The following is a 232393-nucleotide window of genomic DNA, read 5'->3' as shown; positions in this document are numbered from 1 at the left end:
TATAAAAGTGAGGGGATGTTAAGGTAGTGCTTTTCATCACTAGCTCTTAAAGCTGCTTACAATCTTTATTAGCCATGTTCTTGTCAACAGAGACCCCCTCCCCCTCTCACGCATGCGCACAGGTGCAAAAGAAGGAGATTGTGCATTTTTATTTGCTTAAATTTTTGTTTTGTTTTGTAAAACCTTTTCCCCCTCGCCAGGAATGTTTGACTATTTGATCTTCTTTCCAGTCCAAAGGTGGGAGGTGGAAATGACCCAAATTTATTTGCTTTGGAAAGTCGTTGCCTACAAAAATCAAGCTTCCAAAAACTGTAAGAGACTAAATCCTCTTAATTAGTCTTTTTTTTTTTAAGCCACCAGCTGTGTTGGGGTTGAGATGCCCTCCCACAGGAATATGTCTGGTATATGTCATTTTAATACTTTTAAAGGGCGTAATAGCAAAGTAAAATCTGTTAAAGGAATCTTGCAATCAATCAGAATATGCAAAATTCATCCCTCGGTCAGCGGGGCCAGCTCCAGGTCTGAGTCTCACCTACAGCCTTGAAACAAAATAGAAAGAGACCTGCTGGCAGGAATTCCACCTAACGGGGCAGATCCCCAGTGGAGATGCATCTGTGAGGCTCCAGTCGAGTGTGAGAGAGACAGACTTTGTGACACAGATGGAGTGTGTGCTGCAGTGTGTCTGTGTGTGTGATGGTGACAGATTGTGTATGACTCTGTGTGTGTGAGTGTGGCTGCCGTTGGGTAAGTGTCTGAGAAACCCCCCCCCCCCATCTCTTTAAGGGAGATCTGTCCTGCTATGTTGTCTCCCCCTCCTGAGTCACTGACCGCCCATGGGTCAGACGGGAGCAGCTCTGCCTAGGGCTGGGGACCCCCCCTGATTTCAGCCCTACCCTCTCCCCTCTCCCCTGCCCAGCTGGCAGGAGAATCGTGGGAGCAGCAGCTGCAGATGAGACAGGAAAGGGGAGGGCAGCTGCCGGCTGTAAGTACGCACACGCTGCTCATCAGCTGCATTTTGCCCACTCCTGTCCTAGGATAACGACAAGCTCCACCAGCCCACCTGGAGCAGTTGTGCTGAGGATTCTGATGTGCACAGAGGTCCTGCTTCTCTGAGGTGTTGAACCCTGAGACCTGCGCCAGTGCAGCCCCGTGGGGCCCGCTTAACAATAAGCATACCAGGAGTCCTGCTGAACTCAGTGGGATGACTCCCAGGCTCAGAGCTAAGTATGTGTTTAAATGCATCAGGCCCTGGCACGTGGCATCCAGCCCAGAACTTGGTTGAGATATTCCTACAATTCAGAAACTGCCACCTGCTGGCAAACATCCAGGTGTTGGCAGGAAAGGGTTGGATTTCTCCCCTGCCCCAGGTCCTTCTGAGCTCTGTATCTGCTGCACAGAGCGCAGCTAAATGCCTCACAGTGGGACAAAGCGTCACATTTGGACAAAATTTGAAGAGAGATCTAAATTCGGACCAAATTTCACTCCTCTTCCCCTCCCGCTCCCTGCATTTCCCTCCCCTCTGTTTTATCGCGGCCTTTGCAACGATTTTGTTGTTGGTCTGGCTCTTGGTGGCTTGCGGCGTTCCCCAGGTTGCTCCCAGATTCTGCCATCACCATCCTCAGTTAGTTTGGCTCTTGAGGAAATTCAAAACGAAGATTTTGGGGGGAACTTTGGGGTATGCTAATTTACCAGAAGGCAAAGCCGCATGTCATGCGTGAATTGAAATAACCTTTGTTTTAGCTCGTGTGTTTCCACTGTGGTGGGGTACCGAAAACAAATGATTTTTGGTGCTTTTTTTTTTTAATTGATTTCACTGCCCCCCCACCCCCCCAAGAGGAACTGGGCTCTCTCTCAGAAAAGAAACTGCCCAGGTGTCGTTAGGGCCTGATCCTGTCTGCTGAGCTCTGGGCACTGAGCCCTTAACTGTTGTTAAAGATAAGTAGGTGCTGTAAATCTTGATGGGCGAGGGTGACCTGTAACTGTAAGACACTCAGGCCTGGGCTACTCCGTTGGTTGATTCTGAGCTGCTCACCTGCGAGACAAGCCCCAAGCCAGCCAGGTTCCTGTTCCTGTGGCATAGAGGTTAAGGGGTCTGGAGCTGGAGGCTCTGAGTTCTAGTCCCAGCAGGGTTAAACCCAGGGTGATGATTCACGTTACAATGTGTTTTCACAGAGTTTTTAGCTGTTTTGCTCAGGACCACAGAGACGGGAGGGGATTTTAAAAGGCCTGGCCCAGTCACAGAAAGAGAGGACTGGAAGGGGACTCAAGATGTCATCAAGTCCAGTTCCCTGCCCTCTGGGCAGGACCAAACACCATCTAGATCATCTCCAATACGGATGATTTAAGCACCTGCTCTTAAATATCTCCAGTGATGGAGATTCCACAACCTCCCTAGGTAACTTATTTCAGTGTTTAACTGCCCCGACAGGCAGGAAGTTTTTCCTAATGTCTAGTCTAAACCGCCCTTGCTGCAGTTTAAGCCCATTGCGTCTCCCGCTGAGGTTCAGAAATCAGATCCTTCTGCAGTGCCCAGGACAGCCACAGGCCTCTGCGTTACAGGAGACCAAGGTTGCCTCTCTTTTTTAACATCCAAGGGTGGAATAAATTTTGTTCTGTGCACCGAGCCATGTGTGGCTGTGCACCACCCACAGAAACACAGGTGGCCGGCTGGGGGTGCTCTGCTCGTCAGCTGGCCCACCCCCGACTCTCTCCTGGGCAGCCGCCCCAGTGCTCAGCTTGCAGGGAACACTGCAGGAGACTCCCATGGGTCCCTCTGCTTTCAAATGTCCATTCTCCAGCGCACTTCACATTGAGAAGGGAGAGGGGAGGGTGGTGGTAAGAGTCAGATACTGAAACAAGACTCCGACTTCCCAAAGCGATCAAGCGTCTCGCAGACTCAGAGCTTCGAGCTGGGGTGAAAAAGCCTGTGAAAGGGGGTGAGACTTATGATTTTTTGGAAACCCTTTGGAGCTGGGCCTGTGTGGTTTGATTGTCGTCGCAGCCTGGGGCCGGGCAGGGCCGTGCTCCTTGGGATGGGAAATAGCTCGGAAGTGCAGACCCCCCGTGGTTCTTACAGAGGGGCCCTGAGGGTGCGGATAGGGGGCTGTGGACGGGATGAGGGCACCGGCTCAGCTGGGGTAGAGTCTTGCTCCCATCTGTCTCGCTCAGGCTCCTGCTGCGTTGAATTCACTTGCAAGCTGTCTTGTCTTGGGGAGGGGCTGGGGGGGCAGCCAGCAGCGGGGACAGTCAGGCCAGGGACTGAAGAGCACACCCTGCTCACCGGCTCCCCGGTTTCTCTTAGAGCCCGGCCTTCAGGCGGTGTCGGGTCCCCAGGAGCAATGCAGCCTGGGCACGGCCGGGCCCGTCTCTGGAGCTTCCCTGTAGTTCTTACTCAGGGGGGCTGAGGTCCACACATCTCAGAGTGGGTCATCGGGGAGGCACCCAGATGTCTTGCTCCAGGAGCCAGAGAATAATTAAGGATAGAACCCAGGAGTCCCAGGGGACTGGGGTGGAGGCTGAGAGCCAGGACTCCTGGGTTCTGTCCCAGGCTCCCAGCCCCCACCTCGATCCACTAAACCCCATTCCCGGCCCCAAGCCAGGGACAGAACCCAGGAGTCCTGGCCCCCACTTCCCCACGCCGCCCTCCGCGCTAACCCAGCTCTCCAGACTGTGCCAAGTGCCTTACCTGCTGCACCGGGCTGGCGGGTGGGGGGGCGTCTGAAGGGTTTCATTCATGTGCGCTGCCTGGGATGGATTCCTGGGCCCACAAGTGAGAGGTGGGGGAGGAGCCCATCCGTGGGGTGCCCATGTGGATGGTTGTGTTCTGCCAGGGCCGTTGGCTGTAGGCACGTCAGCCTCCGTTGCTTCCTGGGGCGCGGCTAAAACCGCCCCGGGCCGGGCCTGTACTCTGATTGGACCCAGCAGAATGGGACCTGTCCCAGGAATGGATCAAGTAGGGACCGAGGGCCGGGGAAAGCCACGGATCAGCTTGTGTTACATGCCAGCAGCAGTGCCTGCTTTCAGCTCCCCAGGCATGGTCATCATGCCAGGACTGGGCTGTCTTCCCAGCACGGAGAGCAGGATGAGTCCCTTTTGGTGCCTCAGTTTCTCCCCACCCACAACGGGGAGACCCTGGCCCCAGCCTGGTGGCCAGCCCTGCCGGCATTGGCAGAGATGATGTGGCGGGACAGAGAGTGTGGTGCAGGTCAGAGAGAAGCAGCCGAAGCCGGCGGTGATCAGGGCAGGAGGGAAGGGCCTCTCACCCCGGGAGATTCCCTGGGATGGGGGCAGCTTCTCAGCTCTCCTGCTCCCTGTTTTACGTTGTCAGAGCAGGGAGCCCTGCAGTGGGGCACTGAGCCCAGGGCGTTGGGCACAGAGGGGCGATTCGGAAGTGTGGCTGTTTTGTGTGTTTGGGGGACACTCTCTGGAGTTTCAGCTCTTCCCTACAGCTCTGTGTCGGGGTAGGCGGCGTCCGCACCCTTGTGTGTGATGAGTTGAACAAGTCTCTGCTTTGCAAAAGAGGGCCGGGGTCCCTTTCTGCCTGATGCCCCCCTGCTTAGACACTGGGGCCAGGCTGTCCTCTGAGCCCATGGTCGGTTTGGTCCAGCTGTGGGGCTGTAACCCCCAACACCAGGGCAGACCCTGGCCCCACCTTGGATCCATGCAGCTAGGGTGGGGAGAGGGGTTTGAATGCTGCTGTTCCCCAGATTGGCCACCTGGTGGCGCCCTTGCTGTTGACAGCACTGTGGGGTTGGGGCTGTCTTTCAGAGTGACGCCCCCTGTGGGTGGGCAGGAACCCAGAGAGCGTCTCAGCCTGGAACGAGCGAGGGGCAGTCGGGGGAAGGTGTAGTGATCAGCCTGGTGTCCTCTTGCTTACTGGGCCCCTCTGGGAGGCCAGGGCATGTGCCAGGTCAGAATCCCTGCATGGGAGGGGGGACCCCCTCGCCCCTGCTCAGGTGTCAATTGCAGCAGCCTTGAGGCTGCTCCAATTTCTGCTTCAGGCCTGGGGAGATACCAAATAGGCTGTGTCTGGCCCCTGAGCTACCCTCTACTCCCAGGGGCTGGGCCATTCCTTCCCCTGGGAAGGCCCCTGTGCAGTGTGGGATTCCAAGGCCCCTGCCGCCCCCCCCCCCATCCCCCATAAATGCTTTCCAGTCCTGCAGCAGCACAAAGGAACCTGAGAGTCAGACCTGGAGCTTCCCAGGTGCATGGGGGTTGAGCAGCCGGCCTGTCAGAAAGCTCCGGGGCTGGGGGAGAAGATAGCTCCCCCCAAGGAGGTTGGCCATGGCCCCGCCTCTTTAGATTTAATGTTGCGTAAGGGAAAAGCGTGTTCAGCCCTGATCCTGGGATATGGGGCTTCATTCCTGGGGAGCCTGTGGGGGCCTGAGTTTGTGTGTAAAGCAGGGAGGGGGTTCTGGCACCAGGCAGGGGTTTTCCACAGCCCCTTTTAGCTGAGCTGACGTTTTGGTTGTAACAGAGTTACAGCACCGCGGGGTGACTCCGGATTGACACCGGCTCAGAGATGGGTGTAGGGCTCACTTGCCCCCAGCTGGAATTTTCATTTTCTGGTGTGGGGCCCAGTGTGCCCCTGGCCCCCCTCCTTTGTGGCCTTCCCGAGGGGGCTGAGTGGGGTGCACCCCCACCGTGTGCCCCGCTCAGCACGCCCCCAGGGCCCCTGCCTCCTTGATGCTGTAACTCAGGAGTCCCAGAGTAGGGGGGCCATGCCTTAGGCAGTGTGCTGGCAGGCCCAGGTGGCCCTGCACCCCCAGGGAGCCTCTCCCTTCACCCCAAATTACCTGCACTGGAAATGCAGCAGCACCCCCATCCAGCATCAGGCTCACGTGGGAAGTTCTTGCTCCTCTCCCCCCGTCCCCCCGGCAATGGGGTTTTTTTTCTTCTGAGCTGGCCGATTTATTCCCATGACTGTTTGAGTTTTGGTCCCAAGCCGGCCTTCCCGTTCTGCATTTGCGCTGGGAGGCGGCGCCTGCTTTGGCGTGGGTTTGCTTTGGGCACTCGTTTCTTTCCCATCCTTGTTGGTTTTCATTTGGTTTCCAATGTAAACAAGCAAACAAAAACCGAACTGCAGGAAAAGAAGAGGGTTAAAAACCTCCATCATTTACACTTTCAAAAGCACTAGCGCCTGAGAGTGCAAAGCGCTGCAGCATGAACGCCTTCCAGGTGTTTTCAGTTGATGCAAGTAGCTTCTATAATAAAGCATTTTCCTCCCCTGGCCCAAGCCCTCCGTCTCTCCCGCCGCATCATGACATAACTTCCCCAGAGGAAAACACACAAAAAACTTAAAAAAAAAATTACCGCAACTCACTCTGCTCCCCTGCTGTGACTCTAACCCCGTCAGGCCCCCTCAATAATGCCAGTATTTGTTCTGTGTTATAAGTGCCAAGAAATTTTTGTGACTCCCCCATTCCTGTGACCTGAGAGTATTGACAATTGCACATTAACTACTGTAAAGATTTAAAAAGAAAAAGAGGAATTCAGAAATGTTAATAAAAAACAAAAAAAAGGTTTGTAACAAAGGTGCACCTCTGGCTGGTGATTTCCCACACGGTGGCCGAGGGCCGGAGCTTCGCACTGGAAGCGCTCCGGAGATCTGGGTTTGGTTGCTTGGCCAAGTCATTGCTGGTTCTGTGCCTCAGTTTCCCCATCTAAAATAGAGGCTGGTTCTACTTCCTTTGGGTTTTCGGCTGCCGTAGTCCTCGGGGAATTCTGCAGCTGTTGCATTTGCAGCCATAGTAAATTAGCAGAATTCTCCCAGCACCTGTCTCCCCTCTATTTTTTCCATCCACGGGTGGAATAAATTTTGTGTGCCAAGGCATGTGCGGATGTGTACCATCAATAGAAACTGCCAGCTGTGGGTGCTCTGAATCTCTTCCAGGTGGCCGCCAGCGGTACAGACAGGCAGCGCAAGCCCCAGGGCAAGGTGGGAGGAGGGGCTTTTGGAAGGGGAGGAGTCAAGAGCAGAAGGGGCAGGGCCAGACAGTCAGTGCGGCTTTCCCCACTACCTCACTGCTGCAGCAGGTGTTTCAAAGGGGTCCAGGGGAACTACTGCCCCCCCTTGTCCCCCCATTGATGGGCCTGGTGGCCACGTAAGTGTTCAGCTTCCAGGGCACGTGCCCAGGACTGTGGCTGTAAACCTAATGGGGCTAGGGCGTCTGGGCTCAGAAGGGCGCTCTGACCACCGGCGGTATGCAAGTCAGTGGACTGTGACTCCACGGGCTGAACGCTGGCTGTCGTCTGAGGAAAACGTCTGGTGGTGGTTTTGAAATGGGCAGGGATGGAGAACCCACCAGCCCCCCCGGGGACATTAAGGTAAATAACCTCCTGGCTAAAAAACGTCACCCCTTAGTTTTGGCCTGTGTGGAGCCAGCGTTCAGCCTTGGCAGCATCTTGGCTGCAGGGTGATCAGTCCTCTGGTGTCCGGTATTTGTTTCCCACGCTTGGGCTCAAATCACAGGCCTGGCTGGCCCCCGTAAGGGGAGGCAGTTCTCATGCAGCCCTGGAGAGCTGCCCCCAAGTGCGGGATGGACCTCATCCAGGCAGGGCATTGCCCAGCAAGTCCTGCTAACAGACCAGCCTGTGGAGAGGTGCAGCCTTATGGGGAACCCGCTCCCCACGCTGGCTGGTACACAGCCTGTGTAGGAAGGGGGCAGCTGGCAAGCAGCCGCTGGAGGCCCTGGCAGGTCGGCGGGAAGAATTAACCCAGTGCCAGGAGCAAGGTTCCGGCACGTTTTTTCCACCCGCGGCCTCGCCTTACACCCCTCCAGCAACTGGTCCCACTTGCAAGCGGCCCCCCTGCAGTGCCCTTTGCACCCTGCAGGGGGCGACAGAACCAAGGGCGACCCCTGCTGGCTCTGCTATGCGCTTGTTACGTCCAGTACCAAGCAGCAGTGGGGCCTGTCCTCCCAGGCACAGCAGCACGAGAGGGTGGCTTCAAATCCCCACCCCCACCACTGCTCCAATTAGTTTTGTTGTGTGCAGCACCCATAGCCACACCTGCTGCGGGCGGGGAGGGGGGCGCTCTGCTAACCAACCAGGCGGTACCTGAATCTCCTGGGCAGCTGCCCCCGTGCTCAGGGAATGCTGCACCCTACCTTCTGCCAGCTGCTGGGAGGCGTGCACCCAGCCAGCCTTTAGGTGGTCCGGCAGGAGCCTGGGAAGTGTTAACCGCTCATTGCATTCACCCACCCACCTCCATGGCCTTCTTTCCTGCCTGGCGGGGGGAGAGAGGCTGTGGGTGGGGTGCAGAGAGGCCCAGGACATTGATGTTTACCCTAATTACAAGCGCTGGGCACTGGGCCCCTGTCACGGTGCTGCCTAGGATCTGCCCCCCCCGCCCCCCCCGATCTCCTCCTTAAACCCTCCCATCTTCAAGGGGCAGCGTTCCCTGGAAGTGCTGGGCAGCCAGCCAGGAGCTGCCCGGTTAATTAGCAGCATGCCCACAGCCAGCAGCGTGTGGGTCTCATTGTGGTGCACATTGCACAAGCGATGGCGTACAGAGCAAAACTTATTCCATCCATGAATGGAAAATAACTTAAGGAAACACAGCCCAGGGGCCAAATCTGCTGCCTCTTCCAGGCAGAAGCCCAACACTGCTTTGGGCTTGCAGAAGGGAGCCACTATATTCTCATTGGGTGCTGGTGGGGGCCTGCAGGACAGCTGACGTCTCGGGGCCGGATGTTCTGGAGCAGCGCGTGACAAGGCTGACGGGAAGGCGGGGAGCCAGAAACGCGGCTGGTGTCCTGGGCAGGGACCTTGTGGCTTAATGCCTGCGGCACAGCCACGCTCTGATGTCAGCGGCACCACCCTTGGCAGACGCCACCCCTGGGGCGTGTTGCTTTCCCCTACTCAGTTCTCAGCTGGGACGCAGTTACAGCCTCGGCAGGCGTAAATCAGCACAAGCCCATGGTGCCCAAGGGCACACCGCTGGTTTACACCGGTTTACCCCAGTGACCCTGATGAGAAGTCTGGGCTGTTCTTAAGAGTCACTCTTCACAGGCCTGTGGGGACTGGGCAGCCCACGCTCCCAGCCCCAGCCGCAGCACAGTGCCCCTGCCAGGAACCAGGCACCTTTAAAAGGGATAAAAAAATGGGGCTTGAGGCCTCAGTTGTGCAGCTTTATTGTGCATTTGGTTAACAGTTTGCTTAAAAAAATAATTTGTTTTTGTTTTTTTACATTAGACATTCAGGTTCCAGTTGGGCCGTGAGAATCTACGGCCCTGTCAGGTGGGAGCTGTGGTTGGCGGCCTGTTGTGCCTCAACTTCCTCCCGCCTACACCTCCCATGAAGCACTGGTCTCTCTCACTCTCTGAAGCAGGGTCACGGCCTCACACCTGGCAGCCTGTTGCTGCTCCATGTTCCCCCCGTGGGCCAAGCTCCCTGCCCAGACTACATCTCCCATGATGCACTACAATCTCTCCTAGCTGGGAATTCTAGAAGGAAGTCTCTCAGGCCCCTGTTACCCTGCCATGGCCAGATTACATCTCCCATGATGCACTGCAGTCTCTCCCGGTAGCAGAGCCCCCTGCAGGGACCAAGCTGGTTGTGTGCGTACAGCACCAAGCACCATGGAGCCTCATGGGTCCTACCAACAAACCAACGCTCTGGTCATTCCCCCTGCCCCCTCCCCCCGAAAGCAGCAGAAAATCCAGCAAGAAAAGCCCTGCTTCCTTTAACTGAAAACCTTTTGCAGGAAAACCCCCTGTGGGATGACTTTATCTTTTGATACAAAAACCAAGTGACAGCCCCACCAGGGAGGGGTGAGAAGCCAAAGTGCAGCTGGGCCTTCAGGTGGGTAGGACCCCTAAAAGCAGCTGTCACCAACCCCTGAACCTGCACAACCCCCAGTACACCCGCCTTCAGGTGCCAGCCTAAAGCAGGAGGTTACCCACAGCGACGTCTGCATCCCACCCTAGTACGAATTGGCCCCTCTGCAAAAGGCTGCAGGGAGCTGGGGAGGAGCCAGGCAGGCGGGGGGATGCCACCCCCTATCCCATGGCAGTCCTGGCCCGTCAATCACAGAGCGAAGAGGAGGACAAGCACCACGACGAGGACAACGAGCAGAACGCAGATCGCACACCACTGGCGCCGGTCTGGGGATGGGGAAGCACAGGCAGAGATGTGGTGACTGGGGTGTGGGGTGCTCCTGAGACAGGAGGGGGTCAGTTTATACACCCGACAGCAGGGACCTCGGCTGCCTGAGGCACACTGAAGAAACCTCCCCCACCACGCACAGCCCAGGAGTACGGATCGCTACCGCTCTCCTACAGAAGAGGAACTGAGACAGGGGACAGGCCTCGCCCTATCTCACGTTGGGCCATAAATAGAACCCAGGGGCCCTGACACTCTGCTCCATTTGACTCTAACCACTAGACGCCATTTCCCTCCCAGAGCTGGGACAGAAGCCAGGGGCCCAACACCCAACCCGCTCTAACCACTGAACCCCACTCCCTTCAGAGACAGGAAGGGGATGCAGGTTCTCAAGTCTCCCAGGCGCTCTGGAAAACGTCCCCCTGCCTGGTGCTTTCCTCACCGCTGGTCATGTGCGAGAGTTTAGCCATCTTCTTGAGCACACCATCCATGTGGGACTGGGTATTATCCATCTCCTGGGCGAACTCCTCCAGCATCCTGCCAAGCCAGTGGACAAGCTGTCAGCTCAGGTGCAGCCCGTGCCCCCCAGAGGGGTGCAGTTGAGCCCCTAGTCTGCGCCTGGTGTCAGGGATAGCTGAGGTGTCAGGTGGGGCCTGTCCCGTTCCCCCCTCTCTCCCAGCGTCTGCTCGGGCATTTGTCATACCACTAAGAAATGGGCTGAGAACTGCCAAACTCATCTCACACATTGGGCCAGCCAGGAAGAATTTGCAGACGTGGGGCCAGCGCCCACTACAAGGGAAAGGCCTCCGTGTCCCATTCTTGAGACAGCCGACTAGACCCCGCCCTCGGGCCAGATCATGGCCAGCCTCCCTGGAGAGGAAAAAAAACAAAACCCATCCCATTCCCTGGCTGGCAAGTGGGTCTCCCCACACCACCCCTGACTCACAAGCTCTGCTCGTCCAGCTCGTCCCCGACCCGACCTGACATATGCTTCAAGACCCGGATGCTGCCTGAGACCAGCTCTAGCTGCTCATCCTGCTGGTCTAGGATCAGCTGCGCAGAAGGGAGGTAGGAAAAGCCAGGCAGTCACTGCAGGAGGTGCGACGGGGCATGGGGAGGGAAGGGGTCAGAACCAGAACAATGGGGGTGGGGGAGGGGAGGGAACGGGGATCATGGGAGGGAGGAATCCCTGCCGCCCCATTGCTTGAAAGATTGCAACCTCCAGGGTTGGCTGCAGGTGGTGAGCTGTGGAACTCCCTGCTGCAGGGAGGGCATGGGGGGTGGCAGGGCATTTTCCCTGGAAGCTGTGCACTTGGGCAGCCATCCAGGCCAATCCCACGTAGCCCAGCTGAAGCAGAGCACCCCCCAGCCAGCAGCCTGTATTGCTAGTGGTGCACAGCTGTATATGCCTCAGTGCACAGAACAACATTTATTCCACATGTGGATAGGAAAAATTAGAGGGAACATTGGTGGTGGATTGGACGGCAGGCCCCAGCCCCTGCTCCTGCCCTCCCGTTCCCCCACCAGAGGAATGCTCCTGTGGAGCAGCCGGTACCAGCTACCGCTGGAGATGGGATACAAGGTTAGCTGGGCCTGTAGGTCTGAACCGGAGGGAGGGAGGGGGAAATACACATCTAGCTGGGTCCATTGGTCTGACCTGGAGACAGATCATGCTCCTGGACCCCCCCCGGTTTAAATGCAGCCCCTCCACCCTGAGCCTCAGAGCGGTGACGTCACTTCCACTCCAGTTTAACACAAGAACAGAGGATCCTGCGTTGCATTCCTGGTGCAGCTTTGGGGGGCCCTGGGGGCGGGGGGCAGCAGCCTTCCACCTCTGGGCGACTAGGGATGGAGCAGGGCAGGTCCCTGGCCCCCCCCGCCTCCCCCCGCACAGCCCTCTTGCCACTGCCAGGGCCTTGGATGGCTCCCCACCTGCTGATGCAGTTGCTGCTCCTCGATATAGTGGGAATTGGCCGACACCAGCTCCTCCCGCAGCTGGCCATGCTGCTCCGTGGGGTGCTTCTGGCTGGCAATGCCCCCCATCAGCAGCTGCAGGGAGAGAGCCGAGTCCTGAGCAGGCCAGGCACCCAGCTGGAGGCAACCGACCACGGGGGTGGGGGGCAGAAAGTAACTGGGGATCCAGGGGGCGATGGGGATGGGCTGGCTCTGGGGGGGGGGGGCAGGGAATGGGACATGGGGCCCTTCCCGTCCGACTATGAGCCATCCCAGGGCAAGACGCTCATTCCCAGAGGGGTGGGAGCCAAATACACGCTAGGGACCAGCCCCGCTCAGAGGGAGAGACCAGGCACCTCAGGGACTGCACAGCAGGTGCAGGCAGGCGCTATGGATGGGACAGCAGTCAACATTACACGTGTGTTAAAGGGCTTTGTGGGGCAGCCTGGGTGGGCCTACAGGCTGGTCCTTCCACCCCCATGAGCACTCCCAGCGCTGCTCCGGGAGGAGGGGACCGGGTACCTCTCGGTTTTTCTGCTGGGCGAAGGCCTTGGCTGATGGGCTGGATATGTGATCCTGCATCTCCTGCGATGGAGGGGAGGAAAGGGGTTAAAAGCCAAGCTTAAGCTGAGACCAGAGGAACTTTGTTGGGGGGGGGGGGAGGAGCCAGGGGGCTTGGGAGAGCAGCAGCCCAGAGCACTCCCCTGGGGCGGGGGGAGGGGGTCCCCCACCGGCAGCTTCACAGGCAGGGACTTCCCCACAGTCAACCAGCAAGTCTGGGCACAGAACCCAGGTGTCCCAGGCTTCCCTGGCCTCAGCCACTACACCACACTCCCCTCCCAGAGATGGGACCCAGGAGTCCTGGCTCCCCAGCCTGCTGCTCCAACCACTACAGCCCACTCCCCTCCCAGAGATGGGACCCAGGAGTCCTGACTCCCAGCCACCTGCTCTCCCCCACAGACAGCCTGCTGCAAACCGTGGCCCCTGACTCAGGTTCTCCTCCCTGAGCTCGTGGGTGTCCTTCTACTGTACTAGCTGTTGTGCCCCACTAGACGGCAGCAGACCCCCACACTCGCAGAAGAGGGCCGAGTTCCCAGATTCCTCCAGTAGGGGGCGTCCCTGTAACTGAGAGCCACCCACAGGCCAGGGGTTGGTGGCGCACTGGGCAGTGGAGCTGCCCCACCTTGACGGAGTCCCGCGTTTGCTTCACAAAGGCCCGTCTCTCCGCCAGCTCGCCAGCTTCGATCCTGAACTTGCGAGGGTTCGACTCCACAATGCCTGCACTGGAGTTAAGGCCCAAGTGCGCCGGGCACGGGGACAGTCTGGGGCACACCGTGGAGGAGCACGTGGGCGGTGCGGCCGAGGTCCTAACCAGCCAGAGGTACCAAACAGCGCTCAGCTTCCCCATCCTTCCCATGGCCTCTGCCAGCAGGGGGCGCTGTGAGGAGTGGGGCAGGGCGCTGGCACTGGGGCACTCCCAGACTCGCCCAGCAGGGGGCGCTGTGAGGAGCAGGGCAGAGCGCTGGCATTGGGGGCTTTCCTGGACTTGGCCAGCAAGGGGCGCTGTGAGGAGCGTGACAGTGGTGGCACTAAGGGTGCTCACAGGCTTATCCAGCAGGGGGCGCTGTGAGGAGTGGGGCAGAGCGCTCGCACTGGGGGCTTTCCCAGACTTGCCCAGCAGGGGGCGCTGTGAATGCTCTGCCCCCCCACCCCCCGGCATTGGTGATGCTCCGGCCGGGGAACCTGGTCCCCAGAAGGATATCTATGGTCTCCTCCAGATCCTCCAGGTCCCACTGGATGCTGCGCAGGCTATTGCGCAGCTCATTGGAGGTCCAGTCGAACTCCTCCGTGCTGACAACATGGGTCTCCTGCAGCAGCTCACACCAGCGCTGGTAGAGCCCCTGTGCCGTGTTCACAGCCTTCTGCACCTCCCTGGGGGGCAAAGAGAAGGGGGCTGAGGGGTGAGTAAGGAGCAGGGCAGGACCCACGGGAAGACACCACTGTGCTGCTAAATCTTGCCCAGATACTTTTCAGCCCCCACGTCCAACCCCAGAGGTAGCTGCATCTCCGCCCTAGGCGAGCAATCCCAGTACAACACCCCTCTCACAACGCCCCTCCCACCCAGAGGGACTGGGAAGGATTCACACCCAGGGCAGAGGGGGTGGGGATGGTCCTGGCAAGGCAGGAGCATAAAAGAGGGGTCTCTCCAGGAGAGGGGCAAGGGGATGGGGCAGCGGCTTCTGCAGGGGCGGAGTGGGGGGAGGGGATGGGAAGGAATGTCTTGGGGTCGGGGGGTGGGGACAGGAAGTGGGTCGGTCAGGGACTGTGTAGCAGGACCAGGAGAGGCTTTTCCAAGGGGAGAGGGTTCGGTCGAGGACAGGCAGGTTGGGACGTGGGGGGGACAGGAAGTGGGGGTCTGCCCAGGGGAGGAGGGCGGAGTGTGGGGTGGTCTATCTAAGAGGCGGGGTAGGGGATTTCTCCGGGGCGGGGGGAGAGATGGATGGAGGAAGGAGGTTCTCCAGGGGCGGGTGGGCGGAACGTAGGGTCCTTCCAGGGCCGAAGGGCCGGAGTTTCTCGGGGGCGGGAGAATCCGGGAGCAGCGGGGGGCGCAGCCGAGGTGGGGGGGGGTCAGGCTCCCCGGCCGGCCTCTGCGCGGGGTCTCCAGCGCTGTGTTCTCAGGCCCATGTTCCGGGGCGCGGCGGACTCACCCCCGCACGGCGGCGAACGGGTCCTCCAGGGCCATGCCGCCCCGCTCCGCTCCTTAGGCAGCCCCGCCGCTCCACCCCATGTGACCGGCCCTGGCCCTGCCCTCTAACAAGAAGCGGCCACCGCCTTTGGCGAGGGCGGGGCGGGCTTGCCCGGACTTGGGGGGGCGGGGCCGGGCGCCCCCCCCCCCGGAGGAAAGAGGCTGTGCGGATCCCTCATTCCCGCCCCTAACCCGCTATCAAGGGAACGGGACCCCGGAGTCCGGTTCCCCCGCCCCCACCCGCGAGAGCCCACCGTCGGCCCTTCCCGCCCAGTCTAACCACTAGGCTCCACTCCCGGCGCCGCCCGGCGCAGAACCCGGGAAAGCCAAGCAGACGAACGCGGTAATTGTTAAGGGATGAGTTTCCGGGGGGCAGACCCACTTCTCCAGATCCGGAGAGGCTCCAGAGCTGAGCTGGGAACCCAGGAGTCCTGACTTCTGCCCCGCCCCCTTCCAACCACTCGGCTCCCTTCCCCCACTCTTCTTTCGTTCCAGTCCAGCCAGTATGACTAGTTCCTTCCTGCTGCGGGATGGCTGGTCTTCCTCCCCCTCCCCCCACCGGCGCTCCAGGGGTTTTCCCGGGACTCTGGGCTGCTGTGTCCCTGGGACCCCAGCCCCCCAAGCGGCGCCTGCTCCGAGGCCCTGTGAGCGCATGAGGACCGCAGGGTGGGTGGGGACGGGGCGAGGGGGCTGTGGGTGAGTGAAGTAGTGAGCGGCGGGCTTTGTTGAGGGTCAGACTGAGGACAGCGAGGGACGTGTGTAGGCGGGGCGGTGGGGTGTTGTGGGTCAGTGTGTGCGGAATTGTGTGGCGGTGCAGACGGGTTGTGTGCGTGAGCTGTGCACTTGTAGATTGTGTCCAGACTAGCTGTGGCGGGCGGGGGAAGGAAGAGGGGAGCTGTGTAATACTCATCTAAGCCTTGTGGGTGGCGGGAGAGGCAGCATGTGGCATACATAGGTAGCTGGTGGGGGAGGCAGTGGCATGTGCACAACAAAAGCACACAGCCCTGCAGCGCTGTGAAAAACTACCACGTGTATGTATTAGCGTGTAGTCTGGCAGTGCCTTGGCTGAGAGGTGTCAAGGGGGCTCGTGGGTGGGATTGTAGAGGCAGATTGCGGGTAGTCAGGGGGCGTGGGGGGACCCGTGATGGGCGGGAGATGTCCGATTGTGTGTGGTCCGGTTGCGCCATCTAGGTGGGTTGGAGGGAGTTTGGGGCGGATGAGTTGTGGGGGGGGGGGGTTGTGCCATGTAGTTGTGATGCTAAGCAGGTTGTGGAGAGATGCAGGGGCGGGGGGCTAGGGACAGTGACTGGCAGGTGGTGGGTGGAGGCCTGTAGTGAGGCTGTGAGGGTAACAGGTGGGTGGTGTGCGGGGAGATGCTGGGGGTGACAGGCAGGCGGCGGGTACTTGTCTGGGGGGCAGAGTGAGGGTAACAGGCGGGCGGGAGTGGTGAGGGGAGATTCTGGGGGCTGTAGGGGTGACAGGTTGTGGGGGGTGACGGGCAGGCCGGGAAGTGGTGGGGGGGCGCCAGGCTGCGGGGGCGGGGGCAGTCCCACGTGCTGCGCCCGGAGGCGGGCTGCGGGGGAGGGAGCCGCTGGGTTTTTCCCGGAAGGAGGCTCCCCATAGACCCACCGCCGCTGCCCTTATAGGGAAAGAGGAAGCGCTGTAGCTACCGAACGTAACCGCCTTCGGAACGTCGCTGCGCGCCACATTCGGAGCCCGCCCCCTGTCGTCATGGGTCCCTAATATAGTCATGGAAACGGTAACCAGGGCAGGCTGGGCCGACCTCACGAGTGGGGCGGAGCCTCCTCCTCCTCTTCTTTCCTCTTAAAGAGCCCGCGCGGGAAAGGGAATGGGGGCCGGACAAGTGCGAGAGCGCCAGGCGGGGGTGGGGTGGGGGCTATAAATAGATGCCCCCCCATTCACCCCATTGCTGAGCCCCGGCCAGGGCAGGCGTCCAGCTGCAGTTGCGCCAGGCCCGCTGCGTTGCATCCGTTCAAAATACGCAGCGGGGGGAGGGTGGGTGTTAATTTTGCCCCATTGGCCGCAGTGAGAACGTGATGCTAACAAGAGAGGAAGCCGTTCGGGCTGAAGCCAGACCCCGTTGCACTGCCCCGGCGGTCTGCTTCCAAGGCGCTTGTAACCCTTGAGAAATCGCCCCCCTGCCCCCGGCTCGAGGGGGTTAAAGCGCTTTGCCTGGGAGGGTCTGGCTTGCGGGGCTCGCACGGGAGCTTTCAGCGTCATTTCTACGCGCGCACGAGCCCTTGGCACGATCCCAGCCTCTGAGCCAGAGCTGCTTAGCGCAATATAAATAGTCTGGCAAGAAGGCAGCTTGCATCCGGCGCGCTGGTTACAAGCGAAAGGCGTAAGGAGATTTCATTCACAAACAAGTTTGGGGCACCTTAGGGACTATGAACATCTGTTCGTCTGTAAGGTGTCACACGACTTCTTGTTGGCCCCCCCTCTGCTATTCAGCCACAAACTGCTCGGGCCTGCTTGGATCGGGGCTGAGCGGTAGGGCGGCTTGTTTATTCGCCTGAAACCAGCCCCCCAGATGGCGTGGTGCGGCCAGGCGCGGATTTGAACAGAGTTGTAGTTTATGCAAATGGTCACAGGGAGACTCGAACCTGCGTCCTCAGAGCAGGCCCCTCTACAACTTGAGAGAAAGACCAGGTGGCGCTGGGCGTAGGATGTAGGGGACACTCCTTCTTTCTCTGTGAAGTGGTCTCGGTACCGCTACATGGGACAGTGAACCACACATGGGAGTGTGAGTTGTACACACACACGCACGTTTTGCATTATGCGCGGCAGCGCCGGGCCCGCGCCCCTGCGCCCCCTCAGCCTTTGCTCTCTCCCGGCTTTGCGCGCGGGGGCCCAGGTCTTTGGCAGCCCGCAGGCAGGGGGCGGGGCTGTTTTGCTCTTCTCTCACAGCCACCCCAAGGTTGCAGGGGCCGCTGCCGGACAAGGCGAGATGGGGCTGCCAGCCCACGCCGGCGGTACGCGCGTACAGGAACGCTGCAGGCAGGGCGCGTGAAACGGCCGCCTCGATGGTCCTGCGCGGCCACGCGGCGGGCGGGCGCACGCGCAGGCCAGCCCCTCCCCCGCTCGCCGTGGGACGCGCACGCTGCTGGGGCCGGCGGCGGGGAGTCCGGGCGGCTTTTAGCCCCGCCCTGCAGCCGCGGCCACCTCCCCTCCCCCCCATGCCTCGGCATTTCCGCCCGCCCTGCTCCTGCCCCTGCCCCTCCCCCTCCTCCCCGGGCCGCTGGGGGCGGCGGCGCGCTGGCCCGGCCGGATGCGGCACAGGCAGTGGGCGGGGGCGGCCCGGGCGCTGAGCTCAGCGGGGGTATAAAAGCCGCGGCGCTGGGCGCGGCGGGGCTTAGCTGGGGTGGCTGGTGGCGGGCAGCAGCGGCCCAGGCCGGACCCGGGATAAAGGCGGCGCTGCTGCAGCGTGGGGGGGGGCGGGCAGCCCGGACCGAGCCTCCTTCCCTGCCCCCACTCGCGCGGCGGCCCCCCACCCCCCGGCATGGAGGTGCAGAAGGAAGCGCAGCGCATCATGACCATGTCGGTGTGGAAGATGTACCACTCCCGCCTGCAGCGCGGCGGGCTGCGCCTGCACCGCAGCCTGCAGCTCTCCCTCGTCATGCGCAGCGCCCGGGAGCTCTACCTCTCGGCCAAGCCGGAGGAGCAGGCCGAGGAGCGGCGAGGCGGGCCGGAGCCCGGCCTGCGGGCAGAGGAGGGGCCCGGCCAGCCCCTGCCGCAGCCCGCCACCCCGGCGGCCCCTTCAGACTGTGGCGCAGCGGAGCCCGAGCCCATGGAGACGCAGGACAGCAGCCCGGGCCCGGCCCCGGCGCCCGCCTCGCCGCCGGGTAAGCGGCCGGCCGCGGGCAAAGGCAGCAGGAAACGGCGGAGCAGCAGCCTGGACAAGCCGGGGGCGGCGGAGGCCGGGCTGGTGCCCTCCAAGAAGGCCCGGCTGGAGGCGGCGGAGGAGGAGGGCGAGCGGCAGCCGCAGGGACAGGACGGGCCCTTCCCCAGCCTGGCCAAAGTCCTGCAGAGCCGCTTCGCCGGGGTGCTGCGGGGCGGCGCGGCCAAGGGCCCCGAACCCACGCCGGGCTGCCGCCCCGGGGACGGCGTGCTCAGCATCGTGGTGCGGGCGGTGGTGGCCTTCTAACGCCCCTCCCCCGCCGCTTGGAGGGGACTCGCGGCTGGGGGGCGCTGCCCCGCGGCGCGCAGCGGCTCGCCCGGCTCCTGGCGGGAGCGATGGGGCGCAGCCCCTCTCCCTGGAGGAGGGGGCCGGCCGAGAGAGGCGGACGGAGGACGGCGGAAGGAAGATCGGACTTTCCCCTCCCGCGCCGCGCCTGTCCCTCCCCGCCCGGCTGGGACCGGGGGCCGGCGAGACAAAAGGAGGGGCCGCGGGGCGCCGCAGCCTTGTCTGCGGGGGAGAGACTCGGAAGCTGCTCAGAGCTTGGCGCCCCCCTCCCGCCCCCCGCGCTGGAAGACGGTTTATCTCGGTGCAGAGACTCGGTGCCCCCAGGCCTGGGGGGGTCCGTGGTGCTATGTAACACCCCCCTCTCCCGGGGGTGTCTGGGTGACTTGAAACTTGTTGGGTCTGTGCTCGTGAGAGGGAAATGTCTGCTGGGGGGCGGGGCTGGCGGAGGGGCTTTAAAGAGCCCAAAAGGCTGGGCTGAGAAACCATCTGGAGGGGGTCTGATGTGTCAAGGGGAGATCGGTGCCTCCCTCCCCCCCCCGGGTGTGGGGCGCTAGTGGGGGGGGTCGGTGCCTCCCTCCCCCCCGGGTGTGGGGCGCTAGTGGGGGGGGTCGGTGCCTCCCTCCCCCCCGGGTGTGGGGCGCTAGTGGGAGGTCGGTGCCTTACTAGATTTCCTTCCTCAGGGGTACAAGCTTTTTTAAAAGTTCTCCCCTCCCCCGCCCCCAGGCCCTTTAGCTTGAGCCAAGGAGACGGCGTCCAAGCGGGCTCCGTGGAGGGACCCCCCCAGTGCCAGCCAGTCGGGCGAGTTCTGACACACGGCTCTTATGACCAGCCCTTGCATCACTCTGGGTGTAGAAGGGCAGCGGGGAATTTCCTGTTCAGGCCGCCTGTGGATTGTGTGTGAGCCGAGCTGGTTTTTCAAGGGGTGGGCGGGGCGTGTGTCACTCTGACTCATTTAGCCCCCGAAGGGGAACTGAGCAAGCTGCCTGGTGCTCTTAAAAGCCCAGTACAGTTAGAGGCGCCTCAGCCCCTGGAGGGGTTTAGTCCCCTTCAGTCTGCCGGGTAAAGGGAATTCTCCTGGACTCAGAGTTGGGAATGATCTGAACTAACCCATGTAAGAGGTGATGATTCAACCGCTTGGCCTGGGTCCCTGACCCTCGGAGAAGGGAAGGGATCCTGCAGGCCCGCTGCCACCCAGATGCTTTCAGAGGAGACCAGTTCCATTTGTCCGATCCCCTTGTAAGCCAGAGAGGGGGCGGATCACACTGTCTGATTGTCCTCATGGTGGGTTCGTGTGTATGTCCAAACATGCTCCCTCTTTGGTTCCTGAGCTTCCCAGTTGTGGGCCCAGGAAACCGGCGGCTGGATTGGAAGGGGAGAAAAAGCCCTGCCCAGTCGAAGTTTCTCTGTAAATGTTGCCCATGTGTCTCCAATGCTTGTGAGTTGCATCTGGCAGAGGGTTTTAATTGTGGAAAAGCGGCGCTGGCTGGGGGTTTCCTCTGCTCTTGTGCTGTTCATGGTTTTGTTAATGAAATAAAAGACCCTTTGTGGAACTAGCCCAGTCGTGGCGCTTTGCGTTTGTCAGAAAAAGGGGGGAATGGGCTTTTTTCCAACTGGCCTGGCTAACCTGGGGAGGGGGAAGAGACTCTTTCAAACAAGACCACCTCAGGGACAAGTGAGCAAACCTAACAGCTCCTGAGTGCAGCTGGGGGCGGTTGGGTTTTACTTCCGGGTCCAGGGGCTGCTCACGAGGTAGATTCAGGGTATTGGTCTGACCAGCATTCTCCCCGCCACCTGTATCCCTTTGTGTTCCTTGTCCCTGCTGGGTGACCCCCAGGGTTGGGTGGCTCATCCTGAGTTGAGGTGGGTGTGTGAATGAGAGGGTTACCTGGCCTGGGACCTGTAGGCTTGTAATGGGCTTGGGATTCCCTTGTAGACAGGGGAACTGAGCCAGCCTGGAGCAGGGGCAGTAAAACCCCTCAAGGCTTGGGGCGGAGTCGGCTGTGTGCAGTGTTCCCTGTAACCTGAGTGCTGGGGTGGGTGCCCACAAGAAACTCAGATGCCACCCAGCTGGTGAGCAGGGTGCCCATGGCAGCCACAGCCAGCAGTGTGGCTTTCTGGGGGAGGGGCAGGTAATCTGCTGATGGATGGGGGGGGGGAAAGGGGAGTGGGGTTGGTGGTCTCACTGGACAGGCTGCAAGGGGATTGAGAGCACAGTTCTTCATGGGCAGGCCTAGGAAAGGTGGGGAAGAGGCACATGGCTGGAGGCAGCCTCTGGATTTACATGGGTCCCTTGGCAAAATAGCCAAGCTGCATAGAAATGGGGGTGAGGGGAGGGCTGGGGTCCTGCAGCTGAGGGGGGGAAAGGGGGCAGGCTGCCCTTGCTACATAGGGAGGGGGAGAGGTCCCAGGGAGGGGGGAAGCTCACTCAGTGTAAATTGGTGACGCAGCCCTGGTGGGGCACAAACAAGGAGTGACCACAGATCCCTAGGCTCTGAAGGGGGTGTAAGTCAGACCTTGCGGGCGGGGGCGGTGTTTTTCCCTGGTTCCAGAGTCTCCCTGTAGCTGCTAGCCAGGCCTGGGGGTTAGGCTTTGGGAATTCTGCTCAGTGTGATCTATGCTGGCGGGGGAGGCCTCAATTTCACATGACACCTGCTACCTGCCCCCGTCAAGCCAGGCAAGTTGATTCCCACCACTGCAGCAGGCGCACAACCTCCCCCTGGGGAAAGGACCCACCAAAGTTAACACATCTGAGCTGGATTTACCGGTATGGGATTTTTTTCCAGCCTGGATATATATATATATATATATAATAGTGTGTGTGTGCGTGCGCGCGCACTCATTCCCCTAGAGTGTTCTGCCTTGCCCCAGACACACTCCGCCCCAGACTGGGAGCCTCTGTACCATGTGTGTTAGAATCAAAGGTCTCTGGTACAGCCAGGTCCATGACGCAGCAGTCAACTGATAAGGCTCTCTGTTTGTATTGTAGCTGACCCTGGTGACCCTGGTGAGCACATGCTCCCAAGCAGGCAGTCTAGATAGATGAATGGTGGGAGGGGGGAAACTGAGGCACAGAGTGAAGCTGGGGACTTGCCTCACATCCTGCATCTGGCCTTGCTGTTTCCCAGTTGGGCCGTTTCCCTTCAGTTGCACTGTTGTTCACTTGCTTTGCACCTAGTGGCGTGGGGTTTGCACTAGTGCAGAGAGGATAAAGCACATGGAGGTTGGTTTTTACCCAAGGTCTGCAGAGTCCAGGGCACTGCTGTCCCCATGGTACAGATGGGAAACTGAGGTGCAAAAATGCCTAAATGACTCGCTGAAGCTCACAGGGCATGCGGTGGAGTCATAGAATGCTAGGACTGGAAGGGGCCCCGACAGGCCATCGAGTTCAGCCTCTGGCCCCAATGGCATGACCAAGTACTGTCTAAATCCTCCCTGAGAGACATCTATCTAACCTGCTCTTAAATATCTCTTAAGTCCATTGCCTCTTGTTCTATCCTCAGAGGCCAAAAAGAACAAGTTTTCTCCCTCCTCCTTACGATACCCTTTTAGATACCTGAAAACTGCTGTCATATCCCCCCTCAATCTTCTCTCTTCCAAACTAAACAGGCCCAGTTCTTTCAGCCTTTCTTCATAGGTCACGTTCTCTAGCCCTTTAATCATTCTTGTTGCTCTTTTCTGGACCCTCTCTAATTTTTCGACATCTTTCTTGAACTGCGGTGCCCAGAACTGGACACAATACTCCAGCTGAGGCCTAACCAGTGCAAAGTAGAGTAGAAGAATGACTTCTCGAGTTGGGTCTGGAACGCCTGTCCTGGACTAACGCTTAACCAGTGGGCTGACCTGCCTCGGCACAGGTGAAGTCCAGTTAAAGGCTGTGCCTGTGGTTACCTGTTAACAAGCATTCTAACCATTTTTTTTTAAGTTAGCACAGAATAAAGCCCTCAGCTCATATTGTAGGCAGCCTGCTGACCTGGCTAGCGCGTCTGTGCAATTTGCCTTCAGTGGCTGGAGTCTGAACTTCTGGTTGTGTCCTGGACCCTGTAGTACAAATGCTGAATGGGGAGGCTCCTGAAACTCAAGCAAGGAAGGGGCCTGGGAGCAGGAGGGGCTGAGTTTTGAGCCCAGCTGCTGCTGTGAAATTTGATGGGTGGCAGGCATGACGATAGCTCTCCTGCCTGGAAATTCACAGCTGACTCTTTTAAAACGATGGGTTCAAAGCAGCTGAAATTACAGGGTTTGACAATCGCTGTTTGTGGTGCTGTGCACACAGTTGTGGCAGTGTCTGCTGTCACTTTAAATTCATGGGGGTTTTCCGGGGTCTGGTCACAGCGTGGCAGGAGGGTGGGGGAGGGTCTGTGGAGCCAGGCTGGAATAAAATGGAGTAAATTCCATTTCTCTGCCTTAGAGAGCAGCCTGAATTTGTCTCTCGCTGGTTTTGGGCCCTCACGTGTTCTCGGCCTGGATTCAAAGAATAAAAGTTAGGAAATGCTGCAATCTTCTCGTGAGACTATTTTGGGTTTTTTCTCTGCTGTGATCAGAACTCTTTCCCGTGTGTGATTTCATACTGCACTATCACCCTGCACCCCTTTTCCCCGGCAGCCCCCTGCATGATGGGAGATGCAGTGGTTAAAAACCAGGCATGCCCAGAGGAGATGCCCTCCCTGGCAGGGATGGAAAGGAGGGCTGGACAGGACGTGGCGGGGCAGAGGTGGTGGGGCAGGATAAAGCTGTGGGCTGCCTGGAAGGGGTGTGTGTGTGTGTGTAGGCGAATCTGGCCCCCTCCCCAGCGGCAGCAGTCAGGACCTGCCCGCCTGCCCGCAATGCTGTGGGATTAGACAATGAGGTGCGGGGGGGGGCATGGTTTCCTTTCCAGCAGCCGCCTGTCAGAGACAGGATGCTGGGGCGGATGGGCCCCTTCTGCTTCGCCAGTTCCCAAGCCGCAGGCGAGGTTCCGGTGTTCTCATGGGGGCCAGGCATCCTCAGTCGCCCATGACTGGGGGGGGGCAGAGATGGGGCAGAAAGCTCCCACGAGCCTGGTGGGCGCAGGAAGTGGCCACGGCCACAGGGGAAGGGCGAAGATGATGACAATTGTTGATCTTGATTGACAACAGTGCAGAGAAATCCATCCCCTAGGGAGACAGTGGGGTCCAATGGTTGGAGCAGTGGGGACCTGGGGTCAGGCCCCTGTGGTCTACCGCCAGCTCTGAAAGGCCAGTCAGAGCTCCAGGAGTTTAGGGTCAAAGCTCCTCAAGGGGCAGCTTCCCAGTGGGATCCCCTTGGGAGGGGCCTGGCATGATTCTCCCCCGCCCCCCAACCGTGCAGGGCTGGCTTTGTTTCTGCAGGTGGGGAAGCTAAAGCACAGCACCAACATGGCATACCCGGCGGATCGTTTCCACTGAGGTGCCCTCCCACCTTGCCTAGCACATGGCCCGACCTATCAGCCTCGCCTGTCTAGCCACTGGCCTCCACTCCCTGCCCACGTCCTGGCAGAGACCCCGCAAATGCTGACTCCCAACATCAACAGCTCTAACCACTGGGCAACACTGCCTCCCTGGGAGGCAGTTCCCGGTCAGGCTAAGTGGGCATGTGGCACACCCTGTAATTGCCTAGGCTGAGCTGGAAGGTGTGCAGGGAATGTGGGAGCCCCAGGTGTGTGGGAGGAGGGGATGGGGCAGAGCTGCCCTGACCCCGTGCTCCTGCTGCTGTCCACTCGGGGCAGGGGCTTGGCCCCCTGGGGTCGCTTGCCAGCTGGGGAAAGGTGGGGGGGTGACTAGTGGGTGCACAGGGGTTCTTTTTCCACCAAGCTTGTGAGGTTCACGCAGCTGCATGGTGATGGCCAGGGCCCAGGCCAAAAGAAATCCCTTTTCTCCTGGGGGGTGGGGGTGGGGGTGGTGTGTGTGTGTGTGTACACAAGCACATGTCATTCGCACGCGTTCGCACACGCGCGCCCTGGGAATGAAGGGTGAACCCCTCCCATGGGGGATTCTCAGGTGGGGGGCGGGGGAGGTGTCTTATGGGGGGGGGGCACCTTGCAGGGCTGAGCTACCCCTGCTCCACTAGGCTCGCCCTGTGCCCAGCCCCTGCTGTGCTGGCTCACACGCCTGCAGCTCAGGGAGGTGTCCTGGGAAAGTGGCAAGTCGCCCGCGTGAGTGGCGCTGACGCTGGGTGGGGCGCCCGGTGGGGGTGGGGGGGCAGCTGGTGAGTGCCCCAAGGGCTGTGGAAGGATTTCCTGGCTGGGGTGGGGGGACGGGACAGGTGGGACTCAGTGCAGAGGGTTGCAGGATAGTTCATGGGGGGGGGGCATATGGAGGTGGCCACGTGCAGGTGGGGTACAAGGCTGGCGGGGGGGCAGGGAGGAAGTCAGAACTGCTGGGTTTATCCCCTGGTTCTGGGGTGGAGGGGGGGGACTCCAGGCTGGGTTCGCTCGGGGTGGGGGGTGGGGGGGGACAGATGGCCCCGGGGGGAGGGGGGGGGAGCCTCCATTCTTTCCAAGGCAGCAGCTCTCTCCCCTGCTCCCCCGCCCAGCCTCCCGGGGCAGCCGGCTGCTTCCGCTGCCTCTTGAGGCCCAGCCAAGCCTGCCAGGCTGCAGCCTGTACAGACAGGAAGGGCGCCAGGGCGGGGGCTGGTGGGACTTCCCAGCATGGGAGGGGACCCTGAGCAACAGGGCAGTGGGGTAGTCCCTCTCCTCCCAACCCCTTCCCTCAAGCCCCCAGGCCTTGGCCGCGCTATGGGGAGGGTAGAGAGGGTAACCGGGGGGCGGGTGGGGGCTGTGAGACAGGACTCCTGGGTTCTGTCCCAGCTTGGGGAGGGGCCTGGAGGGAGGGGCCTCGAAGCCCCTGGCTGGGTGCAGCGGCTGATACTGATGGAGCTGCATTTCTGGGTGCAGCTGTCAGCCCTGGGGAGGTGGCTGGTGGGGCTGGGGTGTGTGGGAGGGTAGCTGCTGGTGCTCCTGCTACCCTGCAGTGGCCTTAGGCCACTTGGTCTCACGCCCTCCTGGCTGTGGCCCATGGGGCCCTACCCAGCAATGTGACCTTTGGAGCCGGCTGGGTGGGAGGCGGGATCACTGGCGGGGTGGGGGGGTGGGAGGTGGGGTTGCGTTGTGTCACTGATCCCCTGAGCTGGAGCCCCCCGACACCCAAGTTTGCCAGTAGCGTTAAACTGGCAAGGCCACAGGCTTCGGGGATGTTTGAGGGGCGCGGCGTCTAGTGGTTAGAGCAGTGGGCCAGGGCTCTGAGGCAGGATGCCTGGGTTCTGGCTAGGTGTGGGGTGCCGCCAGCCTGACGCTCTGGGTCAGTGTGACCTCCCCTGGCACCACCTCCCATACTGTGCTCCATCTCTGGGGTTGGGGTGTGTGCCAGGCACTGCTCCGCCGTGTGTTGCTGGCTGGGGCACTCCCCGCCCTGGAATTGGGGCGCACACCCACGCACCCCGGAATGATGACACCCCATGGCCCCAGGCTGAAACCGGCAGTGACTGAACCAGCCGCTCCCCTCCGCACCCTGGCCCCAGCGTGGGAATGGGGCGTGCCAGGTGCTGGCCTCTGAGCTGAGTGCCGGGGACAGAACCCAGGCGTACAGCCCCCGCCCCCCCGCCAAGGCTGCGAGGAATCTAGGTCAGCTTGGCGCTAGCTGGGCCCTGGGCGCCAAGATGCAGAGACATGGGGCTGGGGCCCGGGGTGGGGGGGGCTAGCCTTGGCCCTGCCCCCCCCCCCAGCCCAGTGGGGGTGGCCTGGCACCAGGCAGACATGAAGGCTGGGTCAGAAACGTGTCCCAGGGTTAAAATAGATTCAGCTGGTGAGGGGGGGGTGGTGGGGGGGATGCTGCGCTCTCTCTCTCTCTCTCTCTCTCTCTCCCTTTTAAAGGTGCAGATCCCCCCCAACATTGCCCCCCCCCGCCAGGCACACACCTCCAGACTAGATGTGGACAGCGTACACCCCACAAGAGGCCATGAGGCGGGGGGGGTCTCTTCTAGGGTGCTGGGCTGTGAAACCCCCGTGGCCATGGGTGTGAAGGGGCGGGGGGCAGGAGGGATGCTCAGGACTTTCCATGCCCTCCCAGGCTCCTGGCTCTGCTGCCCGCCCCAGTGACTTCACCCGCCTCACCCCCCCGCCAGGGCACTCTGGGCCCCCCCCCCCACTTCTGCCCGTACCAGGGTGTGCCTGCTGGGAGGGTGTTCTCGGGGTGGCGGGGGCAGGAGTCCAACTAGTAACAGCGGGACCAAGCCAGGGCCTGCCTCTGTGTGTGTGTGTGTGTGTGTGTGTGTGTGTGTGTGTGTGTGTGTGTCAGGACGTGAGTGGGCGCTTCGGGGAACAGCTGGGAGGCCGGTTCGCGTCCTCCTCCCGGAGGGCTGAGTGAAACCTGGCGCCTGGCCGGCGTGAGGGGGGGGGGGCAGGGTTGTTCTGCTTCTTGGTGGGCAGCAGGAGCTAATGGTTAGAGCGGGGGCGGGGGGAGGGGGAATGGGGAAGGTGGAGCCAGGACTCCTGGGTTCTGTCCCTGGCTCTGCCACTTCACCTCTGTGGCACCTTGGGTGACTCACCGCAGCGCCCCCCCCCCCCCCCCCCCCAAAAGCGCTTCCAGCCGCTCCCGTGACCAACGCTGCGTAGAAACGCCCCCGCCTTGGTGATCCCGCCGGCCCAGCCCCGGGCGCCCCTCCGCAGTTCTGCGGCGGCCCGCCCGGGGGGGGGGGGGGGGGAGGGGCGGGGGGGGGGGCCTGAGTGTGAAGCTGAGCGGCGGGGTGGGTGGCCCCGGGGGGGGGGGGGGGGGGGGCAGCGGCAGGCGGCCGAGCCTAGGCAGACAGCGCCACCTAGTGGCATCAATGTGCCCAGCAGAAGACGGGAGCCAGGACGCCTGGGTTCTCTTTCCAGAGCTGAGACCGGAGGGGGTTGTGGGCGGCAGGGCTTCAGGACTCCTGGGTTCTCCTCCCCACCCCACCGGTGCACCCCTCCAGGCTGCATGTCGGGGCGGGGGGAAGGGGACATGGAGAAGGGACGCGGGCCTGGGGAGGAGGAAACCTGGTGCTCTGCCACAGACGAGCTGTGTGACCTTGGGCCAGTCACTTATGCTTGTCGTGCCTCAGTTTCCCCATCTGTGCAGTGGGCGAGAAGCGAGGCCCTGCCGTACACGGGACAGGGTTGTGCCTATAAACAGCTTAACGTCTGTGAAGGGCTAGGAGATGCCGGCCGTGTGGGGGGGGGCGGGGGGGGGGGCTGTAAAAATACCTTCAGTCAAGTGTTTGCAACCTGGGGGACCAGCAGCCCACGATTAAGCTTTCCAGAGCGGCCAGGCCGCCATGTGACATTCTTAGGGGCCCCATCCCCTCACCACCACAGGCGCAGCCTCAGGTGCCCGGCAGCTGCAGGGCTGAGCTGCCACATGGCCGGTGAGGCAGATCCTGCTTGAGTGGGTGAGAGTGTCAGGCTGGCTGCTGTGGGTGCAGGGGTAGAACTGGCTCCCCAGTGCCCCACCCCCCCCACCAGCGAGCTGCAAGGGTAAAAGGTTGGGATAGGAAGGGTTAATGCCATGACGTGCAGTGTAGGAAATCAGCTGCCCAGGGAAGTAGAAACCTTCCTGCTGCTACTCTAACCACTATCCACCACTGCCCTCCCACAGCTGACACCAGCACTCAGCAGGCCTGGCTCTGAGCACCAAATAGCCAGGAGGCCAACAAGGCCAGTGCTGTGTTACCCCATTAGTAATGCCTGTGTTAGCCCCCTGGCCCCAGGTGAGCTGCAGCAGCTGTCCCTGGCTCACTGGGCTGCAGAGTCCGTCCATGCTGGGATGCTCACACGGCACCTTCCTCGCTGGCTGCAGCACAGGCTGCGTGTGCCTGGCAGGCTGGCGTCAGGCCACTAACACTTGCTGGGGCGTGTGTGTTCCCCGGCCTGCTGGGCAGTGCCCAGGCATAGCTCCCATCTGGGGCCCAGCAGCTGCACTCAAGTGGCTCCTGGTGCCTTGCCCAGCCCACGTCACTCACTGCTGTGGTGGCAGCAGGCACTGCTCCCAGCCCAGCCCTGCTTGGCAGGTTTCCTGGGCATTGGCCCCCAGCTGCCAGGCTACGGTCAGGCCCAATGCAGGAACATGTGTGTGTGTGCGGGGGGGGGGTGTCTTGTTTTATAAATGTGGACACCCCCTCCCCTGTGGCCCCTGCTGCTTTCTCCCACCCCGGCTCACCAGCTGGCCCTGCCATCCTGCTCCCCCACCAGCCACCCAGTGTTAAGTCCCCTGCATTCCCCAAACATCCCATCCCCCCCACTCGGCCCAAGGAGCCACCCTCCCCCCCCACAAGCCTGAACCCCCCCCCCACTCAGTCCAAAGATCCCCCACCCCCCACCCCCACTTGGCCCAGAGAGCCCCTCCCCCACTCACACATACCCTCAGTGCAAACACCCTATCTCACCCCCCCGCCCCCCAATCCCTCATCCCAGCCCTGCTCAGCCAGACCATCCCACCCTCACCAGCTGGGGCTGGCAGGGAAGGAGTAGCTGGGGAAAGGCCCAGACTGTGGCCTGGCCTCCTGCATCCCGAGCACTCCCCATGCAGCACTTCCCCCCCCCCCCCGGGGGGGCAGCTGGGAGGCAGGGAAACAGTGCTCAGGAGACCCAGCGCATGCCTGGGAGGGGAGAGTCTGTGGGGAGGCAATCCCCCACTGCTGCCACTGCTGTCTGCCCAACCTCTGTCCTGGTCACCTGTGGCCAGGCTGGTCAGGGATGCTGAACGGGAAGGGCCAGGGAGTGAACCAATGGTGGGTGGGGAATGCACCCCTCAAACCTCCCTGCATATGGGCCTGGGCTTAAGAGCCCTTGTTGCCAAGGGGCCTGTAATAGGGGGGTGACAATTTTTTTTGTTTGTTTGTGTGTGTATGTGTGTGTGTGTGTGTTTGTTTGTTTCGGGGGGGGCGTGGCTTAGTCAGCAGCACTACGTCCTAGCCTGCTTTCCAATCCCTGACAATAGCTCCGAGGCTGGGGGATGGGTCAGGCTGTGCCAAACTCACAGCCCGTTTTGTTCCACTTCACCATCATGGGCTTTTAAAACCCATAAATGTCACGATTTCAGCTCATGAAGCTGAAAGTTCCTGGTGCTGTAATTGTACGGGCCCAGCAGGGCAGGTCATATGATCATTGTATATGGGGGGCATTACAGTACTGCTAACCTTGTTTCTGCACAGCTGCTGGCACTGGCTCTGCCTTCAGAGCTGGGCAGCTGGAGAACAGTGGCTGCTGGCAGGGGGCCCAGCTCTGAAAGCAGAGCCACCCCCCGCCCCACAGCAGCACAGATGTAAGGATGGCCTGATATGGCTATTCCAGCCTCACTTCTGCACTGGGGCCTGCAGAGCTGGGCAGCTGGAGACTGGTGGCTGCTGGCCGGGAGCCCAGCTCTGAAAGCAGCACACCCCAGCTTAGACATAAGGACAGCCTGGTATGGCTATTCCAGCCTCACTTCTGCACTGGGGCCTGCAGAGCTGGGCAGCTGGAGAGTGGTGCTGATGGCTGAGGGCCCAGGGCTGCTGGCAGCAAGGCAGAGATCAACGTGGCAACTCCACAGGCCCCTAAAAGCCCCTTTTCCCCCCATTTCAGAAGCACAAATCTCCCCAGCGAAAACTGATTAGCTAAGGGCAGAGCACACAACAGACCAGCTTCATGTGGGGGCAGACCAGCCCGCAGGGTCTATGGTGTGGTTTTCATGGCTGTGACTTTGGAAGAGGTGTGGGGGGCACTGGGAGCTTACACTGGTGCAGTGCTTTCCAAGCCTGTGGGAGAGGATGGAGATGGGGGGACAGAGCCATGGAGCATGGGGCTGGGAGGAGAGCTCTATGGGGGATGGAGATGGGAGAGATCTGGGGGCGGGGGCGGAGATGGGGATCTGTTTGGCAGGGTGGACAGATGCGCCTGGCATAGGTGACGGTGGTAGATCCAGTACAGGAGGGTGGTGCAGGGTGCTGAGCTCTGCAAGGCGCTGACTGGGTGGCCGGAGGGCGGATGGTTGGGACCCTGGTAACCAAAGGAGGCCCCCCCCCTTTGGGAGGTTTCTACACAAAGCATCTCCCCCCATTGCTGGGCCCTGTAACGAACCTGAGTCCTGCCCAAGGTGTCACCCCCCCAGGGAGCAGCCGCTTAGCGAGCGGGACCAGGGCTTGTGCTGTGTGTGCTGCTCAGCGCCCTGACACCCATGTCGGGGCCGGGGCACCTCAGCGCTGCTGGGCCTTAACGGATAACGTACAGCGCCTTGCACCGGGAAGACCTGCAGCGCAGCCGGTGCCAAGTGCACACCGCGCCTTCTCTCGGGGTTGACTGACCGGGGCCCTGCTGGCCTCGCTGCCGGTTCTAGGCGCACAGCCGGTAGCTCCAGCGCACTGGGGTCACAAGCAGCTGTCCCGCTCCGGGCGCCTTGGGGGGCCGTGTGGACGTGCAGTTGCAGCACCGAGCGCGCGGCGGGGGCGTGGCACACCAGGCACGTGGAGCGGGGCGTCCAAAACTCCTTTTTTAATTTTTTTGGGGTTTTCGTGTGTGTTTTGCGCATCGGTTTCGTTTGTCGATAGGTTTCTCATGCAATATGGCCCGTCCCAGCCCCAGCCCCAGTCCCAGGGGGTCTTTGCGTTGCTTTTCTCAAACAACCTCGGGAAGAGGAGAGGACGCGAAGGGCTTGTTTGTCCTTTTCTTTTCTTCTGAGGGGGTTTCGGCTTGGCAGGTTTCAAGCAGGACCGATCTGTCGGGAGAAAATCGCTCCCTACCCAGCTGGGGGTCTTCCTCCTTTCTCCTTCCTTCGCTCTCCGTGTGGGGGGGGGTCTGTTTCTTTATCTCCGCAGGCAGCAATAATGAGGGTTTGGTATAACCAGCAAGCACTCCTGTGTGTGTGTGTGAGTGTGTGTGTGTGTGTGTGAGCGTGTGTGTGTGTGTGTGTGAGTGTGTGTGTGTCGGGCTTGTGCACGTGCGTGTCCTTCAGGCCACAATCGGGACTTGTTTTGAAGCGACCCAGGTAAAGCGAGATGATAAAACTCATCAATAAACGTTCAGAAAAAAGCCCCCGGCCGCCGCCTCCGCTGTACGCGCTCCTGGGCCGGGGTCGCTGCTGTTTGGTGTCTTCCCCTCGTCGCGGGAGCAGGGGCCCGGCCCGGCCCTCACACTGCGGCGCCGGCCGTGCCCAGCGCCTAGGCCAGAGCGGGCCGGGGTCAGGCCGAGGGCGCCCCGCCGCCGCTGGAGTCCCGGCCCTGGCGCTTTGGACACGTTCAGACTCTGAAGAACCGGCTCCCCCCGCCCGCCCGCCACACACAACTGGATCTGGAACAGAGAAACATGCTCCGGGCCCCGGCTCCCCCCGCCCCGGCTCCGGCCCCCCGCCGCCGCGCTCCGCTCGGACGGTCTCTCTCCCGCAGGCGGACGGGGGGCGCCGCGCCGCGCCCGGGCTAACAGCAGTCATCTTCGTCGGTTTCGCTAGAGGGGTCCCGCAGTCCGGGCCGCGAGCGGGGCTTGGCGGCTCCCGGGGAGGCGTAGTACCCGTTGGGCAGCCGCCGCCCAGATCTGGGGGGCGAGGCGCCGCCCCCGCCCCCGCCCCGGGAAGTCCTGGACACGCGCCCTGAGCTGCCGGCGTGGGGGGGCTCGTAGGAGAAGGCTTCCTCGCCGGGGGGCGCGGCGTAGTCCGGGCTCCGGTAGTACCCGCCGCCGTGCCGGGCTCCCGGGTGCGGCTCGGAGACGTGCGGCGCCGACCACCGGCTGCTGGCGGGGCGGTAGGCCCGGGGCGAATCGTTCCTCGGCGGGACCGTGTGTCTCTCCAAGGCGGGCGATCGGCCGGGCCGCTCCGCCGCCTGCGGGTCGGCGGGGCCCGAGGGGTAGGGTCTCGGCGCGGGGGGGCCGCTGCTGACGACCTTACGGACCACGGGGGAATAGGAGACGTGCGGCCGGGGCGTGGAGGGGGTCTGCGGGAGCTGGCGGCGTCCTCGCCGCGGGGTGCTGGCGCCGGAGGTGGAGAGGACGGGGCTGCCACTTACCGAACTACTGCCCTACAGCAAAGCGACAGAGAGGGACCGAGAGAGAAAACAGACACGGAAAATTAACCAGGAGGAGGCGGGGGGGAGGGCGCGGGGGGGGGGAGACGAGGGGACGGGAAGGCGGGGGGGAGGCGAAGGACCAAAGGGGGGTGACGGGGCGGGGGGGGGAAGCAACAGCCACGGAAGGGAGGCGGGCGGGGGATGGAGCAGCCAAGGGAGGGAGGAAAAGAACCAAGAGAGAAACAGGAGACAAGTGAGAAGAGAGATGAGCAAAGGACGCGACGCCCGGGGCCCAAGCAGCGGCGAACACCCGGCGAGCGCCCCCCGCACGGACGGACGGACGGGAGGGGCGCGCGCAGCAGCAGGGCCCCGGGGCGCGGAGCTGCAGGAGGCTCCCGAAGCGGGCGAAGCGCCGGGGCGAGGAAATAGGACTGGGGGGGGGAAGGGCAGCGGGGGAAGATGGGGGGAGGGTCAGGCGGAGCCCCGTCGGCAGAGCGCGGGGGTGGGGGACGAGGCTTGGAGCGTGACTGCAGGGGCGGGTGTCTGTGCCCACGGGGAGCCACGTCTCATGGAGCTGGGAGGGACCCCGGGGCCCTCGGCCCCAGCCCGCTTGGCGGGAACAAGCAGCGCCCCCCTCTTGTTTACAGTCTACCCCCGCCCCCGCAATGGCCCCCTGGAGGCCTCAGCCCGCTTGGCGGGAACAAGCAGCGCCCCCCTCTTGTTTACAGTCTACCCCCGCCCCCGCAATGGCCCCCTGGAGGCCTCAGCTCCCACCCGCGGGTTTGGCAGCCCCGTGCTCGAGCCACGGGGCCCTCTGCGGGGCCTGGCTGCGTCTTGCCGGAGGGGAGCCCGGGTTAGTCTGTCTTCAGAAACGGCGCCGGTCCCGGGCGCCTCCGAGCCCAACAGACACTGGGGAGCGCGGGGCTTCCTGGGCAAAGATCCCGCTCCCCGTCCTGCACCCGGCGCTGCCGGTCTTGGCCCAGGAAAGCTCAAAGGGTCTGTTAGTCTCTGAGGTGCCCCAGGACTATTGTTAACTGTGTGTGTGTCCGGCTGGCTGCGGGTGCGTCTGTGTGTGTGGGTCTGTCTGCCTGCGGGTGTGTCTGTGTGTGTGGGTCTGTCTGCCTGCGGGTGCGTCTGTGTGTGTGGGTCTGTCTGCCTGCGGGTATCCGCCGGTGGGTGTCCGGCTGCCTGTGGGTGTCCAGCCGGCTGTGGGTGTCTGTGTGTGGGTGTCCAGCTGGTGGGGCGGAAGCACCAGGCGCGGTGAGGGGCCTTACCCCTCACCCCCATTTATAATCCTGCGGGTGGAAAGCTGCTAGTCTGGAGCAGCCCCAGGAGCCCCTGTCCTGTCTCCTACCCACACGGCTGCTTCCAAGGAACACACAAGACACCCCTGGTCAGACACCAGTGGAATCGGCCACCGCAGGAGAAAGCCCTTTGCTGGCTGGTGAGCCAGGGGCTGGCCCCAGCCCTGATGTGGACAGGCCTCTGTCTCTCACACACCGTTCACCCTCGGAGGCCCACGCTGGCACAACAGGCCGTGCAGGAGTGTGATGGTTCCGCCTGTTGAGCGGCACAAGTGCTTGGCTGGGGGGGAGGGTGCAGGGCTGGGCAAAGTACAGCCCGCAGGCTGCGTCCAGCCCGCCACGGCCCTCTTGGCTGCCTCGCGCACGCTGCACGCGCCCTGGGGAGGGGGAGCTCTGTGCACTGACCTGGCCTCTGAACAACCCTCACGGCTCCCATTGGCTGGAAACTGGCCAACGGGAGCTGCTTGGGCGGCGCTCGCTAGCGCCAGCAGCTTCCAGACTCCCGCCCCCCCGGAGTGCAGAGACACCCCTGGCATGGGCCCAGCAGATGGCTGCTTCGAGCGGCCGGCGGGGCACAGCGGGTGGGGAGCAGGTTCCCCGAATGCTGAGCGCCTGCCCAGGAGGGAGTCGGGTGCTGATGAGCGGCATGCCTGTGGCCAGCAGCGCCTGCATCTGTGGGTGGTGCACAGCCGCATGTCCCTTGGTGCGCAGTACAACATTTATTCCACACATGGATGGAAAACATTAAAGCTAACCCGGACCAGGAGCTGCCTCAGGTAAGTGCTTCCCAGACAGATCCTGAACCTGGCACCCGCCTCGGCCTGTACCCCAACTCCCTGCCCAAGGTCACAATCCACCTCCTGCACCCCTGGCCTAGGTAACACCCCCCAGACCCTGCCTCCCAATCCCCTGTCCCAGCTCACAGCCCCCTCCTGAGCCCAGCCCCCCTCCCAGACCCTGCACCCCTCCATAGGGAAGCATGGCCCGTGATCTCTTACCAAAATCTTGGCATGACCCCTCCCATCAAAAATGACAGCCCCCCCGGCACAGAGTGTCATCCCAGAGGGCGCCGGTGCCATGGCTCTGTTGGTGGCGTGGTGAGGCTGTATGTCTAGACATGGGCTGTGTGGGGCAGTGTGATGGAGTCGGGGGGGTGCATGTGTGAGTCAGGCTGGATGTCCGAGGCAAGCAGCAGCTCCCAGTGGCTAAGGATGACCCTGGGGCTACAACTGGCAGGTGACACCTCTGCCTGAACAAAGAGGAGGGAGGAGCTGAGCTGGGTTTTGAATCGGGGGCGGCAGTTAGAGGCTAGGAAAAGGGAGAGCTGGAAGGCAGCCAGCCTGAGGAGGGGGAAAGCTACACCCCAGAGGGGCACCCCTCGGGGTCTTCCCCCCAGGACAGGTTGGAAGGACTGTCTCTGGCTGCTATGCTGTTGCTTCTGTGAGAAACTGGACATCTGTTGCCTAATAAACCTGCTGTTGTACCTGCTGAGTGAGAGTCTCTCCTGCCAGCGGGCGGGGTGCAGTGCAGGGGGACCCCTGAACCCCATCACAGGCAGGACCTCCTATCTGTCCCTGCCCATGGCTCTGGCCTAGTGGGCAGCTGCAAGGCAGAGTGGGGAGGTGGGCCAAGGAACGGTGAAGCAGAGAGGTCCAAGGGGCAGCTGCCGACTTGCCCTGAATTTCTCCATCCTGTGGTGTGCAGAGAGATCCCTCCTGCTCTCAGGCGGGCGCATCCTGGCAGCCCTTGGGGAGCTGGGAGCTGGACTCTCCACATTGCTGGGGCTCAGGCACCTCAGATGCCCTCTGGGAGAGAGAAGCCGGTTCAGCGGAGAGCCCTCCAAAAGGCTTTGCTCCAGCCACGAGGGTCCCGCTGCTGCACCAGGCACAGCCAGAGGGTGAGCTGTCTCCTGCTCAGACCTGGTCCATCTCCTTGCAGCCGTCTCACCCAGCAGGTGTCCTAGCCTCCGTCGGGTGGGGACACTCCAGTCAGCCTAGGACGGGGCTGTCACCTGCTCTGGGGGGAGGCGGGGGTGCTGTTGTTGGGTCTTGTGCACACGGCTGAGAGGTTTTTGGGGTAACTGCGGAGAGCAGGGAGACCCAGCCTGGCGTCCATGCTCAGCGCAGAGATGGACTCTGGCCATACGCTGCAGAACTGGTGTGGCCACAAGAGCCGGCCGTGACCGAAGTGAGGGGGGGCAGGTGTGCGGGGGGCTGTTGGCGGTGGATGGGAAGCCCTTGGTTGGTTGTCCCAGGGTTAGCTGTGGTCGCCAAGGAACCGCAATGGAAAGCACCGGGGTCAGGCTTCGATCCCAGCTCAACACACCGAGGGTTGGGGTCCCTCCAGCGCTGGCCAGATGTGACTGCCGGGCTGCTCTGGCTGTCTGAAGAGCAGATCCTGGGTTGGTTCTCGCCCTCGGAGGCGGGCAGGGAGGGCTCCCCACCAAGTGCTTCTGCTGTCTGCTTCACGCTGGCCTCCTTCGGAGCAGCCCCTTCTCAGTGCTCCCGTGACACCCAGCGGGACCCACCTGCTGGGGGCTCATGTTACTGGTGCCTCAGCAGCCCTCCATCAGTGGCCAGTGGATCTACCAGGGGACCTCTGGCAGGAGGAGACGGACTTCGGCTGTCCCTGGAGTGGGGCCCGATGCCAGGGAGACACGGGCGAACCCCTCTGCCCGCTCGGCTTGGAACAATGGGCTCCATGGAGACGGTCCGTCAGGGCTGCAGGCGTTGGCCTAATGCCAGCCGCTCCCTTGGGCGTAAGCCATGCGGGGAGCCCCCTTGTGATGGTCCATGTGCCAGTGGCGCTCCGTGCTCAGAGGTGGGGGAAGGGCATGCTGCAGACCCAGGATTTCCTCTGGAGTTGCTCCAGAGCTCTCAGCTGTAGGGAGGTCAGAGCTCAGCCCTCCTGCTCCGAAAGCCAGGCTCCTAGCAGACTCCACCTGTGACCCACCGCAGGTGCTCCAGGGCAGGGGCTGTGGGGGGCAGGGCTAGCCAGCCAGACGTCTTGATGCACCAAAGCCCCGGGGGTCTGACACCCTTCCCCCGCCGGCAGCTCTGCTGGTGATCTCCCAGCAGCCGGGGACCCGACAGGACCTGGGGCCCTGGGTTTGCTCTCAGCACAAGGGGCTGCGGCTGACCTGTCTGCGCGCTGGGGATGCGCCGGCATTTCCGTGGCTATGTGAGCGCTGCCTGTGCTTGTGTTTGCACTCGTGCATGACACGGGTGTGCGCACTCTGCCACGCCACGCACCTGCCCACCTGTGTCAGCGGCTGCCACGTCTGGGCCCCACGTGGCTGTTCCTCATGTGTGTGCCTGGTGTGTACCTCCCTCGGGGGGGGGAGCGTGTGTCCCACCTGCAGCGTTAGCCATGGCTGCGTGTGCAAGGCATGTACATACATGTACAAGGCATGCACATACGTGCCAGGCGTGTTGCCACAGGGTGCTGCCCATAGCTCAGGGGCTGCCACGTGTGTGTCTCTGAGCACGTGTTACACGTGTGGCTTGTGTGTGACGTCTGTGTCTGTAGCGTTGTGTGTGCCATTATGCATGTACCTGGCGCTCCGTGGTTATGGGCCATGCGTGTGAGCCACACACGACTGGGGCTCAGTGAAAGTTGTCCACGTATGTGCCTGCAGTTCCTTGGGCGTGGGCCAGGCCTGTGTGCCCAGTTTAGGAGCCGGTTCATTCTAAGCTTTCCAGAGTGAGGAAACCCAGCAGCACCAGTGGTTCTGGCAACGCAGGCCGTGGATGGTGGGCGGGGCGCCCCGTTCAGCATCTGGGTCTTTGCTCACCGACCCGCTCACCTGTGCCTGCCCCTTGCTGTGACGGCGGCGCCAAACCAACACTAAACCCCCGAGTCCAGGCTGCCAGTGCTCCCGAGAACCCAGCGGGGAGGACGGGGATGAGCGAGGGGGGAAAATAACCAAAAGAAAGGGCTCAGCGATGGTATCAAGTTGCCCCCCCCGGCTGCAGGCTGCTGGGGTAATGGCAGCGTGGCTCACCGCCAAGGACACAGGCTGAGGATGGCACTGAGCTGCAGTGGGGGTGCAGTTCTGTGGGTGTGCACGCGAGGGACCCAATCCAGCCTCCAGTCGGCGTCCCAGCCGGGGGAGGGGAACGGCCTCCTCCGGGGCGCGCCGCTTGTCAGGCCCTCGTGGCAGGAGTCGCACCACCTCCGCAGTGGATTTACCCGGGTGTGTGAGCTCAGAATCGGGCCCACGGAGTTCCAGCTCTTGGCTGTTTCACCTGACGGCCCCGTTACTCCCCCAGCCCGGGACCGGGGCCAGCAGCCTGCGTTTTCACAGCACCCCCGCTGGCTGAACGGCCCTGTCCATGCCGAGTGCCCCAGGCAGGGCCCCGGTCTGAAAACCGGGGACTCCACCTGCCAGGAAGAGCTTCTCCATCCCCTGCAGCCCCCTCCTTCCTTAGGGGGAGGGGAGGTGTGTGCCCAGGAATACAGCGCACTGGCTTCGACCTTCCAGCACCCTTTGGGATCCTTCCCCAAATCATTCCCACGCAGCTCCAGTGGCAGGGACCACCCTTCCTTCCTGGTGCCGGGTGCAGGTCAGACCCATAACTTCCTCCCACTCTTTGTCCCCAGTAGTGGCCCCATCGTCCCCTGTAGTCACTGGTCCTTTGGGCAGGACACCAGGCCAGGTGCTCCATGGGCATGAACCACACAGGTGCCTGGCGCTCCGTGGGCATGGGCCATGCCTGTGCCTGGAGCTCCATGGGCATGGGACAAACCATCCCACTGCACAGTAAGAAAGGCAGATATGGTAGGCACCCAGCTTGGCTTAACAGGGAACTCCTTGGTCAGCTTAAACTCAAAATGGGTGCATATCAGAAGTGGAAACATGGAGAGTTGACTAAGGAGGAGTATAAATATACAGCTGGAAAATGCTGGGCAGTAATCAGGAAAACAGAAGCACCAATGGAACTGCAGCTGGCAAGGAATGTGAAGGGCAACAGGAAGGGTTTCTACAGGCATGTTAACAGTAAGAGGGTGATCAGGGAAGGTCTGGGGCTGTTCCTGGGTGAGGGAGGTAACCTAGTGACAGATGATGTAAGAAACCTGAAGTACTCAATGCTTTTTTTGCCTCTTCATGGACAAGGACAGCTCCCACACTACGGTGGTAGACATTGCAGTATGGGAAGGTGGAGGGCAGCCCTCGGTGGGGAAGGAACAAGCTAAGAGCTACCTAGAAAAAATAGATGTACATGAATCCCTGGGTCTGGATTTAATGCACCCCTGGGCACTGAGAGAGTTGGCAGAGGTCATTGCTGAGCCTTTGGCCATTATCGCTGAAGACTCTTGGAGATCAGGAGAGATCCTGGATGACTGGAAAAAGGCAAATATACTGCCCATCTTTAAAAAAGGGAAGAAGGACAATCCAGGGAACTACAGACTTAAACAATGGAGGGGATCCTCAAGGAATCCATTTTGGAGCACTTGGAAGAGGGGAAAGTGATCAAAAGTAGTCAACATGGGTTCACCAAGGGCAAGTCATCCCTGACCAATCTGATTAGCTTCTGTGATGAGGTAACTGGTTCTGTGGACATGGGGAAGTCAGTGGATGTGATATACCTTGACTTCAGCAAAGCTTTGATACAGTCGCCCACAACATTCTTGCCCGTTAGTTGAGGAAGTATGGATTGGATACATAGACTGTAAGATGGATAGAAAGCTGGCTTGAAGGTCAGACCCAATGGGTAGAGGTCAATGGCTCAAAATCTGGATGGCGGCCGGTTTCAAGTGGAGTGCCCCAAGGATCAGTTCTGGGGCCGGTGTTGTTCAACATCTTTATTAATGACCTGCATGAGGGATGGACTGCACCCTCAGCAAGTTTCTGGATGACACCAAGCTAGAGGGAGTGGTAGATACACTGGAGGGTAGAGGTAGTATCCAGAGTGATCTGGATAAATTGGAGGACTGGGGCAAAAGAAATCTGATGCAGTTCAACAAGGAGAAGGGCAGAGTCCTGCACTTGGGACAGAAGAATCCCAAAGCATTGGTAAAGGCTGGGGACTGACTGGCTAAGCAGCAGTACAGCAGAAAGAGATCTAGAGATTATGGTGGATGAAAGGGTGGATATGAGTAAACAGTGCGCCCTTGTAGCCAAGAAGGCCAATGGCATATTGGGGTGTATTAGGAGGAGCATTTCAAGCAGATCTAGACAAGTGGTTGTTCCCCTCTGTCTGACACTGGTCGAGGCCACATCTGGAGTATTGTGTCCAGTTTTGGGTCCCCAGTATAGATGGATGTGGATGTGCTGGAGCAGGTTCAGTGGAGGGCAACCAAAATGATTAAGGGGCTGGAGCCCATGACCTGCGAGGAGACACTGAGGGATTTGGGCTTGTTTAGTTTGCAACTTCCTGCAGTGGGGCTCTAAAGATGATGGAGAGAATCCGTTTGCAGTGGTGACAGACGGCAGAACAAGGAGCAATGGTCTGCAGTGACAGAGGGGGAGGTGCAGGTTGGATATTAGGAAAAACCACTTCACCCAGAGGGTGGTGAAGCACCGGAATGTGTTGCCTAGGGAGGTGGTGGAATCTCCATCCCTGGAGGTTTTTAAGTCCCAGCTTGACAAAGTCCTGGCTGGGATGATTTAGTGGGGGTTGATACTGCTGGAAGCAGGGGGCTGGACTAGATGACCTCCTGAGGTCCCTTGCAGCCCTAGGATTTTATGATTCTGTGCCTGTGCCTGGAGGTCCGTGGGCGTGGGCCCCACGTGTGCTGGTGCTCCGCAGGCATGGGCCATGCTTGTGGGCCCGGGTTAGGAGCAGCTTCATTCTCAGCTTTCCAGAGTGAGGAAACCCAGCAGCACCAGCGGTTCTGGCAACGGGTTCCCACCGCAGACCGTGGATGGCGGGCGGGATGCCCCATTCAGCATCTGGGTCTTTGTTCACTGACCCGCTCACCTGTGCTTACTCCTTGCTGTGACGGCGGCGCCAAACCAACACTAAACCCCTGAGTCCAGGCTGCCGGTGCTCCCGAGAACCCAGCGGGGATGACTGGGTCTGGCCATGGGTCTGACCCCTTCCCCCTCCTGACAGCCCTGCCACAGGCAGGGTTACAATGCAGTGGCTTTTTGAGGGGAGGGCGGAGCTTCCTCATTAAGGGGGGTGTGGCTAGTGGCATCTCAATGTCCACGCCTAGGGGCTAGCACCCGGGAGATCTGTTGTAACTGAGCATTAAGCCTTAGGAGGCTTTGGCTGCCTCGTGGGATTGGCCTTTTCTAAGCCAGAGTGATGGACCACCGCCTCCACTCTGGTCTGAGCTGGGCTGGCCAGGCACCCGGATCCCAGAGAACCAGCCCTTGCCGGGTCTGACCCAAGCCGTGGAGGTTGGGTTGGAGTCAACCCCCATGACGGATGTCCAGGTTGATTCCTGATGCCTCCAACCCTCTCTGCTCTGCCCGCAGATCCAGAAATGTTTGTTCAAACTGCCGGGCACCTGGAAACACCCCCACCCCGGAGCTCGAGGCTGGTCCTGCCTCGGCCCCCAGCCCTCTGCCCATCCCTAGAGCGAAGGGGAGAGTGGAAGGCCAGACCCACCTGCCTGTGTGGCACGTTCTCGCGGCCCTCGCTGGGGGATCTGGACCAGCGCCTGTCTCTGGAGCGGGGCCGGCTGTACTCATGTCTCTCCTGCGAGTAGCGCTCCTTGTCGGAGGAGGGGTGGTGATGGCGGTGGTGGCGGTGATGGTGGTGATGCTTCCGGTCCTTGGGCCGTCCTCGGTCCTGTTCTCTTTCTTTGGGAGGTAGGTCGCCCGAGGGCGTGGTCATGCTCAGGTCTGTGCCCAGCCCTGCCAGGGTGGTGGGGAGGAAGCAGAGAGGGAGAGAGTGTTACGCTCCTGGAACCCATTTGCTACCAATCCAGTTAGCACCCATGGACGGGAAACACAACAGTCCTGTGGCACATGGTGTGCAATTGCACTAGAGCCCTGTGCCCAGTGCCTGATCCTCCACTCACTACTGGTGCAATCAGGAGTGACACCAGCGAGGTCAGTGCCACGACCCTGCTGTGTAATGGGCGTAAGGGAGAGGGGACTCAGCCCGTCTCAGCAAAACCCGATTTCAATGGTGTTTGCTCCAGATTTACACCAGTGCTACAGAGCTCACAGATGCTGGCCCCAGTGAAGCGACTGTACAAAACAGGGGTCACTTCCCCCGTAGGGGGCCAGTGGATGAGGTGCAGCCGGTTGGGCAGTTGACAGGAGGGCAGCTCACAGCCCGGCCATGGGAGGAAGTGTCTGAGGTGTAGACAAGCTCTTTGGACCTGAATAACTGTTCCGAGCACAGCAGAAGCACTGGCCTGGGCTGACCCGGAGGGGAATGGCTGGGGGCCGGGATGTCCTGGCACAGTTCTACTGCTCCTCAGAGCTGCTCTGGCCTCAGATAAGAACTGTCAGAGTCACCCCAAGGGACCAGCCCTTCTCTCTCTGAGGCCTCCATGCGCTCCAAAGAACTGGGACTCTTGGCCCCCCCCAGGGAGCCCCAGCCAGTCTCCCTTAGCAGAGGTGGGCCCCCAACTTGCCTCTTACCTCGGGGAAGTCAGAGCAGCTCCTCCTAGGACAGCCATGGAGACATGGGGAGAGCCCCTGACACTGATGCACTCACAGCCTCAGCTGCCGGAAACGCCAGTGTTCACTGAGTGCTAAAACGCTTCTCATCAGTGGGGACGGTGGAGGCCAGGGAATGGGGCATGGGGCCTTTCCTCTCAAGGCCCTGGCTCCAGGCCAGCCCCAGAGCAGGAGGGCTGGCTGGCTCCAGGTGGGGGATAAAATACAAGACCTTCCCCTCTTGGGGGCAGGGGGGTGTCAGTTTCAGTCGAGCCCCAGCTGGGTGTGGGTGTCTGGCTCTGAGCAGCTGATCACTAGGCTATGGGGCAGGATATGAGAGGAACCAGCCTGTTCAGAGCAGCTGAGGATCTGGCTTCTGCTCATATACCCGTCTTACACTGCAATCCCAGGGACTCTGCTGCAGCAGCCCACAGCGGTGCCAGACCACCAGGGCACATGGGTGGGTTTATCTGATTCCCGCCAGCAGAGGGCCATGGTGAGCTCAGGGCGGGGCTAACACAGACCACACCTCCCCTCCCTTAGCCCTGCCACCTGTGTCCATGTCTGTGTAGCGGCTGAGTGACCGCTCTGAGGCCCGGTGGCTCCGCTCCCTGCGCCGCTGGTGGTGCCGCTGGTTCTCCTCGGGGATGACCCTCTCCAGGGAGTAGTCATCCAGCCGGATGCCTTTGGAGCGTGAGTGGCCCAGCATGGAGGCTGAGCGCTTCATGGGGCTGGTGTCTGTGATCGTCTGCAAAAGAAACGACAGACCCAGACCCACAGGATTACGTGACGCTGTGGGGGTGAGGGGAGCCTGCAGGAAGTGGGGCACGGGGATGGGGTCACAAACAAGTGCTGACTAAGCTTTTCCAAACTACCTGTGCATCTATCAGACCCTCCACCCACATATCCCCGGCGTTCTCCCGCCAGCCCTGGAGACCTCCACAGAGCCATGCATGGCGTTGTCTGCAGATCTAGCCTTCCACCCCAGGGCCTGCGGCACCATCTGTCCACCCACCGATGTATGATATTACACTGCCACCACTTTGTCCTGATGAAGGCCGAGGACCCTCCCATTCCCATGGACCTCAGCACCTTGCAGGACTGGACCCTAAGCCAGGCCTCTAGATTTAGCAGCTACAACTGGGAGATGGCCTTCACGGCTGGTCGGTTGGGGAGGGTGGGAGCCCGGTAACGGCCCCAGCGCTCCACCCGCCACCTGGGGTTCTCAGCCCAGTCCAATGTGCATGACCAGAGCCCGCTATCCACCCATGACATTATGGATCCAGAAAACACCTAGTTGCTGCTGGAAGAGGAGCTAATTCTCCTGGGGCTTTGGACAGGCCCACGAGGGGGAGAGGGATAAAAGATCTACTAGCAGTGCCAGCAAAGGAAGCTCTCCTCTAGCCCAAGGTAGTGACCCAGGTTTGTGGAGCAGAAAGGCCAGGTCCTGTGGTGGAGAGGCGGCTTGGGTAGCCACAGCCTGCAGCAGAAGGAATCTTCAGGGCTGGTGGGCTGGGGAGAAGTGGGATCCTGCTAGCGGCCCCCAAGCTCCACCCTCCATAGTCCCCCACTGTTGTTACCAGCCTGGAGCACGTGGCATTAGGGGCTCCCCCACCCTTCACAGCACCGGCCCTGGTTGTCTCTCGTCCTTTGCCACCAGGCACCAAGCCACACCAGGGGTGAACAGATCGTGGTCTAAGAATTGACACGGGAACAACTAGGGGCTGTTTGATCCAGCAGAGGATGGTGGAACAAGATCCTGTGGCTGGAAGTTGAAACTAGAAAAAAACAGATCGGAAACGAGGTGGACACGTTTGACGTGGACCGTAATTAACCACTGGCACCATTCACCCAGAGAGGTGAAGGATGTTCTGTCACTGACCTCTTGGAGACCAGGACTGGAGGTGTTCCTAAAACCTCTGTGCTGGGCATTCTTTTGGGGAATGCTCTGGCCTGGATTATCCAAAGGTCCTTTCTGGCCTTGGCACTCTACAACCCAACGCGTGCTTATAAGGCCTCAGGTGGGATGGACGGGCTGGGGTGGGGGATGTGTGCAGACCTCACTGCTATGGGGTTCTGAGATATAGGGGCCGGGCTCAGGAATGCCCCCTCCCACCCCAGGCCTGGGATGGCCATGCCGGCCCTGTGTCACGAGCTGCGAGGGGGGACTTGGTCCCTCTCTCAGGAGCAGTGAGACGTCCCTTGCTGCAGAATGGACCCACCCATGAGCACTGTAGTTCTCCCACTGTGTGGCTCTTAGAGAGGGACCTATGGCCCCTGGGTCCCGGGGCTCTTCACCACTGGGCCTTGTGGACCAGAGCTGAGGAGCTAGCTGCTCTCATGTCTGCCCTCTGGGGATCTGGGATCCCATCATGACAGTGCCCTGGGCCCATCATCTCTGTGAAGCCCCTCTCCTGTGAGGTTGTGTGTGTGTGTATGGGGGAGAGGGAATAGAACTCAGCTGCCCCGAGTCTCTGCCACCCCCACAAAACACAGTGGGGGTGGGGGGAATTGAGCAGCACTCTGAGGCCATGTGAGAAATGAGTCTAATTTTCTCATAGGATGAAGATCTCAAACTACCACTCGTGATGGAACTTCACAGACGTGTCCCCAGGCTGCCCTGTTGGTAAGGATTGTTCTTCCCATTTCATGAGGGAAACTGAGGCACGAGGCAAGGCAGCGACTAATCCAAACCTGACAGTGAGTCTGTGGCAGGGCTGGGAATGGAACCCACGAGCCCTTGAGTCCAACCACTACACCACACTCCAGGCAGACAGAGAACCAGGATGCCTGGCTCCCAGTTAGGCTCATTGTGTTTCCCAGTCAAGGTGTTGCTTTCCGGAGTCTGGCAAACAGGAAGATCATGTCTCTTGCTACTTGAATTCCTTTCCTTGGGCTGCTCTCATCCTGTCAACGGCTGGGATGGAGTTTCCTGTAGCTGCCATAGCTGGCCATCTGGAAGCCCAGTCAAAGGCCCTTGCTGGCTGCAATGGTGCGATGGTTTGTGGCCACCTGGACAGCGGGGGGGCAGCACCGCCCAAAAATGTCACCTTCCCATCGAGTGGGAACCACTGTGTTCCTCTCCCCAAAGAGGTCATCCCAGCCAGCCAGCTCAGGGCCCAAGCAGGGACAGCACCACTGTGTGCTGGGACAGAGAGGACTTAGGGATTAGGTGGTCTCCAATGTGCCTTGGGTGGTCCATCACCCAGAAAGGATGGTGACGTGACTTCAGCCACAACCCTCCTGTGCCCCTCTCCACAGGCATTACTCCTCCAGGGCACCAGCAGCAGGATCTACACGTGAAATGTTGTTAGAGACACCCAGGAGACACCATCACCAGTGGCATCTACAGGTGCAGTGCCTACAAGTACACCCAGGAGACACCATCACCCAGAGCGTCTACAGGAGCAATGCCTCCGGATACACCCAAGAGGCACCATCACCCAGAGCATCTACAGGAGCAGTGCCTCCAGGTACACCCAGGAGACACCATCACCCAGAACATCTACAGGTGCAATGCCTCCGGGTACACCCAAGAGGCACCATCACCCAGAGCATCTACAGGAGCAGTGCCTCCAGGTACACGCAGGAGACACCATCACCCAGAACATCTACAGGCGCAATGCCTCCGGGTACACCCAGGAGACACCACCATCATCTACAGGCATCTACCAAGAGCATCTACAGGCAAAGCGTCATCAGAGACATGCAGGAGACACCATTGCTAGTGGCACCTACAAGCACACCCAAGAGACACCATCACCCAGAACATCTACAGGTGCAATGCCTCCGGGTACACCCAAGAGGCACCGTCACCCAGAACATCTACAGGAGCAATGCCTCCGGGTACACCCAAGAGGCACCATCGCCCAGAACATCTACAGGCGCAATGCCTCCGGGTACACCCAGGAGACACCACCATAATAATCTACAGGCATCTACCAAGAGCATCTACAGGCAAAGTGTCATCAGAGACATGCAGGAGACACCATTGCTAGTGGCACCTACAGGTGCTGTGCCTCCACATACAACCAGAAGAGACCATCACCCATAGCATCTACAGGCAGAGTACCTCCAGGTACAACCAGAAGGCTTCATCATCTCTACCCAAAGACTCTCTAGCAACACCTATCTGGGGCTGATCAGGCAAAGGGCCCCTAAAGCTCAGTGAGATGCTGGGGAGGAGCCATGTCCTTTGAGCAGGGAGCTGAGAATCAGGTCATTGTACAGCAATCCTCAGGCCAGTTTGCTCAAGCCTGGGAGGGGTTGTCCGTCTCACCGTTTGGGAAGGTGAATCTCAGCACTGCCCCATCCTTTTTCCCCAGACACACCGAGGGTGATTTCCATTCAAAGGCGCGACAGGGCCGCAAGCAGGCTGGCCCCTCGGGTGAGTGTGGGCTGGGCTGCAGAAATGTACACTGCAAACTGGGAGGCTCCCTCCAAGCGCTGTGTGAGTCTCACAAACACCTCCCTTGAGGAGGTCACGGGGAAACTGAGGCACAACATGGGCGTAGAGCCCAGGAGTCCTGACTCCCGCCCCCTCCCCCCAGCCAGGAACAGAACCCACTGTCCTGGCTCCAACCACTAGACTCTGCTCTCCTCCCAGTGACCTAGCTACTAGCCCCTGACACAGTGGCAGTCTGCGCCAGGACTGGAGCTTGTATGCACTACCATAATACACCTAATAAATAACGTGCAGCACCTGGCACAAAGCTGTCTGGGCCAGGACTGGTGTGCTTGACCACGACCGTAATCTACTGTGTACTTTAGAGTGTCTGTCTGTCTGTGGGAGTCCGGTTGTTAACTCCTAATCGGGGCGAGCTCAGCCCAGCAGGTGCAGGGTGCAGCTTCTTCATCTTATGGCCAGGGCAGGGCTGGGGGCTGCCAGGACAATGGGACGTGCCTGGAATAGGATTGGTTCTCATCAAACAGAAAGAGAGGGGTGTGAGAGGAGGGAGTTAGACTTGCCAATGACCACAAGTGCTCCAGCCCCAGGGAGCAGCTGCTGGCCACTGCACGGCCCCCAGTGCCCCAGGCCACCCGGCCCCTGCCAGCCTGGGCTGCCCCAGGAGAAGCCGGGGGGTAGCCTGCATGGTCCCTTCGCTCCCTTCAGGGCCCATCCTGGGGAGAAGCCGGATGGCAGCCTGCGTGTCCCCAGTGGACACAGGCAATACCGGGTACGTCTTCGAGTACACCTAGTAATAACAAACAGCCCAGCACAATAGGGTGTTGGTCCGTGACGTTGGCTTGTGGGTGCTACTGTAACACAGATGGGCAATGCCTAAGTGGGCCATGCTGGGGCTCAGCCCCCCACTGTGAGCCAAAGAACAACCTGGCCTCTCAGCCCCTTTGAACCGGGATACAGGACGCTCGGAGGGGCCTGGGAGCCAGTGCGCGTGGCGTAGACTAGGGAGGGGTCTGCAGCTGTGTTTGCAAAGCCCTTTAACAGCCCTGGTAGGAAACAGCACTGCAGACTGACCTTCCAATGCGCCAGCTGCTCGGACAGCCTGGGGCTGGGGGCGCTGAGACACCGTCACAGACGCATGGGTGCAAGCAGGCCAGGAGCCCGTACCGGCAGAGCTGTGCCACTCCCACTGCTGTAAGTGCACTGACAGGAGGGGATTCTGCCTCCCCACCCAGGGGTGTGATATTGGTGAAAGCCCCTCCCTGGCAGAGGGGAACCTGTCTGCGCAGGTGTCCTGAGCTCACAGGGCCATACCGAGATATGGGGAAAGCAGCTTGCAGGGGTACAGCAGGGGTCAGGCAGCGCAGGCTAGCTGGCCATGTAGCTACCAGCGGGGACTCCAGGACCCAAGCTGGCTGGGTCACCCTGGGCTCTGTCTGCAAAGCCCAGCCCAGGGCTGCAGGGTCGCCATGCTCTTAGTTGCAGTCCAGCCACTGGTGCGGTTCCAGGAGCATCAGCTTCGGTCCTGCCAGGCCCCGGAGCTCTGTGCTTTAGTAAAGTGTGTTTGATGTCACTTTTTGTCCTGTTTCCGTGAGCGGGGACGGAGATTTCCTGGCCCAGCTCAGCAGAGGAACTGTGCCGCTTGCACCCCCAGGCCGGTCTTCAGCGACACCGTAAGCCCCCGCCCCGGGTGGGCATCCCAGTCCGAGATGCAAGTGCCTTCCCAAGAGTGTCCAGCCGCACTGGTCCTGGCACAGGGACACCAGCCACCTTCTCCAGGGAGACTGGCCCTTAGGGAAACACGCTGCTGGAAGGACGAGGCCCACACACACGTTAGCTCCCACGTGTCAGGGCTTGTCTCCACTGGGCAGCTCACAGCGCAACTGTGGAGTAACTCCAGGGGAACACAGCCTGTACCTAACACCAGCTGTTCTGTACTCCGCAGCCTACCCCGTGCTAAGTGCTAGGGAGCACTGCCTCCCAGAGCTGGGAGCACACCCAGGCTCTCCGGCGGCTGTGCCTCCTCCCGCCAGCACGCTCGGCCCGAGGCAGCTTGGAAGAATCCCCAAGGGAGGGCTGGAGTCCCTGACCCTAGGATAAAGCTGGTGGCAGGGCAGAGAGGAGACAGCCGAGGAAGGAGCCGGGATGGTGGAGGCCCCTGATGGGAAAGGGGCCTGCCTCCCGGCAGCCGAGCGAGAGATCAAAGGGCACCATAGATTGGAAGATGGGAGCTGATGGGGACCAGCACCCAGCAGGATCAGGCCCCTTCACCATCCCCTCCTGAGTGGATGTGGACACCCAGCAGGGCCGGGCTGGCGAGGGAGCTCGCGGAGGAGCGGAGGCAGCTAGAGAGAAGGCGAAATCAGCATGGAGCAGTTCCGGGACCGCTGCCCTCGGCGCTTCCTTTGGCTGTGACCAGACAGGGAGAGGGATGCAGCCCACCTCCGGGGCCGTAGACGGGGGGCTGCGATGAAACGGGTGGGGCGACAGAAGAGAGGGGAGCCCAGGGGCAGCCGTGGAGAAGGGACGGATGGAGAGCAGACAGAGGATGGGAGGAGGCTGGCTGGGGGAGGGGGTCATAGGTGTGGAGTGATTGGCACTGGAGCGCCCCCGCCACGGTACATACACTGAGATTATTTCCTCGGGGTCGCACCTTCCTCCTCTGCCAGAGCCAGACAAGACGGTGCACACAGAGAGGGAGAGAGAGAGAGAAGAAAATAAATATAAAGGCAAAGGGGGGGCGGGGTGAGCAGGGAACAGGTGCACACCAGGCAGGGTGGGGGCGGGGGTGGGAGGAGAGGGGAGTAGAAAGAGACGGTTATCGGTCAGTTACAGAGGGGGGCTTCTTCCCTCCTGCAGCAGCGTGTGGTCCCAGTGCCAAGCCAAGCGGGGGGAGCCCCAGAGGCGGAGGGGGAGCAGGACGCATGGAGGGAGCAGCGGAGGATGAAAGTAGAGCGGGCTGGAGCGTCCCCCCGGCCCCCACTCCTGTGCATGCTGCAACAGAGCCGGCACCCGCCCCCCGCCTCCGGCTGCTGGTAAAAGCTGCGGTGCCCTGCTCCCCTGTACCAAGCCCCTCCGCCCGTGTGGGTCCAAAGGCAGCTGAGCTCCAGGGAGACGCTTTGGGCCCTGGCCTAGCCCCTCTGCAGTCCGGGGGTGCCCAAGGGGGGCAGCTGTGCCAAGTGGGGGCGCGCTTGGCCGCAGAGGAAGCGGCAGGCTCAGGTGGCCAGGGCTGGGCACAGGGCTGGTTTGCTGAGCACCCGGACTGGCACATGGGGAAGAACATAAAGCCGGGGGGGAGCCTCAGTTCATAACTTCCCAGCCCTGACCCACAGCTGCGGGGCTGGTGGGAAGGCGGAAGCTGCCCCCTCCCACCTGCCATGGGGTGTCCTGGGATCCAGCACCTGGGCCTAAAAGAGATGGAGCTGGGAGCCCAGTCCGGTCATTTCCCCTCAGACTCCGCTGCTAAGGGGGACGTGTCCAGGCGCCATTCCGGGCAGAGGAGCGAAGTGGCCCCTTCCCATCTGCTACCTCTGCTCCTTGCTCCTCTCAGAGAGATGTGTACTGAGCTCAGTAGCATCTGCTACAAGCTCTGGCCACCACAGCTCCCCACCAGCGGACAGGATTTCAGTGATGGGGAGATGGAGACAGAGAGGGGAAGAGACGTGCCCAAGATCACACACTGAGTCAGTGGCAGAGACAGGAGAAGAACCCAGGAGTCCTGCTCCCAATCCCCGCTTTCCCCTCAGATCCCAGGCTCCTCTGAGAGCTGGGATAGAACCCAGGAGTCCTGGCTCCCAGCCCCCACTTGCTCTGCACTAGACCCCACTCCCCTCTCACAGCTGGAAACGGACTCCCGGGATCTGTCAGTGCACAGGGCGCTGTGCCAGGCGCGCAGCCGGCAGATCCGTGAGGCCCATGCGGATCGGGGCCGTGGAGCTGGCTTGACCGACCCTGCCTCAGCTTGGCCACCAGGAGTCCCTCTAATGCCGCCACAGCCGAGACCAGCTATTTCCTGGCCTGGTGGCGGGACCTGCCCGCTGATCGCTTAAGGTCAGGCTTGTTTTGGGACTAGCTCTGATTTACCCTCTGGCCACGTTCTACCTCTCCCTAAGCCCAGCGAGAATGCGACAGGTTAGGCGCAAGCTTTTGAGGCTGCGGAAATGGAACCCACACACCTGTGGGTGGGGTCCACGTCCCACGCAGCGGTGCCTGACAGAGAGACAGGGGGACTCTCCTCTGCAGCCTCAGCGGGGAGCCAGCGGCTTTTAGCTCAAACAGTGGCGACTCCTGCACTGAGGGCCCAGGTTCACGCCCACCTGTGGGCGGTTAGCGAAAGCTGCGGAGGAGACTCAGCCAAGGTGCCTCTGCAGGGGGCAGCGAGCCACAGCCCGAGGCGCTGGGAGGTTTCAGTCTCAGAGCTGTGGTGTCCCTCTCACGCCTGGCCACGCGCCCACCAGCTCACTGCTCTGGTGCCGCTGGGTCTGCTGAGAACAGCATCAGCTTTGGACACCCGCCGGCCCCGCGACACTCCCGCGGGTGTCTCGGTGGCCAGCGTGGCCGGGGCCACCACGTCCTGTGGGCCGGGGCGGGGCTGTTTCTGTTGCTCTGACGCATGCTTCATGCCAACGTGGGAAGCTCATGTTAAAAGCTCGATGGAACTGGCGGTGGCACATGGTCTCGGCTCAGATGGCGGCGGCGGAGGCGCCGTGCTGGGATGCATTGCAGCAGTATGAGTTTGCCTTCGGTGGAGGGAGAGGGTCACGTTAGTCAATTACGGACACAGGACGCGGGAGCAAGGGCAGGCTCTCGGCCTTGTGTGGAGGTGAACCCCACCCAACAGCTGCCGAGCCACCAATGAACACGTAAAGACACTCCCACCCGCGCGGCAGGCGAGCCAGGCCAGCCTGTTCTGAACATGGAGAAACTGAGGAACAGACAGGGCTGGTGACTTGCCCCGGGCCACACATAAGGCAGCAGCAGCGCTGGGAGGAGACCCCAGGAGTCCTGTCTCCCTCCCCTCTGCTCTGAGCACTAGAGATGCTCTCTCCCACAGCCATGGAGAGGAGCCAGGAGTGCGCGGCTCAAAGAATCTCCTGCACAGTCCACTAGATCATACTGCCTCTCAATACTGCCCACTATCCAAGAGCCTCCGGCCCCGGGGTCAGGTCCAAAATCCGGGTCTCAGCTCTTGTCTCCTGTTGACACAATGCTCCTCCTGTTTGACTGCTGCTCCTCAGGAACAATTTTGCAGTTTTACCAGACTCTTATTTTTGGAGCCCTTAACCCTTTCCTCTTCCCTGGGAAAAGTGGCTCCACTGCCCTTTTAATTGCCCTCAGCCGCCCCACAGGTAACAATAGCCTCCCCTCTGGTGCAGGCTGCTGCCCACAGCTCTTTGGGGCCAGCCTATGCTGCTCCTTGTGTGGCCTCGGGGGCATGTGTGCTTGAACCAGATTATCATTAGCAAGCTTTGGTTACTGATACAAAGTGAGACAATGGCTCTCATGACTCATCGATATTCTGCAGGGGACTCTGCTGTGTCAGGGTTACTGAGGAGATGTCCCAGCAACAGACGAGCCGTCATTGTAACAGACAGCATGAGCTCTCCGTTCTGGAAACCATCATAATGTGGTTCTGGAGAGGCTGTTGCTGTGGTCACAGGGCCTGAAATGGGCTTGCACCTTCCATGCAAGAGCTCTCAGGAAATGCAGCACAGAATCTAGCTTTGACCAAATGAAGGGTCAGTTTCACCTGGTGGTGAAATGCAGCCACCTCTGGGGTGGAGCACAGCAGCTGCTTAGTGCAGGGCCCAGCTACACAACCCTTTAGGGAAAGAGATGAAGAAAGAATTCTGCATCCCACTGGAATCATAGGAGGAACTTAGCAAAACAGCTGAAATTGAATTTTTCCATGAGGTGTCCTAAGCAGTTAGTGCCCCAGCTTAGCCAGTGAATTGCCATTGCTTTGGCAGGCGGTGGAGAGCTGCTGGAGACAAGGAAAGCAAATGGACATGTTCATGTTCACTGAGCAGGAGCTGGGAGGGGATGTTTCCTCTGTCTAAGGCCTGGGTGAGATAGACCCTGGAATCCAGAGTCCAGGGCTGGAGTGTCCACACTGCAGAAACAATGCTGAAAAGCACCAAAAGGAACAGCCGCTGGCTGGAAGATAAAGCCAGACAGTCCCACTCCCCAGGGGAGTGTGAGATGCAGCTCAAGGAGGGAAGACATCACTGTGCTGACAGGTGCCCTGGGTGGCCAACAGCCAAGTTTCTGCACCCAAGATAGTCACACACCACTGCAAAGTGGGCTGCTGAGAGCCTTCCTTTGGCCTCAAGGGAAGGAGCAAGGAAGCCCCTCAGTGGAGCAGAGAGAAATGCCAGCAGTTGAGGAACTGCCCAAGGCAAAGGCAGGCCAGAGCTGAGCTGGGTGGTTCGAATTCTCTTGTTGCAAAACACAAGGGCTAGGATCCTGGGTTTGCTGCCTGTGCGGACTGGTCTTTCCTCAGGACCCAATTAACCCATGTGAGAGCATCCCTGAGTTACTGCACCCCGCCTGGGTCTGCTTTGCCACATGTGTTTTGGAGTGTGCTGGGCAGGGGGAATCCTGTCTGCTGACAGGCAGGGGGATTCTTTTCCAGCCAAGTGCAGGAAAACTCCTCTGTCCTTCGGGAGGACTTGGGGGAAGGCACCAGAGCATGAGCAGTACTACGTCCTACAGGTTCAGTTCAAGCAGAGCCTCTGTTCCAGCCCACACCCCCAGCCGAGTCAGCAAGCCTGGACTGAGCTCTTCCAAACCCACAGCAGAAGCTCTTCTGGCTGGGTGCAAAGAGGGTTTGGGCCAAAACATGGGTAAGACCAGGGTTAAACAGACAAGCCAGAGAGGCCAAGAGCCAGAAGCAGTGAAGGAGGGAGCCAGAGCCCAGGAAAGTGGCCCATTTCTGAACAAGGTCGGTCGGGGAACAGGACTGGGTGTAAATATGTTTTGTAACTGAAACTAGCTCACACCAACGAGCAGCCCTGACTCGAGCACCAATTTCTCCTCTCAGTGGAGACAAAGCTGAGATTATGGGCTGCCACACAGGAGATGAACGCGAGTTCTTGGGGAACAATGCAGGGGTGACAGGGTGAGGTCTCTCCTTGTTGGGGCAGGACATCAGCTTAGATGATCTAATGGTCTGCTACGGTCTGCAGCTCCCCAGACTGCAATCGGTGTCTCTTGCAACCTGAGCTCAGCCCTCAGTCCCCTCAAGGGATTGTTCACTTTGTATCAGTCCGGGAGCGACTCCCCGTTGGCAATGCACACAAATGAGAAATTCCCCATTTTCTGTGGATGACCCAGGCTCCAATCAAAAGCCCCTCACCTGGTTTTCAGCGGGCAGGCGGGGCATGGAGGCGGCTCGGCCATGCCCTTCCATCGGGAGGTAGTGGTCGCTGTCGGAGTAGCCATCCTTTCCCATCTCTCTCATCTCCACAGACTGCAGAGGGCAAGGCAAAAAGAGGGTCAGCCGGTAAAGGAACGTTAGACCCATTTTACAAGTGGAGAAACTGAGGCACAGTGCCAGGCAGAGCCATGTCACAAGGCCTTCACAGCAAATTACGAGCACCCTGGGACTAGAGCCCAGTCATCCTGACTCCCATGCCTCTCAAACTAGGGAACGTAACCCCACTCCCCAGGCCCTGACTTCTAGACCTCACACCTCTGTTGGAACTGGGGACAGATCCCAGGAGTCCTGGCTCCTAGTCCATGGCTCCAGCCAGGCCACGCAGAGCACTGCTGCTGAAAATCAGGATCCCTGGCGCAGTTCTCCCCACAGTGTTCTAGACTCACCACCAGTCTGAAATCACCTGCCACACCCTGAGCCAGGAGCCCAGGACAATTGCCTGGCACTGAGCTCCAGAGCTGTCTGGAGTGGGGCATCTGTCACTCTCATTAGCCCCTGGAGAACAGCTAAGCGGTCAGCTGGGCCACCAGGGCAGCTCCCAGCTGGCCCCACTCTCAGACTAATTGTCTCCACAGAACCCAGACTGAGAGGTCAGACCCGCCCCCGCCCCCGCAGACAGAACAGTGGGAGTGGGGGGCAGATGCATACAGAAAGAGACAGAGATGGGTGTGTCTGGGGACAGACAGACAGGTGTGCATAGGGATAGGGAGGTAGATAGATAGACGGTGTGTGTGGGGATAGATAGATAGATGGTGTGTGTGGGGATAGATAGATAGATAGATACGGGAGAGGGTGTTTGGGGATGAACATAAAAACAAGAATGGCCATACTGGGTCAGATCAAAGGTCCATCCAGCCCACCACCTGTCTGCCAACAGTGGCCAAGGCCAGATACCCAGAGGGAGTCAAGAGAATGGGGAATCAAACAGAGGCCAGGGACCCCATTCCTACCCAGCCCGGCTAAGAGCCCCCGATGGACCTGTCCTCCACGCATTTCTCTCGTTCTTTGTGCAGCCCTGGTAAAGGCCTGGTCTGCACAACATTCTCTGGCCGGGAGTTCCACAGGCCCTGCCACGAGCTGTGTGAAGAAAATCTTCCTTTTGTTAGTTTAAAACCTGCTCCCCATTGATTTCCTTGGGTGCCCCTTGTTCTTCTCTAAGGGGAACAAGCAGACAGCTTTTCCTTCGTCACTTTTTCAGACCTGTCATAATTCTATAGCGTTCAAGCACATCCCAGTCCCCTTCCTTCTCAACTGAAGAGTCCCAGTTGGTTTCATCTGTCTTCACAGGGCCCTCTCCAAACCCCTCTTCATTTTTGTTGCCCTTTGATGGATAGCTAGGGAGGTCGATGGGGTGGGAGGGGAGGCTATGTAGGTAGCTAGACTGGGGTGTGTGTGGGGGGGTAGTTGGATAGGTAGACAGGTAGCTGGCTCGATAGATAAAGTGTCTGAGGACAGGCAGACACAGACACAGACACAGACACAGACACAGACACACATGTCGATGGGTCACTCCACCACCTGGGAATTGGGGCGGCTGTTGGGCACGTCTTCGGGTCGCCCTCGCTCCGGACTCCAGGTGCCCGTCTTTTGGAACATCTCCTGGGCCCGCTGGGTGACCCAGGATTGGCTCTCCCTCATGCCCCCCTCCGGCACACTCCTGCCAGGGCAGACAAGGGTGTCAGGCTGGAGCCGTGGTGCTGGGAGGGCCGCCCCGGAGAGGCTCACAGCAGTGCAGGCCATTCCCACCCTGAAAGCTGCTCCAGGCCTGGGCCACCTCCCAGGGAAGCACCTCAGGGCACGGTGGCCTCCAGCCCCTGCCTCACCCAGCGGCACGTGCTGCAGCAGTGGGGCAGGAGCAGGGGGAGGGCTTGCGGAGGCCAGGGCTGGGCTCTCCAGCAGCAGGACAGAACAAGCAGCCAGAGAATGCTTAGCACTTACAGGCCACCCCCTTGGTCCAGCTGGGAGGACGGGAGAGCGTTCTGCCCCTCTTGGGTGGGGGACGGCGGCTCCATACGTTGGAACATGAGCGGCGTTCGATTCTGCAGGGAACAGGGGAGGGGGTAACAGACCAGCTTATGGGAAGGAAGATGGGTGTGGGACTCAGGCAGCTCCACCCGAGCCGCTCCCAGGAGAGGCGTCTGCCTGAGCAGCCCTACGGGGGGAAACTGAGGCACGGAATGGCAACGGGGCTTGTCCAGGTGAGTCAGTGGCAGAGCCGGGAACCGAACCCCAGGGACGTACCTGTTCTTCCCGCATGGCCTGGAGCTTCTTGGCCTTGCTTTGCCGGTAGTACTCCATGATCATCATAGCTGCATAGATCTTCCCTACGGTCAGGTCCGTGGCTGGCGGAGGCAGAGGCTGAGCATCAGCAGCAGCAGGAGCCCTCCCCCGCCCGCCCTGGCTGCATCACCCCAAAGCCACCTCTGATGAGCTGGTTCAGGGTGACGCGGCCCAGCTCCAGCCCGGGCCGAGCGCCCCTTTAATGGAGGGGAAGATGGGGTCTCGGACTCTGGGTGCACGCAGGTCTGGGCCCTGGGCAGAGCATGGAGCAGAGGGGCCAGAGAGTGAAGGGCCTGACAGCTCCCTGAGGATGGAGGGACACATCGACGCTCACCTCACCCACAAAATCAGGGGTGCCCAGAGGGCCTGATGCACTAACCACTAGACACAGCTTCCCTCCCGCACTCCAAGGTAGAGCCCAGGAGTCCTGACTCCCACCCCCACTGCTCTACCCAGGCCCAGAATGGGCATGTGCGAGCGCCAGCCCCTACTGCAGCCACGTGGTGCTTAGCCCTACACAGCTGCCCGTGCGGGGCTGCAGTGACCTGGGGCAGCGGCTGTGCCCGTTGCGGGCAGGCTCCCTGGCACGTGCAGGCTGCCGAGCGGGGCAGTGCGGGAGTGAGCCGGGGCGCTCACATTTGTGAGGGGTGACAAGGAGGTCCAGGTTCTTGTGGGAGAGGTTGGGCCAGATGGCCATCATCTCCTTCCGCAGCTCTGCGTCCATCTGCTGCTTGTCCGCTCCTCCTGCAAGGCACAGCCCGGGCGCCCCGTCAGTGGCTGGGTATCGCACCCCCACATATCAGATCCCCAGTGAAAGTCCCACTGCCCAGCTCCCTGGGGCAGGAGCAGCCAGCACCTGCTCCCAGCCGCTGCACCTCCCCAAATCAATACAGTGCCCCCTGCTGGGAGATGCCAGAATGGGAGTAATGGGGAGCTCCCCAGCCAGCGCTCCTGCAGCACCCCCTGCTGGGGGAGAGCAAGGCTGGAGCTGCAGTGGGACACAGAGCAACGCCCTGCCGGTGAGCTGGAACCCTGCACAGAGGAGTCGGCTCCCCGGCTCTGCTGCGCTGAGTGCCGGAGCCTCGCACTTGCCTTTGGCGATCTTGATGTCCAGTGCGGTCCTGATCAGCGCCATGAGGGTGGAGTTGAAGTGGACGGTGTTGTCGTCAGCCACGGGCAGGTCCATGCGGAGCAGCCTCTGCAGAGAGGCAAGCAGAAGCGTGTCACCCTGGTGGCCCCCCCACCCCAGAGGCCAGCATGAGTGTCAAAACAGGGGAGCCCTGGGGAGAACTCTGAGGCATCGCCAGGTACAGTACTCAGGGGATCCCCAGCTCTTGCTAACCACACCCATACCCCCGGGGTGCTGCTGGGCCTCCATGGCGCCAAGGAATGGGGCATGTCCATCCTTGGCCTCTAGCTGTCTCTGTCCAGCTGTGGCTCTCAAAGCGCGTTGCTGGTATTTGGGAATTAACTCTCAGCCCCTGGATGGGCCTGAACTGCCCCTTTCAGAAAACTGATGGGACCCTCTCCCAGCGAGCCAGAACTGGGAATAGGGTCCAGCAGTCCCAGCTCAGCCTCCTGCTCTATCCACGACTCCCTCTCTTCCCGGGGCCAGGATTAGAGCCCCGTCCCCAACACTGGCCACTAGCCCACACTCCTGAGCAAAGCCAGGAAGGGAGCCCTGATGCTAGCTCACACATCTAACCACTAGGCCCCACCCCCTCCACTGCCCCAGCTGGTCCGAGAACCCAGAAGTCCTGCTTTAACTTCCAGAGCCCACCTCTCCCCTTCGGGTGGCAGCCCTCCCCGCCTTCCCCAGAGCTCTTTCCACAGGGCTCGCTGACATGGTTGGGAAAAAAATTGGAAATTAAAACTGAGATAAAGAACTCAACAAACAAGAAAGAAAACCAAACTCCACTGTGCAAGACAGCAGCACACTCGGCAGCGGCAAAGGAAAAGGGGGAGCGATGGCGAATGCACATGGCACAGGATGCAGCCAGTACCACCCAGCAAAGCGCGTTCCGTCCAGGGCCAAGGCAAGGCAGCGCACCACCAGGGCTCATGCAGCGGGCATGCAGCATGCAGCATTCCCAGAGAACACATCGAGACTCATTCATAGCTCTGGTAGAGACTGCTCTAGAGCGAGAGGCCCGCAGATTTTGTGCTCTCGGTGCAAAGAATGGGTGCGTCCTCCAGGTGCGTAGGGAAGAAATGAAAGAGATCGACAGAAACTCGGCATTCCTCAGCGCTCAGGCTGTTGGGCAATAGGATGCCCAGGGATGGACTGGACAGTGGCCAACCAGTTAGTGCATCAGCTAAGATAAGGCTGTGGACCATATGGTGATGGGGGTTAGGGGGTCTCTTCTGGTCTCTAGGGGGATGTAACTGACAGGTGGGGGAAGAACAGCAAAACAAGAAGGGAAAAAGACAGCAAGGGGTGGGGGGAGTAGGACGGACAAGCAGCATGAACAGAGAATGAGCGTGAAGGTCCACTGGAGCGTGATGTCCAGAAAACAAGGATCTGCCGAGACCGGCACCAGGCACGGAGCTGCTTTTTCAGGGAGGTTGTTAAATGTGGCTCCACTCTCTACCCCAGGGCTCATGAAGCAGCATCCATCTTCCCCTCCTGGCTCAGAACACTTCCACTCCTGCTCCATTTCCAGCCGCTCTGGGATCAGGCACCCTGAGGCCCCTGGGAGAGCGTTACATGGCTCTGATCACTGTTGTGTGGTTTGAGCCCTGGGATGTGTGCCACATCCCTGACCTAGGCTCATATCCCCCTTGAGCTGCTATGTCACAGCTGGTTCCCCTGGTGCAGTTGAAAACAGGACCCCACATGACTATTGGGGGTGGCCATGTTCAGGACAGGTCAGTGTAGCTGGACACACCTGGCCTTCCAGGTCTCTGTGCAAGACCTCCCAAAATGCATTATTAAACACGCACTCTCCTTCAGGGCCAAGCATTCCAGGACAAAGCAAGGAGGAGCTGTCATGGGCTGATAGGTGTAGCTGACGAAGTGGGCTCCAGCCCCCCTAAACCTGCTCAAATAAATGTGCTGGTCTTTAAGGTGTCACAGGGCTCCTCACTGCTTTCATTGAAACAGACTAACTCGGCTACTCCTCTGAGACTTGTCATTATGGGACAGGTGCCTGGATTGCTCCAGAGTTCCCTGGTGCATGCACACTGCAGGGAGGGAACATGGACAGCCAGCCCCGTGATACAGAGACCTTGCTGAATGAGCCTGGAAGAGCCATGTGCGCCCACTTGGAGCACGCACCCAGCCCTGGGCAGGACTGGCCCATAATACGGGTCTCTTGACAGAAGGGACAGACTGGGCTTGTGACTGAGCTGCCTAGATTCTCAGCTCTGTGTGCTGGGGAGGGCCTCGGAGCAGGGTAGCAAGCACGCAGCCAGCCATGACCCTTCTGCAGGGAGCACTGTTCCACACAGCACCAACACAGAGGTTTTCTGGACAGCAGCTGTCATGGAGGCATGAGCCAAGGGAGGAGGTGGGGAATGAAGGGTGGCTCAGAAAAGACTGGGTAGATATGAGATATCCAGGTGGACAGACTGGAGAGCCAAGCAGGTTTTGGACAGAGAGAGAAGCAAGGACAGATGGGCCGGCGGAGGACAGGCTACTGATGAGTAACAGCAACATGGTGCAAACCTATTGCATTGGTGCCTGAACAGCTCTGTAAAATGGGGAAACGGAGGCAAAGAGAGGGGCTGAGACTTACCCACAGAGCAAAGCTGGAAATAGAACCTGGGAGTCTGAATCCCTAACCCTAACCTAATCCCTTCCTCTAGTCACAGTCCCCCCCTGAGCTCAGAACAGAATCCAGGAGTCCCGAGTCCCTGCCCTAACCACTAGACCACCCTGCCCTCCCCGATGCAGGAGGAGAGACTAGGCCTCCCCAGCCCCACAAGCACCTTCTGCTTTTCTGGTAAGTCCAGTTAATGGAGGACAATCCCTTCCTATGGACATACTGTATAAAGCTGATCACACCACTGAAGCTATTTGCATACAGGAAAGGCCATGAGCTCTACTGGTGTGAGGTGCTTTTATCTTAGCACAGCTGTGACCACATGAGGAGCGCTCGGGTTACAGCTGCAGTCGTTAAAACCCCTCCCCTTCCCTATGTGGCTGTACCAGGGCAAACAACCAGTGCAGAGCAGCCCTCAGTCAATTTCCAGTTTGAAGTCTAAGGGTTAAACCCTAGAGCTGGAAGAGGGCAGCCCCCCTGCCCGAACCAGGACCACCCCCTAACTAAGTCACCCCAGCCAGGACTTTAAAGCCTCTAGGGATGGAGATTCCACCACCACCTCTCCAGCTGAAGCCAATTTTAAGGGGGCACTTGGATCTGAACCACAGACTACTTGACCTGGAACCAAACCCCTGAAGCTACACCCCCATAACCTCGAGTTGTGTTGCGTTGCCAGTGCTCTCTCTTAAAAGCGCCAGCTCCTGGAGTCAGGGGAAAGACAAAAAGGAAATTCTCAGCCCTTGTGGTGCCAGGGGAAAATGTGGTCTGAGCATACATCTAAAGGCTCAAGCTGTGGCTACACTGTAGCAGTAACTCAAAATAACTTACACCAATTGTGCAACTATTTTGGAGTTAACTTGAAAAATAAACTTGAAACAAGTGAACTTATTTTGACTTGGTGCCCCCCAGAGGGCAACACCGTTTGAAATAAGCAGCTATTTTGAAGTTTCCGCTAGCCCCTCACACGGCTGTTTCGAGGGCTGAGCTTAGCCCCGGGGTTGCTATTTTGGAATACAAACATACCCTGAAATAGCAACGACAGCCTGAGTGAGTAGGAGCCATGGCTCTGTCCATCAGGGATGTGACAAGGTGGGAACCTGCCAGAGCCGGGCTTTCTCCGCAGTGTACCACCTCCTCAAGTGACTCTGTTTGCCCCCCCGAACTGACCTGCAGCTCCTTCCTCCCACACATCCCCCAACCTGCCGGGCTCTCTTCAGTCCCTCCAAAGTGCCCATCTCTGGGGATTCTGCACGACAGGCCCGGCTCCCTTTCAGCCCAGTTTACACCGTACTTGTCTTAGTAACACCACACCCTTTAGGGGTGTGAATTGTAGCATTACACCCTTACCACGGTGCCTTGTAGCAATATGGCCTATTCCCCTGCCAGACGGAAGTGGGCACCTCCATATCAATGTAGCAGTGTCCCTGTTAGGAAGCGTACTGGCATCTCCTAACAAAACCACGCCCTGCTGCAGTCAGACATGAGGAGCCAGGCTCAGGCCTACCCTAGAAAATGTCACGGATCCGGTAATGCCACCTAGAGCTGTGACCTTTTTTGCAGCATTTCTATACCAGCAAACACCCTCACCCAGGCATGGTTATACCAGCAAAAAGTCTTTTGGACAGATTGCTGATTTCATTTGGGGACCTGCATCTGCTACCCCTTGGCAGGTGCTGCATCTCCAGTGGGAGGGTTTGCCAGGATAAGAACAGCCACGGTGGGTCAGACCGAAGGTCCATCCAGCCCAGCATCCCGTCTTCTGACAGTGGCCAGTGCCAGATGCCCCAGAAGGAATGAACCAGTGATCCATCCCACCACCCGTTCCCAGCTTCTGACAAACAGAGGCTACGGACATCGGCTCTGCCCATCCTGGCAAATAGCCATCAATGGCCCTGTCCTCCATGTATTTACCTAGTTCTTTTTTGAACCTTGCTAAAGTCCTGGTCTTCACAACATCCCCTGGCAAGGAGTTCCACAGGTTGACTGTGCGCTGTGTGAATACTTCCTTTCTCGGTTTGAAACCAGCTACCCATTAATTTCACCTTGGGACCCCTTGTTCATGTGTCACGGAAACAAGTAAATAACTTTTCCGTCATTACTTTCTTAACACCAGTCGTGATTTTATAGACCTCTGTCCTATCTAGTCTCCTGGTTTCTAAGATGAAAATTGCCAGTCTTTTTAATCTCTCCTCATATGGCAGCCGTTCCAAACCCCCACCTCTGACCTATACCCCCACAAGTGCACATTTTTGTTGCCCTTTTCTGAACTTTTCGAGTTCCAGTATATTTTTTCTGAGATGAGCCAGCCGTACTCCGGCTGTGGCCCTCCCAGGGATTTATACCATGGCTGTAAGATATTTGCTGGCTTCTTCCCTATCCCTTTCTTCACGATTCCCCACACTCTGTCTGCATTTTTGATGGCTGCTGTACGTTGAGCACAGCCCCATCAAATCCTCACTGGCACAGATCCGGCCCACACGGGAGGCACGAAGCAGGCGTTGATGCAACCATCAGCCTTTGATGCAGGGCCAGTCAGCTGCACCTGCTCCCAGTGGCAGGCGGAGTTCTTCCTTTAGCTCAGACAGGAGAGGCCTGTGCTTCAGGTACTGTAGGACTCCGGTTCTATTCTGGCTGGAAGCCTGAGATAGGTGCAAACACTGCTTTGGAGAATGCTCTGCAGCCCAGCCCCGCCTTGTCTCTAGCAGCAGCAAAAAAACTCTGTAGGCCGCATATGCTGAAGCTTAGTGAGCAAGGACGGACAGACAGACAGACACGGGGGGCCAGACACAGGGAGCTATGAGTCTTTGAGCAAGGAGAGGCCTGTGACAGCAGAAGAGGGAAGGAAGCGGTGGTTGGTGGATCCACTCCAAAACTGGCCTGTTGGCAGTTCTGGCTTCTGAGCAGGGGAAAGGGAGGGCAGGGAGCGAGACTGGAGGTGGGTGAGACCAGGGATGGGACAGACAGAAGCTGCTAGACAGGTCAGAACTGCATTGACAGAGAAGGGGGCCATGGCCGGGCGGGAGAGGTGAGGGCAGAGAAAGGTTAGTAGCTGTTAATTGTGTCTCTGGTGGACGGTGTTTTTTACTGCAGCACAAACAAGTCTCCCCAGGGCAGATTATGGAGGGGGAGCAACTCCCCAGGCCCAGAGCTGGGGCTTTCCAAGGAGCTGAGACTGGGAGCCGGGAGATCACTGGCTCCACAGCCAGCCCTGGTCTGAGCAGATGCATCTTCAGGGGGAGCTGCTGCAGTGTCACCTGGTTAATCCCAGGAATGTGTCTCGCTCCCTCTGAGCAAATCACATGGGCTGAGCCCTGTCCTGCCCTGCCCTGGAATCCCACTTCTGTGTCTGCCCCTGTGGCTTCAGCTGCACAATCAGCACCTTAGCGCTTGTCTCCATCAACAGGGACAGCTTTGCCGCTACGTCTGCTCTGCTGCGGCTAATCCAGAACAGCTCTGGTAACACTGCCTAGCTCCTGTCCCTCAGATCTCAAAGCACATATCCAGGGAGGCTAATCTCTTTATCACCAGGGCACAGAGACTTGCCCACGATCGCACACCTGGCCAGCCCCAAAGCTGGAACCCAGCTCTCCTGAGTTCCGGTCCAGTGCTCTCCCTGCTGGGCCACGTTGCCAAATTCACTCGGCTCACATTCCACAAGAATTTCCCTCGCTACACAAAACCCAGCCTGGTTTAAACTGAGACCCGGCCTCTTTCACTGGTTTTTCATAAAACTTCGCTCCTAGATCCCACAGCCAGATGGGCTCCTGTTAATCACACAGTCTGACCAGACGATTAATCCAGGCCGATGCTGGAAAAACAACCCGTCTTGAGCTAAACACCACCAGTGCTGGGGAATCCACCCCAAACCTTGCTAAGTCGTGCCAGTGGCTCATTACCCTCTTAAAAATTTGTGCCTAGATCCTCACCTGTCCAGCTCCAAGTTCCAGCACTGTCTCTTTAGCTACATGAGCCAAGTCACACCTCCAGGCACTGGGCAGGTGTTCACTGCAGTTGGCTCAAGTTACCCACACTCACGCGACTCCTTGTGCGTCAACCCAGATGGACTGAGAGTGACCCTAACACTGGAGCTGCTGCAACCACACATCTGCAGGTGTCGCTGAGACATCTGTGGCGCATGCCAGGGTTCTCTGGACAGCAACAAGCTGAGCCACTGCACTTGAGCGAAGGGTTTGTGCCTGTCGGCTGGCCAACGTGTGAATTAAAACTTGAGTTAACTTAGCAGCTAAGCCCTCTGCTTCCACTGCTGTCCTGTGAGAGTGCTGCATCTCCCACAAGGCAACATAGTCAGAAAGACACGCACAGTGGTTTAGAGAAACATTGTCAAGCAAAAAAAACCCCCATGCAAATCTGATCTTTTGCAATCAGATCACCCAATGTGATCAAAGCATGAAAGAAACAAAGACTCTAATTTCCTTCCTACCATGGAGGTTGTTCAGCTTCCTATGCCTTGAAAGATGAGGATCTGAGACCAAGAGACACGACTGGCCTATGTTTGTCTGCTGAATTTAAGATACTACAATGAACTGAACCAAGTTCTGCTACAGCCCAGCCTGTTACCTGAACCACTAGCCACAAACGCCTCCAAAAGCCAATTTCACTTCCAGGATCTAATCCCAGCTGCAATGGTGGAAACACTGGATGAAACCTAAGCGCTGGCCAGATTTCCGAGTGCTCAGCACTCACAGCTGGGCCCAGACTGTCCAACAAGGCCACACATCTGCAGCTCACTCGCGGGGAAGCTTCAGAGTTGCTTAAACATCTGGCTGAGCACTCGTCAGCTGGGGCAATTTCCCACTGTCACTGCACTGGGATGACTGCACGGCGAGCACGACAACAGTGCAACTCCCAACATGGATGCTCTTATTCCATAATCAGAGTGTGTTTGTCTGGTTTCTGTTGCTTGTGCAAAATCCCCCACAGAGGGGCCCTCTTGTGTTGGAATTTGAGGTTCCCTGGGGTGGGTGGGTGGGGTGGCTTAAACCAGTATCTTCACACCAGTGTGGTTATGCCAGTAAATGTCTGTGTGTGGACAGATGCTAAAGTGGTGCTGAGATCTTTTGAAAAGACTGGCCAGTATGTTTGTACAGAGAAGGGTTCGATGGGGAGGAGTGGGGAATTCAATGTTTTTAAAGCAATGTCACTTCCACTGAATACCGGAAGGAGGGGAAGGAGGAATCCTTAAAAAGGGGCTTGTAGAGAATTAACATGCACCTCGGAGTTCAGTTCTTACCCACCCCAGCCGACTTGCCATAATGGAGTCTCTGAAACATGAAATGCTAACGGACTCAAACGGACACACCGTACTGTTTAAGAGATTTGATCAAGGAAAAAACACAAAGAAATGTATAAAAAGATACTGTGGAGGCTGATTTTTTTTAAAAAAGGTTTTGACTAAAAAATAAAAAAAATTAAGTGATTTGGATTTGAACATTTTTGTCTTTTGAATTTAGTCTACCTTATAAGCAACACGGGGCGGGCATTTCTTCCCTAACCCAAGGGGTGGAGACATATGCCTCAGCATCTCATACATATCCGTGAAAGTCATCCGGCCCCTGGTAGCGGAAAGGAAAAAAAAAAAAAAGGCACGAAAAAATAGACAAGAGAGAGATGCAAAGAAGAAAAAAAAATATTTAAAATCAATTTCCAAAGAAAGGACAGGCAAAAATGGAATTAAAAAATGCCAAGATTACTTTGCTGCCACTGAGCAGAAAGGGTGAGAACTCACATATCTTTCACTCCTCTGTGTAACTAACCCGCTTTGGGACGGGGGGGAGGGAAGGGTTGATCCACTGCCCAATGAAATCAATGGCAGTTTGGCCATTGCCTCCAGCGGGCACAGTGGCTTTCTGCCCTTGCTTAAGGGAAGTGAGCGCAGGCACTTGCTCAAGTGATTTGCTGGAGTCCTTCGAGCCCCGTCGAGAGGGCTGCGGACCGGCACCGCCTTCGTAGCAAAGAACATGGAAGAGAGGGAGCGACTGAGCTTCAAGTGCGCCTCTTGGAGCAGTCGGGGAGGGAGAGAAGGTGGTGGATGGGGTGGGAGGGGAAGGGATAAATGGCAGAGGTGTCAATGCAGTTCCCGTCCTCCTCGAATGGAAAAAACTCAATGTGCGGAGGGTGGCGGAGGAGCGGGTGTGTGCGGCGAGAGAGAGAGAGTTACACTGGTACAGCTCCTCAATGCCTAGCTTCAGCTAACAGCAAGCAGAGGGGTTTCGAATCACCAATATGCTCCATGCGGTACTGGGTGGACGGCATCCTCGTATGCATTCTGTGTGCTAAGTACACCACTGGGCCACTCCTTGAAAAGTGCAGGGTACTGAGATGTGTGTGTATATATATATATATGAAATATATATATTAAAGAAACCATAAGCAACATTCATTCCGTTGATGCTAGCAGGTTTTAGTGTAAGTCAAACCTTGCAAGCAACCCTATGAGGGCATTTCTTGCCTAAGCCCAGTGGGGGAGATATAACACGTAATAAACTGTACATATCCTTATAATGAATTCGGCCGCTGCAAGAAGAATACAGGGGTTAGTGCAGACGCTACAGGGTGAGAGAAACACACAAACTGTCATGTACACACAGATCACAGCCAGGTGGTCAGGAAGGGGCACGCAGGCAGCTCTGGCAGTACCGCCTGGGAGGTGCGGGAGGAAATGCCAGTTTGGGACATGCGTTTCTGCCAGCTCCGGTGGGAGCTGAGCACTTGGCCTTGGCAGAGGAGGGGCCTAGCCTTAAAAATTCCTACTACTGAGCAGCCGGCAGACCATAGCTGGCTAAGAGGTCCTGGGAGGTGGGGCTGGTATTGGGGAAACTGAGGCACAGAACTGCAGGGTTGGGGAGAGGGCCACCCTGGGAGCAATCAGCAGAACTGGGGACAGAACCCAGGAGTCCTGGCTCCCAGACTCCTCTGCTCTAACCCACTAGGGCCCCACGCTTCTCCCAGAGCTGGGAACAGAACTAGAGGGCCTGGCTCCCATCTGAATTTTCAGGGCCTGATACAAAGCCCAGTGAAGTCAGTGCAAAGGCTAACACCGACCACCGTGGGTTTAGGACCAGGATCCTACGTTTTGCTTTCCTTTTGCTGGGGGAGGGGCACCACGGAGCAGGGTTCTGTTACCCGCCAGTGGCAGAGGATTAGACTTGGTGGCTGGTTGGCAGTGCCTCCTGCTGGGCTTGGCAGGGCCTGCCAGGTCGGGTTGGCCACGTTAACCCCGATAACAATGGGCATTTCCTGGAAGCAGAACAGGGCCCACGGATGGTGTGGGGCAGCAGCCCCATGGCACAGAACTGAACACAGCATGCTGGGAATCCTCTGCAGGGACAGCCTGGCCTCAGTGCAGCAGCCCCAGCCCAGGTCCTGGCTCCGGGAGTTACAACAGCACCGAGCCAGGGCAGAGTTGTGTCCCCTAATGCCCTGAGCCCAGCTGGCAGCCTCTCCCTGGCCGGGCTGACTGTCTCATCTAGCTCTCACTGCGAGGTGTCTCTGCGTAGCATATGGGGAGCCACAGGCAGCGTGGGGGCGTGGGAGGTGAACAGGCCTGGCTTTTGCATCCAGCCCTCTCCTGCCAACTGCTAACCACTTTCCAACGTGCAGCACTAATGGGACAGCCCAGGGGGGCCATGAGACACCCCCAGGGCCCTTGGATTTGCTTCAGGGGAGGGGGAGAGGGTTGGAGGGAATCCATCTGGCAAAACCTAGGAGTGAAAAAGGAAACGTTAAGCAGCAACGAGATCCACGAGCCAGCCTAGGCAGGGCCCCGAGGGGGGCACGGAGCCAGCCTGGGAGAGCGGGGGTGGCATGAGATCAGCTCTAGCTGGCACACCTGCTGGCCAGTGCTTTCTGGGAACACGTCCCACCTGCCTCGGATCTGCCCCGGACAGGAGGGGCTTGCTCTAGTTTCTGCACTGGCGGAGCTGCGGGAGCCCTGCCCGCCTGCGGTAGCAGCACCTGCCCCAGAAGGTTGGTGTTCAGCGATGAGAGAGGCCTTCATGGGCCGCCCTTCCTGGCAATCAAAGGACTGCAGCCAGAGGACATAGTAGTCTGCCAGGGACAGACGGAGGCAGCTGGACAGATAACTTACTGTATGACTAACGAGGTCTGCTTCTAGGAAGCCCTGTCTGTCTGCGTCCAGGAACTACGCCCAGGCAGCTGCTGCCCAGCGAGCTAGGGTCTTGACTAGACATTGCAAAGGGGTCTCAGCTCAGCAGAGCCCGGCTGATGGCTTATTTTCATGGTGCTTGGACACCAGGGGGCCCTGCACCCCCACCCAGCCCTGGAAACTTCCAGCTGGGCTCAGAAACTTCAGACTCTACAGGAACCCAGGAATCGGAGCTGCTTTCTGTGCTGGACTGGCCAGAGCAGCCATCTAACTCGGTATCCCGAAGGCCCTGAATCGGATCCATAGCCCACCGAGCCAGGTAAATGCCCATGCACAGAACAGTGGAGTAGAGCGAGGGCCCCTGGGTCCTGTACACACTCCCCATCTCGAACTGGGCACAGACTCCAGCAGCCCCAGCACCCAGCCCTACCCAGCTCCTGTTCCTCTCCCCCGCCCTCGACAGCCGGGTCTCTGCTGGTCAAGGAGCCTCATCCCAGCTTCCCTGAAACCTTGGACAAACTGGGGCCCCTCAATGCTCCCTGTGAGGGAGGGCAGGGAGTTCAGGCCGCAGGGGTGGGGCGGGAGCACGGTGGCCTCCTTACCAAGCAGCAGGGTCGTACTCTGCCCACACGCGCACGTACTCGTCCAGGTGGTGGGGCCCCAGGATGGAGGAGTCTCGGGTCAGGTACTCAAAGTTGTCCATGATGACGGCCACAAAGAGGTTAAGCATCTGCAGTAGGGTGGGTGGGGGCGTTGGGGGCGGGTGGGAGGAGAGACAAACACAGGCACCCTCAACAAGCAGTCCGGTGCAGAGAGACAGCAGCCCAGCAGTGGAATCCAGCGTTCCCTGTACGCTGAGCGCTCGGCAGTCACCGGGACAGATCCAAATGCTGCGCACCTGATTAGCAGAGCGCCCACGACCGGCAGCGTGTGTTTCTCTGGGTGGGGCACATCACACAGGCCTCTGTGCACATAACAACACTCATGCCACACATGGATGGAAAACAGAGGGAATGTTGATCTAATCCTGCACCCTTTGCCATGGGCTGGGCTCCGAGTGCTCAAACTGCCTCCTCTATCCAGGCCCCCCAGCTCGTGTTTTCGGTCATTCTGCTGCTCCCTGCTTGTCCTTTGCTCAGGCAGCACGCATGTGCCAAGGTGCCCACACCCATCATACACACATAACACACAGAGGCATGGCAACAGGAACGCTCCGGCACACAGGGATCCACACAAACTAAAGACCACACAACAGACACACAATTCTCACATACATACACCACAAATGCGGCATTTCACGCCTGCAACTCACAGACTGTAGCAGGCCAATGTGAACACACGTGTCCAGGCACCTGCTAACATGCAAACCCAGGTGCACAAGTCATCACACACAACTTGTGCACAAGGAAGAAATTTCGGCAAGGGAGGTGTAGGTTGGACATTAGGAAAAGCTTCCAAACTGTCAGGGGGGTTAAACCCTGGAATAAGTTGCGGGGAGGCTGCGGAATCTCCATCCCTAGGGAGATTTAGGAGCAGGTTGGATAAGTACCAGAAGCGTCACCGTGTTAGTCTGTATCTGCAAAAACAACAAGAGTCCCGTGGCACCTTAGAGACTAACAGATTTTTTGGAGCACGAGCTTCCGTGGTCAGAGGCACGTCCTGCAGCTGACAAAGCGGATCAGGTTGGATGAGTATCTAAGAGGGATGATCTGGAGATGGTGCTTGGTCCTGCAGGGAGGGCAGGGACTGGACTTGATGACCTTTCACCGTCCCTTCTCGTTCTAGGAGTCTATGATCCTAAAGGGGGATTGTGGGGATTTTATTCCCCTTGCTACGTTGCATGTTTCCGCTATCCTGTAGTAACCCATGTGTGTGCCTCAGTTTCCCTGGGCACTATGCCAATACCTAGATGGTGATGGGAATTTCAGGTGTGATAGCTACTTGGAAGGACTGTACATGATGGCCAGGCCCTACATCACCTGAGCTGGGAGGGCGTGTGCCTAAGCGACACCCATTGCCTGGGAAAAGGGGACAAAGGCTGAAGAAGGGTCCTGGCCAGTTTGGTTTGGACCTGGCTGCTGAGAGTGAGAGAGTCTTGGCTGGCTTGGGAGGTGGGAAGACAGGGCCCTGGTTCTGGCCCCCTTCCCTTGCCCAGGGATGGATGGTACTGATGGCTTCTAGTTCCTGCGCTGGCAAGTCTGTTCCGCGCTGTGTCCCTGTCCCCTAATAACCCCTCTGTTCTCCCTGCTGAGTGAGAGTCATGTCTGGCTGCAGATGGGGGTGCAGGGCCCTGGGACTTCCCCAAGCCGGTGACGCCAGTATGCATGTACGCACACACACACAATCACATCACCCTGCACACGGCTGGGAAGACCCATACAGCTCATCCACGTGGCACGTACACCCACATCTACACATCCAGCTCACACCCCGCAGGTGCCCTGCACACACCCGCATGCTCACCACTCAGACAGCACCCACCCAGCTCAGCTGCTGCCTGCCCAGCCCCCCGCCGACTCACCAGGAAGGAGCAGAGGAAAATGAAGGAGACGAAATAAAAATAGGCGAATTCGTTGCCGCACTCGTGCTCCTTGATGCCCGAGTTCTCGTCGCAGGGCTTCCCGCTCAGACACGACAGCATGATCTCGTGCCAGGCCTCGCCTGTAGCGCTCCTGCAGCCGCACGGAGAAGGATGGGAAGAGTGTTGGGAAGAGGGGGGGCAGGGCAGGTGCAGCACCTCGGTCCCAGTCCCCCCTGGCACCTGGGATGATGCTTGGCGCTTCTCCAGCCCAAAGCGCTAACAGGGAATGCATGCGGGCTCTTATCCCTCACCTGGCACTGACATGCAGCCACCTCTGGGGAGGGGTGCCGAGGCTGTTTCCACTGGTATCCGTAAGTGACGACTCTGTGGGTGCGCTGGGGTTCTTGCACCCATAGGGAAAAATCAGTGGGTGCTGAGCACCCAGCAGCAGCCTAGCCCCTCCTCTGTCTCCCTCCACCCCATGCCTTCCAGCCGCTGAAGGCCTGGCCTACCTACTCCCCTTGCCCCCGCTCCTCCCAGCACTTCTGGAGCACTGGGAACAGCTGATTCAGATCACTCAGAAGCTCAGGGAGGGAGGGGAAGGGGAGGAGCTTTGGGGAAGGGGTGGACTAGGGATGGGGCAAGGATGAGGCTTGGGGCAGGGGTGAAGTGGGGGAAGGGGCCTGGGGGTCGAGCAACCCTCTGGCTAAGGGGAAAGTCAGCGCCTACGCTGGTGCCTCTCGCCTGGCACTGAGATGCAGACACCTCTGGAGTGCGGTGTGCAGCTGCTTACACTGGGACTCCTGCGGGGGTGCTGAAGTGCACCCAGTTCTGGGGTGGGGCTTGGCGGCCAGTTAGCAGGCGGCGCTGTGATACACTAGAGCCAGGTACCCCAGAAGTTAGTTTCCTTGCAGCTGGAATGGGACACGGCTCCCTGCTCGGTCTAGCTTCCACCAGGGAAGAGTCTCACCTAAACAGAAGCATGAGGGCCTGGAAGAAGGTGCGGAAGTTGTTGTGCTCCGTGATAGCCGACTCTTCCTCTTCTTCTTCAATGCCAATGTTCCCAAACACCTGCCAAGGCAGAGGGCCCTCAGACAGCAGCCGGGATGGGGCCCCGTCTCTCTCCCAGGCTGGCAGAGCCCAGCCCTGCCCTACCCACAGCGTGTGGGGGAGTTGCTCCCAACCCCAGGCCGCCAGGGGGGATCCCCACAGCCAGTCTCTGCACCCAGGCAATGCGGCACAGTGCCCCAGGCTGCGCCCTGCACCCCGGGCTGCCGAGCCAGGCGCTCACCTGCATGCCGATGATGGCGTAGATGAAGAAGAGCATGGCGATAAGCAGGCAGACGTAGGGAAGGGCCTGCGGGGAACAGAGCAGAAGCAGTCACTCCCGGGGCCAGAGGCTTTGAACGGTGCCCCTGCCAGGCTAGCGGCTTCCCTGTGCTGTGCCGGGGCGGCGTCCCCACTCTGTGCAGCACGATCCTGCTCTTATGCCTCAGACGTGCCGCTGGCTGGCTGGCTCGCAGGCAGAGCATGCTGGGAGCTCCCGCCTCACCGGTACAACCTCCACCAACGGGGCCCCCACATCGGCACTGAGCCAATCCACAGCATACGGAAACCGGAGAGAGGCGGCCACTGCTTCTTCCACGAGCTCTGGGCCGGCTGAGTCACGGCGGAGGTGAAGATAGCGCCAGGATGGCAGAGAGAGAGCGGGTGTGTGTGTGTGTGTGTGTGTGTGTGTGGATAGACAGATAGATAGATAAAGAGTGTGTGTGCGGGGGGGATACATAGATAGATAGATAGATAGATAAAGAGTGTGTGTGCGGGGGGGATAGATAGATAGATAAAGAGTGTGTGTGCGGGGGGGGATAGATAGATAGATAAAGAGTGTGTGTGCGGGGGGGATAGATAGATAGATAAAGAGTGTGTGTGCGGGGGGGGATAGATAGATAGATAAAGAGTGTGTGTGCGGGGGGGGATAGATAGATAGATAAAGAGTGTGTGTGTTGGGGGATAGATAGCTAGACAGATAGATAGATAAAGAGTGTGGGGGGGGATAGATAGACATAGATAAAGAGTGTGTGTGTCGGGGGATAGATAGATAGACAGATAGATAGATAAAGAGTGTGGGGGGGATAGATAGATAGATAGATAGATAGACAGATAGATAGATAAAGAGTGTGTGTGCGGGGGGTAGATGGATAGATAAAGAGTATGTGTGTGGGGGATACATAGATAGATAGACAGATAGATAAAGAGTGTGTGTGGGGGGGGGATAGATGGATAGATAAAGAGTGTGTGTGTGGGGGATACATAGATAGATAGACAGATAGATAAAGAGTGTGGGGAGGGGGATAGATAGATAGATAAAGAGTGTGGGGGATAGATAGATAGATAGACAGATAGATAAAGAGTGTGTGGGGGGGATAGATAAAGAGTGTGTGTGGGGGGGGATAGATGGATAGATAAAGAGTGTGTGTGTGGGGGGGATACATAGATAGATAGACAGATAGATAAAGAGTGTGGGGAGGGGGATAGACAGACAGATAGGTGGTGTGAGGGGGGATAGACAGACAGATAGATGGTGTGGGGGGGGATAGACAGACAGACAGACAGACAGAGGGGGAGCATGGGGACAGTTGGATGGATGGGGATAGAGACCACTCAGTGGAGCTGCGTGGAACAGGCAGTCTGTAAGGGGTCAGAGAGACGGATGTGGAAACAACCCATCTTCCTAGCCAGTGGTGCAGCCCATCTATGCTCGTCCTCAGAGTGGACCCCCGGTCAGTCATTCTGTGAGTGGGTGGCTGGTTCCCATCCCCCATTCCCAGTCACCTTGAAGGACTGGACGAAGGTCCACAGCAGGATGCGGATGGTGTAGCCCTGGCGCAGGAGTTTGATGAGGCGGGCAGCGCGGAAGAGCCGCAGGAAGCTCAGGTTGATGAAGTTGTTCTGGGAGGGGATGAGAGGAAGGAGAGGTGAGTGCTCCCCAGGCAGGTGCAAGAGGGGAGAACCCCGTCCCTGGGGAGACTGCCCCTTCCCTGAGCCAGGCATGGAACTGAGGGAATCACCAACTCAACCCAAACGATTATCCTACCAATGCAACAAAAACAAAAGACCCCAGAACTCAATCCAGCATTAACAGCCTTGCAACACCAGCCATTGTGACTGGTATTAGTAACAGAGAGCAACTCATATAACAACCAGTAACCCTTATTGTCCCTCTAAATAGTATTAATTAATAACTAATGGTAAATAGCAGCAATGCATAATAATATTAATGAATGCTTAATTAATCAATTAATGATCATAACACAGAATGCTATTAAAAATTGTTGTAAGATCAATAAATGATAATGCCAATACAGGATTATATCTAATAACAATATCAATAAATTATACATGATCATTGCAATGCATAATCAATAAATAATAGTCATATAACACAATGCAATTAATATAAATACCAGATAATAATAATACTACATAATACATAAAATAAATACAAGAATGATTATAATGCATTGGATGCTATTAACAATGAATGACTATTAGTGAATTAATAGTGCTGTTAATTTACTGAAAATAAATCACAAATAATAATGTGAATTCAAACAATAACAAGACACCACAACAACTGATGCTAATACTATTAACAAACCACAGTGGGGAAGCCACCCAGCATTCTCCACCCACCAATCTCGCCTAACAAAGGGAACTAACTAGCCGGGCTCATTCAACTGGGAACTCAGTGGTCAGTCACTAATATCAGGGTGCCACAGATAGATTTTAACTAACCCAACAACCAAATGCACTGATATTTTCTGACACAAGCAGTAGACCGTTGCAGGGTCACATCACACGTGTACGACGCACACACAACCAGGAAGAATGAAAGCAGGACAAGCACCAGGGAACAGGGTGTCAGGATGGAAAGGCGGCTGGGGACTTGCAAGGTGCTACAAACTGCATGGGACAACTGTGGCCTCCAATGCATCTGTCTGTGTGCACCCAGCAGGCATGCGAGGATGCCCCCTGGCCTGCCCGGGCGGGTGGGCTAGCTCAGCCTGCAGGCCTGGCTGAGGCACAGTGAGTGGGGTCCGGATCCCAGGGGAGGGCCCAGAGGCTGGGAGGCTCCACCTGTCCTGCTGGTTTCACACGGATGCATTCTGGACCCCTCTCCCCACAGGAGGGGTGGCACGTGGCTTCTGGGACCTGGCTGAGCAGCGCAGTGCAGGGCCCAGCCTGTGGTAGGCTGTGGAGCGCCTGGAGGGCACAGGCTGCCTGGTGTGGGCTGGACTCCCAGAGTTAACAGGGGACTCACTCATGGCATTTAGACTCTGTTCTGGCTTGGATCCGGGGTCTGGCTCCGCAGATGCCCTGCAGACCCCAGAGGCAGCTGTGACATTCTGACCTCGATTCCAGGGACTTCCCTTCCCTCTGCAAGTTCACACACTCACCTGTAGGGAAAAGTCAGGGCTGGGGCTGGGATCCCAGCTCCTCAGGCACAGCACTTCTCCCGAGGCACTAAGGGACACTGAAACTTGCTATAGCTCCACACTCACTTGGCCTGGACCAGTGTAATCCCGAGGGACAAATGGAGCAGTGGGTGACCCCAGGTGTTCAGGCACACGTGGTGTACGGGGAGCCTTGCCTCGACTCATGGAATCAGAATCCAAGGCCTGGAAGGGACCTCAGGAGGTTGTCGAGTTCAGCCCCCTGCCCAAAGCCAGACCAACCCCAACTGAATCAGTCCAGCCAGGGCTTGGTCAAGCCGGGACTCAGACAGATCCAGAGATGGAGGTTCCACCATCTCTCTCGGTAACACAGTCCAGAGCTTCACCACCCTCCTGGGAAACAGCTTTCCTCATGTCCAGCCTAGGCCCCCCCCACTGCAACTGGAGACCACTGCTCCTTGGTCTGCCATCCGTCACCACCGAGAACAGCCGCTCTCCCTCCTCGTTAGAGCCCCCCGCAGGAAGCTGAAGGCTGCTCTCAAATCGCCCCTCACTCTTCCCTTCTGCAAACTAGATCAGCCCAAATCCCTCAGCTGCTCCTCGTAGGTCACGTGCTCCAGCCCGAACCATTTTGGCTGCCCTGCGCTGGCCTCACTCCAACGCATCCACATCCTTTGTATACGGGGGCAGGGGGACGACACCCAGAACTGGACCCAATACTCCTAATACTACTCATGGGGAATCCTCCCCAGCGGCCTGGTGCGTGGCCGGATGCCCTCTGCCTGCGGCGGGGGGGAGCCCTGCTGAGCGAGAAGAAACCCCTGTGTTTCCAGGGGGCGGACATACAGCTGCACAACACTCGCTGGGGGCCTGCGCGAGACGGCACAGCAGACGTCACGAGGCACGTGTGGACACACAACACGTACCGCGGGACTCGTGCACGGTTATGACACACGCCACAGGACTCTTGTGTAACCTTGTGACTGGAAGCCCAGTAGCCTGTGATCCGTGTGCACCAGCCAAGGACGCCAGAAGAATTTTGTGCGATGGCACAACATGAGCCACAAGACTTGTGTTGCCCCACCGGGCTCCATCCCACAGGACAGTTTTACAACTGCACAAAATCGGCCACGTACTCTCACACAACACAGCCTGTAGACCCCTGTGTAGCTACACAACGCCCAGCAGGGGGTCCGGTGTGATTAGCACCAGGTCAAAGGGCCTGACCGTGTAATTACACAACAGACAGCATGGGGGAGTTGTGTAACTACACAATACACATTCCAGTCCAGCGCACAAACTCCTGGTTCCCTGTATGTGGGCACTTCTCTCCAAGCCCCACCGCACGGACACAGGGTGGGGGCTGCCTGCTCCCCACCCACCCCCCGAGTAGCTGCCCCGGCATGTTCCCAGAAGCTGTGAGCCATCCCTCCAAGGAGAGAGTGTAACACAGGGACTCAGGGGGACATGCATTCGTGGGGGCTACATGACAGCGCTCCTGGGGGGAGGCAGCGGCAGCGCCAAACCGAGCATCCAACAGCCGAGCTCAGCCTCCCGCAGCCTCGGCAAAGAGAGAGAGAGAGAGTCGGGGGGGAGCTGGCAGGGGGATGGAAAAGGCAGTTCTCTTCCCTCATCCAACCCAGGAAGCTCCTTCCCACCCCCTCCCCACACCTATTCCCCTTCCGCCTGCTCCGGGATTCAGCCCTGCCCACCCCCGACCTGGTTCATCCCACAAGGCAGAGCTGGGGACATGCTTTGCCGCTTGCTGCCCTCTGGCAGGGCTCAGTCCGGGTCCTGACGGTCTAACCCACACGCCCAGGGGTGTGTCCCTGTCCCAGGGAGTGGCAGCTAACCCAGGCACACGGAGAAAGCAGGATTCTTCCCTCCAGCCTCAGCTGAGAGGCAGCCCCCACTCACACTGTACAGGCTCTTGCACTGAGCTCCAGTCCCAGGGTCAAGTCCGCCTGTGGGCTGGACACGAGGATGGGGGGATCTGTGACACAACTGGTGAGGACAGGAGCCTTGGTGGAGAGCGTTGCCCACTTCCCCTAGAGGGCTGCTGCCAAGGCAGGGGAGGGTGGTGAGGGGAGCCCAGCTGTTGGGAGGAAATCCCCAGGGGTCTTTCAAAGTCTGAGGCAAACTTGACTCTCGAGGGGCTTGGGGAGGGGAGAGCAGTGGGGACAGGAGCAGGGCACTCGGGGGGACGTTAGTGTTCGGGTGGGGTCGGGAGGAATGGGAGGGCAGCAGCTAATGAGGGAAGCCAGCAGCACAGGCTTGCACTGATCCTGTGTGAGGTACATGCACAGGCCGTGGGTGTTGTGTGCTGGCTGGGGGAGGTGTCCACGTGTGGTGGGGTGGGTGCATAGGAGGCCCTGTCTATCTTGTGCTGCCTCCGGACCAACAGCTGCTGTGGGGCATCAGCTGCTCTCTGCTGAGGCAGGGCCTTGCCCTCTCAGTTCCATCTCCCCTCCCGTGTGGTCGAGCCCCCAGCCAGGAGGGGGTGAGAGCCAGTTCCCTGAGACTCCTCAACAGCTGTGGAGCTGAGCTGACACCTTGCGTGGACAGAGGGTGAGGTTGGAAGCAGGCTCCGTAACCTGGGGATCTGCTGGCTCCACCCGGGAGCTCCCCCAAGAGCCCTCCATCCAGAGATCTGTCTGTCCACCTGAGTCCATCCCTTGGTCTACCTACGGACCTCCCTGTCCACCCGAGAGCCCAGCTAAGCCCTTCTCAGGAGATCTACCCCTGGCCCTGGGGGACCTCTCTTCCTCTGACTCAGAGCCCCCTCCCTCAGCCTCCAGGAGGGCCTCTGACCAGGAAGACACGAGCACAGAGATGTTCAAAGATCCGTCCAGCCAGAGGGAAGAAAAAGGGACAGAGAGGAAAAGAGAAAAGCACAGCTTGGCCAGCTAGCGGCAGGTGGCTCCCAGCACCGTGGCTCATGCAAGGCAGAGGAGAGAGCGGGCGCTCGTAGGTAATGCATTTAGGCTTCAGAAAGAGATTCAACCAACCGGATTCTAGATGTAGATGTTGAGATGAATAGGAGAGGAGTTGGGGACAGAGGGAGAGATTTGAGGGGGTTGGTTAGTGTCACAGGTTGATTGGCAGCAGAGAGCGAGCGAGCGACAGATGGGGGATGGAGTGTTTCGGTGTGGGGGCGGGGGCAGGCGGGGGCGTTCAGAAATATGAGTTGGCATGGATACACAGACCCGGTCATGGATGGACACAGGGATTTTTCATAGTGCATTTTGATTGGATGACATTTTCAGAGGGCGTTGCGCCAAATTAGCACAGCGTAAAGAGACAGCATGGAAAGAAGATAAGACAAGAAACACAGGCGTTATAGAGAGCACACAGCAAAGGGCAGGAGAGTCCTGACCCACCCTCACAGGACAGCCCTGCTCCCCTGCCTGCCAACGGGCCCACTCTGATGCCAGGGAGCGAAGGGCACAGGCTGCCCCGGGCGCTTGGACCCATGCCCTCCAGCGCAGGACCAAGCATCCAGCCGCCATGGCTTTGCAGCTGTCAGAAAGAAACCTCTTTATCTGCATGGCTCCCCCCTCCCCTGACCCTGGGAGCTGAGTCTGGAAACTGAGGCACCGAGCGGGGAAGAGATGTCACAAGATCAGACCGAAAATCAGGCGCAGAGCTGGGATGAGAACCCAGGAGTCCTAGTTCCCCCTTTGTCTTCTCTGAAGCTACCAGCCCTACGTGCGCAGTCGCACTGGGCTGGAGGGCTTCCAGAGACCAGCACCTTCCTGGTTTTTTCTGAAGGAGGGGCCGATGTGCTGGGCTCCCTGCCTCCATGCACCCCGACTTTGAACAGCTGCGGGACCCATGGCCTGGCAGGGCTGGGAGGGGCACTGTAAAGGGACTCATGTGCTGGGTTGCATTGGCAAAGGTCTACCCACTGTAGCAGACCTCACTCCCTGCTGCCAGGCGCTGGCCCCTTGTTCTGTCTTCCTCTGGGATCTTCAGTGGGGCCAGGAAGCCGAGACGGCACTCGGGCCGAGAGGAACGGGAGTGGGCAGACAGGTGGGACTTACGCTCTTCTCGCTCACCCCGACTAGTGTGTTCTGCACACTTGGAGGTTGGAAGCCAGCCAGGAAAGCAGCTGTCTCTGTTGCAGGGGGCCGGGGAGGGACAGGCCTTGGCTGGGGTTGGAGTCAGGGCACCCAAATTCTAGTCCCAGGGCAGGGGGTGTGGCCTAGTTCTTGCAGCAGGAAGAGAGACTTAGGCCAGTTGGGTTCCCAGCCACGGAAGGGGGGCGGAGGGAGTGCTTCCTTGTGGTTACAGTAGGAAAGTGGGAGAGAGGTCTTCTGGGTACTATTCCCAGCTCTGCCACTGCCTCTCTCTGTGGCCTTGGGCAACTCACTGCTCTGCTCTCTACCTCAGTTTCCCCATGTGTAAAATGAGGGGAAATGATACTGACCCCATCCTGGAGGGTTAACTGACACCGGAAGAAGACTCTCCAGGCGCTGGTTGGTGGCAGAGATGGAGAAGACCTGCTAGCTCCGTTTGTCTGCTCCACCCCACCACCAGAGCTGCTCCCTGCAGTTCTGCGCCCGGGCTAGTGCCATTTAGATCCCAAGCATTGTCCCTGAAAGGGCCTAGACATCTCCTGCACCCACGGCCCTATGTCACACTGAAGTTTGCCCAAGGTATTTATCCATTAGGTGCACTCTAGAAGTGGGATGGCCCAGTCACACTGGCAGAGGCCCCTTGCCCACTGCCCAGAGTTTGGGCTGGCTGAATTCTCTCCAGGTGGGATGTGAACTCGGCCGTTGGTGGCTACCAAGCGGGGGACCTGAGCAGCTCCAGTCCACCGGCCAGGAATGTGTCTAGAGCTGCATGTGCCTGTCTGGGGCTGTCCCCCGGCCTCCCTGGGCTGCTGTCCCTTTTCTCTGCCTCTGGCTTCTGGGGTCCAGATTCTGCTCTCAGTGTCACCTGTGCAAATTCAGCATCACTCCAATGAACGCTAAGAAGTGACTCTGGATTTACGCCAGCATATTGGCCCCCGCTGGAGTGACTCTAGATTTATCCTGGCATATTGACTCCCATTGGAGTGACTCTGGATTTACCCTGGCATACCCTCACCACTGGAGTGACTCCAGATTTACGCCAGCAAATTGGCCCCCACTGGAGTGACTCTGGATTTACCCTGGCATACTGATCCCAAGTAGAATGACTCTGGATTTCTGGATTTACCGTGGCATACCCCCGCCCCCAGTGGAGTGACTCTGGATGTAGCCTGGCAGCCCAGTCCCCAGTGGAGCGACTTGGGACGTGGCGTGCGAGATCAGAAGCTGGCCCTCACTGAATCCATGTCAGGTGGGCAGGGTCACCCTTCTGGGTTTGGTTTGGACGCCGTCTGCCTTGGCTGGGTCCTTCAGCACTTGGAACAAGACGGCCTGGGCCTCGTCACATGGAAAGTGGCTGGCTCCCATCTCCCCCCAGCAGCTGTTGGGGAGGACACAGACTGCAGCTCTAACCCAGCTGGTGCCCTTGCCCAGCCACTGTCCTTCCTAGGGCCAGGGCCAGGGCCAGTGGCAGAGAAGCCCCCAGTGCAATTCTCCCTTCCCGCTGCCTGCGGTGCCCCCCTCTGCCTAAGCCATGGCCACGAGAGGGGAGGCGGCGCTTCCGACTTACCCCAAACTCTGTCACTAAGATGTCTGTGATGCTACCCAGAACTGTGACAAAATCAAAGATATTCCAGGCATCACGGAAATAATTCTATAAAGAAAAACAAAAACAAGGGACGAAAAGGAACAGCAACACAGCAGCAAACGGTCCACAACATTCACGACGGAAGCGACAGCAACGAGAACAGAGAGTCGCCCCCCGGAACCCCAGCCCGTCTCCTTCCTGCCCCCTTTGCCCTGGCACCCTGGGGGGGCAGGGGGAGCCAGGCCCAGGTTACCTTTTCCATGAGCTCCAGTGATCTGGCAGGCAAGAGGGGAGGGGGTCAAAAGGGTTAATTTAAAGGAGCGGGCGGGGGGAGGAGTTTCTTGGCCCCTGGAAATGAAACCTGTGGGGGGCCTGATGGGTGAGCTCAGTTACCAGGGGAACGATGAGGATGTAAACCATCCTGTTACACTGCTGTGTCATTGGTATAAGGGCCTGACTAAACCCCACTGAGATCAGCTGATTGGCTCTGGATCAGGCCCCACCTACGAGCAGAATCAAGCCCAGGATCTCTGGCTTAGAGCACCAAGAAGCGAACCACATGGGGGCGCCCTCCCCGCTCCCCCGGCCCAGTTGGATGGACAGTCAGATGGACATTTAAAATGAAAGAATAAAACACACAGGACCAGAATGTGCTACTGCTGCTGGGATCTTCCCGGCCGAGGGACAGAAGCTGCTGGCTGGATTCCCCGAGAAGGAGGAGAAATCACGTCCCTCTGCCCCCGCCCGCTGCAACCACCAACCTCAAGCCCCCAAAGCTGTGCGGAGCAAGCGGTTGATCAAGAAATGAGCCCAGCACAGCCAACGCAAGGGATTGCGAGAAAACAGCCCAGTGAAAATAAGGGAACCGGGCTGGGTCAAAAATCAGCAGCCTTTTCTGGGGAAGAGTCACCCTCTTCCCTCCGTCTCTCAGTGGCTGCTCTGCCTGCCAGGCCAGTCTGGCCCCCCTGGAGTGACTCCAGATTTACACTGGCTTATTGACCTCAGTGGAGTGACTCTGGATTTGGCCTGGCCTGACAATCCCCAGTGGAGTGACTTGGAATATGACATGAGAGATCAGAATCTGGCCCTTGCTGAATCCGAGTCGGGAGGCAGGACCACCCTGCTGAGTTTGGTTTTGACCCCATCTGCCTTGGCTGGGTCCTTCAGCACTTGGGTTTGCCCCCAGAGCATGAATTCGAAACCCCGCGTGCCCCTTTCCTTTGGCTCCAGGGTGAGCAGGAGCCCAGGCCCAGCTGCGGAATGCAGCGAGTTCCTCATCCCAAGAGCCCCTGGGATCTTCAGCAAATCATGGAGATGGGAACCCTCCATGTCCCGCAGTGAGACGATGCTAATGGACTGTGGGACATTTCTCCTGTGGTCCCGCTTCATTTTGCTCCTCCTCATCCTCTGTACAGGTCCCTGAATCACCCAGAACAACCGCCTCACTCCACCAGCTGTGGCCACCTTACTAAGTGCATGGACACGCTTCCAACAATCACCTCGTAGCTCTCACCACACCCCCACTCACTCGCTGAGAAGGTGTTCTGAGGTTTGCCCACAGGCTGTGGCGGAAACAGTGTCCAGTCCCCGGCTGGGAAAGGCAGGCAGGGCGGGTGGTTTGGAGAAACAGGCGGGGAATCCCCTGCGGCTGACGGCATCTGGGTCTCATGACCAGGGTAACCCCCCTGCTCCCTGCTGGGGCTGGCTATGGAGACACTTACCAGCACTCCAAAGGCCATGATCTTCAGCAGACACTCCAGGGAAAACAAGGATGTGAAGACGTGGTTGAACATCTTCAGCACGTCCTCATAAGCATCCGAGGCCTTGTCGAACTGAAGGTGAGAGAAGAGGGAACGACGAATCAGCCCCATGGGATGGGCAAGGTCCCCCGGCCACAGATCAGCCTCATGGGATGGGGACATGCCAGCTATGCAGGAGGGGGTGGCATCTGCTCCCCAGGCCTGGCAGAGCATGGCCCTTTGGCCCTGCTGGGTAACGCCCTGGTCCTTCCCAGGGCCGCCCACCTTCATCATCAGGACGATAGTGTTGAGGGCGATCATGGCCATGATGGTGTATTCAAAAGGCGGCGACACCACGAACTGCCACATGCGGTACTGAAAGCTCTGCTTGTTCTGGGGCATGTGCCGCGTCAGGGGCTTGGCGCTGATGGCAAAGTCGATGCAGGCGCGCTGCGGAGAGGACAGAGACAGACGCTAGAAGGGAGGCGCTCATGGCCACCAGCTTTGGGGTGGAGGAGGGGACCCTGGACAAGGCTCTGATCTGGAGAAGTGATCAATCCCCTCCATTCGGCACTGGGGAGGCCACGTTGGAAGAACTGAATCCAGTTCTGGGCCCCCCAGTACAGAAAGAATGTGGATGCATTGGACCGGGTCCAGCGGGGGGCAACCAAAATGATTTGGGGGCCAGAGCACACGCCCCACAAGGAGCAGCTGAGGGATTTGGGCTGATTTAGTTTGCAGAAGAGAAGAGTGAGGGGCGATTCGGTAGCAGCCTTCACCTTCCAGCGGTCTCACGTTACAGCGGGGGAGATGTACATCGGCCATTAGGAAAAACTGGTCACCCAGGAGGTGGTGAAGCACTGGGATGCGTTACTGAGAGAGGCAGTGGAGTCTCCGTCCCTGGAGGTTTTTAAATCCCAGCTTGACCAAGCCCTGGCTGGGCTGATTTAGTCGGGTTGATCCTGCTTTGGGCAGGGGGCTGGACTCGATGACCTCCTGAGGTCCCCTCCAGCCCTGTGAGTCCCTGGTCCAACCCCAGGAGCGAAGGGCGGCTGGAGCGGCTGCCGAGCACTAGTGGTGGCTCAGAGAAAGCGACACGGACCAGTCGACAAATCTCCCAGGCCCGCGTAACTCAGCGCTTCTCCCACCATGTCAGCGGAGGTTCGCACCAGCTGGGAACACGACCCCCACTCTCCGGTACACACAAGCTGCGCACCGCTCGCCGAGTGGACAGTCCCGCCCATACTCCCCCAGCCCCCCTCTTCAGGCCGCCTGAAAGAGCTCAGCAGCTGCTGGTTGCCTGTGACTCCTGGCAAACCACGGGCATTTTGCTGGTGCCCTCCTCCGCAGCTCACAGCGGCTGCAGGCCCTGAAGGGCCCCTGCTCTGACCTCCTCCACAAACACCCGACTCGACTCGCCACTCCCAGCTGCTGCCACCTCCTCTCCTCTCGGCTCACTGGGGATTTGAACTGACCAGCTCTAGCGTCCGCAGCAGAGGTCAGACCTCGGTGCCACCAGAACTGGGAAACTGAGGCACAGAGCAGGGAGGAGGCTTGCCCCAGGTCACCCAGCGTAGGAAACGGGGGCTGGGCAGAGGGGCTGCATAGCAGCACCTGGGTAACAGCCTAAGTCCCCTCTGAGCTGCCCTCCTTCCTGTTAAGCCCCGCACAGGGGCTCAGGGCTGCAGCGTGGAGAGACCAACCTCCCGAGCTCCGAGGCTGCACCAGCAACAGAGGGGCGCCCCTCCCTGCCAGCCCCAGCAGCAGGGCTGGCAGCTGAGGGGGGACGTGGGAGGCACCGGCCTGTGACCCTCTCCCCACCAGACCCTCCAGCAGGGAGGTGCCCCTAGCCCGGGACAACCCCCCTCTGCCCCTGCTCCTGCCCCGCCCCCCAAGCAGTGTGGTCCAGGGAACTAGTGGGAGTCTGGCATGGGGCAGCAGGGGGAAGCGGAGTGACGCTGCAGCTCTGCCCCCCGCAGGTCAGTGCAGGGCCTGTCCTGCCCCCTCCCCGGAGCGAGGCAGCCGGGAACCGGGGCAGTACGGCGGGGTAATGTCGCGCTGCTCTGCTTTCCCCCACTGCTGCCAGTGAGTGCGGGGAGGCCCCGATCCCTGGCGCAGGCAGGGCCCCTCCTCTCGCTGCCCAGAGGCTCCACCCCTTCCCCCCCACGTACCCCCCGCATGCCCTTCCAGGCACCACCCCTGCTCTGCAGGAAGCAGCCACAGCTTGGAGAGAGGGGCCCTTCCCTGAGACCCCCAACTCTAGAGACATTTCTCTCATCCCTGGTCCCACTCCAAAGCCCACACTCCCAGTTTAGAGCCGGTACCTCCCCCTGCACCCCAAACCCCAGCCCTGAGCCTCTACCTCCCCCACACACCAAACCGCAGCCCTGAGCCTGTACTCCACCTGCACCCCAAACCCCAGCCCTGAGCCTGTACCCCACCTGCACCCCAAACCCCAGCCCTGAGCCTGTACCCTCCCCCGCACTCCAAACCCCAGCCCTGAGCCTCTACCTCCCCCACACACCAAACCGCAGCCCTGAGCCTGTACTCCACCTGCACCCCAAACCCCAGCCCTGAGCCTGTACCCTCCCCCGCACTCCAAACCCCAGCCCTGAGCCTGTACCCCACCTGCACCCCAAACCCCAGCCCTGAGCCTGTATTCCACCTGCACCCCAAACCCCAGCCCTGAGCCTGTACCCTCCCCCGCACTCCAAACCCCAGCCCTGAGCCTGTACCCCACCTGCACCCCAAACCCCAGCCCTGAGCCTGTACCCTCCCCCACACTCCAAACCCCAGCCCTGAGCCTGTACCCCACCTGCACCCCAAACCCCAGCCCTGAGCCTGTACCCTCCCCCACACTCCAAACCCCAGCCCTGAGCCTGTACCCTCCCCCGCACTCCAAACCGCAGCCCTGAGCCTGTACCCTCCCCCACACTCCAAACCCCAGCCCTGAGCCTGTACCCCACCTGCACCCCAAACCCCAGCCCTGAGCCTGTACCCTCCCCCACACTCCAAACCCCAGCCCTGAGCCTGTACCCTCCCCCGCACTCCAAACCCCAGCCCTGAGCCTGTATTCCACCTGCACCCCAAACCCCAGCCCTGAGCCTCTACCTCCCCCACACACCAGACCGCAGCCCTGAGCCTGTACTCCACCTGCACCCCAAACCCCAGCCCTGAGCCCTTCCCCAAATTGGGAGCCCCCTTTGTATCCCACCCCCTCCTTCTTGGGTCCACCCACAAGGCCCATAGCCCTGTCTATGTACCCCCATGCACCCCAAACCCCAGCCCTGAGCCTCTACCTCCCACGCACACCAAACCCCAGCCCTGAGCCTGTACCCCCATCCCCGCACTCCAAACCCCAGCCCTGAGCCTGTACCCCCTCATGCACCCCAAACCCCAGCCCTGAGCCTGCACCCCCTCCTGCACCCCAGCCTCAACTATAGCCCCCTTTTCGATTCTGAATCCCTTGACCCCAGCCTGGAGCTCCTTCCCACACCCCAAACCCCTCAGCCCTAGCCACCCCAGAGCCCTTGTACCCCAACCCTCTGTCCCACACACCACACTCAGAACCCCACGGTCCCCCTTCTGCCACAGGGATTTTGTTACATGCACCAGGATGAAGATGACGTCCCACGTCAGGGCTGCACTGGTGCACATAACAAAATTCATTCCGCGCGGGGGGCGGGAAATATCCGAGGAGCACAGAAGCAGCCTGAACTCCATCGTGCCAGGTGCTCACAGGCTCAACAGCCACTCATCCAGGGCACGCCTGGTGTTCAAGGTGACTGGGGCAGGAGGCTGCGGTAGGGGAGGCAGCAACGGAGCCGCGCGCTGCCCACCTCGTTCTTCTCCAGGCTGTACTCCTCCATCATCTTATCCCCCTGCTCCTGGAACGTGATGATGATCAAGGCCACAAAAATGTTCACGAAGAAAAACGGGAAGACCACGAAATAGACAACGTAGAAGATGGACATCTCCATGCGATAGCCAGGGCTCGGGCCCTGGTTCTCGTACGTGGCATCCACCGAGTGCTTGAGGACTCTGCAGGGGGGAGGGACAGAAGGTGGAAAGGGAGGGAGTGGCAGAAAGGAGGCGGTAAGAAAGGGTGGGAGAAAACCAACAGCAGCAGCAAGAAGGAGTCAGTCCAAGCCCAGCAGAAAGGCCCATCTCCAGCCACGCTTGTGCACTGCTCAGCCCCTGGTGGTACGGGTAAGGAAAATGCAGCCTAGGAGGTCCAAGGACCAGACCTCCCCCACGTGCAACTCAGCACAACGTCAGTGCAGCTGTGAGCACACACCAGCTATTGCTCAGGAGTCGGCCCGACGGTGGCGTGACAGGTCCATGCAGAACCCAGGAGTCCTGACAGTCAGTCACGTGCCTGTCTTTCCTTCTCCCCCTCAGCTCTGAAAGGGGAGGGGCTGCTACTCCCCCTCTTTTACAGCTGGGGAAACTGAGGCACCAAACAGGGACGGGAGTGTCTTGGCTTTGTGCTGAGACGTGTCAAAGCGTGGGCCCGATTCTGATCTGCAGCCCGGCTGGGAATCTAAAGCAGCGATGGGTAGGCAAGGCCAGTGAGAGGCTCATACAATTGGCAGTGAGAGGCAGCCTGCAGCAGGGCTCCAGGGCGAAGTGTGCGAGAGGCACGTAGGAGGCGGGCAGACAGGGGGGCAAGGGCCCCATACAGGCCGCAGGTTGCCCACCACAGAGCTAAAGTAACTCTGGATACCCAGCAGTGTAAATGAGAGCAGAATACAGCCCCATATGGAGTCATTTGGCTACACCCAGGCGTTTATTTATGGCTAATAACAACACTAGACCCTGGCTCTCACACACGCTTTCGCTCAGTACGTCTGAAAGCACCTTACAGAGGAGGGTGGGATCATTCTCCCCATTTTACAGGTGGGGAAACTGAGGCACAGAGCTGCAAGGTGACATGCTCAGGGTCACCCAGCAGGCCAGTGGCAGAGCTGGGAACAAAACCCAGGTCTGTTGCTTTAGCCACAGTGCCACAGCTCCCGGCTGAGCGGACGGCACTCAGCTGTGCTCTCAGCCATGCTTCTCCCTGGGACTCCGAGAGGAGAGGGTTAACCCTGGCACCCCGGCCTGCGGTGGCAGCTCCTTACTGTGGCCAGCCTTCCCCCGTGGACACGGTGAAGAGAGTCAGGAGTGCCCAAAGCACATTGTCATAGTGGAAGTCGTATTTCTTCCACTCTCGTCTCTGAGCTTTCACTTCGTTGTCCTTCTCGTAGACCAGGTACTCGCCCCTGGGGATGAAAGAGATGCCGTCAGCGGTACAGCCGGCGCCCGGCACTGGGCCCCTCGGGGAGCAGATCCAGAGCGACTCTGGATTCGTGCTGGCCGGGGGAACTCGATTTGGCTCCTGTTCATGCTGGCTTCAGGCTTATGTAACACCAATGCAGCAACTCCTGCTCAGAGCCTCTGCTGTGGGCTTGGTTCTCCACCAGGCCTCAGCAGTGGGAGTGGCAGAGACCTGATCACAGCCGCCTGCTCCCCAGCTGCTGGCCCGGCAGAGTTAGCACAGGACTCACTGCCACCAGGTCTTCAAAAGTGGCAGGGCCCTCACCCCAGCACGCCCCTTCCCTCCTCTCTGCCAGCTGGAACTGGGCAGGGGCACCAGCTGCTTTCGGCTCCCGCTGTCTCTCTCCTCCCCCACCCCACTGCCTCTGGGGTCTGATTCTGATCTACTTTTCTCCAGCGTCACTCAGGCACCACGTTGCTGAGCCCTGGGAGCCATGTGACAGCGAGAGCAGACTCAGGCTGGCGGGCTCAGACACATCTGGGGCCTTTTGCCCTGGTGTAAATCAGAAATAGTCCCACCAACGTCAGTGGCAGAAGACCAACCCACACCCTCGACAGACTCCAATGCAGCTAAGGCCGGCTTACACCAGCTGGGAAGCTGACCCACCGCTGCAATGTCAATTTACATCAGATGGGGATCTGGCCCTTGACTCCAGCAGAGCCATGCGGATTTACAGCAGGTGTATGTGAAAGATGTAGGCCATTGTCATTCCCACCCTACTCCTTGACCCCCCTGCCCCCCGCACCTTTCCTGAAGCTCTGCTTGCTGGACCTAGGCTGGGCTTGCCAACCAGTTAGAGGCGCAGAGCCAAAATAGCCATGGACTGAGCTGAGTATTAGGTATTATTTTTATCTATCTATAGGATATCCATCGATGGATGGAGAGATCGATAAAAATAAATGTATAATACTCGGCTCAATGCCCTGCCGTCCCCTCCCCCAGGGCCCCCTCTAGTCCCCCCGACCTCTAAGCCAATCTCCTTCCCCTCTCCAAGAACCAGCCCCCTGCCCTCCCCCGCTCTAAGCCAATGCCTGGGGCTCACCAGAGTCTCATCTGCCACAGCCCCGTGGTTCTCCCTCCAGGCGCTGGGGCGCCCGCACAGAGCGGCCATGAGCAGTCTCAGTGTGTGGCTCCCAGCAGGAGCCGAATTTCACAGCTTACAGAACTGCCAGCGGCTCGAGAGCTGCAGGTTGGCTGCCGCGTCCTAGGCAAGAGCCACGGGGCAGGGACAGCTGCCCGGAGGAGCGTCTGAGCAGGGACACTCAGGGGAACAGTGAGTGGGAGCTGCTACATATCAGGGAGAATCAAGGCCCCTGAGCCACTGCAAACTCAATGCGAAGTGAGCAGCAGGGGAGGTCAGGAAATGCATCCGGCCACCTCTGCACTGGCTACCAGTAGCTTGTAGCAAGACCACCTGCCGGCCGGCCGAGCACAGCAGCTTTGCCCCACGCTCAAAGGCCAAATGGCCACGGGGAAAAGTGAGGCCCTCTCTGAGGAGGTGCTGGGGCAGTGGGAGCAGCCCAGTGCCGGGCAGGCCCATGGCCGGGGCAGAGGGACGCGGAAGGTGGCTCCGTACCGACAGTCTTTCTCAAACTCCTTGGACTCGTCTGTGCAGTAGAAGAACTTGCCCTTGAAGAGCTGGACGGCCACCACAGCGAAGATGAACATGAAGAGCATGTAGACGATGAGGATGTTGAGGACGTTTTTGAGAGAGTTCACCACGCAGTCAAAGACAGCCTGGAATAGACAGGGAGCCCTGTGATGGGAGGCAGAGTCCAGACTGACTTTGCCCACCCCTGGGCCTGGCCCTGCCAGCTCCACATGGCCGTAAAACAGCCCTTTCCCCAGAGCGGTCCACCTGGCCCTCTAGGAAACGGCTGCCAAGTTCAGGGGGTTAAATATTGAGAAATCAGCAGTGCCAGAGCTGGGGCAGGTCCCCTGCTCCAAGCCACGAGACTGGCCGGAGTCAAGAACACAATCCGGAAGCCCTGATGCTGCACTAGCCCTTCTTTCCCATAGCTAGGAACGCATGCACTGTCCTGTCTCCCAGCCCGCTTCCTGCCCCGCCCAGCTGCTCCTGAAAATCCCCTGCCACCTGGCTCACACAGCCACACTCTCCTAGCGGCCCCTCAGCCCCGTTGCACGTACCTTGAGCTTTGGCAATCGCTTGATGGTTTTCAGGGGCCTGAGGACGCGGAGGACCCGCAATGACTTGATGGTATTAATGTCCTTCCCTTTGCTGCTGCCTCTGTAGAGACACGTTGGGTGGGGTGGGGAGAACAGGAAGAGAGAGGCAATGAGGCTCAGGCCCCTGGTGCCATTCTGCCACAAGGTTCTTTGCTGAGGTCCATCCCCTTGGGCACAGGCCACGCATTGCTTGGTGGGAACTCTGGGTTACAGGGTCACTCCCGAGTGACTCATCTACCAGCCCAGGCGGGGCCATCCCTAGCCCATCCCTTTCCTGCTGTATTCACACACCACTGACCTGCCCCTTTTCTCACTGTCGCGGATAAGGTGATGCTCACGAATCTGTTTATTTTCGGCACTCAGTCTCTCCACTGATGTAGCTGCAGTACCTACCTACCCGCCCATCCATAGACCCATATATCTCCTCTGGCTACCTTCCTAGGGTGTCTTTCCACCCACAGATCCATCCAATCCCACCTGCCTATCCATCCATGGTGTCCATTCATCCCCTCTGCCTACCTATCAATGATACCTTTCCTTCCACCCAGGGACAAGACCTGTGGTTCTCTCTGGCTGCCTAGCTCCCAGTCTGTGTTGGCTGGGGTCACCCTACATGCTGCACCACAGTATGTGGTCTTGACCCCATAAATCCCACATTTGTGGGGAGTGTGGGGCCATTTGGCTTGCCCAGTTGACGGGTGGCATTGAGGACTGGGGAAGACACAACTGATACAGGGCACTTCCACTCCCGTGTCCCATCAGAAAGAAAATCTTGACTCTTACTAGAAAAACTCAGGCAGTTCATCCTCAGTGGGACACGGTCTCTCAATGCTGCAATGCTGCCGTCTGAACTGTAACTTGGTTCTTTGTCCTACAAGTAATTTCCCCAGAGCCAGCAGCACTCACCCAACCTTGATTTGCAGCCACTTCCACAAAGAGAAAAGGCAAGGAGGAAGGAACTCCTCCACTGGGGAGGGGCCCTGCACCAGGTGTTTGCTCTGCTATATGCAAGGACCTCCACAGTCTTTACTAAGGTCGGGATCGTTATCCCGATTCTACGGATGGGGAAACTGAGGCACCAGCGGGGAAGTGACCGAACTGAGACTACTTCAGGATTTAGTGGCACAGGTGCCAACAGAACTCGGCAGCCCTGGCTTCCGATCCCCTGCTCTACCTAGCAGAACACACACCCGCTTGGAAGCGGACACAGAACTCACGAGCCCTGGCCCCCAGGTCCCTGCACAAACCATTCGCGTATACAGTTCTCACTTCTTACATGCTGCTGTGGTAAACAGCAAGTGCCAGCAGAACCATGGGATGGGCCATGCTCAGGGGGATGCGTAATACAGTCCGATCCATTTACCACTAGTGAAATGGGCCTAGGCAGGGTCCCTGGATCCTGATCATGTACAAGGGACAAGCCACGCAGCTTTCCCACACACAGCCTATCAGCTGTGATCCCTGTCGTGGGGAGCGGCTGGTGAACCTTTCCTGGCCCATTCAGCCCTAGCTCTGTCGGTGAGGCTGCCTACGCAAAAGGACGGTGACCACGAATGGCAGGTGGTGGAGGGGACGGTAGGAGCCATAGACTTCTCTCCCACCAGGAACAAGGGCTGAGACTCATTCCTCATGCAGGCCTCATCACCCCCCTTTTCTAGGTAAGGAAACCAAGGCATGGAGCAGCTACGCGACCTAGCTAGGGTTTCTTCGGTAGTTAACAGCACAGGTGCAAAGGGAACCCAGGAGTCCTGTGGTGGGCAGACAGGCCCACCGTCTGGTGCCAGAGGAAGTCCCTGCCGATTACTAGCTGCATACTAAGAGCCCCTGTGTTGGAACAGCTCGGTCCCTAGCAGAAGCAGGACAGGTGCTCCTCCCAGCCCCAGAGCTCAGCACACACTCCCTGGCACACCCAGTTCCTCCCTCCCCAGCCCAGCCTGGGCCATATAGGCAGATCCAGCCCTTAACGCACTGGGCCCAGTCTCTCTCAGTGGCAGAGGGCCTGGCTCCCAGGCTGGCCAGGCGCTATGCAATGAATGATATAGGGGACCGCAGGGAGCTGAGTCACCTCCTGCCCCGGCAGCCCCTGCAGGGAGGGGTGGAGTGGAACTGCTCCATGCAGGGCTGACAGGGCTGGTGGCTGTTCCCAGAAGGTCTCTCACTGCTGCGGGTCAGCGTGCGCTGCCTTGCGGCTCATAACCACACTGCATCCAGCCCTGCCCCCTGCGAGGGACTTTACAAACCCCCTTCCTCCCTCCCACCGCCCACCAGGGGTGGGTGTCCGTCATCACCACCCCTATGTCTGAGGAGGGGAGAATGACACACATGGAAACTGACTTGACCTGGGTCATGCAGCACATCCAGAAGGCTTGGCTCCCAGTGCCCCCTGTTCTCATCACCAGACCCCACTCCCCTCCTAGAGCTGGGAACAGAACCCAGGAGTTCGGCCTCCCAGCGTTCCCAGGCCGCCAGGGGACACTCAGCAAGTCTCGCTCCTGGGAACGTAACCCGAGAGCCCTGAGGCCCTGTCCCCTGCCTGTAACACTGGCCCCAGCCTGGTAGTTATCTCTCAGTGTGAGTGTGGATTTCAGACTGATGCTGCGGAAAGGCACCAAAGTGTTCTGAACGCGGAAACCCTCTCCCTAGGGGAGACGCACTGTCCCATTTTGGGAGGCCGGCCGGCCCAGCACAGGGCTGAGACAGAGGAGTGGAGGTGCTTATGCCTGGGGAAGGGAGAGAGATCTGGGTGGGTGTCCAGTGACAAGGACTGACCTGAACGGGTGATGGACAGATCCTCCCATTGAAAGCAACGCATGAGCATGAGCACAGGGAAATAAAGAGAACATAGACAGAATGGATAGAGCAAGTGAGAAACGTTACCGTGAGCTGCTCCTGTGTCAGGTGGCAGTGAAAGGGGAAAGACAAGAAGTGAGAGACAATCCGAGAGCACAGACGAGACACATCCCAGCCAAAGCCGCCAGGTCGGCTGGCCCCACACCAGCGCTGCTCTGGCACCCCCAGCTCAGGGCTTCCCACGCTCCTGCCGTGGCAGCTCCCAGCCAGGAGATGGACCCAGCTGGGCAGAGCAAGGTAAGGATACTGGTGTCAGCAGAACCTGAAAGTCAAGCCAAGGCTGGAGAGAGACTCTGGTACCAAACATGGCGCTGTCCAACAGCTGGGGGATTTCCTGCAGGTGACTGAGCCTTTAAACTGTGAGCGGAGGAACAAATCCTCAGGGTTTACTCCTCTGTTCCCTGGAGGTCACACCTTCCTTACTCAGGGCCTTCCCTCACTGAGATCAAACTACTAGGGAAGTCGAGGACAAGTGAGCAAACTGAATGAAGGCCGCCAGGCTTACTCATGCTCTGCTCCAGGTTTACTCACTCCTTACTCAGGCCAAGCTCCCGGTGAAGTGATATGAAATGAATTGAGGGTGATCTAAATCAGTGGAGCTGCATTGACTTCAGTGCTGCTGTGTTGATTGATCCCAGCTTTCAGCCTGCGGGGGGCACAGCCTCTGCTCTCGGTCATGTTGGTGTAACTACGCTGGCTGGAGTGAAGGGACCCTGGGTTTCTGGCCATGTGGAAGGAGGATCAGGCCAGCCCCAGCGCAGCCATCAGGGCTCTTTTCCTCAGGCCTCCTGTCACCAGCCCAGCTCAGAAGACTTGTGCTCACAGCAGCTTGTGGCAGAGATGCCAGTCATGGCATCATCCCTCCACAGGCAGGCGTACGCCCCCGCGAGGGAGTAATGCAACGCAGCAGAACACCGCTACCGATCCCTCTCATGTCACCGACGCTGACGCCTACACGGGTGGTAGCGTAGTGATGAAATCGTACAACACAGACACCAAACAGGGTGACACAAACCGGGCGGGCAGAGGGGCTGGGAGAGGGAAGCTGAGACCGCTCTTTGGGAGGAGAGGCAGGTGGATTCAGTCCGTGCAGGAGAAGCCTCTCTGGCAGGGGGAGCAAACGGACCAGGAAAGATCCCCACCCACGGCAGGGCTTGGTTAACCCTTTAAAACCCATTCTTCCCTTCAGCCGCAGCTGCCCCTCGGCGGGTTAAATGAGGAATGGGTCACGACTCCCCCAAAGACACGCTGCTCTCCCAAACTGCACAGCCCTGCCGCGCCCCTGCTACGGCGTCCGCCTGTGATGTCACCACACCCTCGGAGAGGCAGGTGGTGGGGAGAGCTCTCTGGTCTCCAGGCTTTGGAGGGTGCACACTGACTGGGGCACACCTTCCTCTGCCCTCTCTCCTTCTCTGCTGGGGGGCTGAGCCTGCCCCACAGCCCTCTCCCTCCAGCCAAGCTAGGCCAAGGGTCCAAGGCACAAAGCTATGGATGACCCTGACGCTCACTTGCCCAGGTGTCACTCCAGCTCAGCGGTGCGACTCTAGGGAGGGGAACCAGGTGCTCCCCTCTCTGCCCCCACAACCTCAGCTGCTAGTCCTGGGCAGGCACACGGCATTCATGGCCTGAGCTTCCCACACACCCGCCCTGTGCCCCCTAGGTTTCCCAGGGGCTAGAGGAGACCCTGAAGCCTGGGGACGTACAGAGATCCCTGGGTTGAAAGCTGGCAGTGCCCAGTGGTACCAGCTGGGAAGGTGTCTCTGAGTCACTGATGATGAATGGGCCTGGAGACAGCCGTCTCCTGATCTGCCTGGCCGCACCGGCTACACGCCCTCCACTTCCTGCCAGGCTAACATGCTCCCAGGCCTGCCCCAAAGGGCCAAGCTCTCCTGTGAGCTCAGCTTTGGGGCCGCTTTTAGCCTCTTTGCCAATGAGGAGCCCAGTTAAGGCTGCTGGCGATGCTGGGCCATGTCTCTGGTCCCACTGAGGGCCCTCAGACTCCTCAGAAACACAGGCCACCAGACGGCTGTGCCCAAACCAGCCTCCGTGTGAGAAGGTGGTTTCAAATGCCCTAGCCCGGCTGGTCCGCAGGCCTAGCACTGGGAGACAAGACTTGTCCAGTGACCACAGGAGTTTGCCCAGCTCCACAAAGAGGGTCGGGAAGGACAGGGGAAGCCCCCGAGCCTGCCAGCCCAGCCCATGCAGGGGGAAGGTCGCTCGGTGGGGCAGCACCATGCAGGTGGGGGGAAGTGGGGAGCAGGGAATGCACATTCTGGGGGTGCAGCCAGCTGGCTCATCCAGCCCCTCTGGGAGCTGGTTCCTTCAGTGACGCCCACTCTTCCTGCACCCTTGCCAGGCTCCCAGCAGCCCAGCTGACTCAACAGGCTGTTCCCTGCAGCAGGGGGCTGTGGGGCAGCAGGGCAGCTTGCCACTTGGAGGTGCCATGGGGGGCTCGAGAGGACCAGGTGCCCATTTCCACACCTTCCCCCACCCCCTGTAATAACCACATGTGACCCCAACCATTTGCTCCCTCTTGTGCCTGGCTTCATCAAGGGCTGGAAACTGCTTGTGGGTCGAGCAAACCAGGCCTGGGAACTCGGTTGCTGACCCACTGAAGGAGCCTGGATGGCCTGGCTTTACGGCCTGCTGGGCATGGCTGCGCCCAGCACCCCACAAAGTACAGGGCCCAGCCTTCCCCAGCCCGGCAGGGCCCAGCCTTCTCCAGCCGGACAGGCAGAGAGCTGGGAAAGAGAACCGGAGGGTCACACTCCACTCCCAGAGCCAACAATGGAACCCAGGGGCCCTGGCTCCTCAACTGCCGCCCCCCTGCTCCAGCCCCTGGACCACACATCCCCCCCAGAGCTGGGAAAGAGCTAGGAGCCACCCTGAGCTAACTGCTGGGCTCCAGGCCTGCACTGGAGGCTCTAGATTTACGGAGCCGCTCCTGCTGGGCTCTGACGCACAGTGAAACCTTTTCTCCGAATAGGGGTAACGCCCCAGGGTACAATGCTGCTGGGCTTGACCTGGGGCTCCCGTTTGGGGCGTTCCTGTTTGGGGTCCCCGCTCCTCAGGCCCTGCGGATGAGGCCTTGGCTGTGGGGCCTGCTCAGCTAGAAGGATGGCCTGGCACTTGGGAGTAGCTCCACATGCTAGGGGCCTCCCAAGCGGGCAGGGAGGGTGTGCTGCCATCCCAGGCATGCTCTGTGGTTATCCGGGAGGTGGCAGAGAAGGGGGGGTGCCCTGTCATGCAACGAGCAAAGTGGGGTCCCCCCACTGGGAGCTGTGTCTGGGGAGGAGCACAGGGGAGAGGGCTCCTGTGGGACACTCACGTGAAGGCGAAGGCCACCAGAGCGCCACTGACCACGATGAAATCCAGGATGTTCCACAGGTCCCGGAAATAGGCCCCTTGGTGGAGAACCAGCCCCAGGTCAACCATCTGCGGCAGAAGCAAAGCGCAAGCAGAGGGTCAGCTGGGATGGGGGGAAAAGGCTGTTCCCCTTCCCAATCACGCCTGCCTCTGCTCAGTCCCGGTCCCCAGGCCCACGGTGGAGCAGGGCCAGCCCGTCAGCTTCCTTCTTCCAGAGAGGGCAACTGAGGCACAGTGTCAGCCTGTGACTCAGGAGGGCTCAGACCAGGTCTCCTGAGTCGAGCAGGAGCCAGACCTGTTCTACTCCCCAGAGGGAGGGAGAGGAGGCACACAGCAGCCACCCACACGTGGGCTTTAAGGGGCAATGTCCTCCACCCCAGCGTAATGCCAACTAACCCAGAGGCGAGCACGTCACTGCAGAGCACCCCACTGGCACAGAGGGGAACTTGGTCCCCAGCTCCCCGCTCCTCAGAGCTCTGTGGGTAAATCTGCCTTTTCCGTGGTGCAGCCCAGGCCCCGACTCACCTTAATGACCATCTCGAAGGTGAAGACGCCCGTGAAGACGTAGTCAAAATAGCGCAGAACCTTCGGGAGGCGAGAGGGAGGGGCTCAGCATGGACCAGAGAGAAGCACACACCCGCTGGCTCCCCTTGCTTGCACCGCGGGACAGGAGACGCTGCCACAACCACCACGCTGCAGCTGGGGCCTGGCCTAGCCAGTGGGGGATCCCTGGCTGAGCCGGGCCCAAGGGGGCCAGGCAGCGTCTATGCAGATGCTGGGGAGGCGGTCAGACCCACCAGGCTCACGGCGCAGAAGTCCGTGTCCCAGATTCCCAACCCCTGTGCCCCCAGTCCCTGGCCTCCCGGTGCAGAGCGGGACCTGGGGGCTCAGGTGCTGCACCCCCCGCGGGTCTCTGGTGGCCACTCTCCATTTCTCCCATCCCTCTTCCGCAGGGTGGGCGTTCACCTCTCACGCCATTAGGGTCCCTGCTCAAACTCGTGGGGTGGATGTGACCTGCGGCCATTCCCAGCACAGGTCTGGGGACAGTCCCAGTGCCCTACTCAGACTCCCTGTTCATCGCCCTCCAACGCCCCTGCAGTGAAGGTCGGAGAAGGGGGTCCTCTCTCCCTCCCACCCATCACTGTGTGCTGCCTGGGGGCGCGGCTGTTGGTGGAGAAGTGGGGACGGTGACGGTTTCAGCCCCCTGGTTAGGCTGCATGTGTTTCTTGCTGTCCCGCAGGAACCCGTGTGTGTGCCTCAGTTTCCCTAGGCACAGCAACATGAGCACCTAGTGGAGAGGAGAGTTTCCGTGTGATGATTTCTCACACTTATTCAATGGCCCTCCCGGCTCTTTGTAACCATGGCAACCAGGTGACTCCTTTCTTCCCCAGGAAAGAGGACAGAGGCGGAAGGAGGGGCCTGGCGGGTTGCAACTGGAAATGGGCTGGTGAGTGGGGCAGTCTGGGCTGGCTGGAGAGGGAGGAGGGAGGCCAGGGCCTGGCTCGGGGACCCCCCGGGCCCCTTTTCCCAAGTCGGATGGTACTGACGGCTTCTCGTGTCTGTGCCGACCAGTCTGTTCTGCGCTGGGCCCATCGCCTCATAACCCGTCTGCTCCCCAGGCTGAGTGAGAGTCACGTCAGCCTGTGATGAGGTGCAGGGCCTGGTGCCCCCCCACTCCGTGACACTGTTCAGCAGCAGCTGCGTCATCCCACCCACCCCCGACAGGGCTGAACTTCCATGGCGCACGAGTGACCCCTGGGCAGTGCGACCGCCTGGCTGGTGAACAGCTGCTGTGCCCCACCTCAGAGGGGGCGACGTACTAGCGCTAGGCAGAGCCACTGCTTGGGGTCAGCTGATAGAGGGCGATGGGAGCCCTCCTTTGGAGACCTGCCTGCTTGTCACCAGGGCCCCGGAGGCTGCATGCAGGGACGGAGAGGGCGGAGAATGTGCAGGACTTGGCTGAGCCCGCTGGGGATGCTGCTCTGATTCTTTCACTCTGCTCTCCCCGGCGGGCACGCGGGGAGCTGGCCAGCGCCGCTGGAGAGGAAACTGCAGTGTCAGCTGCCGGGAGAGCAGGTGGTGATTTATGGGGCTCTCGCTCCGGTGCCCTCCCGCCTAACACAGCTGCAGTGCTGCACAAAAGCCAGAGGAAGGGCAGAGGCCTGGGGCTTCGTTTGGGGAAGGGGCTGGTGCTGAGGGTGGCCGCGGAGCAGCCTGCTGCCTGGTCGCTCTGGGCGCTGGCGCTAGCTTGCAGCGTCAGGTTCACCCTGTGGGATGTGACAAGCTTGGCCCCCGGAGAGGCTGCCTTTGTGGCAGCCGAGCAAACTCCTCTCCCGTGCCACCCCTCAGCATGCCTCGGCCCCGCTGCGGACACCCCTCTTGGGGCATTAAGAACACAACAGTGGCCAGGCTGGGCCAGACCCCAGGTCTCCCGACAGTGGCCAACGCCAGGTGCCCCAGCGGGAATCAAGTGATCCCTCCCCACTCGCCCAGTCCCGGCAAACAGGGGCTGGGGACACCCTCCCTGCCCAGCCTGGCTCCAGCCCGTCCCCGAGGAAGTGCTCTAGGGCTCTCCTGAGCTTGGTTAGTCTCTGTGGCCTGTTCAGCCCTCGGCCTCTCTCCTGAGCCTGCCGACAAGGAACCTGGGATTTGCCGACTGTGCCATAAGCACCTAGAAGATGGTCTGAAGAGCCTGGACCCACTGACCGGCTGACGTCTGGTCACGACCAGCCCGGAGGGCTCAGACTGGACACCCTCCGCCCTGGCTCGGCAGCCGGACTTACGTTGTTGCGGGGGGCGTTGGGCTGCACGGGGTCCTCGGCAGCCAGTGCGATGCTGCTCATGGCGATCACCATTAGGATGCACATCTCGAAGTAGCGCAGGTTCACGATGTAATGGCAGAGCCTGCGGAACCTGGGCCATGCAAGGACAGCACGAGGCGCTCAGGGCTGGGGCTCGGCTCCAGGGTCAGCAGCCCCCCAGTGGGACCCTCTGGGCCAGCAGCCTGCCCCTTGCCGCATCACATCAGGACCACAGTCCACACAGCCAAGAGCCAGCCCCCAGTCATGGCCAACACCTGATGCTTCAGAATAGGGAGAAACCCCCACAATGCACCTGGCTAGCAAGTCCCTGCGAGGGGGTTCCCCTGGCCCCACAGGCCAGATGCTCTGTTGTCAGAGCGAAGCAGGGAACCCATGCACAGGAGGGCAGGATGCCCACTGGCCTCCTTCCCTCACCACGGGGTGACTGGCACTAACAGCCCGGGGGACCCCGGCAGTGCCCACCCTCGGCCCCCGGGCACTGGAGGACTCAGCTCCCGCCCCGATGCGAGCGGTACTCACGGGTTGGTGGTGGAGAGGATGAACATGGAGCTGTAGGGAACCATGGGCTTGGGTCCGTTCTCCTCCTGGTCGCCGTCCTCCTCCTCCTTCTTCTCCTCCTCCTTCTTCGGCAGCGGGTCGGGGTTGGCGTTTTTATTCACTGCAGGGGGAAGGAGGAGGAGGTGATGTGGTCAGCTCTGCCCTGGGACCCCGGGACTGGGCACGGACGCTGCTGTTCTGCAGCCGGCAGGCAGCTCCTGTCACTCCTGGTGGCCTGGGCAGGGACACCTAGGCCCAGCAGAGATGCCTGGACACTAGTGCCACTGATGGGGAGCCTGGCTGCTGGGTGTCCCCTTGGCCACTCTCCATGGCTCCTGAACATGGGCTTCAGCCTGCCTCCCCCATGTGCTGCAGCCAGAGAGCTCCTGAGCCCTCCTCAGGTGAGTCACACACACCCAGTGCCTCCGGGACACACAGGCACACACAGACGCACACACGGCACCTGGGGAATGGACACGCACAAAGTGCCACAGGGACAGACAGACACAGACACACACACCCCACAGAGCGTCGTGGGGACAGACGCACAGACAGTGCCACTGGGACAGACAGACAGACCCAGCAACTCAGTGATGCGCGCGGGTACACACACACACGCACACACACACACACACAGTGCATCAGGGATAGACATACACAAGTGCCCCTGGGGGTGTACACACACACACACACCACACACACACACACACACACACACACACAGAGCCTTGGGGAAGGGCCAGGGAAACACAAACACAGCCTCAGGGACACACATGCACAAACACAGCAAGTGCTTCGGGGACAGATGGACACGTAGCATGTGGGGGAGGGACGGATGGACAAACACACACACACAGGCCTTGGGAACGGACACACACACCACACTGCATCTTCGGAACAGACAGACACACAGGGCCAAATGGGGGGATGGACGGACGGCCATGCACATACACAGGGTGTCCCCAGGCGACCCCGAGCAGCAGGACGTGGTCACAATTCCCGTCAGAGCTTGAGGCGAGATGGGCCCTTAAGGTCACCCAGCTCCACCAGTGCAGCAGGTACAGGCCAGCAATGGTCACTGCAGACCAGCCTGCAGAGAGTCACTGCAGCCTGGGTGACGGACAGTCCTCACAGCCCGGCCCCCCGAGCGGCACCACAGACTGCCCCAGGACGTCAGGCCCCAAGAGCCTGTCCCATGGTGGGCGCAGGCAGCGAACAGGAGAGACGAGGCATTTGCATGCTGGAGCCTCAGCAAGGGCCGGGAGCTGCACAGAGGGACTCAGCCGGTGGCCCCTGCCCCATGCAGCAGAGGTGGGCGACTCCCCGTCACAGTCCCTAAAAGCCCCTGCCAATCAGAAGCAGGGAAAATCCTTTCTCCAGCATTGACCCGGCCAGGCTGAGCACGTGAGCCAGACCCACAGGCCAGCATTAGACAGAATTCTCTGGCCCCACTCAGGGCTCTGACCCACCCGACTGGCCCCGGGCTCTGTCCATGGCTGAGCTTTGCAGCTGCATTGTTTCCTGGGGGTCTCACCTGGTGCACAAGCCCCTATCCCCCTTGCCCAAATGGGTCCAGCCTCAAATCTCAGGAGAGACCCCCCCACTGACCTCACTCCCACACTTCGCACCTGGGGGTATCCGGGGCAGACTTAGCCAATCTCTGCTGGGGTCTGGAGACCTGTCTGAGGGACGTGAGCCTCAACCTTTGTCTCCCCTTGGCCCACAGCTCTGGTGAGGCCCAAGGCCATCTGCAGCTGGTGCGGGAGCAAGCCGAGGAGCCCCAAGCGAGGGCAGCCTGCCAGGGAGGCCGAGGGAATCTCAGCGAGCTGCACAGCCCAGGCTGTTCTTGCAAGGGCCTCTGAGCGGTGGTTGCCGGGGAAGGGGGCGGTGCTGCACAGAGCGACCCTGAGCTCTGGACACGGAAAGCTCAACAGGCCGGTAGCCGCATGGAGTAACTGACTTTTCAGACACCCAGGAGCAGGGCAGAGCCAGCCTGGCTTGTGGGTCCATTTAATGCTGCATTCCCACTCCCCTGCTCACTGCGGCCGGAGCATTGGGCTGGGCTGCGGTGGTACTTGCCTGCCCCACCAGTGCTCAGAGCCCAACAAGAAGGGAGTTTGGAGATGGCACTTCAGAGAGGAGCTCACTGCCCCTTCCGAAGCCGGGCTACTTATTAAAGGTTGAACCCCTCTAGTCTGGAATCCCTCCCCCAGTGACATCCCTAATCTGGCACCATTTTAATTAGCTGGACGACCACTTATCGCGGCTGTGGCCAGGTTTCCCGCAGTTCCATAACGTCTGTTTCCAGCCCCCAGGCCTGGCTCTCAGGGTTCTGTGCTGTTATTTAGTTGTAAGTTACCCCTCAAAGTCTTCTTGGGGCCAGGCAGCAGAGGAAGCGTTGCTAATGTTGTAGACAATACAGACCTCCCGTGGTCCAGCAAATTCCCTCAGCCAGCAGCAGCCAGGTCTTGAGGGAACCAGATTAGAGAGGTTCAACCTGTGCCATCCTCCTCACTGAGGCAGAGGCTTTCAGCCTGAGAGGCGTGGAGGGAGGCTCGGGGGCAGAGCGGGGAGGCCAGGGGATTTGGGGAGGAAGTGTGATTTGCTCCCTGACTCTACTCTGCAGGCCGCCCCGCCTCTGGAGCAGTGTCACCACCCACCACGGCCACAGTGATTTCCACTCCCAGCAGCCTCCGCCCGCAGACATCCTCAGGCACCACTCCCCCCTGCCCCCCAAAACGCCCCCAGGTGGCAGCTCTATTTGCGCCTGGCTGCTGGCAGGGGCACGGCCAAAACGGTAGCTCAAAGAGGGCGGACAGAACTAGCTCAGAAAGTTTGAAAAGTGCTGCACTAAGCAGTGCCACATCCCCCAGGGCTCACACTGGGGTGGCTCCAGCTCTGCCCCACTGCGCCTCCAGTTCCACCCCCTCCAGTGCCTACCTTGTACGACAGTGTTGTTGATGGGGGGCGTGAAGGTGGCCGGGATATCCACCGTGGTGTGCTCTGGCTTCTTGGCAGCCTTGGCTGGGTTGTTCTGGGTGCTGGGGTTGGTGACTATAAGGCTGTTCTCAGGGGCTTTTGGGAGCCCGGGCTGGGGAGGGTTGCTGGGTGCCTGGCGGTTGGCAGCGTTCTGGGAGAAGGGAGGTGGCTGGCCCACGGTGCCAGGCAGGTTGTGGGGTGCCCGGGCGGCCATGCAGTTGCCATGGTGTCCCACCTTGGCTGGGCTGGGGAGGTGGCTGGCATTGTGGGGGTTAGGGGGCTCCGTGGTGGCCAGTTTGTTGTTCTTCATGTTGTCTATATCCTCTGCCACCTGCGGCTCGCGGCGCCCCATGTCCTGCTGGATCGGCCGGGTGGTGGAGAGGTTTGGGCCGGGCACTGGGCTGGGGCCTTGGTTCTCTCTGCAGCAGGAAGCCAAAGAAAAAACACCCGCTCAGAGTCAGGGAGCAGGAGGCCTCCTCTCTCCTTGGAACCACCTCAACTGTCGCTGGCATGTGGGCGTGGGGGATCCGGGAATGGGACCCATGCTCGTCCCGCCAGGGGCCGTCAGCTCCGACCTGCCCTGGCGGTGGGCACTGCAGGTCAATGACCAACCACCCGCTGTGCACTGGCCCCTGCAGAGTGAGCTCTTGGCTCTCAGCCCAGTTCCCGGAGGGCCGAGCGGCAGGAGGATGCGGCCAAGCAGACCAGCAGAAAGGGGAGGCAGACGGCCCTGGCCTGAGAGCTGATATATCCCCACTAGTGGGCAGGGAGCTGACTCCATCCCTTGCTGCCTTTTTCCCAGCTCCTTGGTCCCTCCTCCGCCCCCTCCCCAGCCCCAGCCCGGTGCCCATTGCCGGCTGAGGGGGGCCCTGTCTCTGAAATGACCCCCCCAGCGGATCTGGCTCCCTGTTCTCTCAACAGCGCCCCCCCGCCCAGCCCAAGCCCTGGCAGCTGGAGGGCTGGGGGCAGACCTCCCACCCCGCACCCAGGCCTCCGCACTCACTTCCTGCGCCGGTGCCGCCTCTCCTTGTCGTCCCTCTTGCTGTTGGCATCATAGGTGGACTGCGCGGTGTGCCGGTGGCGCCGGCGTCGCTCCCCCTCGGGCTGCTCTGCCTCCACGTCCCCGCGGGAGGGCCGGCTGCCTTCCCTGTGCCGCAGCCGCCGCTCCGCCTTGCCGCCTTCCTCCCGGCCCCCGCCGCCTTCCTCCCCCATCCGGCGGTGAGCCCGGTGCCGCCGGTGATCCCGGTCACCCTCGGCCGTGCGGGGCGACCCGCTGCGACTCTCTTTGCCGCCCCCTTGCCGGTGCTGGTGCCTGCGGTGGGGGTCGACGGCTTTGATTCGCTCCGAGGCGCTGTCCCGGTAGCCCTGCTCCTGGCTGCTCTCGGGGCCCTGGCTGGGATAGGCCAGCTCTCGGTAGGCGCCGTCCTGGTTCACGTCGGCCTCTTTGCTCCCGCCGCGCTGCCGGCGGGGCTCCTCCGCGTCGGGCTGCTCGGAGCTGCGGGAGCTGCTGAAGTCCCGCACGCGCTCGTGGTAGCGGGCCTGCTTGCGCAGGAAGTCCTCCGCCCGCTGCTGGCTGAAGCGCTGCTCCAGGGACGGCTCGCTGGGCCGGGTCTTGTTGGTGTTGTTGTTGCGGTTCTCCTGAGGGTCCACCACCAGCGGCCGGTCCAAGTGGGTCTTGATGTCAGGCCGCATGGCCCGGGCGTAGGTCACCTTCCATCGGTCCTCGGGGTCCAGCTCGTTGTACAGGGCTTCCCGGCTCGCCAGCAGGTTGTGCTTCCGCATCTCGCTCGTTCGCTGCTCCCACACAGACTTGGAGGATTTTTGGTTCTTCTGCTGCTCTTTCCTGAAGCCGAAACAGGGACAGATTCTTGAAACACCTTTAGAATTGACCTGTTCTTCCTCCCCAGCCACACCCAGCGCCCCGCCCCGGTCCCCCAGCGCCTCTTGCTGGGAGGGGCTGGGACTGGACCACCTGGGAGCTCCCCCTGCAGCCAGCGCCCCTGCCCCGGTCCCCACAGTGCTCCCCAGCTCCGAGTAGTCTGTCTCCAGCTGTGCTGGGAGCTGATCCGGCAACATGAGCCAGTGCTGAGGCCCAGCACCCCGTGCTCAGAGACAGAACCCTGGACCAAGAGGACCCAAGGGCTCCGGTTCCTGCGCCAGCCGCCGGCACTTACACCGCTATAGACATGTTGGCTGCAGACAGGGGGCTCACTTCTGCCACCTCCTTGGCCTTCTGTAGTGCAAGTTTTTGGTTGGCCACCTCCTCCTCTTCTTGTTCGTCCTGCAAGGCAGAGAGGAGCATTGGAGGCCACCAGCCCCTCCAGATTCCTACCCCCTTTGGGGACAGAACCAGTAGGGACGTAGCTCACCCCAGCCAGCGCCTCTCCTCCAGCCCCACTCCTGGCTAGGACAGCACCCCCGCCCGTGCCCAGGCTCACGCAGTGAGCGCAGCACCTGGGATTAGACCGAAGTACCCCAGCCCTCCAGGGCCAACTGGGTGCAGCAATGGATTCGGCAAGATGAGCCTGGGTGACCCCAGTGGGCTCCCCGCTTCACAGAGGAAACCCGGAGGGCGACTCCTTCCTGCCCCAGATCTGGAGACCCCCAAGCACATGAGCCTGGGCAGGGCCCCAGCCTGGCATTTAGACCCAGGATTCCCTGTGCCCCCTCGGAGGTCTGGTCCGCCCGGGTCAGTGTCCCGTCTCCAGCTGCAGCTGGTCTCGCTTGCGGCAGACCAGAGGTGTCAGACTCATGGCCGAGCACTGCCGCAATCCGGCCCACACACGGCTGCTGGCGGCCCTGCAGCCCTGGGGTGGGGGCACCCTTCCCCCAAGTCCAGCCCTTGCTGTGCCCCCGCCTCCCATCATCACACGCCTTCCCCTGAGGCCCCTCCCAAGGATGTGGTGGGGGGCCTGGGGCAGGGGTTGGATTCATCGCGTGAGGAAGCAGAGCAACGCAACAGCCTCTCCCATGCCTCCCCGGCCACCGCCCCTCACTGCGGCGGTGGGAAGGGCCAGGCCCAGCGCAGACTGGCTGGGAGGTGGTGGCCGAGTGGAACAGAGGTTGCTTTATACTTCCGCTCCCCCATGGCTCCCACTGCTGCGTTGGGGGGCCGACCTCTGATGCTGGTCCCAGCCCACGCAGGGGCCCAGAGGCTAACCTGACTCTGGGGGACCATCTCATCCACAGGACGGCTGGGGCAGCTGCCGTGGGGCCCAGGGTGGCTGCACTGAACCGTCCTACGGACGGAACAGCTCTGCGCACACCTCCTCCCCAGCCACATGGACATGCCAGCCGTGGCACACACCCAGCAGCTGGAGGCCGCTTTAACCGCACCGTGCTGCAGTGGTGGGGCGGGGGCCCCTTGAGGAGAGGGTTAAATCGCCTGGGGACAGCCGGCGGGGACAGGGGACGCACGCAGGGAGGGGAAATGTGTGGAGACGAGGCCTGTCGGAGAAGGGAGCCGCTGGCCTGTTGGAAGGATCTGAGGACTGGCACAGGCTCTAAGGTAAGTGGAGTCTGAGACCCCTGCTTCAGAGGAGAATGAGAACCACTTGGAATACAACACCCTCAGGTGCTAGCAGTATAGGCACTATGACACACAGCTGAGAAGTCCTGGTGCCACCCCTGCCATGAACTCCAGGGAGTGATGCGTGGTCAGCCTCTCCCCAGAATGAAGGGACGGCTGGGGCTGAGCGCAGGCCAGGGAGAGCGTTTCTCTTATTGCGTGAGGGAACCAGGGCTCTGACAAAGGCCCGGAGCCGGGGAGGAAACAGGTGAGGGCAGATTATCAAGACAGCCCCAAGAGCCAAAGGCCCGGGCGGTTCCTTGGCTGGAAAGGCAGAAAAAGCGAGTGGGGAAGAAAGCTGGAGCGGAACAGGAGGCAACGAAGCCCCAGAAGGAGCCAGCTTGGAGCACCAAGTCTCACCAGGCTGTCACAGTGCCTCCGCCCGCCCTCGGCCTTCCAGGCTCCAGCAGAGCTGTTGCAAGGAGCAGTGCTAGCACCTCAGCCACAAGCCCACCGCTCAGCTGTGGCCAGGGTGCTGCTCACATTTCAGCCACCAGGACGCTCCCTAATGGCCTCTGAAGGCACCTCGTTAGGGCCACGCTGAGCTCTCCGAGCCCTGATCCGCCCCGTGTCCCAATCACCCTGGCAGGGAGGCCAGGGAAGCAGCCCCCACCTTGGTGAGCTCCTGCGCATTGGCCAAGTTATCCACGGCGATAGCCAAAAACACGTTCAGCAGGGTATCTGGTCAGGCAGTCAAGGCAGAGCTGCCAGCTCCAAGCACCTCCAAGGCCAAGGGCAGCCGGCCCGGCCACAGCTCACGCCACACCTGGCTTTCAGCCCCTCCCCAGGTGATGCACAGGAGGTGCTCTCTGGCACTCGGGGTTTACTTGCAGGTCATCCAGCCAAGGACTGTCCCAGTGTACCAAGGGCACCGCCTCAGCTGCATCTGGCCTCTGAAGAGCTCTCTTCCCTTTGCCTATCAGGACAGGTAGATTTTTCTAATGCGCCCACCACTGGGTCATCCGAGCCCCAAAATAACACTCTGCCACCCTTCGGAGAAGCCCAAACCACTTCTTCCCAGGTGTCCACCGCGCCGGGACATCCCGCTGTTGAGGGAAAGGTCGCCATTATCCTGACTTAACAGATGAGGGCACACCGGGAGAAGGGATCTGTGATGGAGTGGGGGATACCTGTGTGTATGTAAGTGGCTCACAGAGGGTGGGGGGCTCCTGCTGAGGGTAACCTTGATGACCAGGTAACACCTTTGTACTGCAGACAAAGGAGGAGGTGGAGCCTGAGGGGTTTAAATTGGAACTGGGAGTTGGAAGCAGTGAGTCTGGGCTGGGAGAGAGAGAGAGACAAAAAAGGGGGCCAGGCCCCAGCTCTGGGGGCCCCTCGGGGCCTCCTCTCCCCAACATGAATTGAACTGGCTGTCTCTGCCTGCGGTACTAACTCCTCTGTACAATGCTGTGTCCTGTCGGCTAATAAACCCGCTGTTCTCCTGCTGAGTGAGAGACTCTCCTGCCTGCGGACAGGGTGCAGAGCTTTGGGGACCCCAGAACCCCATCACACTGGTGTCAGGAGTGGGATGTTCTGCACCCCGAGGATGGAGCATCCAGTAGTAAGTGACCGGGGCCCCGGAAGAAGTGGGGCCTGCGAGACCCAGGTGTGCTGAAGGGCAGTGAGGTGCAGTTCCCCAAGGCGGAGGGTCCTGCGGCCGAACCCAAGCAACTGCGGTTGTGGTCCTCGAGAGGGGGTGTCACACCCGAGGAGGGGTTACTCCTGGGAATCTGTTGGAGTCGGTCCCAGAAGGTGGAGGGGCCGAGAGCCCAACCCCCAGGAACAAGTGACCCCTGAGGAGGCTGACGCTGAATGAGTCCTTCCCAAGACAGGGTGCTCGTGGTCCCTGAGAGCGGGTGTCACACTGAAGAAGGGGTTCCGCTAGGAGTCTGTTGGAGTCGGTCCCAGAGGGCAGAGGGGCCTACGGCCTAACCCCAGGCAGCTTGTGACCCGCAAGAAGCCTGGCACACTGAAGGGATTCTTCCAGAAATTGTGGGGTGCAGAGGGCATCAGCCTAAAAGCCTGCAACCATGCTGAGCAACTCCGCTGTGAAGTGGCAGCACCTGGAAACCAAATCAAGATTAAAGAAGCTGGACAAGGCAGCGTGGATGTGCAGTGGCAGAACTGAGGGTTAAGAAAAATCCTGCAGAGGTGAGCCCGGATCGGGGCAGGGAACCCTGGACTGCCTGGAGCTCTGAACCGAGTGGCCTGCCTCAGCTCAAGGAGGGAAGGAGCCATTCCAACCCATCATCTACTAGTGGCCAAGACAGACCTGCGGAGAGTTTTCCAGGCCTGGGCCGAGGAAGGTGCCTGTGTGTCTGTGCAGGAAAGCAGCTGATCCACTGGGAATGGCAAGTTGTCTCTGAGAGAAGCTGCTCCACCTTCTGTGTGTGTGTGGAGACCAGCCGGGGGACTGGGAGAAAGGAGAAAGTGTCTCCCATTGTCTGTCTGTGTTGAACAGCAGCAGCAGCAGCCTGGGGAGAGAGCAGAGCCTGCATTTGGAAAAGGTGCCAATAAGGAAACTAGCCCATTGTCTGAGGAAGATTCACCAGCCTGGGGTGGCTGGAGAAGGAACCACCAGAAAAGAGCATTCCAGGTGTGACTCTGAATCCAGCCATGGGGGCTGGAGCAGAGGGAATGGCTCTGGGATGGGCAGTGGTGTCCCTGCTAAGGACACTAGTCCTTGGTGCAAGAAAAGTGCTTCTGCTTCTGGGGAAGTGAATCCTTTGCCTGAGCCTGTGGGGGCTCAAGATGGAGCCAAGATCCCAGAGCTGGATCTGAGGGCAGCTGAAGCCCAGATGGGAAGTGGGCCTGCCTCTGTGTCTCTCAGGGGGGATGATGCTTTAACTTGGTCTAATCCAGTTAGGATCATCAGGAAATCCCAGAGACCAGACGATTCTGGTACTTGTTCTTTGCCTGATGCTGAGGTGTTACTGGGAGGGGGTGAGAGGACTCTGTCCTACCAGAGTCATCCTCTCACCAGGACACAAGAACAGACGGGCAATGGAGTTACGCTGACTAATGAAGATAAAGGAGCTGGTAGCAAAAGGGAGGAAAGGGATCCTAACCTTCTGTCCGGTGGTACTGGCTGTCTGCCTGGAGGGGGATTACATGGGAATCTGCCTAATGGGCCAGAAGTGATCCTGGGTGTAGGTGAAACCCAGGAGCTGGTTGTGGCTCAAGGGAGCAGTGCCCCCGTGGAGGCAGACAGGGGTGAGTTATTGTTTGGGGAAGCTCTTAAGAAAAAGAATTTCCCTGAAACTTTTCCTGACCCGTCTGTGGGGACTGCAGAAAATGGGAGTGAGGTGAAGGAGAGTGAACAGGAAAGGTGCATGTCTGTAAGAGCCAGAGCAGCCCTTTGCCTGGGGAGAAGTTTGTTTCAGCCCCTGATGGCCAGGACCTGCCTAAGTGTAAAACCACTGGGTGTGCTCTGCAAGGGTCCAAAGCAGGCAGTGTAAAAGTTTCTCAGGAATTGAAAGCTGGTGCAAGTAAAGTAAAAACTATCAGGGAATGTGAGCAGCCCTGTGAGAACCAAGTAAAACAGCTGCACAGCCAATCTCTGTAGGATGCAGGAGAGGTTCAGCAATTCCCCATCTCCAGATGCTAGAAACACTTATATTCTCACACTGGACTCCAATTCTAATTCCACGGGGAGGCAGTAGTTGGAGGGGGAAGGATAAAGGAGCTGTGGGCCTGGGATAAACAGGAATTCCTTCATGTGAATTCTGCGTCTGGGACTCACAAAACAACTCTCAGAAAGCAGTTTGGTTTGCAAATTTCCAGACTGGCTGGAAGGGGGCCGTCTCCTTGAGATCATCAATGGCCCAGCTCTTGTTAGAAGGGAGGGCACAGCCAGAGAGATCAGATTTCCACCCCAGGGGGCAAGGGAGAAGATTAAAACTTGATGGTGCTAAAAAAGGCCTCAGCCATTTATCCCCAAAATACCAGATTCTCAAGGAGGTTACACAAAAGTTGTGGTCTACCAAAGAGCAACGTAAATGTACAGTTGCAATGGGTTTGTTCTGTTACTCATGCTAACTGCTGTAACCAAGGGGTGCTGCTCCCAAAAGCTGTAGAATTGTACCATGCACTAAATGTTTGGAAAGAGCCATGTGACATAATAACATTAATGTAGAAGCATAAATTGTATGTTAAAGAAGTCTGTAACTCTAAAATGTCACCATTGTTCCCTGTAACTAGTCTTGCAACCTCTAACATAAGGAGGAACATTCCAAACCTATTGTGTGGCATAAAAGGGAAAACTAAGGCACACAGCCATTGTGGTGGTCTGGCTAAATGCCAAGGATGGAAGCATTTGTACCTTCCGTTACTGGACTGTAACTGAATTCCAGACATTGGCTGCAGCATCTGTATGGGCTCTGCCTGCCCGACATGAGAACGTGGCTAACGGACCGGGGCCAAAGCAGCGAGACCAACCAACCCAAGGGAACTAAAGGAACTTGCCCGGCTGCATCGCATAAAAAGGGCCAAAACCAAGCTCCTAACTTGGAGCCTCCCCCAGCAGGACTATGATGTGGAGGTGGTGCACATCAAGGGGAGAACAGAGGGTACAGCTGATGCCCTGTCACAAGGGGAGAGCCCCACACTTCCCCAGGTCACCAGTTGAGTGACCCCGCTCAGTTCGGTCTGGAAGTGGGGAGAGATGTGATGGAGTGGGGGATACCTGTGTGTATGTAAGTGGCTCACAGAGGGTGGGGGGCTCCTGCTGAGGGTAACCTTGATGACCAGGTAACACCTTTGTACTGCAGACAAAGGAGGAGGTGGAGCCTGAGGGGTTTAAATTGGAACTGGGAGTTGGAAGCAGTGAGTCTGGGCTGGGAGAGAGAGAGAGACAAAAAAGGGGGCCAGGCCCCAGCTCTGGGGGCCCCTCGGGGCCTCCTCTCCCCAACATGAATTAAACTGGCTGTCTCTGCCTGCGGTACTAACTCCTCTGTACAATGCTGTGTCCTGTCGGCTAATAAACCCGCTGTTCTCCTGCTAAGTGAAAGACTCTCCTGCCTGCGGACAGGGTGCAGAGCTTTGGGGACCCCAGAACCCCATCACAGGATCACTTCACAGCAGCACAATAAGTCAGAGGCAGAAATGGGAACAGAACCCAGGAAACCCGATTCCCAACCCTTCCAGCTCTAAACACCAGACCCCACTCCACTCCCTGAGCCAGGGTTAGAACCCAGGAGCTTGACTGAATCCAGCGCCTCCGTCCTGGGGCCAGCTGCCCTGGCAAGCAAAGGATACAGTTACCGAACAAGGTCAGAACAATGAAATAGACCGAATACACCATCCCCTGCTTGACTCCGCCCTGAGATTTGATACCATCGTACATGACTGCGTTCCAGTCTTCACCAGTCAAGATCTGAAAGGGAAAAGCACAAGGTGCTGCAGGAGATGGTGAATCCTTTCCGACAGCACTCAGGGGCTCGTGCCACCCCAGTGACCAACATGGAGAGGGGCAGACAAAGCTGCAACCCTCTCCGAGCTCTGGGGAACACCGCACCTCCCAAAAGGGTTTGGCAGGCATTTGAGTTCTTTTGAGGCCCACGACAAAACAGTGAATGAAGATCACTCCCCCTTCGGCTGTCTGTTGGAAAGGCCTTTCCCCTAAATTTCACGCCACGATGCCACGTCCCACTTGCCCCCCAGGTCTCCCGAGCTGCTGGCGCCCATACCTGAAATACCGTCATTATTGCTGCTGGGAAAGTGTCAAAGTTGGTGGGAGGGGTCCCATCGTCAAAATTGAACCTGCGCAGGGGAAACACCAAACCAACACAGGCAGGCGTGTTACTCACACACCCTCACCTGCTTGTCACACCAGAGGGAAAAGAGCTAGTCGGGAACGTCTGCTCTCAGCAGGAGGTGCTGTAGGGAAGGGGGCAGGACTCCTGGGCGCAGCCTCTCCAGGGCCAGGGACTGGCTGAAACCAGCTCATTGTTGGATCTTGGGAAGGCAACAGGTTGGCCAAGGGCTTGGTTTGGAGAACCGCCCCCCACCAATTACTCACTGGCCCCCAAAGAGCTGCATCCCCAAAAGGGCAAAGACGACGATGAAGAGGAAGAGGAGGAACAGCAAGCTGATGATGGACTTCATGGAGTTCAGGAGAGACACCACCAGGTTCCGTAGGGAAGCCCAGTACCTGCGGAGACAGGCCAAAATCACGCATGAGCGTGTGACTGCGTGACAGCTGGCCGCTCGGTGCCCACATGTTGGGGGGCAGGTGCCCACACGCGAGCATCTGTCGGCGTCTCTGGCTGCGTTATTCACTGGCTGCGTGAGTCAAACCCAAATGTACCTGTGCATGTTCATCACCTAGGCACAGCTAAAGGTAAATGCTCCCCAGCAGACACTGGCTCATGCACACGCTGTAACTTAGAGCTGCCAACACTGTATGTCAGACACAAGAGACTGTTTCACAGCCTCCCGCCCCAGGTCTCCTCCCTGTATCTTAATCAGGAATAGGGGTATTTCCTGATGCTTTCTCCAGCACCTAGCAACTCCTGATCTTATTGCACAGAGATGAAAGAATAAGGGATGGTACTTGTAATAAAGGACTACACACACGCACACACACACACACACACACAGACCCATGTGTGCACTATACTCCACACACGACTCACACACACACTTTAGGGGACACAAGAAGCAAGAACTTACTTTGTGATTTTGAAAATACGCAATAACCTGAGAGCTCGTAACACACTGATTCCAAAGGATGTTCCAGGTTTCATGACAGCCCAGACCACCTCAAAGATGCTCCCTATGATAACCTGCCGGGACACACAGGCACATGTTAGCGGCCTAGAAAAGATTCTGGGTCTCAGCTGTGCAGGGAACTTCGGAGCTGACAGCTTACCCCCACCACGCCCATGGGCTGAGCACATGCTCAGGGCGGGCTGTATATTCACACATACACACACCCTGACATTAGATTGCAGGCACCCACCCGCCAATGCTCACCTCTGTGCGTGCACTCCCACCCTACCCCTACACCCAGGCCCTCACAAGCACAACCCTGCTTCCATCCCCATGCAGGTGTGAATCCAGTCACACTGCAGGGCCAGATTCTGATCACACCTGCACTGCTGTGCATCCCAACTCCAGTACAGTTAAGATCAAGGAAATTACTTTGCATTTACGCTGCTGTAACCAACCACAGAATCCAACGGAGCTGCTCCTGATCAAGGTGCCCTCTAATTTTTTCCAACCATGGACGGAATAAATTTTGTTATGTGCACCAAGGTATGTGCGGAGGTACACCACCACTAAAAACACAGGCTGCCGGCTCTGAGTGCTTTGCTAATCATCTGGGTGACATTTGAATCTCTCCTGGACGGCTGCCCAAGCACACAGCTTAAAGGGAGCTCTGCTGCAGATTTACACCGGTGTAGCTGAAAGCAGAATTGGGCCCGATGGAGCTACTCCAGACTGACACTGGTGTAACTGAAACCAGAATCTGGCCTGCTGAAGCTTCTCTTGGTTTAAGGGGTGCAAGCAAGCCCAGCCACCCCCCACTGGCCCCGGGCAGGCAAGGGGGTGCAGACTTACAGCGCAGTCGAAGCAGTTGAAGGATGAGTGAAAGTAAGGCCGCGTTCCGAGCCCGTACATTTTTATAAACATTTCGGACATAAAGAGTCCTAAGAAAATGAATTCTGCATAGTCTGTGGGGGAGAGAGAGGGTGGGGGAGCTCAGACCTGCCCAGACCTCCCAGGCAGCACCCTCCCTCCCGTCCCACTGCTCTCTGCACTAACAGAAACCCAGAAATTCATCTGCCCATTGACTGTCACCCGAGTAATCTCCTCCATTCTAGAGCACCCTTTGATGAATGGGGCGTGAGAGGGTTTTACCCCCGGTTACAGTGTGTGTGTTCCACTGTCCTGTAGTAACCCAGGGTGGGTGCCTCAGTTTCCCTAGGCACAGCATCAGTGAGTAGTTGGTGATGAGAGTTTTGGCGTAATGACTTCTCACACCTACCTCACGGCCCTCATCCCATTTGTAACCTAGGCAACCAGGTGACACCTTTGTTCGCTGGGACACAGGACAGAGGAGGGGCCTGGCTGGTTGGACTTGGAACTGGGCTATTGAATGGGGCAGTCTCCTCTGGCTGGAGAGGGAGGAAGTGGGGCCAGGGCCCCAGCTCGGGGACCCCCTCTGGGCCCCTCTGCCAGGGTTGGACTGTACTGACGGCTTCTGGTTCCTGTGCGCCAAGTCTGTTCTATGCTGTGTCCCAGTCAACTAATAAATCTTCTGTTCTCCCCGCTGAATGGGAGTCACATGGGACTGCAGATGGGGTGCAAGGGCCAGGGCCCCCCACAGTCTGTGACACAGCCTCATGCCACAGGCTCACAGAGAGCTTTGCCACCTGCTAGACGCTCGCAGAGGCAGACTGTCTGTTCCCCCACGAAGCCACAGTGCGGGGGGTGTGGCAGACATCTGTCACCCAGCGCTGGGAAGCAGCCCACACTGAGGGGAGGCGCAGCAGCTGACTAACACCTCCCAGGGGGGTGGAATGAGGACCCCACCCAGGGCTGGGGTGCAGCAGCCCTTAAAGGGAGGACCCTGGAGCCGAGCGACCTGCGGGAGAGAAGCGGCGCTGGTACTGGACTCACAGAGGAAGTCGGATAGCCAATCTGGCTGGCTGTAGTGTACTATAGCAACACACAAGGTGTTGAGTGCTACCAGACTGAGGACTGTCCAGTAAAAGGCCTGAGTTTTGACCATGCGGCGGATGTAGAAACGCATCCTCCTCTCCCGTTTGTGAAAAAAGGTGGAGTTTTCCAGCTTGGCACTTTTGATGCTGGCTCGAGCGAAGGGCGAACCTGCCGAGGGGAGAGCAGAGGGTGAGGAGCAGCCTGGAGCGGGTGTCAGAGGGGGCGGGTCGCTGGGCTGACTCTCCCAGCACCCCTGGCTGAGTGAGGTGGCACCCAGACGCAGGATCTCAGGGCTCTTACGGGGGCCGAGTTCCTCCCCACCCCTCTGCGGGGCAGTGAGAGAAGGACCCTGCACCAAAGGGAAACGGCAGCTTGCGTGGCAGCGAGGCCTCCGGATGCGAGCGCAGAGGGCCCAGGAGCGGTTCGGGTGTGATGCAGCGGTTAGATTGTGTGTGTCTCCCACTGTCCTGCAATAACCTGAGCTTTGTGCCTCGGTTTCCCCAGGCACAACATCAGTGCCTATTGGCGAGGGGAGTTTCAGTGGGGTGACTTCTCACCCTACACACTGACCCTCCATGAAGTTTGTTACATAGGCAACCAGGTGACACCTTTCTTCCCTGGGAAACAGGACAGGAGAGGGGGGAGGGGCCTGGCTGGTTTGAATTGGAACTGGGCTATGGCATGGGGCAGTCTGAAGTGGGGCCAGGGCCCTGGATTGGGGACCCCCCTGGGTCCCTCTCCCAAGACGGATGGCACTGACGGCTTCCAGCTTCTGTGCTGACAAGTCTGTTCTATGCTGTGTCCCTGTGGCCTGACAAACCTTCTGTTCTCCCTGCCGAATGAGTCAGGTCTGACTGCAGATGGGGCGCAGGGTCCGGGGACATGGGGCACAGGGATCCCTGTGTGCGCCTAAGAGGGGTCACGTGAGGTCACTACAGAAAACCTGTGTCATGCTCATAATCCTCTCGCGAATATGCGAAGATCGATGCACATGTACTCAGAACAGATCTTCCCTCAGTCTGCAAGGTAAGGCAGGTCACCAAAGGGTGACCCACATTCTCCTGTTAGCTGGCCAGGTGGGGGAAGGAGATCCTTCTATCACCAGCCAGGCACATACAAACTGCAAACTGTCTGGTTTACAACTGATGCCCAATTACAGTCTGAGCAAAATGCAAATTAACAGCCAACCCAAATCCAGCAGGAGCTCGGGGTCAGGCAGCGAACTTCTCAAACTAGACAACCCCTTGTTAGTCCTCACCAATTAAAGCAATAGTCAGCCACCAGCTTGATCTTCTGAGAAAAGGTCTCACCCAAACTGTTTGAAAACTGGGGGATCTAGAAGAGACAGAGGAGCGCTCTGCCAGGCATGGTTAATCACTACAAAGTGCGCTTGGATTCTGTTTCAGACAGAGAGTCCTAGAACGGGAAGGGGTCTCAAGAGGTCATGAAGCCCAGTCTCCTGCCCTCACCACAGGACCAAGCACCAACTCTATCATGCCTGTTAGATATTTATCCAACCTGCTCTTGAATATCTCCAGTGATGGAGATTCTACCACCACCCCAGGCAATTCGCAGAGACAAAGATATGAACCTGCTCAGGGAAACCCTGTTGGACTTCAAGTCCAACTCCTTAACCACTTGGCCATAACCTAACCATTCGCTGGTGATACTCTTCTCAGTTTCACTGTGTGCATCAAAGCACGTTCAGCAAAGGGGCGAGACTGAGCGGTGTCTGGCGCGCCCAGTTCCTTTTGGAAGAGCTGATCCCCGAGCTGCGTGCGTGTTTAGTGGAACAGGGGTGCTTGGGGGACCTGGGGGTCAGCATGCGCCTAGCACTAAGCAGTGCAGACCGAGCGAGGGGCCTGGAGAGTGGTGGTTCTGGGGAGCTGAACCAATGCAGGGGCAGACAGGAATCCCTAACACTATGAGGTGACTCATGGCCCTGGGAAGCGGTACAGTGGCGGACAGGTTCTGTCCTCCCAAGAGGCACAAGGCTGCAGCCCTACCCACTGAGGAGATGTCGGCCAGCTGATCATCTGCTTCCTCTGGGTTCAACAGGTCTGTCTTGCTCTTCTTGATGGTGGCTCTCCGCAGAGCTCCAACAATAGAAACATGGCAAGAGAAACAGGCATTATCCTTTGGGTTTCCCAGTGGGACCCTGGCCCTCCTGGGAAGATACAGCGCCCCAGCTGGATGGGCAGCTCCCCGACAGGGACCCTGCCCTGCTTCCAGCAGCTCTCCCTGCCCCTAGCCAGCATCCCTCTCCCACGCTGATGGGGCTGCACCAGAATTTCACTACTCTTTTTCTGTCTGTGGAGCTGCATGGACCAGGGACAGGTGGGCAGCACCTGGGCCCTCAGGCTAGCCCCTGGACAGTCACCATCAGTGAGGCTGTGCGTTAAAGTGCCAGAGCCACTGGCCACTCAGGGTCATATGGCTTACCATCAAATGGGAGCCTCTGGTCGTCCTCGGTCTCATCCTCCGCTAGGATCACTTCTTCTGAGGGCAAAGAGCTGGGAATTAATCTAGGCCACAAAGGTGCCCCCAACATTCTGGGGCGCCCTTCTCAAGCTGGGCGGGGAAGAGGCCGGGCTGGCTCTGCCACGGTCCAGGGCTGCAGGGGCTCAGAAAGAGGACATGTGGCCAAAGGAACCCTGCTCTGGGGCAACCCTCTGCAGGACACATAGGAGGCGGCGTCCTGGCTAGAAGGCTCTAGCGAGACGTGGAGGACTGGGTGGAGGAGAGGCCCGACTGGAAATACAGAAAGGGATGAGGGGTTCCCCCCAGGACACCCACCCCTCACCGTAGGAGCCAGTCAGTGACCCCATTACTCTGCCCTAGAGCAGTGGAGGGGAAAAGCAGATCTGCTTCATTGCAGATCAGAGCCGGGAGCCCGCATGGAGTGCACCCAGATTCCAGGGCTCCCTGCTGAGCAGACTGGCAGGCTGGGCTCACCGAAAGGGGCCCAAGCTTTTGGGCAGACCTCGGAGCTCGATGCCCAATGCAGCAGATCAGACCCCGCTGGGCTTTGGGCCAGCCCCAGGGACGTGTTTTGGCACCTCACTCCCATTGATTCCAAAGGGGTGGCAGGAGCTTTGAGGCTCGGGGCCCTGGAGCCACAGGAGAGCTGGGAACAGAAAAACGCTCCCAGAGTCAGGGAAACCGCATCTGCCCTGGCTGGGCAGAGACCCGGACGGGGCGGCGACTTGCCAGGCTCTCCCAGCGCGTTGGAGCTGAGGAGGACAGGCAACCCAGCACCAGCACCCTGGCTGCCGGAGTCCTCACCCGCTTTGGAGATCCACTCCATGTAGCCGGTGAGCTCCCTCTCGATCTGCTGCTGCCGTCTCAGCTTCAGAAACGCCCGCCGGTTCTCCACCCGCTCTCGCTCTTTGGCAAACTCCCTGCGGGCAGCGAAACAGACGAAGGGGCTGTCGGGCTGCCCTGTGCCCAGCTGAGCTGGCGGGTGTCGTGGGGAGAGGACAGAAGGCCCCTCCTCTCCCAAGAACATGCCCTGAGGGACAGCCGGTGTTAAGCACAGCACGTGCGTGTGAGACGGGGAAGCGTGTCCACGTCTCTTGGATGCGTGACCAGTGTCTACGCAGTGTGTTTGCATCAGCGTAGGGAGTGCAGGTGCACCTACGGGGTCACTGAATGGATGCACAGTGTGTGTGTGAGGTACGCACACCTACCTGTGTGCCCATGCTCACAGACAGGCCCACGCCTGGCTGAGGATGCCTGGGGCGTGCCAGGGAACCCAACAGTACCAGTGGCTAAGGCCTCTCGGGTTTCATCTGAGCCCTCTGGGGCTCACCCTGGGACTCCTCCCCTGCACCTCCCAGCTCTCCAAGGCGGGACGCTGTCAGCTGCCTGCTCTGCAGGGGGTAACCGGGGCACACAGCACACAAGTGACTTGACCAAGCTACTGCAGCAAGTCCGTGGCAGAGCCCAGGAGTCCTGAGTCCCACCCCCGGTACTAGACCCCAACTGCCCCTCGAGCTAGAAGAGCAGCCAGGTGCCCCATCTTCCCTCCAGACTGTCCCAGGCCCTTGTGAGTGAGCTGGGGGAGCACTTACCCAGACAGCACCCCCAGCACAAGATTCAGCATAAAAAAGGAGCCAATGATGATGAGGGGGATGAAGTACAGCCAGTTCCAAGTGTTCCCTGAGGCATCGTTGCTCTGTGAGAGACGGGAGTGACTCAGCCAGCGCCGGCTGCCAGGGCCAGGCTGTTCCTTCGCCTCCAGGGAGGGGCTGCTGACCACGGACCCAAGCAGCCGGCCAGCTCCCCCTAAGTCCACTGCCCAGAGACCTGAGGCTGCCCATCTGTCCCAGCAGAGCACCGCCTGGGACGAGCCCCAAGCCCCTTCACCCCGGGCACGGGTGGCAGAAGCCACTGGCTGGAACCTTTCCCATATGAGGGGCTGGCCCACGCCACCCGCCTGTGCCACTCACCTTCCTTGGCCCACGCCGCTGACCCCCAACCCTAAGCCACTGACCCCCAGCCCCACCAGGGGCCAGCCTGCGCCGCTCACCCCCAGCCCCACCAGCGGCCAGCCTGCGCCGCTCACCCCCAGCCCCACCAGGGGCCAGCCTGCGCCGCTCACCCCCAGCCCCACCAGGGGCCAGCCTGCGCCGCTCACCCCCAGCCCCACCAGGGGCCAGCCTGCGCCGCTCACCCCCAGCCCCACCAGGGGCCAGCCTGCGTCGCTCACCCCCAGCCCCACCAGGGGCCAGCCTGCGTCGCTCACCCCCAGCCCCACCAGGGGCCAGCCTGCGTCGCTCACCCCCAGCCCCACCAGGGGCCAGCCTGCGCCGCTCACCCCCAGCCCCACCAGGGGCCAGCCTGCGCCGCTCACCCCCAGCCCCACCAGGGGCCAGCCTGCGCCGCTCACCCCCAGCCCCACCAGGGGCCAGCCTGCGCCGCTCACCCCCAGCCCCACCAGCGGCCAGCCTGCGCCGCTCACCCCCAGCCCCACCAGGGGCCAGCCTGCGCCGCTCACCCCCAGCCCCACGGTGCATTCAGGTGGATACAGCTCCCTCCCCTCAGCCATGTCCAGCTGGGACCAGCCCCCAGAGCCATTGCTCCTCCACACCCTGCTGGGTCACACCCACTGCTTTAGAAAAACTGGGCATCAGCTGACAAGACGCAATGGGACAAAGGCCCAGTTTTGCCCCAGCAGAGCCAGGATGAGTGGGACAGGGCTTACAAAGAGCCCCTCCCAGCCACTCGGTAGCTTGGCTCACCGTGGGTAGGACAGGTGCTGCCACCCGTGGGGTTGGCAAAGACAGGGGCTCCCCCAAAATTGCCACAGCCAGAACAGGCCCCGGGGAGCAGTGAGCTGTCCTGGGCCTCAGTCCGGGGCACTCTGGCGGAGGGTGAGGGTAACACACCCAGCTGACGTCCCCACACTCCTCCCAGGGTGAGGGCTGGGCCCTACGGAGCCTGCCCCGCCCCCTAGCTCACACTTGCCACCAAGAGCCTGGCACGAACTGCCGCTGGCAGACAAACCACCGCCCCCTCCCGCAGCCGCTGCCCCAGGAGCTCCGAGGGAACTCGGCTGCACCCCACATGCGCCGCGAATGCCGCCATTAGCGGCAGGTCACCGGTTTGCTCCAGGGAAGGTGCTAATGGACCCTTCTCTCGACTGGCCTCTCTGTGAGGCCCGGGGCTGGAGCTTTGTGAGCGCTGCTCCCTGAGCCACGAAAGATTCCTTGTCCCCATTTCTCGCTGCTAAATATAGGCTAAGGAAGGGCGCGGGCGGCAGGCTGCCGGCTGCGCCTTGGAACCAGAGCCTGGCGTGCGGCAGAGGGGAGCCAGTCACAGCAGGGCCTGGGGAGGAGCCGGGTGGGGGCCTGAGAGCTTCTACAGAGCCCAGGCTCTCGTAACTGGCTGGGGCAGACTCAGCAAGCCCCAAGTTGGGTCCAGGGTCCCGGCTCCCCCACAGCAGCTCCTCCGCGCCCAGCCCAAAGGGACCTGAATTCCACAAGGTGCTTGTGGCTGGCAGCCAGCTGGGGGAGACGGCCAGGCTGCTCAGAGCCTGTCCGCGTGACTCCCAGCTCCGCGGGCACATGCCTGCCAGTGCCTGTTGAGCAGTGTTGCCCCGGGAGTGCAGACAGCGATGGCATATGCTGGCTGCCCTGAGGACACCCCACCTGGGGCCGTAAGCCTGGGCCCCGGCAGCTCCACGGCCTCTACTGCGCTGTCCCACGAGAGGGCACCAGGGCAAACAGAAGCCACCGCTGAAGAGCGGCTGCCTCTGTAAGAGTAAGACGACTGGGCGGGATACCTGTGTTTTCTGCTCTTCTCCTTTGCGAGAAGCTCGACAGAAGCGACTGGCGGGTTAATTACCCAGGGCTCCTTTCAAATCTAGCACATAAGGCAAGGGAGGGAGGGGGCCTCCGAGGAAGCAATTACCCACAAGGCCGGGAGTCTGTGGAGTGGCCCCAAGGGAGCCGAGCGATTGGGCTGTCCGGGTGGGAGGGCGTTAGAAGGGCTTGTTCCCTGATGGACTGGCGCACCTGAGCTCCCCCCATGCCAGCACTGCTGCATTGTGGGAGGGTCTGGGGCTCAGACACACTCCACACTCATGTCCTTGTCACGGGGGCAAACCCACCCGCCCGGAGGAGGAATGCAATCGCACCCATCGCCACTGCACTCTCAGCTGCACGAGCCGCTTGCGGGTCACGGCCGTAAAGTGGAAAGAGAGCCGGAGGCTCGGAAGGTTGTAGTTCAGGTGCATCATCACCTGCGAGTCTTCAATCGTAAAGTCATTAATGGGCCCGCCCCTGGGGGAGGTAAGTGAAGGCTACATCCCACATAGGGAAACCGAGGCACAACAGCCATCGTGTGATTGTTCTGTTGCCCAAGGGGAAGTCTGTGCTCAGTGCAGAAGGTTCCCGCACTGTAACTTGAGCACCCACTGCGTTTTCTCCCCCTCCCTGGGGCACTCCCTCTCACCTGGGCAGGGAGCTCACTGGAGCACCAGTTCCTTAGTGTCTCTGGGGAGTCCCTTCATTCTCAGAGCACGTTTCACTGGGGGTCGGGAGCCCCAGGAGATGGACTGCTCCATCCACAGCCAGGAGAGCACGATCAGCATCTTCCTACCTATGCTCACGGCCCTGGCGCTGCGTCCCAGCCTCTTCTGGGGGAGCCCAGCTTTGTGGGGCGAGAAAAGACACAGGCCTGCAGCTGCTGGGAACTGGGCTCTCCCCTGCTTAACTCACTGCCCACAGGGCCCAACGACAGCCCCCCCAGTCACTAGTGAGTGGGGCTGAATTCAAAGGGAGGCCCTATGCCAGCCCCCAGCCTCCTCAGCCGGCCATGCTGGGCACAAGACTGGAGCTTACAAAGGCCTAGCGAACCACTCCTTAGTGCCTGCAGCCAGCCAGGCCCACTACCACGGGGCCGCTCTGGATGTTCACCCCCAAGGCAAAGGCCCAGTGTCACATTCCCTGTCCTCCTGGGCCAGCTGCTCCAAGAGGGAAAAGGCTCCACAGACCTTTCTTGGCCTTCTGGGCCACCTAGTGCTCCTGTAGCAGGGCCTGAGTAGAAACACAGCGTGACAAAATGGGGGGGGGCGCGGATTTTATTCCCCTGGGTGGGTCACTTGTGTTTCCTACTGTCCTGTAGTAACCCAGGGTGGGTGCCTCAGTTTCCCTAGGCACAGCAGTGGTGCATAGTTGGTGATGGGAGTTTCAGCGCGATAATGGCTCACATACTCAATGGTCCTCGTGCCCTCTGTAACCCAGGCAACCAGGTGACATCTTTGTTCCCTGGGAAACTGGACCGAGGAGGGGCCTGGCTGGTTTGAATTGGAACTAGACTGTTGAAGGGACCCCCTCAGAGCCTCCCCTCCCCAGGACAGATTGTACCAACAAGTCTGTTCTACGCTGTGTCTCCTCGACTGATAACCCTTCTGTTCCCCCTGCTGAACGAGAGTCACATCTGCCTGGGGGGGGTACAGGGCCTGGGGACCCCCCACTCCATGACACGAAGCTCACGTGAGCCCTATCTCCTTGCTCCCCTCCTCGTCCACAGCAGCCAGTGCACACCCGTGCAGAAGCATCTCGCAAAGCCCTTGTCTAGATGCCGGCAGAGGTGCTGGAGCAGAGCCTTGCACGGGCCGAGACTTTAATCTGGCTCCCAATATTATGGGAGCAGGTCCTGCAGGATCCCAGTCTCACTGCAGTGCTGCTTCCCGGATCGCCTCCTGCTCCCTTCGCGTCCAGAAGATCAGCTCTCGCTAAGAGGACTGGCGCAAAACAGATCCTAAAGCACCCCCGGTTTGGAGGCCCTTACAACAGCTGACTCACGGAGCAAAGCTGGCTGCTACCGATCCACTTGGAAGCCTTTGGGGACTAGAGAGATGCAGGCAGAGCTGCACCTGCTGCTGTGGGGCTGGGGCACGAGGCAGCTCTCCCGCATTAGTGCGATTAGCCAAGGAACCAGGAATAATTTATGTTTACACGGCACTTCCCATCCCAACGTGCTTTCTGGTCTCAAGAGAAGGATCTGCCACCCACTACGAAAATGCACCTACCTCTGCAGGGGAGCCGGGCAGCTGTTTAACAGCCCACACCAACACCGCATGGAAATTTTTGGCGGAAAGCAAAGCAGCAGCCTGCGTCACAAGGAGATTTCAAGGGAGGCCCAGTGGAATTTGAGCAGGACCCGGGGGCTAAGGCAGCTACTCTTGGGAAAGACGCTCCAGCATCCCCAGCAATGATTTATCCGGAAAGGAAAACTGCTTCCCTCCAAGCACACCACTGAACAAAGCAGCCCTTGTAAGGGATAGAAGTGCCCCCTTCTAGCTCCTCAAGGGCATCCCCTGCTGCACCCTGGGCTTCCACTCATGCTCTTCTCTGGGAGCTAACTGGCCAGGCCGGCATACACCGGGGGTGGACAACAGGCCGCGATCCATGTCACTGGGAGCTGTGAGTGGCTGCACCGGTGAATGTGCAGGTAAGTGAAGCATCTGGCAGCCCATCAGACACTAGCCCTGGCAAACCACCATCCCACAGGGCTGTCCTTGCACAGACCAGACTCTCACACACACATTAGGGTTAACATGCACGAACAGGCGCGTTGCAGCTCTGCTTCCACCACTGTAAATTCACGCCTGCTTGTCCACAATGCGACCTTCCCAGGCTCTCTCTCACACACAGCAGTACACACTGCTCATGCACAACAGTGCCACGCTCACTAACGCCTGCAGGCGAACACACATGCTGCAACCAGGTCACTTCCTCCCAAGCACCACTCATGGCAGGCGAGAGCCCTGCCGCATGCCCACCTAGGTGAGGTCTCCTCAGCCTTCGCCACCTTGGGCAGTGGTGGTCACATCACCTAACCCACCAGCAGGTCATTAAAACTTGAAGGGTTCCAGGAGAGCAAGGGTCCAACTACAAGTCCTAACAAACAAAGGGGTCCTCTGTTCCTCTTGGCCCCAACTTCTGGGCTCAGTTCTCTGCCCCCTCCAAGCTACCATTAAACCCTGTGCTGCTCCATCACAGAGCACCAAGTCCCAAACGGCCTCTCCTGCAGTTCCTCTCCAAGGCTGCACTGACTGGCATTTCCTGCTCGCTGCCAGACCAAACCCCCAAAGAACAATCATAGGACACCAGAACTGGAAGGAACCTCGGGAGGTCATTGAGTCCAGTCCCCTGCCCTCACCACAAGCCCAGACACCATCTAGACCTTCCCTGGCAGGTGTTTGTCTAACCTGCGCTTACTCATCTCCAGTGACGGAGGTTCCACAGGCTGTTCTTCCCAGGGCTGAACCACCGTGACAGTTAGGAACCCTATGCTGTTTGCTGAGCCCTGTCTCCCAGGGCTTTGTCCTAGCAAGTTGCTGCGACTTAGGGACTCCACACTTTCCAAAGGAGCCAGCCATCTCCCCAACAATCCCCCTGGAAGTCAGGTTCCTCAGGAGACCCAGGTGTTGTCAGGTCACCCATCCCACTAGCCCCACCCCCTCCAGCGGCCAGCCAGGTAAATATGACCCAGGTGGGACCGGCCCTGTTTGCCCTTAAAGGGACAGCAGCTCTTTCTCTCACTTGCGCCCGCACCCGTGTCACCTTCCTCACCAACCCTGCAAGCCCTGGGCTGTGCGCGTGAGCTGTCTGAAAGGCCCATGCTGGTACCTTCTGCCTGCATAGCTACCAATGGCCCAGCTCCGTTCCCTGTTCTCCAACCTCCCCCAAGGCTGACGGGCACCAGGCCAGGAACCGCGCTCTCTCCTCTTCCTCTGTCTCTCTCCCCAGCATCTCCCCCTCCCCTTCATCTCTGTGGAGCACTTCAAGCTTGTCCCTGACTCAGCAGAAGGCCCCAGCTCATTAATTCTGCACATGCGGCCCGCCGCGTGCCTGGCCTCTCAGTAGTAAGGACCCCACTGCACTTTGGATCAGGGACAAGCGTGTGAGAGAAGCACCCTGTCAGCATCCTAGAAGCAGGTTCCGCTTAGGCAGGGTGCGGCTGCCTGGCGGCTCCAGAGCTGTGGTCCAGGAGAAGCCACTTGGAGTCAGGACAAGACCCCTCCATTGGTCCCAGCATCAGGTCTGCTGGGGGTGGCTGCCTGGTGCTGGCCGGCCCAGCTGAGACCATGCTGGGCTGTTCTGATCTAAGTCATGTAATTCAGCTGAGACGCGGCTGTTCCGGCCAGGGTTTGTGCCTCTGTCTGGGGTTTGCAGGCAGGCACAGCAGAGCCAGGGTCTGTATGTGGTGGATTCAGTGGCCCGGCAGTACAGAGATGGAACCTGTGCCGGGGGGGAGGGTGCAATGACCCTGCAGTGCAGAGTCAGTCAGGGCAGCAGGCAGATGAAAATGCTTCATAGCCATTAATTAACCAACTGACCCTGTGAGAGCATCGCCCCCATTTTACACATGGGGAAACTGAGGCACAGAGCAGCACAGTGACTCCTCCAGGGCCAAACCGTTAGTCAGCCCCTGACTTGGGAAAAGTCCTGATCCTCGTGCTGCTAAACACAGCTTCTTCATCCAAGTAAGAAACACCAGCTCTGCAGGGAGCCCCCCCTTGCCCCCCAGGTGTCCTGCCCTGCTCCGGATGCTGGGCAGTGGAGGCCTCCCAGCCTGGGACTGCGGCAGGCAGAGACTCACATAATAAAGGAGGTCGGTCCACCCTTCCATGGTGATACACTGGAAGACAGTCAGCACAGCAAACAGGATGTTGTCGAACTGCGTAATCCCGTAATTGGGACCGTCCCAGTACTCCTTGCACACTGTCCCGTTGGGGCACATGCGGGCGGGTTCTTCTGTCCCACATGGAACTTCGACCTTGATTTCTCCTGCAGCGTGGGAAAAGGAAAAGGGCTGAGACCCTGAGGGCAGGTGACCAGCCCTGCCGAAGTCAGCAATCCCCTGTCGGACCGCATCGTGTCACCTTGCACCAGACTGTGGGCTGACCCCACAGGAGTCAAGGCCTTCTCCCTGTATGGCTTCTTCCCTCAGCAGAGCTCAGGTGGTAACCCTGCCCTGCCCTTCCAGCTCTCCTTTCACCCCACACAGCCCTCCTGTGCACAGCCCGGCAAGCTCCCCCAGGAGCTGGGCATCAAGCCCCAGCCACATTCCTCTCAGAAGGGAACTGGGATCCCCACACTGAGCTCCAGGCTCTCCCCCATTTTTCTGGCCCTTGTGACCACAGCAAAGCGGAATGTCTCTAAGTCATTCCTTGACCTGCCGGCTCCCACCGTGTGCAGACGGGAGCTAAGACTCACCTGGTTGCACAGGGAGGCCCCAGGTAAGCCAAGAAATGGACCTGGGCTCTGCTCCCGCATCTCTGCTACTCCCAGAGCAGGGAGGGACCAGCCCCTCTCTACAGTCCCTTACGGAGACCCCTCCTGGGGCCCTGAGCTGAGCTCCAGCCCCTCACTCCCAGACACCGTCTCCTGACACAGGGAGGGGCCCTGCTGCTGGGAGCTGAACACCCACCTTTGCAAATGCAAATCAGAGCCACTTCTCTGGGGGAGAGTGGCATTGCCTGGGACCCAGCAGGGGCTCCTTCCGCCCCCCTCCCCTCCCCTACCCCAATCCCCTTCTCGCCGACAGGCCATGTTGCAGAAATAGCTCTCCCTCAATTAACAGTATCTCCGTCAGGGGAGACAAATAATTAGGCCATTCCATATTGAGCACAGGCCAGGGGCCTGGTGGGAGAGGGAGAGAGGGAAGGAAACCGAATAGCGGGGATGAGTGGGAGAATCCAGCCCTGCACCCTGGTTTCCTGGCCAGGGAAGGGGCTGCCACCCAATGAGCAGGTGCCAGCACGGTTCACGCCCTCTCTCACCCCGACTAGGCCTGTGGCTTGCCAGCTGAGGTGCTTTAAGCCCTTTACAGATGCTCATTCAGGTAGCCTTTGCCCATGCCAATGTGACCTTCACACTGCACTGGGGAAACCGAGGCACAGAGTGGCAAAGTGACTTGCCTGAGGCCACACAGAAAGTTAGTGCCAATGCTTCAACTAGTACCCTGATGTGTTGGCTCCCAGTTTGCTACGCTAGCTCTTAGACCGCATTCCCTGGGAAAGCTGGGAGTAGATGCACCAAGGCTCAGGCCTCCTGCTCTAAGCCCGTCCTCTCCAAGAGTGGGGTTTAGAACCCAGGTGTCCTAGCTTCCAGTTCCCAGTTAGCCAAACATTTTTCCCTGCGTGGAACCAGCATGCAAGTAAAGCGGGCTGGCGCTGGCTTCTGTCTGCAGCTGGACCTGCAATTCCCTGCGTGAGGGACCCCTGATCAAACCACAGGGGGTGTGGGGAGGCGGGCTTGGACCTACCTGTCGCCTCGTCAAAGCAGGTGGTGTGAAATTTTCCCATATAAAATTCTAATCCTATGATTGCAAAAATAAGGATTGCAAAAAACAAGAGTAGGCCAATTTGTAGCAGAGGTATCATTGCCTTCATGATGGACTTCAGAACAACTTGTAAACCTGGGGCGGGAGAGAGAGAGAGAGAGCGAGAAACCACGGGAGTCAGACAGCAGCTCCCACAGCAATGGCAGGACCTTGGACTCTGGAGTCCCGGAGCCCTTGCTGCCCAGCTGTCCGGGGACCCCTTCAGCTCACAGCACCCAAAAAAGGAGGCAGCAGATCAGTTAGTTAGAATGGAAGCTCCTGGGCCCAGGCTTGTCTTTTTGTTCTTTATTTGTAAAGCACAATGGGGGCCTGGTCCCAGAGTGGGGAACTGAGGTGCTACCAAATACACCTAATAAATACACAGCACCCAGCACAGTGGGGGCCTGGTCCCAAGGTGAGGAACTGAGGTGCTACCATAATACACCTAATGAACATACAGCACTCAAAACAGTGGGATCCCCTCCGTAGTCAAGGCTCCTATAGATGGTCACAGTCAAGCATCACAGAAGGGGCCATCCCCTTCTAGAGAGTCCTGGGAAAACACCAGCCACCCCCCAGGGGTGCCGTTTGGTTCTGAACCCGTAGACCCCTAGTGCTTGCAAACCGAGACGTGCTCCTGTAACCAGCGGCAGCCACACTCTGAACACAAAGGCCATGTCTACACGAGCCCCAAACTTCGAAATGGCCATGCAAATGGCCATTTCGAAGTTTACTAAAGAAGCGCTGAAATGCATATTCAGCGCCTCATTAGCACGCGGGCGGCCGCGGCACTTCGAAATTGACGCACCTCGCCGCCGCGCGTCTCGTCCAGACGGGGCTCCTTTTCGAAAGGACCCCGCCTACTTTGAAGTCCCCTTATTCCCATCAGCTCATGGGAATAAGGGGACTTCGAAGTAGGCAGGGTCCTTTCGAAAAGGAGCCCCGTCGGGACGAGCCGTGTGGCGGCGAGGTGCGTCAATTTCGAAGTGCCGCGGCCGCCCGCGTGCTAATGAGGCGCTGAATATACATTTCAGTGCTTCTTTAGTAAACTTCGAAATGGCCATTTGCGTGGCCATTTCGAAGTCTGGGGCTCATGCAGACGTAGCCAACGTCAGACAAGCTCTTGTAAAACCTGTCTCTGCAGCAGTCCCTGCCAGATCCCAGCTTCAGCACGAGTGGCAGGGCTGCTGTTCGTAGCTGGCTCACATTGGGGACTGACAGGGCCCAGGGTCAGGTGCTGGGTCCCTTGGGGAAGTGGCAGAACCCAGGGTTGGGTGTCAGATCCCCTGGGAGGTGACAGGGCCCAGGATCGGGTGCTGGGTCCCACGAGGAGGTGGCAGAGACCCTTGGCTGGATCCCAGGTCCCACTGGGTGCACAGTGACTGACTCACTTACTTGGGATCCCCGACACCAGCTTTAGCGGCCGGAGCACACGAACTGCCCGCAGCGTTCGCAGGTCGAAGTCAGAGCCAACTTTCGCCAAGATGCTGCGGAGATGAAGGGGCGAGAGCCGCGATCAAATGCTGGAATGTGAGGTCCCCCCGCCCCAAGAGGGGAAAGTCCTTCTCCAAGCAGAACCTTGTTTTGCCAGGCTGGGGAGCGGCGCAGGGAAAAGGCGCATACAAAAAGTAGGGGTCTCATTGCAAGTGGGCAGCCAAGACCCTCAGGGTCAGATTCTGCCCCACACAAACATGTCAGCAGAGCTGGAAACCTGATTCCCAGCTCCTCCAGCCCCCACCCCTAGCTTCCACTCCCCTCCCAGTGCCAGGGGGAGAACCCAGGAGTCCTGCAGTTACCAGCTGACATGAAGGGTGCTACTGTATGCCAAATAAACCCGCCTTCTCATTTCTCCAGCACCTCCCTTGCACGATCCCCACGTGCCCTGCATCAGATGAACAGGCAGGAATAACTTGCTCGGCACCGAGGGGCGCAGCAGCTGGTTAACGGCGCATGGCAATGCTGCACAGCTGCTGCGGGAGCGAAGAAGCCAATCTCCACGTGAAAAGCCAGGGGGAGCGGAAGGAGGCAGAATGCAATTATCTGTCTTGACATTTGGCCAGGATATTAGAGCTAACATCCCGACTCTTAGGGAAAGTGCCACAGGATCCCAGGAGCCAAAGGACCCCTGACTCCTCCGAGCCAGTGGATTCAGACAGGACCACAATGCAGATGGCCTCGGCGGTTAGAAGGCACAAACACCTTGACAGCGTAGCATTGCTCATTTCAGATCAGACCCAGAACTGATTTCATCAGCCCAATATCTGGACTACAGGCATTATTAACTCCAGTGTCCTGGATATATTCAAAGCTGGATTTTGCTCCCTTCATGTGCTTCCTGCAGTTTCTATCAGATACAACATTCTCCATCTAAACTCTTGAGTGGTGTTGCCGTGGGGGTGTTATCAGCAGCCACCTTCTACTTTAGAAGCGGCTGCATTTCAGAGCTGGCTGAGCCAGCTCAGCCCAGTGCTGCAGTGAGGCTATTAAACAGCTGCCACTTTGATCCCATCCAGAAGTGGCTGCACTTCCAGTGAAAGCAAATTGTTCCATATTTAGACCTCTCGGGATGAAAATGGCTCTGGAAACACGAGTTAATCTAGCTCTGTGTTTGCCTCTTTCTTACGATAATTAAAAGCTGAATCACAGGGGTTCAATAAGTAACTCTGGTTACAAAGCTTTCATCCCTCCCAGCCACGAGACATGAATCAGCACAAGGCACAACTACGGAGAGAGGGGTGTATGTGATATGCAGAGCTGCCCACCTCCAGCCCTCTCCCCAGCGGCCCCAGCTGAGAGATACTGCCTGCTGGGCTCCCTTTGCCAGCACCAGCTTTAGAGAAGGGGATGCTGGGACAGGGCTCCTGGGTGTGAGGGGCACATGTGGGGGGTTCTATGCCCTCATTTCAGACACCTCAGCTGCTCAGGCTCCCCTGCATGGTTACACACCCAGCACCCCCCTGCTGCCCTGTCACACTCCTATGCCTCTGCTCCAAACCCCGACAGCCCCTCCCTTCCCTCCCGCAGTAACAGTCACCCCTCCAGAGCACAGCCAGGCACCGAATCCTCCAGCAAGTCGCTGCCAGTTGCAGGGACCCCTGCAGGCCTGTTGATCATTCTTGCTGCTCCTGAAAACACCAGCTTGGACACGGACCATTTGCTGCCTTGCCACTCATCAAGGGTTTGGACCATAAGTGGGGTAACCAGGGATGTTCCCTCCAACATCTGGCCACCAAGGTGTTAGGGTCCAGACACGCTGGGAGGCCGATCGCGACCAGCTGTGGGTGTGCTCATGTCTAAAATCAGACCTCTTTTACGTGCGTCCCTGGGAGATGAAAACTGAGTCACAAGCCCTCTGGTGCAGAGTGGGCCTCAGCTTTGGCTCACAGATGAGAAAAGATACCCTAGGATACAGGGGTGGTGTGGCTGGTGCTCGCAGTCTAGGATGCTGTGTTTGGTTGTGTCTGGTGTACCTGCACTAGGATGCCATATTTGTGCAGTTGTGAGGTTGTGTGGCTGTGTGATGATGCTCTAGGATGCAGTATTTGTGTAGTTGTGTGACTGGGACTTACACTCTAGGATGTCATATCTGTGTGGCTGGAACTTGTACTCCATGAGTCAGTATTTGTGTGGCTGCATGTCTCGCAGTGGGTGTCTAGGACGGCGCGTTTGTGTAGTTGTGTGGCTGGCACTCATGCTCCAGGATGGGAGTTGTGTGGCTGGTGCCTGCACTCTCAGATGCAGCACATGTGCAGCTGCACGGTCGTGTAGCTGTGTGACTGGCGCTGGTGCTCTAGGACGCTGTAGTTGTGTGGCTCTCAGGTGCTGTATATGTATAGTTGTGTGGCTGCACAGCTGTGACTGGCTCTGGCACTACGGGATGCCGTAGTTGTGTGGTTGTGTCACTGTGTGACTGGCTCTGGCACTCGGGGATGCCGTAGTGGTGTGGTTGTGTCGCTGTGTGACTGGCTGTGGCACTCGGGGATGCCATAGTGGTGTGGTTGTGTCGCTGTGTGACTGGCTCTGGCACTGGGGGATGCCGTAGTGGTGTGGTTGTGTAGCTGTGTGACTGGCTCTGGCACTGGGGGATGCCGTAGTGGTGTGGTTGTGTCCCTGTGTGACTGGCTCTGGCACTGGGGGATGCCGTAGTGGTGTGGTTGTGTCGCTGTGTGACTGGCTGTGGCACTCGGGGATGCCGTAGTGGTGTGGTTGTGTCGCTGTGTGACTGGCTCTGGCACTGGGGGATGCCGTAGTGGTGTGGTTGTGTAGCTGTGTGACTGGCTCTGGCACTGGGGGATGCCATAGTGGTGTGGTTGTGTCGCTGTGTGACTGGCTCTGGCACTCGGGGATGCCGTAGTGGTGTGGTTGTGTCGCTGTGTGACTGGCTCTGGCACTGGTGGATGCCGTAGTGGTGTGGTTGTGTTGCTGTGTGACTGGCTCTGGCACTCGGGGATGCCGTAGTGGTGTGGTTGTGTCGCTGTGTGACTGGCTCTGGCACTGGTGGATGCCGTAGTGGTGTGGTTGTGTAGCTGTGTGACTGGCTGTGGCACTCGGGGATGCCGTAGTGGTGTGGTTGTGTAGCTGTGTGACTGGCTGTGGCACTCGGGGATGCCGTACTGGTGTGGTTGTGTCGCTGTGTGACTGGCTCTGGCACTCGGGGATGCCGTAGTAGTGTGGTTGTGTAGCTGTGTGACTGGCTCTGGCACTCGGGGATGCCGTAGTGGTGTGGTTGTGTTGCTGTGTGACTGGCTGTGGCACTCGGGGATGCCGTAGTGGTGTGGTTGTGTAGCTGTGTGACTGGCTCTGGCACTGGGGGATGCCGTAGTGGTGTGGTTGTATCACTGTGTGACTGGCTCTGGCACTCGGGGATGCCGTAGTGGTGTGGTTGTGTCGCTGTGTGACTGGCTCTGGCACTCAGGGATGCCGTAGTGGTGTGGTTGTGTAGCTGTGTGACTGGCTCTGGCACTCGGGGATGCTGTAGTGGTGTGGTTGTGTCGCTGTGTGACTGGCTGTGGCACTCGGGGATGCCGTAGTGGTGTGGTTGTGTCGCTGTGTGACTGGCTCTGGCACTGGGGGATGCCGTAGTGGTGTGGTTGTGTCGCTGTGTGACTGGCTCTGGCACTCGGGGATGCCGTAGTGGTGTGGTTGTGTAGCTGTGTGACTGGCTCTGGCACTCGGGGATGCTGTAGTGGTGTGGTTGTGTCGCTGTGTGACTGGCTGTGGCACTCGGGGATGCCGTAGTGGTGTGGTTGTGTAGCTGTGTGACTGGCTCTGGCACTCGGGGATGCCGTAGTGGTGTGGTTGTGTCGCTGTGTGACTGGCTGTGGCACTCGGGGATGCCGTAGTGGTGTGGTTGTGTAGCTGTGTGACTGGCTCTGGCACTCGGGGATGCCGTAGTGGTGTGGTTGTGTCGCTGTGTGACTGGCTCTGGCACTCGGGGATGCCGTAGTGGTGTGGTTGTGTCGCTGTGTGACTGGCTCTGGCACTTGGGGATGCCGTAGTGGTGTGGTTGTGTTGCTGTGTGACTGGCTCTGGCACTTGGGGATGCCGTACTTGTGGGGCTGCGTAGCTGTGGGGCTGCGCTGCAGGGTGATGCCTCCTGCCTGAGCCCAGCTCCGCTCTGTGGGTTTCCCCTGGTCCCAGTCTAGTGAATCACGATCCCACCCAGCCTAACCAGCAGCAGCTCCACCAAGCATGAGGGCTCATTCCTGATTTACATCCTTGCAGAGTCCCACCTGCCAACCCCTGGGCCTTGAGCTCTCATTTCAAGGTGCTGCCTGCTGTGTGTTGTGCCGACCAAGGGGTGGCGTCTGCTCACAGAGGCCCAGCCCTCAATGGCAGCAAGAGACAGAGGCAGGTTAGATTCAGGAACTGACAGGCGCTTCCCATGGGCTTCTGCATTTTGCTATTTTTAATGAGAGAATTAGCAAGGCCACTCTGGCTTTTGATGCCTTTACATTCGGTTGTCAGGAGTGTATTTATAGCACCACTACGAACATCAATGCTAACAGCCTCTCCTGTAAAAGCATAAGGGGTGAAACTGCTCTCGCCTCCCTCAAGCTGGAAAGGAAGAGGTGTCCAGGTGTACTAAAAAGGGGGACAGCAAAACGTTGTCTATGAAAATCCTCCTTGCAGCAGAGATCCAGGGTAATCCCAGCTCACCATCCTTTCAGCCCAAAGAACATAAGCTAACGTACAAGGGACAGGGCAGGATCACCGGAATGCAGCCTCCTCTGGGGTGGGACACAGTCGCTGTTTAAAAACTGCCCAGTAACGCTGGACTGGAATGTCAGGGCTGAAATGCAGCCACCGCCGGGGAGGGGCACAGCAGCTGTGTGACAATGCATAGCAGTACTGCAAGGGATTTGCTCGCCAAAGGATGAAATGCAGCCACTTCTGGGATGGGAGGCGATGTGGCGATCTAACAGGGCTGTGGAATGCTTTTATCAATCTGACTAAGCTTTCCTAATTGGACCATCCCCATGAATGGGGCTGTGAAATGAATGGGACTGCCACAGCTAACTGCAGGAGGGAGACAAAATACTGGTGACTCAGGATCACACTTAGCACCTGCATCAGGAGCTTCAATAGACATCCACAGCAAGACTTTGGCTGGTACAGCTTATTCTACTGCTAGCAACGCAGGGGCACTGTGGCCAAACCTCCTGGGGCGTTCCACGCCGCCCTCACCCGGAGCTGTCTCCCCGTCCATCCAACGACCCCCGCCTGCTGTTACGTGGCTCACAAGCAATGCCAGGGTCACAGTGCAAGGGGGGGGGGATCACAGCATTATTATTTTAAAAAATGTCAGTGAAAACAGGAGCAGGGGATGGACTGAAACCTCCCGCTGTCTGCTCAGGACCCCAGGCAAGGCAGCCTCCTGCAAAAGGGTCGAGAAACAGCAAATTCTCCATCGTTTGTTGGTGCCTTTAATCAAGACTGGCCGTCTTTCTAAACCGGGGGGGGGGGGGGAATAGCTTTGGATGGGGGAGGGGCACACCAAGACTTTGGTATGTGGTCCAGGACTGCCCCCTTCTGTGGTGGGGATGGGGGGTCTGGGCTGGAGGTTGGGTGCAGATGGGAGCTCAGGGTGGGGAGAGGGGGTAGGGTCTGAGAGGGAGAGGAAGGGGCTGTGACCTGGGGCAGGGGATTGGGTGCAGGGTCCCGGAGGGGGATGGGTGCAGGAGAGGATTCTGGCCTGGGGGAGGGGTGCAGGGTCTGGAGGGAGCTGGGGGGCAGTGTCAGAAGCAGGCTCGGGTCACCAGGCACTCACCCAAACAGCTCTCAGCCAGCAGCACTCGCAGGGGGGCCTCCCTGCCTGCCAGCAGCCCCATTCCATTGGCTGTTCCCTGGGGCTCTCTGCACTGGGGGGGGTGGGGCTTCACACACTACCCTACCCCCAGCAAAACCTCTCAGCTCCTATTGGCTGGTTTCTAGCCAATAGGCACTGAGAGATTTTGCTGGGGGCGGGGCAGCAGGCAAAGCCCACCCCCCCTTTCTTTCGCCGTGCTGAGAGCCACAGGGAGCAGCCTGGGCGTGGCCCTGGGTGGGTCGTGCCCCTCTAGGGGTCCAGGCTCACCCCCAAGCCCTCCTAGTCCTAGCTGCGGTGTAGCCGTCTCTTTAGGGACTAAGCACAGGCTACAGCTCTGCCAAGCTGTGAGCAGTGCTGCTGCCCTGCAGGGGTCAGCCGGGGGCTGGATTAATAATCTTGGCGGCCCAGATCTGGCTCCTGGGCTGGCCCCTTCGGGCCCCTGTTTAAACATTTGCCCTGGTTCCGACAGGTGTCATAGGCTGGGTTCTCTGGCCTGCGCCCGGCTGACTAGCTAATCAGAACAGCCCCTTCTGGCCCTCCAGTGTCAGGAGTGAGGCTCAAGCCACGACAGTAGGACAGAGGGATGTTCTGTAGGTCTGGACGTGGGGTGCGGGTCTTAAGAGCAGGTCAGACAAACAGGTCAGGGTCTCAAATTGACCCCATGCTGGGGGGAGACCGCAGGACTTCTTGGGGTCCCTTCCTGCCCTGTACTGCTCTGATTCACGTGCAACCCTGGTGCAGAGTAAATCTGACCATTACCATCGCATGTGTCCCATCCAAGGGGCAGTCCCCTGAGGAGAAGCTAGGGGCTGTTCTCTTACACCAGTCTGGGCGTGGGGATTCCACTGGTAGGAAAATCGTCACAGCTGGAGTCTCCTCTCTGCAGTTAACTACGTGCTTGGGATCCAAGGGACCCTCAGGCCGGCTGAGCTGAATGGGGTGTTTTGGAAGGGCGGGTGATTGGAGGGGTGAAGTGGCCATGAGGTTGGAGGCCTTTTGGGGATGGGTCTAATAGGAGCCGTCGGGCACTAGCTGCTGAACTAGGGCCTCTTGGAGTACGGCGACACTGCAGCTGGGAAGGCGACTCCTCGCGTGGGTAGGCAGAGGTGTCCTAGCTCTTGGAGGCACAGCCACACTGGCCGGGGCCCCATACATATATATGCCTAACACTCCCTACTCGGCACTCAGGGCTTTCCCACCCTGCTTGGGGAGGGGGATTAGGGACTTGCCCTGCTACCCTACCCAGTGCTCCCAGTGGGGAACAGGATCCGGGGGTGGAGGCTGCCCTGCTATGCCCCCTAGTCTCTGCTCTGAATGGGGGCAGGAAATTGGGGCTTGCCCCACTCCAGCGAGTGCTCCCAGTCGGGAGCTGGGTCAGGGTGCTGAGGCCTGGCAGGAAGGCCGGGCGAGCAGAACGGGGATAGCCCCGAACCAGGCCCTCTAGGCCCTGCTGGAGCACCAGGCAGAGAAGGACAAGCCCTGTCTCCAGGCAGGGGCAAAGCCAGGACTAAGAGGGCTTAGGGGTGAGCCTGGACCCCATGGGTGGCGTGGCCCACACATGGCCACACCCAGACGCACACTCCCAGCTGCAGTGTAGGCGTCTCCTTAGGGACTAAGCAGGGGCTACAGCTCTGCCCTAGGCTTCATGCAGAGAATCAAAGCTGGGGAGTAGAGGGTTTTCCAGTCAAACTGCCCTGGCTCTGTGGCCAGTAGGTGCCTCCCACCCCCAACCAAGACATCAACCTGGAAGGCCTGTCCGAGACTGGAGACACAGGGTGCCTGGGCCCAATCCCTGGGCCAGGGCCTTGCTGGAGGTGGTGGGATTCTCATATCATAAGAGGGTTCCAGGACTTCTGTGAATAATGTTACTGCTCAGCATGGGGGAGAAATGGCTCGTACGTATTTTCAGGGTTTCTTCTGGGAGGAAATAGAACCCAAAAGTCTTGGCCCACAATCCCCTGCACTAATCACTACCCCTCCCAGAGCTGGGAGTAGGATACTGACTCCCCACCTCCACATGGGGCTGGGACTAGAACCCAGAAGTCCTGAGGGCTAAGCCCCTTCTCCAGCCACAAGTCCCCTTTCTCTCCCCACCATCACTGAGGTAGCAGGGAGCAGCCATGCTGCCTGCTGCTTATCCTGCCTCCATCATGCCAGAGGGTCTCTTCCCATTTACAAGATCTCCATAGCAACTGGCCGTTTCCCATTCACACAGTCTCCCGGGTTACCTCCCTGTGCTCATTCATGCTTGTTGCCTTGGTGACAAGTCCCATCTCATTGATACAATCTGCAGCTGGTGTGTGTGATGGGTGGAGGGAAAAGGGAAAATGAGCCTGCCCTGGAACCCGGAGGCAGAGGGTGGATTGAAGTGGGGGCGGGCTGGGAGAGGAGAGAGCTAATACTGCAGGTTGGATACCTATTCTGGGGGCTCCCAGTACAGTTCCAGGCTGTCACACCCCCGGCACCGGTCCCCAGTGAAGGGTGGTGAAGAGCAGCCTCTTCTGGGCGGGGAGGACAATAAGGATCTGGCACTTTGCTCAGTGACTAGCAGGGAAGCCTCTGCAGTGGATGCTCTCCTGCCTGGGTCAGTGCTGCTCCCAGTGCCAGGGTGGAGAGCAGCTGGCAGCTGTGGGTTCTCCCCAGAGTCCTGGCTGTTAACCGGTCCGTCCAGCTCCATGGGCTACTTCAACTTCTTTCCTTCCTGTCCTGAAGCAACACAGTTCAAATGCCACCTGCAGAGTCCCGAGCTCTTCTTTAGCGTGTGCATCCAACTCTTGGCAACGTCTTTCTCTACCTATGTATCCAACCCTCAAAACACCCCCCCTCGCTGCAATCTCTCTTGACTCCGCCATCATTCACACGCATCATCAGAGGGCATGGGCTCCCAATTCCACCCTGTAAAAACAATGGGGAGGCCGTAGCACCTTTGAGATCAATGGATTTATCAGGGCAAAAGGTTTCGTGAGCAAATCCCACTTGATTGGATGACTGGAGTGGAAATGCAAAGGCAGGTATACGCGTAAGAAAATGGCTGCAAATGGAAGAGGTAAATGAGGGTGATCAGCCAGGGTGACTGTGGCCATTCAGCTAGCTGATGGGGAGATATGGATATCCACCGAGCGGAAGTTGCCTCTGTAGAGGGTTCACCTATAAAGGTCCTTATTGAGGCCTAATTGTATAGTTCTGAATTTGCAAATGCGCCCCGGTCCCTGTGCAATGGAGTTCTGAAGGTGCTGGGTTTTGGTTTGGTTTTTGTAGAAGGATGGGCTTCCCTTAAACCCTTCACTGAATGTCTGGGGAGGTTAAAGTGCCAAGCTCTGCCTGCCAGTGCCCTTCCCTCCCCCAGCCACTTGCTCCTCTGTTCTCCTTTTTCACCCTCGTCTGTCTCCCTTCCCCCTCTCCATGGTCACGCTCCCTCCCGGCTGCTCCCAGCTGAGCTCCATTCACAGCCAGATCAGACTCTGCTGTGGCCTCCCTCCCTTTTCCCTCCCCCTTTCTCTCTCTCTCTCCTCTTCTTCTTCTTTCTCACTCTTCTTTCTTCTTCAGGCACTGAGTCAAAGGGTGCCTGCCCTCCCCAACCTGACAGCTCTCCCCTACCCCAGCTGAGCCCCCTGCCCCTGAGGACTCCAGCAGCAGCTCCACACAGGTAATTTCATGCTGAACAATGTTGCTCTCGATGAAGATGAGTGACACAACCACAGCATAGCAAAGGGGCAAGTTCCACCCACTGGGAGATGCCAAATCCCCCTGGTGGCCGTCGCTGCTCCCCCTGGCCCCACCTGTGCATACCATGGGGTCCCAGCCGTGAGAAATCAGCCCTGCAAACTGGATGGGGCAGCAAGATTGGGGGTGCCATTGGAGAGCCTCCCCATAAACACATCCAATGACCCCTCCTGCCCAAGCCCCTGGGGCACTGCAGTGCCCTCCCGCCATGCAGCCCCTGAATGCCTCTCACCATCCCCATTTACTGCCATTGTGCTGATAGCACTTGGTGCTTCCCGTTCGCAGCCGGCCACAGGCAGCAGCTTAGTCTCCCCAGAGCTGGGACACATGGTCCAATCCCAGCTGGGGGGGCTGAGGGTGGCCCGTGATAGACAGGAGGTCACACTAGGATCTGATGGTCCCTTCTGGCCTTGAACTCTCGGGCCTTCACTGCAGGAGTGGACTGACAATCCTCCACACCATCATTTCCCACTTTATGTGCCAGCCCTGGGGCCAGAAGTTTGAACAGGGCCAGATCTCGGCCCGGAAGCTAGGGAGCCGCTGTCCATGTCCCAGACTCCCCCCCGCACCCCCGCAAGAGTGGTGCAAAGCAGCCCCCCGGCCAGCAGCTTTAGCAAAGATGATGGACAGGCCCCTTTGAACTTCCAGTCCCCTCCATTGCAGGGCTCAGATAGAGACAGACAGAGGCTCTGCAGGGGGCTGGCTGGCTGGCTGGCTCCATCAGCCTTGTTGTACATTTCCCAGAGGCACAGCCTTTGCGACCTTTCCTTCCACCCTTAGCCCCGTGGCAGCAGAGAACAGCTCAGTGCTAGTCCCCCGCCCCTGTGGACCATCTCTCCCCCTTGGCTTAGCAGGCACCTGGAGCGCTAGGCACAGACAGGTGTAGGGCAGTCCCTCCCTGCTCTGCTCACAGCCACCCCAGGGCAGAGGAGCCAGGTGGCCAAGGGCCAGGGGAGGCAGAGAGAGGAGCTGATGAAGGCACTGAGGATTTGGGCAGCCCCCGTTCCTCCCAGGCATAGAAGGACTTTCAGGTTCCCCTGTTCCAGAGAATAAAGACCTCTCCCAGCCCCAGTGCAACAGCAGCCTGGTCTGGGCAGACTGAGATCCCCCCATTAATCCGACCCCTAATTCTATCAGAGTGCTCAGCCGTCTACTGCAGACACCCTGCTTGGTGGGGGCTGTGGGGTGTGGGGAAGTTCTCAGCCTCTGTGGAAGCTACACAAGCAGGGCTACTGGGTGCCTGGGGTTTCCTCACCACCAGCACCTCCTGCTAACCCCGGCACATCCCACAGGCACAGCTGCTCCTGCGCCCCCTGGCCCTGACTGCCTGCCACCTCCCTGGTCCTCGCCATCTGGAGCTCTCAGCGAGAGGTCATCAAAGCAGCTCTAGGGCAGGGAAGGTCTGGCAAGCACCACTCAGGGACCTAGAACAGGGGAGGCAGTGGGGACAAATGAAGTGACACAACCAGGTGGGCAGCTGGAAATGCAAAGAGATCGAAAGGGAGAGCCGCAGCTTGAGACAGACAGAGGACCTAAGGCAGGCACTGCGGGGCGGGGGGGGGGGGGGGGCGCGGCAGGAGAAGTCCTACAACTTGCCCTGGCTACAGGATCTCACAGGTCCTCACCCGACTGCACGACCCACCTGCCTGTCCCCCCACCCCTCACAGAACTGGGAGAGGACAGAGACAGAGAGATGTCAGGGCCTGATCCCCCTTTGCATAAGGCCCCATCACCACCACCACCACCACCAAGTGCAGGGCACAGCTCAGGGGCGTATCAGGAAAGGAGGACGTGACGCTGATGCCTTGGCTATTTCCTGGCTGCAGCAATGCCCACAGAGCTCTGAACCAGCCCCATCTGCACCACAGCAGGGCCAATTCCCATTGATTCTAGGCTAGACTGCAGCAGACAAACCTGGGCCTTAAGTGACTGAGGCTGTTACTGAAGCCAAGAGATGAGACACTGCAACAGATTGAGAGAGTGAGAGAGAGAGGTATGTAAAATAAGAATGGGGCTGGGAAAGGGGGAGCCTGCAATCATGATGGAAAAGGAGGGGTGTGAAGCAGAAAGGGGAAATGAGGAGAAAGGTCCCACATCCCTTTAAGGGCACTTCCCTGCTGACTCGTTAGACGCCGCAGCCCTTTGCTAGCAGAGCTGAGTTTCTGTCCAGCTTTGATCCAGCTGGCTGACATTTAGAGCCTCCAGACAGGGCCTAATCAAAGGCTCTGTTGAGCAGAGGGGGTGAAGGCTCTGAGCGCTGGACAAGGTGGGCAGGGTCAGGATGCCAGATGAATGGCACCTGGCCACCTCTCAGGAAGCAGCGGCCGTGGGAACGGGCTGTGCCAGAGGCATAGGATTTAGGGCGAAACACAACAGGGGCTGCGGAAGGCTCAGTCCAGAAAAGCATCAAACTCTCAGAGCCCAAAAAGCGTCGGTGCTGGGGAGGAAGGTTCCATTCCCTGGTGCTGTCACAGTGAACGAGGCCCACCTGGCCCATGGGGACGTTATGTTGACTCTTCTGTGGGAATGTTAATTCCTCAGTGTTGGCCAGCAGGGGAATGGGGCCGGCTGCGTAGAAAAGCCTTGAAGGGGACAACCACTGTTCCCAGGGTGGGTGTTAACGGACTGTAATGGCAAAGCTGCCAGTTAAACTGCACATAATCGGCAGTGGGACTAGAACACAGGCCTCTCCCCTGCAAGCCAAACCAGAGCAGCCAAAGCGCATTTGAAGTGTTCAAAGAAGAGCTAGTCGAAGGTTCAAAAAATAAGAGCAAAACGTTTTAAACTAACAGCAGAAGCAGGGAGCAGGCTGAACAACCAGTGGGGCAATGGACAATCAAGATGCTAAAGGACCGTAAAGCCATTGTGGAGAAACTAAATGAATATTTTCGATTAGTCTTCACAGCTGCTGACGCGAGTGAGAATCCCAAACCTGAGAGCCCTTTTTTAGATGACAAATCTGAGGAGCTCATCCAGACTGAGGTGGCATTAGAAGAAGTTTTGGAACCAACTGATAATTTAAGTCACCAGGAGCAGATGGTATCTACCCGAGTTCTGAAGGAACGGAAAGGTGGAATTGGAGAGCTATAAAATGTAATCTGTAACCTAGCATTTAAAGCTGCGTCTGTACCAAATGACTGAAGGATAGCTAATGTGATGCCAATTTTTAAAAAGGGTTCCAGAGGTAATCCTCATAATTACAGGCCAGTAAGCCTGACTTCATTACCAGGCAAACAGGTTGAAACAGTAGTAAATAACAATATTGTCAGACATGTAGCAGAACATATGTGGGGAAGAGTCAACATGGTTTTTGTAATGGTAAATCGTGCCTCACCAATCTACTAGAATTGTTTGAGGAGGTCAACAAACATGTGGACAAGCAGAGTCCAGTGGATATAGTGTGCTTAGATTTTCAGAAAATCTTCGACACGGTCCCTCACCAAAAGCTCTTAAGCAAAGTAAACTGTCATGGGATAAGAGGGAAGGTCCTCTCGTGGATTGGTAACTGCTTAAAAAACAGGAAACAAAGAATAGTTACAAATGGACAGTTTTCAGAATGAGAGAGGGAAGTAGTGGTGTTCCCCATAGGTTTGTATTGGGACCAATGCTATTAATAAGTATCTGGAAAAACAGGTAAACAGTAAGAAAGCAAAATTTGCAGATGATATAAAACTATGCAAGATAGTTAAATCCCAAGCAGCGTGCAAAGATCTAGAAAAGGATCTCTCAAAACTGGGTGACTGGGCAACACAATGCCAGACGAAATGTAATATCAATAAATGCAAAGTAAAGCACGTTGGAAAACATAATCCCAACTACACGTATAAAATGATGGGGTCTAAGTTAGCTGTTACCAATCAAAAAAGTTGTTGGTGTGATTGTGGAAAATTCTCTAAAAACATTCACTCAGTGTGCAGCAGCATTCAAAAAAGTAAACAGCATGTTGGGAATCATCAAAAAAAGGGAAAGATAATGGGACAAAAATATTATATTGTCTCAGTATAAATCCATGGGATGCCCACATCTTGAATGCTGTCTGCAGATGCAGTTGTCCCATCTCAACAAAGATATACTGGAATTGGAAAAGGTTCAGAAAAGGGCAACAAAAATGATAAGGGCCACAGAACAGCTTCCATACAGGGAAAGATCAATAAGACGACTAAGGGGGATATGGCTGAGTCTATAAAATCCTGACCGGTGCAAAGAAAGTAAATAAAGAAGTGCTACTTATGCCTTCTCGTAACACAAGAACCGGGGGTCGCCAGATTAAATTAATGGGCAGCATGTTTAAAACAGACAAAAGGAAGTGTTTCTTCACACTATACACAGTCAACCTGTGGAACTCTTTGTCAGAGGACGATGTGAAGGCCAAAGACCTTAACAGGATTCAGGAAGGAGCTAGATAAATGCATGGATGGTAGATCCATCAGTGGCTGTTAGCCAGGCTGGGCAGGGATGGTGACCTGAGCCTCTGTTTGCTGGAAGCTGGGAATGGGCGAGATTAGATGGATCACTTGGTGATTCCCTGTTCTGTTCATTTCCTCATGGGCACCTGGTATTGGCCACTGTCGGCAGACAGGAAACTGGGCTGGGTGGACCTTTGGCCCAGCTCAGTGTGGCTGTCCTTATGTAGTTCTGCCCCAGCACTAGGGATTACAGCTGACACATCCTCACATACCTCCATGCACATAAAATATATTCTCCCCATGGATGGGAAAATTAGAGGGAACGTTGCTCACAGCTGCTTTGGGAAGCAGAACCTCCAGCATCACACGCTGACTTTAGCCAGGGTGCAGGTCATCAAAACCAAGGGCTGAATTTAGCTCTTGGCTGCCGTTAGGACCCAGGATCTGTCTGCAGAGGGCCTGCCCCCATGGGAAGAGGCCACCGCATCGAAGGAAGAGATGCAAATGCTGAGGGGGAGCCGGAGCTATTCTCACCACCTCGGAACAAAGGGGTGAGAGCTTGTTGCTGCTCCCACAACTGGTGAGTTCAGAGCACAGAATCAATACAAGGAAGCTCTCCTTCCAATGGCACATAGTCAGCCCTGGGAAATCAAAGTAGGGAGGGGAAGGAAGGGGGAAGGAGAGACAATTAGACAGATTGACAGCCCCCGGACGTAGGTAAGTGGGTACAAATGGCAACAAATAAACAGATCAGACAGACAGATATCCTCAGTTCAGATCCTGAGACTGAACTATTAAAGGATCATTCAGCTCTGTGGCTATTAATAACTTTGGCTCTGCAGGGAGGATCAGGGTAGTCAAATCTGATGGCTCGTGGCTTGGGCTGATAAGCACAGGGGTCAGGAAGGACTCCTCCCTGCCCCACTGCACAGGAAAGAGCGGGGGCCTTCCTATGATGCAAGAGACCCTGGCAGAGGGCAAGATAATAAACTCAATGGGGCCGGGCTGATCTGCTGCAGCAAAAGGCGGGGGTATCAGTGGCACGGTCCCAGGAAAGCCAGGGCTACAGAGAGTGCGTACTGGGTCTCAGGGAGTGACAGGCCTGAGCACCAAGGCAGGAGAAACACAATTTCCGGGAAAGTGAGCAGGCAGCTCTGTGATACAATATTGTGACAGCAATAAACAGCACTTGCTCCCCACACACAGAGCAGGACAACGCAGCAAAGGCAGAGGCAGTAATTAACGTCTCACTGAGAGCTCATCCCGGGAGGGGACTTCCCCAGCTCCCAGAGGAACCGATAACACCAAGGATCAAAGCTCGGCTCAGCTCTGCCCCCTGCCACACACACAACTTCCGTAAACACTCGCGTTCTTCGTACACACGTGCACGTGCCCAGACACACTGCATTTGTGCAGCTCCTCCCATACTCGTGCCCCCCACAGTTATCCACACAAACATATCACCCTCACGCATACTCCCTCGGCACACGCAGCCCCTCTGGCCTCCTGCAGGCTTTACACACAAGACCTCAGCCGGTGCACACAAACCCTCTCTGGACAGCCATTTCCAACACACTCCCTATGCGCACATCCCGGGTACAGACGACACTCAGTTCAGTCAGTGAAAACACACACGCTCTGCCACAAGTATTCCCCCTCTCTCTCTCACACACCCACAGACACACACACTGCCCAAGCTTAGCAGTGTACATTACATGTGTTCCAAATACGAAGCTTTCCCCCCGACTTGTGGCTATACAAATGTGCTTACACTGGGAGGTCTTTCAAACAGGAACCACCAGAAAGATGGAGGCCTAAGAGCTACCATAACGCACCACATAAGAATGTACAGGGCCTAGCACAGGGCATTCCTGGCTCATAACGGGGGCTCCTAGGCACTACCACAATACACTAAATAATAATCGCAGTACCGCAGCCATGCACATGCACACAGAGAAGAGAGGAACCAACGAGCTGCCAGACTGGCTCTGACTCAGGTTCCCCTCGCCTGGTCCCCACGTTCTGACAATGGCAAGTAGCAGATGCTTCAGTGACAGATGTGAAAACCCACAGCAGACAGGCAGGCCTGGGACAACCTGCACACCACATAGGGCTCCCTGTGGTCTCTAATAGCCAGAGAACAGCTTCAGCCCCGCAGCAAGAGGTCTTACTCCTAACACTCCGGCTCTTAATGCTCACAGACATGGCCGAAGTGTTACGACTCTGGCTCTAGATAAACATGCCATCCCTCTCTGAATCTTGCTGCTTTATCTGTCTCAGCGCCATCATGGAGCAGGGAGTTCCACAGGCCAGCTACACCCAGTGCCTTCCATCAATGTTGAATGTGCCCGTTTGAATGTCTGTACTGTCCCCTTTTTCTTCTGTTCTGAGGCAGGTATGACTGATCACTACAACAGAGGCTGAACCCCTCTAGTCTAGCACACTCTCGTCCAGCAACATCCGTAGTCCAGCAGGATTTTAGTTAGAGGGATGTTCATTTCTCGAGGGTGTGGCCAAGTTTCCTGTGGTCCCATAAAGTTTGTGTCCAGCCACCAGTCCTGGCTCTCAGTGTTCTGTGCTGTTATTCAGCTGTAATTTACCCCTAAATGTCTTCTAAGAGCCCAGTCAGCAGTGGAAGTGTTGGCAATGTGCTAGACAATACTGATCTCCCGTGGTCTGGCGAATTCTCTTGTTCAGCACTGGTCAGGTCCTGATGGCGCTGGACCAGAGAGGTTCAGCCTGTACAGAGGTTGAGCAGATGCCCTCTTATTAGCCTTCATTCTAAGGCAACAATCCCTCACATTTCACTCTCTCTCTGGGAGTTCTTCCAGGCTTCCAGTAGTCTCCTCGGTCCTGCTCTAATTCTGCACTGCCTTGTGGGGATGGGGCCGACAAGGCCAGCACACAGAACCCTGATAAGGCCAGGCCGTTGGGTTATAGAAAGGCATTTGAATAGTGGCCAGCTATGCCTATGCTGCATTCAGGGTATCTGACGGCAGCCTGTCTAGAGGCAGCCAAGTAGGGGTGACACATGGGGGTACACGGGGGGGGGATCACAGCACCCCCCAGCCCTCACCGTCAGTGCTTGCACGGCTTCTGGTGGGTGCAGGGATGGTCTCAGCCCTGCCTTGGAGCAGCACGACACTAGAGGGATGGGGCAGGAGCACATGGGTGGTGCCTCCCTCCCACCCCCTGGAAGCCCCATCACTATTTGCCACTGCAGCTAAGCAGGCTCTGGTATTGGAGGAGTGGAGTGGTCATGGCAGGAGCTAGCTGCACAAGGAATTACCCAGGTTCCTGCGCAGGCTTGTACAGATCAGGCTCAAGCTGAAGCCAAGGCTTCACTGCCAACGCAGGCAGCACCCACAGCCGGTGAACGCAGCAGCAACCTGCACTCTGCACCCTCCGCTACCCGGCTCCGCACACCGCCGAACGTCTGCCTGTACACAGAGCAGAGGCCCCAGCTGAGCCACCTCCGAGGCTGCCTGGGTTCCGCTCTGAGCATGGGCGCTCAAGCACAGGGGTGCACGCATCAGAGGGGAAAGTGCGCCGCGGGCACCGCTCTGGCGAGAAGGAGCTGGCGGGCCGGGGCTCTCGGCTACAGGAGAAGGTACAGCTGGGGCTTTCTGCTGGCTGACCTGCCAAGCAGCAGGAAGCCCAGCAGGTGAGAGGGGCTGGCCAGGACAGACCCATCCCTGAGGTGCTCGCACATCCCGGGACTGTGCTACCCTTCTCTCCCTTCCCCTGACTGCAAGTGCAGTGCGCACGCTGGTCTCGCTCCAGCAGCCGAGGCGAGGGGCCGGAGGACTTCGCACCGTCGTGCACTTTCCCTGCTCCCTGAGCCTCGTGGAAGGGGAAGTGAGGCAGCGGCATCCTGGTAGGTGTGGCTGCAACGCCCCAACCCCCTGAAACGGCCCTTGTGACCCCCACTCACCTCAGCCCCCTGCCCTGTGCTCCTCACATTCCCAGCTCTTGACCCTCACTCCTGACCCCTCCATCAGCCATATCCCCCATCTTCTGCCCTGAGCCCCTCCTCATAGCCCTCAGCCCTGAGTCCTGCATCCTCATCTCCCCAACCGACTCCTGTACCCCCACACTCACCAAACCCCACCCCAAGTTCCTGCCCTGACTCCTGCACTGACATCCCCGCCCCCCGCCCTGAGCCCCCAACCCCAACACTCCCCAACCCCCTAACTCTGCACCGACACCCCCACCCCCTGCCCCGAGCCCCCGCCCCAACACTCCCCAACCCTCTTGCCCTGAGGGCCCCATATTCCAACCCACAGTTAAATTCCTTATGGATAGGGTCGTATTGCACCAGCCACTCCCTGGCCCTGAAGCTCCCCCCCGGGAGGTACAGCACAGCAGTACCTGTACAACACTTGCGTTACATCCCCCTGCCACACATAGTTGTGCATAGAGGAGCGCTCACTGGAACCCACACTGCTCTGCCGGGAACTGCCTTTCTGGTCGGGCTGCCCAAGGCACTGCGGGAAGGCACCGCAGGCACAGACCCCAGTGACAAGGCAAAAGATCATTAAGTTCCCACATCCTCCCAGCTCCCCTCCTTCCCACGCCTCCTGGTGCGCTTTCATTCAGGCAAAAGGCCTCCCTCGGCATGCCAGGCACGTCTGGAAAGCACCTATAAGGTACTAGTGCAGGGAGACTCCCTAATCAGGCCTGAGCTGCCTGGCATACTAATGAGCTCAGCTCTGCTGAGGATGTGGGGAGGGAGAGGCACAGATTTCGTGTGTGGTCCAGCCTTCCCGGCGTTGCACGGTACCTGCATGGGCGAGGGGGGCAGGAGCAGAATGCCAACAGGTCTGGGCTGGCTGAACACTCCTGCTAAGGCGGGGGCAGAATTCGCTGGTGAGATCAGAGCAAGAAGTGAAAGGCCCCTGTGAATGTGCGCTCTGAGATCGCGTGTGTGCACATCCTTTCACTCTGTGCCTCCACCTATGGGCACAAGCAATACACACGCAAGCACACGGCGAACGTGCTCACATGTGCAGAGCAACACACTCCCTTACACGTGGGTGAATGCACGTCGTGTTCACACCAGTACCGCACACGTAGGTTCAGACCATACACGCCTGGGGCAGGGAGCCCTCAGGGCTAGCGTTCGTGGGCTGCATAAATAATACCATGTGCACAAACACATGCATGTTAAACTGCCCCATGGACACACCTGTACTCGCACGGGCCATGTACATGCCTAATCCCCCAGAGAATGCACCGAGTGCACGGATACATCGGCACACACATGGCACACGCACCCAGAACAGCAGAGCCCGGCAGCCCCTGACATCTCACACCACGGCACCGTGCCGGCACAGGTGCTCCTGTGAGTCAGTCACAAGGCCCGCGACCCCCTTGCTAACAGCCCTAGCACGGCGCCACTGGGGAACCTCTGACACTGAGAACTGGGACCCTGGCTGGCCCGTTTCCGCCTGCCTCTGCTGGCCCTTTGCACAGGCATGTTCCCCAGTCCAGCCTCAGGCTCTGGGACCCCGACTCCTCTTGGCTGAGTTGCAGCTCTCTGACACTCCTTGGCGGGTGCGGGCCGCACAACAGAGCTGCCACCAGCCCCCAAGAGACACACCCAAGGGAGTTTGGAGCATTGCTCCCATGTGTTCCCTTGCTTCTGCCACCACAAGCCACCCACAGCCGTCAAATCCCCAGGGCTTAGGCCTCCAGGACCCTCAGTGGGCACCCAGCTCCCTTCCCTTAGCTCACAGCGCAGCAGCTAGCTCGCCCGTGTTGAGATTTCCACGGCCGGCCTGCCATGCTCCCCTGCAAGCCCCCCCCCGCCCCTTCCCCGCACACCACGCTGGTGAGGAAGAAGCCATTAGCATAGCAAAACTGCCGCAGCACTGCTGGGAGCCTCTCTCGGGAGAAGGGCTGGGATCCCTCACCGCAGCTCCGCGGGAGGCTGGGGAACAGGAGACCCAGCGCCTTTCCCCTCACATTCGTGTCCAAGGGGACGCAGACATCTGACTTCCCCCCTGCAGGAGCTGGTGTGTTGAGGGAGCAACCACACCTGAAGCAGCCATCACTGCGCCAGTGACCAGGGGAGGAGAGGCAAAGGAGGTGGCAGCTGCTTGTTACAGCCTGCGAGTGCCCCCCGACCCTGGGGGATTCAGCTCCTCACTTGCGGTTCCTCTCGGGCAGGGCTCGCACGTGCCTGCACTGGCTCCATTACCCTGCCCAGAGCTCAGCTGGCTTCCCAAGGGAGGCTATGGGCAAACTGAGCCCAGGGAGAACCCCAGGGTACTGCAAGGAGTGGGTGCTCTCCTCAGGCAGCTGGTGCTGACCTCAAGGTCCCAGCAGGGAGCACTAGGCTGTCCTGCAGATAACACAGAAGAACCCTGCTCCCTGTGGTCCTTATCTGGCGAGAGGAGACCCTGTGTCCAGGGCACCCCAATGTTTAGACTAGAAAGATGGTGGAACCCGAGGCCAGGGCAGCAGCTGGAGAACAATTCGTCAGTGCAGCTCCTCTCCAACCACCGCGGGGTAACATGGGCAAAGCATGAGAGTGGCAGTGGAGGGGGAGGACCAAGGCGAGACAGACAGAAGGACAAAGGACCTGATTCGGTGTTGCTGGTCTGTGGCTCCAGCACCTGGCGCAGCTGTTTACACGTGAGTGTGAAACACGGCTGACAGGTCGGAAAGGTGTGACCTGCCCTTTGCATGGGTGTAAATGACTGCACAAGGTGCTGGGCGCTGGAGCAACAGACCAGGCACGAGCCAAAGAGGGGAGCAAGCAGAGGGGACGAGGGGGATCCAGGAGAGAAAAAGCAGAGCAGATGGTCCCTGAACAGGAAGTGCCTCTGGTTGAGCCTGTGCAGCCTTGAACCTCTGGGTAGCTGCGCAGACTAGTCGCCTGGAGCATCCCCTCTCTCCCAGCCCCAGCTATCTGGCTCCATCCTGCCAGGGGGCTTGGCTGGCCTTTCCTCTCAGGGCTGGAGCAGGCGAATGATTTCCCAGCCCCAGGAGCATTTGTTCCACAGCTGGGTGACCCATGGAGCCAATCGTTTATCTGATGCTTCTCCTGGCGGGTGGTGGGTTGTGACGGCTGCCTTTTTTCCCAGGCCAAGTTCCACATGCAGCCCTCAGGCTCACTCAGCCCTTGCCCAGCCACACAACTCAGGACAGAACAACAGGTCCCAGTGCAGTGCCTCCCTACCCTGCCCAACCACGGTTATGCCACCACCCTCTGCAATTCCTGGAACACCTGCAGGCCCAGCCCTAGCTCTAGGATTCAAGGCCTGTGGGTCATTTCCAAGCTGTGTTGTGGAAGAGGATTTCGGGGACTGTACCACCTGCGGCAGTTGCAGACCTTGTGGCTTCCTGTCCATGCCGAGAAGAAGCCATCACTGACAACATCACAGAACAGCCCCCACCTCAAGCACTGCCCCCAACCACTTCCACCTGACCGCACCTGGACCAGGTGTTGGGTGTAGACACAAGGCATCAGAAGATCAATGCATTTCAAGCAACATCTGGTTGCTATGTCTGGTGTAGACAGGGTCAAGCCAGTGCTGGCTTCTAAGGACAACTTTTTGGCCCAACAGATTTGGGGCCAGAACCCCAGCTGATATAAATTGCCGTCACATCACAGGCTTTAATGGAGAGCTGCTAATATACACTAGGCGAAGACCTGGCTCTCGGTGTCTTCTCTTCCCCCTCGCAGCTTTATGCGGGACAAAACCCCACAGCGTGCCCGGGGAGGGGAATGCCGGAGACATCACAGCCAGGCTGTGTCCCCAGGGGGATACACAATGTGGACGATTGCAGGGGGGAGCTTTGCGACCGGGTGCTCGCGAACAGGGTGCGTGCTAACAGGAGGGAGTTTGGAGAGGCTCTCCTGGAGGAGGAGAAGGAAGGAGCAAACTAAAAAGCACCTTGGGGTAAGTGGCTGCTTATATTTGGAGGTTTTGGGCTTGTGTGTTTGTTTGTTTGGAGTTTGGAGTTTGGAGTTTGTTTGGAGCGCTGAGCTGAGTGTTTGTTTGTTTGAAAGGCCGTGTGCTCAGGCAGGCAGGCAGGCAGGCAGTTGGAAGCTGATTAGGTTTGAATTGAAACACCGTGTGCTGATTGGCTGAGCTGTAGGCAGAGGGAGGAGCTATCAGGGAGGCCGAGCACTTAAACCCTGCTAGTAAGCGACCAGGGAGCTTTGCGACCGGGTGCTCCCGAACAGGGTGCGTGCTAACAGGAGGGAGTTTGGAGGGGGAGCTTGGAGGGAGCCAGTGACTTCTGTTGCCCTTAAACTAAATCCTTTATAACAACCTCTATCTGAAACATTTAATTAACCCTCATATATAACTAGAGTAGGAAATGGAGGCAGAAGCCCAGCAGCAGAGTGGGGGCTATCCTGTTTATTGTGTCGAGTGCAGTATGTATGACTACCTACCCTGTGGGTGGGTGGCGTATGTGTGCGCTCGATGCAAGGAGCTCCTGGCCCTCAGAGACCGAGTGCCTGCTTTGGAGGCCAGGGTGGCTGAACTGGAGGAGCTAAGGAAGGCAGAGGTGTTTGTGGATGAGACTTTCCGGGACATAGTAGGGCTGTCCCACCTCCAATCTGACAGTCCTGAGGCTGTTACGGAGGATGAAAGGCTCAGGGAAGGAGAGCAGTCAAGGGGAGCAGAGGGAAACCATCCCATAGTTGGGACCCTCCTTCCAGAGGGTGATGTTGTATCCTCTCGTGCCGAGGATACTTCTCCGGGGGAGGGAGCGCCAGCTGTTAGGAAGAAGCCGGTTTTAGTAGTGGGGGATTCGATCATTAGAAATATAGATAGTTGGGTTTGTGATGACCGGGAGAACCATATGGTGACTTGCCTGCCTGGTGCGAAGGTTGCGGATCTCTCGAGGCATCTAGACAGACTTATGGGCAGTGCTGGGAAGGAGCTGGTCGTCGTGGTACATGTTGGTACCAATGACATAGGGAAGGGTAGAAGAGATGTTCTGGAGGCCAAATTTAGGTTACTAGGAAAGAGACTGAAATCCAGAACATCTTTGGTGGCATTCTCTGAAATGCTTCCAGTTCCACGCGCAGGGCCAGATAGACAGGCAGAACTTCAGAGTCTCAATGCGTGGATGAGACGATGGTGTAGGGAAGAGGGGTTTAGATTTATTAGGAACTGGGGACACTTTTGGGGTAGGGGGAGCCTATACAGGAATGATGGGCTCCACCTAAATCAAGGTGGATCCAGACTGCTGGCATTAAACATTAAAAAGGTCATAGAGCAGTTTTTAAACTAAGAGGTGGGGGAAAGCCGATTGGTGCGGGGGAGCACCTGGATCGGACGGAGACTTCTCTTACACGAGGCTCCATAGACAGGGATTCCCTAGAAGTTAGTCAGATAGGGAACGTGGGAAATAATATATGGGCAAGATCAGATGTGAAACAATCGTGCATAAAAAAATCCAACGTGTCTGTGAAAGGCGGACATATAAATAGTGGTAGTTTTCTAACATGCTTTTACACTAATGCTAGGAGTCTGTCTAATAAGATGGGTGAACTGGAGTACCTCATATCAAAGGAGGAAGTTGACATAATAGGCATCTCAGAAACATGGTGGAATGAGGAAAATCAGTGGGACACTATCATACCGGGATATAAATTATATCGGAAAGACAGAACAGGTCGTGCGGGTGGCGGAGTGGTACTATATGTGAAGGATAATATAGAATCAAATGAAGTAAAAATCCTAAAGGAATCAAAATGTTCCATAGAATCATTATGGATAACAATTCATTCCTCTAATATGAATATGGCATTAGGAATATATTACCGACCACCTAACCAGGACAGCGATAGTGATGCTGAAATGATGAGGGAGATTAGAGAGGCTATCAAAATAAAAAACACAGTAATAATAGGAGATTTCAATTATCCCCATATTGATTGGGTGCATGTCACCTCAGGACGGGATTCAGAGATTAAATTTCTTGATGCCTTAAATGACTGCTTCTTGGAGCAGCTAGTACAGGAACCCACAAGGGGAGAGTCGATTCTCGATCTAGTCTTGACTGGAACGCAGGATCTGGTCCAAGAGGTAACTGTTACTGGACCGCTTGGAAATAGTGACCACAATATAATAACTTTTAATATTCCTGTGTTGGGAAGAACACCGCAGCGGTCAAACACTCTGGCATTTAATTTCAAAAAGGGGAATTACACTAAAATGAGGAAGCTAGTTAAACAGAAACTAAAAGGTAGAGTAATTAAACTAAAATCCCTGGAAGCTGCATGGAAACTGTTTAAAGACACCATACTAGAGGCCCAACTTAAATGTATACCCCAAATAAAAAAACACAGTAAGAGACCTAACAAAGAACCACCATGGCTAAACAGCCATGTTAAAAAGGCAGTGAGAGAGAAAAGGGCAGCTTTTAAAAAGTGGAAGTCAAATCCTAGTGAGGAAAATAGAAAGGAACATAAACACTCCCAAATTAACTGTCATAATGTAGTAAGAAAAGCCAAAAAAGAGTTTGAGGAACAGCTAGCCAAAAATTCAAAAAACAATAGTAAAATGTTTTTTAAATACATTAGAAGCAGGAAGCCTGCTAAAAAAGCAGTGGGGCCCTTGGATGATAAAGATATAAAAGGAGCGATCAAGGAAGACAGTGCCATTGCGGAGCGATTAAATGATTTCTTTGCTTCAGTCTTCACGGCTGAAGATGTTACAGAGGTTCCTAAATCTGAGCCAGCCTTTTTAGGCAACAAATCTGAGGAACTCACTCAGATTGAAGTGACATTAGAGGAGGTTTTGGAATTAATTGATAAGCTGAATAGTAACAAGTCTCCAGGACCAGACGGCATTCACCCAAGGGTTCTGAAAGAACTCAAATGTGAAATTGCGGAGTTATTAACAGTGGTTTGTAACCTATCCTTTAAATCCACTTTGGTACCAAATGACTGGAAGACGGCCAATATAACACCAATATTTAAAAAAGGCTCTAGAGGAGATCCTGGCAATTATAGACCGATAAGTTTAACATCAGTACCAGGCAAATTAGTAGAAACACTAGTAAAGAGTAAAATTGCAAGGCACATAGAAGAGCATGAATTGTTGGGCAAAAGTCAGCATGGTTTCTGCAGAGGGAAGTCGTGTCTGTCTAATCTATTAGAATTCTTTGAAGGGGTTAATAAACATGCGGACAAGGGGCACCCAGTGGACATAATATACCTAGATTTCCAGAAAGCCTTTGACACGGTCCCACACCAAAGGCTTTTATGTAAATTAGGTGGTCATGGGATAGGAGAAAAGGTCCTTTCATGGATCGGGAATTGGTTAAAAGACAGAAAACAAAGGGTTGGAATAAATGGTAAATTTTCACAATGGAGGGGGGTAACTAGTGGTGTTCCCCAGGGCTCAGTCCTGGGACCGATCCTGTTCAACTTGTTCATCAATGATCTAGAAAATGAGGTAAGCAGTGAGGTGGCAAAGTTTGCAGATGACACCAAGTTGTTCAGGACAGTCAAAAGCAAAAGGGATTGTGAAGAACTACAAAAAGATCTCAGCAAACTGAGTGATTGGGCAGCAAAATGGCAAATGAAATTTAATGTGGGTAAGTGTAAGGTAATGCATGTTGGAAAAAATAACCCAAATTACACGTACTGCATGATGGGGTCAAATTTAGCTACGACAGATCAGGAAAGGGATCTTGGAGTTATAGTGGATAGTTCTCTGAAGACATCCACGCAGTGTGCAGCGGCAGTTAGTAAGGCAAATAGGATGTTAGGAATTATTAAAAAAGGGATCGATAATAAGACAAAAGATATCATACTTCCCCTATATAAAACTATGGTACGCCCACATCTCGAGTACTGCGTGCAGATGTGGTCTCCTCACCTCAAAAAAGATATATTGGCATTAGAAAAGGTTCAAAAAAGGGCGACTAAGATGATTAGGGGCTTGGAAAGGGTCCCATATGGGGAGAGGCTAGAGAGACTGGGACTTTTCAGTTTGGAAAAAAGGCGATTGAGGGGCGATATGATAGAGGTATATAAAATCATGAATGGTGTGGAGAAAGTGAATATAGAAAAATTATTTACCTTTTCCCATAATACAAGAACTAGGGGACACCAAATGAAATTGATGGGTAGTAGGTTCAAAACTAATAAAAGGAAATTTTTCTTCACACAGCGCAGTCAACCTGTGGAACTCCTTGCCCGAGGAGGCTGTGAAGGCCAGGACTCTATTAGGGTTTAAAAAAGAGCTTGATAAATTTTTGCAGGTTAGGTCCATAAATGGCTATTAGCCAGGGATAAAGTATGGTGCCCCAGCCTTCATAACAAGGGCAGGAGATGGATGGCAGGAGATAAATCACTTGATCATTGTCTTCTGTTCTCCTTCTCTGGGGCACCTGGCATTGGCCACCGTCGGCAGATGGGATGCTGGGCTTGATGGACCTTTGGTCTGACCCAGTATGGCCATTCTTATGTTCTTATGTTCTTATGGGGTGGCTGAAAGGCTAACATACCCTATAGGTATAGCATAGGCCTATGAGCCCAGGCACAGCACAAATAAGGCCCACACCAATGATAACTCTTTAGCTCGGGACTTGTGGAGGTGCTGCTGGAGCACCTGAAGATGAGGGGCTCCGGGTGAAGGGGAGACGTGGGGTGATTCTGAACGCAATGGCTGGGTGCAGTGGGACCGCGGGTGAATTCTGTGGCCGGGGAGTGCTCCACGATACTGGCCCGGAGGGACCCCTGCAGAGGAGAGGGGAGGTAGTTTTCTGTGATCCATTCGGTCCACAGCTTTTCTGTTGAGGCTGCCAGTGCCGGCAGCACCTGCCAAGCAGGATGGGGATGGAACCCCCTCAAAATCACCCCACCCAACCAAGCAGAGTGGAACAGCTTTCCCGCCTTCCGGCGAGAGCTGGATTTCAAAGGGCAGTCTGAGAGGAAGGCGCTACATTCCTTTCCTGATCCTCTGAGCCAGCCAACCCGAACAAATGCACCAAGATTTCCCTCCACAAACAGCACGACCCAGGTCGAGCCAGCCACACTATGGGATGTCACGCTTCCTGTGCAAAGGTGAGTCCCAGGCTCTGTGACCTCTGCTTATTGCTAAAAAGTACACGGCCTGGACTCCAGCTGGGGAATAAAGTCATAAAGGAAGTGACACCTGCTGCCTGGAGAGCAACTGCTGTGTCCCTAAACATAACGTGAGCAGCCAAGGAACATATCACATGCAAAAAACATATGGGAACAACAATGGTCCAGCTGCCGCAGGGCATTCAAAGTGTTAACGCAAACACTGTCCAGGTTGCAATTACAGAGACCATCACAAGACACACACACACACAGACAGAGCACTCAATCAAACCCATGTGAGGAACGCCCTACGCTCTCCAGCATCGGCGCAACACCAGCTGAAGTGCACAGAAGGAAACCACGGCACTGGTATTAGAACTGTCACACCAGCCAAGTGCTCTGTGAACACGTCCTCCCAGGACACAACACAGATGAGAGCTAAAGGGAAGCACTGTGAGAAGCAGCATGCCCCCAGCTCCCACAGCAAGTCAGTGGCAAAGACAGTCCTTAGTCCCAGACCCTGCCCTGACTTAACTATCAGATCTATCCTCCCACCCTTCCACACCCTGCAGAGGGGCAGTGACAGAGGGACAGAAACAGGAAGTCATGGGGAAGTTAAACTGCAGAAAGCATCTGCCTGCTCTCAGTCACTCTAATCACTAGACACCACTGCCTCCTCACCTGGGAGCTGAACCCCAATATCCTGAGTCTCAGCCTGGCCATGCTAATCACCAGACAACCACGGGATGTCCTAGCTCCCCCCGGGCACAAGCAAACACATCACTGTTCATATGCTGGTCCACACGTGATCCGTGCAAAAAGAGAGGATAAAAACCACCTACTCACCCTGTGAGAACCACCACAAAGTCCATCACGTTCCAGCCATTCCGCAGATAGGAGCCTTTGTGGAAAGCAAACCCTAGAGCGATGATTTTAATTCCAGCCTCGAAACAAAAGATTCCAATGAAATATGGTTCTGTGTCATCCTGCGGGGGGCGGGGGGGGGAAGAGGAGGGAAGAAAAAGCAGAGATAAATATAAGGATAACAATCCCTGCAGGTCTCAAAGCACTCGAGGACCACGCAGGAAACCTCACAAGCCTCTGTGAGTTGTGGGGAACCTGAAACACTAAGAGGAGAAGGGACTTGCCTCAGGGCACACCACGGGGAAGTGGCAGGATGGCAACGCAGGAGTTCCTGTTCTCAGAACCCTGCTCTAACCATTAGATCACATTCTCTTCCCAGAGCATGAATGGAGCCCAGAAGTCCCTGTGCTCGGTGCTCTAACTACTAGACTACACTCTCTTCCCACAGCAGGTAGCAGAAGAGGCTCCGACAGAGATAGGATGGTGTGAATGTCAGAACAGACACGAAAATAATTCCAGGAAAACCAACCATGTTTTTCAGGGAGGGAGGGAGGGAAGGAAAGAGGTGGCTGGAGACAGAGATCTGTTACCAAAAGGCCACCCCCAAGATTCCTAGAAGCCCCAAATCTAGTGGAATAGAAACTGCTGTCACCTTCCAGGCACTCTAGGCTGGCTCTGATTTTCATGGGCAGGGAGGAATCTAGGACATGCTGCTGCAGAGATAACACAGCCAGGGTCCGATGGGACAAGGGAACTGAAGCAGTTGTGTGGGAGGCGTATGCCACTGGCCCAGCTCCCAGCATACGGGCAGAAAGCAGGACATAAAGAGGACAGCTAGCAAGGGGATGTAGAGGCAGCCCATCCTGAAGCAGCAGTCTGAGGGCAGGTCTACACCACAGTGTTATTTTGAGATAACAGCAGCTATTTCAAAATAACGATCCTGGAGTCCACCCAATGTAACTGCTATTTTGATGGAATTTCAGAAGAGCAGTTGGCTTATTTTGAAATTGGTAAACCTCATTGGTTGTGGCTACACCACCCCTCCCTTTCAGAAGGGGCATGTAAATGCAACCATTAGAAAATGCAAATGAGGCGCCGATTTAAGTATCTCACACCTCATTTGCATACTCCCGGGAGATCTGCTGCTTTCGAATCACAAATAGCCATGTAGCTGACATTCCTTTGAAAGGAAACCTTGCTTTCGAAAGCACCCCCTTCCCATTTTTTGGGGGAAGAAGGGTGCTTTTGACAGTGAGCTTTCCTTTCGAAAGAACCCCATCTACACGGCTATTTGTGATTGGAAAGCAGTCCCTTCGGGAATCGAGATCCTGCAGGAGTATGCAAATAAAGCACAAGATATTTAAATTTGTGCCTCATTTGCATTTTCAAATGGATGCATTTACATGCCCCTTCTGAAAGGGAAGGATAATGTAGCTGCAGTCATTCGACGAGCAATAGTACCTATTTCAAAACAGCTGTTTCAAGCCAGGGGCTCTTAAGGCAGGGAACCGAGCCTATTTGGAATTCAGCCATAGTGCGTCCATCAGCTCTATTTCAAAATAGGCTCTATGCTCGTAGACGCTATATTTTGAAACAGCTAAGTGCTATTTCGAAATGCATTTTTGTGTGTCGCTGTTATTTCAAAATAAAATGTGCCGGAATATCTTATTTCAAAATAGCGCTGCTGTGTAGACGTACCCTAAGACTATGTCTAGAATGAAGGCTTCTGTTGACAGAGCGCACGTCCAGACTGCAGATTGCTGCCTGGGAGCGTTCTGTTTACATCTTTCTACTCCTCATTCCAAAAGGAAGAAGGGATAACTTGGCAGATGGGAATTTTCTGACATTTGCCCCACATGGACGGGCCAAATATTGGAAAAGCCTCTCCCGATGGAACTACTGACAAAAGATACACAAATGCACTGTGCAATTTGTCTATATTTTGCCAACAGTTCTCAGCAATCTAGACACAACCTAAGAGTCCAGCTGCATGGGGAAATATAGGGTGGGAATTTAAAATGCAATAGGTATTCAGGTGTACAGATGGGGAGTTATTCTGCTCAATTTCCCAATGTACCCAAGACATAGGCATTGGAGAACTTAAGGGAAGGTGGGAGAGACAGAAATCCAGAAAGAACAGAAAGACCCACACTCACCAATCGTTCTGACATCGGGGTCTTGTCTTCATCAGGCAGGTGCTGCTCCAGGGCAAGAACAATGCAGTTCGCTATGATAGTAGCTAAAATCATGTATTCAAAAGGAGTGCGGTCGAGTCAAGGAAAGCTCAGCTCCTGGGTTGCCCTACGCGAGTGCTGGCAACAAGGAGGGCCCCTGTGCCTCTTGGATGGGAGTCTAGCTCCCTCAGGGGTAGCGCCGTCTGGGCAGGATCACGCCTGCAGCCAGAAACACCCGCGTGCCCCCAAGCCCCAGAATCAGCAGCTGTGGCAATGGAGTCTCCAAGGCCCTGGTCCACCCAGCCTCCAGATCTCCCCCTAAGCTATCCTGCTGTTCCATTCGACCCAATGAGCTCTTTCTCCTGCGCACACAGCTCCCTGGTGTGCTGAGCCATGTTAGACCACTCCACAAGGTCCTGATCCTCAGGATCCACCTGCTTAACCCACTATGTGTGCCAGGAGAGGAGAACTCCCCCACTCCCTGTTAACAGCCCAGGGTGGAAGGGGGCCAGCCCTGCTCTGCTGTGGGTCAGTTTAACTTGTGCATGTGGGAGAAAATCACTACATCTAGGAGCATCTCGTCCTGTTACTAATACATGATGCGGTTCAATTGGGCTTAGTGGAACCAGATTTTGCAGTAGGAAACCACCTCCTGGAGTCATATTGCTCAGGCATTCCTGAGTTTCAACCACACCTTTCCTGCTGCACAGCCATGCCTACAGCCAGTGCACTCAGGGACAAGCTAGGCAGCTATCCCACAATGCCTCAGCTGCCAAAGTGGAGAGGGGTGGGTACTTTTCAGACATGGATAAGGCTGTGAGTCTGTCTCCAGAGATCATGAAAGTCACGGATTCTGTGGCTTGCCAACTTTCTGGGACCTCCATGACTTCCACAGCTGTAGCTGTGGCTGGGGCAGTCCCAGAGTTATTGAAGCAGAAATGATCCCAGAGGCTGCCCCGGGGGCCATCAGAGCAGTAGTCCCCTTGGACTCAGGGCAGTCAGCCCCCGCCAACAGTTCAGGGGTTAGCTGTGGGGTCCCAGGGTCCTCCAGAGAAAAGGGGGTCCTGAAGCTCCTTAGAGCAGCAGCACCACAGGCCCACAGGAGCTGCTAAGTTTTAGTCCGGGGTATTTATAGTAAAGTCACCCATAGGTCACGGGCCATGAATTTTTGTTTACTGCCTGTGACCTGTCCATGACTTTTACTAAAAATACCCTGGACTAAAACTTAGCCTAACTGGTAGGCAAAGAGCCAAATTCTGCCTTCCATTACACCAGTATAAATCTGGAGTAGCCTCAATGACACCAGCGACATTATTCTGAATTTACCCCAGCAGAGCAGCTGGGGAGAATCTAGCCCAATGCACGGATCGGGTTGCTGTTTGCTAACGGAAGCATGAACTCGCAGTTGAAGCCTGGGACTGGGTGTCAGGAGTGACGAGGTGTGTGCCTGATACTAGGGGATGGAGCAGGGAACTGAAGTTTATTCCTGGCTCTGCCACTGATGCACTATGTGACCCTGGGCAAATCACTTCCCATCCTCATGTACTTTTGGCCCCTCTACAACAGGGTCAGGGGCCAGAGCCTCATGCAGGGAAGCATCTGAGCATCTGAGCCTTATGCAGGGATGCAGCATGCATGTGCTTCTGGGCACCCTGTCAAGCACCATCCAATGCCACCGCTCCACATGAAAGGGTTAAACTGACCTCAGCAACTGAGCTAAGCACTGGGAAGAAAACAGAGCAGCACAGCTGCTGGAATAGGCTGAGCAGCTGGGGCTGGCCCAGTTCACGGCAGGGAGGCGGGAGCCTGGAAGCATGAGCTTCATTGTGCTCTGACTCCCAGCTGCTGAGAACTGGAGCTTGCTGCAGGCCCTTCCTGTTCATCGACCGGTGTGTGGGGAAAGAGACCTGAAGCAGTGGCCTGGGGGAGCAGATCAGATACCGGAGCAGTTGGAGGAGACGGGACTGGGAACGTGCAGGGGGAGGAGGGAAGAAGGTGAACAGCAGCACCATCCTGTTCTGTGGATCAGTTAAGTCTTCTGCATTGAACGAACACCCTAGCTCTATTCCTCCAGCAGCACACCTGCATGCCACCCCCCAGCCAGGCCCCTTCCCAATTATGCCAGTCTCCCCAGCCAGCTCCCCACAACATTTCCAGTGCAGAGGGACACCCTCCCAGCTAGGGGATCACAGGCAAAGGGAGCTGGGCTGCTTGGTTTGCACTGACCAGCAGAGAGTGGTAAGAGAGAATATTAGGCCTGTGTCCTGGGGGAAGCAAGTGCACTTCTCAGGGTAGCTGGGGGTGGGTAGGTCTGTGGGAAGAATGTGAATGGTAAGATAACGGGGCTGGGGGAGATGGTTCAGTGCAGCTTTAGGTGTCCTCCACCCTCTATTTCTCATTGGTGTTATCACCATTGTACAGAGGGGGAAACTGAGGCACAGAGCGGGACATGATCTGCCTATGCAGCAGAGCCAGGAATAGAACTCCTGACTCCCAGGCTCTTTTGCTATGAGCAGGAGACCCCAGTCCCTCCCAGAGCCAGCGACAGAACTGCCAGTCCCCTCCCCAGCTGCTGGAGCCCACACCCCAAGTGCATCCTTCCTGTGCCATTGGCCATCAACTCCCTGCAGCTTACCTCTCTATGTAGCATCTCGTGGAAGCGTTCTCTTGGGCAAACCCAGGAGTACCGCCTCGCTGTTCTACCACCACCAATCTCCATGGCTGGGCCACGTGCTATGTATATTGGCTTTCTGGGGTTATTTCTATTCACCCTTACAAAATGTTTTTAAAACTCTGCCTTGGCTAGGCAGTGACCGGAAACATTCTAACATCTTATTCATTCAGATAGTCATACATTTCAAATGCAAAAAACAGCCTGCTGCACCCCAGGGGTGCAGTGAACAGGTCTTTTCTCTCTCCCTTTTGCTCCCTTCCCCCCATGCCAAAGTGGTTTGCAGCAAAGTTCCTTTTCTATTTTTAATATTAAAAAAAAAAAAAAACAACCAAGGCAGCTTATCCTTTAGAAATGAAACTGCTGGATGAAGCTGCTGAATTGTATTTGACACATTACCAACAAGACCAGAGGAATATAACAGCTGACAAGCACAGCAAGTGGTTTGTTAAGACAGCAGCAAGGGCTAGGGTTTTCAGCCAGGAGGTTGCTAATAGATTTACAAGGGTCATGCCCATCTCTCTCCCCGCTTCCCCCCCCCGCTTTGTTTTTAGCTTGGATGGAGGGTGCTGTAATCATTTGTGCCTCAAACACAAGAGCCGGTGTATATAAAAAGTTGTGAACCACTTGCTGGTGGTTAGAGCACAGATCTGGAAGCAGAGACGCCTGGGCTGTATTCCCAGAGGGGGGAGAGGTGGGATCTCATGCTTACAGCTGGGAACTTGGAACCAGGGCTCTTTGCTGTTATCCTGACTCGGGAAAATCACTTCCCTCTGGTGTGACAATACAGAGATGAGATGTTACACACAACCCCAACTGTAACAGCAAACACAGAGCAAGCAGCCAAGGTTCCCACAGGCAGGGAGGCCTGAGGAACTGCAGTGTAACAGCATTTAACGGGGGCAGCAGCTCTGCGCTGGAGCCCATTTCAGCACCATGGCTAGCTCCGCACTGAGCGGCTGTGCTTGGCCTGGCGCTGTGACACTGCTAGCCAGAGTTTTGCTTTTGTTTTCAGGCCAACTTCCCACTTAGCCAGGTCCTAGAGACTGGCCTTCAGGCCGAGTCCAAACATCTACACCAGCCCCTGAGCCTGCATCAGCTGTCCCAGACCAGCTGGGGTGGCAAATTGCAGTGCAGACACCCTGACGGTCTTAATTCCAAGGGGCAGAAATTTACATCACTAAGAAAGAGAGATCCGTCTTCAGCTTTGCTTCTCAGGTCAGAGAGCCGAGTCCCTGCCTGACACAGCTGCCCTGACTGCCACACTGTGCTGCTAGGATCCCAGGGTTTCCAGATCTGTTGTGAGGGCTGGAGGTTGCCCCACACCTCAGGTAACTGCATAGAGTCCCCCAGGGTCCTTGCTTCCCCAGTGCCAACGGCCAGTCTCAAGCAGTGAGAGTGAGCTCCCTGCTCTCCAGCCGCACACCTCAGTCTAGCACACGGCCCTTCTAAAGCTCAAGGGTCCCTGCACCAAGGTTGTAGTTCACACTTGTGGGCTTACTCCAGTCACCTCACATTTGCAGTTACTCTACCCTCTTCTTTGCAGGGTCCTTCCAACCAAACTCCCCATTGCTGGTGCAAGAACCTTCTCCTCCACAGGGCCAGACATTCAGACATCATCCATGTCCTCCTCTCCTGTCCCTCTCTGCTCACCTAACACCAGCCTCCCCTCTGTCCTGCCACGCCACCTCTAAGGCCCGTCAAATCGGCAGATATCCGGTTCATCCCCACCAGGACATTTGCACACGGCAGAGCAGATGCGGATACAGCTCCTGTCTCTCTGCAGGGCTCTACCCCTCTCACCCAGTGTGTGCTCTATAGCCAGTAGTGCCTCCTGCACATATTCGCCTTCCACCTCACTGAAAATCATTGCCGGAAACTCCCAACCCTTCCCCACTTGTGACTGCAAATTCCTCTCATCCCCAACTGTTCTTTGGCTCCTCTGACAGGAGAACAATCTCTTGGGGGCTCCGCAGCTAAGCGCTTTGGGGGCACACTCTCCCCACGGCAGGCAGCAGAGAATTGTCTCCATGAAGATTCGGCTGTAAGTTTTACCATTAAAAAATAAACTCCAATATTTTATGTCTCCACCAAGAAGCTTTTACTTTTGCAAACGGTATCGATTTAATCCTGGAGGCAACTGGCAGCTGTCCCAAGAGTCTAATCAATAGGACAGCACCACCCTACGGAGGCTAGCTTCAGACAATCCCAGCCACAGCTCTTACCGGAGAGCCACTGACCAGCACTGCTCACCATTTCATGCTGCTCCCCAGTTTGAAGCCAGATCTGCAGGGATGAGAGGGGTCTCTGAGGTCTGAGCCTTTGGAGGGCTCTGAACGTACAGCCTGTTGTCACTCTTCCACACTTTGACATGCTTCTGACAGGGCCAAAGAGATGGGATGACAGGGAACCAGCAACTAACCCCAGAGACCCCAGGTCTCAGAGATCCCCAAGCTTTTTGCAAGGCTCCCCAGAGAACTCAGGGATGCATTTAGCATCAATTTAGGTTGGAAAGTTTTCCTCTCCCTTTGCTGAGCTGTCCTGAACTGGGATGTCTCTCAGATGCATGCAGGAGGGAGAGGGGGCATTGGGCCTGTCTTTCTGCATTCCAGATCATTAGACAGCCCCAGAGACGTTAGGTCAACCTCCTCCCTGGTGCTACTACCCCACGGGCAACAGGGCTGGGTTAGGCCCCAAAAGGGCCTGGTTCTCCAAAAAGAGAAGAGAGAAATTAACGGAGAGCTACATTTGCTCCATCTCTGCTAGGATTCTGCTGCCTCCAGGGCTCTGGACCCCTCCCCCTGCCTTCCCCCAAGTCAGTGGCTGTGGCTGAGTGCCTGCCTGGTGCTGAAATGTGCAGAGCCAGCACACTGCTGCTCTCTCTGCACAGATCCTGCTGAAATGTATGTTTCAACCCCCACGGCAATAATTTGGCAAGAGCTCAAGTTCCTGCACAAGCACTGGCTGGTACTCAGGCTCCCGAAGAGGAGATGGAACCGGCTGCTGGTGCCAAATGTGTAGCAGCTCCGTGACCTATGCTACAGGCCTCGGGAAATGGAACAGAGACTGTCCCAGGGCGGCACCGGTGAGGCCGTGGCATGCAAAGCCACATCCACTCCAAGGCACAGTGAGCTCGACTGGCTGCCCTCTACTTTCAGGAGTCAAACACACCCTACGTCTAACTGGCAGATCCCCGAGTGAGTTCCTAACATCCGCATCGCTGGCCCTGCTTCCCCATCCGACAGAGGAGAGAAACTCAGCCCCGAGTTCACACAAAGCATAACTGAGAACAAAGCCCCAGGTACACACCTCTGGTCCCTAGAGCACCCAAGGACCAGGAGTCGTCCCTCCCAATCCCCCTGGACATCACCAGGACACATTGCCCACCCACAGCCAGGAATGGAGCCCCAGGCTCCTTCTCCCTGCCCTCACCACTGGAACCCACTGCCTTCCTGCAGGAGGAGGGCAGCTCCCAGATCTGATTAACCAGGCCCCCTGCTTCAGCATTACACTCGGGGGAGGAACGTGGACTCATTCTGAGGCCTCACAAGGAAAGGGCAGCTAGAAGGCCACCGATCAGCTGGGGAACAGGTGGAGTAACCCAGGACTAGTCACAAGGAAAGGAAGTGGGCCCACTTCTATCACCCAGGTTTGCACTGAATGCATGTCCCTCCCGCCCCTGCCAAGAAGAGGTCTGTTAATGTCCCAGCAGGGCCTGCTGCTGCTGCTACTCCGCGGAGAGGTTCTTATCAGGCCAGGAAGAGAGCAGGAAGAGATGGGGAGGGACAGAGCTGGAGGACAGCTGGATAGACACACAGACAGACTGAGGGGGTTCCTGAAGAGGCAGAGCACCTCCACGTCACATTCCCCTTCCTGGCTGCTGCACTGGGTGTCCATGGAAAGGGGGTTCCAGGTCACTGCCCTGGAAGCAGCTGTTCTGAGCAGGGGCAGGAAAGGTTGCCCCAAACTCTGGTGCTCTGGGATGTGGTGGCAGGTCAGTAGCCCCCTTCAGCCAAGGGGCAGCAGAGCTCGCGAGGGCAGCCACTGCAGCAGGTCCGAGTGGCGCACGGCATTTGCTTTTTGGCTCTGCACGTCTCCCCCCCCGGCCCCCCGCACATGCACTTTTACTTGGCAAGCCCATTTCTGTTGCTTTTCTCTGGCGCTGCAGTTTCTGAGCTCAGCGAAGCTGACTCCAAAACTCCTCCTGCTAAGGAGGGGGAAGCAGCCAGGTCCTATCCCAGGGCGTTCAGCACACAAGCACTAGGAGCTGAGAACATGGGACATGAGCTTGAGCCAAGGCATTACTGTAACTGCCCATTTTCGGGCAGGAGGCTTTGTTAGCCAGTGTGCTCAGCAATTCTTTCAGTGCTGTTCCGGCGACAGATAACTCATCCCAGGATGTTTCATGAGCAGACACCCCTCATCTCAGTGCCTCAGCTGGCCTTCCCCCGGGAACCACAGTTCCATCCTCCAGTAACGGCACTCACCGGTGAGGCTACCCCGGGGGCCCAGACTAACTCCACCCAAGCTAACTCAGAGGGGAAGACAGACCCTCACCCTCACTTCACTGCCCAGTGCCTTCTTCTCTGCTGCTCCGGCTGCCTGGTACAGCCAGTCTCAGCCTCCCTCTACTCCTGCTTCCTCCAGCTATCTAGCACCGGCCGTTACTCAGTCTGTCCAATCTCACTGCAAGAGCCACTCCTCTGCAGCTCCTGCTCTCAGTATCACCTGCCCCCACCCCACACCTCATCAAACTGCAAACCACCCTTGATCAAACGCCTTTCTTCCTTGCCTAAATTCCCCACTCTGTGTTTCTGGCCTTACTGATGCTATAATTAAGTCACCACAGAAAGCCGCTGCACCATGGCTAGGCTGCTTACTTCAGATTAATAAAGAAATGATAAACATTCACATTTCTGTAACATCTCGCTTCTCAGAGCACTTTCCAGAGTCTGGCTAGACCCCAGCCTGGGTGCCAACAGAGCTCTTCTCAAGTGACTGGAGCTGTACTGAGTTATACCAGCTGGGGAGCTGGTCCTTTAGAGCAGATCACCCAGCACTGACATGCGCCCACCTCTGGGAGGCAGCACCTTTTTCCACAGCTGCACAGCAACACTGCACAGAGATCCTCTGCCCACCACTGAGGTACTGCCACCTCTGGGGTGGGTTGTGAGAGCAGTTTAACAGCTACACAGCAAAGCTTCATGGACGCTCCTCAAACAGCAGTGAAGGCGGGGGAGGGGGAGTGGCACCTGTTCACAGGTGCACAGCAGGGCAGCCCAGAAATCACCTGCACATCATTGAGAGGCGGCCACCCCTAAAAGGGGAGGGGGCAGCTTTGGAACAGCCACAAAGCAAGGCTATACGATAATGTAGGTCAGGAAATTAAATATAATCCCATGTGCCACTGAAACACCCTGGACGTTTCAGGCAGGTAATCTCCCCCAGTACCCAGACACCAGAGATAACTCTTGCCTCTCCTGGGTGACAAGTGCCAAGGGACCTTCCGTGGTGTTAGGACCTGAATTTACACCTCAACCAAAGGACAGAATCCCAGCACCAGCCCTTAGCAAAACATAAAACCCACCAGCACTAGGGCCTACCCAGGAGGTTTCCCATCCATATACTGTCTGGACCCAAATTTGCTTAGGTTAGTAGGCAGCAGACACTACCTGTTGGCCTAATTCCCTCCTCTGGGTGTTCACAAGGCCCGTAAGACTGCAGGGCTGCCTATGATAAGGGCAGTTAAGCTTCAACCTGTCCTGAGGCTCCAAGGAAAAGATTTAATCAGAGAAAAGGGGAATGACAGAGAGAAATATCTCCCTATCGAAGGCGTGAGGACATGGCCAGGCCTGGCTCTACAAACCCACGTGGGTGCTTTTATCGGGGGTCTAGACTGCAACAGAGGAGGATGTTCTGCAACAACAGCCGCCGCTGGCTGGAGGAGAATCACCAGGTTCCAAGATCAACTTAAGACTGAGGGGAGAAGAACGGAGAGTGTGGGGGTGGGGTCAGGAGAGAAGCAGGAGAAAAGGAAAGAGAAGAAAGGAGGCGTAAGCGAGGGAGGGAGGGAGCACACAAGTGAAAGGAGGAGTGGTGGCAGGAGGAGAAGGAATGGAACCAGAGATGGAAGAGGAGAAAGTGAGGGAAGGAAACAGCAGAAGGAGGAGAGAGGGTAGCTGGGGACGGAAGGAATAGACTCACCCCATGGCTGCTGGCAGCAGAGGAAAAGCCCCTGCCAGAGCACGTGTGATGCCTACAACTGTCTCCCTCTCATTAATTTCACTATCAAACGAGCCGCAGTATCACAGCCTGGATTCCTTCGTGATGAAATATTTAACTAGGAGGAACCCAGCTGAGATCAAAGAGCCTCGTTTACAGCGGGACCCCGGGGAGAGTTACACAGAGGCCGCTGCTGGGATTAACCAGAGGGCACGCACCTCTGCCGCGCCAAGAGGAAACCAACAGCATCATCTGGGCTCCTGCGGGTCGGGGCCAACAGTAGGAGATTCCTACCAGGGCAACAGATGGAAGGCAGGGGGAAGAGCCAGCAGGAGACATGGGGCTGCGGATGTCTCTGTACAATGGGAAAGGGCCCAAACACCCTAGTGATGGGTACCACATAGCTAGCTACACAGGCCAGGAGCATCATAAGCAACCTCAGGAATAGGAGCTGGCCCTAGATCCCAGGGAATGTTCCAATGTGTCTGAAACAGAGACATGAGGAGACAAGGATGAGGGACATTGGGAGAAGACTCATGAGGAGAGGCTGAGGGATTTGGGCTTATTTAGTCTATAGAAGAGAAGAGTGAGGGGGATTTGATAGCAGCCTTCAACCACCTGAAGGGGGTTCCACAGAGGGTGGAGAGCGGCTGTTCTAGGTGGTGGCAGATGACAGAACGAGGAGCAATGGACTCAAATTGCAGTGGGGGAGATCTAGGTTGGCTATTAGAAAACTTACTTCATTAGAGGGCGGTGAAGCTCTGGAATCGGTTACTTAAGGAGGTGGCAGAATTACCAGCACTACAGGTTTTCAAGTCCCTGCTTGACAAAGCCCTGGCTGGGACGACTGAGATGGGATTGGTCCTGCTTTGAGCCGGGGGTTGGACTCAATGACCTGCTGAGTTTTCTCCCATCCCAGTGATTCCATAAGACAAGCCTGACACCGTGTCAGAGTTCGCTTACAGACACACACACACACACACACGCACACACACAAGGCCCCTTACTCTTCCTCTGATGCTGAGCACAGCCAAAGACAGCAGGACAGTATCAAGAGACCATCTCTCCCTTGTGGGAGGTGAGTCAGGAGGAGAAGCCAAGACAGCTCCTCTGTCCCCCATGCTCGTGCAAGACAAGACCGAGATACACCACAGAACCCAGGTTTACAATTAAAACCCATTTCAGCTCCCTTTCCCCTCAAGGTTAATTTGAGGTCTCCACACAGGTTTGCCTCCTGAATACTGGTTATTTCCCGTGGGTTGACATTCTTTTCCTGCACCCCAAACGATCCGAGATGCCTTCCTGTGCACGTGCTTTGCGAGTGAGCTTCCAAGCAACCCCTGGCCCTGCCTCTGCCCTGTGTGTCTCTCTCCCGGCTGCCAGCCTTTCCTCTTTTATGAAAAGCACCCCATGCAGAAACACACAAGCCCTCACGGTCACCTGAAAAGAGAATAAAGGACAGAAATGGGGCCCCGGACCATTGGTCCTAAGGGGCTGTTCATTCTTCACTCCTGATCACACACAGAACAAACAGGTCTTTGTCAGGATGGGGTTTTTTGGGGGGGCAGAATTGCGTGTATCACAGCAGCTCCAACTCAGGCAATGAAAGAAGCTCTCTCAAGAGAGGAGTCACGTACTCTTTCTCTGTGCAGCTAACATCCTGCTAGGCTGCTAGCACCAGGAGAGTTGGCACAAGCCCATTCAGTTGTCACCGCATCTGCGAGTCAGCTCAGAACGGGCAGCTCCTTTTGCAGGTTTCTGTCCTGGGTTCTCCTGCATGAGTGCCTGGTGGTGGGGTTTGAGTTCAGAGCACAAGAAGTGGTGTGAGCCAAAGTCAGCTAAAGGCAAAGTGAGTCATTCCATTGACTTCAGTGGGCTTTGAATCAGGCCCTGAATAAACGGGTGTTACTGAAACGTTAAGAAAACATACAAATCGAAACATCTCTAAGAGTAAATTAATGATAACAAGAAACAGCCTGCGCTCCCTTCTCTCCTACCTCACCAGGCTCAGCCATGACAGCCTAAAATCTGTTCACAAGAATAGAACGATAAGGCAGGAATAGAACCCGAGGCGCCTAGTGCCCAGGCTATGCATTAGAACTCCACTACTCTCTCAGAGGTTGAGCAAAGTCTGCCATTTCCAATCTCCATTGGCCCCATACATTGGGCCAAACTTTCTCCTAGAACCAGAAACAGTAGGTGGGGTCCCAATACCCCATTCCCACCTCTAACCAGTAGCCTGCACTCTCAGCACGCCCACTGGGGCTGCTGGCGGGGTAGCAAGATGCTCTAGCCAGAACCATGCTTGAATATCTATGTTGCATTTATTCTGATGCCCTAAAATGTGCCCAGCTGGGAGCTCCTGGCTGACAAACAAACTCTCCCAGTGGAACAGCAAGGCGAGATGGTTGGAAATGGGGGCCACAGGCCAAACTAACCAACTCTACACCTAGTGGCCTATCCAACCAACGGCCCTGCCACTCACCTCTCAGGGAACAGTGCTACACCAGGCGGGGCAGCGGGAAGCAAATTCAAACTACCTGCAAAACTGAGGACTCCCCAGTAAGACCCTCCCCTGACCCCAAACACACACACACACACGTGAGCCTGCATACAACTGATTACAGTTTAAAGCGCTAATGACACGGCCTCTGGTGATCCAAAGGAGATTGCAGGGGGAGAGAAGAAAGTAATGGGAACTGGCCTCGGGTGAGGAGGAAGGATCCGTCGTGGTTGGCGGAAATAGGGCTGTTTTGAGGTCAATGGGCTACAAAAGGTAACACTTCTCAGAGCCATAGCATAGGCACTGCCCCGCAGAAGGAACGTACCACAAGACTGCAAAAGGTGAATTATTCATAGCCATTACAGGGCAGCAAGTCCACCCATGGCTGCGGCATGTAGACACAGGCCCACTGGGTCAATTGTGCACAGCACCCTCCTGTCAGCAAGCAAGAAGGCAAAGAGAGAAGATCTTTGCACCCTGGCAGGGGGACGGGTCCTTTGTTCTGCTCCCATGAGAAGTCACCTTGCCAGGTCTCTGGCCTTGAAAGCACAGCACACAGCAAGGTGAATATGCTGGCCAGGGCACCGAGCCTTTATTAAAGACTTAAATGAGGGCTTAAATATTCACCCAGCCACTAGCAACGACACCAGAGGGAACAATTCCACCACAGCTGGGCTAGACAGGAAGAGGGATCACTTTGGGGATTGTGAACCAGAGTCTCCTCTCACACCGTTTGGCCCCATGTTACTCCACAGGCTTCCTTGGGATTCTCCTGATTCACACCAGCGGTAATGAGTGGCTCTCTGACTGTGTCGTCAGTAAAAATGCCAGGCCAGCCTAGGGGCTGAGTCCAGAGGAGTTAGGCTTGCCTGGACCAAGTCAATCATGTTTGTAACCACTGCCCCTGGGCCAGGTGGTTTTAGGTACCTAATTCTGAGCTAAGAAAACATCCTCCTGTTTCAGCTTGGCTCCCCACCTGCTCACAAAAGGACGTGGGAAGCCCTTGTGCCTGGTGAAAGGTTTGGAATGAGTGTGCAAGTAGTTCTCATCCATTCCGATTTTGTACTTTATTTACTGTTTACCTACAGGATGTGTCAAGCCCCACTTCCAATGTCACACCGTGAAAGACACATGCTGAGACAATCCCTGTTTCCAAGAGTTGACAGGGAAATAGCATCTACAGGCAGAAAAGGGCTAGCCCGAAGACAGAAACTCCCTTTCACAGGAAACTTGGAGGTTTCAGAAACTGTTTTCCTTTCATATCAGGACAGAACTGAGACCGTTCCGAACTTTTCGTGGAAAAGCATAGAGAGGTGCCTCGCTTCCTGGGATAACCAAGAGCCCGGTGGTTAGAACTAGGCATGTTAATGTGTAACCAGTAAGCCTTACCCTAAACAGGTGAGACTTACTGCATACACAGTTGACTGGTAGAAGCTGGAGCAGTCCTCACCCACCAGCTGTGGGCATGGGGTTGCTCCAGGCTGGCTGGGCCTGCCGTTGGGTTGGGGGGCGGGCGGGCACTCTAGCACAGTTGGAGCAGCCCTTGTCTGCAGAGGGATCATCATGGGAGCAGGAGATGCACCAGGCCAGCTGAGTCGGAGTGGGTCACCTGACTGCTCCCTCTTATCTTTCCTCCCCCATCCATTTAATTGGTTAAAGTTTCATGGGTTAACCAATTAAACAGGATTTGACATCCCTAGGTAGAACACCTTTATGGAATGGAGGAGATTTAAATCTCTAGTCTCTCCGCTGTAGAGTAGAAGCTAGCGCTTAGATCCTCCATATGACCGTCCTAACCCTATGGCGGTACAGTCAGTCTCTATCAATGGAACCTTAATTATGTATACAAAGCAGAACATGGTTCAGAGCAGCAGCTTGACAGTGGCTCTCCCAGCCCAATGCCCTAGCTATGGGCTCTTCTGGATGGTGGTTTCCTCCTGTCCAATGTATTCCCCCAAAATGTTTTGGTTTTGAGGAGCTGACGTTTTCCAGCAAAAAGCTGTGAGCTGACAAACACCCAACCACCTCCTGGCCCAGGTTTTAAAAGCGATTCAGCTTTCGCTCTGCTCAGCATTGCAAGCCTCAGTGATTTCAATGACTAACTCCCATTGTCAAAGGGGACAGGCTCTTAGGCACCTATGTTCTGCTGACTTTCAAAGAGACTTAGGCTATTCAGTGCCTAAACCCTTTTTGAAAATGGGCCTTCAGCTCCTAAACCCTTCAAGTGCTTTTGAAATTTTTGCCTGCAGCCGACACATTGTATTTTAACTCGCAGGCCAATCACGCCCCAGTATGAGCTAATCCCAAATCAGCTTTGCTTTGGGAATCAAGGTGGTTAAAAAAAGTGCTGGAAATGCTCCAGACTAGTAACAGTCAATCCTCTAAGAAAATCGGAAACTGCTTCTAAGGCAGGGTGCACAAACGTCTACGGTTGTGTGTATTTCAGAGCAGAATGGAGCTGACCCAGATCCGGCTCAAGCAGAACAGATGGCACCACCACTTGTTGACCAGACACATGGGTCATCGGCAACATTGAACTTACAACCATGATATTTGAAGCAAAGGCATCTGCCCCTTGAGCGAGGGAGTACTGTACTGTCGTACCATTAGCGCGTGGCAGCAGTAGACTGTTACCCGCTAAAGAGGACATGCACGGCATATACTTGGCTACCTTATCGGCACTAGGATGAAGTGGAAAGTTTCTTGCTTCACTTTTTAGTCCATGTTATCTTTCACAAAAATTGGCTGATTGATTTCTGCATTCTCCTCTTCCCATGTCCTACTGTGGGAACAAAAATCTGTATCTACACTTACCGGTGTACCACCCTCCTTCCTAGCCCCACCCTTAACCACCAGAGGTAGCTACAGAAGCCTCCACCCACTCACTACATGTATAGAGACACTTCACTGCACAAACAATACCAAGGCACCTACAAATGCATCAGCCCCTGCTACCACTAATGTTACTGAAATGCATATGTACATACACATTCCTCTTCCTTTCATCCTTCTACCAAGGTGTGCGTTACTGAATTCACACTCGTGCACACATACACACGCACACAGACTAAAGGTCATTTATTAGAGAAATCTACAAGCAAATTCTCAACCCACAGCATGTAACAAAAAGCTGTGCCCTAGCAGTCAGCTATCACCACGTTTAACAGAAATGTACCCCACAAAAACACATCTCACAATTACCACAGCGCACTCCACAGTTGCCACACAGTCATACAAGAGGCACAGTAACACCTCAAGGAAGCAGCACACACGCTCAGCCCTTCACAGTCACACACCCCACAAGGAGGCTAATCAGTCCACTATGACATATGGGCCGCGTCTACACGTGCACGCTACTTCGAAGTAGCAGCGCCAACTTTGAAATAGCGCCCGTCACGGCTACACGTGTTGGGCGCTTTTTTGAAGTTGAAATCGACGTTAGGCGGCGAGACGTCGAAGTCGCTAACCCCATTAGGGGATGGGAATAGCGCCCTACTTTGAAGCTGAACGTCGAAGTAGGGCACGTGTAGACGATCCGTGTCCCGCAACATCGAAATAGTGGGGTCCGCCATGGCGGCCATCAGCTGAGGGGTTGAGAGACGCTCTCTCTCCAGCCCCTGCAGGGCTCTATGGTCACCGTGTGCAGCAGCCCTTAGCCCAGGGCTTCTGGCTGCTGCTGCTGCAGCTGGGGATCCATGCTGCATGCACAGGGTCTGCAACCAGTTGTCGGCTCTGTGGATCTTGTGTTGTTTAGTGCAACTGTGTCTGGGAGGGGCCCTTTAAGGGAGCGGCTTGCTGTTGAGTCCGCCCTGTGACCCTGTCTGCAGCTGTGCCTGGCACCCTTATTTCGATGTGTGCTACTTTGGCGTGTAGACGTTCTCTCACAGCGCCTATTTCGATGTGGTGCTGCCCAACGTCGACGTTGCCAGCCCTGGAGGACGTGTAGACGTTATTCATCGAAATAGACTATTTCGATGTCGCTACATCGAAATAAGCTATTTTGATGTAGCATGCACGTGTAGACGTAGCCATGCACAGCAAGCTCTCAATCTGCCTCCCCGGGGCTCACCTCTTTTAAACAGAGCTAAAGAAAACGTGAAATAAGGATTTTTATAACCACCCATTTATTGGCAGGAACAGCTGATGAACAAACCTCCAGGCTACAAACAGTGAGTTATATGGGCTCACAGGGCCCATGCTCCACCAATATTCAGAACATGGGGGCCTGGCTCCACCAATGTTTGCGGCTGGACCTCTCTCCCAGCCTAGACCACCTTCCCCGGAGTGTCTCTGTGCCCTGGGCAGCTGCCAGGTACTGCTCGCCTCCCTCAGCTGGGACCACAGGCCCCACTCCCCCTGCAGTCTGCAGAAGCCAACAGTGTCCCCCACTTGCCTGAAGGAGCCCCAGGACAGCCACAGCTGTGCCAACCTAACCTGCTCTGGGGAAAAGCTGCAGCATCTTGCATCAAAGAGGCTTTTGATTTGCCCCATGCAAGTTCTGGGGAGGCTGAGGCAGTGGTATGTGTTATTCCACCGTCTCAGCCCCCTGGAACCTGCAGGGGACATATCAAACGCCTCTTTGAATCAAGAGCTGCTTTCCTCCAGAGCAGGTAGAGCACCCATAGCAGCAGGCATGGTTCCTGGGCCCTCTTAAATCACCCTTGGGTAATCGCCTCCTTTACCTCCCCTGAAGCTCGTTGCCCAGGTGGGGAGAGGGCTGGCAGAGTCTTCCTCTGGCCCCAGCCTGCCTGCACCTCAAACTCCTCATCCTGTGTCCCACCCCAAAGCCTGCACCCACAGCCAGAGCCTTCACCCCTGCACCCCAGCCCTGAGCCCACTCCTACACCCTGAGCCCCTCATCCATGACTCCACCCCACAGCCTTATCCCAGCACCCTAAACTTGTCCTAGCCCTGTGCCTCTTTCACACCCAAACCCCTCAGCCCCAGCCCTCAGCTCCCCACCCTCCACCCTCTGCCCTAGCCCTGAGTGCCCTCTCACACCCCAAATCCCTCAGTCCCAGCCAGAGCCTTCATTCTGCCTCACACCTGCACATTGTGCAATACAGGGAGACTATTAAACGCTTACTGTTTCCAATCCCTTTTTACTGTGCAGTATTGGCTTACTGGGCATGTGTGTGGGAGGGGCAGGCATTGGACCCATTCTGTGCACCATCAAAAAGTAGACAAACTCGGTGCCCCTGCACCAGGCTACTGGGCAGCAGGGGGACAAGTGGGCTGGACGTAAATGGTGAAGCTGAGCGGTGTGCACCCGTATGACCCACGTACTATGAGATTACAGCTTGACACTGAGGGTGTGTCTATGCTGCAGTGAGACACATGCAGCTGGCCTGGGCCAACTGACCAGGGCTTGTGGAGGAACAGGAATTGGTGTCATGTAATTGCAGTACAGCCACTTTGGATAAAGCTGCAGCCAGAGCTCTGGGACCCTCCGACCTTATAGTGCTGACCCCAGCCTGAACTGGACATCTACACTATGATTACGCAGGTCATTAGGCCAGGCCTCTTGAGCCCAAGTCAGCTGGCATGAGCAGGCTGTGTTTTTAACTGCAGAGCAGACATACCCAGAGCCCCCAACCAAGAAATACATCACACAGACACATGCATACCAAGAAATACACCGAAACACACACACACAGACATACACACATGTGCATAATAGAAAATACATCTAAACACAGACACAGACACACACACACACGGAAGTACACCTAGACACATACTCTTGCACACACAAACAACACATGCACAGAAACCCTTTGCAGCCTAGAGCCAAGTTCTGTAAGGAGATCACTAACCCAGAGCTGTCACTGAGGACAGAGAACAGACACACAACAACAACAGGAGCAGCTTGGGTACTGGACATGTGAGAAACTCCAGCCGCAGTTGTGGTTCCTGAGCCCCACACTAGCCACGCACACAAAGACACAGAAACAAACACAATGGCTGCCGCGTAGAATGGAGCAAGCTGGGACGGCAGATCTGGTGTTCAATGTCTGGGACAAACCTGTGCCCAGACAGTCATTGCTTCTCCTTCCTGAAGCTCTTTTCACAATGTGGTATCTTCGGTGGTCAGGTGCTGCTGGGGTACCACTGTACCTGACATTTTGCTACACTCCCAATCTGTGACCTTTGTACTAACACCACATGAAATATGCACCTGGAAAATACCCTCATCTACCCATAAAGGGAAACTCACACAGCCCCAGCTCCCACAACACCCCATACACCTGGCTGTGGGAAAAAATCCCACATACACATGCACAGTACAGCTACAGACAGAACCCCACCTGGCTCCCCAGTCTCCGCCACACCCCATACACCTAGATCCAGAAGCACACCGTCCTAGACTCAGCAACACCTCCTCTACGTAGACATGGAAATACTCCAGAGATACAAACACCCCACTGCACCAAGGGAGATATACACACATGCCCTAGGCACCTAGACATGGAAACACAAAAGCACACCACATGCACCAAGACACCTCTGACACCTAAACAGACACACGAGATTCATACACACACACAGGATCACACCCCCACCCCCGCAAATCAGACACTTGCACACCGAAGCGCAGCCTGCCCAGAGTCTCACATCACTCCTGTCGTGGCCCCGTCCCAAAGGCAGACAGACAAAGCCCTTTCCCCAGATGAAGCTGGGGGAGTGGCTGTTTTCCTCCAGGAGGCTGGGCAGCGGTTCAGTTTCCACTCTGGCATCTCATGTCAACATGTGCAAGCATCCCAGGATGGCCAACCAAGAGAAGGCAGACTAACTAGTTAACCAACACGTATAATTAGCTAACTAGGAGATGCTTTGAGCTCTCTGGAAAAAAGCAGAAGAGAAAGGTGAAGTGTTACTGTTAGGGCACTTGGGCTGGGGGGACTCTGAGTGGCCTTTGCATGTGGGACAGAGATTTTTAATTATTATCATTAATAAGGGAAGTGCAACTCTGAATCCCACCCCTTGTAGCCATTCTCCTCCTCCAGAACTGCCTTGTTCCCTTCTCTTCCCATCACCTCACTTCTCTATCCTCCGACTTCCCCATTTCCTTTCTCCTTAGTCAACATCCACAGGCCGTACGAGATTCCCAGCCTGAGGGAATCTCTGCTCAGGAGAATGCGCCTTCCGCCGCTAGGACACCAGCATGACCCCAGCCCAGCCAGCAGCGCCTTAAGCGCACCGCTCATCTGACGGGGGCTTGTGGTGGGTCTCAGTACCGTACACATCACCTGCCCTTTGATGTCCCAGCCCAGAGGCTGGGCTGTGAATGGGCTGCTGAACCTGATCTCCCTTCTCACCCTCCAACGCAGGAGAAACACACAGGCAAGGGAAACGGGAGGGGGGAGGCCTTGCACTGTCCCTGTACCTGTTCGTGGGTAATCCAGCCCAGCACTTTCAATCCAGCTGTTCAAATCACTGCCTCCACCTCCCTCTGTTGGCCCCTGCAGATTCCGCCCGGACTTCAGGGCTGGGACTACAGGTGAGTGCCCAAAGGGACATGGCACACGGAATCCCAGATCTCCCCTGAAGGCAGCTAGCAGGCAAGACCTTTCTGCAAAATTAGCATCTCCCACAACTGACACCCAGAGCTTCAGACACAAAATATCCTTGAGAAAAAAGCAGCCAAGCTTGTCTCGAGCAACCACTCAACAGGGTGACAGGAATCACAGGAGAAGTGGGTCTGTTGAACCCAAGTAATGCTACTAGAAGCAGAGTTGCTCTGGTGTGAGGGGACCACACAAGGGGCAGGCTCAGGGGATAGAGCAACCAGACGTGGCCAAGGTGAAGGCTCTGTACTTATCTGGTCCCGTTCACCATTTTATCAGAGCATCTTTCAGCCACTAGGGAACCTATCCTCACAGTCCCCCATCCCCTATGGGGTAGGGGAACATTTTAATCCTATGTTACACATGTGGAATCCAAGGCAGGGGAAATTGACTCACCTGAAGTCACATAGGAAACCTGCAGCAGTATCAGGCATCCAACCCAGATCTCCTGCACCACAGTCCAAGGCCTCATTTACACGGCAGCAGTGCTACAGACCCCAGTAGGACGTCACAGGCCTGCTGTGCTAGGCACTGGACACATACAATGGAAAGATGGCCCCTGCCACCAAAAACTTGCAATCTGCGTACAAGATACAAGACAGGAAACGAATGGCGGGAGCATGATTATGTTCTGAATTTTTTCAACACAGCCTGATGGGGTCCAGGCCCATTACTGAGGTTCCTTGATACTACCGTAATATACCCAATAAACAGCATATAGCACCCAGGCCTAAGGGGCCCAGTGCCATGACTGGGGCACTGAGGCACTACCGTACTACACCAAATAAATAGCACACAGGCCCCAGCCCAATGGAACCCCGGCCATGACACGCTCCTTGGTGCTTCCATAATAGAGTAATAACAATGGCAATACAATGAGACAACTATTGTTAGCACAGTAAGTAGCAGCTACAGCTCACCAGTCCCATAGCCATTGTTTTGCCTTAACCTTGCTTCACCAGCCTTCCATCCATATTACAGACTCTACTACACTATGTGACAAGTGACATAAGGGAGGAGACACATAATAACAAAACCCAGGGCCTAGTCCTGACCTGACTCAAACCATGAGTTTGTTCGTGTCAAGGCTGAACTTGTCTCCTGGCCTTTATTCTTTGCCAACATTAACCCATTAGTTCTGCTACGCCTCCCGCGAGGCTAAGCTACATAATTATTTCCTCGTTTTATAAATGGGGAAACTGAGGCTCACAGCAATCATGAGCCAGAATTCCAAACATCTGCCTACCCCATTGGGGCACCAAAATAAGGTGTCCCATTTTCTGGAGAGCTCAGAGTGGTGAGGCGCCCAGGGCTTCTGGAAAGTTGCCTGAAAGAGGGAGACTACTGGGAGCGCAGCTCTCTTTCACATCTAGAGCCCAGAAGCCCCAGCATCCAGTCAGATGCTCAGACCACCCAGCCGTACCAGTCTGTCGGAAGCAGGCTGGGGGCGCTCCAGGCTGGAATCATTTTTATCAAGCTTCCAAACTGTTGGAGGTTCAGAGAAAAGGGAGCCCAGGCCTGAACCTAACCTCCATCACCATCCTATTGGTGCACCTCCCAGCCCCTCATGCCTTCATCCTCACAGTGCTCCCTGAGAAAAGGCAGTGCTATTACCTCTCCCTGCCACAGAGAAATCAGGTGCAGAGAGGCAAAGACCCAGATCCCATAACACAAGAGCTAGAGGTCACCCAATGAAATTAGTGAGTAGCAGGTTTAAAACTACCAGAAGGAAGTTTTTGAGCAGCGTGTGGCTGGGCTGTGGAACTCCTTGCCAGGCCTTTAACAGGGTTCAAAAAAGAACTAGATAAATGCATGGAGAACAGGTCCATCAATGGCTGTTGGCCAGGCTGGGTAGGAAAGGTGTCCCAGGCCTGTGTTTGTCAGAGGCTGGAAAAGGATGACAGGAGAGGGATCACTTGATGATTTCCTGTTCTGTTCACGCCTTCAGGGGCACCTGGCACTGGCCTCTGTCAGAAAACAGGACACTGAACTAGATGGACCTTTGGTCTGACCCAGTATCACCATTCTTACGTGCTTATCCTCAAAGCTATTTAGGCTCCGCTGAAATAAATGGGAGTTTCCTGCTTAAGCAGCTTTAAGGATATGGACCAAAGAAACTTGCCCAAGATCACACAGGATGCCAGTGACAGCAGAAAGACTTAAACTCCATTCTCACCAGCTCTGCAGAAAGGACCCTAACAGAGTTCCCTATCGTTTTTTGCATCTATGGGTAGAATAAATTTTGTTGCGCTCATCAAGGCTTATGGGGATGTGCACCACCAGTAGAAACACAGGTTACCTGCTCAGGGCACCTGCTAATTAGCTGGGCGGCACCTGAATCTCTCCTTGGTGGCTGCCCAAGAGCTCAGCTTACAGGGACACGGGACTCTAACCACTGCACCTGCTTGCCCTGTGCCACAGTGCCATTGGGCCTCCTTACATCCCGAAGCAAAATAAGCCCACAAGGTTTTTCTAAAACCAAGCCAAAATCATCCCAAATCTATTCTTATGTGACTATTCAGGGAACTTGCCCCGTGCCGTGCAGTCGGCCTGTGTTGCAGAGAGTCCAGTCCACTGTCCACCCGTGAGCCAGCAGCAGGGGCTGTCCTGCCCTTTGCCAAGCCTGCCCTGCAGCCAGCTTTGCATCAGAGCACGCTTAGAGAAGCTCACTTCTCCTCTGGAAGGAGAGCGCTTTTTTCCACACAAGGGCATGCTGTGCCAGAGCACTACCCATGCCTGACGCTCCCTCACTCGCACTGCAGGGACAGGAACAGCTGCAGCAAGGCAATGTACAACGACTGGAGACTCATGTGAAACACAGCGACGCAGAGCGAGTTTGTTACCTTCAGAACATCACACACACACACAAAGTGAGAGAAAGGCACCAAAGGAGAAGCCTGCCAGCCTCCTTACAACGCAGCCCCTAGAGCAGCAAAGCTAACTGCTGCTGAGCGCCCCTCTGTAGGCTCCATTTTACACAGGAAACCTGCTCCCATGGACAGATATGTGAGAGGGGAGGGAAAGGAGAGGAGTGGGGGAGGCGAGTAACAAAACCGCTGCATCCCCCTCCCCAGCCCATGCCCTGCTGCTCTTGTGCACAGCTACCGCAGGCAGCTGCACCTCCTGGAAAGAGCTGGGAAAAGTGGCAGCTGGAGAGGGTGAATTCTCTCCTCTTGGCAGATAAAACTTCTAAACACTGGCACTACCTCTGCCCTCCTGTCGCTCCTGCACCTTCTAATTTGGAGAAAAAGACAGAAGCAGAGGAACCTGAGGCGCTATGAACCTCAGCTCCTCCTAGGAAAAGCTGCACCCCCAGCTCTTGGATCAGCCTTGTTGTAAAACTCAGGGGCCATCTGAGCAAACGTGGGCCCAAGGAACAATTTTGCATCTCTTAATCCCTTCCCCTCCCTCACACCTGCTGGCTGAGGATCTCAATGCTCTTTGCATATACACCTGGAAAGGTAAAGAAACTGGCAGACAGAGCTTGCTTAGGGCCTGCAGTGAGACCATCTTAGAACTGGGAACAGAACTGAAGAGTCCTGGCTTAGAGTGCCTGGCTTTCACTGCTGACAACACCAGCTGACATCCACAGGAAGGGCACAGATGTCCTGGTTCTCAGAGCCCTGCCTTAATCACTATAAACAGTTGCCTGAAGTTGTGGGTCACATTTCCTAATTTAACTGCTAGATCTGACTCCTTCTCAGTGCTAGACCAAGAACACATGAGTCTTGTCACACAGTTCCCTGCTCTAACTGCTAGGTAACACTTCCTCCCAGAGGGACCAATAAAAAATGGAGGACACCTAACTCTCAGTTCCTCCCACTAGCCCCTAACTAACACTCCCTCAGAGCAGAAAAAAGAATCTTGCCGTCTTGATTCCAAGACCCATTCCCTGACTGCTAGAATATGATCCCTTCCCCGTAAGGCCTAGCGTCAGTGCTCCCACCTCACTGTTCTCTGCTTCAACCCCTAAACAATCCTGGAAATCTGCAGTTTTGTGTGGCTTTGACTGACTTGTCAACAGAGATTGCAGACTGTTTTTGAGCCAGCAACTCACAGCGGGACTGCAGCAAGGGTGAGAAGATGCAACCCCCATTGGATGGCATGGCCCTTACTGAGTCTTACCCAGTGCTGCTGTAATAGCAGAGCTGAGCCCCTTGCTCAGAGCTGTAACAATAGCCTGCAGGTGCTGCATACCCCATGACCTTATAAAGATCGTCCCTCTTAAAGCTAACCCTGGTGGAAGCTGCCACTGGCTGTCTTTCTACTCGCAGATGGGACAGTCCCCAGTGGCTCTTCCTGGTCAGAAATGCAGAAGGGTGGGGGCAGAGGGAGAAGGGAGCTTTAATTTTTGCAATCAGGAAGAACTCTAGAGGCAGGTAATTCTAGGCACTGTTTGCCTCAGCAGAAACCAGTTTCTGAGAGGACTGTATGCCGCTAGCAAGATCCAAACACTTCTGCAAGGTCTTTGCAGCCCGACCTCCTGCTACTGCTGCTAAGGACTGAGCTACATCGCCGGAAGTCAGGGGCAGAGATCGGAATTCGCCCCATTGGCAAGATGCTGTTGCCTCACCGGGAATGGAGTGTGGTCCAGCCAAATGTGCCTACATGCCCAGAGTGGCTGGAAAAGCCAGCTGAAGGATGGATCATTGGCTTGGCGCCCACTTACTCTGTTGCAGGAAGGCTCCTTTGAGAATTATGGACCCTGGCTCAATTTCTTCCTTATAAGAGTATGTATGACAGTATAGGAGTCTGCATAATATGACAGGGAGAGACTGAACTTGAGCAGACAAACAACACCACAGATACCACCTTTAACTTTGGCTTTTACTAGCTATGTGTCTCAAATAAAGTTTCCGCCTGTATCCCCATTTTACTCATGGGAAAACTGAGGCTGTGGCTTCTCTGAAGTCACACAATAGCTAAGTCAGGAATAGAACCAAGGTGTCCAGTATCCCAAAGCCACTGCTGTCCCAGGTAGGCCATACCATCTCTCAAGTTAGCCACCTACCCATGCATCTGTGACAACCACCATCTTGCCCCACACACCATGGCCAAGCCAGAGATCCTGAGAGCTAAAAGCAGGAGTTTCAATAGTCTGCACCAAATCTCCCGAGCTGGGGCTGCCACATTCCCACATTTCCCATGGCCTGGGCAGATGGCAGACAATGGTGAGCTGATCATACCTAGGAGGGGAATGACAGTTTAACACACCTCCCTGTACACCGCTTTCTAACCAAACTTTGGCCAAAGGATTGCCCCTCCTTTCACACAGGCCACCTCACAGCTTGATGTATTCCTGACAATGCACATCATCCTCCACCCCAGCAGTCATTCACCCTCTCTGGATATGCCACCCAGGTAACACGGATTTACCTCCAGCTAGCCACCTTCTGCATGGGTCATTGTATCGTACTACCACTACCGCTGGTACATCCCCCCTGCAAAGCCAAAAAATGAATGCCATGAAAGCAGCATGCATGATATCGAAATTAGACCAGCTATCTTCATTTTGGTCATTAATTTGCCTACCTGGGGCTAGATTCTGATCCCAGCCACACCACTGATAAAGCTGAAGTTTATCCCTTAGACTCCTAAGGAATGCCTCCAGCTACACGGTAGCATAAATGAGATCAGAATCAGGAACACCCGCACAGTCCATGCTAGTTAAAAGCAGACCCCAAACCACCCAAACAGCAGCCTTTGCTACAGACACTGTCTGCTCAGATTTGGGCAAGAACACGGATTCTGTTAAAACTAGGCTGTAGGAAAACTAAAAGCAAGAGAAACATTTGCATTATTTTTATCTGTAATTCCTACAGAAATGGTTATTAAAAATAAGCATTCCCATTTAGCAGTCCATGCTTTAGGGCACAGTGTGAACAGGAAAACTGACTATGAAACAAATCAAAACCCAGCTCACCTTTCTCCACAGCTGGTGAAATATACAAAAATTTGCAGCAGGTCTAAAACAGTGAAAAAGACACTGAGGGGCAGATCCTCAGCTGTTGTAAAACACTGATTTGTAGGAACTGAGGACCCAGACCTGACTGTCTTCAGTCTTTCCATTTACAATAAAAGCTTTGTTATCCACCACTCAATTAACCATAAAGTGCAACTAACCAGCACTTCTGATATACCCCAATGCAAAGCTTCAGTCTAGTAACCAGGACTAGTGCACTGCCCAATATGTTATGCAAGGGCATATTCTGCACTCTACTTTTAAGCAAGCTGAAATCAGAGGTTTCTACAAAAGAGCAGCTTCCCAGTGCGTCACAGAGTCATTACAGATTCAGCCCAATCTCCTACACCTTCTGCATCTACCGCAATAATTGATATTGGTAATGATGACAGTAAGGGTCTGCGAGATCCTGGAGTGCTTTCTGAATTATCAAAGAAAGATCAAATCATGTTCAGTATTGTTTTAGTTTTAAGTGTATTTTTTGTGATCGTGGTGTATGTTGCCCCTAGTGATCCGTAGTGTAATAAGATCACCTGCTGTACAGAAAACTTTACCTGTATACACTCAAGCGCTTCGAGAAACCAACCACCCTGCAGTACGTACTACTACTGGATCGGTGAGTACCTTCGTGCTGTTCTATGTGTTATGTCATTGCATTCTCACTCTTTGAAAACTGGCATTTCATGGGTTAACTCTGTTACTCAGAATACTGGATTAATCAGCACCCCCTATTTCCCAACATGCAGGATCACAGAGCTCTTACTGTGATAATCTCCGATGCAAGTAACATAAGGAAGGACAATTTTTGTACTTTCAATTACCTGTGGCCTGATTCACAGGTGCCCTGAACCTTCAGTCATTAAGGATATAAATGAGAAGGGAGTGCAAAATGGGTGTAAAAAGCAGCTGCACTGATATGGTAGCATTTTGCACTCATTTTGCACGGGTGCTCCGCTAGGACAAGGCTGAATCAGGCTGTGTGCATTTTTACACCTGGGCAGAAAGGATATAAATAACCGTTCTGCTGTGATGACATTTTGCACCCACTTTGAATGCGTGTAACTCAGAGGTGAGCAACCTGTGGCCCCAGGGCCACACGCGCCCCACTGAGAGACACTTTGTTAATTGTTGCCCACACACAGGGTTGCCAAATTCTGCTGGGTTTTGTCCACATGGCCCACCGAGGGCTCGTGAAGTGAGTTGTGTGCTGACTGCATGCAACATTGACTGTGAGAGCGTGTACTCCCTCTGCATCGTGTGAAAAGGCTGCTGTAGTTCACTCCACAAGTCCTAGGTATGCAAGCGCAGTTAGCAAAACACCCCTATCCTGGGGCACCACATTTGGTTAGGACAATCTTGTGGCTCAGTGAGATGAAGGAGGCCCACTCATGTGGCCCACTCATTGGGCCAGGTTGTCCCTCAGTGACGTAAATGATGCAAAAGGCAGGATGGAGAGAATCAGGCCTGTGATTTTTTTTCTAAATTAACTGTGCAATCTAAAGAGCCAAAAGACAGTGGAAATCTTACAGCTTCAATAGAGGGGGATGAATTTTGCAATGTGTAAGAGCTGCCTCACAGACAGCAGTATTCACGGGCTAATGATCTGGGTCGTGTTTTTGCAGAGCAGCTGCTTTTTTTGACCTGCAGCCCTCGTTCATCTGAGTCATCTGGCTGCTTTCGAAGAGCAAGGGCAATATAAGCAAGCCCCCTGGTTGGAATGCTGGGAAGGGGAGGCCTGGAGTTCTCCCTGGAAGGTGGAACTCTTCCCCTTTCCCCCATCAGGTGCCACAAAACCAAGGTCTATCAGCCTTCAGGGCCTGGCCTTCTTACTCGAGCCAGTTCTTGTCAGAGATCAGCATTAGGGCTAGTTCAGCTTAGCTAGCAGTGGTCCCACAAGTTGGTTTGGCAATCATCTGTTTTCAATGGAATTCCTGGAGAGACAGAGCCATCTCACTAGCTGGATGGATCTTTTAAACCCAGAGGCAGAAAGGCAGATACAGACGCACACTATATGCTCCTGGGCTGATCTTCCAGTGTGCATTTTAGCCAAGAGCAAATTGGCTTATGGCTGAGTTTTTAAGTCCTGGGAAGCCAAGGTCCTAACAGGAAATCCAGACTACTGCTTCACAAGAAGCTCTCCAGGCTGAGACACCACCCAGACCAGGTGATACATATACAAGCCCCAAGCTCTCCTCGAGACTCAACTCAGTTGCAATGCCTCTATGAAGCCAGCCCATGGACAGAGGTGAGATGGAGGTGGGCATGGCTTACTTCTGCTTCATTTGTATTTAAAAAATGAAACATTCCCATATGTCTGGCCTTTACAGCTTGGATTCCATTCCTCTCCCTGATCTTTTACCCTTCCCTAGGCTTGTGTGGTGTGTTGGCTCTCTGGGCAGTGACTGTGTACACCTATGGTTGTGTACAGAGCTTAGCGTAACAACTCTTTCGGGGCTAGTGTGATGTACATATTAAGTTGTATCAGTGCGTGCACACACAAACACAAGCACATTCTGGAAACCTGCACGATCTAAACACGTCCGAATCTGAAGGCCTACATGCAAAGCCTACTGAAGTCCAGGGAGACTTTCCGCTGACCTGCATGGGCTTTGAATTCAGGCCTTGTTCTTGATTTATTTGAAAAACTTGCCCCATTAAGACCAGCCCCGAAATCATGCCAGCTGGCCAGGGTGAAAATAACTGTACCACCAAATCCCCTCCTGCCAGACCCATCCCATTACAATTCCAGGGAATAAAACAGCTGCATGCTGCTTACTGTAGTTCATTTAATTGTACCATATTGACAACCAACTTTCTTCTGATCGATCCTACTTGTACTACAGCAGAGCCTAAAGGGCTCCACCCAGACTGGAGCCTCACCGAGCGAGGCACTGTGAACTAAAGGAGTTCAACCCAGTCCCTCCTCCAAACTGGTCATGTAAGCCTCTGCGGGGGTGGGGGGGGTGCTACAGTACTCCATGGGTGCCTAATCCTCCCAGGAGATGTGTGGGTCACAGCCCTAGATGGGGACCTGCAGCCACTTATACTTTTAGGTCTGAAGATCCTAGGTTCACCCCCCCTCCGATGTCTCACTTAAGATGGTGTTAAACCCACTTGCAACCTAAGGGCCTGAACCTCCAAACACAAACACACCCACTCCCCGTAGTAAAGTTCAGCATGCCTGCATTTGCAGCATCAGGGTCTAGATCAGGGATGGACAATAAGCCAAAGGCACTTCACCAGGATTAGTCCCTGGCAGGCTGCTGGAACTTTATTTACCTGTGCATCAGCAGGTATGGCCACTTGCAGCTTTCACTGGGCATGAATCACTGTTCCTGGCCAAGGGGAGCTGTGGAAAGTGGTGTCCCAGTCCATGCCACTTCCCAGAGCTCCCATTGGTCAGGAACAGAGATCCGTGACCAACAGGCACTGCAAGTGACCATACCTTCAGATATCCAGGTAAATAAAGCACCAGTGAATTCACCCTGGTGAATTGCAGCCAACATCCAAGCTGCTTATTACCCACCCCAAACTAGATGGACATAAGAGTGAGAGAAGGAAAGCATCATCCCAATTTTACAACGGGTGACACTGAGGCACAGAACGATGGAGAAAATTAACCAAGGTCAAATCCTAAGCCTTAGTCCAGAGCCTTAACCCTAAGGCCACCCTTCTCCAACTGAGTGTTAATATAAATTTTAAAACGTTAACTGCTAGGGCAAGATAAGTAAAGGGAAACACTATCTGTTGCCTATGTTAATCCAGTTATTTCATCAGTGTGATGGAATAGTTTTGTCACTGATGGGTATTTCATCAGCTACTGATCACCAACAGCAGGGATCTATGAACCAAGCCTAGTGGGGTCCACCAAACAATATCCCTGAAAAATACTATTCATCTAGTCCTGTTGCTACCGCTGCTGCCACTGGCTTTTGTGACCATCTTGTCTTCCCTGCCTTCACTCCACTTTTTCTCTTCTACCACAGGTCACAGTGTGTCTTCTCTTTTACGCACACACACACACACACACACACTTGGACTGCAGTAGCACCTAGTAGCTCCAGTCAAGGCCCACAAAGGACCCCACTGTGCAGGGCACTTACTTTATTAGGTGTATAATTTTAGCTGCTAAAAACCCCCAGTGTAGACCAGGACCTCACTGTGCTAGAGGATGTCCATTATTTAGTGAGCATATTACCGTAGTGATTGGATCCATCATGGACCAGACCCAGCTGTGCTGGGTGCTGTACAACCACAGAGCAGAAGGTGCTATTTCCAATCTATGTATACTGTACTTCCTTTTCTCACCAACCCAATCCCACACCCAGCTGGAAGGACAGGAAATTTGACTAATACCCAATAGCAGAAAGAATAAATCTACTAGTCACAGACCGATCTAGAAGGGGCAGCGTCCAGGTGAGATGCCATGCCTCCTACTGCACTGCTGTGAACAGGAAGATTTTCTGGGGTTCTTACCAAGGTGCATTCTTTGGCTCCTGCTCAGGGGCTGTCACAGAATGTGGGGAGCACCAGGGCCTGCACCCCATCCACAGACAAATGTGATTCTTGTTCAGCAGGGAGAACAGAAGGGTTATTAGGCGACAGAGATGCAGAGAAGAACACCTGTCATCATAGAAACCAGAAGCCACCTGTACAATCCACTGTGGGGAGAGGGGCTCCAGAGAGGGTCCCCAAGCCAGGGTCCTGGCCCTCCTTCCTCCCTCTCCAGCCAGATGAGACTGCCCCACTCAACAGCCCAGTTCCATTTCAAACCTGCCAGGCCCCTTCTCCCTCCTTTGTCCTTTTTCCCAGGGAAGAAAAGTGTCACTGGCTGCCTAGGTTACAAAGTGCATGAGGGCCACTGAGTATGTGTCAGAAGTCATCACACCGCAACTCCCACCCCCCATTACGCACTGATACAGTGCCTAGGGAAACTGAGGCACGCCTCTCAGGTTGCTACAGGTCAGTAGAAGACACACAACCTAACCAGGGGAATAAAGTCCTTGCACACCTCACTTTGTCAAAGGGTTTCCATGTTTGGCTAGTTGGGGTCTGCCTCCGTCTCCCCACAGCCCACCTGCACGAGGCAGGAAGAGTTCTTCCTCCACGTCCTCCTGGGTGCTACATGAGGGGCAGGGCTAGCATGAGGCCTCCTCTCTCCTACCCTTCCACAAACTTTAGGACAGACCTTCCTCCTCACCCTGGTTTAAATCAGGAATGATTCTCAGCTAAAAGGAATGGCGTTACACTGCTATAAATTGGTGTCAAGTATCAGAGGGGTAGCTGTGTTAGTCCGGATCTGTAACAGCAACGAGGGGTCCTGTGGCACCTTATAGACTAACAGAAAAGTTTTGAGCATGAGGACCAGCATCTGATGAAGTGAGTCTGTGCTCCCAAAAGCTCATGCTCAAAACTTTCCTGTTAGTCTATAAGGTGCCACAGGACCCTTCGTTGCTGTTACTGGTATAAATGGGAGGAGAATCAGGGCCTCTTTTTTCATTCTCCTCCAGAGGCCTTGATGCTTCCTCCCTGCTGCTCCTCAGAGCTTTCCCAAGCAGCAGCAGATTGAAAATGGCAGATTCCCTTGAGTTGCATTTCTACCCACAGCATTTACAACACCACCAAACTCTCATCCAGTTTCTACATTGGAGAGCTTTTGTCAGCTGCAACAGAGGCACTGCTGCAGTCTCTGCAGACTAAGAAAAACACTTAGTACAACACTCCAAGTCTTTCTTCCCTACCCTAAGGACAGGGCACTGTTTCTTAAAGGAGACCTTAACTTTCAAGAAGGTGAGGGCCACACGTGGGAAAGATTCCTATTCAATCAGTGTAAGTAAATTTTGTAATGCCTGAATTTACTAATGCAGTAATCTCTTCCATATTCAGGAGCCCCAGGACCAGGAGGCTGACGGATATTCACATTTTCTGGATAATAGACAGGTATACCTAGCAAGGCATAACACTAAAGAAAACCAAGGTTAGATATTAAGAAACAAACAAAAATGCATGCAGAGTACTTCATTTACCAACAAGAGGAGTATTGTGCACTGTAAACTTACACGGTATTTACTGTTTTTATTGTATTTACTTTCACTCTACTGTACTTATGGAAAATGTCACTAAAATTTACTTATGGTTAAAATGCCAGTTATTCGAGAGCTCCAAGTGATGGAATGCTGGATATGAAAGAGTTTTCTTTGTAAGCATTAAATAGATATTTTCAATAGCCACTTAATGCATATCATGGTTATTGCTTATAACAGCAAGGTTCAGACAACCATATAAAACCTTAAGCTGCTGATTAAACAGGTACCGGTCAGTGACTCTTTCTGGACATCTGTCTGCATGCCCACAGTGCATGATTTATCCACTACACACTTCTGAAGCCTCTGTTTTTAATGTCCGCTCCAAAATATACTCAAATGCTGTTACATAAAACCTTAACAAAAAAGCACTACTAGTACTTTAAAATCTAATATAATTCCACAATGCCACATAAATTCTCACTTAGGAACTCAATAGCTGATCCTGATCTTACTTACTGCATGCTAAAACTGGAGTTACTCCACTTTGTTCCATGCAATGCAGATTCACACCAGCATAACTGCATTCTGAACCTCTCCCTCTGTCCTTGTTTTACCCAGCTATGATGAGGTATCATATCGCTGCTCTTTGGAAGTAGCCCCAGACTTGTACAGTCATCAGTCCCAGCAAAACATCTGAATGGCAAAATCTAAGCACAAAAGAGGGTAAGTTCAGAAAGCCCAGAGCTGGCCTCCAAGTTTCTCACCTATTGTCAATCTCAGGCAGCTCTGAGACTTTCCGTTAGCAGCCTTGCATGTTGCATTCCCTGGGGTTTTTAGGACTTTGCCGTCTTGTGCCCAGATTCCCCGTCTCGGAGTGGAGGGCTCCTGCCAGTGGCTAATGCATAATCTGATAATGCAGATCTGCAGGCTACTGGCACACCTGCACCAAAACCCTGAACATTAAGGCAGTAAAAGTAAGCATTAGAAAGCAGCTGTAGGGAATTATCCGGTGCTGAGTATGGGTAGTACGGCCTACATGGAACCAAACAGCCTTTCTCTGTCTCTAACTTCTATGGTTCCAAACTCAGCCCAGCAAAAAACCCGCCTTTTGATTGGTCCTCCCAATTCTCCCTGAGGCAACAGAAGATTTATGCACCAGAAAATTACACGTTATAATAATCTGCATATCTCCCAAAGCCAGAGCCCCCCTAAACAGTAGGGAAAAAAGATGGTAGCAGAGACCTATCCAACCATCCATCCTACTGTTTCCTATAGCATTCATCAGGATACTGTCTAAGCACTGCAGTGAGCATGCTCAGTTAGCCAGCTATCAGGGGTATGAATAGCTAAACTGTTTCTAATTTAAAAGAAGTACGTGCAAGGCTCAGGTGCACCCCAGGAACGGAGAGGCAGATTCTGATCTGAGTTACACAAGCATAATTCCACTTGCTTGAAAGCAACTGCTCCAGATTTACCCAGGTGTCAACAAAATTAGAACCTGGCATCAAAACTGGGGGCCATATTTCAGGGGTTTTTTGAGCCAGGCAGAGGGGAGACACATGCATCTAGAAATTGCTCCTAGAAAGAGACCTTCTACCAAAAAAAAACCAAACAAAACCTTCAAACAGTCCCATTTAGGTAATTTTTCACAACACAATTTTGACATAATGGTATCAGATACTAACAACACATGCAAATACTTGCAGGCGACTATACCAGTGTGGGTTTGTATTATCCAGTTAACTCATAATGCAATAGGGAGCTATCTTCTCGCATCCAGACACCAAAGCATCTTGCTCACCGCCAAACCTACAGCAAGCTTTCAAGGGATGCAAGACCTTCATCAACCATGTTATGAATGGAAAATGTTCATTTGAAACCTGGGCATTCTGATATACACAGGGCAGCCTTCCTCGACTGTATTTCAGTGGGGTTTGGGGGCTGTGTAGCTTGTTGGCTTTCCCTCTAGATAACGGCAAACAAGTAAAAAATCACACTAGACCCTAAGGCATTTACATACCAAAGTTGAAGCATCAGATGCAGAGAGAGCAATTTCTCGGTTTCTCCACCCAGCAAGGAAACCACTTCCAATGGAAACACTCTGCAGATATCCCCAGAAGTGGCTCCTAGTTCCAACCTCTCACTCCCGACCCCCCACCCCACTTGTGAAATTAACTGTACATCCAGGGGCAGATGAAAGGTTGCAAGTGCAATCCTTGTGCTGTTCTGCCAAGGCAATGTGTGGTTCCAGGGCCTGATTCTGCACCCATGGGCATAGCTGCTGCTGGCTTCAGTGGGAGCTGTGCCCATGTAGCAGAGGGAAGTGGCCTTTAGATGCCCCTCATGTTGTAACTCTGCATGCAGAAGTGCACAAATAAAACACTGTATCGCGCTCTCTTTCTGGGTGTAATACATACGGGGCAATATTCTATCTCCGAGGGCCAAATTTGGCTCTTGGTTACATGTGTGTAAAGCCAGTTCCCCCACTACACTGACAGCATGGTTCTGGCCTGACACTGGTGTCAGCGAGAGCAGAGTTTGGCCCTGTGTACTGATAGGTCCAATTTCTGTGTAATGCAAACATGCCCCCTTCACGCATTGCTGTGGCTGCAGAACGGCTGTGGGCAGCAGAAGTGAGGGCCCAAGTTTCCTACCCGCCTATCAGCCAATAGTCATGCTCATATTTCCCACTGCTTTTGAGACCTCCCATGTGCCCTTCTCCCGGCCCCTCCCTTTGGGCCATATTTGGACTCTGTGCTGTCTGCTCCTCTACTTCCAGCTGGGAAGCAGTGGTCAGAGACCATAGATCATGGGTCCCTATTCTCTGGAGCGAGGGGTTCACCAAGGAAACCCTGTTACTCTTTCTCCTGACCAGGCACACAGGCCCTCTCATCGGTGGTAACAACCCAGGCTCACTGCTCCCCTTTCCACTTCGCGCTGCCTCTCACTGGAAGGTCCATGGCCACTGTGGATTCTGGGTATCTATCTACCCACCATTTTGCAGGGGAAGTCCCCAAACCCCAGTCCACTCTTGACTCACCAGACTGGCCTCTGCACCCTCTGACCGGTCTGCAATCCAAGCCCTGAGCCCCTCATGCTGGGGAAATGCTCTCTGACCATGAAACACCCACAGCCCCTTACCCTGAGTGGAGGAGACTGACCAGGGTGTGCAGGGCACACTGTGCCCTAGGGCTGTCTGATACCTGGCCTGGGGCTGATGTGGCAGCATGTGTAGGGAGGTGGGCAGTGGGGTGCAGGGGTCCAGTGTGGGGAGAGGAAGTCATGCAGATGGAAGGAGTCAGGTGAGCTTCAAGGGGTGGAGTCAAATGGGCTGGGGTACATGGATGTGGGGAGGCTCACATGCACGGACTGGGGGGTGAATGGCCACACTGAGGGCACAGATGTTTGGGGGACAGGGCTGCACGGGTGCAGGGTGTGTACGCGGGGTGCCGTGCGTGCCCTGGGGTGCAGATGTGGAGGTGGCAGGAAGCATGCATGAACTGGGGTGCAAATGAATAGGTGGAAGAGACAGGCGCCCAGGTGGTGATTACATGCATGTGGGGGGAGCTGCTTGGGTGTGGGGGGGTCGCATGCATCACAGGGTGCAGCTGCCTTGGTCTGCAGGTGCCTATGCCTGGACCTGGGGATGCCTAGCTAAGGGGGGAGGCTTGGGGGGGTCTCCAACAGAAAGGATATGGCCATTCGGTGATCTTTTTGGCGTATTTCCTCACCACATTATCCTCGCTGAAGAGGAAGAGGGACCGGTTGACAGTCAGGCAGTTCTGCCGGACGGGGATGGGGTTGTAGAGAGCCATGGTGCGGGCTCGCTGGGCCATCGACTGCTTGTACATCCTCTGGGCCCCGGGCGGTCCGCCCTGCCGGCTGCCCCCTGCACCCCGGCCGCCTCCACCGCCCGCCGCGCCCCCGGAGCCAGCTCCCCCGGAGCCGCCAGCCCCGTAGCGAGCCGGTACCTCGTCTCCGAAGCGAGCCATCCTGCAAAGAGCAAAGGGCCGGGGGTTACGATGCTGAGGATGCTGCTGGAGAAGAGAAGCTGATCACATCCCATCGGCTGCTGCTGCTGCTGCTGCTGGGGGGCTTGCAGCAGAAGGAGGGGGGCTGTTCAGGCAGGAGCACGGCCGGTGAAAGCACTAGAGACCCTGGCCATCCTTCCTCGATCCTCTCTCCTCCCCTTTCAGGAAAGGAACCGAGGCGACCCACACACACGCGGCCCCCCCTCCAAAAAATGCAAGGGGAAAACGAATGCACCACCCTCAAAAATGGTGCTTTGCAATTAGAAATAAGAACACCTCGTGGATGCACCCCCCTCACCCAATTTTTTTTTCCAATTCTAAAAAGAATTAAGGAGCCACCCTGCGAAAAGGAACTGCAAGAAAAAAAATGCAATGCACTGCCAGTCCAAAAAAAAAGCAGCAATTTAAAAAAGAATGCCTTGCTACTAGCAAAGTCAATACAGAAATAAAAATAATTGCAATTAAATATAGCAAGTGCACCAGCTCCTTCCTACCGAAATGCAATTAAAAATAATAAATTGAACACACCAACTCCTCAATTCAAGCCCTGGGGGTGGGAAAGTGCACTAAAAATAAATAAAATGGGCCAGCAAATATATATTTGCAATGCAATTTTTTTACAAACTAGAAACTAAATAAAAAATGCAACCCTTCCTCTGCCCTGCTCTGCTCTGCAAAAATCTTTACCCACTTGAAAACAAATGGTCCCTAACATCTGTTTTTTCCAATCAGTCACCCTCACCCTCACCCCACAAAAATATTAGCAAGAGGGAGGAAAATAATAATTTGTAAAAAGCCAAAAAAAAAAATTCTCCCTCCCCCAGGTCTCTGCTTTCACTTGTGCATCATCTTGCTGTCTTCAAAATGTTGCTGGAGAGAGGGGAAAAAGGCTAATGGGATCTTGTTTAGCTTCTTAAGATGTAGGCTGGATTTTTTGTTTGTTTTTTTCCCTGTTGCAATTTCACCAGCGGTCTCTGCTTCTGCCTTATTATTCTTATTATTTTGGTGCTCGTGCGGGTGTGTCAGTTTTGCATCATCTTGGAGTTGAATGCAGCAAAGAAATCCTGTAAAATCCAGAAATGAAAAAGAAGGGAGAAGTAGCAGGTCCCATCCACCATCTACTCATAAGGGTTTCCTGGATGCTGCAATGTCTAGTATTTTTTTCTGCCCTGTATGCCTCCACCTCCTCCTCCTCCTCCTGGGTTATAGCTAAAATAAGACCGGTGTTAGAGAGGGAGGGACTGGGAGAGAGAGGGGAAAAAAAATGGAAAAGAAAAAATCTGATTCACTGGCAGGTTGAGCTATAATGTGCAGCAACTGATCAATTTAATGCAAGCACAGACCATCCCAAAGCCTGAGCAAGGCTTAGCACATGATGGCCTGGGACCAATCAGTTGCTGTTGCTGCTGCCCAGCCAAACCCGGTGGAGTTTCTGGGAGAAGAGAGAGACTGAGGGAGCAAAGGGAGGTTGGGGCTGGTTTTGCTCTCACCCACCCTCCCCCAGCTTGGAAAACCTGGAAACAAATTGCAGTTTGCCCTATGCGTGCACCCAGGTGGATCATGATCTCACTTACCCTAGTGTAAATCCATAGTGGATCTCACACTGGAATGACTGAGGATTCAGTCTGGGGTAATGGAAAGCAGAGTCCTCAGAGTGCATTACTAGTTTCTGAGACCAGTGCAGGTCTCCTGTGTCTCTGGGAGGATGGCAGGAAAAAGGAGAGAGTTGGCCCTGATTCTTCACTGAATTTACACTAGTTTTAAACCCCTTGAACTCAGAATTACTCCTGATTTACAGGACTCCTGAGCAAGAGGAGAACCAGCGTGTGTCTGATGTAATGCACGTGGGAAGCTAAGTGATCTGTGCAAACTCTAAACAAAACCACTACATTCCTTGAAAGAAAAATTGCTGGGATGATTCTGTGAGCTCAGTTACATTGGTGTAAACCCAGAGAAACTCCACTGGCCAGATCCTGAGGAGTTCCTGAGTCATGTTTTTGTTTGAGCTAATTCCCTTCCCCTCCCTCCAGTGAGCTGCTGGCTTGAGTAAGAAGTGAGTGATCCTGTAGCCAGGCGCTTGGGTTGTGTTCCTCTTTGTTAGTATTTTAAATGAAAACACTTGGTGGGGTATTTTTAATATAATGGTCCAAGTTACCCTCTGTGCAGACTCATACCCTGCTTGCAGTTACGCCAGAAGACGTTCACTCGTGCAAGAAATAAACAGTCACTCCCGACACAAACTCCAGAGCAGAATCTGATCTCCCGGTAGTTTCTTGTTGCCTACTAAAGACTGGACACACTGGATTCCCTCTGACTCATCTGGGAGTTAAGAGTGCTGAGCTCCTCCCAGGATTGGGCCAAGGGAGGGGAACCAATCCTAAAACAGATGTGCAAATATTTATCCAGCTGCTCTGAGCAAATTAAGCAGGGGGTATGGCTAGTCTCTGAGTGTTAACAGATCTTCCTTTGACTTGCTCAAGGGGCCATTTAGTTGCCTTGAATTAATTTGCATGGCCCATGGGGAAGTGGGTTATTTTCTGACATTAAGCACTTCACTGAACATGAATCAGCTCTGCTGAGGCCCTGACCCTGCCCTGCTTTAGTGAAGCAGAATTCTCATGGAAGGCGAGGAGGATTGTGGTTAAGTGAGGCATGCTGGCCAGGCCCTGAATATGGTGTGTTTTCCTCACCATAGAATCATTAGTGTACTAGGGATAGATTTCTGGGAGCCCCCAGTTCTGCAGGTGTCTATGTGCTGAAGCAGGTGGCACAGAAAGGCGAATGGGGACAGTAAGAACAGATACAAGGAGGAGGAAGAAAAATTATTCTCCTTAGCCTCTGAAAATAGGACCAGAAGCAATGTGCTTAACTTGCAGCAAGGGAGGTGTAGGTTGGACATAAGGAAAAACTCCTATTGTCAGGGTGGTTAATTACTGGAATAAATTGCCTGGGGTGCTTGTAGAATCCCCATCATTGGAGATATTTAAGAACAGGTTCGGTAAATACCTAGCAGAGATGATCTAGATGGTGCTTGGTCCTGCCATGAGCAGAGGGGACTGGACTTGATGACATCTGGAGCTCCCTTCCCCTTCTAGAACTCTGTGATTCTGTGATCTTTACCCTAAAGTAATTGTGGTTCTTTGAGACCATGTCATCCACACAGTGTCCACTCTTGGTGCCTGTGCAGAGATTCCTAGATCCCAAGGTCAGAAGAGACCATTGTGAGCGATGTTTCCCCTAATCGTTTCCATCCATGTGTGGACTTTTCTGTCCAGGTGAGGAATAATTTTTATGTGCTCTGAGGCATGTGTGAATCTGCACCACCAGAAGAAACAAAAAGCCTAGCTCTGGGCACTCTGCTGATCACCTGAGTGGCAAGTGAATCTCTCCCGAGTGGCTGCACAAGCCCCCAGCTCAAAGCAAACACTGCTTGTGAGCGTGTACAACTCCCGTATGGCATAGGCTAAAGAGCTTCCCAGCATACATCCTAGAGCAGATCTTTTAGGAGCTCATCCCATCTTGACTTCACAATTACCAGTAATGAGTCCTCCAAGACCCTTGATAAATTGTTCCAGTGGTAATAGTGTTAAAAATTTCATCTTATTTCCAGAGTGAATTTGTCTAGCTTCATCTTGCAGCCCCAGGACCACGTGAGACCTTTCTCTGCAAGACTGAAGACTACTAAATAGCAGCACGTATCCTAAAATTTGTTCCCCGGTAGGCTGTGACCAAAGAATGTAACCAAATCACACCTCCACCTTCTATTTGTTTAGATGGATTGATTAGCTGACTAGCACCTTGGTTTTATCAACATGAGGAAGATTTTCTAAACCTTTAATCAGTTCCATGGCTCTTCTTTGACCCCTCTGCATTTTATCAACCTGCTTTGAGAGCTGTGCACAGCAGAACTGGACACCCTATTCCAGCAGTGGGTGCACCTGTGCCAGATGAAGAGGTGAAATAACGCCCCTGCCGTTGATGCATTTCAAGATTGCATCAGGCCTTTTGTCCACAGCTTCACAGTGGGAGCTCAATTTCACCTGATTATCCACTGCGACCCCCAAATCCTTTTCAAAGTTGCTGCTTCTTATCTTGTAAACATAGTGGATGCTCTTTGTTCCTAGATCTACAGACCAGTGTTTCCCAGATGGAGTTCTGCAGAACTCCAAAGTGAACAGGATTCTGCAAGAGCATTCCATTACAATGGCTTGCTCTGCGGCTCTCTGCTCTGCCGCCACTGAAACAGTAGTACTAAACTGAATTGGTTTAATGGCTGGCAGAGCAGCAGGAGGGTTTCGGCCGTTAAGCAAACTGAATTTAGTTTAGTTGTTTCAGCAGCGGAAGGGCATCCCCTCACTCACTCCACTACCCGAGCAGCCACAGCCCTCCAATGGGCATGGCTCGGGTCATCACCCCCGCCAACGGTACACCTCCACACCAGCCTTCCTTCTGCTGGGTGCACCTGACCACCCGGCATAGGCTCCCCAGCTAGCACCACAGATGGATTAGTCCCAGGGGCTGGTTTGGGGCTGAGAGGGGTTAAGCCTGGGGATAGGGAGCAGGTGCACAGGATGGAGAATAAAGCTTGGGGACACGGGGGTGGATTTGGGGGCTGAGGCAGGTGAAGCCAGGAGATGGGGGGGTTGAGTTTGGGGAATGGGATCCTGCAAAATTCTTTCATGTTTAGAAGGGTTCCATGGCCAAATAAATTGGGAAACACTGCTATCGATTTACACAAGCATGACACATGGGGGGTGCACATCAACCCAACCCCACAGTGCTCACCTCTCCCCACACTCGCCATCAGCACTGCGCTGCTTCAGGTGAGTGCAAGAGTGGTCCCTTCCCTCCCCACACCAGCACAGCTTAGAGACAAGACCTATCGATTTGGCTAATATTATACTGCAGTCTCCAGGAGACAGGGGGGTGTGACCTGGGAGGGGAAACATCCGTGAAGACCTTCAGCAATGCTACCCTATAGGATGCAGAAATACAGCTGCTGCTGCTAGATGGGCCTTTATGGAAGTGATGGAAAGCCCAGAGGGTTGTAGGGCCAGCAAATAGTCCTATGTCATTGAGCCTGTGATGCTATGGGAGACACCTGGTGCTCAGATGCCCAAATAGGAAACCTCTTCCAAGTCCATCTGATGAGGGTTTCCTGCTTGAAGCTGCATGTTTAGAACTTCGGGATCACTAGGTCTCACATCCTGGTGACTTAGCTTCTGCCACATCTCCTGTACTGCATGAGGGCGGGAGGGTGGATGTGTGTACACTAACTCAACTTTACCAAAGGGGTAGTCTGCAGTGGGGAAGAGTCTGCAATAGGTGGGCCCAGTAGCTGCTCCTCTCTAACTGGATACATTTTGGAAGGGTACTGAACAAAACCACCCAAAGGCCCTGTTAGTGCCCAGTAGAAGTTTTCACATAGGGAGTGTGAGTAGTTGTCACAAAAGCCTCCTGACCTGACAGCTTGTAATTCCTGGGCCAATTCAAAGGGACACCACATCTTATTAATGGAGGATGGTGGCTTATCTTTGCCCCAGCGGCTGGGAACCTGGGATCTGTTGCTGCCCCACTGGGAGACTTCACGGGTGGGCCGTGCTGAGTGACAAGACAGGGACTTCCCTTCACCTTTATAATGACCTTGCATGTTTCCCAAATAAATTACTCAGCAGGCACCAGCCTAGGTAGTTCCACGATCTATGTCACGCCTATGCCCTCCCCCTGCCATCACCGTCATAGTGGAGCCTCTCCTGCACTAACCCTCACAGCCTCCTTGTGGGGCAGGGCAGGGCTATTGCTCCCATTGTGCAGAAGAAAATCTGAAGCAAAGAGGGACAGATATGTCCAAGGTTGCACAGGAAACTGAACGTGGGTCAGTTATACTTTGCACCGTGCTTCTCTCTTATAATCCAGCCACAAGATTTGGAGGACTCTGCTCTCTTTGCAGAATCTGGCTGGCAGAATCAGGCATTCCTAGCCAGCTCACAAGCCAGCCTGCAGCAATGGGAACGTGATATTTGTTCTAATCTGTTAACTGGGGATTTAATTTCCCAGCCAGTCCTTGGTTTCACGAGTAAGATTAGCGCACAGAAAGCGGGGAAAAAACCAACAACGTTACAACCCTTCTCAGACTGTTTGATTTAATTTACCAGAGCTCCTTATTAGAAGGGATAGATGCAATAATGCTAATCATATTTTGCTCCTAAAACATTTATAAAAATAACACAATCAGGGTTACAAAGGCGCCCTCTGGCCTGGTCTGACAGCAAGAACACTGGAGGAGGAATCTGGAGCCAGGTTGTGGTCCTAGCTCTGTCACTTGCTAGGTGACAGTGGGCAAGTTGTATCTCCTTTTTGTTCTGCAAATTGCCCTCCATAAAATAGAAAGAGCCACAATGAGCCATCTGTGGGAAGTACTTGGAGCCACTGGCATGAAAAAACACCCGAGAGATGTCGCACATTCAGAATATAGGGAGCCAAATGGGCTTGAAACTGATGAGTCAAGGGCATGCCAGACACAAAGCCACAGCAACCAACAGTTTTCAGCAGTGGAGAACACATGTTGGTTGAGTGAGCCCAGTTCCTACCGCACAGGTGGCCATGTGCCAGCTGAGGGCCTTCTAGGGTGAATTGCCACCTGCTGTCCCATTGTGAAAATCGGAATCACCTCATCCTGAAGGGACAAAGCTCCTGTGTGAAAGCCTGGCCCCGCTGAAGTCAATGACCAAAATCCCATTGACTCCAATGGTGCCAAGATCCAATTCCCATTTCTAGCACTGTAAAGTGGCAAGAGAAGAAATTGCCACCTGGTGCTGATCCAGGACTGAACATGCTTGGATCTCCTGCGCTGGTGTGATTTCAGGAAAAAATCCCACCTTTTAGGATGGAGGGAAGGAGTGGAAGAAGGAAGCATTCAGCAAGGAGATGTACTGATTTCGTTTGGCTAAGGGTGGCTGTTTGAAGCCACAGTGGGGCTTGTTACATCAGAACAAGCACCATCAGGGACAGAGCAGTGGGCAGAGTGAAATGAAAGGTGTGTGAGAAATGCAATCTGTCACATGGCACTCGCCACCCACAGACCCTGCTTTAGGCCTTAAAATAACAAGCCACATTCACGTCTGGTGTAAATCAGGGACAAATCCTGCCTCCCACCCCCAGCCTCCTTTATGTGCTGTGAAATATGTATACAGCATGGGAAAGTTACACGGTTGATGTTGGCTGGAGCTTTGCCTCCAGTTTAAGAGGAAGTAGGAATGGAGACTCCATCCTGCAAAGAATTGAGCACCCCACCACCTGCTAAGAATGAAATGCTTTGGTTGAGTGATAGTCTGTGGGCTTGGCAGAGGAGTATCTGGATGAAAGCTATTGCATTAGGAGTGCAGACTTGGTGAACTGGTGGTCCCCTCTGGCCTTAAACTCTGAAACAATGGATTTAGCTACATGGAAGCTGGAGGTATAATTCCATCTTGAGTCGACAGTCCCACACTAACTTGGAGTGAGCTTGGGTGCAGGAGGGGCCAGCCACCTCTCTCAAAGCCAACACCCTGAGGTCTTCTTGCCATATTTTAGCTTTAGTACTCCAGTAAAAGGGTCACCTTGGGGCTAGCATGGTCAAGCTAGGTCTGTCTTTGGATGGGAAACTTGCTATGAGCACATAGGCTTTGGCTACAACAGTGTTGGTCTGTAGGGGAAGTATTTTACTGCATGTCAACGAGATGCTCCAGCCTGAGTTGCTACGCTGGTGAGTCGCCAAGGGGGTACGTTCTCCTTGGAAGTGGCACTGACTTCAGTGTCACAGCATGGGGCTAAGACACGCTAGCTTGCTGTTAGCATTGTCTCATAGGACTGAGAAGTGAGGTCCTGATTGCTTGTGGACATTAAAGATCCCAAGGAACTGTGGCAAGTGTTGGAATATTCACCCAAATTTTGTCTGCCGTTTCCATTGGATGCAGGTCCTTTTTCATTTGTTGTCGTAGTCCTTGCTGTGGCTTTGCAACATGAGGTTAACAGCTTTTGTGCACGACCGCTCACATTTCAAGGAACAGTCAAGGGATCTTTCTGTAGAGAATCTTCAAGGCACCTTGAGGTCATTCTAGCTGAATGATACTAGAGAAGTAGACAATACAGTCCCAAATTCAGCCAAGGCCTCATTCCCAGAACATAACTCAAATCCCTCAGCTGGGAGTTCCTTGGCGGAGGAAGGGGACATTTCTTCCCCACCAGATGCTCTGTGTCTGCTGCTGCACCCTACTGCCGGTAAGCCCCTGCTGCTCTATCTCCTTAGGGACTGTGTTCTCTATATATCCCATCCTTCCTGGGTACAGCTGTGCCCAGGGATTCCTGTGGCATCAGATCCATCCTGTTCAGAATAGGTGAAGCCCAGGGTGCGGCTACCTGAAACCCAATCAACGCTGGAAAAAGTTAAAACTTTTCCGATTATTCAAGACAGAGCTGACGGCCAAATAAAATACATGCAAATGGCGGCATGTGTGCCCACAATACATACTATGCATGCGTACGCACACCTACACGACACCTCGGTTTGAATATGGAGGCCTCTTTTCTTAGATCTTCCTAAAGAGCAAACCATTTATGTCACTCTTCAGAAGGATGTCTAGAGACAGGAATCAGAATCATCCCAGCGAGGGAGACATGGGAAAGCGATCCAGAACTGCATCTTGGCTATATCCTATTCGACATGTCTATCGATGACTTGGAAAAAAACAGAAAATGATCACTGCTGAAGTTTGCAGATGTCCCAAAAACCAGGGGAGTGGTGAATAAGGAAGAAGACAGGCTTCTGACACAAAGCAATTTGGATTGCTTGATAAACCGGTTACAAGAGAACAGTGTCCATTTTAATACAGCTATAGGTAAATGTGTTGATCTAAGAACAAATCTCTGATCTCTGGCTTATATATACAGCAAGAGAGAGTCTATCCTGGGAAGGGGTGACTCAAGAAAGGATTTGGGAGCGATGGTGAATAATTGGTTGGACATGAGCTCCCAGTACAATGCTGTGGCCAAAAAGAGACTGTGAGCCATAAAGAGGGTCATCTCAAAGAGGTACAAAGAGGTTGTTTTACCTATTTGCCATGACTACGACAGCTCCGGGAATCCTGCGTCTAGTTCTGGTGCCCATAATTCAAGAAGGAGGTTAATAAATTGGAGAGGAGCCGAAGAAGAGCCCTCAGAAGCACAAAAGACTTAGACATCCTGCCTCAAAATGATAGACTCAAGGAGCTTAAATCTGTTCAACTTAACAAAGAGAAGTTTAAGCGGTGACTTGGTCACTGTCTGTAAGTACCAATATGGGGAACAAATTTTAATATTGGGCTCTTCGGTCTAGCAGTGAAAGGTCTAACATGACCCAATAGCTGAATGTTGAAAGTAGAAAAATTCAGACTGGGAATAAGGTGTAATTCGTTAATGTTAAAAATAACAAGAAGTCCTGTGGCACCTTATAGACTAACAGATTTTTTGGAGCATGAACTTTCATGGGCAAAGACCTTCTTCATTAGACGTTGCATCTGACAAAGTGGGTCTTTGCCCATGAAAGCAAATGCTCCAAAACATCTGTTAGTCTATAAGGTGCCATGGGACTTCTCACTGTTTTTGAGGATACAGACTAACCCGGCAACCGCTGATATTCATTAATGGTGAGAGTCGTTAACTACTGGAATGGCTTACCCACGGTTATGGTGGGTTCTCCATCACTGACAAGCTGGGGTGTGTTTCTAAGAGCCCTGATCTGGAATTGTTTGGGGAAAGTTCTGTCACCCACGAGGGCAAACTGATGATCACAGCATCTAAGAATCTATGAATATTTATGGTCGAACAGACCAGGTACACCCAGCACCAGCCACACTTCCTAACATTCCTTTGATCCCAAATGTACATTAATGGATGATGGCGGACATAGTTGGGCATGAGGGGGAGAGGCAGTTCGCTTATGGCAGGGAGAAAATAGCCCAAAGAATAAAGCAATGCACAATAAAAGGGCAGAAATTCTATTTTTTCAGTGTGCATTAATTTAAATATGTACACAGAACTCTGGAGAGAGCGCTTCTGCCATTCTCTGTACAAAGCATAATGGGTTGATCTGATAGAGGACCTAACCTATTTTCTCTTCTCTCTTTCATTCCCACTTGCCCTGACGTCACCAGTACCCTTTGTTCAAGATAGTGCTTTTGTCCCATGCCAACAGATCTGTAACCACCTAAATATAGTGCTTAAGGCACTGTCTTAAGAACTGGTCTAAAGTGCCTGACTAAGAGGCTCCAGGACTGAGAGAACAAGCACAGCAGTTTGTAATTTCCGAGATGGCTGCTGAGTCCCCCTTCCTTGGAAGGTTTTTTAATTAGGCTAAAAGGTGGTTTATAGAGGAAAAAAACAAATTGGAGAAAACATTAGTTAAATTCCCTTTTTTTTTTTTTTTTGGAGCAGCTACTTAAAAAAAAATTCTTTGGTAAGTGTTGGGTGAAATGCTGGCAGCCACACCGAGTTCAGCAGCATCTCTGAACAGGCTGGGCAACGGAGACAGATGGAAGGGGTTTGTGCAACCGGCTGGGGTCCAGTAAGTGGCAGGAGCCATGCTGCTCCTGTGGCACACAGGAACTGTAAGCTGGTTGAATCTAACTACCTGGTTGAATCTGCCTCAGCCCGGGCACATTGCTGCTATTTCTCCTTCATGCACATTCCAGCATAGGGCAGGTACCCACGGAGCATGTTGGTCATAATATGCTGCGACCCCAAAGTCACTAGCACTGATCGGACTCGCTTCTCTGAACTACACTGGAGCAGGGATCAATGTAAGACAGGCCCCAGAGCTACTAAGTGTTTTGTACCTCCACCCTGCTGTTCTGGGTGCAGCAGAGAATCAGGATCACTGCAGGAGCCTGGACAGATTGGGCAAAACAGCTAAAGTGCTTTTCATCTTGAACAGCCTGGTTCCCAGCCAGCCAACATTGGCAGGGGCTGAGAGTCACTGCTGTCTGGTCAGAGTTCTGCAGCCACTGCACATGAAATGAGTTTGGTCCTGGTAAGCCCCTAGCCAGCAAGCACCTTTGTTACAATATCCACTCTCACACTGGGCACTCATTGGGCCCCTTGTTAGGTCCTCCTACACGAGGCAAAGGGAGAGGCCACTCAAGACATTGTGCTGCCACTTATATTTGCTCCGCCATGACAGAGGGGCTGCTGGGCCAAAGATGAACAAGTGGGACTGTGGCCTGGTCCATGGGACTGCAGCTACCCTCAGGCTTGGCCCAGCTTGCCCGTCTGTCATGACACTCCTTACAGAGATGGACTCAAAGCACCCAACCTACGCAGCTTAACAAAGGGTTAACAAGTAACTTATAAGAGAACACTAGAACCGGAAGGGACCTCGAGAGGTCACTGAGTCCAGTCCTCTGCCCTCATGGCAGGACCAAGCACCATCTAGACCAGCCCCGGTAAGTGTCTATCCAACCAGCTCTTCAATATCTCCAGGGATGGAGATCCCACAGCCTTCCCAGGCAATTTATCCCAGTGTTCAACCACCCTGACAGGAAGTTTTTCGTAATGTCTAACCTACACCTCCCTTGCTGCAGTTTAAGCCCATTGCTCCTTGTCCCATCCTCAGAGGCCCAGGAGAACCATTTTCCTCCTTTCTCCTTGTAACCCTCTTTTAGGTACCCGAAAACCACTATCATGTCCCCCCTCAGTCTTCTCTTTTCTAAACTAAACTAGCCTGGCTCTTTCAGTCTTCTCTCACAGCTCATGGTCTCTTGACCTTTAATCACTCTTGCTGCTCTTTTCTGGACCTTATCCAATTTATCCGCATCTTCCTTGAAATGTGGTGCCCGGAACTGGACACAGTACCCCAACTGAGGCCTAGTCAGTGCAGGGTAGAGCGGAAGAACTTCTCGTGTCTTGCTCACAACACTTGATCACAGTCCATGAGTATCTACATGGGGAACCAATATTTAATAATGGACTCTTCAGTCTATCAAGGAAAGGTGTAAGGTGGTCCAGTGGCTGGAATCTGAAGCTACACAAATTCAGACAGAAAATAAGCCATACGTGCCTTTTTAAGGGTGATTAATTAACCTCTGGAACATTTCACCTAGAGGTGTGGTGGATTCTCTGTCACAGACACTTTTAAAATCAAAATTGGATGTTCTTCCAAAAAAACTCCTCTCTTATTTTGGGAACATTCTGTGGGCTGTGTAGCACAGCAACAAAGATGAGAGGGTCAGAATAGTCACCTCTGGCCCTGGCATCTACGACTCTGTGACTTTAGTTAGCTGCCCAGAAAGCTGTCACCCTAGGCTGCTGTCCTCGCTTACTTATTACTATTGTGGCCTGTGGTCAAAGGATTGAATGGGCTAATGGGCGGGTGGGACTCCCCAGGATCTGGGTGGTGACACTGGTACCCTCTTCTGGGTGGAGTCAGAAGGTTCACCTGTACATCATACTGATAAGAGGTAGAAGTGCTTCTCCTTAGCTCACGAGTAGGAGCCAATGGTTTTGGAGCAGGAACATCCAAATTCTATCCATGCCACCATTATGAAGTTCCAAATGGGCTCAGTGTTCTGCATCCCAACAGCCAAGAAGTCCTAGTGGGCTGCAAATGTACCACAGTGACAAAGACAACACAAAAAGGGAGAGAATTTCTCTATGGATCTTAGCAGCCTGCAGAGGGCTGCGCTAGTAGCTGCCTGGAAGCTGGATGACCCTATCGAATCTACTTGGACCAGATGCCACATTACAAGGAGCAGAATAAAACTCTCCTACTCCTGGATCAAGTGTGCAGCCCACAAAGACTACAACTCCCAGCATGCAACAGGCCATCTGCTTCAAATCAAGAGCCTTGCAAAAGACTTACTCACAGGATCAATTTTAAGGGAGTAAGGTGATCAGATGGCCCATTTTTAAAGGGACAGTGCCATAATTAAGTCCTGCATGTGTCCCAACTTCTTCTTTAAAATAGGCAAATTGTCCTAACTTTTCCGTCTCCTCCCACCAGTTGTTTGTTGGGGAGCGGGGTTTGCAGTGGCTGCTGATGGGGGTAGCTGGTGGCAAGGCAAAGCTGCAGTACGCAGGGCTGGCCGCTTTCCAGCTGCTCCATCAGTGCATCCCCCACTGCGTGCCAGCTCTCGGCCAGCAGAGCCTCTTCCTCTATCCCATGTCTGGCTGGCAGGGACTGTGGACTGCAAGCTGTCATGGATGGTGAGTGTGGGCAGGTAACAGGCAGTGGCCTGCTATGTGTTACCCCTGCTGCCTACTCATCAGCATCTTCTGTGCTCCCCTCTCACTGTCCTCTCACTGCTCCTCCAGCCCCACTGCTCCTCCATATTCCCGCCCACGAGGCAGGACATGTCCCACACCCAGTGCTGGACAGGGAACCAGCCCCTGATGGGAGCATTCAGCTCACCAACAGTCTGGCTGGGAAGCTACTTCCTTCTCCCACTGCCTCTCCTCACCCCATGTGAACCCTAAAGCCTTAAATATAAGGTAAATAAAAAAACCCCAACTAAGCAGTATTTCTTTTTAACTAGGGCGCAGTCAACTCGATGTTAATTTGAATGTTTGTAGTGCATACTTCTGATTGATTGCCATTGAACTTGCTTGAATATGAGTAATTTTACCAGGTGTCCTGTATTCAGCATAGGAAATATGGTCTCCCCGTGGGAATGAGTAGTCCCACGCATTTCCACTATAATACTCACAGCCAGAAGCATTCTCAAGGTCAACCCTCAAGGAAAGGTCATGATGTATGTGTGTGCGTATGTGTAATCTGGTTTACAATTTGTGCATGTATATTACATAAAAGTATAAAAACTTGTCAAAATGCCTTTGGACGAAAGGCACTCAGTGAATGTAATACACAATGGTTTTACAAGGACAACAATCCTCATTTTAAAACCCAAACTCTCTTGCCTGCACAGGAAATAAATTATTTGATTAGTGTTTCTCAACATTTTCAAGATGGCAACCCCAGATTCAAAGTCAAAAATGTTCACAAGCCCTCCCTTGCATAGATTATAAAATTGAAGGAAAAAAATGTATCAGGATCTCACTGTTAAAACCCGATGCAATTTGTATGTGGACGTGGTGCTTCTCAGCGAATACTTGATCTTGAAGAGCAAGAGTGTGCAGGAAGTGGGGTGCAAGATTTGCTTTGCTTTAGATTGTAATAATATTTTCAAGCCCCACACCATCCTGACTGGCTTTGGTGACCCTCCAGGGGTTGCAATCCATTGGATGAGACATGCTGCCTTTGATTATTCTAACTAAAAGGACTTTTTGAAAACGATACTTTGCACTGGCTGCATGGCTCATTTACTTGCTTGTCTTTTGTTTCTAGTCAGTTTCCCTTTCTGCATTGACCCAGGGTGGCAATTTGTTGAAATCCCTCAGGAGGACTTGTATTTCCATTGACTTGGTCGGGGTGTTGGTACTTGTAATTCACTGAAACATCCCCACTGTTTTTCGCTCTGGGAGGCTTTAGTTCATTCTTTTAGTAAACCTGAATTTTGGACCAAATTTGACTTGAAAGTTTTTCCTTTAAACCCACACTAAATGTTGTTCTCTGACCCAGTTTAAGAATTTAAAATTCAAGCATTTTGTACAACAATCTAAACTATAAACCTGCACGCTTCAGGGCATAAGCCACACGCTAATGGAAGAAGAAGAAACCCATAAGGCCTCAGTTCTGCAAATGAAGTCAATGGGATGACTCGTGGTGAAGACAAATGAATGCATGTTTGGGGCCTAATGAACTATCTGTGAAGTATCTAGCACTGACCACAAGATACTGGACTATTAATCTGATATAATGTGGCAATTTTCCTCCATCTTTGGTAATTATTACCCATGCCCTTGGGTACAGTAAGTCTCATAACAACACCAGTGTGAGGTTGGACTGCATGTAATTGCCCTTTTACAGATGGGAAACTGAGGCACAGAGATGCAGCAATTTGCCCAAGGCCACACAAGGAGTCTGAGGCAGAGACAGGAAGTGGACTCCAGTCTTCACCTAACAACCTAATCCCTACACAGCCCTTTTTCCTTATGTCCCTTCTCCCCTTGACTTGAACTGCGCTTGAATGCATTAGCCATGACTAGCTATAAAGCTATTTTACTTACTCTGTTAACCCCTCCTGCTTGATGCTGCACTATAAGAGCTTGAAAAATCAAGAAAGTGCCTTTGTGAAGGTTATAATCCTTATTCTACTAATTGATTTGTCTGATTCTGTTTGTTTATTGCCGTGTCTTCCATTTACAGTGCTAATGAAAGTTGATTAGTCAATACACTATTTTTTTTATAAAATGTTCTTAGTCCTTAGATCCTTCACATGAGTTTTGCCCTTTTCTGCATGGACTTAACTATGGAAATACACTATAAATCATAGACACTAATCCAATTGGGCTGTCATTAAATCTTCCAGCACATTGTTCTGGAAGATATAAGATGCTGAGACAGAAGAAGTGTAAACAGTCTTGCAAAGCACTTTGTAAAAGGTTATTAGTATGAAAGAGCCATATGGGGTGGATTTGTGCCCTATTTTTTGGGCCTGTGAGAAAGCCATGCACTAGAATTATCACTTATGGGATAAAAGAACAATAGTTCTGTAATATATCAGTGGTCAGATCAGGTCCCTATCAAGCTAGGTGTTGTACAAACACATAAGTGATAGTCTCTGGCCCCAATAGCTTACATCCAAACTAACAAGAATGGCGAGGAAGGAAGTGTTTTACCCCTGTTTTGCAGATGGGGAAACAGAGGCACACAGAGAGGCCATGACTTGCCTAGGATACCACAGGAAGTCAGCAACAGAGCCAAAAACTGAACCCAGAGCTACTGAGCACCAGCCAAGTGCACTAACAACGAGACCATACTTTCTCTGTTTCCCATAACAATCTTCCTAATTCTTCACTCCTGACATTTCAAATTGGTAAGGGTTCCACCTTCACTGACTGCTCTGAACCTCTACATATTTGTGCTGTGCACTGTTAAACAGCTGCTGTTTTCCATCTCAGAGGTGGCTGCACTTCAATGGCAGGTGAGATCTTTCAGGTCCCAGTGGGAATAGGGGATGTAAGGACCTTGAACAGAAAATGTATCAATAGAGGTTTCAACAGAATCCATATAATTATATTGGAGTCAGTATTGATTGTGCCAGTAGTGATCAAGCCATATGAATAGTGTCAGTAATGATGGTGCCAATATGTACGAGTGATCAGGTCAATAACAGTGACAATTGTGAAAACAGTGGTGCTCCTTCTCCTGCTCATTAGACATGCATGGGCATGCGTACACTGCACTCCCTCCCCCAGCGTGCAGGCATTTGAGAGCATGCCAGTGAGAATGGCAATGGACGAGGGAAGACAAGAGACAGCAAAGGCAAGGATGTCCTGCTGCAGGTCAGTGCTGCCGTCAGAGTGTGAAGCCCTGCTTGGAAGTGACTCAGGAGTGCAGCGGGGACGGAGTGGCAGCCCTGGCAGCCCTGCTGTCTGTGGTGTTTAAACTTCCAGCAGCTTTCTTGGAGCACAGCAGGGTCCGGAAGTGACTGCACTTTACACATGCCCAGGGTGGTGAGGATGCCCAGAGCTGTACCAGCAAAGCAGAGGCCAGTGTGGGAGTCAGTTTGGCAATTGCAGAGCTCCAGCCCCCACCAGTAACCACACCCACCATACACCTTCCCAGCGCTGGGACCAGCCTCAGAGTCCTTGATTCAGGTATCTTCTGCTCTGTCTTCTAGATCACTCTCCCCTACAGCACCCTCCTTGTTCTAATCACTAGAACACTCCAACTTCCAGAGCTACACACAGAACCCAGGAGTCCAGTAACTCTATGCCCTATAACTCACCACTTCTTTTCTCAGCATCCCCTTGTCCAACCATGAGGGCTGTTATTAAGAAAAAAGTCACCCAGGCACAGTATTCTACAGTAACTGCCCCAACTGGCTGGAGTATCCAGTCGTGAGCTGCACTATTTGTGGAATATCATCGCAGTATTTCCTTTGGACAATGGTGATTCTGATGCTGGTGTAAAGGATAAACACTGCCTGTGAGGCCTCTGGCTGAAGCTCTGGCCTGTGTTTAACTCAGAGACTGGCCAATGAGATGGATCTGTGATACCCACATACCCACTATAGAGCATGGGGATTCAGGGGTGCTGAAAGCCATTGAACCAATCTGTAAACCGCACATATAATGGAAACCACTTCAAGCCAGGCTGCTGCAGCACCTTCTGTACCCCTACTTCCAGCACCCATGTGGGGATTACTGACATCCCAGTTCCTAGCAATCAGAGCACCCAAGTACATACCCCAGGGCACCCATCCTTGAAGCATATAGGGCACCAGCATGGGGCAGCCTGGTGTAACTTCAGTCAGCTCCTCAAAGCACTGTAAGATGCTTTGGCACTTTGCTGCAACAGGCTAGGAAGTAAGGGAGCGTCAGGATAGCTGCAACCCTTAGCAGCAGCAGCAGATGCTTTCTGTCTGCATGGTGGAGCAGCATTGAAACAGTTAAAGAACAGGCTCACTTTCTGGCTAGCAGTTTCACAAGGTGCTTAGACGAAACCGGGTTCTGTTATATCCATGGATGCCGCTAAGTCAGACTGCAGCAGCAGCTCTCAGCTGGGGGACTGGCTGGCTGAAGTGGCTCAGTAACAAACTATGGAGCCTTTCAGACCTGCAAGGTCTCTAGTGATCGCATGTCACTGAGTACAGCAGCTCACATGAAATGAGTGTGGTGGGTCCCAGCCCGAGCACAAAGGGGTGCATACCAGTAGAATCAGCAGCCCCAGCAAAGAGGCTGAGGATTGAGTGGGGCGGAGAGACTGAGCGCCCGCCTGTCTCCCCCTGAAAAAGGGGTCTCTCTGGGAGAGTGGCAGGGGAAGCTTGCCCTGCTCTGGGCATACGCAGAAAACTCAGGGTGCAGGGGCTGTCAATGCAGCTGCTTCCCCCCCCCCCCCCCGCAGTGCTAGATTCCTTTAAAGTCACAGGCTCATTTAGCAGGAGGGCTGAGGCACTTGGTGCATCTGCTGCTGCCAAGCTGTGTAGGAAGAGCACAGGGACCCTGCAGTGGAGGTGGACAAGGGTGTGGGTGGAATCTGCATGACACATGCCTGTCTCTGGTACACTAGAGCTGGGCCAGCCATTGCTCCTGCCCACCCCCTGCCTGTGCAGCCCTTCACCTGCAGTGCCACGGTGGCAGAGGAGAGGTGCGGAGAAGGGTGAACACCGTCCTCAAGACCTGCTCCTTAGCACACTCCCCGCATACGTGCTAATTTCCTTTCTGATCTGATTCTGTATCCTCACAGCAGCTGCCAGAGCAGGCTGCGGAGGGGAATCCCAGGGAGAATTTAGCTGGCATTAAAAATACCACAGCAGCAACAAAACTTCCACCATGAAGAAGAGGGGCAAAGTGGGGTCACCCCCCCATTACCCCTTTAGACTCACCCACCCCCTTCACCCCATACAGATGCTTCTGCCCTGTACCTCCCCTCCAGGCCTTATCTTCAGAGACCTTGAGTGTCCCCAGCTCCGATCAGTTTCACTGAGAGCTGAAGGTGCCCAGTACCTCTGAAAATTAAGCTTGCAGAGCACCAGGCTGAGAATATTAGGGTCCTATTGTGCCCTGCAGGCCAAACTGTGGGCCCTCAAAAGCAGCCCCTGGCACCTCTTTGCATGTCACCCTAGGCTAAGGATGTAAGCTGATTAATGGGAGGCTTTTTCTGCTGGGTGAGGCCAACCCACAGCCTGTGTCTGCTCACCTCTCCAGAACAACCGTCCCATGAGGAAAACATCCCAGAGGCCATGATGAGACAGGGGTCTCTCAGAATCTCACAGCCATCTTGGGGTGTATATCCTCTAGCCCCTGCCTTCTGAGCCAGAGGAGAAGCTCTCCTCTTGCAGTAAAGGACCTAGCACACACAGTAGAGCACTTTTGAGCTTGCAGGTTAGTAGTACGTGGCAGTTGGTTCATTATAACACTTCATGTGAATAGTACATCTGTGTGAAGAAATCTCCAAGGGTGGGTAGGGTTAAGACACAGAGAGGAGAAATGCCTTCTTTGAAGCAAGAGAATAAGTCAATATAAGAATGGGGAAGAGAGTCCCTGAGTCCTCGCCCCCAGTTCTCTTGGCTGCAGCCACTAGATAACTCTGCTTGAAACTCTGTAATCTGGATGGAAAGATCAGCTGGCCACACTTTCATTCAGCCACAGTCCCAGCCTACTCCAACTGTGCAGAGAGTGCTTGTCATCCAGACATCTTGACCCTGCTGGCGAGCCAGCTGAGCGGATGGTGGGATGAGAGGCATGGTACTCACCAGGCGGGAGAGGAAGAATGAGAGGACGACAAGGAGACAGAGAGAGAGAGAGAGAGAGAGAGTCTGAGAAAAGAACTTGCAGACAGAGGGACAGACAAGTGGTCTTCTGGTTCCTTTCTGCACCCAAACATCTGAAATTTCTCTCTTGCAAAGCAGCGAGTGACAACGGGAGAGCGGCAAGACTGTGGCATGGAGTGACAAGAGGGATCTGACAGGCTTGTCTTGTTGATTATTCACACTGTCACCCTGGGGGCCCTTTTACATGCTGACATTCAACCCTAATGTTGTTGTTGTGCGGCAGAAAGCGTCAGAGAGGGCATCAGAGGCAGGGCTGATGAAGCCCACGCTGCATTTAGGGTCCATTACTTCTCACTTGGGCTGCGGAGTCCACTTGGAACATTCTTCTGATTCGAGAGTTTTCTCCCTGTAGATTGCCCGTGGCACTGGGTTGGTGCCTTCTCTCATGACACCTATCGCCTGCTTTCCAGTTCTGATCCATGTCACCAATCACATCACATTTCTGATGACATCCATTTCCTCCAACTTTCCTTCCAATCAGGAAGTCACTTCATCGATTAGTCGATAGTCACTTCCTGTCCCATATCAAGTCTCTTCCTGTCACATGATGAGGCTATGCCAGCTTGCTTTGGAAAAAAGCAAACCTCTCACCTTTTCCTGCTCCCAAACAAAGCTTTTTCTGACTAACCCGAGGCTCAAATATTTTGGGAGGCTCAAAAGCCGGCCAGATTTTATTCATGCTTTGGAGGCAAGCAACTTAGCAGGAAGAGGTATGTGAGTCAGGGCTGCACAGAGGCTTTGGGTCCCTGAGCAAAATCTGAAATGAAGGGTCCTCACCTTTCCAAAATATCACCACTCAGGGAAGCCCTGGGGAGGAGGGACTGGACAGCAAGCCTGCTCCCCGCTATCTCTGCAGTGGAGGCTCCTGCCCCACAGGCACCCTGCTCTGGGCATTGCAACCTGGAACAGGGGGGTTGCAGCACCACTCTGGTTTGGCCTGGCATCGTGACGGGAGAGCAGACAGGCCAAACCGGAGTGCTGCTGTGTCCTGATGTGGTTCTGAGGAAGGAGGATTGGGGACCCCCTACATTTTGATAGAGGTCCTCCTTCTTCCTTCTCTGCCCTGGAGACTTTCCTGACTCAGCAAAGTCTGTCTGACAGTGCCACTAGCAGCAGTTGACTTTAGGAGCTGTGACTGAGTCCCTATCCCCTGCAGCTCCCCTGGCTGACTCCCTAACTTCTGAGCTGCCTCATTTGGACGTAGGAGTTGTACTTTCAGGGAAAGACCAAAAGGGCTCTTAAAGAAATAGGAAACTGTGAAAGGGGAGTACATGCCTATACAGAGTATTCACAATTGTCTCTCTCAGGGACGGAATCCAGAGCCTTCTCGCCTAAAGAATGGGCCTTGAGCTAGAAAGGATAATCTCCACAAACTGTTCGTAATCCACGGACTATGACATACATCTGAGCAGTTCTGGGGACACTGGTGCTCATCTACTGGCCAGATCAGTATTATGTGTCTGTGCTTGTTCACTTGGTCTGACGGATGCCATGAAAGAGCTCTCCTAATTCCCCCATTAGTCTGGATTAGATATTAGAGATGCACTAGACATGGCTGCCTGGCTCATTATTGCATCCCTCCTAGCATGCTATCTCTCTGTTCCTATGAGGGTCTGTCTACACGGCAGTTAACCCACAGCTGGCCCCTGCCAGCTGACTTGGGCTTGCAGAACTTGCGTTAGTGGGCTGGTTAACTACTGTGTACATGTTGGGCTTGGACTGGAGTCCAGGTTCTGAGACTCTGTGAAAGCAGATGCACACAGATCTGGGGCTCCCAGACCCAGCCAAAACATCTGGACAGCAGTTAAGCAGCCCCCAGCACCAAGTCAGCTAGCTGCGGCCGGCTGTAGCTCTCTATTCGCAGCGTAGACATAGCCTGAGTGTCTCTGGGCATCCAAAGACCCTGTTTCCTGTCTTCTGCAGCAGGTGACCAGGATTGGGTGACTCCTCCCCAGGCTTTATTTCAGGGCCTGAGCAATTGCACAGAATCCCCGAGTCTCAGCCTCATTTCTCTGGCTGTAGCAGCTCCCCTCCTCTGGCCAAGGGCCTGGAGCCAGCCTCGCCTTCTCCGTCTCCCAGATCAGCTGCCTCCCAACGCCCTGAAATTTGAAAGTGCTGAGACCATGAGTCTGTTAAGTGCTTTGTTCCTCCAGCAGCAGCAGAGCGACCTGCTGGGAAATCCATTAACCCCTTCACGCTCTGGGAAGCAGGCAGCAGCAGGCCACAACAGGCGCTGCAGAGCGAAAGGCCCATTTCTGTTAAGTGCCTGAGAGGAAAGAGAAGCGGCACCCCCCAAACTACAGTGCACATCAGCAATGCCAGGGACAGCAAACCAAGGCCCAAGCAAACAGCAAGGTGCAGCAGCCTCAGAATCTCACAGCCTGATTTCACCCTTCCCTAGCCCCACTCCCGCTCAGACTTGGGTAGCAGGCTTTGAGGAAGCTTCATTTTTGGTTATTACAGCAGCTGATACTGTTCCAAACGCACCCTGGCTGGGGCTCAGGTTTAGTAGGTTCCAGAGTGAAATTTTGTCTCTCTGGTATTGTGCCTGTCTGCTTATGCAGACACTGTTAGATAGTGCCCATGCATGCTCAGCACCGACAGAGCCTTCTCTCTGCGCAGGAAGCAGCTGATGGTGGGCATGGAAATCGTGGCTGCACTTTGGCCATGTGCTTCGTTGGAGAACTACCTGCAGGAATATCCCCAACATAGAGTATCAGAGAGGTATCCGAGTTAGTCTGTATCTTCAAAAACAACAAGAAGTCCTGGGGCACCTTATAGACCAACTGATATTTTGGAGCATCAGCTTTCGTGAACAAAGACCTGCTTCATCAGATGCATGAGTAGGGGGGTTTCAGAGGAGGATTTAAAGAGTGAGTCTCAGTAAAGGGGAGGGCCAGAGTTGACAAGGTCTATTCAGTCAGGGTGAACGTGGCCCATTATTGGCATTATCAGCAGTTTCACAACATAGAGAACACTTTGGGAAGGGAATGAGGTGAATAAGAGGCCTAGAGGACAGAGCACTGGCTTGGATTGGCTTCTTTTCCAGGTTCTGCCACCTATGTGCTGGATGACCTTAAGCAAGTCATATCCCTGCTCCGTGCCTCAGTTTCCCCATCTGAAAAAGGGGGTGCTGCTGCTATCCTCTGTACACTTCCGGGCTACTGATGAAAAGTCCTACTAGCTAACAGACTAGGGTAGTGGGAGCAAGGTGACTGAGGCTCATCTCTCAGCTCTTGGAGAGAAGGAGATGAGTGAATATCTAATGGTCAGCGCATGAGACTGGGATTTAAGACTGCCACAGCTGAGGAAAGAAGGAGGAGTCCTGACTTTCACTCCTGTGCCCGTCTCAGTGTCCCCTTCCCACTCAACCCCCGTAATAGCGAGAGAGCAACTTTGAAGTATGGCCTTTTGAGAAGCACCAATGATCCGCAAAGCTGGGCTCAAAAATCTCAGGAGTCTGGGCGTTTTTTTGGCAAGGGGGCAGAGGGGCGATATTTCTGCTCCCAACCGGTGAATTCAAATAAGTTCGTGGAACTGGAGATCTTTACACGCAAGATCACCTGGCACCTCCTAAGTGCGAGATTGGGATCCACTTCCGTGATTCACAGCAGGGCCTCCCAAGAGGGAAGGAGAGCATAAGAGACAGCTTGCCCCCTGGTAAGAGTTCCCCAACATGGGACTGGAGGGCAAGCAAATGGCTATGTGATGCATCCTACAGCTGTTCTTAGCTACACTGGAGCTAGCATGCTGGGGGAGATGGAGGAGGGGAGGCTGGCTGGCAAGAGCTGGACGATTTACTTAGCAGGGCTGCTTCTCTTCTCCCTCGCTAGTTTCAATAAAGCTCCTTTCCAGGTTTCCCAGGCAAACTATGTCTGCTGCCATTGCTCCCATCAGCACGAGTGAGAACATTGCATCAGCATCATGGGCCCCGCACCTCCCTAACCTGGTGTCTTGTGCAGTCATCTGTGTGGGGACTTTCTATTTGTTCTCCTTTTGTACAGGGCCTGGCCCAGGCGGTTCTCTCCTCAGCGCTATCGTAGTACACCAAGCAGATGCAGCACCCAGCAAAATGAGGGCTTGGTCCAAGACAGACTCCTAGGCACTCATACAAATGAATCATGACAATAACACCTGGCACTTCAGCCTGGCAGCTGCTGGTTGTGCAGCGGAGGTTGGATGTGCTGCTCAGAAGAGGACTTGCAGGATTTCAGGCCAGGCAGCTGAAATGAGTGTGGGTGGAGATGTGTAGCTAGCCGGCCCTGTTGAAGAGAACCAGTGGGTTTGATGTAGGGGCTCCTTTTAGAAAGATTAGAGCTTTATCGCCCCTGGGGAAGCTGGCAAGGAGTGACCTATCTGCAGGGCACCTGTGGGTGATGGATGCAGAGCTGAGGGAGCTTCCCTTCACAGGCAAACCTGCAGCTCTCATTACATTCCAGTCACACAGATGGAACAACAGTGAGGGGGAGACAAGCAGAAGGCCAGGGAGAGAAGGCGCTTTAGGAAGAGAGAGGCAGGAGGTCTATTAATCAGGTCCCTGTGACAGTAATAAATCTCCCTCTTTGAATGACCAATGTGTTGCTATAATTAAAGCTGAGCAGGAGAAAGCTAGATGCTCACTACGGCTGGGCGGAGGCTTTTGAGGGCATGCTGAAGATTCTGCCACTACAAGACGGTGCAGAAATAAGACACACAGTTCTCTGTCCACATGTTTCCATCCATCAGGGAAACCCATGCACACAACCACCCTCCCTTCCCCTCCTTAGATACTCACCTCCTGGCTGACAGACGCAGGGAATCTCAGGGGCACAACCACGGCTCCTTGGAAGCGTCCTGTCCTGAATGAAGTAGGAGGTGAGGGGGGATGGGGAAAGCGTAACCCTCTTGTGTATCATGCAGCTGCTTATAGCAAGGGACCTATCTCCAAGTCTACACATGGACATTAAAAAGATATGGCAATGGAAGAGTAACTTCCAAGCTGAACGAACCATTACAAGGGTTTCTGGAAACACAGAGCAGGACCTGGGCTCAGCTCAGGGCTCAGAGTGAAGGCTGGCCCTTCAGTGGGTTGGCAGAAGCCCAGTTTTCCAGGGATAGCCACTGTCCTGGAACTTCAGGAACTGATAACCCCTAAACCTCAAGCAAAGCTCAGTCAAATCTAACCAGGCCTGCGCTTCCCTGGTCTGTGCCAAAACTGCAACAGTATTTAACCTTTGCACTATTTTGTGCTTTTGTCCAAAGAACCTCTGTGTGCTAAACAAACAGAGCTGGTTTTGTACCTAGAGAGGCTGCTATCACCACTGTAGTACAGAGGGGAAACTGAGGCACTAAGCTGAGTCAGCGAGTCAGTGGTAACACTCACAAGTGAAGTCGAGATGCTGTCACCTCCTCTATTAGCCCACCACTATCCCCTCAGACCTAGGAAGAGAGCCCAGGAGGCCTGACACCCAGTCCCCTCTACTCAAAGGACTAGATCACATCCATCCTGGAGCCAGGGACTGAATGCAGGAGTCCCAAGTACCAGCACCAGAGATAATGTTTTAAATGGGGCAATTTGCCTCCCCTTCCTTTCCAGCTACTGGTATCGCTTCCCAATTTGGGCAACTTTGAGGAGTCCAACAGTGACACCCGGTGCCCTTGAAGGGGATTGTTCTGGAGCAAGAAATATGTCCCCACAGCAACGGAAATACTCAAGGGAAGATTGTTGGGACAGGGGGAGATAAGGCAGCAGCAGCTTGATACCACAATGACAGAGAACATTCAAAACTCTGTCTGATCTAGAGTCATTCATCTAAATGGATCACGTGGTGCTTTCAAACAGTACAAACCAGGCACACAGAAACCACCCGCCACCAAAGGCAGCCACCTCTGGCTTTAGCCGCCCATAGCAAGGCTGCCTCTCACATTAGGACAAGAAGTGAAGGAGAAGTCAGTATCCAAGGGAAACTGCCAGGAGAATTTAAGGAGGCAGAACAGAAATGTCTAGCTTGGAATTAGGCCAATCCTAGAAAGGTAGCCCTGGGATTCCCGCAAAAAGTGCCACAGGATCTTTAACCATCACAATCTTGTGACAGCTGATTTGCACATAGAGTGCCTCTCGGAGTGTAACCCCCTTTACAAGCTGGAGTCCCCATTGAACCAGGCATCAGAGCACCCAAAAATGTCATTGATGCTAGAGATCAGAGGAGAGCAGAGTGCCCTCCACCAGATCACCTGCATCGCTCCAGGTTTCTCCCCTCACACTGAGCAAACCTACACCTGCTTTGCTGTCAGACCTTCCTGCAGCACAGCACAGCATGGCTCAGCTGCAGATCCCTCAGCTACTAGCCAGGTCAGAGGCATCTATTTTTCTATACTCCCTGCTATTCCCTGGCTTCAGGGTATTCCCTTCACCCCAGCCCTTCCCATTCCCCCAGTCTGTAGTAAACCATGACCCTCTGGGCATATAGCAGCATTTCGAAGGCAACCAGCTGGGATTTCTTAAAACCAGAAAGAACGCAAACAGTTTGGAAAGCATGAGAAGTGAACCTGAGGGACCAAGTGGGAGGGGAAAGATGAGGACCCAGTACATCAGTATCAGTCTTTGCCATTAATGCAAATAGGGTTATTATGCATACCAGTTAACCATTTGAGGCTTCACAGTTAATTGGTTTAACAGCCTTGCCCATTAACTCTGGTGGTGGCCAGCTGGGTGGGGCTGAAGCAGCCCCAGCTGCAGAGGGGCCAAAAGCCCACGTGGAGAAACCCCACAGCAGGAGCGGGGCCAGTAGTGGGTTAAGCGCTATCATTTAACCAAGTGATGGGCAACCCAGGCTAGTGAGTGGGCAGCATGAGTGACCTTCCTCCATCTCAGTGGCCTGTAAGATTGTTGTAACCAAGATGATCTCCTAGCACAGGGCACTTTTGCTAACTCAGCCTGTGTGGCTAGAATTTGTGGAGTGTGCTGACTGAACTGTAGCAGCACTTTGACTGAAACAGAAAAGCAGTCATGTAGCACTTTAAAGACTAAGCTCATCACCTAATAAATTATTTTGTTAGTCTTTGAAGTGGTACGTGACTGCTTTTTTGTTTTGAAAGAATACAGACTAGCATGGCTATCTCAGTGTCACTATTCAACGCTTTGATTGGATGCAGAGGAAGTGCACAACTCTCACAGTCATGTTGTGTGCAAGCAGCACACATCTCATTTCACAGGCCTTTGCCTTACATGTGTGTCACTGAAAACAACATGGACCAAAAGCAGTGGAAACCCTATGCATGAGCAATAGTAAACAAAATGTCTTGTGGCCACACGCAGAACTCCAGTGGGCCACATGCGGCCCTCAGGCCACAGGCTGCCCACCAGTGATTTAACTGGTTAGCTGTTTAACATCACCAAAGGCAAATGGGGAATTCCTCTGAAATGGATTAATTCACAAAGTCCAAGGGCATGGGCAGCCACCAGATGTCAGCAAACTGCTGGCACAAGAGCTAGAGATTCCACCCAAAGCTCATCCAAAGGAAGGGGTTTGAATTTACCAGAGGATCTGTAGCCCCAGATCAGGCCAATGAGACCATCTAGCCCAGTGTCACCCCACTCCCATCCCTGATGGACCAATGGGATCATTTATTCTTGCCAGCAAGTACAAGAATCATGGCCTTTACAGATGGATGATAACATGACTAGATCATTGAGCTCAACATGTAGTGATCAATGGCTTGATGTCTAGTTGGCAGCAGATATCAAGCGGAGAGCCGCAGGGGTCAGTCCTAGTGCTGGTTTTGTTCAACCTCTTCCTTAATGGCCTGGATGATGGGCTGGCTTGCATCCGCAGCAAGTTCATGGAGACACTAAGCTGGGGTGAGGTAAGTATGCTGGAGGGTAGGGTGATGGTCCAGAGTGACCCAGGAGAATTGGAGGGTTGGGGCAAAAGAAAACTGATGAGGTTCAACAAAGACAAGTGCAGAGTCCTGCACTTAGAATGGAAGAATCCCATGCACTGCTACAGGCTGGGGATTCACTGACTAAGCAGCAGTTCTGCAGAAAGGACCTGGGGATTGCAGTAAAGGAGGAGCTAGATATGAATCAACAGTGTGCCCTTGTAGCCAAGAAGGCTAATGGCATGTTGGGCTGCATTAGTAGGAGCACTGCCAGCAGATAGAGGGAGGTGATTATTACTGTCTATTGCAGCCACTTCCATTCTGTATGTGTGCAACTCATTGTCCTCCTTAAGTGGAGTACTTTGCATTTGTCCTTCTTGAACTTCATCCTGTTTGCCTCAGACCTTTTCTCCAGTCTGTCCAGCTCATTTCAAATTATAATCTGATCCTCCACAACACTTGCCACCCCTCCCAGCTTGGGATCATCCACCAATTTAGGAAGTGTTCTCTCTCTGCTATTATGTAAATCGCCGAGAAGATGTTGAACAGAACTGTTCACAGAAGTGATCCCTGCTGAACCCCTCGTTACATCCTTCCAGCATGACTGTGAACCATTGATAATACTCTTAAAGACTAACATGGCTTCCCTCTGAGACAATTCTCTGGGAATGACCATCCAACTATTTATGTACCCACTAGGGCTGGTGACAGACTTCACTAGGTCCTGGGCACGGTGGGATGTGGGGCGGCCCTTGTTCCAGGGCCTTGGATGAAAGGGGAGGAGCCAGGGCCTAACCTTCCCCACCCAGCCTTTAGCACCACTTGGGCCACATCATGTGTGGCTCCAGCAGTAATTTAAAGAGCCTGGGGCTCCAACCCCTGCTGCTGCTGCTGTTGCAGTAGTAGTGTTGGCCCAGAGCCCCTGGCATTTTAAATTGCCAGACCTCAGGGCAGCGGCTTCCTCTCCCTCCCTCCTCTTCCCACCACCAATGGTGGTCCTGTTAACCACCTTATAGTAGCCCCATCTAGGTTGTATTTCCCTAGTTTGTCAATAAGACGGTCATGTAAGACTGCATCAAATGTCTTAGTAAAGTCTAGATACACCTGCTGGTTCCCCCTTATCAACGAGGCTTATTATCCTGTCATAGAAAGCTGTCAGGTTGGTTTGATGTGATTTGTTCCTTATAACCCCACGTTGACTCTTACTTATTACCTTATTATCTTCTACGTATTTGCCAATCAATTCCTTAATTTTTGCTCCATTATCTTTCCTGGGACAGAAATTAAGCTAACTGGTCTGTAATTCTCTGGACTGTCCTTACTTCCCTTTTTATAGATAGAGAGATTTGCCCTTTTCCTGTGTTATGGAATCTCTCCTGTAATCCTTGACTTTTCAAACATAATTACTAATGGCTCAGATATCACCTCAGTCAGCTGCTTGAAAATTCCAGGATGCATTTCATCAGGCCCTGGTGTCTTAAAGACACCTACCTTATCTACCTTGTACTTGTCTAAGCAATTTTAACTTGTTCTTTTAAAATTTTAGCTTCTGAGCCTACCCCATTTTCATTGGCATTGACTATATTTGGCATCCAATCACCAGCAACCTTTCTGGTAAAAAAAACAAAACAAAAAAGTCTTTAAGCACTTCTGCCATTTCCACATTTTCTGTTATTGTTTTTCCTCTTCACTAAGCAATAGGCCTATCCTGTCCTTGATTTTCCTCTTGCTTTTAATATCTTTGTAGAATGTTTTCTTGTAACCCTTTATGTCTCTAGTTTGAGCTTATTTTGTGCCTTCGCCTTTCTACTTTTGCCCCTATAGATCATGTTAATTGTTTATATTCATCCTTTATACTTTGATGTAGCTTCTGCTTTTTGGAGCACTCCTTTTTGGTTTTTAGATCATTCGGTTTCTCTTGGGTAAACCAGATGGCCTCTTGCCATACTTCCTATCTTTCCTGTGCAGTGAAATGATTTGCCCATAATAATGTTTCCTTGAAAAACCGCCAACTGTCTTCAGTCTCCTAGACTTGCTTCCTGTCGGATGTTAGCTACCGACTCCCAGAGTTTACTAAAGTCTGCCCCCCTTGAAATCCATTGTATTTATTTTGCTGTTCTTCCTCCTACCATTCCTTAGACCAGGGCAAGCAAGATCTGGCCCATGGGCCAAATCCAGCCCACCAGACCTTTTGATCTGGCTGGTGGCCTTCCTTGCTGGGTCCCCAAGGCATGCTCCTTGTCTGCTGCAGCCCCAGGCTGCTCAAAATGGCTGGTGGCTCCCTCTAGGTGCTGGGCACCACTTGCGAGGGGTTGGGGGAGAGAGATTCTGTGTGCTGCCCCCTCTCCCATGGCGCAGCTGGCTCCCTCCCCCACAGGAGATGGAGGGTGCAGGTGCTCAGGCTGCGTGAGATACCAAAAATCTTAAAGACGGCCCTGTCTCCTAGCTTGGGATGCCCCCATCTCTGCTGTCCTGGATCATTGGTCTACAGTGGGGGCCCCGTGTGGGAATCCATATAGGTAACATTTTTATTGGTACCTTTGAAGTAGCCTGGAACTGTCAGGAGCTAGAGGATTGGGAGCTCACAGCCATAGGCCTCCAGTGGTGGGAAGTCAAAAGAGCATGAAGCAAGCCTGGGTTTTCCCAGGACATGGTCTTCCAGGGAAAATAATATGGCACTTGGTAACTCCTCTGATCCCTGTGACCTGGCTGACAGAACAGACAGGCCTACCGCATGGAACAGGCCTTGTACTTACTCCCACTCCTTCCGCTGGGCCTGGGGGGTACTGTGGATCTTGTGCGCTTGGTGCGCCATGATGATGTCCCGATGGTCCACCACACCCCCACGCCTCTTGAATGAGGGAGCCTCCTCGCCATGGCTCATCTGATGGTACCACATGTCCGGCAAGCTGTGGAGAGGGTAGTCTGGGGTGGCTGGCCCATGGCCATCGTGCACGGCGTCATAGTAGCTGGGAGGGGACAGCATGGAAGTGCGGACCACGGTATGTTTCGCCATCCATGGGCCTTTCCAGATGGCTGTGAAAGTGAAGCTGTGGAGACAGGACACATGAGGAGGTCAGGAGGAGATTGATTCTGGGAAAAGGACGGGACTGGGGAAGAGCAGAAACAGACCTTTCCTCCCCTGGTGTGAGGCAGAACTGAGAGGGGCAGACGCAGACACCTTGCCTTGATGCAGTAGGAGACAGGTACCTGAGCACAATGGGACATTGGGATACATTGATTCTCGCAGGAGACTATGGCTACGTCTACACGTGCACCCAACTTCGAAATAGCTTATTTCGATGTTGCGACATCGAAATAGGCTATTTCGATGAATAACGTCTACACGTCCTCCAGGGCTGGCAACGTCGATGTTCAACTTCGACGTTGCTCAGCCCAACATCGAAATAGGCACAGCGAGGGAACGTCTACACGGCAAAGTAGCACACATCGAAATAAGGGAGCCAGGCACAGCTGCAGACAGGGTCACGGGGCGGACTCAACAGCAAGTTGCTCCCTTAAAGGGCCCCTCCCAGACACACTTTCATTAAACAGTGCAAGATACACAGAGCCAACAACTAGTTGCAGACCCTGTATATGCAGCACGGACCCCCAGCTGCAGCAGCAGCAGCCAGAAGCCCTGGGCTAAGGGCTGCTGCCCACGGTGACCACAGAGCCCCGCAAGGGCTGGAGAGAGAGTATCTCTCAACCCCCCAGCTGATGGCCGCCATGGAGGACCCCGCTATTTCGATGTTGCGGGACGCGGATCGTCTACACGTCCCTACTTCGATGTTGAACGTCGAAGTAGGGCGCTATTCCCATCCGCTCATGGGGTTAGCGACTTCGACGTCTCGCCGCCTAACGTCGATTTCAACTTCGAAATAGCGCCCAACACGTGTAGACGTGACGGGCGCTACTTCAAAGTTACTGCCGCTACTTCGAAGTAGCGTGCACGTGTAGATGCAGCCTATGAGTCAGGGCTCCTGGGCTCTGTTCTCACTTCTAGGAGAGAACTTTGGTCAAATGGTTAGAGCCAAGACCCCTGGGTTCTATCTGAAGCTCTGAGGCTGTCTTGGACAACCACAAAGAAGTATGTGGTTTAGTGGCAGAGCTTTTAAAATCTTTAATACAGATGGAGGCTAAACATGAGGGGGATCCTTTTAGACACAGAAAGACAAAAACACTGCCAAAGCAGTCTTCATCTGTGGTCTGGTAGCAGCTCTCACCCTTCTGCCACTATAGCATCCATCGTCCCCTCACACACTTACACACATCCTGAATTTGCACTGAGTTCTGCTATCTCAAGAGATGCCCAGGCCAAGCTGCCTCACTGTGTGATATGATCATTAATCAGAGGACCCAGCATAAAGATTTGGTATCTGGGGAAGACGAGGGGCTATACACAGTAAGTGGGTTAGATGAAGAATTACTGGAAATGAAGAGGTTATAAACACACTCCATGATATCCAAGGTTCATATACGAGTTGAATTCAGTAACAGCTGGGTTTCTTAGGGAGAGTTACAGTGGGTTTTGTTTTGTTTTGTTTTGTTTTGGTTTTCCAGTGTGGTTTTGATGTCATTCAGTCAACTATTGCCCTGCAGTTATACGGGTATGGGATGGGAAGACGTGATCTTATGTCTTATTATTTATTACTAGAAGAGTAACTTGCCATTGAGGTGGCTTTTGGATGTAAGAATTACGTGTCTCAGGGACAAACAAAGAAGAAAAGCAGTGAATATGTATGTGCATCTCCTTAGACACATTTTGGAGCTGGACTGGAGTTTCAGGGTTGCTTGGGTACATAGAGATGGATTGGAATTGGACTCCCAGAGCCATTTTACATCAAACTGATGTTTGAAGCTTGAAAAACTACACTTGATCTTTCAAATTCTGTTCTGGCATCTGGGAGATTTTACATAAAAGCCCTTAAAAGATAAAAAGCCCGTGTGAGGATTTCTAATGTAAACACCAACCCAGCATCAGGTTCTGAATTGACAGCTTCCTACAGTGTAGCAAAAATAAAAGCAGCCTTCCTGCAGGCACCAAAGAAATCATTTAAAAACAGTTAATGTGTTAAATTGGCCACCAGGGGGAGTGCTGAGCACTCCTGAGAGATGCTGGAACTCTTCCAACAGCAAATTAACTTGTTAAAAGAATTATTTAAAAACATCAAAAAAAAATATACTGAGGAAAATAAAGATAGCCACATTGGGTCAGACCAGCGGCTCAGACAGCTCAGTATTCTGTCTCCTAGCCACAGCCTCACCCAGGACTTGTTTTCCTACTTGCTCCTGCATCCAACCTCCCGCCCAGCCCCTACCTTCCTACTAACTCCTTTGCCTCACCTGCTTCCCAGACACTGCATCCCCATCCCATTCCCTGACAGCCCGCTCACACACACAGAGCCCCTTATTTTCATCCCCATCCGAGAGCCTAACAGGTGCCCTAAATCTACTAGCCCCAGGACTCTGGATGAGTTAATCTGGTCTGTAGGAAGCCCCAAACCTTGGTCTCCCTCCCTCTGTGGGACTGTAGTGAGAGGGCAGTGAGCTATCTCTGCTAGGGACCACATCAGTCAGGGGTTTTCTTTTCTTTTTCCTTTTGGTTTGGACATAAATTAACATTTTACTTTATTTAAAATGAAGTTTGGTAAACTAACATGATAAATGCAATAAGAGCTAAATATATGCCCCTTATGTTATAGCTGCATATTTACATTTTTATGCTCCAGTAACCTAATATGAATAACTTAGTATTTAAGGTATTTGGAGATAAGTGAATGCATTTTGTCATCGTGGGTGTTGGCTGCTGGTCTACCAAAAGGTTTGCATTGAGTGGGATGAGCTTGGGCCAAAAGGCTTGAGAATCACTGCTGTAAAGACAGTGGTCTTGCTCTCTCACACACTCATTGTGGTCCATTTTCCAGATGGAAAAGCTGAGGCCCAGAAGGAAGAAGCAACTACCCAAAGTAACGCAACGAATCAGTTGCACAGCTAGCAATGGAAGCCAGGAATCCTGCTTCCCATTCTTGTAAAACTCACCCTCAGAGCCTGAAACCTCTCAGGGCAGGGACTATCATATACTACACATTCCTGTTGTTCTTAGTCTGATGAGGGTCTGTTATGGCTAACGCCTGTGGATCAATTTATGCTGATGATGTTTCAATATAAATAATAATCATCACATTTCTTCCCTGCATCTTGGAGAGGTGGGAAGGCTCATGCGTTCCAATGCTGCTCCAAAGCTTCCGCTTCAGGGACAGCCAGCCAGCTAGGTTAAGGTTAGGAACCAAAGAAAAAGCCACCCGCTGGCCCTCCAGAGAGTGTGTTGAGTGATAGGCTAACAATGAGCCTGGTGGAAAAGTTGAGTTATAGAAATACAATGCTGCAGCCACTCCTCCAAACAACACAATAGGCAGGGCTGCAAGAGCCTTGTTTGTGCCATAAGTGACACCGGATGACACAGGGAGGATTTAGATTCTGAATGATCACAAGACCATGCTGTCTGTCCCTGATAATACTTACAGTGATTTTAAGCTTCCATGTGCTGTGGAAACATTAGGGCTGGTCTACACTAGAAAATTAGTGACCCAGATTCATCACTCGGGATGTGAAAAAGCCACATCCTTAGCAAAACAGTTAAGCCAAGCAAAGTCCCAGTGGAGACAGTGCTATGTTGACAGAAGAATCTTTCTGTCACCCTAAGCCACCATCTGTTTGAGACGTGGAGCACCCCACCCATCAATGTAGTGTCTACAGCACTGCAGTATTTTAAATGTAAACATAGACTCAGAGTCTGCAGGATGAGCTTCTCAGGTAAGTGGGCTCAGGGGCCCCTTCGCACAGGGAAATGTTAAGCAAGATATCATCACTTCTCTATTTTTCCACAACAAAGTCCCTTGTCTATTTCTGCTTAACGAGGCCTTGTGTTCCTGCAGAGATGGCTGTGGCAGGCGAGCTGAGTCTGGCTGAATTTCCACAAAAAGGGACACCACAAATTGCAAAGCAGGTAGGGCTGCCCGTCTGTGTTCCCTGTAAGCTAAGAGCTTGGGTGACCACCCAGGAAAGATTCAAATGCTGCTCAGCTGATTAACTGAGTGATCTGAGAGAGTCACATTTCAATGGGATTTGGGAGCTCTTGAAAGTCACAGCTTCAGACTGGAACCTCTTCCTAGCAGGGCCTGTGTCCCCCCAGTGTCTGCACCATGCCACGCACAGCAATGGCACTGCAGGCATAAGAGAGCTGGCTTAACAGCTGATTGTTTTGGTTTGGTGGCAGTTTTAAATATTTTTAAAAAATCATTGAGGTAGAAGGTGAACCTGGGGGCAGGATTAGGGGGTTGGGAATTTTCAGTGAAACAGGAAAGTCCTTTTTTCCAGAGTGGGGATTCCTTCCTGGGTTGCTCATGTGCCACCTGAGTGCACAAGACAGTGATCTAAAAGGCTGGAAGGTGGGTGGGGAGAAGGAAAGGGAGGTCGCAAAAGCAGCTCTACCTCCCCACCCCTACTCCCTTTCACCCAATCTCTGCCCATTTTGTGAATAGCCAAAATTCCTTCTGTCAAAATCTCAGATTATTTCAAGTTGACTGAAATGGCATTTTTCACTGAATAAACCATTCATCTGAACATTTTTGCTCGGCTCTCATCCTAGTACAATGAGGATGACTCCTGTCTCCCAGGGGAGTGAGGTTGTTAGGTTGCGTTGTTTGGGCAGAAAGAGTGAAGTAGAAAGACCTAAGGGTTATGCAGCCCTAGCCTATAGGACAGCAGCAAGCCGTGTCTCTCGCTCTCTCACTCGCTCACCCGTAGCGCTCTCTCTCACTCTCCCTCTCTCCCACTCTCTCTCTCACTCATACACACACTCACACCCACCGCCCAGCTCCTCTCTCCCTGCTGCTGTTTCCAAGGCTTTGTGATCACTGCCCAGGACCCATGCTGGGAGTGGAATACCCTGTGCACAGTTGGGTGAGCAATTCCCATCACTCATTAACAATTTTCTGTTGCAATGGGCCAGTGACTTCCCACTGAAGCCGTTAGATTAACGTCTCCCTGATTAAAAACCACACAGACACGCAACAAAGGCCTGTGGAGACTCAGCAAAGGGGACAGGGTGGGCTGCAGCGTGAGGTACCGTACCCACCACATAAGGTGGTCTCCTAGTGACATTTCATTCTCAGATGACCCGAATCATGGTACCCGACCTTCATATCCTCCTATACAGCCAAGGATGTGAAGGGAAAGCAAGACCACGTTCTTAATCTGTTCAGATTTCTCCAGCTGTGCTGGATACGTAAGGGCACAAATGCCTGATCCCATGTACCTAGCCAGTACGTGGAGCCCCAAATCCCACCCCATCTTGGCTGTGTCATCACTGAGGATATCAGGGAGCAGTGCAAACAAGCCAGCCCCTTTGCCCTGGCTGCTGCCGGTGGCACTGGAGATGCTGACACATGATCCAGCAGAAAAAAGACTCAGGTGTCTCACCCTCTCATGGCCTATAGCTGTCTAGCACCTTTCATCCCCAAGTACTTTACAGAGTACAGCAGGGGTCACTTCACACACCAGGGGTCACACCAGTCAGTTAACTGTGCACAGCAATGCCCCAAGCAGTCTGAGACAGGAAGTGAAGGAGGATCCCATTTCCAGCTGAAGCCACTGGGTGATTTAGGGCTGAAGAATGGAATTGCCTAAACTGGAATTTGCTCAAGACAACAGGGCTTACCTCCCAACTCTTGGATAAACTACCAAGGAACCTTTTAGAAGCACAAGAGGCCAGCCTGAGGTCTGTGTGTGACTTTTCCTGCAGCACAGTGCCTGCTAGTGTAACCCAAACACCAAGGTGTGGTTCACTGTCCCATGCAGTGGTACTTAGATCACTTCACAGAGAAAGAATAAGTGTCTTCTCCAGCCTAAGTTGTGAGCCAGCTGGCCTTTAGCTCAAGCTATAGAGGTGAGGTTCCAAGTCTGAGTCTGCCTGAGGGCAGTTACGCTAGCACCAGGCTGTTTGACTTCTCCCTTAAATGGAATGATGCCATACCAACAGTTAACACACAGGAATGACTACCCAGTGCAGCTTTAACCATTAGGCTACCTTGTCCATCCTGACTCAGGCTAGATTTCAAGGACTGGGAGAGATTTCACACCTGAAGGGTTTTATTCTCACTGCCCACCCGTCTATCACCCAGATCCAGCTCTCTGCCGGGAACAGAATGTTTTCATATCTCTCCAGATGGATCTGCTGTGCACGCGTCTCCTGGCAGCTACGGCACAAGCTGCTTTCCTATGAGGCATGCTTCCTGGTGGGGTTTTCCCCAACTCATGTGTTCTCTGAATACCTGTCAATAATCCTGATAATAATGACTAAATGACAATTATAATTATTAGCAGCCATGCTTTATGCAACTGTAGCAATTGTCACCAGAGTATCTCAGAGCACTTTGTGGACTCTACACTGTACAGCTCCCCAGGGTTAAGTATTAATAGTAGTTTGATATAGGGTGTGTTGTAAGAAACACGTATTATTTATTAGGTGTTTTATGATACCTCCTAAGAGCTCCAGTAACAGACCAGGACTAGACCCTCTATGGCATTTATTAAGTGTACTCCAGCAGCACCTAGGAGGCATGACCTTGGCCCACACTCCCATTCTAGGTGCTGTACAGACACCAGACAAAAAGTCAGCTCTGCCCCAAAGAGCTTCTAACCCCAACAGTATTATATTTCAAAGAGGGAGAAATGGAGGCATAAGACAGTGAACCCAGTGCTTCCTGCATAGCACAGATAGGGGGTTTGATGGCAGTGAGGTGTGGAGCACAGAGGTCATTCCAGGATCATTTAGAAATCCTCCTTAAATTGTTTCCAGTTAATCTCCATAGGGGGAAATGACCCCCCCTTGCAGAAGCCTTTTGTCCAGACCAATGGAATCCAGACTCTTACAAATACTACCACGACAGACCCAGAAACTGAATCCTCTGAAAAGGTATCATCTGGGCTGCAGGCTCCACCCCTTCCCACAAACCCAGTTATGCCTCACCTTGCCAGGGAGGGGCCTCCTCTAGGGATGAGAGAAGAGTCACCTGGCTTGCTCTGTTCTTAGCCTGTCTGCAGAGCTAGCTAAGCGGGTCTTGCTGTGACAGTGCCTTTGCGAAGAGGAATCCTTGTCAGGCTGGGAACTGCACTGAGAATCCACCAGCTTCTTTCACACAGGGGCCTCCAAACAGTTGCCATGCAGCTAAAAGAAGCC

The 232393-nt window shown here is 55.6% G+C and overlaps 3 protein-coding genes across 3 annotated transcripts; 1 reads left to right on the top strand and 2 right to left on the bottom strand.

Annotated features, from left to right (window-relative positions):
• Positions 1–9118: 9118 nt before the first annotated feature.
• On the bottom strand, positions 9119–14856 carry STX10 (syntaxin 10). The gene is made up of 8 exons (XM_074979742.1): positions 14766–14856; positions 13822–13989; positions 13241–13337; positions 12580–12642; positions 12037–12153; positions 11051–11157; positions 10547–10641; positions 9119–10106 (listed from the first exon to the last, which is right to left on the bottom strand). Exons 1-8 carry the CDS (start codon positions 14798–14800, stop codon positions 10030–10032), a joined length of 759 nt encoding a protein of 252 aa, XP_074835843.1. The 5' UTR covers positions 14801–14856; the 3' UTR covers positions 9119–10029.
• A 3127-nt stretch (positions 14857–17983) lies between these two features.
• Positions 17984–20560, top strand: IER2 (immediate early response 2). The gene has a single exon (XM_074980245.1). It carries the CDS (start codon positions 18324–18326, stop codon positions 18966–18968), a length of 645 nt encoding a protein of 214 aa, XP_074836346.1. The 5' UTR covers positions 17984–18323; the 3' UTR covers positions 18969–20560.
• Positions 20561–31483: 10923 nt separating this feature from the next.
• CACNA1A (calcium voltage-gated channel subunit alpha1 A) lies at positions 31484–194846 on the bottom strand. The gene is made up of 47 exons (XM_074979743.1): positions 194550–194846; positions 159884–159989; positions 157710–157849; positions 129776–129867; positions 128324–128476; positions 126656–126843; positions 119614–119717; positions 118826–118941; positions 117983–118039; positions 117547–117636; positions 115499–115708; positions 114437–114549; positions 113546–113658; positions 112893–113024; positions 112561–112633; positions 112130–112247; positions 107487–107554; positions 105480–105586; positions 104309–105148; positions 103267–103724; positions 100309–100447; positions 99751–99880; positions 97493–97552; positions 96930–97036; positions 90713–90812; positions 90141–90301; positions 88368–88508; positions 87084–87285; positions 83530–83694; positions 83227–83337; positions 81488–81571; positions 74220–74336; positions 72679–72744; positions 72358–72458; positions 71388–71538; positions 69469–69596; positions 66218–66314; positions 58070–58175; positions 57614–57721; positions 56939–57039; positions 56636–56736; positions 56216–56354; positions 54617–54730; positions 49886–49921; positions 43407–43602; positions 41851–42098; positions 31484–32999 (listed from the first exon to the last, which is right to left on the bottom strand). Exons 1-47 carry the CDS (start codon positions 194843–194845, stop codon positions 32406–32408), a joined length of 7377 nt encoding a protein of 2458 aa, XP_074835844.1. The 5' UTR covers position 194846; the 3' UTR covers positions 31484–32405.
• Between the last annotated feature and the right edge of the window lie 37547 nt (positions 194847–232393).

Source organism: Carettochelys insculpta, chromosome 29 (assembly GCF_033958435.1).
Source record: "Carettochelys insculpta isolate YL-2023 chromosome 29, ASM3395843v1, whole genome shotgun sequence".
In the NCBI taxonomy this organism is placed as follows: Eukaryota; Metazoa; Chordata; order Testudines; family Carettochelyidae; genus Carettochelys; species Carettochelys insculpta.
The sequence above is the reverse complement of the archived record's forward strand: the minus strand, read 5'-3'. Positions and strand labels throughout refer to the sequence as shown.

Coding starts and splice junctions, on each gene's coding strand:
- IER2 (XM_074980245.1), top strand. CDS start 18,324: ATGGAGGTGCAGAAGGAAGCGCAGCGCATCATGACCATGTCGGTGTGG.
- STX10 (XM_074979742.1), bottom strand. CDS start 14,800: ATGGCCCTGGAGGACCCGTTCGCCGCCGTGCGGGG. Junction 11,158..12,036: donor AGCAGCAACTGCATCAGCAG/GTGGGGAGCCAT, acceptor CCTTCTGCGCAG/CTGATCCTAGACCAGCAGGA. Junction 10,642..11,050: donor GAGCTGGACGAGCAGAGCTT/GTGAGTCAGGGG, acceptor CTGGCTTGGCAG/GATGCTGGAGGAGTTCGCCC.
- CACNA1A (XM_074979743.1), bottom strand. CDS start 194,845: ATGGCTCGCTTCGGAGACGAGGTACCGGCTCGCTACGGGGCTGGCGGC. Junction 113,025..113,545: donor CGTATTTTCAAAATCACAAA/GTAAGTTCTTGC, acceptor CTGTCTCCGCAG/GTACTGGGCTTCCCTACGGA. Junction 56,737..56,938: donor AGGCCATGCGGGAAGAACAG/GTACGTCCCTGG, acceptor TGTTCCCTGCAG/AATCGAACGCCGCTCATGTT.